General features: G+C 50.2%; 1 protein-coding gene across 1 annotated transcript; it reads left to right on the top strand.

Moving 5' to 3' along the window:
• Window positions 1-50,357: 50,357 nt before the first annotated feature.
• Window positions 50,358-211,618, top strand: SLC24A3 (solute carrier family 24 member 3; the record flags this gene model as incomplete). The annotated part of the gene is made up of 17 exons (XM_082480186.1): window positions 50,358-50,487; window positions 79,323-79,460; window positions 145,292-145,368; window positions 151,590-151,664; window positions 156,977-157,061; window positions 159,330-159,433; window positions 180,856-180,930; window positions 185,694-185,719; window positions 187,398-187,451; window positions 188,992-189,137; window positions 191,659-191,819; window positions 192,402-192,678; window positions 194,291-194,457; window positions 196,246-196,360; window positions 197,254-197,366; window positions 210,375-210,440; window positions 211,469-211,618. The coding sequence occupies 17 exons, from the start codon at window positions 50,358-50,360 to the stop codon at window positions 211,616-211,618; spliced, it is 1,959 nt and encodes a 652-aa protein (XP_082336312.1).
• Between the last annotated feature and the right edge of the window lie 30,899 nt (window positions 211,619-242,517).

The following is a 242,517-nucleotide window of genomic DNA, read 5'->3' as shown; positions in this document are numbered from 1 at the left end:
ATTATACACCCCCCTCCCCCTTTTCATTAGGAATGTGCCTTATCTAAATGCCGCCTTGTAAAGTTGGGGTGTTTCAGTTTATAGTTGTGCACAAAGAAACTAGCTTATTTTCAGCTTGCATAATGTTTGCAAAGTCCCAATATAATCTTTGCGAGCTCGGATGTTTAAGTTGCCATAGGCTGTGGGTAGGAAATAGATTTTTTTTTTTTTTTTTTCTTTGTTTGTTCCCTCCCATAGCTGTTCTGAATGCAGAAGATTGCGAATTCCATTTAAAGGGGAACTAAAACTGTTTCTTTTTACCTTCATCACCGATACAAACTTCTGCAGCTGAAGAAGAAATACACTACCCTTTTACCACTTAAAACACGCTGCTCTTTCTGCGTTTTGTCCCGTTTCAGTAATACAAATAGCTGTATTAATTTAATTTCATATTAAATTTCTCATGCGTGTAATAAAATCCCGTTCCTTTGTTAACCCAGCAATCTGAGCAAACACAGTATAGGAGCATTACAGGAGAACACTTAATCAATCCCCCTCTTGTTTCTCTTTCCAGCATGTTTTTGACTTGTTTAAGTGTGAAATGAGAGCATTTCTGGACAAAGTCAGCTACTACCTTTTTGCATTTATTACCCGATTTAATAATGTATTGATAAAACACATCCCGGTTTTGCTGCATCTCTGTCTATACATTTTCTATCTCGAGACTTCAGGAAGGTGTCGCGGCAGGGAAAGCCCCACAGCTTCTCTGGGCAACCCGTGCCAGGGGCTCACCACCCTCAGAGGGGGGGAAAAAGGTCTTCCTAATATCTGATTATTTTTTTTTCATCAGCAGCCTCTCGGCAAGGTGAAACGTCTGTGTTACTGTGGGAGACACTGAAAGCTGCCTTCCGAGGGCTCGGACCAGCCTTTTTTGTGCGGCGTGATGAGAAGAGTCTTTCGCCCCTCTAGATGTCTGGGGATGTCCCTGTCTCTTGTCGCGCTCCAGCAATGCCGTGCTTGCCCCCGACCAGCCGCTGACCCCAAAAGCGGTGGAGCGCAGGCTTTGGCCACTGGCGAGGGAGCGAGTGGCTTCTCTGAACGGCCGAGTGGTTTGAGGCTCGTGGTTCGTGGCGTGGGGTTATTCCAGGCTACCGTGGCTTGAGGTGACAAGAATCGGCGTTTGCCGCTTTTCTGTTGGAAACGCTTTTCCTAGCAAGCTTTCGGGCTCAATCACTGCTGCTGCGCCCGCAGTTGGGGCAGTCTGACCCATTTGAGGAGCGCTGAGTCTAAGCCTGCGCGTAGGCAACTTTGCCTGCGGGCGGCACGTCGCAGCTCAGCGCGTGGGACGTCTGGTCCCGTGTCGTGGACGCCAACGTCGGCTCAGCTGTGTGCCCCTGACCTCTCCTGCATCGCGTCCAGCCGGGTGGGCTACCTGTGCCGCTCCAGGCACCGCGCTCGGGAGCGTTAGTGTCCCTCCCAAATGCCTCAGAAGGAAGAGATTTTAGGTGGTGGGTAAGAAGCTGAGCCAGTACCCGTGCAGGCGTGCCAGCAACGGTCATGGGGCAGCGGCCACAAACGGCTCACGACACTTCCGCAGACGAGCCGGTGATCGTGCGGCTCTGTCGTTACACAGGCAGCGTTCAAGATGCGTTTCATTGAACCAGCATCGCGTCTGAAGTTTTATTCGTTCTAATACCAAACCTTAACCAGTCTTAACTTTTTTTTTTTTTCAGCTCACGTGCAACTCTGTCTTCGGAAACTGAGTATTTTTTTTTTTTTTAAAATATCCTTTTAGATTACTTAAGCACTTTGAAAGCAAAGAAAAATTGAGAAGTGTAATTCCTTTCTTACCTGTGTAATACAGATGAGTCTCTCTGCGTACAAAGAAATGCAAATTTAATCATATCCCTTACATCTGAACTCTCCTTCCTAGACTGGTATACGCACGGACTGGAAAGCACGCGTGCCTGTATGTATGCAAAAATCCTCATTTATTTTGATATTCAAATTTTAGAGGGATGAAACTATTCCTTTATGAAGCTTACCTTTAATTGGGCGTAATCTTTAAAGTAAAACCTAAATTGTATTCCTGGTGAAACGGGAGTCAGTACAGCTTTTCCAGGTAACCCCATCCCTCATCAAAACCGCTCGTGCCGTTTTTCTTCGGGGTGTGGGAGTGTGGCTATTGGAAAGTGGTCGCTATAGGCATACGTGAACCGGTAATGTAGCATGCCATCGTATATTGAGCCATTGCCACCTCTTGTCATAGCGCGTATGGACAAATGCATGTTATGAAGGTGGATTCTGTATCCCACAGTGCAAATTTCATGGTGTGAATACACAACTGCTTCCCAAACTTGGGAAACACGGGGCTTGTCACTAGGTTAGCTCACAACCTTCCCGAGGGCAAACGTAACTCAGTTTGGATTACTCCTGCCTTATGTTATAGGCTTTTCTTTTCATTGAGTAATAAGAAGGAGGAAAAGGCTGTTTAGCGAAGAGTGGGTTTCACGCCATTCTGTAGCCACGTAATTTACAGAAACCGCTACGGTAAGAGTTACAGAGCTAAGAGGTACACAGAGCAGGAACTACTTTCTGCGCCCCTGAGAGTGGGAAAAGGTCCCTGCTGGGATCCTGGCTGCTGCAGGAAAAGGTACAGATGGCACAGGGAAAGAAATTTAAATATACGTAGCTGCTCAGGGGTGTGTTGCAGCAGGTTTGGCTGGGTGGCACCCCCGTGTTGGGAGGTACTTTGTGATGGCCGACTGCTACGTCAAGAGTCGGTAATAAATTTTGATCTTGAATATGCAGTGCCTGCTGGTATAGCTGTTTAAATGCACAGGAATCTACTTTTTGAAACCCAGGAGCTGTGCTTTCAGTTCTCTGAAGCACGTGGCTAAGGTGATGTGCCTCTTCTCCTCTGAAATGCCTTTGTACTGCGAAGATGAATGAAATCCCGATTCTGATTTCGGCACCTGCGTGATCCCAACGGCATTTATATAAATAAGAACCAAATGCCGGAGACCCTGGGAGTTCTGTTAACTAAGGTAGAATTGATAGCGATGAGAAGGCTTCTGCCCAGGACCTTGTCCCCGCAGCAGCTGGTGGCAGGCCCCCGGGGTGCCGCGCAGGAGCTGGATGGGGCATGGTGCTGCTGGGTGTCCTCCCAAAGCTCCGCATCCGTGCCCGAGGCTCTTACCCACCCACAGGTCCCTTCCGCAGCTCTGTGTGCATCTTCCGCAACCTCCCTTAACCTTCCAGCAGCTTATTTGATTCTCTGAGGGCTTCACCCCTGAAGAAGTCTGTTGGCCCTGGAATGACTTATGACTAGCGTGATTTATTGGGGGAGTGGTGGTGGTGATGGAAGCAGCTGAGAAACGCAGTAGATGACAGAAACCGGCCAAGCTGATAAACTGCCTGAGTGAAGTGTTGGTGGTGGCTTAAGACGCTATTGATCTGTAGTGTCCCCAAGGCTTGGGGCAGCCTGCTCCTCTGAGAAATGGGGGGGGAGGCAAAGGTGACGGCGAGGTGCAGCACACCTTGCCTCTCATTAACGTGGAGAGCATCTCTGCTGCGGGGCAGCGCTAGCAGAAGGGTCTTCTCCAGTCTGACCTGAACTGGTTGTTCTAAACTCTAGGTGATGCTCTGGGACACGCATCTCTCACTGGAGAAATTAAACTTATTCTTGTTGAGGGTCTTGTGTGCTGAATTGCTGATCTTGGGGTATGGGGGTTGACGGAGAGCTTTGAAATGACAAAACCACCTCTAAAAAAGCAAAAGAGAATGAGAGCGTGGCGGAATTCGGCTCTCCCCTTTTGATCCTTTGTATTTCCGCTTTGCCATACTGGCAGACTGTGTGGGACGGAGAAGCGGCTCTGAAAAGTGGAGGGTCGTCAGTCCTCTGAATAGCACTTCTTGGGCTTGGGGGATGATCACGCTTAGGATAACTCACTGTTTTCTCCAAATGTCAGGTATTTTTCGGATTTTGTTGATGTATGCATCGTGAGTCCGAGTTGCCAAATTTATACAAATGCTAAAATTTATAATTTAAAAAAAAGTTCTGCAATTAAATTTTTATTTCATTAAATATTTTCCCCTGTCTTTCGCGAATAACTGACGAAACCTGAGAAACAGTAATGAAGAAGAGAGAAGCTCAGAACGAAGGTGCCCTCTGAATCAAAGGCGGGAAGAAATGCCCCCTGTGACAAGCATGACCTCAGCCGAGCAGAAGCAGATGTGACTTGGGAAGGACACGTCCAAACTGGGCCTCAGGTGTGGCTTTCCTTCTCTTTGCTGCAGCAGCACCTGGAGCCTGTGCAGAATTGCTCGGGGAAGGGCCAAAAGGTGAAATTGCGATAGTCCTGTTAATTCTGGGTGGCCCGGAGGGGCCGGGGGCAGGTGACCTCCTTTACCAGCAGGGCTATCTGCTGTTTGCTCTGGAGAAGCTGCAGAACGTTACAGCTCTTGATTTTAGAGTTTCAGGCAGTGCACAGTCTTTCTTTAAGCTGCTTAGTGGGGTTTGGGCTTTTTTTTTTTTTTTTTTTTCTTTCCGCATTTTTAAGCGGTAGGAAGTTTTGAAGACGGTGGTGCGGAGGGGAGGGGAAGGGTTTTGCTGAGACTGGCTCAAAACTTGACTTCCAGGGGTCTGGGGAGAGACCCTCAGGACCGTGTACTCCCCGGGGGAAGGGGGCAGAAATGTATCTGTACATACGTCAGACTTCGAAGTATCTTCTCGGGCTCATACATAATGAATTGTACAGATCTGAGCCTTTCTCTCAAAACGGAACATCTAAATCCGGGCACTGGAAATGGAATTTAGACTTGAAATTCGAAGACCATCCATAATCCTACCTAATTTTAGATATTAAACTTGCTCCTAGCCACTTTTCATAATCAGCAGAGAAGAAACTCCCTCTGGGTGTACTCGTCACCTCTCCATTGACTGGAGAGCCAGCCTCGGGGTCCGCTGCCCCTAACGCAGCCCCTGGCATGAACCTAGGCAGAGAGGCAGAGATGTGTATTTCAGGGGGGTTATTTTTTTTTTTTTTTTAATTTGTTAGCTCCCTGAAGTCGATGAAAGTAGACTAATTTCTTTTTTTCTTGTTAACGATGTTTGCGTGGTTTTCCTCATTGGTCCTTATTTTTATTTCAGTTCTGCCAGATAATTCTCATGTCAAAAACTGGCGGTAAACAACCTACTGTTCATCAGAGCAATTCAGTAACTTTTCTGCTGGGAATAAATTTTAGATGGTTTCTATTCCAGCCCCAGGGATGTTCCAGTGCTGCTGCTTTCAAAAAATATGGAAATTCCTTGGGTGCTCTATATTTTTTTGTTCTTCGGGCATCTAAATATGATGGCTTGAAATGAACAATGACACCCACTTTCCTTTTTAAAGAAAACTTTGCCTCCTGTATCTGGTATCGTTCCGAATCCCACTGTTCCCGCTCATTAGGTAGGTGTTCATAGCGGTGTGTATAAAAGCAAACAGGTGAGTTTGGCACCTCGTGAGTTTGGGGTTTTTTACTTAAGCTGGTTTCACCCAACCTCACCCGCTCAGTGAACATTGGAAAGTTATGGCCCCTAATGATGCTCAGGTGCTGCCAACCCCATCCATGAGAGCTGGGAAGCCCCAGGCTGACCAGAGCCTAAGTGGCCTCATTAAAACCCAACTGTCGTCACCACCCAAGACTAATTTAATGGAGGACTGTGTGTTTGTGGGCTGTTAGTCAGTGTGAGGAGGTGTATTGCTGCTCTGTCTGTTTGAAACAGCAAGGGACTTCCAAGCAGCTGTTTTCTTCTTGTCCCCATGTCATCTGTGGGTGAAGAGCATGATATTTGTGTACTGTGCAGAAGGGCTTGTGCTTTTCTTGCTGGCAAACATTATTTTGCTCTTACAATCATAGAATCATTATGACTGGAAAAGACCTTTAAGATCAAGTCCAACCATTATCTAACTCTACTGGGCCCGCTTCTAAACCGTGTCCCTGAGCACCAGATCTAGACGGCTTTTAAATACACCCGAGGATGGCGATTCAACCACTGCCCTGGGCAGCCTGTGCCGGTCTTGGATAACCCTTTCAGTGCAGAAGTTTTTCCTAATGTCTAACATAAACCCCCCCTGGCGTGACCTGACGCCATTTCCTCTTGTCCTGTGGGTTGTAACTTGTGGGAAGAGACCAGCGCTCTCTCTACAACCTCCTTGCAGGGGGTTGCTTTAGTCCGTTTTTTAACGGACTTGTAACGCTTATGTTTTGGCAGGTAATGTGTCCAGCTTTTTTGTCTTCCTCTTCTGTAAGACCACCTAGATTTTTCTTGATTACAAAGTGGCTGTACACTGATGCTGGCTCGTGGCATCTCCTGCTTGGTCAGTTGTACATGAGGCAGGGGAAGGGTTTCCTCTGAAAGCTGAAGAAAATGAGGAAGACGGCTCTTCCCCATCATCTCGGAGAAAGCTTCCCAAACATCTCTGAAAGCACAGGTCACTATCGACCATCCGATGTCCCTGGGGACATCCTAAATGTCCTAAATATGAGTGCATTTCACTCACCCAGATAATTAATCCCTCGGCTGGCTGTGCAGTTTGCTTAATTTATATAACCCAATATCAAACACTGCTCAGAAAGCTGCCGGGATCTTTTTTCCTTTATTTCTTTTTAGACCCGCGAACCTCACTGGTGGTCAGAGGTGAGGGGTGATCCCCATTTTATAGAGGATCATATTACCTATATGACATTAATTTGAACGCATTCGCATAAGGTGCTGGGTGGATTTCTGGGAAGAAGATAACTTGTTCAGGATGGACCTTCCAAAGGAATGGCAGAAACTTTCGAGCCTGCGTTTCTATTTTCCCCAGGCTCGTGGGGATCAGCCTCAGTCAGACGTGTGTGAAACGGTGCTGTTCGTTAACTGGACTGCCGTCAAAATTAGGTGGTTGTGTAATACAGCAGCTGGGATCAGGTGGGTTCCTGCTCCCTCAGGCTTCATGCTCCACAGCAAGTAAGCTCATCAGTGCGCCGTTCTGGTTCCGTGTGGGATGCACATCGGTACATCGGGAAGGAGAAGATAACCTCAGAAAAAAAAGCAAAAATGCCCTTGCGCTGGGCAACTGCTGGCCTTGCTGCCGAAATACAATGTGGGGGGGTTCATGAGTCCCATCTCTTCAGCAGCATTAAAAATTATGGAAGCTGAACATTTTAGGAACATTAAACAACAATTCAGCCCTAATTTTCATGCTGTGACAATAAGATACTGTTCTTCCCGTTTTTATCCTGTAAGAATCTTGGTTTTATCCCTGTCTGGAGCAACACTTCTGTTTGCCTTCAGAGGTTTCCTGTGCAAAAACCCCAATGGACCCTTGAAGGGTTCACAAGAGACCTGGAAACCATTCCCCTCGATGCCGCTCCCCTAGTACTTCAGAAAAGGATGGAAAACGGGGAAAGAGAAGCAAGACGTGAGGAACCCGTGCAGCTGGACGCTGACGTGACCCAAGCAAGGCTGCTGGACTCAGTTGCTGCTGGGGGAAGGGTTCCCGGGGCAGGACATCCACCGTTGGTACGTGTGCTTCAAAAATAAATCGGGGTTTTCCCTTAAACGTACACGTGAATTCTGCAAATTACCCAAGCACGCTCAGGGTCTCGCTCAACAGTGTCATATGCCGCCCGTTTCCGTGCTTGTCTGTATATAGTGTCGTTTATTGTTCGACATGTACGTCACGCCACGCGAATTAAGTTATTAACGGAAAAGGTCAGCCGCCAGTCATTTATCATGTGGGAAAACATGTAAACTCCTTTAAAAAACAAACGAGAAGAGGTTAAGAAACAGCTGGTGCTGGGCGAGCGCCTGCTGCGCGGTGCACGTTGTCGCTCGGTCCTTGGGATGGAGCAGCGTGGCGCATAGGGAGCACGGGGCTCCTGGGGGGCAGGACGGCCCTCGGAAGCTGCGGGCTGGCAGCGAGAGCCCAGGAGCAGCACGCTGTGACTCTGGCAGCGCTCAGCCCAGGGCAGCTCCAGCCAAGCTGCGGCTGGCCGAAAGGGAAGGGTCGCAATAGGCAGTTGGGTCTTCGCCGCCTTTCAGCGGTGGTGGTACCTGTTACAAAGCGCGTTCGCCGTGGGGGCCATCTCCTTGCTGTGGTGCCTCCTGTGAAAGCAGAACCGCCGCAAAACACCTAAATGTCTCTGCCTGCCTGCGTTTGGCTTGGGGTCTGTTGGGCAGGTCTGCGTTGCGCTGGTTTCTGAGGTCCGAGAGCAGAAGTGCCCCAGGAGGAGGTGTGCGGGTCTACCGGAGGCATTGGCTGCCCAAAGCCGTGGAGCTGCTCAGACCTTTCTTCTGCTTTTTATGATGCACAAAGGGAGATCCCGGCCCCCTCTCAGACAAATCCTGCATCCCAGATTTGGGCGTTTTAGGGAAGCCAGAAACAAGAACTGCTTTTAAAAAAAATGACTAAGCGTATTTGTGGCTTAAAACCATTGGTGGCTGCTTCGCTCTGGGTTCAGAGGCAACTTCCAGCTCGGGCAATCCCTAAGCTCTTGTGGCTGGGAAAGGCTGTGGTGGGACATGCCTCCGTCTTGTTCCTTTCCCTTGCCATCTGCTGTTGGCCGTCGAGAAGATGCTGGTGGCACAGCCGAGTTACTTGGTCATAGTGCTCACTCCTTGACGTTTGCTCTCCGTCACCCAAATGCTCGTCATATTTACATTGCTGCAGAGTATGGGACAACTGTGGGTAGGGTGGGCTTTTTTAGCTTTCCCCTGTAGCCTTTTGCTTATAACTACTTCCTTAGTAAAAGGTGATTCCTACCGAGGCAGGAGGGGTTCCAATTGCCCTGACCTGGCTTTTTAAAATACCGAAGTGCAAGTAAAGATTTGGCGATCCGCAGCTGGCATGTAAAAGTGAGCTGTGAGTAGCCAGCTCAGGGTGAAGGGTTTCGCTTAATGTTGCCTTTTAGAATTGACATGGCTTTAAATCCGGCCCCTGCATGCGCTTTAGCTCTTGTGACGTCACTTCTCTCGTGACGTCACTTCACGCCCCTGCAGCCTGCTGTCAAATTTGTGCTTAACAGGTCGCAGAAAGCGAAGGCAGCAGCGTGCCCCCCAGCCAGGCGCTGGTGCGGTGCTGAGGAACCGAGTCTCGGGCTCATGGTGTCTAACCGCGCTCCCCTGCTCGCTCCAGCTCTCCTGGAACCCCGCCGTCTGCTCTGCGGCTTGTTCCTGAGACCTCAGCGGCCTGAAGAAGGTCCAGCAACCTCTTTGCACCCTGGAAGGTAGGCTGGCAGAGACCAAACAAAAGCAGAATAATAATTTTAAAAGCTTAAAAAAAAAAAAAAAAAGGGGTAAATGTTGATGCTTTTCGGGGGAGGCTCAGAAAGGTGGTTTCTGTCCTGTGCATCTTCTTGCTTGTGGTGAGCTGCAAGCAAAAATGGGAACCCTTCAACACCCGCCTCTGCTTCCCTGCCCGGGCTGGTTTGGGCTCCACTTGTTTCCTGTGCCCTGGTGAGGTCTTGTAGTCTCCCCACGGAACAGACCGAGGTTCGTGTCAGAGGAATGTTTCTTACTCTTTTCCTAACACTGCAAATGATCTTATTTGGTGAAAAGGCACAGCTGTGGGGTTTCTCATGGATTTATAAACGTTGATGGGTGAAATTCATGAGTGTTGAGTAAGTTGCTGCTCACTTAGCCCCTTTCCTCCAGACTCAGACTCTCTCGCCGCTGCTGCTCCCTTTTCCTGCCCCGATCATGGAGCAGGGAGCTCCGCCAGCGCCGACTTTGTGATGCGCGGCTACGGCCAGAAGATGACTGGCAAAGAGGGTTATAGGCGGTTTTTACTGGCTGTGTGCAAAACAGCACTTTTTTTCAGACCCTGCAGTGTCTCGTCTCCCACCCTCGGGCTAAAGCGCCATAGGCAGAACCTATGGGGCGGATGGTTTGGGGTCTGCCTCGGCATCAGCTGACCCGCAGTAACACCGCAGGGAGGCAGCTCCAGGTTTCCCAACACCCCCTCGAGTCGGTGCCCCGGTCCAGAGCAGTCTGTGTGCGCTCCTTGCGCTGCTGCGGTCCCCTCGTCTCCCATCCCGCAGAAGTCGTCGCCTTTGGGAAAGCGCCGAGGAAGCCTTTGGGTGCGATGGAAATAATAAGTACGCCGAGTAAGAATGAGCATTACAGCCCTCAAGCAAAGAAACCTCATTAGTCTGTGGGTTTGGGTTATGGCTTTGGTTATTTACGGTTCGACGTGTTTTCTTGGCGGTCCCTCCACACCTCCAGCGTAGCTGTGCTCTAACAAGCGGTTGTGCATTTACAGTGAACACGCTCATAAAACTACTGCGAGTGCTTCTTGGTAGGGTGTCCGCGAGCACCCCGGCGCGTTCACGTGTAACAGACAGGCCTGCCGAAAAGGCACGCTGAGTTTGCCTGCCTGAAATGCCCAGCAGGTATCAACACCATGTAAATCTGAATGCAAATATTTTCCATAGCTGCTTTTTAAAGTAGTGGCAAACAATGGAGCGGCTGCAAATTATTATGTATTGAAATTCACACTTGTACTTGAGCGCTTTACTGCAGGTCTTTATTCTTCTTTAAAAAATATTTTTTATTTTCTCAATAGAAAACTCCCCAAGGAAATCTCCTTGGCAACCAGAAATGGTGTTAGGGGTCCTATGAAAATGCAGCGCTGGTTTTCATTGACTTCTAGAAAAGACAATAATTTTAACAGTAAAAAATCCTAACCAGTAGGTATCTTGCAAACATCTCAGTTCAGATGCTGAATTGAAGGGCTACATTACTCTAAAAAGCAGAATTTTAAGGGTGGAATGGCATGAAGGAATGACGCTACTACGATAAGCCAAAGGCAACTGGAAAAACGATTGGAGGGATTTACTTTGATGTGTAAACAGTAATGGATTAAAAGTGAAATAACTTATGACTATTGATGTAAGTGCTCAAAAAGAAAAATCTGAGTGTCAGAATTAAGGCTGAATGGATGACCTCGCGGTTTCCAATCTTAGAGGGCAGTGTGAGTAATGAATTAAAAAGGGCCCGATTATAAACCAGAGATAGGCATTCTCGGCGCACCCCTGTCCGAAACGTTGGCTGTGGCTCTCGCTGCACTTTCTCAAAGGACTACGGAATAGGGGGGCTTTAGAACCCCTCGTGAGAGTGTCGGGAGTGCTCATGGCTGAGGGCAGCGGAGGACTCTCCTCCTGACTGATGGAACCGGGGAGGTCCGGAAAGGTCTTTCCCATTTGGTAATTAGGGAAGTTTGCGGAGCGAAAGCGACTCGGCTTTGGCAGAGTCTTTTAAAGGGATTTACAGAAAGTCCGGGCGAACTTCTGCACAAGGAGAGTGGCGTAGGGAGGAGAGGCTCTGGACCTGGGCTTGCTCAAGGCAAGCTGATGAAGCGCTTTGCCGAATTTTCACTTAAGAGCTGAGGGTGTTGCCCACCACCGCAGAAACTCGCTATCCCGCCCCGTCGTCCCTGGCCGGGTTTGAGTTGGGTGCTGTTTGAATGTGGCTTTGGGAAATGAGTGGAGACAACTTCAGAGGAACGATGTGGGATGGAGAAAGGTGGATCCTCCAGCGTAAACCTTTAACATCCGAAGGCAGCACTTAAACTCGTGGTGGCGAAGGCGGTCAGCCCCAGCGCTGCGGTGAGAGGCCGACCTGGCCGGGAGCAGGCAGGAGCGCAGGGCCTGCTCCTCTCCAACGCCTTTTGGAGCCATTTGTTAGAAAAAGCTTTTTTTTTTCTTTTTCCCTGCTGCTGGCTCTTGCTCTGTCCCAGCTTAGGATGGGGGGGAGCTTTTAATGTTCGTTGCCATAATCTCGGCTCCTTTGGTCCGGAGGTGCTTGCGAGACGGGGCCTGTGTGTCGCGTCAGCCCCACGGCTGGTGGGGCTCAGGGGTGCGGTATTTACTTTGGGTGTTGGACCTGACTTAGAAACCCCGGACAAGTGGCACCGCTGTGTGCTTTGGCGTTCTCTGCTCTAAAATGAAACACTCTTCCCTTCCGAGTGCAGCGGTGGGTGGGCGGACATGGTCTGGTCCAACCAGGTAGAGGAGACTGCACCCGAATCTCTCCGTCTGCCTCCTTCACATCCTTTCCCGTGCCTTTTCCCCCAGTCATTCCCAACGCTTCTGGCTGAACTACAGCCAGCTGGTGTCAAAGCACAAAGTGTTTGTAGAGGCAGGAATCCAAATTTCTGTAACAGTTGATAACAAAGTCACAGAATTAACAGGCGTAGAGGGACTTTTGGAGGACTCTGGCATAACATCTGCTCAAAAGGGGGGCAGCTGAGATCAATGTAATGACAGGTCACAAGGTGGGTTGTTTTTTTATCTACGTGGGGGCTGCACAGGAGTACTTAGTGTGCCATCCCTGGTCAGCGCTTGGGGACTGCTCAGCGTTGCCCTCACAGTCTGCGGGAAGAGCTGGGAACATCCCGTAAATGCTGTATTTTCCTCTTGCTGCGAATGAAACGAGACAGTTGTCATCACTTACTTAGCTGAGGATGAGCCGGGTATGTTCTCGGTCCTTTCCTCGCTTCCCATGCTGCGACTGGGAACATTTCCACCCCCCCACCCCTCCATTGGGGGATTCACCAAAGCTGCTGGGAGGACCCGACCTCTTGTGCCAGCAGCAAGGTGGGCTAGGGAGGCCGAAATATTTGGTCTTTGAAACGTATGAACAAAATGTCTTGCTGTGGGTGTTTTTATTGTTGTTGCTTCTATTTTTTCTGCCTTCCTCCCCCCTTCCCCCTCCCCCCCCCTCTAAAAATCTATTCTGCTTCTCTCCTTGTATTTGTGCGCTCTCAAGTTTGAGCTGGAAACAACATAGTAGTCCCCTGCGGTTTGCTCTTGGTCGCTGTTCTCCTGACCGTGTGTGTGAATAAACGGTGTGGCTGGGGCCTCAGGTGGGTGCGAGGCTCTAGAGCAGGTCTGGGGCACAGAGCTCCATCGCAGCGTGGAGATCATCCACAGCCTGTCCCCTGGCCACCATGGCTGCCCTGGTCCTGGCTTGGCCTTTGGCGGCCCTGGCCTGCAAACGTATACGCAGAGATGAAAGAAACTGTTGGGTTTGTAGAGCACTTCTGGGTCTAGGACCTGGTGGCCTCCCATCTGAGGAGCAAGGAACCCAATCCTGCCCGCCCTGCCAGGCAGATCCTCGGGCAGGAAAAGCAGCAGTCTTCTTTCTCTTCACTTTTTAGGCTGGTTCTTGCACGAGACAGAGCTCGTTAGTACGTCTGTGTTGCGAAAGGGACCTGTGCCTTTGACAAGGCTCTGGCACTCCACTGCTGGATGGGCTGCGCTTCGCACACTGTATAAAAATTCAAACAAACAAACAAAAAAAGCAACCTTGCTGAACTTGATGGCTTGCCCTAGCCTGACCTTAGGGCAAGGGAGTGGGGAGAGGAGAGTTTGCCCGGTGATGGAATCGTGCAGTAATTACGACGGGGATCTGCAAAGAGCAGCTATTGCAGTTTTCAGGTGCAGTGCTCCCACTGATATTCCTTTGTTTGGTTTCCAGGCCTTGACCAAATCTCTCATGGGCACTTTTGAAGTGAACAAACAAAAATCTCTGGTTGGATCACTCTCTGTATTAGAGAGCGCATTTATACTGTGCCAGGAGATAGCAAGGCCGTCTGTCTTCTCGCTTGTTCTCCCCACAAGTTCCTCCAACCCCTTTGAAGTGTGAGGTTTATTGTAGGTAAATAGCAAAAGCTCTCCAAAGCTTACCCTGCCTTTTTCCCGTGTTAGCAAAAGAAACCGGCACTCCTGACGCCCGAAGCATTTACCCTTGCCAGAGCCAGGAGAGGCGCAGCTTGTCCCCTCGCCGACCTTGGGGCTGCCAGCCGTGGGCAACCCTCCCTCTGGGCTAGCGAAGCCCTGAGCGCTCGGCCCCAGGCAGGCCGTGCTGCTGCTTAGAGTCCCTGATTAGGTACTATCTGGGGAAAAAGGGATGCTTGGTGGGGGCGGGCGGGCCCCCCAGGGCGAGCATATCCCACCGACAGCTCGAGGCTGCAAACCGGCACTCTTCTGCTCTTCCCCCCTTCTCCGTACCTTCTTCTTAACGCTCCTCCGCGTTGCTTTTGTCTTGTCTCTTCCTGCGCTCGGAGTAATCGCACGCCGTCAAATCAAGCATGGATTACAGTAATTTGGAGGTGAAAGGCTTTTGGATGCTTGCTTCGATTCTTTCGTGTGTGAGGAGGGAACCAAACCTGTCATTTAAACCCGGCGCAACAGAAATGAGCGCGGCTGTGAGAGCTCCCGCTGCCGGGGCAGCGGATCTCCGCGGAAGCGGCCCCGGAAAGCAATCCATTAAATTGGATCCCATTGCTTTTTGCACCCGGTTGAATGGGCAGCACTGGAGCCGTGACTCACTGGACTACCACCGCTGTCTAAAAATACCTCGAGAAAACATTTCGGATTGATATTCCAGTGAGTCACCCTTCCCAACAAAAGGCCTTAAGGAAAACTTTGTGCATCGACGCAAACGGCTCTCATCTCCGCGATTTGAAAAAGAAAGAGCGAGCCTTTTTCAGGTGTGTGTTTCGGGGAGCAGGTGGGACTTGGTCATCCCCTCGCATCCGTCCATCCATCCCTGCTGCCCAAGGCTGGCTGCTGCCCTGGGACCTCGGTCCCCACTGCGGTCTGTGCCATAGGCTTCCTCATCGGGTGCCGTACCGAGGCTTCAGGTTCACTGGGCAACCGGAGCTCCAGTAACTTCTCAACTTGTTCCCAAATTGCTGGGAGGGGAAAAGTAGTACGTAGGCAGGATGAGGCAAAGCGCAAAGTGGCATGTCGTTGCGAAAACCCTAATCTGGAGCCACGGTAGGTTAAACACCGACTGTCTCCTCCAACGTCAAGACGTGAGTCACTGCTCGGGTTCACGCGAGGTCCCGTCGCTGCTTTGGGGGATTGCGCTTGTAAAGATGAGTATATACCGCTATTAATATTTGTTCTAGGAGCAGGGAAACAAACAAACGAGCCCAGTCCAGCAGAAACAATGCTCACCACAGTCATAGCCTCTCCTGCAGTTTTTTTTTGGTGGGGAGTTTTCAGTCCAGATGATGCCTCCCTGAAGGCAAGCAGCCTGGAGATCACGCTGTCCTCCAGGCAGGGAAGCTCCTGGGACGGCCTGTCCTGGATCAGCAGCAAGGCTCCTCTTGCTGGGCCTCCTCCACGGGGAAACAGGAATTTAAAGTGGGGGCTTAAACCCTGTTTAAGTTTTTTTTAAAAAACCTTAAAGCCTGTTTTTAAGTGGGGTTATTAAAAAAAAAAAAAAAAAAAAAAAACAAACAAACAAAAAAAACACCCCAAACCCCACTGCTTTCCTGTGCCAAATAATGAATGTCCAGTGATGCCAAGGGAGGCTCCTGACCGGTGCCAAAGAGGCTGTGAATACACCGCTCGTTTTCCTAAAGCTCTCCCTTGGGCTGTGAGGAGTAGCTTTGGGGACAGGCAGGGTAGTGCCTGCCGGAGCCAGGTAACCCCGTTTCCTCCTGTTGTGTTGGTGTGCCGCCCACCCGGGAACCCACGGCCTGAGAAATCTGCCGTTCGAGTGTTAAGAACAGCTTTGGGGACGGTAATTTTTCGGTATCGCTTCCAGCTTCTCGCGAGGTCTGCGTTTAAGCTGGGTACCCTGATAGGTGCTCAACCTCTGCCCGGCAGAAGCAGTGCCGCCTTAGGAAGCAGCGTGTTCCTGCAGTTCGGCTTTGGTGGAGCGTCAGCAGAGAGAGAGAAATCCAGTCGGAGGGATGCAGATGCTGAAAAGGGTATGGGAGTTGTTATCCCCGCCTGCAGAGCTGTGCTCGCTCCCAGCCACGCAGGAAAGTGGAAGACATCCTCCTGGGGGCTTCGGTAGGACTCGGCCATCGTCCCCTCGTCACCTTTCCTTTGGCTTGAGCTGCATGGGTTGTTCTTGGCAGCAGGTTCCCCAAGTGGAGATGTGGAGCTGTATAACGCAAGTAAACAGGGCTGTAATTCTTCGCGTTTATGTGCATTTTCTTTCACTGTGCCTGTGGTGCAAAACACCCAAGGCGGCTTTGAAATTAAGAGCGTAATTTGTTGTGCTATTCAGGTCACTTTCTGACATTACTTCAGTTCCTCGGAGTTTAATCGGGGTTACATTCCTTTTCAAAATAGCTCCGAAATGAAACACTGCTGTTTTCTACGGATTTTTATTGTGGGTAGGAAAAGAATGGGATGGGTTGGGATCTTGCTTGAGGGAGTTTGTTAGGCACAAGGAGAAGGTTTATAAACGAAAGGACAGTGAGGTGCTGGAATAAAGCTTGTGGCAGTTTTTAAGAGCAAATTAAGTAATTCCTTGTACACATTAGGATGTAGTTACCCTTGCCTTCAGGCAAGAGGATGGTTGGGTCCAACCTCATCCTCTCCTCTGTGACTCCAGCTAGGTGTACAATAATCCCTGGTTGCATTCCTAGCCATGCTAGCCAGAAGCCATAGCAGCAAATATTTTCATTGACAGGCAGAGTTCTGGAAAATTGTGCAACAACTGACGGGATGGTACCGGGCACGCAGAGGTACCTGCCCTTAAAAGAAAACACAAGAGCTGATACAACTTTTCCTGGTTGGTCTGCCAAAAGAGGTTGGTCTGCTGCTGTGTCCTGGCTGGCAGAACCGGGCGGCCATCGGAGATGTGTCGTGACTGCAGGAGGAGGAAACACATCTCCCTACCGGCTCTCGTTCCTGGAAAATGTCAACAAACAAGCAAGCGATGCAGGGAGATGAGCCGTTTGTGGGTTTGAAAGGACGTTGGGATGAAATTCTGTCGTAGGAACGTTGGGGTAAACGTGGGGGAAGAACAAAGTTTTTGTCCTGAACGAGAAAGGAGGTCGGTGCGGGGGAGCAGCTGTAAGGGGTGACAGCTCTTCAACGTGACGCAGTCGTTCTGTCGGGACTGCTGGTTTCCGCCTGCCCCTGTGCGAATAGCTCAGTCGTTCCGCTGGGTCCTTGTGCAGGAAAATCCGCAGGCAGGTCATCAAGCCTGCTGAGGAGTCATCAAGCCTGCTGAGGAGTCTCCACGAGGACAACTTGTGCGTGCACAAGGGTTTTTCTGAAGAGGGAAATTTCCCTCCTGTGGGTGTCAAAAGTCCCTTTCCAGGGAGCTGTGCCTCTCGCAAGAGGCGGGCTGTGGGCAGGCAGCCTGCCAGGACTGGGCTCTGCCGCCTGAGCAGTGCTCCGAAGATGTTAAACCTCCATTTTTTCCAGTGGAAAACCCTTCCACTGGGGAAAACTCTTGGCTATCGTACGTCTCTGCTCTGTGCAGAAACTGTCTCCCCGCGCGAGGAGGAGGAAGAGCGGTGGGCGGCTGGGATGTACCAGCTCCCTCCCATCAGCGTGATGCTCATCCTTTCCATCAGCATGGTGGGCAAAGCCCAAACCTTTGGTGGCTGCCTGTGGAAGAGCAGGTGATGGCTTTAAGGGCAAGGTTGCCGCTGGCTCTGTGGCCTTCCTCCTTGTCCACTGAGTCTGTCTCCTTGAGGGGAGCAAGAGGAGCTCCTGCTCGGTGGGTCTGCTGGGCACGGAGGGCTTGCATTGCAAGCGCTCTGCAAATGCCCGGGTGGTGGTGATGGTGATGATGGTGGGCACCACATCCCTGGAAGCCCACCCAGCAGCTCCGTGCGCCTGCGGTGGCCGGGACACTGTCCAGACCCCGCAGAGAGCGGCTGAGTGGGGGAAGAGCGGATCTCCAGCTCGTTTAAGACCGCGGCAGCAGCCTCGTGCAGCAATGCCTGCCGAGAAGGGATGGGGGGAGCAGACCGGGAGGCTCCAGCTCCCAAACGGCCTGTCACAGGGGGGTGAAGGATGCCCTCGGCTTGACGGCCGCAAACGGCATCTGTGTGGTATGCCACAAATGCTGCCAGCGCTGCCGGCCTCATCTGCCAGATGAAAGGCGAAAAATGCTCCTCTCCTCCTGGTGACTGATCACCAGCCGCGAGGGCCTGCAAAGAGGACGGGCTTCTGCCCGAAGGCCAGCCTTCAACGTGCCGTGACTCTGCCGGCAGCGTGTTGGCGAGCGTTGTCAGCAGAGTGGATTTCGGTGATTCGGGGCAGCCGACACCACTTGATGCAGCCTCCTGCCCGTCCCTGGTGCTCCTCTGGCTTCACAGAGACTTAAGCAGAAAAGCTCCCAAACTGCTGATGGTGTGTGCAGCCGTGCCCCGAACAGCCCTTCCCACAGCCGCTCTCCATCAGCAGGGTGGGAAGCTGCACCCGGAGACGGTGTCGGATGGGGGCCCGAGGCCAAGTGTTTTTCTGACATTAGTTTAGCGGGACAGCCCTGGGAGTCACCTCCCTGGTGTCCCTGTATGTTCCAGCCTATATATATAAGACTTGTTATAGGTATGCGTATAATATCTATATATTAATTTTTTTTAGCCAGTTTTGCGCAGTGTTTTTCCCAAGCTTGCTGCTGGGGATCCGAAGAGAAAGACTTTTCCGTTGGTCTCGGTTGCGTAGCCAAAGCGTCGGGGTTAACCTACCCACACACGGAACGCAGTCTGAGCGTCCCGCTGCGAGGACGCGGTGGGGAAGGTGGCACAGACTGGGAAAGGGAGAAGGCTGCCCAGGCACGGCCCCGCGCTGCCGAGGCGCTCTCCGAGCGGCTCTGGTCCCTGCTCTGTCCCCTCCCCTCTGCCCGGGAGCGAAGGGACGAGCCCGGGGAGGACGCGTGTGCCGGAGGCTGCAGCACGGGCACGGCCCCGGGGAGATCATTAGGTGTGAAATAAGGGGCTCACGTATACAAATACGGCAACTGCGGAAACCGCGTTGGGAATAACCTTATGAGGCAGGCTGGCTTCAGAGCAGCGTTAGCGTACAGATCTGGTTACTTATTTGGCCCGCTCCCAAGCAGTAGGAATGTCGTTTGTTCCTTTTAGCAGGGTATAAACATTTACGCTCTCCTTTCTGACCCTATCGCTTTGATCTCCTCCGTACACTTTCCCAGCGATGCCTACCGGCGATGGAAAAACGCATTAGCCTGAGCTAATTTATTTTTCCCTTATATACAACCGCATTATGTCTCGGGAAATGGGACAGCGAAGTGGGATTGCGGAGCTGCAGGGCAAATCGGTGCATCCGTAACACCGCAACGAGGTTTTCGGGGCACGTTTGTGACGGGAGGTAGTGGAGATTTTGAGTCATGATAGTTTCACTTCTTAAAAGGATTTGCTTTCTCTTCTTTGGTGCTCAACTCTTCTTGCCATCAGCAAAACAAACAACGAAGGTGTCTAATTGCTCTGCCCTTTCTGAGGACTGTTTTACATGAGTAGAGAAGGTTAAGAGGACAAAAGAAACTTATGAAAATTTATAAGCGTAATTCATGGGGCCAAACTGTAAGTGAGCAGTAATCAGTCACTTCTTTTCCGGATTCATTCTCTCTATCACTTTTGAGAAGTAAAATTTTTGCCTCACGGTATCTTTTTTGTTGTTGTTGTTGTTTTTCTTTTTCCTTTTTATTTTCCGCTGTGTGTCGTGCTGGACCCTGCATCGAGGTGAGCAAGCAGGTGTGCTCACTTGTCCTCAGCCTGCTCGGCATGCTTGTCACTAGCCCAAAAGGTGGTCCGGTGAGCCGCGACAGGGACGTTGCCCAGGGTCCCCACCGAGAGGATGGTGTGGCATCAGCAGCGCCGGGGCTGTCCCAGCGGATGGGCTGTGACCTGCGGGCTACGGCCGGGCGGCACGGGGTTCTCCCGGAGCCGGGAAGCGTTGATGCATGGCTTGCTCCAGTTCTACTCCCGGCCACCGCGACGCGCTGAGCCACAGACTTGCTGTTTCCCTAGTGACCGATTTATTTTGAATGGAAAAAAGGCACAGGGAGGATTTTATTTATTTATTTATTTATTTAAAGCGTGGAAGTCCTGTGCCAGCGTGGGCAATTGCGTTCCTAACTGGGTGCCGCAGGCAGCAGCGTTCCTTAGCCCAGAGAGCACGGTCGAAATTCCTGGGAGTGGGACGCCGGTTGCCCTCCTGACAGACGAGTGTGAGTTTGGCGGCCCGGCAGGTACGATGGAGCGGGTCCACGTGCTCAGGAGTGGCTGCTTCCCGCGCTCATTAAAAGTCATTCATTTCCTCCAGCTAACTTCAGAGGTAATTAAAACACCCTTCCATCTTCAGCTGCCGTAAATCCAAAGGGAAAAAGCAATGTGCAGTATCTGGTGGTTGGAGCTGTGCTCGGGCCAGGTGTGTCTGCGGCTAATGAAATGGGCAGAGGAGTCCTTGGCTGCCTTGGGCTTGGGCATTCTGCGCTGTACGCTGTGTTTTAATTCTGAAATGACCGCACGGGCATAGGAATTCAAGACCTGTTTCTGCACGCTACTGCCTTGCACGCCCAGCAGCCGTCATTTGCAGAACGAGAAGTCTCAATTTATCATCACAATGAAACACTTCATGGGGCTCCTCTTGCTCGTGTGACACGTGACACGGCATTCAGGCAACCTTTCTTTTTTCTTTTCTTTTTGCTGCCCTTAAATTGGATATTTATGCATTTTAAATATCACAAGTTGGCAGTATATCACGGCTTTGTTTTTGTTTCTTGATGGTGATGGGATAATTCTTTTTTTTTTTTTTTTTTTTTTTGGAAAAAAGGTAACATTAGTAAGGCTCCATTACTGTATGTGATTTGAAACTGGTGTGTCTGCTGCTGTAGATAATGCAGGAATACACGGCACGACTAATCCATGGTGCCCTGTTTCACGTGGGGTCTGGCCTCCTGGCACCAAGGGGAGCTCAGAGATGCTCTAGCCGGGTCTGATCGACCTCAGCCAGCCCCCTCTGTACAGGACAAGGCTCCAGGGAGACCTCTGGAAAAGATATGCTCAAACGCTGTGAAAATAGGAGAATATCCAAATGCCGAAAATGCTGCAGCAGCTGTGCATTTCAGAACAGCTTTTGATCACTTCTCCCCCTTCTTGCTAATCAGATATCTGAAGGGCAATCCACCATTTCTTTTCTATTCTGTTACAAAAGTAATAGAAAAGGTTTTGTTCCTTACATTGTTCTTATTTCAGGCAACTTCAGGTTGCAAGGACACGATCGCTCACTTGGGATATCCCTCATTGCAGTCAAAACACAAAAGGGGGATCAAATACTATACTCTGGTTTCTGGTTTTGACAACCATAAGATCGCAGTGACATTAGAGAGAGTTTCCCAAATTGTTGGTCTCGACATACCATATCTAGAAGGGGAATAATCTAGTTCTGGTTTGCAACTGCTCAGACTATGAAATCTAAGGCAAAGAACGCAAAGCATCTCGTACAGTAAATTCCTGAGCTCCGCTGGCACGTGTCGGCCTTTTGATGCTGCTAAAAACCCCCGTGGCGGAATTGCCCAAGAGGTAGCTTGCAGGAGGATCTTGGATTACCCCTGCGCTTGAGAAATTGGTAACCTCTCCAGGGCTGAACTGTAATGAGTAGAAAACTATAAATATTTATTTTTTCTAATTTGATAGTAGGTTATTTGCATTGCTCTGGTGTACCGATGTGCTTTGCTCAGCCACACCGATCTCGGGCTGAAACTTCACTTTTAACTGAGCGTTTGGTATAACCCCAAAGCCTGTCTGCTGTCCTGAGATCTCAGTATAATTATGCTTCAGTATAATTATGGACATTGTGACTTCTGCAGACTTTGTTACTCTCTGCACTGTATAAGCTGAAAAAAAATATTATGATTGTGTTCACGATTGGTTAAAACCAACGTATCATCAAGGTAAATACATACTTTAAAAGTACCTGTAACTGGGTTTTTAAAGAGTTCAAAGCTGTTTCCAATTATCACTGCTATAGACGATGCCCGATCGAGCAAGATGTAGATGCTCAGTGTTTCATTTAAGATATAGGGAGATGCCTCCGATTTAAAGGCACCGAGCCCATAGAGACGATGTCAGGCCGCTGTCTTCCTCGCGGTGCTCTGTGGCCTGAGATGTTGAAGCGCTTCGCAGCAGCAGGACGGAGACAGGGCTGGAGGAGGAAGGTGCCGTGCACGGAGCAGAGGCAGAGCCCGAAAATCCCCACTCGCTTTGTCCTCTCACCCAGCCAGCCCCCGCAGACTTGCCCAAGCTCTCCTCCTGATTTGGCGGTGATGCGCTCCGTCTTGGCGGTGGAGACACAAATCGCTGTCGACGTCCTTGTTTGGGTGAAGAGGTACGTGGACCCTGTGCCGCTCTCCAAGAGCAGAGAACGGCCGCTCGCTGCAGAGCGGGGGGACGAGGGGCAGCGGGGCTCTGCCTGCCTGGGGCCGGCGCGGAGGAGACGGCAGCGCTGCCAGCGCCCCGGCACACGCCTTCGGGAACCGGCAGCACGCTGGTGGAGACCCAGAGGCCTGCAGCGTGGTTTTGATTAAGACCCGCTGTTTTCCCAGCGCTCTTCCGAGACAGCCGCTGTGGCGGCTCGCAGCGTTTCTCGCGGTGTGGGTAAACGAGGAGCAACACGGCTACGGGCTCCGAGCCGGGTGGCTCCCGCAGCCCCTGCCAGCTCTGGCCACACGCGACTGCAGGCTTAACCCGTTAGTGGAGTCTCTGCTCGTTAGCGGCATCGTCAGTGGTTGCAGGCAGCGTGTGCTTTCTCAGAAGGTGACCTCAACACAACCCAGGCTGGTCTCTGAGCGTCCTGCAGGCAAGGGTGGGTGTAGCGTGGGTCATCCCGGGCTCCGGCGAGGGAAACCGTAGTGTCCTTTGGCCAGCAGGCAGCTCTGCTTCTGTCTTGGGATGCATCTTCCTCCGCCTGTTTGTCCAGCTTCATTCGTGATGGCTACGAAACACAGCGGTATTCAGAGGTTGTTAAGTGCGTGCTCTTATTTATAGGCAATTGTAGATATTAACTTGCTTCTCCAAATCTTGTTGCTCCTGCCATCGCACCTTTGTCACTGCCAGGCTCTCGGCTGAAGCAGCTGTACCGAGGGTGAAGGGACAAGTCATAAATGGACACATTTTTTGTCTAAAGTGAAAGACTTAATCTCAACGGGATGGTTTTGCCCCTCATCCCCCCGAGGCCAAGCAAGTCTGAACTCATCCCAGTTGCAGCGGACCAAGTTGGGGGTTGTGTCTAGTCATAGCCATAGCATCCTTACCGTTTGACTTGTAACCGGGATCCGTTTGTCCTATTAAGGCAGAAAATCCCACGTGAAAACCAGGCCAGCAAAGCTTAGTCCCCGCCGGTCGCAGGTTGCGGGGTGCCGATGCCCCGGCCGTACCTGCTGCTCTATGGCTTGGTGCTGTTTTCCCTTCTTCCCAGCCCCGCTTCTCTCCCAGCAGAAGATGCGCTCTCAGGTCCCAGCTCTGTGCGCGAGGAGGATGTGAAGCCTTATTAAAAGCCTCTGCCTTCTTTTCTAGCGCGGCTAGCATTGTCTTGGAAAACCGAACCGAGGAATTAGCAAAACCAAAACTATTAAAAGAGCCAAAAGTATTATCGAAACCACTACAGGCAACTCAGCTGCTGCCTCTCTGTAAATAAGAGCTTGCAGATGTGCAGAGCGAAGTAACTCTGGCGTTTTGCAATTCAGCTAAACTCCAAACACTGAGCGTTGCTGAGAGGAGAGCGGGCTCGGAGAGGTGGCCCTGCTCTCCTGCCTGCCCTGGCCGGGCAGAAATCATGCTGGGGATGTGGCTCGTTGGAGAGGGGCAGTCAGCGAAGAAATCAGAGCTTCCCAGCGGCGCTGCGCTACTCTGAGTGAGGTCTGTGGGATGTGGTGGCGGAGGCTGGTCTCGGTGCCGAAAAGTTAGCGCTAGGTCTTCCGAGTGCCTGCCCCCCCCCGGTGCCCCCAGCTGTTGTGGCAATGTGATGACTGTTGCTGCACCTCCGCTCTTTGCTGGTGTTTGCCTTCCCGCCCCTGCGCTGCCTGCCCTCTGCAACGGCATCTCACGTGCTTTGAAGAGTGAAAAGAGAAGGCTGTGACAGTGTTAGCATCAGAGCCCAGGGAAACTCCAGCCGGGTCGCACTCCGTGCAGTCGGTGTCCCCAAGCCCCCATGGACCAGAGCCTCTCCCAGGGGGAAGGAGCTGCTCTGACCCTCTGCTGCAGACAGCTCCACGCCTGCCCGGCGGTGGTGCTTCTCGACGGGCAGAGCTGTCAGGCTCAACGTCCATCCGTAAGCGATTTAATTCATTTCTCTGCTGCCCGGTGCCCAACACCTCTCCTTGCAGAGAGGCGCAAGGAGATTATGGTTATCTGCCCGCAACCCACGCCGCAAGTCCATTGCCCTCTTGGCTTTGCTGTCTGGGAGCGCAGACCAGCTCAACGCACAACAGAAGACTTTGTGTTTCGTGTCGTAGACAGAAGAAGAGCCCTCTGCCTGGAGACCTGGTCAGCACTGCGTCTGCCCAGCCACGCGCGATGCTGCTGGGGGGGAACAGCGCACGGCCGTACCTCATCGTTTACATCCCCTGACCAGCCAGCGCTGCTACAAAATCCCCGGATCCCTCAGCCGTAAGATTGAGCGTGATGCTCACCTGCCTTTCAAACAGGGTAATTTCCTATTTGGGGCCACAGCAAGATTTTTGGAACGGTGGAGCCTATCTCTCCCCCACCTCCGTTCCCTCCTTTAAAGCTTGAGAAACAGGAGGAAAGAGTTTTGTGAAGTCTCGCGGTTCTGAAGTCAACCTCAGGATTTTGGGGGCTTGACTCGTGATTTCTGAATAGCCGGGGCTGGCAGCTCTGCGTTCGTTGGCTTTCTGCCCGGGTGACTAACTATAAAAAGACATGTTTGGATTTCTGCAGCGTTCATCATTTATTTCAGAAAATACAGCAGCGTGTTTTTAGACAGACCCAAATATGGTAATTGCAGTGCCCCTTCTCTATCGTCCCCGTTTGAGACAAAGGAAAGACCCAGATTCCAACACCTTTTTCTTACCCCAACCCACACCTGACTTCAGGGATACATCTATTAAGCCTGTTGAAATCTTTCTAACTCTTACTGTGCTGCTTGTGATATTTTAATGCCTTTCTGAAAGTCCTGTCTCTCCTGGGATTAGGAGGAAGTCTCTGCTTTTGTACCATAAAAGAATAAATTCTACCACATTTTGGTCATTTGGGGGGGGGGATAGAGAAAAGGAAAACCTAGCCAACATGCTTTTGAGACAAATGAGGCAAACGAACAGTTAGAACCCCAGAGATTTATTTGTTTTCAAGCGTGCTAACGCAAGGTATGACCCAAGTGGCTCGCGAGGAGCCCGGGCACCATCAGGCTGTCCCTCCTGAGAGCTGATGAGAAGCCCCTTCTGAGCGAGAAGCAGCTGCACCCCAGGCGAGGAGCCACCCTCCACCTTGGGGCCGCCGCAGCCGGAGGAGTTACCCATCCTTTCCCAGGCCACGCCAACGGGGGCGTCGTGGGACATTCTGCATGCAGCTTTATTCCATCCGCATCCACGTATGTGATTGTAGAGAGAAGGAAGAGAGATCTGGGAGGAGATCAAACGGCCTCTCTCCTCGTGCAGCCGGACCCTTTGGTAACTGAGGTTCTCCCATAAGAAGTCCTTCTTGGAATAAGCTGTTTCTCCTGCTAAGGTGAGGACTCGAAGAGCCCCCGGATCAGTTGGTGTGACAACCCCGTGAGGTTCTCTCGTGCCCGTTCATCTCCCGTGCGCTGTAACGGCCCGTCCCTCCCAGCTCCGGTGGGCAGCCCTGGGAGAAGGCGGATGAAGGCAGTGTGCTCTCAGGCACAGAGTGGTGGCAACGGGGCAGCTCTGGACCCCTGGCCATGCTGGCCCCAGCGTGGCAGGGGGTCTGCACCTCCCCTGCCCCGGCATCTGCTGCTCTCTGCCAAGGTCCCAGCTCCAGGTCCCAGCCAGGGAGCCTTTCCCAGCAGCGCTCGCTTTCATCGCTTCATGTTTATCCTGCTCTTCTCCCTGGCCTTGCTCCCGCGCCACGTCAGCCCTGCCGGGACCGTCAGTTGTCCAAGAAGCTGGCAAGACCCTTCAGTTCCTCCCACGGGTGACTGCCACAGCACCACGGGTGATGTGACGTTTCCCCCCGGCGTCAGCTGTCCCCATCACCCCACCAGCCCTTCCGTGCCCTGGCAGAGGGATGTTTCGGGGCCCTGCCAACTCCCTGCTCTCCCCCTCTTCTGCCCAAAGCAGGCCAGGGGCATAGCCAGGGCTTTTCCTGACCTTTGCCTGAAAGACCCCATCCTGTGGCCCAGCAACAAGCTCCTCCATCCTTCAGTACGGTCTGTCCATGCGTCCCCCCACAGCAGTGAAGGCGGGTGTCTCCTCAGCTTCATCTGCCCAAACTTCTGCTGTATGGCCAGGAGAGACGAGGGCTCTCTTAAGCCCTTTTGACGGGTTGTCTGAAACTTCATTCTCTCTTTTTCCTTTTCCTTTGCCCCTCTCTGCTAAATGCCACTGAGGTAAGCGGCCACCGCTCGGTGGCCACGGTTCAGCCATCTCTCTGAGACTGAAGGGGATTGATCCTCTGGGAGATGGCAGCAGCCCCCTCTGCTCAGGTGAAGAGGTGGCATGGTGCTCAGCTGCCAGTTCTGCTGTTTGGCATAAGAGGCACGTCTGCTCCTTCTCCTTAAAAAGGTATTGTCAGAGACCTCTGACGGCAGCCGGCGAAAGCTCTGCCAGCAAGTTCTTAAGCAGTGTATCCTGGAGGAATGGGTCTGGGCTGGACCAGAAAGATCTCACCAGCTCTACTTGCCTCCATCCCAACAGCTTCCTACGGGTCCCCCGCTCTGGGGCTCCGTGGCCTCCCAAGGCCGTCTCGTTTTAGTGCTCTGTTAGCTTTCCTGTCGCAAAGCTTTTCCTGACGTCTAGGCTGCACCACCTCTGCTACGACTGACATCCGTTACCGCTTTCCTGGTTCATCATGGCTGTGGAAAACAAATTATTCCCTTCTCTTTGAGGCGGCCTTTTATGTATTTAAAGCTTGCTATTGTAACCTCCCCTCTACTCCTCCTGCACCTCACCCACCTTTTTGCTGGACAAAGCAGTCCCAGCTCCTTCAGCCTCCCCTGGTAGGTCATGTCTTCTGGGCCTCCGCTCGTGACGCCTCAACGGCGTGAGCGTGAGGCTTGGCGCAGCTCTGCGCGCAGCCATCAGATCCAGCTGCCAGCCCGAGGAGCTCTTCTCTGCTGGCATCAGCGCCTGCGTTTTTAGGATGAGAGATGAAAGGATGGCAGACTCACTTTGCGTGACAGGCTCTTCTGAAAATCGCCTTTCGTCCAGGCTAAACAACGTGGTGGCATCTGCAGAGAGGACTCCACCAAGTCTCCACCCTCAGGGAGAAGTGGAGAAGAACCTGGCCGTGGACGGTTGGCATGAGGCAAGGGTGGTGGATGTGGATTTTTAGTTTTGTGTACGCATATGTGCACTTCTAGTTGTATGTATACGTATGTGTGTGTGCGCATATAAATTAGAACTTGCGGGGTTGTTTTTTCCCTGTTAAAATATTCTTAGACTTGCTAAATCTTACATTTCTATCTCATGAGATACAGGGAGCTTTAAAGTCCGAGTTCTTGTAGTCAAGAGGATTTAAATTCTCTTTTGTCAGATTTTCTTGTTATTTTCCAGACGTTTCTACTCTTTCTGGCTCAAGAGAATAACATTTGAAAATGTGACTGACTACACATCAAGTGGCAGGAGGCAAAGAAAAGAATCAGCTTATTCTCTTAAAAGCAAAAAAAAAAAAAAAACCAACCACTTATTTCTTCTAAGTCAAAGTTATGATTTTACTGTAGCTTTATTCATTACTGTAGAATACTCCAGCTACCTCTGCTGCCCAGCCTGGTGGCTCTCAGGCCTTATAACTACCTTAACTTCTGCCGTATTAACTGGTTTACGGGTTTCTTCAAAGCAGTTTGGCAGTGTCCAGCTCTCCAAAGCGATTCATGCAGCCTCCTTCTTGAGAGTGTGGAGAGAGTCGTGGTGCAGGTCAGGGTGAGGACACGGCAGAGCTAGGGATGGAAACCCATTCTCCAGGCTCCTCAGCCCAAAGCCATCCCACCCCATCGGAGATGGGGCAGGGAGATGTCCCCAGAACAGGCTGGTGGACCTCTGGAGTTTAAATGGGGAGAGGTTATAGCCCTTCCCACTGTGAATGGAGTGGGTTAGGGGCTGGTCATGCAAGCAGTTCTCCTGGCAAACCCGATGAGATGGCTACTTAGCTGGGGAAGGACTTTTTACTCGGGCACCTAGCGAGAGGATGAGGGGGAATGGCTTCAAACTGGAAGAGGGGACATTTAGATTGGGTATCAGGAAGAAATTTTTCACTCTGAGGGCAGTGAGCCCCTGGCGCAGGCTGCCCCGAGAAGCTGTGGCTGCCCCATCCCTGGAGGGGTTCAAGGCCAGTTTGGACGGGGCTGGGAGCAGCCGGGGCTGGGGGGAGGTGTCCCTGCCCGGGGCAGGGGGTGGAACGAGATGGTCTTCAAGGTCCTTTCCAAGCCAAACCATTCTATGATTCTATGAACGCCTGGCAGGGCAGATGTGACAAAAAGTTGGAGATGGCTGTCACCACTGCCAGCACTGTGCGTGCACACCGGGTGGCTTAGAAACGCATCTTGGTGTGCCCGGTGTGGGAGCAGGGCTTGGGCCAGCCTGGCGTTCCTCAGGAGTCCTTGCATGGCGGCAGCATTTTGCAGAACGAGCATTTGGTTTTAGGTTTTTATTAATGCTTACTCCATTTTATTAATGTTTTCATAATTTGTTTCACAGTTGGTTGTTGTTTTTTCCTTTAACTGGCTTGCAGTAGATTGTAGGAGATTAAATTAGTGGATGTACTTCGAGGAAGAAGTTCTGCATAATTAGCATGGGCAGCACTCACTGGGAATGAGTAAGTGCTGTAATCGCTTAATGATTACTACTTACCTCTCCTACCCCTATAACAAGCGGGCCTGAAACCACTTCCACATAGTCTTCCTTTCTTAACCTTTGGCTTTTGCGAGCTCGGAGCGATAACATAGGGGTGAGCAAAACCTGGTGAACCATTAGGTGGACTGTTGGCTCTACGATGCCGAGCGGTCCTTGCCCGCTCGATCAGTCTCTTTGGATACGAGGTGGGCAAAGTACCACGCAATAGACAATTTGCTTTTTCCATTTGGCCACTTAACTGACCTACATGCAAATTTCCACAAGCTTTCCTTGACGTTATTTGAGGTCAGCTGCGCCTCTCTGCTGAGAACCTCTGGAAGTGATTTGCAACGTCAGTCTGGAAGAGGGTTTCTTGCTTAGTGGAGGTGCAACGTTTCCACCCCAGATGCTGCGCTGAGCTGCCTTTGAAGGACCATTGTGAAACCTCTGTTTGGTGAAGGCGTCGGGTCATTAATTCGTCATTAGCTGTGGTAATTCCTGGCTGTCAAAGGGGTTCTCAGAGTAACCCAGGTGTGTCTTGCTCAAGGTGACCCGCTGTCGCCAATGTGTGCTCTGAGCCTGCGGTGCGATTACTGTGCGGTATTGACCTAGCAATTTCCCTTTAAAAGTCAGATGTCTTTGGACCTGTGTCACCATGAGAGCTATCCCGATATAGATGTAGCAGTTTGATTAAAGATGTGGATGAAGTATGTGGGTCCACGCGATGCTGCTCTAAATGTTAAGTGCACTCTGCCGTGGATGTGCTGTTAAACATCATGTGGAAAAGCTGTGTGGGTTTGGGATTTTTTTTTTTTTTTTTCTGCCGGTTGGGGTTGGTTTGTTAACGTCGTGCGATCAAGGCTGTGATGACCCAGTGAAGGGCAGACACAGCATACGCAGCTTCGTTTCAAAGCTGTGCAGCCACATGATTTCTCCTCCACCACAGAGATGGTAGCCCCGGCTAACGTTATGGCACGTGATCACTTGTGGGCCACCAAAGATAAGCAAAAGCTCTTTGCCTATCTGGAAAGGAAGCATTTGCTCCAGGGCTCAAGAAACGGAGCGCACGGCTCCGTTCCAGCTCTCTGTAAGGCAAAAGGGCAGGTAAGTAGACCAGAAGCAGTTCACGCGCGCTGCCTTTGGCTGAGTTCACCACAAGAGTTTAGAAACTCACTGTGAACTTAAACCTGAGTATCAAATACTTTACCTGGAACTGCTGGGGAGGGGGAAGTTTTGCTTGTTAGCAGAAAGAATTGATAATACAGCACAGTGTCTCTGTAAAGGCCAGAACGTTCTCAAAATATGGCAGTGTTTTACCCCCAAGTCCTGGGCGATTCATGGTAGCGTAGCCTCTGGGAGCGGGTTCTGCAGGAGAAGCGGTGCCCCGCAGGCTGCTCAGGGCCGTTGTCTCTGCCGGAGAGGAGCTGGCTGCTGTGGTGTGCTTGAAGCGTTGCAACGGTTCGATAAATATTCTCTTGGCCTTCTTGCACGGCAGCGTTGTGCCGAACAGAGATGCTCCTCCAACGAAGGTCTTGGCAAGATCCAGAAAAGGGACCGGGTAGCCTATGAATAGCAAGGACAAAGTGACTGTAATTAATGACAAAACCACTTTCGGCTAGACGCTAAAACTCGTGAAGCGGGGTTTAAAATAGTCTCTACCTTTGAAAGACTGGGATAAAATTTAACCTCGGGGAGACTATCTGACATCTGCCTTGAAGAGGCTCTTACTCCTTTTGCCGTATGCCACGGGGGCCCAGTCCAGGGCTCTGCTTAATTTAAAAAAAAAAAAAAGACAACAACAACAAAAAAACCCCAAACCAAATTAAATCAAAACACGCCACGGTTTTTGTTCGTGTGGTTGTGCTGCACCTTTCCGTTTTGTGAAAGAATAAACCAGTAAGTTTCTGTTCTCCTTAGCCTCCAAAAAAATAGAGGCTGACCTTCTGGGGGGTGCAGTAGGTGCCTTCTGCTCTCACCTTATGTCCCAGCGTCTTTTGTTGACTTAGAGCTCCACCTGAACGGCTGAGTTTTAGCAATTGGTCTTTCCTAAATGCTAGAAGCCGCATTTAGGCAGTGGTTCACACTGCCTGGAAATGAAATTTGATCCTAGGTGAACAATGAATGGCAGTTAATTAGAGGGAATCACAGTTCAAAAACCTGACGCTTAAACGCGTGCACGCGGGGTGCGCGCGCACACTCTGCTTCACGTGCACCCAAATGCACACCCCGTCACGCTGGTCCCCGTGCAAGGCAAGGGCTGTCCCAGAAATCTCCCAAGTGCCGCTTTTAAGGAGGGCTGAGAGCGCCGTGCGCGCCAAACGCGCTCTGTTATCATCACTTGTCTGTGTATTAATGCGCTGCCGGGGGGCAGATCCCATTCAGTGGAATTTGTCTCTTTTACAGGCACCGAGAGCCAAATTTTTGAGATTAGATACTAGCTTGGGTTAAAAAAAAAAAAGCTTTTCTCTCTCTCCCTTATACCCCTTCTGCAGTGTTGTTTCACTCTGTCATACGTGACATTTTTTCCGGACACGTGCTCTCAGGAAAAGCGCTGCTAATACAGACAAGAGTTGAGAGGAAGGGGCAGTCTATTTCGGGGCTGTTATCGGTCTGTCTGCCGCAACTCCTCTGCTGCTGCGTCCTGTGGTAGCCGCAGACCTGTCCCAAGCTTTCTGTAGGCAACCGTACTGCGAGGTTTCTCCCCTGCCTTGTGCACTGGGGAACGGCTTTGCACCGCTGCCCAACGGGTTGTGAAATGCCGCTGCGCCGTGCTGGCAGCGCTAACGGTCTAATGCGAACTCGTGTTCAGAGCGGGTCCATGAGAGAGCCGGAATATGCATGGGACTGGCCAGTCCCATCCTGGTCCAGGCTGACTCCCACAGCTCCGTCCTCCTAACGTGTGGCAAGCCCGGAGTGAACTGACCTGATTAAAAAAGCGTGGATGAAGGGAAATGTGATGGAGGAAAATCATTTCACGTTTAACTCGAAAAACTCCATCTCCGTAATTGGCTCAGATGATGTTCCCTTTGTTGGTTTCTTAAGAACAGCTACGTGCGTTTCCAGGCCTGCCCGCTCCACGTGGTTTGGGGAAGTGTAATGTCCAGCTGCCGGCGTGCTTATGCGCTCCAGGCACAGCTAAGCTTTCAAGCACTCGCTAACCACAGCTGCAACGCAATTTTCCCATGTGGATATCAATCTAGAAACTCATTTCTTTTTAAAACTGCTGGGCGCTGAGAGCTGAGCGGTTAGCGGGAGCTTTCAGAAAGTGAGAAGTTTTTCTGGAGGGGAGGGACACACACAACGGTTTGTTTATCGAGCCCGAGACGTTCATTTGATGCACAACAAACTTAGGCTAAACAAACGGAAAATTTCCAAGATGACCATATGTGTATTCCCTGGGATTTGGGCTCTGGGAACAGCGTGGCCCTCCACTCCGGGGCTGCATCTCCTGGCAGTGAAATGCTTAGGAACATCAGTGCCACCGAGCAGGTCCAAGAAACCCTCTGGTTCTCTGGAAATTTGAGATTTCAGCCTGAAACTGTGGGGCCAGAATCTCAACCGTTCTGCTCCTGCATGTGTCTTTTTGACACAGGTTGTGTTAATTGTTTCCAGTGCAGAATCTGGTGCAGCTTTTTTTTTTATTATTTTTATTTTATTTCTCCCCCCCCCTTCCCCATGTTGGCTAATCAGTTTGGGGGGTGTTGGGGTTATTTTTGGGGTCTTACCTGGGTGAGATGCAGAGAAGCTTCTTCACTTTTCTACTGCCCAGCCAGATTTCAGTGGCTTTTTTGAGAGGCACTTAGAGGCATCACAGCCAGGATCACCACTTGGTGCTGCTGCTATTCAGGGGTTGCAAAATTAGTGGCTTTTGAGAAAAGTCACGGCATCGACACTGGATGGAGTTCTTTCATATGTCCAACTCATTCCAAAGGATCGTTTTGGGGAACTACTTCCCCAAAATCGGGAATACTGGAAAAATAGTTGTAGAATGGAAATGAAGAATACGCAAATGTGTATGTAAAGGTGAATTTTAAGTTGAAAGCATAGAATTATCTGCATTTTCACTTACCTAGGACGCTTCCTTTTTCCAAAAAGTACTTTCTTCACCTAGAAACACCTATCTTTCCGCAAGCTCTCTCATCTGAGCAATGACTTGATCTTGCTCTGCTCGCTTACAAAAGCTGCCTGCAGGTCAAAGGGCAGGGGCGTTACTGCTGGTTATAAACACATGCTATTCTATTCCCCTCCTGAACAGCGATGCTCAGAGGGATGCGCGTATGACTGCGTAAGGAGCTGGCGTGACCATGCCACACAGACACGTGCAGAGGGATAGTGTGGAGGGGTGACACAATCATCCGCGCAAGGTTCTCCCACCGGGTTTCTGATAGCAGCTTATGGCACCTTCGGACCCAGGGATACGCAGAACGGCATGCAAAACCATGCTGTGAAACATCGCCCAAAGCTTGTCCAGCCCACTCCTCGCCCCTCCACTGCGCTGCCCCGATGCACGTTACAGGAGAGCGCAGGAGCGTGTTGTGACCCTGCCCCGCTGTCTGTGGGTCAGTGTTGCCGCAGAGGGGGGCAGACACCCCCGCCTGCCCCCCGCCGCAGCCGGCCATGGGACTGTGCCTGAGCTGGGGGGAGCGTCAGATCATGGAGTCGTCAAGGTCGGAAGGCAACTTTAACATCATCGAGTCCAGCCGTTAACCTAGCGCTGCCAAGTCCACCATTAGACCACGTCCCTCAGCACCACCTCTGCCCATCTTTTAAATGCCTCCAGGGATGGCGACTCCACCACTGCCCTGGGCAGCCTGTTCCAACACTTGACAACGCTTTCAGTGAAGAATTTTTTCCTAATATCCATCCTAAACCTCTCCTGGTGCTGAGGTCTCCCCTCAGCCTCCTTTTCTCCAGGCTGAACACCCCCAGTTCCCTCAGCCACTCCTCATCAGACGTGTGCTCCAGACCCCTCACCAGCTCCGTAGCCCTTCTCTGGACACGCTCCAGCACCTCTATATCTTTCTTGTTGTGAGGGGCCCAAAACTGAACACGGCATTCAAAGTGGGTCCTCAGCAGTGCTGAATACAGGGGGACCATCACTGCCCCAGTCCTGCTGGCCAAACTGTTCCTCATACAGGTCAGGATGCTGTTGGCCGCCTGGGCACGCTGCTGGCTCGTATTCAGCCGGCTGTTGACCAACACCCCCAGGTCCTTCTCCCCCAAGCAGCTTTCCAGCCACTCCGCCCCACGCCTGTAGCGCTGCGCCTCCCGCCACGGTGCCAGCCTGAGAACTCTGTGATGGGGGACTCGCTCATTTTCATTTTATTTTGGAATTTGGGTTGAATCGGTGGCCTCTTTTTAGAGAGAAGAGGTTTATCCGCGCGAGCTGTTGCTTGTGATGGGCAGCGCCCTTCCCATTGACAGAGGGGTGGGGGAGGCGGCAGCGGCCAAAGCTGTGGGGAAGAGGCAGTCCCGCTGCAATCCCATCACGAAGAGGAGGGCAGAGGTTTGCCCATGGTGCCCGGCAAGGCTTCGAGCAGCTGCCCTCGGGAGCGGGCGCAAAGCCAAGCTTGGCACTGCCGGACCCTTCCCAGGCGGTCCCAGGCAGCGCCTCGCTGCACTTGCTCCGTGGTGGGAGGCTGCCCCGTGCCGGGGGGAGCGGGACGGCGGCGCACAGCTGTTGAAAAAAACCCTGCTTTTTCAAATGTGCTTGAAAAAAAGGTGGGTGGCTTGCTTTGCGCGGCCGGGGCTGAAACCCCCCGTCGCCCTTCAGCCGGCACGCGGCTGGAACAAAGGTAGCTCCGGCCCTCTATTAAGTAGCTGCTAATTTGGCTGGAACGCGATGGTGCGCTCGGACGTAATCCCGATCGGGTGGGTTTGGCAATCGTGGGGCTGCAACCGCCTCTTCCGACGGCCGGCGTGGGCGGGTGGCTCAAGTGCTGGGCTCCCGCGGCAGGTCTGGCTGGCGTTCGCCTGTGTCCCGAGGCGTCTGCCTCCACCGGAGCCTGTTATTTCGTGCGCTTTCTAAAATACTGTGTGTAGGCACTTCTGAATTCTGAAAAGCATTTGCTGGGTGGAAGCGAGCAGCTCCGAAGTCAATTACTCAAATTTTCGCCCTTCTTTCTTTTCTCTTTAAGGTGAAAGTCTCAGCTTGGCATATGCAATTTAAGCGCTGAAGGATGTTTTTATCTGAGATGCAGTGACTTCTCTATTTTTCCGATTCAGTTGATATTACTGTAGCCGGGATCCTTGAGGTATCCCGGTAAGCTGCTGAATAACACAGTGTGGTTTGTGCCATTGGTTGAAAATATCGTGAGTCAAAAATATTTGCATATGAGCTTTCTGAACGTCTGATGAAAAGTTCACTGGGAAAAAAAAGAGCATAAGACTAAATTACAGGGCAGTTATTTCTAGAGAGTGGTGGAGTAGCGTTGATTTTGCATTATTAAGGCTTTGTCAAAGAAAATAAATAGGGAGGCCAGAAGAGTATACGTGGGCTTTTTATTCAAAGCAAACAACGGGAATTGCTATTTATATAACACAACTGTACTGCTGGGAACAGTATATTAGCTGATTAGCAAAATGAAATTCTTTGCATAGCTTCATCTTTACTTTTAAAATCACATCTCGGGAAAGGCGGATGACGTGGAGTGGGGGAGAGATCTTTTTCTCTCTTCAGTGTTCTTGGAGTAACAAAACCATCCGTCCCTCCCTGCCCAGGTTGTCAGAAAGGCCGGGGACCCCGGCGGCTGGGCTGTGCGCTCTGCGTCTTTACCCAGGTGATCCCAGTCTCCCGCTGCTCCCCGCTGCGCGCATCTCCTGCGCCGCGCTGAAGGCTGCAGGCAGAGAGGTTGAGTGTCTCCCCAGCGGTGGGAAAGGGGGCGTCTGGGGCGCGCAACGCAAGGCTGTCCCTGGGCTGCCGCTGCCTGGGCAGCAGATCTCAGGAGCGGGCGCCTAAACCTCAGCATCCGCATCCTCAGACGGAAAAGCCCAGGCTCGTTCAATGAGCAGGGCTGGCTTTGAACACAGCTGGCCCCAACAGCCAGTGGGCAACAAGGCACTCCGGTGAATCCCTACCGAAACAGAGACGCCGGCTCCGCGTCCACTCGCCGTCCAGCCTGCGCTCTGCGCAGGTTTCGGAGGACGGATGCTTTGCTCTTCGGCTGTTACAAACGCACACGCTCTGCCCGGGAAGGCTGTAGGGAAGCGAAACAGGGAAGACCGGCCCTATCGCTCCATCCCGCTGTCAGGTCTCCGACAGTGAGTTTTTCCTTCTCCAAGAAGAACGTTGGGGACGTCGAGGTGAGGAGAAGAGCAGCCGTCCCCGCTGGCACACGGCCTGGCTCTGGGCTCTGCTCGTCGGCAGCAACGTTCCCCGCGGAGCTGGGCGAGTACACCGGAGGGGCAGACAGCCCTCGCCTAAGGATTTAACGCAGCTGCTGAATTACCAGGTAACGAAAGGGTGGCGCGCTGGATAATTAACTCACTAAAACGATTCCTTGAGCGCCAGAGTCTTCTTTCAAAGGTTGGCTATTTACTTAAAAATATCGTCGCCTTTGTGACTCCACGGCTTCGCTAGGAGCAGAAACCGAGGGCTCGTTAACTTCCCTAATGAACAACGTAATCTGTAATTATCCGAAATGTTACGGGAGACCACTACGGAAGGCGTCACAAGCAGCCGACGGCATACCTGACTGCTCACCTGACAGCTTCGAACAGGCGCAGTGGATTTGGCAGGCCGAAGCGATTTCTGTGGGAACACAGCCTGGGCCGCCCAGTTCCCTACCGTGGCACGAGTCCCGCCGAAACGCAAAACATTAGTGGCGTCACTGTAGTAACAGCGAGCGGGCAGACAGTAACACTTGTGGTGGACGCGGAAGATGGCTCCTGCACGTGCCAAACTTGAAGCCATCTGTAGGCCGTGGTTTTTCTCAACCAAGAATCTTCCGCTTTTGTTGACGGTGACTTCTATGGCTGGTGCTGTCTCCATCCCTGTTTCTGCTCCTTCGAAGCAGATGCTTAGCTGGTGGTACCTGCCGTATCCACATCAGCTAATGGAGAGCTGCTCTCCTAATTAAGTTCCTGAGCACGGGAACAGAGCTGAGCCTACCATTTGCTTTCATTTGAATTAAAAAAAAAAAATCTGATGCCAACCAGAAGTTTAATTATCTCTCCTGGTTCTCTTTGCCTAGGCTCAAGTTTTGTTTTAAGGCAATTAGGAGCACAAAAATGTTTGCAGTTAGCAGCCGGCATTAACTAACGAACCAATGGAAAAACAGTCTTATCAATTAGCAGTTTAATGCCGGTAGCTTTTGAATATTTTCTTTGATTTTTTTTTTAACTACATAAGTGGATTGCTTAGGCTGCATTTAACTTCCAGGGGGTCAGTCCTACTCTGATTTAAAGCGGCCTTAATATTATTTAAGTTTGGAAATGACTAGAGGTAAATCAAATTTAGGTCATTTTGCTTCTGAATGAGAACTTGCACTGAGAGATTGAATGCGATTTAACTAATCCACTTAAAGTCAAGCAGTGACTTAATTTAGATTATTTTTCCTGAGCTTGTCTGTCTAAGTAAGACCGTGTGCTGCTTTCCAACCTGCCCCGCTTTACCAGGGGTATAGCGGTGTGGCAGCCAGCAGAATCAAACCCATTTACGCCAGCTGAGCGCCAGGTCCTGAAGTGTGAAATTTAAAAAAAAATATATATATACGTGGAGGAATGAAGTCATGGTCTGGATGAGGTTTTATTTCTTTCCTTTCTAAATAGCCAGAAGAAATGCGGCACGTATCTATTCAGGAAAAAAAGATATAGTATATTGGACAAGAATTTGAAGCATACCCAGCGGGAATTTGCTGTGCTATCCCTTAAGCTATACTTAATGCACATGATTTGAGGACTTCATCTTATCGCTGGGGCTGTTGGGATGACCGCACCGCTTTGGCCTTCTGGCCCGGGAGCAGATGTCTCGCTTGGGGCAGGAGGGGTCCCAGGAGCAAACCCCCCCGAGACCTGCTGAGCTTTGCACAGGGGTGGCAGGACGAGGTTCTGGGGATGATTCCGGGTGCCCTGCCCGACTTCGAAATCCATTACTCCTTTCTTGGTTTTTACAAAGCACAGCGTCCTGACGTGCGTTTAACTTGCTGTACCCGGCATTTGCATGGCAGGCTGAGCGAGCCCCGTTGGGGGGGGCTCAGTCTTGGTGCAGGGTGGCACCTTGCCGTCTGGGCTGGACGTGCCGGCTCTTCCCTGCCCGTCCCGATAGCCTGTCTGGGACGGTGGCGTTTGCCGGCTGCAGAGGGGGTGGGGATTGTCAGCTCCTGGCAGGGATGCTCCTGGAGCGCTGCGGGAGGGATGCTCGTGCTGTCCCCTTCCCCAGCTGTTAGAAGCGCCAGAGGTTTACACTGCGTTTTAAAAGCGTACTGAGTAACAGAGACACTTTTAAAAATAAAGTCGAACTTTTGTACTTACATGGATTTTAATATCTGATGGATTTTTTTTTTTTTTAATAAAATCTTATTTTAGCACAAAGCATTTAAAAGTAAATTTGACTATATTATGGATACCAATTTTCAGGCATAACTGTCTCGTGATCTAGTTAAACTAAACACTAAATAACGTGTAAGAGTACAGGTTTGCTATCAGCGTTTTATACAAGTCAAGCTGTGCCGTTTGTGGAAGCGACAAGCGGTTTCTCAGAACTGAACAGCATCTTCCTCGCCCACTGACATCTAGAGAATATTTTCTGTCCAGAACTTGGGCAAATCCTTCAGCTTAATTAGGTTGAGGCGGTGTTGAGGAGATGAGACGTCAAGGAGCTTGTTTCTGTCTTTCTCCCGTTCTATGTATACAAACTGGCTGTGGGAAGACGATATTTACTAGGTCTAAAATGCTGAAGTACTTGCTGACCATAAGCAATCGAATCTATTTCACTAACAACGTATAATAACTGTACTACAGCTTTAGTGTAATCAGTCCGTTAGTTTGGAACGCAAAACAGGTTTTGATGAACTCGCTGCTGCTGTGTGTCCGTTTAAGGAAGTTTTGAACTATTTTTTAAATTTTAAAAGCTGTTTAGTACAACCTTGGCACAATTAACAGGTAAAATCGCCCATTAAGTAATGGAGTGGTTTAAATATGTCTGCGTAGACTCACTGTTGTCTGTTCTGCACAAAACCAAAATGTTGAATTACACCAATGGACTATAGTCGCCCTTTCTGTAACTTAAAAAAAACCCAAACCACCACCGCAGAACAAGTTTGGAAATTAATGATTTGCACGAAGAATTGCTGATTTAAATTATCAAAGTCACTTAAATGGAAATCAGCCTACTCTGGGCGCAGGGGGACACTTTGTATAGAGGAGGAGGAGGATGAAGGTGCTGGGATGTGCCCTATCAGCAGGTGTCCAGACAGCCCCTTCCGTGTTAGAAATAAACGCCAGCGCCACGGGACGGATTGCCTGAGAGACTGCCAGGTTCTTCTGCCCAAGGGCGCTCTGCTCCTGCACTTGCATTCCGTGCTCTTGACAGCTTGAACTGCAGGTTGCTCCTCAGCTTCCTGCCGCAGGGCCACCACGCTCTCCTTGGTCTGAGTTGTCCCCTTGTCCCAAGGGGCAGCACAAGAATGCCAGGGCTCCCTTCCAAAGCTCACCCTGCTTCCAAAGGGAGAAAATTTGCAGGGATTTCCTCCACCTCGTTCCCTTGCCGCTGTCTTCTGGGACGTGAGCAGGAGCAGCTCCGACAGCCCTTGGGCGCGCCACTCGCTCACATGGGCGTGATGGCCCAAAGACTCCCTGGCCCACAAGTTCTGGTCTCTTGGTTATTTTCATTGAGGAGATTCCTCTCTTTTTCCATTCAAAATAGGTTTGTACTTGTTTGCTGAGGCCGTATGTGCTATGGACTGGACGGCGATCCCCAACGCACCCAAATTTTCAGTGCAGTGAAAATCACGGAGTCTTGGCGAGATGCCTTGGCAGACGTCAGAACTGATGCGGCACACCACGTCATTGCTGGAGGAGTCAAGGTTCCCGGGTGTTTAAGCCTGTGTTGTACAGTTCGGCGCGAGATTAACAAATCTGACGTTCACCACCGCAAATGAAAGATTTTATTTTAACAGAGTTGGTAGAGGTGCACGTTGGAGACTGGAAATTTGATCTCCTATCTCATACATCGCGTGGGAGGCAAGTTTCTCGGTCAGAGTGCTTTTAGGTGGCTATGTCAGTTTGCATTACGCTGCCTACTCACTAGATGTCTCCGAGAGCAACATGCGCGCTCCGAGATGCGTTGCCCGATAAATCAGAGGGACTGAAATGGAGCTGGAACCCAGTCTGAGCAGGAGTCTGTCTGTTTGCACGTTATTACTGCTTATTGGAAACAAAGAACCGATCTCCAGAGATTAAGTGGTCTTCTGCAGCGCAGCACAGATGCAGTACCCTGGCAGCATCTCTAGGGCGTCACGGGCAGGCTTTGAAGCAGCGTTGCTGTACTCCAGAGCGAGTTGGGTCACAAGCTGATGATAATCTTTTGAACATATTTGTGCTCGGCTGCTGAGAACTGGTGACAAATTTTGTCAAGCACCATGTTTGTAGGCAGAGAAGGGAGGGCCACCACTGGAGAGGAGGTGACATCCCTCCTGAATCTCTCTCTTGGTCTTCCGTCAACTCAGGCGTGTTTCTCTCACAGCTTAGGATGCTAACGAAGCTTCCTACATCAACTTCTTCCCCATCTTCTCCTATATCTGCAATTGGGAAAAAAAACCCGATAAGCTATAAACCATGTGTCTAATCACAGGAAAGATGAGCACAGCTTCCTTCCAGTGACTTTAATTAAGCTACTTCAGCTGGGCCAGTAAGTTTAGCTCATTCAGCCAAGCAGCAACATTTCTTATTATAATTGGGAATTATCTGATGAAGCTGCAGCGCTGTGATCTGATTGCATCAGCTCATACGTGAAGTGCTGATGAGCCGGTTTCGGATATGGGCCCATAGATTAGCCCAGGGATCTCCGCCACGTACAGGTCCTTCCAGTGCGAAGGGAACAAACAGCCCTTGGGTTTAAAGCTTTTGCACCTCTGCTGCAGACCACGTGTTCCTCTGCTGCTAGCAGGAGCCATTTCCAGCCTGCACTGGATCCAGGAACGCTACCCAGGTGGTGGAGGAAAAGGAGGAAAGGAAGATTTATCTGCCTTCTGAAGGAAACTCACACAAGGAGGTCTGGGAGAGGCCACCAGGGTAACCCCAGAGCAGCCGCTTCTGCAGTGCCAAGGCAATAAGGACCCTGACATGCTGGAAGGTGGCAGGGCTGCCATTTAGAGGGACTGGGACGAGGAGGAGAAGTGGCAGGGACCACATGAGGTGGAACAAAGTGCCGGGGAAGGGAAAGGTGTGCTATACGTGGTCCTCTCCGCAGGCTGGTGCAGCCTCTCCTGTGAACCTGCCATGACATCTTCACTCTGCGTTCCCCTAGAATCATAGAATGGTTTAGGTTGGAAAGGACCTTGAAGATCATCTCATTCCAACCCCCCTGCCATGAGCAGGGACATCTCCCACCAGCCCAGGTTGCCCACAGCCACGTCCAGCCTGGCCTTGAACACCTCCAGGGATGGGGCCTCAACAATCTCTCTGGGCAACCTGCGCCAGTGCCTCACCACCCTCAAAGAGAAAAACTTCTTCCGAATGTTTAATCTCAACCTGCCTCTTCCCGTTTGAAGCCATTCCCCCTCGTCCTATTGCTACATGCCCCAGTAAAAAGCCCTTCCCCAGCTCTCCTGTAGGCCCCCTTTAGGGACTGGAAGGCTGCAATAAGATCTCTCCGGAGCCTTCTCTTCTCCAGGCTGAACAGCCCCAACTCTCTCAGCCTCTCCTCATAGGAGAGGTGCTCCAGCCTGCGGATCATCCTCGTGGCTCTCCTCTGGACATGCTCCAGCAGGTCCGTGTCCTTCTTATGCTGGGGACTCCAGAGCAGCTCTGCAGCTCTCCAGCTGCCCCGGGCACACGCGGCTCTCAAAGAGGACAAAGTTTGCTGAGCTGTGTTGCTGCCAAGCGGTGAGCAGCTGGAAGTCATGATTCCCAGGGCAGGTCCTCACCTGCCCGGTGACCCATCAGCACGTCGTGAAGCCTGATGCATCAGCAGGATTCAGAGGTGTCTTACTCATAACCCGTATCCCGAGTGCCGGGATGCCGGTGGCTTGGCGTGGCTTTGCCTGCGGCGGTCACCAGTATTGCGTTAGCAGCTTGAGGCCCGGCCAGAGAGGCAGAGGAGAGAGTTTCTGCCCTAAAGAGCTTTATCAAGTCCTTGTGTTCAACGAGGAAGCAGCAGGAGAGTTCAGGGAAGGCAGCTAACAGAAGATGCTTATATATATATAATATATATATACTAACGGTAGGATTAACTCTGGCACTGCTATTCTCAATATTTACCCAGTTACCCAGCCGCCTTCTGCATTTCAGAAATTTTTTTTCGCCTCAGAAACAACTTCCTGTGGCAAAGGGTCCTCCAAGGTAATTTCACTGTGTGTAACAGGAGTTCATTTGCATATTTATTTTTTTTTTTCTTTTCTGCCCTTGGATTTTGTTAAGCGCTGCTGTTCTCTAGTGCTGTCAGGCAGGTAGAAGAGCAGCTCTCAGCGTGCTCTTCTATAGAGCGCCTGTTATTCTCCAGCCTTTCAGCAAGGCACGATGCAAACAGAGGTGCCACCAGCCGCCCCTGCGCCTGCGCCTGCTGGCGGGAGCGGAGCGGAGGGAAGCGCGAGAGAGGACGTCCGATCAGGAGGTGCAGAATTGCTCTATTTGTAAACCGGATCATTGATCTGAGGGCGAACGAGCCGGCTGCTGAAAGGAAAAAAAGGAAAGCAGAGTCTCATCCCGAGGCGTTCAGCAACGAGCTATGCAAGACATAACCTCAAACCACAGGAAGCCCTGATATCCCATGAAGTAACAAATATTTTTCTATTAATACCAGCGTTTTTATTGCCTCTGTCATCCTGAAAGAACCCTGGTTGGCGTTCATGCTTTGCAGGCTCAATTCAATAATTACTTCTCCTTGCCACTGAAATATAAGATATTCCCAGAGATATGCCGATAGCAGAGGGGACAAACCTCTGCTGTGGCCCCGGGAAGGGAGAGCGCTGCGTCCGTCCGAAGGCAGAGGAGGGTCTCGGCGAGGAAAGGAACCAAAAGGCAGGCAAGGGCTGCCCTTTTCTGCTGGGCTCTGCTGCCCCGGGGAGAGGGGAAGGCCCCCCTGCCGCCGTGCGGTGGGCGAGCTTGGGCAGCGCTGTCGACCGGGCACCGGTCCCTGAGCGATGGTATGGAAGCAGCCGGGGGGGGGCTCTGATGAAAGGAGGGCTTTCCTGCCTGGCCGGCCTCGGTAAGGGGAAAACAGCACCTGGAAAGGGGGCTGGGGGCTGGAGGAGACAATATCCCCAAGCCTCAAAAAGGGACAAATGTATATACACGTACAAATACAGTATACGTTATTTCTTTCGTCTGTTTGCGTGTGTGTTTAATAGCAAATCTTCAGTCAAGAAAGAGAGAGGGCATGGAAAGCTTTACAAAAATCTGTCTGCGAGAGAGAGTACAGAAGAGAAACGGAGTAAGAAACCCAGGTGATGCTGCCCTCCTTTAACCACCAAAAAAACCCCTCGACCCAACGCTCTGGGAGGAGGCGAGCCAGGAATCAGCTCTCTCACAGCCTTGTTTATTTTCCCAAACGGCTGAAAGACTAAAGCGCTCATCCCCTCTGCCCCCTCCCGTACAACAGGCACCCCCCGTCACCGACGGGAGGGAGAAACAACACAGATGCTACGGACGCGTGCGTGGGCATGTTCTGGGAACAGTCCTGGTGCCCCGTTTCTGCACTGCTGTTTGGAGTCGTCCTCTTCACTTCTCCTGTGGCCGTTTCCCTCCATACGGTGGCACAAACCCCAGAAGAGACAAATTTCCTCGTCCTCAGCATGCAGCCTCCGTGCTTGGCTGAGCAAAGATGGCTCTGCAGCACCCCGGTGACTACCGTCCTGCCTCTGGCAGAGCTCGGGGGCTCCTGGACTGCTGTGGACCCCGTGGCGAGCAGATGTCTTCATCCGGCAAGCGCTTCCGTTGGTGGTTTCCAGCTCCTCCAAGCACTCTCCCGCCTCTTCACCTTCCTCCTTTCCGGATCCCTCCTGCGCTCCCTGGCTCCCTCCAGCCATTGCCTGCTCGGCCGCTCTCTGCGTGGTGCTGGCAGGGTTCGGGTGGATTCAGCAAAGTCCTTCTCTGGCCCCGGAGAGCTGATGGATCTGCCAGAGGTACTGCCTCTGCTCGCTTGGGGAGTACCAGAGAGTGGTTGTGTTAGCTCTGTGGTGGAGACGAGCCCCCTTCTTGTTGCAGGAAGACTTTGGGTCGTGCTGATGCCTCCCTAAAACCCTGAATTCCCCCAGAGCACGTAAGTGCACTTTCGCTCAAGCTCTTCAGATAGGGCAGAACTGCCCCCCTTCACAAGGAAGACGCTCAGCTTTATCCAAGGGTATGACCTTAAGCTGTTTTATCTAAGCAGATGCAAACTTATTTAAATGCTCTTAAATCAAATGGGAACAGGCGTAGCCTAAACTACTGTAAACTGTTTTTACATGGAAATCACATCAGCCGGGCGGCCTTTTGAACCACTTTGAACCCGGAGTGCCAGTGCGTGACTGAAAGGGAACAGTTCGCCATCTCTTCCTGCGGCGCTGCCCATTGTCCGGCCAAAGACATCGCACCCTTCCCCTGCTGGCCCTCGGCTTGCAGTGACGGCCCTGCAGCTCGGCAAAGGAGGAGCGTCCGCTCACGCGCAAAGTCGGTCGGAGTCACCGAGACCAGCGTCACCAGCAAAGGGCGTTAAGATGGCTTAACTTGGGGCGGGAGCATGGGAGGACCATCCGCGCAAGCTTTCTGCTCACCGGGGGGTCCCGTGCGGGAAGGGAGGGAGCAACCATCGGTGGTAATCAGCAACGTATTTAATTGCATCCTCTTTGCGGTTCGCAAAGAGGATACGTGTCTAAGGCGCGTGGGTTAAGCAGCTGGTTGCAGGCAGCCCCTCTTCCTGCGCAGGAGAGAAGCAACCGTGCTCAGCCCCCACCGTCCGGCCGATAAACTGCTTAAAACATAGGTATAAACAGTTGAAGCGTGAGACGAAAGGGTAAAACTTTCAGTGTAGGCAGAGACTCGGAGAGATGGCGCAGGAACTGTGCTGCGTGAGTAGGGCCCTAGGCTAAAGCCGAAAGCAGGGAAACCTCCTGTTGTTTCTTTCTGGTCTGCCTGGACTGCCTCACACGGGTCTGCAACAGCAGTTCTGTGCGTGAAATGCAGCAGCAGTGAAGCTTGGTGATTCTGCCACACAGACGCCCCGAGCGGGTCTCTGCATGGACAGTGTTGCCCAGCCCCAATCTCATGGTGTCCCTCACCCCGCAGGGGTTTGGGCAAGGCTCCAGGGCAGCTCTCAAGGGCTGGTGTCCCCGTTCCATCCTCCGGACTGACTCGGGATGCTGCCCGCCGGTGGGAGATCGCTGTAGCTGGCAGCCGGGATTCGGGCTGGCTAATGTCTACCTAAGGACGCTGCTCCGCATTAATCCTAAATATTTTCCTCCGGAGTTGAAAGCTCTTTGCGAGCGTAATCTGCCAGCCCAAACAGAAGAAAATCTCTATTTGGGCTGGAGAGCAGAACTTGGCGTGGTTTGCGGGGGAAAACGGCAAGTAGGCGAGGCTGTTTGCTCTCCTTGAAACAGTCATGACTGTTCCTGAGCTCCACTAAGGCACATCTGGCTGTCATCTCTGCACATCTGTATCCTGTGATTTCCACAGTTTTCTCCCGATGCTTTATGTGGTTTTACGCTGGGATGAGGCTCTGGAAAGAACAAAAGCGCATCTTTCTGCCCCTCCAAGAGCTGGCTCGCTGGGAATCCTCCTAGGGTCCTAGCAAAGCTAACGGGACCTCCTCTGGAGTCTGCAGCAAAGCCTTTCCATGGCCCTCCCAGGAGAAGAGTCTGCACGGCAGCAAACAGAGACGCAAGCAGTGACTTGTGGGGTACCCACACACATCACTAAAGCACTGCAGGATGCAGCTGGGAAAGGAGGGCTTTCCTCAGCACCTCTGTTCTTTCTCAGCCCCGAGGTGAGGTTTAATGCACGCTTGAACACCATCACACTGATTAAGACTTTTAAGTCAGTCTTGTTAAGTTTTGTCTGCGTTAAGGCTGGTTCCTGGCCTGCTCAGTCCCACCAGGGGGTCAGCCAGGCAGTCCTTCAGTGGTCGTTTCAGCAAGGAGCCCACCGCACACGGGTACCCAGGCGCCGACTGGAACCTGTGAGCAACTGCTGGAAGAAGCAGCCGTTTCTCGTCCTACAAAGACTGTAATCCCGTAAGAGGAGATGTTTCTGCATCTGCTACCTCCCCTCCTCAGCCCGGCTGATGCTGAAGCCAGCTAACTAGGATTTCCTCGCTTGGATTGCAGAAGGAACTCCAAAGAACACCTTGGGATTCACCTACCTGCAACCCACCTCCAACAGCTACGATGCCTCCGATATGCATCTTCGCCGACTGGCATTTAAAAAGTGCTGAGATCATCAGGTTTGGGTTTTTTTAAGGAGGTGGAATCAGGTGGTACATAGCTATGATCCGATGGCCTTGATGCGACGTGTTGTTAAGTTCCCCCACCGTTCAAAAGTTAGGCGATCAAGCGATGCTCCTTGAAGAGTACTGAAGTGGTCAGGAGAGGAACAAGAGTGAAAGGAAGAAAGCGGAAGAGGCGATACAAAGTGAACTATGAATCCAGCAGCGTGTTAGTCTTGTCTGTTCTTTCTTGAGCAGTTCTTTTTTCTCTTTTCTTGCAGAAGGCTCCTATAGAAGATAAATATAAGGGCTTTTCTCTCAGAAGAGTAACACCCACAGCGATTCCCTTCCTTCTGTTTCCTCCTGCAGACAGATCGGTTCAAAGCCTGCTCCACCCACACGCTGGTTTATCAGTGGGAGAGAAGAGGGGATTCTCCCTCTGTCTTACACTCCCCAGAAACGGGAGTGTTTCCCAAGCTAGCACTTACTATGCCAGTGAGGAGTTGGCTAAATTACCTTGTGATTCCGAGTGGGAAACTTGTTCCTAGGCTACACAGGCTGCCCAGATGTCCCCAGTCTTAATTCTCCACGCAGCGAGCTTACACGTTGGTATTTCCGAGCAGCTCTGCAATGGGATGGAGAGGAGGCTTATGATGGAGGGGTGAATAATGATTTTGCAATGACTCTCAGGGTCACATTTTTGAGCAGTTACAGACTTCAAAAGGAGACTTAGATGTAAAAGGAATACTTTGGGAGTACTGTCATAGTGCTCTGTCATGTCAGCAATGGGGACATTCACCCCCAAACTCCCTCACCCCAAAGCTGGTTGATTGCTTTCACGTGGTATTGGTCAAGAGCAGACAATGAGACAGGCATGGTCTCTTTCATACATTGCGGTGACTTCCTGTAGTGTTTGACAGTGCTACAGGTTTCAGCGTTGTTTACCGCGGGATAAAACCTGCCCTGCCAGGGGGAAGGGAGTGCATCCTCCCTGGGAAACAACCAAACCAAACCAAACCAAACCAAACCAAAAGACTTCTTCCATAGTTACATCCTAGGACGGTTGTTAACTTACTCTACTGTCTGGATGGGAACGGGCTCTGCCTACCTGGGGCTGACAGGGACACCAACATTTCTAAAGCCGTGCGTAGGAGCACGATCGATAAATCGAGCAGCCTCGAAAACTGACATCCTGATTAAGTTCAGAATTGCAGGAAACCCTTGGAGGAGAGGTTGAGAGCTGAGTGCATAATGAGAGGCCAACCCCAGAATGAGACCCTCTCTAATGAGAGTGGTTAGTAACTAATCACAAATATTGAGAGCGATGTTTTCTTTTATTTCTTTGGCTGTGTGCAGCCAGCCATAGCAACTCTTGGATAATATTTAGACTATAGGAACAAATGGATTTCTTCTACTTTCTTGTTCATCTAATCTGAAGCTGGCTCTCCAGGTATAGAATCATAGAATGGTTTGGGTTGGAAGGGACCTTTAAAGGTCACCTAGTACAAAGAGCAGGACTTCTTCAACTCGATCGGGTTGCTCAGAGCCCCGTCCAACCTGACCTTGAGTGTTTCCAGGGATGGGGCATTTGCCACCTCTCTGGGCAACCTGGGCCAGTGTTTCACCACTCCCATTGTAAAGAATTTCTTCCTTGTATCTAGTCTAAATCTTCCCTCTTTCAGTTTAAAGCCGTTACCTCCTATCGCAACAGGCCCTGCTAAAAAGTTTGTCCCCGTCTTTCCTGTAGGCCGCCTTCAGGTACTGGAAGGCTGCAATAAGGTCTCCCTGAAGCCTTCTCCAGGCTGAACACCCCCGACTCTCTCAGCCTGTCCTCACAGGAGAGGGGCTCCAGCCCGCTGATCATCCTCGTGGCCCTCCTCTGGACCCGCTCCAACGGGTCTGTGTCCTTCTTATGTTGGGGACTCCAGAGCTGGATGCAGTACTCCAGGCGGGGTCTCACGAGAGCAGAATAGAGGGGCAGAATCCCCTCCCTTGTCCTGATGGCCACACTTCTTCTGATGCAGCCCAGGATGCGGTTCAGAAAGTATTTCGCTGCGGTGGGCAGAGCGATATGCGGCTGTGTATTGAAATGAGGGCGCTGGGTGGCTGCTGCTGTGCCCATGCCCCAGTGCCCAGGCGTGCCTGCCAAGTGCCTGGTGCCCCTTCAGCCAGCTCTCGAGGGCTTTGGGCAGGGACGGCGCAGAAGAGCATCCCCACGGTGAGGGCCAGCCCCAGGTTGGTGCAGAAGGAGCAGAGCTCTTGTACGCGTGTTGCGAGCACTGCTGTCAGCCACAGAGCTGCTGAGCTGGGACGGGCGAGGACCAGAAACTGCTCTCCGCGCTGCTGTCTGCAGCTTGGGGTTTTGTCAGAAGTATTTTAACTTGAAATGATGAAACGTCTGAAATATTTTTGGAGGGTTTCTGTTCCGTCATTGCATCAATCTCCTTTGATTTAATTCAGTGTGTTCGCACTGAAGGCAGCGCTGCCCGTGCTTTCGCGCTCTCTCCTCTCATTGATCTCAGCCAGCGCCTCCCCGTGTCCCCAGCCCGGGGGCTGATGCTGCTGTCAGGATGTTGGCACCGGGGGGGCGGCGGCGGGGGGCTGAGAGGCCCGGGAAAGGTCCCAAACAGCGGCTCTGGTTTCAGGGTTCATACCCAGACTCTGCCAGAGGTTCATTCTACTGCCTCGGGTAGATACGTCACATAACTGCAGTGCCCTTCCTGAAGAGTGGGGGTAACGGTATTTCTCCACAACTGCCGGCCCCGCAGGGGCAGCGGTTCCCTCCTGCGTGCGCAACACCCTGGTTTCAGCGCGGCCCGTAGGTGTTCGCATTAATGCTGCAATAACAATCACGATTTTCAACAGGGGAGGTGGGGGACGAAAGGTTCAGGCCAGCTCAGGTTTTTAAACCCAGGAGCCCACGCGGTGGGTGGACGAAGCGGCCGCGCAGGGGCTGTCCCGTGCCGTAGCCGGTGGCACGGCTCCCGGCCGGTGTGTGAAGCCGGGTGGCCAGCACAGCCTGGGCGACCGGCTTGCACCCACGTCGCTGCCCGGGCCCGCACCCCGAGGCGTGGTGGTGACAGCGGTGGTGGGAGGTCCACCCTCGCCTGCTCCCGCACAGGACCAGTTCGAAGGGCAGGTGGAGCGGGCGGTTGCTCACCCGGCAGAAAAAGTTTAAAGTAGAGTGTGAGAAAAGGGGGTGGGAAAAAAAAACCCAAACCATGGTGAGAATCCTCCAGAATGTAGGAAATGCAAAGGAATCGCAGCAAGGGCTGCGTCCTCGCCAGACTGGGGAACCACTGGTGGGAGGGGAGGGGGCTCTGGGTGGCTTAGGGTTGGTTTTTTTTTTTTTTTCGTTTGTTTTAAGCGTTGTAACAGGAGGTAAGGGCTTTAGCCCAGAAGATGATGCTGAAAGCCTCCGGTTTGCCCCAGGAAAAAGCAAGCTGGAGAGAGGGCTGCCGTTGTGGCTGTGGGAGATCCGACGGCAGCGGCGGCTCTGGCGGCACCTGCGGCGTGCGGGGTTTGACGGGCGAGCGCCGGCAGAAAGAAGGCTGCGCCGGCAGCCCAAGCCCCGGCGGGCGTGTGCGAGTCCCCGCGGGCGCTGCCCCCCCCCCCTCCGTCCATCGCCCACCGTGCCGGGGGGAGGCCGTGCGGCCGCCAGCGCCTGGGCCGCCCGTGTGTGCGCCCCCTCCCCCCCCATCCCCCCCGGCGGGGTCGGGGGGGGGCGGCGGTGCGGCCCCGGGGACGGGCGGCTCCAGCTCTCCGCCCCCTCTCCGCCCAGGAAGCCGTCCCGGAGGCCGGGGCGGCGGGGAGGGGGCCGGTCGGGAAGTTGGGGCCCCCGCCGGCCCCATCCACCCTCTCCCATCCCCTCCCCGCCCCGCCTGGCCGCGCCCGCTGCCCGCGGTGGGTGGGTGGGTTCGGTCGGTCGGTCGGCCGCGCAGGCGGGGGGCGGGCGGGGGCGGCGCTGCGGGCCCCGGCTGGGCTCGGCTCGGCGCGGCGCGGCGCGGCGCGGCTCGGAGGAGCGGAGCGGCCGCGATGGGCGCCTCGGCGGCGGCGGCGGAGCGGCGGAGGCGGCGGAGGCGGCGGGGGGAGCTGCTGCGGGGCCAGCTGGGCGCCCTGGCCGCCCTGGCCCTGCTGCTGGCCGGCTGCGCGGCCGGCCGCGGCGGTGAGTCTGCGCCGGGGGCCGCTGCGAGGGGCGGCGGGCGGGGGAGGTGAGGGGGGGATCCTTCCCCGGGAGCCGGGGAAGGGGTAGGCGAAGCCCGGGGGGGGGGGGGCTCCCCTCAGCCCCGGGGGGCGGCGGTCCCCCGGGAGAGAGGAGAGGAGAAACTTTGCGGGAGCGAACCCACCGCCGCACCGGACCGGGTCGGGCCGGGCCGGGCCGGGCCGGGGGCCGCCGCCTGCCCGCGGGCAGCGCCGGCGGAGCGGGTCCCTGAGGGGCTGCCCCGGTAGCGGTGGCGGCGGCCGGGGAAGGGGGGCGAGCCGGGCTGCCCGCGGGGACCCGCCTGCCCGCGGCCGTGGGTCTCTCTCTCTCTCTGTCTCTCGGGAGCTGCGGGGATGTGGCAGCCGCCATCCCGCCGCGGAGGGGGTTTGGGGGGGCGGTTTGAACGGGCTCCCTCCCGTGTGCCATTTTGGGAGGGAAAGGTGGGTTGTGTTTTTTTTTTGGGGGGGGGGGGGTGGGTTTTTTGTTTGCTTGTTTTTAGAAGAGTGACACTCGGTCTCGGGTGGCCGTCTCCCGCTCGGTCGTGCAGCCGGCTGTAGGGAGCGGGTGATAGGAAGCGATTTGTATTTTTGCATGGCAAATATGTGAGTGTAAGCAGAATTTACGCAAGGCTTATTTTCCTTTAAGTGAAGGAGAGCGTACCCCTCCGTGACTCGAATTTGCTTTTTAAATAAACAGACGCGTCTTAAGGGTTTCGCGGTGTCCAGCATGGTGTGAGGAATGCTCTGATGTTTAGGAAAGAGCACAAACACCAGCGAAGACTTGAACGCAGTTTTTTCTTACGGACTGTAACAGTGCCTGCATGGGTTTTTAAGATTTGGGACTTTAATGCCCTTAAATTAATCACGTTTTCTTTATTTTTTTATTTTTTTTATTTTTTACACATGTGCGTTCTAAAAGTTATGCCCGTTTTTCATGAACGTGGTGATTGCTTCTGAGACGTAAGGCCGGGAAAGACAGACAGGAGCATCGTTGTAAGTAAACAGGGGTGTATGCCTGTACTTAAGTATATTTAAGTCTACCCACACAGGATACGTGGATGTGTGACACTAATACCAGTCCTTTTACATCAACATCAACCTTTTACATCCAAAGTCTGCTGGTGAGAAGGCGCTTCCTCTGGTGTCCTCGGCCTCTCGTGCCGGTGGGGCCAGACCTGTGCTCTGCCTCTGCTTTCTGCCGGTGGGAAACGGAGCCGTCTCCAGCCTGTTCGCCAGCGGAGCCGGCTGGCTGCTTGCCTTGACCACACAAGAAAATGTAGATTACATGGCAAAGGCAAATATCAGACCTGTTCTAAACGGTGCACAGAGCGCACTCTCTTCCCTCTGACAGGTAGGGTGGATTCCCCTCGCCGTGTTTTGCTCTCCTTGAACAGGGGTTTCCTACGGATGTGGAAGGGAGCTCCATCCACCGAGTAAAGGCGGCACAGGCTGTAAAAGTGCTGCAGATAAATTTGTCTGTTCTTTGCTTTAATTGCCCAGAGCGTTCCCTGTCCGGCACTGCTAACTTTTGTCAGCGCTCGCCCCGTTTTGCTTCAGTTCGGGAGAGTATCTCGCGTTGTCCGCGATCAGAGTTAGCCTTAAAATTAATCCGAGAGATGAGAAATCGTGTTTGGCGCAATAGACACAGCACCCTGTGCGTCTGCTGCGGCGCAGAGCCGGGAGCGGCGATGAGAAGACTTGTTTCGCAGGTGGAAATTTTCCACAGCGCCCACTGCATCCGCCGCCTCCTCCTCGCGGGACCTAAGTGACTGGGCTCTCCCGGGAACCTCGCTGACAGCCACCAGCCTGACGCTTTCTGTAGCCTGCGTTTTTGTGTTGTGATTAGACAGGAGGTAGAAAGGTGCATTTTGATTTAGCGATGTAAATGTTTTTCCCCGTGTGAAACCGCGCGGTTCAAGATCAAATGCAAACTTTCGACTCGACTGCAGTGCCTTTATATCAAGTGGCATCCCCCTCCCCGCTCCCCTGGCTGGGTGGCAGGAGGCGGCAGCCTTACCCTACGCTTCGGGAGCAGTTTTTACGAGCGAGGGGATGTGGTGCTTGGAGTAAAGAACTGGGGGCTTTGCCTCAGCAGTATTCGCGGCTGGCGCGCGGCTCTCGCATCCTCGATGCCAGTGAGACCGATGGTGGTGTAGTGCAGTGGGTGCAGTGGAGACGCTGGAGTGATCGCTGCTCCTGTAGAGCCTTTGCATCGAGCTGCGATCCAGCCCAGCAGCCCTGGGCTTGACTCACCTTCTTAGATGATGCGTTCTCGCTTTCGGTGCTGCTGGTTTTGTTAGTCGGTCCCCTGCCCCTCTGCCACTGTCTGGATCCGGAGCAGCCCGGCTTTTTGAGTTGCGGGTGACCTCTGCTTGCAGAGGGGTGCGAGGTGCCAAAGCCTTCTTCAAAAGGCATATGCTCTTTACCCGTGAGAAATAGCCAGAGCTCTCCCTGAAGAGGCGGGCAGCAACAGGGTTTTAACTGATAAAAGCGTCTGTAGTGGGCGACTGTAGAGGACAGGGCACAAGGTTTGGGTTTCTGTTCTGGTGGCTCCTGCTGCTTTTCTGGGTGACTTAATCTCTCCATGTCTCACTTGGCTGGGGCTCTGAAGTGAGGCCTCCTTTTCAAGTTTCTTTGAGATCTCCTGATGCTAAATGATGTGTAATAACAAAGTGTTAAAACATTATAATGTTTACGTGAAAGTCATTCCAAAGATCTTTGTGTTCCACACGGCTCAGGCTTTCAAATATGGATACAGTGCAAATTAAGAAGAAATCCAAGTTCACCGAGTTCATCTGGGCGGTGACCGTACAGCTGGGGTGCCTCTCTCTCTCTTCTAGGCAGCGTAAGTCCGTGGTTGTGCTCTGACATCAGGGAAGTCACACTGGTACGTAAGAGGCGTAACTGAGATCAAACACAGCTCTGCAGACGGAAAGTACAGCTGCCAACCGCTGGGCTGCCATACGCTTTTCAGGCCGCTGAAGGGGACGGCAGGTGAAGGAATGGTACAGCAACATCCCGTTAACTCGAACAGTGTGAGTTGCTTCCAGAACTCTACCTGACTCTGCCGTCCTTGCAGAAAGAGGCAACCAAGGCATGAAGTGTTCTTCCCCGCCCCCATCGGTCCGACTCTTAAATTCTCTCTTGTACAGAGAGGGAGGAGTGGAGAAGAGAGGCTCCTTCATTATAGGAGACCACCTTCCAAACTGCGATGATTCGGGTTTTTCAAGGGAGGCTTCTCAGTCAGGCCTTTTACCGGTTTGCTGTCGTGGACAGGAAAAATAGCGGGGGCATCAGTCAGTGGGATTTTTCTTTTCTTCTTTCTGTGTGCGTGTGTTTTTGGCAGGATGGTAAGGAAAAGCTGGGTCTGATCCTGCAGCCCTTACTCATGGGGATGGGCACATCCAAGGGAATGGAGTTGCCTGCGTGATTCAAGATTTGGGTTGCTTTTAAGTCTTGTTCTAACTTGACGGGAGTGAAGTATCCGGGATGATGGAGCAAGGCCTGCCAGGTGCGTTTTGACTACCTCTGAGACTTACTCCAAGTCCAAAGCTCAGGCTGTTTTTACAGGACTGACAGGTGCCCGGTCCTCCGTGTGGGCTGCGGGGGGTCGAGAGCGTCCATGTCACAGTAGCACGCTCACGGAAAGCCTCCGAGCAATCCTGGGTGGCATGATAGGAGGTGGGGAGCAAAGATCCCAGCGTGTCCGCCTTCCACCCCTGCCCTGGTCGGAGGAGCTTACAAGACTGGAAGGAACCATGTAGGCTGTTTTCTCCTGACCGCTTTGTCACGGGTCCTGCCTCAAAGGGCTTTTCCTTACAGATCTCCTTACTGCCAAAATAGCGTTGAAGAACCTCGGTGTGACGGATCCTGGTCCTCTAGCTGGGAACGAAGCGAAAACTCCCTGATTTCATTTGAATGTTTTGGTTTGCGCGAACTAAGAAACCCAAACCGAACTTTAGAGGTCACGCAATGAAAGCACAAAAGCAGTTGTTTTCCTCACCTCTTCAGTGAAGCGTAATCCTAGCTTCGGTGAGAGTAACCCTAGCCCAGATGTAATGCTGTAATCGCTGGACCCCTGGATATGGGAATTTACCCTCATAAACTAGGGAGAGGCATCAGGCCAGAGCGTGGTATGCGACCTCTTTGGCAGGGAGCTTGTTTGGCCTTGTAGGAAATGACTTGTTCATTTATTTAGTACTTGTTCAAGGTCCTGCACCACCAGCCGACAGAGAGCGAGGTCTTCTGTTGAGCAGCTTACAGCTCGGGGAGCGGCAGGGACGAGGCACGCGCCTGTGCTTGGACGGAGCCCGGCGGAACGTGCTTAAAGATGCTCTTCGCTTTCAGCATCTGCTTACGGTAGTGACAGAGCAGGGCTTGTACACCTCGCCGTGAATTTGTGCTTGCTTCAGTGTTTGGAGGCCACTTAATTAAAACGGTATGGGAGTGCCGGGATGCGTGCCAGGCTGGTCGGCTTGCCAAAGTTGGGTGCCTGAGGTGAACTCCAGCACGCCACCGCAGGATCTCGGTCCTCAGGATGCGGATGCAGGATGCTTGGGAGCTCGGCTTCGGCGGGGCACGAAGGCGGAAGGTTGCCGGCCTCCCCAGCTGTCCGCGGACAGGGCCGACGCGAGGCTGTGAGGCGGCGAATAGCAGAAAAACTCAACAGTGGTTATTTCTGTGGTGCCCGTTAAGGGAAGGTAGGCCTGTGGCTCCACGTCTGCCTGTGCTGATCTAACTGTAAATGCTCGGTCCTCCCCCGTGGCTGCTCCTTCCCCCTTTGCATCCTTTTGCGTTTTGGTGGCCCTTGGCTGAGTCTTTTCAGCAAGCTGACCCAACCAAAAACTAGCCCGTATAAATAAACGGAGTTTTCCTGCCAAATTAGCGTGCTAAAATGACTTGGTGAGGGGTCTTAACAAGCCGTGGCTGAACAGAGAGCCCTTGGGTGGTGGCCATGGGCAGAAGGGCAGAGCTTACGGTAAGGTGGGCATGGTTTGTCGGTTTTGTTTAAGCCCTTTTTTGGTAGTTCCCTCCTGCTGTTAATCGTAAATGGTCCTTCATGCTGAGAAGGCTGGCTGGTCACGCTGTCCATTTTTGGTCAAAGATTCTCCAAAGGAAAGGCTCGGTCGGACCTGTCGTGTATTCATATGGCAGGTACTCGTGTCTGCAGCCTCCTGGGAGGGAGACTATGGGGGAAAAAAAAAATGTCCTGGGATGGGAGAGGGTCATTCAGGAGATCAAGCAGCCAGCCCTGCAGCTCGCCCCTGGAGCTGACCCTGCTTCTAAGTGTGACTCTGCCCCAGGGCATTTTTCCCTGTTTTGTCTCTGTTCTTCTCTCTTTGAATTGATGGCAACTCCATGGTAGGTGGAAAAATAGGAAAAATAATCTTTTTTTTTTTTTTTTTCCCTTCCATTTTCTGTACCTTTGGAGTGGTTTAAGGTACTCTTCCTAGCTTTCCTGTTCAGAAGGAAGCATAGAAAAATTCGTTTTCATAGAGCCTTCCCTAAGACAAGACTTGAAGAAAAGAGCCAGGTCTCATGGAAACTGTCACTGAAAACTTTGGAGTTTTGGGGTTTTGTTTTCAAATGAAAACCCCATGGTGGTGGAGCATAGAGCCTGAGGGATGCATCTTGTTACTGCCGTTCCTTAGAAGCCAGTGCAGCTTCTTCAGGCGGTTTCTGCAGAAATGCAGGTTTCTTCCACAGGCACAGCGATTGTCTGCTGCGCTGCCGTGGGAGCTGCATCGTGCTGTCGCGGGCTGCGCTGTGCCACCTCTTCTGAGGAGCATCACTTTTTACAGCCGGCAACCAGGCAGTTGAGTTGCAGTGGTGCATTTTTGAAAAAAAACAAACAAACAAACAAACAAAACAAAAAGAAAGAAACAAAAAACCCAAACCAAAAAATCCCCCAATCCCCCCAAAAGGGCGGTTTGATTTTTCCAGCCCTGTCTTCTGCTGTGCCCTTCTCTAGACCACTCTTTAAGCATGGGATTTTAGAAGGCACCAGGGATTTTCAAAAGCTTTGTTCTGCTCTAGGTTTTACCTTTCATATTGCCGCGAGTCAAGTCAGACCAATGCCAAGAGCCGTTGGTAACCTCATCCTAATTTTCTTCCGCTGCTGCGGCTTTATGGAAAGAAGCAGCGGGCATGCCCTGCTGTGGGCAGGATGTTCGTAGTCCTGCCGCTTTAATCATCGTGTCCTGTAGACATGCGCTCAGAAGAGTAAGCTTACGCGGTGAGTAAATCTTTGTGGCTGGTCTGCAGCAAAGCTGCGTTACTTACGGCATCAAAGGGAAATCCTGCGAAAAGGAAAGCGGTAAATGTGTGTAATTTGCAGCTGGTGAATGGATTCTTGGCTTCCCCCTAAAGGGATGAAGGTGTTTTACCGCGGCCTCTCCTTGCTGGACTGTCAGATGCTCCTCCAGCTCTGAACAGCCTGTCCTTGCGTTATTTACTGCCAAGGGCGTCCCGACTCGGGGTTTTGCAGTTAGCTACTTGAAACCCCTAAGGGGCAGGTCCATCTCCCTTTATCTTGTCTCCCAGCAAAGTTTACGTCATCTTCTCGTGCATCGTCTTCCACCGAAGGTCAAGTCTCCACCGCAGTCGGAAAAGTGCCGGTTCAGGTGAGACTTATTTCTGATTTTGTCAGCTTGGAAATTGATAGCAATGGAGCTGCCGTGATAGGGAGATGGCCCTGGGATGTGCCCCGGGTCCCTGGGGATTTTGGAGGGTGTTGAGGCCTCCGTCGCTTTGGCAATGGAGCCAACTACATCAAAGGAGCATCTGTACATCCGTAAGACATTAAATACATGCAATGAGTGTGCGCATACAATAGCATGGCTGGATTTCAGCTTAACACTCAGATTTAAAAATAAAATGGGTGCCGTCTCCAGATGCTAAGCTTTTCTTTAGGAGCAGGCTGAGGAAACTCTGGGAACGAGGGTGTCTCAGTGTGTTTGATTGTTTGGGGGGTAAGGAAGGAAAGGGATGTTGCATCCAGCAGCGAGGGCTGATGAATAGAAGCCCACAGTAACCGGAGACAACCCCAGGCTGGATTAAAAGCTGAAGCTTGCTGTGGACTGAAGATGTTTAAGCTGAATTTTTTTTGGCGGTGTCCCTGAGACTAGGAGCACTGCACAAGGGCTCCAGGGAGCAGTCCTGGGTCTTTTTCTTCTGAAAAAAAGGGAGGCGTTGAAGAGGAGTCCAGATGTGGCATCTAGGGAGAAGGCTGTGTGGGACAGTGCTTGATGGGACTTTGTTTGCCTTTTACGGACTTTTTTGGCTAACGGGGACTGCTGAAGAGGTGGGGTTGAATGTCATCTGCCTATAAGCCTTGCCTGTGGGAAGCAGATGGTCCCCAGGTCCTGCCTGGGACCTGGAAGCTGCCCGCAGGCCCAGAGGAGAGGGCAGCGGGAGCGTGTCTCCTGTCGTACCTCCTGCCCCACGCAGTCCTCTCGCTCGGCTCTGCGGGCTGCCTTTGGCAGGCCGGCTGGGGGATGCTGCGTCGGGGGACGTGTGCAGGGAAGGGGATATACCTTTCATCGAGGAAGAACGCTCTTATGCACAAGGGAGTGTCAAAACTGGTTTGGAGGCGCAGATTTTGTTGTTTTGAAACATTCCTTTGCTGAGCCGTGAGCCGAGCAGCTGCGCGAAGTGGCTGAGACTCACAGTCTGGTCTGACCTTTCTATACCTCCAGTAGTGTGTGCGGTACTTTGGCGAACAGCCATGTTTGTGTGTCCATAGGCAGTTGGGCCGTGGTTCCAGGGGGCGAGCGCTTAACTTGCGGTCCCTGAAGTAATGCGGTTGACTTCAAGCGGGCTCGTGCGCGTACGAGGTTAACCAGATCCTCCCTCCCGCCAGCCGCTCCTCAGTCCGCAGCCTTTGCGGAGGAAATGGGGCAAGTGGGCACGTCCTCAAATGATAGCGTAGGGAAACTGCGATGCGAGAGGAGTTTGTGGGGCTCTCCTGGCACGGGAAGGGCAGAGCCCCAGGTGGAGTGCAGGTCCGCAGATGGGTTTGTGCATCGGTCCGCTGGGTACCGACGTGTCCTTACGGAGAACCCCGGGAAGTCTCTTGTGGCCCCACGGTGGCCGAGGGATGAGAAGCGCCCAGCCAGGGCGTTCTCTGTAAGCGCAGTAGATCTCATCTGTTGCGGTGGTGGAAGAGGAGAAAAACGTGTTTGGATGGTGCTGAGTGTGTTCTTCTAAAGAAAGCTTTGGGATGCCGGGGCGCGTCCTCAGTATTTGCTCCTGCAGCAGGCATCGGCTATCAAATGAGAACTGCAAGCAAATTTTAATAGCTCGATTAGGAAGGAGCCTGCTAAAGTCCAGGAAAAGAATCTTTTTGATATACAAGCCAAAAACATGCTAACTGAACTACAAACAACTGAAGGGTCTGCTATTAAAATAATTCTCAATCAACGATAGACTTGGCTGGGGTTTTTTCCCTAAGATGGCCAGAACATCCTGTAACATAAAGCAGGAGGAGAAACGAGCCTTACATGGACATTCCTTTCTCCTCTGAGATGATCTGCCCTCCAGTTCTCAGTGCACCTCCTTGTGATAGTGGATTTTTATTTTGTTGCCAGCTCGCAGGGAGAACCGGACAGAAAGAAACTTTTTTAAAGGAACGTTGGACGCACTGAGACGGTGCAGCGGTTCATTTCAGGGGGAACAAGAACATAAGCCATTTCGGTTGACGTTACACACAATGATGCGTACTAAAACGCTCACAGCATTTGATTTCCGCTGTTAAAAACGAGTAGGTCTGTATGATGTGCAACTCCGCAGGGTGGTGGCGAGTGGAGAAGAGTTCTTAATCGCTTGGCTTTCATGCTCAGCCAGTGCCATGCAGTACCGGAGCTGGTGAGGCTTCTGGCGGCGATCCTGCTTGACGTACACGTTCTGCTCCCTTCTCTGCAGAAGGGCGCTGTGGTGGTGCTGCAGGGCTCGGGACAGAGGATGCCGTAGATCCCTGCGCACAGCAGCCTTACCGAGCTGCACAGCGAGAAGAGATCCCAGTGATGGGTGGCATGAAGTCCTCCCAAGCATGTAGGCTGCTGGACAGCTGGCTGGGCCCCTCAGTCCCTTGGCGTAACCAACGTACGGAACCGTGGTTAAGATCTTTTGACCGACCACCGGTTGCGTCTCACATCTGGGTGAGCAGAGACCATCCTGCCACAATCCTGAGTGTGCTGCCTGGTGCTGGGGTTTCCACAAGCCCTGCTGTGAAAACTGGGCTAAAAAGACCCTTGTCCCAAAGAGCTGCTGACCTGGGGAACTGGCTTATGTAGCTTGCTGTTGATAGGCTTGTTCAACAGGTTACATCTGTTGTGCTCATGGCAAAGCATTGCTTGCTATGGACTCCTCGGAAAGCAGTGTTGGTGGAGGGCAGAGGGAGAAGGAGAAGAGGTGATACTTAAAAAAAAAAAAAAAAAAAAAACAAATGACAAACCCTTAAGTTAATTTTAACAAAGTAAAATAAATTATGAGTTTTGTGTTCTTTGGATTTATTCCTGCACTAAGTCAGTGGATGCAACCAGACAAGCTTGTTCAGAAATGGAGGAGTCTTCCAAGAACATAACCGAGTAATGAAACAGCTTCTTGAGTTAAAAAGCAATCCAAGAGGAGGTTGCAGGAGTGCTGTCTTGGTGTTGCTCACTGCTGTGAGACAGTCAGTGTGCTTCAGGGGGAAGGTCTATGGATATGGAAGAGCTCAGGAGCCATTGTCATACGGACTGTAGCTGGTGTTGCGCCTCCCGCTGGGGTTAGGCCTCTGGAGACGGAGCTGATGCTGTGTCTGGGGTGAGGGAGACCTGTAAGAGGACCTACTTGAGAGGTACTTTCCTAAAGATTCATCCTGGGAATGAGTGGCTGTGCCTGGGGAGTGCTGCCTTCCCGGGCATCCATGCCACGTGCCGGACCAAACCGTGGACAGCCCATGGCCTGGTGGTGTCCCCTGAAGTGACACAACCTCCTGGTTTCCCTTCCTCTCCCAGGTTTCCCGGGCATCAGGTGTTTGGTCAGATAAAATAGATTTCTTGTGGGTCACAGCGCCCTGGGCTGGTAGGTGTCAGATGAGACCAAGGAGGAGCCGCGTGTGGCTACGTGGCCGGTATGGTGGGCTTTGCCGGCCCATGCCTTGTCCTGCTGTACGAGCAGGGGCCCGTGTCATGGTGGGGAGGACGGCTGGAGGTTGGGCCGGACCACAGGCACAGGTCAGGACCTGGTGTGGTGAGGGTGAGCAGGGCCAGGGACAGCCCAGGGGTGGCGAGGCAGGTCCGAGGGTCACGCCGGTGCATGTTACCCACAGAGATAAATCAATCTTAACATTGGAAACTTTGCCATGGTTCTGCTACAGAAGAAAGTCTATCTCAGCCGAGGTAGTTTCTTGCTAGGATGGGTCTTGATGAAGAAATTGGTCCTTTTTCATCTTTATTTAGATCCTGTCTAGAGTTTTCCAGTCTTAGGAGCTTCTTGTGATGAAAAGCACAAGATGTGGTGACTCCGAAGCCCGTCCTGAAATCCAGCCTTCCTGCAAGGGGGGGTATCAGGTGTTGGGCTTCTCAGTGTGATGGAGAAGCACTCTGACATGCCACTGGTGATGAAAGCAAGTTGGAAGAGAAATTTGAGAAGCTTTTGGAAAGATAATGAAACTTAAAAGGGGAAGAATGAAAAAAAAACCCCTATCAGTCACCACCCATTACTGTGTGCTAAAGTTAAAATCCCTAGGGATTTTGCATCAGCTAACGCACAGCAGACTGTAAAATGAAACGGCAGCATTGCTGCTTTTGTTTTTAAAGCCTTGATCATAAGACTGTTTTTTTAAAAAAAAAAAAAAAAAAAAACAAAGGCTTTTTGTTTCATTTTAGCGAAAAACTTGTATTTTTCCGAGGGAAGCAGGAGTTCCGTTAGTCCCACTACCTGTCACTTACGGGCACGTTTCCGAAGCATCTCGGGAGCAGGGCTGCGCGCCGGTTGGCAGTGCTGTTTGGATAGGGAGGCTGAGGACCCGAGGACTGTAGGGCCGGAGTCTCAAATTGTTTAAATTGACTTTGGTGGCACGGTGCCAGCTGACACCAGCTGAGAATCTGGCCAGAACAACTTGTCCAAGGTCACCTCACGGGCTAATAGCAGAGCAGTGAATTAAACCCGGGTCTGCAGAGTCTCACTTCAGGGTAAATAAAGAGTGCATACCGCTTCTTGGAGGGTCCTGCCGTTCTTAAAGCCTTATAAAGAAAGGACAGCGTCAAACACTTGATTCTGGTATGATGTGGAGTGCTACCCTTTTGGGCCAGGATCTCTGGTTAAAAATAGAAACTTCTTTCCCCCCCCCCATAGTATTTTTTATTTCCTTAAAATACTTCCGAAAGTTCCAGTTTGGGATTTTACTAGAAAGATGCCCTTCCTCAATGTGAGTGGAGGACTGAGTTGAGCTGAGGCAGGCTGATTTCTCGGAGGAGAAGGGCTGAGGTGCTCCTGTGCTGCTCGTGACTGGTACCAGGTCGGGCTTGTGTCTGTCCTTTTCAGCAGGAAGGTTGAGGGTGTAGGGAGCAGTTTGGACAGGGAGTGCATCTGCATCGTGTGCTTGTAGGGACAGGCTGCCTTTTCGGTGATGTGAAAAGGAGTCTCTACAAACTTCAGTCAAGGCTTAGTACAGAAAACCTCCTTCAAGATGTTTCACAAGGTTCATGTGCTAATGTCACCCCGAGAGTATGTTTAAGGGCCAGTCTAAAACCTGTTGAAGACAACGACAGTTTTCTGTGTTGATTTCAAGGGTGATAGAGCCTATTCTTTGAGTCCTCATTTGGTTTTGGAAAGGGGTCTTCATTAAATTCTTTTCAAGGATGGGCATGACGTGTTTCTTCTTCTTTGCTTTGTGTGTTTCTGAATGTTGAGATGGCATCATCAACCGCTGTCCTCCTTGCACTGTTTTCTCCGTGCGGGGAAGGGAAAGACCAGAAAAGACAGGGCTGGTTTAGCTCTGGCCGTCTGGAGTTAGTCCTTCAGGTCTCTTTGCTCAGGCTGGCATCAGTGGCTTGCAGCACACCTCTACGGGAAAGCTGGAGAGGGACTTTTTATAAGGGCATGTAGTGATAGGACGAGGGGCAATGGCTTTAAACTGGAAGAGGGAGATTTAGTTTAGATGTCAGGAAGAAATTTTTCCCTGTGCGGGCGGTGAGCCCCTGGCGCAGGGTGCCCCGAGAAGCTGTGGCTGCCCCATCCCTGGAGGTGTTCAAGGCCGGGTTGGACGGGGCTGGGAGCAACCTGGGCTGGGGGGAGGTGTCCCTGCCCGGGGCAGGGGGTGGAACGAGATGATCTTCAAGCTCCGTTCCGGCCTAAACCATTCTATGAGTATTAATAGTTATGGTATTATTTTTTTCCCTGTACCTTTCCAGGGCTCTTCAGAAAAGAGCTGAAACTAGTGTTTCCAACGTGATGGAGCCTGTTTCCTACACAAGCCGAAATGTAGGAATTTACAAGGTGCTTACTCGTCGTGTCTAGAGATTCTTTTCCTTTTCTCCACCCTGCCCTTTTTTTTTTTTCCCCCAACCCTTGAAAATAAAGTTTTTCTGAATAGCCATCGCGTTGGTATGGCTGTGGGAGAGAGAATAGGAGGACCGCCTGAAAGTGCAAGGTCCGCCAGCAGAGATGCACAAGGCTGAACGGCCTGGTTCTCGCTGGAGGGAGTCCCACAGCTGATTTCCTCGAGTGGGACTGTGAAAAGCAGTGGTACAGAGCGGAATCGAAGGAGGAGGACACCAGCTGTGTTCTCCCCGCTACAGTGCGCCCATCCTCCCCAGGGGCGGCGGGGGGCCAGCACCCAAGTGCGAAGGTGAGCTTGGGCTTTGCAGCCAAATTTGTGGGCAGGAGTGAGGGACGGGGGGAGGAAAAGACGAGGGACAACCTGAGATGGCTCAGTGGTGACACCTGTTGACTGGGAAAATGGCTGTGCCGGTGATCTGAGGTTAGGAGGACTGCGGGAGGCGGGAAAACCCGAGGTATTTTGGTGTGATGAGCCTGGGCTTGTAGCACCCCTCTGATAGAGAGTAGAGGAGGCAGCGGCCAGTGGTGCAGTTTTATTAGAAGGACCTGTTGTGGGAGGGAAGCCGCAGCAGGACTGACTTTTTTTCCGGGCAGGGGAAGCTGGCGATTCTACTGTGGCTGATTAAAACGTGCCCGTCTCCAGTTCTGTGATGCCCACGGCTGGTGGGCTTCGTCCCTCTCTTTTTCCGATTACTGGATGTATGTCTAGATATGTTTACTTGCTTCTAATAAATAGGAGAGAGAGATGTCCTGGGGCTTCTATATATATTTGTCTGTAATTAAGGTAGGATTAATTGCTTTAAATTGGTTTTAAGGGCCCGTTATGAGATCAGCAGATAGGAGCATGGGATAAAATGCATAATGAATACATTATGTTATAAATAATGGACAGAGCCGGTGCACAGGCATCCCTGAAAGGTAATAGCTCTTTCAATATTTAATTAAGTGGGTCCCATAGGGAAAACGCTCTATGTCGCTAAGGTAACTTTCAACCCGGCTCAGTGACACGTAGATCAGTCCGAGCGCGTGCAGCTGGGACCCTTGGTAGGTACAGTTCACGGGAGTTGTAGGGAGACGGTTGTTGGCTGGAGAACTGGCGAGAAGGGATAACGTTGCGGGTTGGTATAGAGAGGAGGCACCGGGAAGGTTTGTTGGAACTGCTGCTTTGCTCATTTTCTTAAGACGGAGTCGCTGATCTAGTGGCGTAGGAAGCCTTGTGCTTCTGCCCACTTTGTAGAAGAACCAGGCTTTCCCAGAGGACGCTCGATGCACGTTCCCTCCGGCTCTTGGAGCCCATTTGCCTGCGGCTAGCTTGTCGTCACGGCTCCAGCCCAAATCCGCGGGCTCGCCCGTGGCAGAGAACAGGGTTGAGTGATGGAGCGCGAGCGCCCTGAAATGTCTAAACCGCTGTGTGTGGGGCACCAGCCTTCGCAGCGTGTCTCGAGTTCCTCGTTGTGGTTCTTCGGGTGGCTCTTGCTAGCTGGGGTTGATTTTAGCCCCGCGCACGGGGAACGAAGGAGATGCATTAGTGTAGGGAATACAGTTTCGTAGGGCAGAAGGCACAGCATCAGTTACGAGGCCCGCCGCTGCCCCGTGATAAAAGTCGAGTCCCCTGGGTTTTCTAACAGATACAAAAAACCGCATTTAATTACGTTTTATGCCCCGTTCTTACACTAGCCGCACCACGATTTTACCCGTGCCGGTGTCGCGGGTGGTTAAATGCGCCACCTTAGTGTGAGGCCGCGGAGATTTGTGAGGGTTGCAGAAGTCCAGCCTGCCCTCCTGCCTATCTCTCCTGGTCTCTCGGTGGGGTTTCCTGCTTGGTGTTTCCTTGTCTGGCTATCGGCGAGTTTTCCTGAATTGCATAGCGCATAAAGAGTGCTTTTAGGGAGCGAAACCGGACTCGGTATCGTACGGTGGAGTTAAATACCACAGCCGGTGTGTTCCCTGGGGCTGAGACCTTGTCTCCGTGTTGCAAAGTGCCTAGCACGTTTCCAGCACTATGGAAGCAGTAAATAATAATGATTAAACAAATAACAGTTGTGGATTTCTGTAGTGTAGTTGCAGGGAAACACAAGGGGAAGAGGGTTGTAAGGCAAAGGGAAGGGAGAAATAGTCTTTTAACTTGGAAAACATGTTTGGATTGAAATTGGACACAAAAGCTCCCTTTTCCCTCTTGCTTGTTTATTTTTTGCGAGATCCATTATTTTTTTTTTCTTTATCTTTTGTGGTGAAAAGCATGGGGGGGGGAAAACCCTCTTCTGCTCTTCTGTGATGGCTTCCCTATCATCAGAGCGTTCCGGTGTTTAGATACCAGACTGGGAGCCAGTGCCTATGGCAGTCTTTTTTTTCCTTTTTCTTTTTCTTTTTTTTTTTCTTTTTTTTTCCCTTTTCTTTTTTTTCCTTTTTCTTTTTTTTTTCCTTTTTCTTTTTTTTTCCTTTTTCCTTTTTCTTTTTTTTTTTCCTTTTTCCTTTTTCTTTTTTTTTTTCCTTTTTCCTTTTTCTTTTTTTTTTTCCTTTTTCCTTTTTCTTTTTTTTTTCCTTTTTCCTTTTTCTTTTTTTTTTTCCTTTTTCCTTTTTTTTTCCTTTCCTGAAAGGGGTGGCTTCTTTTTAGTGCTTGCAACACCCAGCTCGCTGGAGGGACACAGCAGGCCTGTTCCACCCATCATCCACGGGAGGGTCACGTTCACCGAAGGAACCGGCTCCACTCCTATTCTTTGTGCGTTTCTCAGATGCGTTCCGGTTCTGGCCGCTTGCTCCTTCCCGGCCCCCCAAGGGATGTGTCCTTCGGGGCAGCCGGCTCCAGCCTTCCAGCTTCTGCAGCCCCACCGCTGTGCTGCAGAGGCCGAAGTTGCGACCCTGAGCCTGGCTGGGCGCGAGTTCCTTTTCCCAGCGTGTCTTTATGGTATTTTCAGGCTAATTTTAATCCTGCAGAATTTATATTTAGCTAAAAGTGTAAAAGAGGACAAACCAAACCAAAATAAAATACTTTATTCCGGGTTGACTGAAACATTTCAGCTGACCCAAAACCGTCTTTCCTCCCACCGTGTCAGCTCAGAATCAGGAGAGAAATACGTAAATGGTGGGGAAGGAACAGTGAAGGTTCAGCTCCTAAGGAAAAAAAACAAACCCCAACCAACCAAAACCCAATCAAGCCCCAAGTATTTGCCCCTGTCAAATGGGTTTGGAATGCAACTCAGTTTCACTGCCTTTTAACAGGTAAATATCTCCTCCGGAGAACTACGTTCTCACTGCAATACGCTACCCGAGCCTTCCAAGAAACAAGGATCTGTTTGGTAACAGTGAGGATCTCAGTTACTGCTTTTTCAGCCACGTAAGGTCTTGATTTCCAGGTTCAAGCAGCCACAGGATTTTGGAACTGTATAAAAAGTAACGGTTACTGATGGAAAATGACTTTTTTTTTTTTTTTTTTTAATACATTGTTGCCCTTTTTTTCCTTGCTGTCTACCATGAAGAACGAAAATTGTGATGCTTGAATTTGGTATGGTAGCCTGGGATGACCTGTGGTGCAACCACAGCCTTATTACCGCGATTCTTCTCCTTTGCTTCTTTGCTTCTGCTCCGAAGTCAGAGGGACCTTTTCTGTTGGTTTCACCGCTCCATCCCAAGTCCGTGTTTTGAACAGTGGCCTGGGGAGATTTTGAACGGCGCTTTTGGTTTGCCAGGCGCGGGAAGGCTTGGTACATTGAGTGGAGGAGGTTGATGACACAAGAAGGTAGCTCGGAGAGAGTTTTGGTGAAATGCAGAAAAAGGAAAGAGTGGACGCGCTTCGGGATTGCCCAGCGTCTCTTGCAGGGAGCGTGGCTGAGAGGGGATGCTTGGGAAGGAGCTTGGATCACAGAAAGGAGCTGCCCTGAGGACGTCTTAGGGAGGGAGGATTTCTTGCCCATCTTCCTTTTACACCTCTGAAAACTTCCTCTCTATTTATTAGGGGGGCGGGGGGGGAAGTCCTGCCATCTGCAGCAGGGCAATGCAAAGGATGCTGCTTTATCGACCCCCGAAATGCACCTCTGCAACAGCCACAGAAGCAGTGGGAGGCAAAAGCGGAGTTTGATGATCGGCGCCAGGAGATTGTCCCATTTTTGGACCGTCACAGCGCAGCAGAAACGGGCAGCAGCTCTGTCAGGAAGGATGTACGTTGCCAGGGAAGCAGTGGAAATCACGCCTGGCAGTCGGCAGCTGCCAAGCAGCAGAGATAGTATCAACGGCGTCCAGACCTTCCATTTGTACCAGGTGAAATGTTAATGAAATGAGAGTGCCAGCAGCAGAGTTAAGATACCCCTGAGAAATGAAAGTAGAGAATCGGGCTAAAAATACTGAGTGCTGCTCTATAGATCAGTGGGAAACTGTCACCTTGAGTGTCCCGTGTGGTTTAAGCCGGGGCATAGAGGAAAGTCCAAGGAAAAAGCATGAAAATTGTTAAAGGCGTGAAAAGATTATCGTAAGAAGAAAAACGCTGTTGGGTTTAGAGAGGAGCTGAACCGCAGGAGGCACGATAGGGAGAATTAAAAAGTGATACTTTTTACCAAGTGCTAAACTGTTCCTTTTGTACTCCTGTGTAAAGCAAGAAGGAGGGAACGGTCAATGTAATGGTCAAGCTGATATGAATAATGCAGAAAACAACTTTCTGCCCAAACTGGTAGCGAATGATCAAGGAAGCCTGGAATAATCACGTATCCGATGACAATTTTTGGCCCAAGACAGTGAACAGGAAATTTTATCTTCCATTAACTAAGCCTAAAACCAGCACTGTTCAGGACGGTGGAAAAGTGCATGCAGAAATCCCTGGGTCCTCACGGGGTCTGCGCACTGCCGAAAAGATGAGTTATGCCTTACGGTTGGTCTGCGGCAGAGGTGTTTTACTGACCTGGAGAACTAGTGGAACTAGCTTTTTAATGGTTGGGTTGGTTTTTTTTTTTAAAAAAAAAAACAACTCCCGTTTATTTGTAAATAAAAACCTGTATCAAAGCGCCTGTTTTGTAAGAACATAAAATGTCACAGAGCTCATAAATGCGGAGAAAAAACAATCTTCTTCCATACTTTCTTGTTAATGAAAGAGACTTTTCCAGTTAATTTCTACTCTGCTCTCCTTCAGGCAAAACCACTATTGCTTTTGGCTTTATCTGTCACTTCGGGGGAAATGTAAAGACAGGTAAAATGGGAACGCGTGCGGTCTGTATAAACAGTTCCTTAAAATCAGTTTTGGGGAGACTTCTCAATTCTCGAAGGAAGTGAAGAAGGACAAGGACAAGGGCGAGGGCTCCGAGGCACTGGCAGCACGTCGCTCCGTCGCCTCCGATGGTCCTCGTGCGGTGAGCCCTGGTCCTCGCCGCTTTTTCAGCGGTGACAAGGGACGCTGCGGGTTAGGGGGGAAGAAAAAAGCAACTGCTCTATCGCCGTTTAACTGGTGAGCGTGAGAAGAGGCCCGAGTCCCTAACAGCAAGACTCTTAGTTTGCCTCGCGGCGCATCTGGATTTCAGCCTGCCCTCCCCGTTACGGCAATGCCTTCCTCAGCCGTACCGCCTGCGCCGTGGGGCGGTTAGGCGTTGCGTCTCCCTCCTGCTAAGAATGAAGCAAAAATATAGGGATAAACGGGCCTTGTGCAGAGCTGACGCAGGTGGAGGATGAAAGCGGTGACAGAGACAGTGAGCGTTTGGTTAAGGTGACATCAAGTTCGTGGCGGAGTGGGAATTAAACTTCAGTCTCTTAAATCCGGGCGAAGGGTGTTTGCGTGTTGCTCCTCGTTCCCGGGTGCCTGTGTAGAGGTTGGTGGGGTGGCGCCGGCCTCGGGCTGGGCAGGACCACCACCTGAAGTGACTGAAGGCCTGATGAGCCATCACTGCCCTGCCTGGGTTTCTAGGAAGCACTGCCTGATGGTCGAGTTTTCTTTGCCTTCAGGGTGGGAGCAGAGGAAGACTCGAGTGGAACGCATGTGGAAATTTCACCTTCAGACAGTAGGTAGCTTTTCAGAGTTAAAATAAGCCCAAAGTCACATTTTTTTCTTTTTTTTTTTTTTTTTTGCTGTTCTTCACGATGTGCTGTAGAGCTGTCTGACCTTCAGAGCGTGCCCTGCCTTCCCAGCCAGCAGCTGGGCCGCCTTCAGAGCGTTGCTCCCAGTCGTTGCTCGTGAGTCCCCGTGATGCCTGGGAGGGACAGAAGCTTCTTGGGACCCTTGGTGGGCTCCTGTGCTCTTTGCTGGGGGAGAGAGCTGGTGAGCCTCTGCCTGGAGGAGTGGGGGAGTCTGGCTTGGTGGGGAGGACCGGGAGCCGAGATGGTGGGCGCATGGGAGTGCGGAGGCTGTGGTGTTCTCGGATGGGTACCTGGTCTTCTGACTCGTTCCTCTGAGGGTGCACGTGAGGGAAGAGGGGTACAGAGGCAGTATTTTGTGGTGCTGTGTGGTGTGTTTGAGGTTGGGACAGGTTTCTGGGCAGAGAGTCAGCTTCTCTGATGTCTCTGAAGTGGTCTTCAAACTGGTAGAGAGGAGGATAGGTTTGGATAAAGACTATCTGTGTGGTCACTGCTGGTGGGAGAACTTGTAGGTCATCCTTCCAGGCCTGAGAGCCTCCTCTAAGACCAGGCTGGATCTTTAATCAAGGTTGCATTTACTTCTGTAGCAAAGAGTGAGAGGCATTTGGGATATAATTGTGTCTGGGGGTTGGGCGCTGGTTGCCCCCCCCCCCCCTTTTTTTTTTTTTCTGCTGCTGGTAACACAGAAAAACTGTAATAAATGGGGGAGGAGGATACTGGGGGTGGGGGTGAGAATTTAGGCTTTGTTTCTGCCCCTTTTTGGCTGTGCAGGAGCTTAGATTCAGACATTGCTGCCTTGCCTGTCAGCAGAGAGGTGAAGCCACGCGGAGCGGTGGGGTGTCCCCTGGAGCTCCTCAGCCCTGCCTCAACAAATAACGAGGGCAGAGAAGGCCGGGGAGCGACTTCACAGCGGGCGACGGACACTTTGCCTGGGTGGAAGATGGCTGGGCACCGCTCTCTGCTCCAGCTAAAACTTAACGACTTTTCCCAGAGGAGCAGCTTCCATGGGGAAATCGTTCCTGCCCCCAGTTACCAGGGGAGGGGTTGAACCTGTCCCTCCTCTGTCCCTGACGTATCTTCTAGTTGTGGGGCCACGTGGCATTGGCGCTACTCTCTTCTTATTGTTGTCGTGAAGTTTTGCGGGTTTGTTTTTTGGTGGCTGGCACTTGGGTCACTGTGTACTGATGAACTGAAAAAGCGGAAGCGCTTCGTTTGACCAAAATTGTTCTCTCTGCCTCCCTTTTACAGAATTTCTATGGAGGTGGGAGACGGCTGAGGGATGGGGGCACAAGGCTGCAGAAGGCTGTCGGTGGTGGATGGGTCTGTATGGAGGGGCCGATAGGAAAGCAGTCTGTGGGAGGGGTGCGCTGAGGAGGAGGAGGAGGAGGCAGCTCAGCTGGGAAGGTCTGGGAGCTGTGCTCTGCACCAGTACCAACTGGGCAGCAAGGTGAGAAGTGCTGGTGGGCTGCAGAGCGTTGGTCCCCTGGAGAAGGTGTGGGGCACGTAGGGTGAATGTAGTCACTGAGCTTAACGGCTGTTGGCTGGGGACCAAGTCTTGAGAAACGAATTACAAGAGCTGGGGTGGGAGAAGTCCCCCAACTCTTCACCTGCCAAGGCCACTGGACTTTTTCCGTGGGGATTTGCGAAGCTGGTGAGGAGAAGGAGGTCTGTGGGCACAGGGCCGGGTGCTGCTCAGCAGCAGGGAATCCGTCTGGGCGTTCTGTCCAGCCGTGTCTCCCGTCGTGTGTCCTGCCTCACCTGGCGGATGTCCTGGTGCTCTGACGAGTCATGCTCACCATTAAGATACTTTGTAGTGCCTGGTTGCTCCGGGACCTTCAGGTCCCCTCTCTCATTACTGTTTGCAGGGCTGTGAGGTCTCTTCCTTGGCTGCTGCCCTTGTCTGGCTGGCGGATGCCGGGGCCAGGCGTTGTGGGAGCGCAGAACTGCTGGTACCCGGTCCTGCCGTTCCTCCTGCCGTGCTGCTCGCCGTCCTGCCTGCGGTCGTCCTCGAGCACACTGCCGCTCTGCTCTGCACCCGCGTCTTCTCCTGCTCTGACGTCTAGTTAAGTTTGGAGGCCTTTGGGTGCTGGGACCCTCTCCTCTTTATTTGGTGCCTGTGACTTGGCTTCGGTCTCTGTGCCCCACGCATGTTATACAAGAATTAACAGTGGTGGTGGGTCGCCAGGGCACTTCCCCAGCCCTTCTGCACCTTCCCGTGCACGTTGGTATGTGTAGAAACACAGTTTTGAAATGGGATGTAAGGATCAGGCTGCTCTTCAAAACCAGGTATAGGGTTTCTGGGTTTTGTTTTTTTTTTTTTTTCTTTCCTTTTTTCCCCCGAGGATGCTCTATTTATGGCCTTCACTGCTGCTGATTTTGAAAGGAAAGCATCTCCCAAATCAGCCTACAAAGAAAGATAATCCATTTATGAAATGCTTATGCAATCCCGAGCTCAGATTACGCTGTGACAATCTGCGGCAGATCTGATTGCGCTGGGAGAAACCTGCGTGCGGGGGCCGACTGGATGCTTCCCTGCAGGTCTGGGGGCCACCAGCCACGGGGGTGGTGGAAGGGCAGCTCCGGAGCGATGCTACAGTTAATTTAGCTGCGTCTCGCTCTGCCCAGAGGATTTGCCTGGTCTGTCTTGAGGCAACCGCTCCACTGCTCCCCGCTTCTGGCGCTGGCTTAACGTGGGAGCTTGTGCTTGGTTGTTCCAGCTTTATTTTTTTTTTTTATTATTATTATTATTTCTTCCCCAGAAATATTTCCCTGTTGTATTCACTGTAGGAAAATTTTCAGGGGGAAGGGAGGTAATTCAGCTGGTTGGAACGGGGTGTGTGTGAAACCAGTCCTCCAAAATCGCCACCATCCAAACAATGGATAAAAGGGACGGGCGAAGGAGGAGGGAGGGCAGGCGTGTTTCAGAAGAGCTGTGCTGGTTTGGGCTTTGGCCGGCAGGACCTAGCAGTTTGCATAGAAAGCAGCTGATTGTCAGCGAGAGGCGAGGATACGTGCCAGCTCTGCGAAGCTGTTAGCAGCAACGCGTGATGCTTGTGAAAGGCCGTGGCGACAGATGCGTCCCTTCGGCTGGGCCAGCCTCTGGCCTGCCAGCTCGTCGTTGCTCCAGCTCGCTGCGCACGAGCACCTTCCATCTTCGTTGCGTCCCGGCGCTTCGGCATTATTGCGCCAAATCCTTCGCTGCTGTTAATCAGTTTCTGCCCCGAAGTTCAAGGAGTTAGCCCGCTTTCCCCCGGCTGAACATCATGTCTGGGGATTTTTTTTAATCCCCCTCTATTAATCTGAAGTTGTCTCGTCCACCGAGTCAACCCCGTCTTGGACGAGAAGGGCTGCGGTACGCTCGCGTTGAGTTACTGCCGTACACCAGTCTGACCCATGACCTTTCCTTAGCAAACCTCGAGACTTTAGCCACTCATCTCCTCTTAGCTTTCTTTTTGTTCTTTTTCACTAGTTATGGGGTAACGGATGTTTTTGGAGGCTTGGATGAAGTGATCTGGTGGCTTCGCGGCCAGGTTCGTGAAGTAACCTTCCGATCTCAGTGATGGGGATGTGGGGGGTGTTTGTTTCTTCATCAGCAGCCTGGAGAGAAAGAGGCGAAGAAGTCTGTCTCCCTCATGTGATGGCATACGCTTGGAGGAGAGGCTGTATGTACGCGTTAAATGCTTGGCCTCGTGGTTAGCAAGAGCTTGCGGTTTTTCTAGTCGCGCACTTGGCCAGTGCAGCCAACGGGGCAGGGGCTGCGTGCGTATGGTGCCGTGCAGGGTGGTGTGTCCCCCCGTCTAGAGCCACTCATTGCTGCTGGACCAGAAATAAGGAACAACCCTAATGAAGGGGGAAGCTTCGCTCGTTGTTATCGCGATAAAAAAAAAAAAAAAAAGATGTAAAAAGGGTTTTCTTCACCTGTGTAAGCGCGTTAAGTAAACCTGGGTGGAAGTAGTCTTTGCTGAGGAGCCACGTGGCTGAGTGCAAGACAGCCAACTTCACATCAGTGTAGAAATCATTGTCTCCCCTAACCTGTATCCCGCCTTCTAGAGGTGAGTTTGGGTGGTTTTGTCTCGTTCGGTTGTCTTAAGGCACGTTGGCTAGCTGTGCCAAGGCCTGCCCGCTCTCCCCATCCCGCAGGAGCACGGGTGGACCCTGAGCTTCACGCCAGGTTGCTTTGTCCCCACTAGAAGCTGGATATCTCCTCCAAGGTCCTGCCGCGTTTCTGGCTCGTTGGGGTTCCTGTGCCTCGACACTGAAAATAAATACGCTACAGGAGAGCCGGGGAAGGGCTTTTTACTGGGGCACGTAGCAATAGGACGTGGGGGAATGGCTTTAAACTGGAAGAGGGCAGGTTCAGATTGAACATTAGGAAGAAGTTTTTCCCTTTGAGGGTGGTGAGGCACTGGCGCAGGGTGCCCAGAGAGGCTGTTGAGGCCCCATCCCTGGAGGTGTTCAAGGCCAGGCTGGACGTGGCCTTGGGCAACCTGGGCTGGTGGGAGGTGTCCCTGCCCATGGCAGGGGGGTTGGAACGAGATGGTCTTCAAGGTCCCTTCCAACCTAAACCATTCTATGATTCTGAGATCAGTGTGCAATTGGGAAACATCGGTGTGTTGTACGGCGTTATAAAGTAGTATTCTTCACGCTGGAAAGTGTGGGATCAGGATGTGTTTAGCTGTGTTTCTGTGGTGCTGTAAGTTGTAAACTCCAGCCAGAGCCATCTGTAATAGCGTAAGGAGCTCTTGAGTTCCCACGTGGAGATCTGGGTCACACACAAGAGTTTTCAGAAGTTCTGAGCAATTTGATCAGTTCTTCTTTCCACTCTAGTTCATTTTCACGATCATAAGTAGAACAGATCAGCAGTCTTGCTAGAGAGCCTGTTCTCTCCAGAGTGCCGTCCCGACTTGGCAGGAGCAGGAGCTCCCAGCAAACACACGCTAATGTGTTCCCGGTCTTATTTAAAGAGACACGGCCAGTGGAAATGCATTGTCTTATTTGTATTATGAAATGCAGTACAGGCACAAAGACAGGGAAAAAAAATGACTTTTTGTCCATGGGAATATCTCTGGGAGGAAGCTCTCCAGAACCTGCATTCACAGTCTGTCATGTAGAACTGGTGCTGGTTAGTTGGAGTTGTGGAAAATACCTTGTGGCGACATTCAGTGCTTAAAAAAAATAATTCACCCACTTTGAAGTATGTTATGGTACTCAGCTTTGGAAAAACTCTTTATTGTAGTGAAGTTTTTAGATGTCACAGTATTATTTTATTATAAAGCCAGCAGCTAAACCATTAATAAGAAAAAATGTCTAATCTATATGCTGGCCTGAAAAAAATGACCCTGTAGCTAATGCAAGGTGTTTAGTAGTCTTTACCTCTGCTGAGAAAATGAAAAAAGTGGCTGTGACATGTTTCCCATTAAAAATCACCCAATTCCGAATAACTGTGTTTTCAGAAAGAAAACTGTTGGCTTTCTTTTTATAAACTTTCCTGCTTTCCCTTGGAAAGAAGAGTTTTGCTTATTCCTTGCCCTTCTCATAGCCCCTCTGTGGAATATCAGATTTTTGTTCTATGTTTTGCTGGCTGTGATTTAGTGCATGTTGCAATCAAAGGATGGGACCCTGGTTTAGTGACATAAGGGCTCTGGCCCCGCAGCCTTTGGCAGCTGATGTGAAGCTTCAAGTCGGCATAAGTTTTGCCTTAAAACAGGGGAATAAAGGATTGTACAATACAGTCAGAAATGAGAAGCCAAAAGCACGTGTTGCAAAAGATTATTTTTTTTGCTTGAAGAGAATTTCTGATTGTTGCATCTGCCTTTTCGAAACTGTCCTGGGGATGTGGTTGTGTAATATTTATAGATCAGAACATCCTTGTGCCTTTCCCACCAGTGAGCCCGAGGTGCTGGTGCTCCTGCTGCAGGTGTTGTGGCAACCCAAGGATGGATCTCGCCAGTGTAGACTGGAAGGGGCCATGGAAGCCAGAGTGGGTCTGTCCACTTGGCTGTGGTGGTGGTGGCATGGTGTTCACGCAGCCCTGTCGTGGTGGGATGCTACGGCCAAGGTGATGTCCCTGGTGCCGGGTGCCGCAGCACTTGGTGGTGGTGGTGGTGGTTCTGCCTCCTGAAGCAGGGAGAGGTGCTGCCAGGCCAAAATGGTGGTGCCACCTGCCTCCAATGGGGTGGGTGAGGGCCCTGGTATGTAGGCAGACACGTGTCAAAGGTTAAACTGCAGCTGCCGGTTGGTTCCTCTTTCACTGCCAAAACATGAATCCAAGTTTCTGAGTTGTTTTCTGCAAGGGCTGATAGAAGCGCGGCCTGTGCCCGTAGGGCAGGTGTCGAGCTGCCTCCAGCCATGCCACAGGGGGGCTGGTGCCAGCAAGCGGGGAAACGTGGACCCCATTTAATTGTCATACAACATCCTTGTTAGCAAGGTTAAAATCTGGATGGGTCCCTGTTTTCACAGTGAAATCCTTGGAAGGCCAAACCTTTGAAGAAAGCGTCTCCTTTCATCTAGAACTTGTATTTTCGATTGCTCTGTTGAGCCAAACGTGGTTTAGAGTGGAGATACCCAAGGTGGGATTTGGGGGTTAGCGGGTTGTGAGTCCTGCCGTGGGGACAGCTGACCCTGCTTAAACCTGGAGTTACTGGAGGAGAGCTTTTACTGGTGTAAGTCACAGCCATCCCATCATGTTCAGCTGTGGACCAGTTCTGCTGCTATTTACGCTGATTTGCGTGAATGCTGAATGTAGCCTTTATAAACACTTTTGTTGCCAAATTAAGCTTCTCCCCTTCCAAAGTCACCTCAAATGACTTTCTTCTTCTCTACCCCTCGCTTGGAGAAGTTTGCAGTTGGAGAGAGAAAGGCGTTGTGGGTGGGGAGGCCGCGGGAGAGGTTTCTGTAGGAACTTCTGGGCCATTGCAGTCTTTGCAGGTTCTCCCTCTTGCCTTTCCTCCATGCGGCGATGCACAGGGAAACATCGGCTGCTCGGAGAAGAGCCTCGGCTTTGAAAACAGCTTGTAGGTGGAACTGAAAGCGCTTAGCTCAGATTGCCGGAGTGTATGTATTATTACGGGAGATGCCTTACGTTGCGTTATTGCATGTGCTCCTTCTGAGAAACGCAGTCCGCTTCTGTCAGTGGTGTTTGTATATGTTTAACTCGCGGCCTAAGCTCTTACCTGTGCTCACAGCCTAAACAAACAGCATCCTCTAAAGTTTGCAAAGCATAGCAAGCACAAAGTGCTCGAAGCTTCAAATGCTGATACTTAATTTACCAAGTTAAGCACTTTTTTGCATAGAAAACAGGGGTGCTTAAGGCTGCCCGTGCCGCTGTGGTTCTTCCCCCAAACATGTACGCAGGCTGACTCCTGCCTGTCTTGGGGGCGTTGGTCCCAGTCACCGCCATTGGCCTGGGGTGCGAATTTCTACAGGCAGCCCCTTCCCCGGCATTGCCTCCCGGCTGGCAGCATGGCACGGGAGCTGCCCTGAGCAGACTACGATGAGAGAGGTTGACCACCGCCCTCAACGGGATGTGTCAGAAAACCTAATGAAAGGGTTGGGACCTGCGGAGAACCTTTTACTTTATCCTTCGGCACCCTCTGAGACATTGCCCCAAGATCTGAATCTCCGTTCCACTGCTCTTTGCTTGCGATCTGTCTCCAAAGTGCTGGACAAAACTGGGAATAGTTCAGTTTTGAAGGTGGTTTTGAAGCTTCAGGCATTGGGTGCAGACTCCAGCCTCTGCACGGGCCCCCAGTGCTGTGAATTCCGTGCATGGAATAAAGCTTGTCGTTTCCTAGTGGCCTCAAAACGCCCTAGATGTTTGATGAGCAACTGCACGGTCTTCCTGGTGGGCAGGACAGCCAGGCCCTGCCGCGACCTGAGCGCGTACAGGAGAAAGACCACGGACAATATCAGTGACAGGCACTTGAGGAGCAAAGTCCTTGTGAGAGAGCCTGTATTCTGCTCGGTGGAAAGAAGATAGATGGGTGGGTGGAAACCTGTCCCAAATGCTGGTTTTTATTAGGTGGGCTCAAGGTCTCTGTTGCAAGATAGCTGATTCGGTGCGTGTGCCTTCTTGAAGTGGGTGCCTTGGCCGCTTAAAAAAATAAGTTTTTTTTCTTCCTCCCTTGAATCTAAAACTACATAAGATGCGTGGAACTGACACATGAGCACATGCTTTCAGCTAATTGGGCAGGTGTGGCATGTCCACGGCTGACCAGCATTGCGCCAAGAATATCGAGGAAATGGGCCAGTTTAACTTAGCGGCACCGAGGCAAAGCCGAAGGCGGGAGTAAAGCAAGGAAAGAGCGAGAAGCGATGAGATCAAGTAACGTGTTACCTTTTTGTAGGGTTACCTGCAGCATACCCGTACCTGAAACCACCCCGTGCCTTGCGAGTGAGCGGCTGGGACCAGTCCGTGAGGTTGGGGGACGAAGCAGCTACAGAACAACTGCCGTTTGATGCGCTGATGGGAGCCGGGGGGGGTTGGTATAATGCGTCTTCGTGTTTATTGCAAGCAAACTGGTTTTGGTACCCAGTGAGTCGACTTTTCGGTGTGTTTCTTGCCCAGTTATCGCTGCCTCCACTCGCTTCTCGATGTTCACTTCTTGGTTCCTTGTGGCCTCTCAGCGGCAAAGCCGGGGTGCTGGCTACTTTCGTTCCTCCGTAGAGTCGAAGATGTGCCACTTCAATATCCTTATTTTATTACTCTCTGCTACTTCCTTGCCTTCCAGGTGGGGATTCTTGTTTGATGGCCCAGGAAGACAGTATTGGGGATTTTTGTGGTATTCTCAACAGCAATCGCGTAGCACTGAAATTTGGTTTGACGGTGCGCAGCTGCTTCGCGATCAGGTGTGGGTCTTGCCAGCAGATAAGTTGGTGAGCGGTAGCAATATGGCTGGTGTTGGAAAAAACGAGAAGTCAGTGAATCTGCATACTGTTCCTGTTAGGAGGGCACGGCACGGTAAGGAGTACCCTCGGACCCCTGGATCTAAAATAGTTAACTCCTGCCAGACTGGGGTTTATCCCACTTTTTTTTCAATTTTATATGAAGTACATGCACCTGATGTTTATAGACTGGAAGTCGGGAGGGCCACTGCAGTGACTTGGAGGCACCTCCGGCTTCGGTGAGGTGGTGTTGGGTGGAAATCACAGCGCAGTTGGGCTTAAGAAGAACCGTTTTGAGAATGAATACGGCTGTACTCTCAGAAAGGCATTTCCATCAGTTGCTTTGTGCTGCGCGAGCAGAACCTGAAGGAAGCTGTAGATGTCATGTTTATAAATGAACACTTCCGAAGGCGTTGAAGAGCTGCTGCCCGGCCCGCGGTGAACACCTTCGGGAGCCTTTCCACCGATGTCGTCGGACTGGGGCCCAAGATACCGAGATGGATCCCTATTGACCGCGTTGGTGAAAATAACTCTTCAGACTCGCATTACAACATGTAATTTGGAGATGGCGATTGCTCCTGTGCCTCGGGGCGCCCCCGCTTTGGTGCAGCCTCCCCGCTGCTGCTCCCTGGCCCCGCGGCGGGTTGCCGAGCTCTGCCCTTGCCGTCCCCAGGAACCTCGCGCTCTCCTGGGGCGCAGCTTGCCTAGCGCCTGCTAGCGTTTTGTTGATTTACAAAGAAGCCTACGTAACTTTTGTGTCAAACGCTGTGTTTCTGAGGCCTCATTCGGCAGCAAATTGGCATTGTAATCCTAAGCAGAAATGGCGTAGATGTTGTATAAGCATGTGCAAAATTCAACAGTTTTGCTGGCACTTAACAGCAGTGAAATGACTGCAGAAGTAATAAGTTGAGGTTTGGGGGTTGTTTGTTTGGGTTTTGGGTTGTTTATTTTTTTGTTGTGTGTGATGGTTTGGGGGGGGGGGGGTTGTTTGTTTGTTTTTGTTTTTAAACCAAAACGGTGGATGGTACTCCCCTTTTAAACTGATTGAAGCTTACAACTTCTTATGAAACCGTAGGTGCTCTTCTGGTACAAACCTTTGAAGTTGTGGAGGAATGAACCTGACTCTTAATGTTTTTGGGACTAGCTGGGACGTGGAGCTAAAGGCAGCGTACCTTTCCAGTGGGATTAGCAACAGCCGTGTTTCTAACCCAAGGGACACTGGGTTTGAAACGCAAATGTTTTGGCTACCTCAAGCACTCGGGAAGAGAATCAGGAGTTGCCTTTCCTGCGCAGTCTCATGTGTCTACTGCTCTTTTCCTTTAGGTTATGATGCCCTGAGCTATTCTGTGGAAAGCAGTGACAAATGGAGTGGGAGACAGCTGCTGCAAGCGAATGAGGAGAACACGACTGACGTCCCAGAGGGTGGGGGGCAGCCGTACGTCAGAAATTGCACTGAACCAGGTAGGAATGAATGTTGCTTCCAGCTCCTTGGTCTTCCAGTTGGCTTTCCTATCTCCAGATGGCTGTATTGGTATCATCTTTTCTGCCGAAAACTTGTACTTACTAATGTGTAAGTCGATAAACGTGCTTGTTGTTTTCCTTGTATGTGTGCACCGTATGGGTATTGCGAACTCCCTCAGCAACCAGGGTTAGGAGGAGGACCTGCTGTCAGCTGGAGTACCAAGGCAGTGTTTGATATACACTAATAGCCAAGCCCTGAGATCGTAAGAAGCATGTCTTCTGTGGGTCTTGCCTAAACATTGCACGCCGTTCTAGTGGGGGGGTGTACATAGTCATGACGGGCGCCAGTACGATGATTATCTGAGAAATTAGTAGATAGTCATGTATTTAGTACAAGTGCTTCCACCAGCAGTGGACCCAAAGAAACTTAGTCTTCTGTAGCTGGAGGTTGGGTTGACCTAATGAAAAATAAGGCTCAGTTCATAATGGAGCTTTTCCCTCAGGGAGGGACCTTAGCAGGGCCGTCTCGTTCACTCCCGTCTTTATGAAACTTGTGGGGACTTAATGTCATTGAAACTGGTGCTCCGTTATATTTTGTTGAAGTTGCTTGACGTATTCAGGAGCTTTTGGGGAAGGCGGGCGCAAACACGGCGGCTGTCTTCACATGCTTTGCGTGTCCCCTCCCTCAGGGGTCCCCCCGCAGCCGGGATTGAGGCAGGTTGGGTCGGGTGGGTATTCAACTGTAGGAGATGAGCTGATGTGCTTTTTTTGAACTTGCCTTCCCCGAGCTGTTCGGGGCTTTTTGTCAACTTCTTGTCCTTGTTCTGAAAGATATCCCCCCCCCCCCCCTCTATTTAGAGGGGCAGTTTCCTCTCCTGTAGTTACAAGGACAAATCGCTTGCAACCCTGTACAAAAAAACTTTCAATGGACAATACAAAAAAAGAACAAAGATGGGGAGTCTTCAATTTGCATCCAATTGATTACATCGTTTTTATTTCTTCCTAAATAGAAGCCATCGTAATATATCGCTATCAAAACAGGAGGCTTTATAAGCTGTTCAGTCCTTTCTCTTTTTTTTTTTTTTTTTTTCCTCCCCTCTTCCTTTCACAGTAGAGCTTGGATGCCGTTTCCTCAAAGTCAGGGGAAGGGAAAGGAAAGGTGTTTCTTCGTTTTTCAGGACTTATGTAGGTTATGTGCCCCAAGAGAAATTCTAACAAATATGGTTCTTGCTGCACTTCTCTGCCTATAATTTTTCCTCCGCTGTAATCCTTAATAACACTTCTGGACAGATGGATGATTATTGTCTTTTTTTAGACAGCAAAAACTAGTGCAAAAATTCTTCTTACTCCGTTTTTTAACTTGTTTGCGTATTTCCTGTGTAGTGCAGACCCAGTCTTACACCCTCACACCAGCATCTGTACTAATCCTTCCCCTACCGCGCTCGGTACATCAGCACCTGCTGTCCCACCAGCCTCAGCGATTTCTGCTGCCTTCACCAAGTCAAGTCACCTATAGGAAAGCACCTTCTCCTTCCCTTTGCTGAGCACTGGTGGGAAACTGCTGCCTGAGAAGACAATTCTTTTTCCTGCCTACTTCCAAAATTAAACTGTATGAACACCTACAGCTATAGGCAGAAGGGAGCGTTTAAAAACGCGGTTTCACCTCATCTGTTGGGGGAGGGAAATAAAATGCCTCATTTTGAAGCGTTTTGTGGGGTTTTTTTTGCGACTCTTGGCTTTTGTAGTCTGTTGGCAGTAAACACGTTTTTACATGCTAAAGGAAAGATCTTTTTTCTTTAACTGCAGGTGTATTTTCAGGCTCATTTGAAAGCCTGGCGTGACATTTGTGAACTGCTATTTTTATTTTCTAATGGTTTATCCAGTGGGCTATCTAGTAGCATTTTATCATCAGAACTGCTGCAAATAGTGGGTTTTTTGCTCACTTTTCCTTTGAAACATACATTGTAGAAATGTTAAAGGGGTGAAATAGACAGAATCCAGCCTAAAGACCTTGTTGTTGTTGTTTTTTTTAACTGTATTTTGGTCCTTTTGTAATTTTCCACTTTGAAACTGTTGCAATTGGACTGACAGTGTGGTCTTTTTGAGCAGTAACCTTTAAAACGTGCTGCTTGTTCTGTACTAGGTAGCCCTGGTGCGCTGAACCCCCCGGGGGAGTTTTGAGCCCTGCGGTATGGCACTCGGAAATAAATCTTGCAAGGCTCCATCTGGAAGATGGCTGCTTCTCTATCAGGGGCAGCAAATAAGAGACTGCATTCCCTTTTGAAAATCTGTTCAACGTGGCTCGTAGCTGATGCGATGATGACATGGTAACCTTCTTTCCAGCTCCCTTGCCCTCTCGGCGCCGCCGGAGTAGGTTAGCTGTTGTGCACGCCTTGGTTAGGGTTCAGCTCCGTGAGTGGCTCTGGAAGCAGTTGCGAGCCGATGCTCAGCAACAACAAAAAAACAAACAAACAAAAAAAAAAAAAACAAACTTTATTTTCTGAAGAGCCTCTGGTCTCATGTCTCCTGTTCCCTTATTTTCCAGTCCTGTAATCATATGTGCTTAGCGCATCCCTCTTGGATCCCTCTTGGTGGCCCTTCATGGGAGTATCTGGCTGTGCTGTCATGCAGCAGATGTTCTTCTGGCCTCTCCTGCCGTCCTCTTGCCCTTGTATCCATGTGAAGGATGTGTGGAACTAGGGGTAGACAAAAAAATTGGACAGAGGTTTTTCACAAAAGAGTGATACTGTTTAACTAAAGCACTTGTTGGTTTGGGGCTGGGTTTGGCAAACGGTTTTGGCTAATACAAAAGACGGTGAGAAATATTCGTGTTGCTTCAGGCGAAGTATCACTTAACCACCTAGTCCTCTTCAGAAATGTGACTCACCCACTGGACGCCAACAGAGAGGCTTAAGCTGATGTAGCGTTGAGCTTTGGGTCAGGTCCGTGGGCTCCCAAATTCAGAGCTAGGTTTGCACGAGAGAAAGTCGGAGAAACTTGCAGTTAATTCAGGCTGGGTTTATCAGCTGTCATGAAGGTGACAAGCTCACAGGCTGCGTCAGGATGGGACGTAATGTGTCTAGAAATTGATGTTAGAGGCTGCTTGGTTGTGGCACGCTGAGGTCCCGGTGCCACCCCTCGTTAGCTCCTCACTAGACTGACATATGTTTCCTCTGACAAGCTGTCATCGTGTTCCTCCCGCGGTGTTACCGCTTCCCACGTGCTCGGTTGCCGCTTCTGCCTCGCAAAGGCTGCAAATAAAATAACAGCCCTGCTTGAGTGTGCCGTTTTAAAGTCATTATCAGTAATAGCAGGAAATACGTGATTACTGCAGAAACTAGAAGATCTTGGTATATTCATTTAAACCCTCGGGCACAAAAGTGTTTAATTTAAACAGCCAAAGAAGTTTTTATGCAATTATTTCTTACATTTCCTCCTCTTATTTCAAAAGCAACTTTCCCTTTTATCCGTATTTCTCCAGTGAGTCATAGATTATGATAATGTAATTGGTAGCACTTGGCTATGAAGTAGGTAACTCTCCCAGCCTGCTTATTCTTGTTACCCTTTCTTTAGAGCCCTTTTTGTGTTGAACCACTAACCTTAACCCCCAAAACCCAAAGCGCCTCCTGTGAAGTTGCGCTTGCCAATCTCTTCCCCGTTGAACGCTTGGTCCCCTCTGCTTTGCGTACCCGGGCGGTGAGACTACCACGACGGCCGCGGGTTTCTCGGTGAACAGCTTGGTGACCGAGCTCTGCCCGGTGCGTGACGTGCCCTGAGCGCAGAAGGAGAGGAGAAGGCGGTCTGTTGTTGAACCTTCTTCCTATCGCTGCGGGAGAGGAGTCTCGCGCCTGTGCCTTGGTGCCGGCGCAGGCAGGCTGGCGGTGCCGGTAAGTGCTCTCCTGGTTGATGCGTCATCTCGAGAGCGGCGTTTGGTCGGTGTTAAAACAGAGCAGTGCAGTCCTCTTTCCTTGAACTCACCCTGGGGTGGGGATGTGCTGAAGCGCAGCCCGAGCAGGCAGTTTTCAGCCAAAACGGTAGCAGCTGTCTCAGTGCTGGAAGGGAAACCGTCTCTTCACCCTCAGAGACTTATGCATGTGCTCAGGTTTCGGTGGTCTAGGTTGTCATGCCCAGAATGACGTTCAGAGAACACACGCGGTGCATGAGACCCGCATCCTTACCTATAAACACGTTGCTAGTGGTAGAAGAGGAGGTGTAGCAGGAGAGTCCCTGCCCAACAGACCTTCAGCCTTTCAGCAGATGGGAGATGGGAGCGCTGGAGCAGTTGGTGCACTTATGCAGCCGTAAAACTCACTTCAGCAGGATGAAATTCAGGGCTTCCAACGCTCCTTGGTTTTCTCCGAGTTGTGTGTCATCTTCTTTTGGTCAATTATCGGCATTGTCAAGATATAACCCCACAGGAGATCACGGCAGTGGCGGAAGTGCCAAGCAGATCTCAAAACTGTAGCATAGTCTGAGATGGGCTTGTGGGCTAGAAACAAGGTATATTAAACGAAATACTCAAACGTTGAAGTGTTTTAATGAGTGGAGTTGTCCTGAGATTCCAGCTCATGTTCCTGCTTCCGCGTGTACAACGGCACTGTCCATCAGCGCTTGGGGATACGTGTATCTGGGTAGCAGTCTGAGTTGTGGGACTGATACCCATTCGCATCAAGGCTGGAGAGGACGCAGCAGTTAAATGAGTAAGACGTGCTCGTTCTTTTAGTGGAGCCTTGATATTTGGGTATGGAGGGTGATGGTCCGTAGGTGACATGGACTTCTCGCCCCCTGGCCTTTGTACCTGAGGATACGGTGCCAGGCTTGGACTCTTGCCTTTCTGAGCATCCTTCTGCTTTTTGCCTCTGTAAGATGCAAGAAGTGGTATCTTTACAAGCCTGGGTTTTGCTTTAGTGGACTGGTCTTGTAGATGGGAAATGGGAAGACGTAGAAAACAAAATTCCTCTGGAATTCCTCTGGAAAGGTGCTAGAAATAGCTGCTGGCAGAGCAAGACTGCTCTTGCTCCACCACTGCCAAGTTCAGGAAAGCCTTCTTCACACACAGATATAATATGCTATGTAAGGAGTGATTTTTTTTTTCTTCTTGTCTTTTTCTCTCCTGTCTGAACCAAAATGAAATTAAAAAAAAAAAAAAAATTGCTTTCCCTCAAGCAAAATTAATTTTTTTCCTAGCAAAAGGGAAAGTAAAAATTTGTTTCTGCCTAGCACATTGCAAAACCTTGCTTTAACTTGTGGAAACATTAGAAAAATAAATTACTGTAAGTTTAGTAACAAGATGTCCTCGAGGAATATAAAAAAGACATTCTTCCCTCCCTCAGCCGTAACAGTTTTGTGAATTTGACAGAAATTTGCTCGAACTTCTGCTCCCACGCTCCGCTCCTGCCTGCCGATCGCTCTTTTCCACCCTCCCCTGCGAAAAGAGGGGGCTTGCCAGAAGCCAGGAGCGCGATTCCTCTTGGGCGAAGGCTGAGAGGGAAGAGGAACGAGTAATCCTCTCCTGCCCGATGGGAGCGGATTGCTCACGCCCTGGAAAGGGCCGTCCCTCCGCCGAGGCTGGGGCTCGGGAGCCAGGACTGCTCCGAGCCACGGACGCTCCGTTGCAGCCGGCTGTCGCCTTTGTGCGCTCTACGGGCAGATAGTGGCCACGTCCCTTTCTCTCTGCCCTTCCTCCCCCCTGCTCCTCACCTAGGTTGAAATGGTTTTGGTGCCCAATATTGCAGTGGTCCGAGGAATTCCAGCCTAAAGCATCGGAAAACTGTGGTGTTGGGGTTAAAACCTCAGAAATAAAAGTAAAAAAAAAAAAAAAACCCAAAACATGCTTGTTTCTTCCAGGTTTGTATGCTGGCGTGGAGCTGGGTTGTCTTTTCCTACGGTCAGGAAAGAGAGATGTTCTCTTGATGGGAACACGAGCTGAAGTAGCGGTGCTGTCACCTGGCCCCAAGAGCTGAGGCTTGAAGAGACACCACCAGTGCCGCCAAAGCTCCGTGTCTGACTCCTGCTTTTAACCAAACAGGGCTGTGTGCCCCCACAGTCTGTGTCTCTTCTGGCTGAGGGGAAAACGTGAGGCAACCACTGGGTTTGGAGGAGTTTTTCCTTGCTGGGTCTGCCTGCTTGCTTTGTTACAAATACTGTGAATGACTTTCCTTTTCACCCGTGTTTGCGGTGGGCCACGCACAAATGCATTAAGTGCAGGCTGTTGCAGTGTTGATCTGAAAACGCATATGCCCAGCTCGCTCACCTGTAATCATCTATTTTGGAGGCTTGTGTGGGGTCTTGTTGTTGTTGTTGTTGGTTTTTTTGGCAGCTGGAGTGTGTTTCTGGAGCCAAGTTCAGATTCGGGTGAGATTGTCTCTGCTGTTCACATCCCACCTCCCACCCCGCGCTGAGGTAGGACAGGCCTTGTTGGACACAGGGAGAGCAGGACTTGGTTTTCATCACAGATGTTCTCGTTAGCCTGTGTCGGAGAAGCGGACCTCTGACAGTTGTGAAAAGCTGCAAGGGATACTTAAAGATAACTTGCAGATGGTAGAAAGTATTCGACATGGTTGTTCATGCGGCTGTTTTTTCGGAGGGTATTTTCCACCTGTCTGGTCCTTGGAATGACTTCTTGAGCTCCAGAAATTTTCTGCAAACTTTTGAAGAATGTCTTTCTCTTCTCTCAGTGGAGTTAGATTATCTTTTTCTTTTTTTTTTTTTTTATTTTTTTTTTTGTTGGTCTCGCAGTGAATTAGTATGAGAATTTATTTTCCTGGCTGGGAAAACGTGTAATCTTCCTGGTGGCGGTTCCAACGTCAGGGTGGCACTGGGGGGAACTACCAGGGACCAGCAGACCCTTGAACCTAGCAGGGAAAGGTTATGCCAAGAAATGTTTTTAACGGGGAGGAGCCATTTACATTGCAAGACCTGAGCAAGGGAGTGGAAAATACAGCTTCCTCCAGAAGAAGGAAGGTGTCTTTCTCCATCGTGCTCTCCTGGCACGCTGGAGAACACCAGCCATGAGATGGAGGTCGGTGAGCTGCATGCAGGAGCCGTGGGAAGCCCGGCCGTCGGCGTTCTCGCGGGTTGTGCCGATGTAGTGCACGTGAACAGGCTGAGAGGTGGAGCGGTGCCCTTACCCCTGCGACAGGCAGCGAGGGGCTGGATGCTCCAGCGCAGCGGTGGGACCATTCGCCCTGCGGGGAGGGCACTGGCAGCCCGGCGGTGCCGCTTGCGTCGCACGGATGTACGGGGCTCGTTTGTCGCAGTGTCGGAACGCTTATCCTCGGGCTGGGATTTGGCACTGCGAAGTTCCTTGCTCTGGAGCTGCTGCGTGGCTTGGTTTTGCCGCTTTATTTATAAACGCCTTCAGCTGCTCTGGAGTCGAAGCCGAGCGAAGCGTGGGTTTGAATCAGCCTTGGTTGTGGCTGTGCTCTGGGCTCGCGGTGGGGTTTGCTTTCGGGGCTGCGTTTTACGGGGCATTGGTCTGTGGGGCCGTTGGACTGCAGGACCTCTTTAAAATCGGAGGTGGTCACGAGTACTTTAGGACTTTTAGTCATCTAAGGGAGCAGGAGCCCAAGTGTCGCTGCGTGAGGTTGGTGTGTAGGCGAGCAGATTCCTTGGCACCGGCCGCTCCGAGGCAGGACCTGTTGTGTACCTCCAACACGACTGTAACCTGGACCACACGCCAAAAAGGGAAGCTCGGAACAATCGCTTTTTGCTGGGTACTTAAAAACTCTGAACTGATCTCCAAAATCCTGCAGTTCCCTGGAAAATAGGGCCCTCTCTGCGTACGCAGGAGGCCAGTAGCGTTCTTTTTGCTGAAATTTTGCCAGTATCGCCGTGCAATTATGTGTGCGACTCCAGGAGATGAAGCTTTAGGGAGAAAAATAATGCAAGCTCTGTGATTAAAATCAAGAGGTGGCAGTGCCATTTCCCAGTTTGTCCTCGGTGTGTTCTCTTGCGCTGATAAAACAAAAGAATTTGGAAAAGGAGGGGATCTAAGTGGCAAACCAACAAAGTAAAGCCCAAATCCCGAAATCGGCATCACCTCTGCTCTTTGTAGGCAGAGGAAAGGGAGTGAAGTCCTGTGAGCCCATAGTGCCCTCGTCAGAAAGCTGCTGTGTATTTGTGCAGAATACATCATTGCCGACGAATCAAACAGTTGTAATTAAACCACTACTTGTTCTAATAGAAAAGAATCTCATTAGACCCATTGGCTCCTGGCTTATGACTACTCAACCTCCAGCCTTCTGCATTGCAACATGGCCGAGATGTGCTCCCGTAGTCTGCGAAATCTCACCTACCGGCACTCGCTTGCTTAATTGGTGATACTTGTGATTAGCATGTTCCTGTTGTAATTGTTGTTTCCAGTGGAAATTACTGGATTGTCATACGCTAGCTAAGCAATAAGGGTCTTGCAGAGTGCTTACGGAAGATTTGTATGTCATGCTGGGTGTTGAGTGAAGAATGCCAAAGGGTAATTGACTGTTGCTACCCAAGAAGCATGTTAATAGTCTTGAGAAATTATGACAAGGGGGGGCGGGGGGGGAGGAATGATCCTGTAGGGAAGAAGGAGCAGATCTTAACCTGTACACCTGCTGCTATCAAAGACGCGGGAAGGCATCGTTTGAGAGCCAGTCAGCAGCGCGACCCAATTTGCTCTTCCCGGTACCCCATTTATCACGGCAGTGTTTTGCTTTAGGCTGCCAGTGGGCTTCGCTGACAAAACCTGAAACGGGGAACGCTGCTCGTGGAATTGCTGGGCAGGGGAAGCTAGCGGTAATAGTGGTAGGGGGCACGGCACTGCAGTACCCCCACAAGGTCTGCATCCCACAGCTTGAAGAGACCGTTTGGCGCAGACCAGTCCTCACTGCTTCAACCCCCTGCTGCCCTTTCATCCCCGTCCCTCCAGGGGCCCGGAAGCACCCACAGCCAAGTAGATTTGCCAAAAGCCAAACCTTAACCTCTTGTATTTCACAGCGTTTTGCTAACAGTGGGCTGCTTAGTTATTTAGTTTTTGAAGTACTTTGAAGTTTTTGAAGGGCTTAAGAGGGAGAGATACTCGGCTAAAAACCACGGGCCGTGTAAGGTGGGCATAGATGGGGCTACAGCTTCTGATCTCTGTCCTCTTTCTAGTCTTCGTTTGGACTGTGATGAAGTTACCTGCCCGTGACCTGTGCGCTGAATAGCCTCTAGGCGTGAAATACTGCCCCCCGTGCTACCAGTCACGGTGAGAAAGCCTTGCCTGCTTTTACCACAGATCCTTGTGGGCCCGTGACTCGAGCGGGGCCCGTTTGGGCCCTGGGATGCATCCCCGCTGGAAGGGGAGAGCTGTGCAACCACAGAGGCAGGTTTCGGTCGTGCCCACGCAAACCCGGAGGGGGATCGCGGGTGGGAGAGCAAAAGCGGGAGGGCGCTGTTCTGGCAAGCTGGTTTCTCAGCTGAGGAGACATGCAGCCTAGGTGACCTGTGCCTGCCGGAGCCTCTTATCCCTGGCAGAGACCAAGAACACCCTTGTGGCCATCCCTGGACTCGAGCCTCTGCTGCCCGAGGGACTGCATACTGGAATGCTTTGCCTGTGGGTATCCTGGTCACGGTCCGCTCTGGAGGGTGCTGAGTTTGAAACTTGTTCTGCTGTTTATGTAGACTCGCCGAACAAAGGAAAAATAGATGTGGCAGAGTGCTTATCCAGCATAAAGCCAGTCTCTTTCATCCCCGTCTTGAGTTCCTGTTTCCTTTTCAAAGACAGTGATCAGTCTGGGTAAATCACGGCTTTCAAACGACAAGCTCGTGGGATTCCAGGCTTATGGGATGGAGTGGGCCACGGTAAAAATAAATGTATTTTTAAGAAGAAAGGAAATACAAAGTGGAGCACGGCTGTTTTGCAACGGAACTCAAATATTCCTTGGACCGTCTGATGGATTGCGTTTGCATACGTAGCTTCATGGGGGACAAACGCGTTTTTTCAGTTATATCATCTCTGAAGGAGCCGCCTCCTTTATCGCGGGGAAAAAAAAAATGCAGGCAGCAAATATCAACATTCTTCTGCACAAAGAGGGGGGAAATATTTTCCTAAGTACATCATCAACCAGTTACTACCGTTATATAGCAAGAACCCGTGTTTAGAGTAACAGCAATGGAGGGGGGGAACCCTGTGTCCCTTCTTATGATTACTTTTTCCCCTCTGAAATAACTTTAAAATGTCCAGAATTTTTCTCACGTTTCCTTTTGGCACTTTTTGGTTGGGGTTTTTTGCTCTTTATATCTAGAGGAATGAGACTTGCTTCCTTGAACTTTTTGCAAGCTTGTGTTGCTCCTTTGGTTATTGTGTGTTGTGGAAAAGGCAGCAGAGAGGTTTAAAATACCGAAGAGGGACCATTGCTTCCAAATCTATGCATTTAAAAGGCGCTGAGAAGCAAAGCAGGACTTCAGACATGAATAGATATCGCATCGTACCTTTCTGAGTTGGGTTTCATTTCTCTGACACCGGAGGATGCCAGGCTGCTGTAGTGCCTCGCTCTAGTAATCTGAGAAGTCGTCTGTGAAGCCCGAGACCTGAATTTATAAGAAGGAGGTGGAAATAAAAAATTGTCAAGTCAGGCTTACTCCTTTCTCTTGGAAGAAAACGTACTTAGATTTTTCTATGCCGAGCATGGAAATTGGGACTGTTGTAGATTTTTGGGTTGGTAGCTGGGAAGAGCCATTGCGGTCCTCTTGTTTGGTGATGCTGGTCCATGCCAACGGTGGCCTCTTGTCCCCGCCGGTCTGCCGCAGGCTCCCTGCGGGAAGGTGGGCAGCAGACTGAGGGGCTGGAGAGGTGTTTTCTCTTTCTGGCTCTGGTGCGGGTCTGCTGGGAGATGTGGGTCGGGTCCTCTCTGCGCCGTGGGGGCAAGGCGGCACAGCTAATATTGAGTGGCAGCGTAGGGCACGGTTGGACTGCACTGATGAAAAGGCCGTAAGGAGTTATTACCAGTTCAGAATCTGTAAACTACGAGCGATGGCGTTCGTGATGCTTTTTGGACCGTCTTCCTGATCAAGTCAGTGAGTGGGGCTTACTTAGCAGATGCAAGCCGCTCGGTGCAGCGTGGCCTCGGGGCACTACTGAAGTACAAGTAACGGCTCGCAGCTGTAATAAATGTGTAGCAGATGTGGATGTTCTAGATTGGCCAGATACCAGAATAGTTTGGGTTTTTTTCACATACCTGAATTATTCTTCTGTCATGGTCAAGGCAAATTGTCCACTTAAGCATTTAAAAATATATTGATGCATTTTTGTAAAATGCCATAATTCTCCCCAGCATCCTATTTCCACCAAGCTCCTATTTTGTGAACATGCTTCCTGCGACATTTTGTTACGCTGCTGGTTTCTCCCAGAGCGAGTGGCAGCTGGCTCTTCAAACCATTGCGGAGCTCAGAACAGATGCAAGTTCTCACGGGGCTGCAGAAGTCTGCAAGCTGTGGCTGTGCTGTCGCGCAAACACAGATTTGGGGAGGAGGACTTCTGGATACTTTGTTCCCTGCCTCTTGACAGCAGAGAGATGAAGTTGTCCACTTGTGGGTAGACTCTGGGCAGATCCTTAGGTGATGTAAGTCCGACGGGCTCTGCTGAACGCTGGCTTACATCAAGTGGTGGTTTAGCCCTTGGTGACACACTGTTTTCAGTGTTCATTTGTGTGCAGGTAGGACAGTTCCAGGTCCCTTGTGCAAAACTGGAGCAAGGAGGGTTTTCTGTAGGACCGCAACAGGTATTTTAGGCTGCCGCATCATTTCCCCCTTCCTAAAGCGGGGGAGGGACATGGCAGCAGCATCTGCAGCTCTGGCACGTGGTGGTGCCTCCAGGCTTTGCTGGCGCCGGGGTTTTGTGCGTAACCAGCCCGCCCATCCTCTTGGTTCGTCTGTCGTGAACCCACAGCGCCGAGCGGCCAGCAGCTGAGGTTCAGTGCTCTTTGGCATCTTGGAGACACGTTGACCTCCTGGTCAGGCTTTTGGTGGTTTGCTCGCCCCATGTGCCTTCCATGAGCTCCTCCAGTTTGTGGTCCCCGTGACAGTAAGGTACGGTGTGTGACTTGCAGAAGTGTGTGTACTGCCTTTCACTTGCACACTTGTCAAAACCAAACAAATACAGTTGTGCAGTACCATAAAAACAGCCCATAGTCACCATCTCTGGAGGTATTTAAAAGATGTGTAGATGTACTGCCGAGGGACATGGTTTAGTGGTAACTTGGCAGTCCTGGCTTAACTGTTGGACTTGACGATCTTAAAGGTCTTTTCCAACCAAAACGATTCCATCATTCTAAATGAGAAGCAATGCAGGAGAGAGCTGAGCACGGGGACCACCAGCCCTGGGGACCCGTTGCCCTCTGCCCCGACCAGCTCTGCCAGCAGCAGGAAGGTCCACCGTCGCAGTTTTGCCACCCAGGGGAGGCATGAGCATCTCAGCTGCGTTCTGTCGAGGGGAGCCCACCAGGAAGCTGCCCACCCATGGCCCAGCCTGGGCTGGGCGATGGTCAAGGAGCCAAGACCCCTTCCTGCAACTTCAGGCCTCTCGAGGAGCCTTCCACAATATAAATATATAAACTTTATCCTGTTTTAAAGTCTCTTTGTGCTGCCAGAAGAGTAGAGGGAGTAAGCTTGATAATGGAGAAAATCAGGGCAAATAGTTGTAAGCACATGCTTTAAATTTCGGCGTGTCCGTGGGATTTTGCAGATTGAACATGAATGTGTAAACGAGGGCCTCAAGCCTTAATTTAAATTCCAGTGCCTTCAGGGGTGAAAGCTGATGTAACTCCAAGATCTGTCCCAGGACAAGTCTTTATTAGATTTTCTGTTTTAAATTTGTTATTTTTGAGCTATTACTGTAAAAGAAGAAAAAAAAAAAAAAACAAAACACATCTGGCCCCCTGTTACAAACTGGGTTTTGTTGCTTGTTTTTCAATTCTTGCCAGAAGTGAGTATTGAAAAATCAAAGGTCCAGATTTTCCACTGATGTAAATTATTACTAGCTCCATTGACTTCATTGAGTTTACACTAGTTTTAAACGACCGAGGATCTAATACAACATCCCAAGTCAAGATTTAATACAGTCAGGATGGAGTCTTTATCATCTGTCATTTGCATTTTAAGCAGTGCTTAATTGTATAGTTTTTATACACAGACACGTGCATAAACTCACTTATGCGTGCACAGAATAATGGCTTTATATATTAATGCTGAAACAGTTTAATTTAGTGCACAGCAGTGGGTAAAATAAAAGTATTTAATTAAAATGTTTTTTTTTTTTTTTTCATGGGCTGCATCGAGAATTTTCCAGATTAGATATTGGTTACCCATATGTGCAAGTTCTTCATTATTTCCATGCCGTCCCTGTTAGGAAAGGGAGAGATGAGTTATTTTTCTTCCTTGAAGCTCAGGCAGAAGGGTGGGCGGCTCCTTGGCTGCCTGGTGCTGGTGGTGGGAGACCAGGTGGTAGGGAGGTGAGCTCCCACTACGGTCCCGGCGCTACAGAAAGATTTGCACTCATAGAATCATAGGGTTGGAAGGGACCTCTGGAGATGATCTAGTCCAACCCCCCTGCCAGAGCAGGGCCACCTTAGAGCAGGTTGCACAGGAGCGCCTCCAGGCGGGTTTGGAATGTCTCCAGAGGTGGGATCAAAAGTCTTTCGTGCTAGGTGTGATAAAACCATGCAGAAAGAGAAGTCTTCTGTGCCGCTCTTACAGCCCGAGTGGATGAGGTGTAAGGTAGGAGGTAACAGAGGTAAAGCAACTGATGCTCCAGCCTGGTGCTCCACACCTCCCGTAGTCACCTGCTTTGTTGGGGTTTGGGCTGCAGCTTGCAGCGTGGAAAGCTTCTCCATTTCATGGTTGCTCATCCAAAGTTAATGGGAAGGTTTCAGATTTGTTGGTTTTTTTTCCATCCCAAATTTTGCAGAATTTTAGGATATTGTCAAATATCCTTTAAAGGCCAAATGATACTGGTGCTTCTCTGAAAGAAAAAAAAAGTAGCAGTTCTGGGGGAGCCATTACCCCACCAGATGTCCGGCTGCTTCTCTGTCAGGTCCAGCCTTCTCCTAACCTGTGCACGTCCTCCAGACTGATCCTGTCACTGTGCCGGTGGCTGAGGGGAGCGGCCAGGGAGTGCTGCAGCTTTCTGTCCCCTCCAGCAGTCTCCGGAGCAGAAGGTGTCCCCCACCCCTAGGCGCGAGGCCGGATGAGGAATCTGCCAGGAGCTTCAGAGGTCACTTGCACAGCAGTAGTTGTGCATCTCTGCTGGGGCGGGGAAGTGCTTTGGAACATACCCTTCTCTTGATTTTATGTGTATGTTCACGTGCACAGATAAAAGGAGGGATGGGAGGAAAAATAAATGAGCGGTCATGACCATTGTCATGCAACCAGAGACAATCCTGAGCCCGCAGCCTGATGAATGCCGAGGCAGTGGTAACCCAGGCTTCTGGTGATGGACGCGCAGGTGCTGACGGGCTGAATGACCACTTCTAATTAGCGCTCATTAATAGTCTCGGAAGAAACTGACTGGAGAGTTAGCTTCTGTGCTGATGACTGTGACTTCCAGATGACCCGAGCGCTGTGACGCTCTGTCCCTCTGCGGCTTGGCAAGCTGTCCGTGCTCTGGCTGAGTGACACTACCTGCTGAAGCATCCTGGTAATTACCCACCACACCAGCCTCATCTAGTGAAGGGCTGTTATTAGTCAGGAGCGAGAGACGCTGTCTTCCCATCTCTTAATTGATGGGAGAAGAAGAGGAGAGGAGGAGGTGATAATTGTTTTGTGTTAAAACAGAGATAATTACTGCTATAGAATTCCACCAGGAAACAAAGCAGCAATTAATTATTCATCCTCACAACTCAAATGTGGATCGGCAGTCGGGGTTCACGCCGTCCTCTGGGCCGGGTTATGGGAGGGCGGTTGAGGAGCAAGCCTTCACCTCTGGTTGCGGGGGGAGCCCTGGGCTTTGCCACCTGGTTGCGTGGGTGGCTGCCTCAGGAGGACGCTGCTTTGGGGTCTGCTGGGGAGCTGCCAGCAGAAGCTAAACCTATCGCTCCACAAAACCTGGCTGCAAGCCGAGTGCCTTAGGGGAAGCCTGCCCGTGTCCACGGTTAAGACGTGGCCCGATCCACGTGACGCAACTGGGTCAGCAGGTCCGAAGAAGGACCCTGTCGTAGGAAGAGGGGGGCTGGCCGGGCTAAAGGTCAGTCTGACGCTGTCTTCTGGCTCCACCTGCGTTCAGTGCCACCTTCACGGGGCAAAATGCAGGAAAAGTGTGTGAGATGTTTTTACTACCGGGATTTGGGCTGCTGAACTGAGTGACGCTACCCTGGTGTACTGCGGCATCTCCCAGTAATTTGCTGTGTAAGGAGTCGGTGACTAGTTTCTCCTCTTCATGCTTTGTTTTCTCTCAGAATTTGAGGGCTCTCTGAGCCCCGTGCGTGCCTTTAGCATCTGCAGCCCGGCGTGGCCAGAGCTTCGCTGCTGAACTGCGCCTGTTGTGAGGACGTCTCTCTGGCGGGAGAAGGGAAGGAACAAACGCAGATTTGCTGTGTGGGGCTCTCGGCTAGCAGAGATGGTCTCGCACAGCGAGCAGGAGGACTCTCTGAAGGACATCCTCTAGGGCAGTCGGTCCCTGCAAGGACCCTCGGTGAGGCTGAGTGCTGGATGGAGGGATGCAGCAGCTTTCCTGTAGCCATAGCAACCGTTAGGAACGTGGTGGTAACTGCTGGCATCCCCAGACCGGTAGGTGTGGAAGAGAGGTGGAAATGAGTGTGGTTTCAAGACCAGGCAAGGAACTAACCCATGGTGATACAGGCGAGCGGGGCAGAGACTCCTAAGACACGGTAGTGCCTGGTGGGAGTCCCCAGATGCCTGTGCGGCCAGGGTCGTTTCTGGCCCGCCTCGGTGTGCCTCTGCACCCGTGACTGGACCCCTCTGACTGGGAGGTGTCCTCTCCTCTTGCTTGTTTTATAGATTTATTGCAGGCAGTTTCAAGGAGGAGTTCATGTGGTTCAGGAATCCCTGTTGCGCAGGCAAGGCTTTTGGCACTCGTCTTCCCGGTTCAGGTGGGGTGATGGGGGCCAGGTTTGCCCCCGCTCCTCTCCGAGTGGGCAGCACACCAAAGCAAGGTCTTGGAAGGCTGTGCCCCCAGCAGCGCCAGCATCTGCGAACACTCTGGCAACCCCTGCAAAGCTGTGAGGGGTGGGGAAGGAATCGGCAAGGAAAGCTCCGGAGAGCAGTGGACACGGAGGTGCACGTAAATGCCACCGCATGAACTGGGTCTTAAAGTGAGATTTTTGAGTACCTACTGAGCCTGAGGCTCCTGTGGGTAATGCTAAGCCTCCCCTTTCCCCCCGACCCCTTCCCCAGTAACCAGGATTACAGATTTAATCAGGATGCAGGAGCTGACAAATGCTTGGACTGAGCGATGGAAAGTTCCACTGAGCCACCACCGCTCGTGTGCTGGGGGGAAGCCGGCCATGGGGAAATCGAACTGTTCATGCAGCCTCCGTGCTCGAGTTAATTTTGTGTTCCGCTTGCACTTGGGTTCCTCCTTTTGACATTTCTTTCCCCATTCCCTTTTTCTTAATTTTTTTTTTTTTTTTTTTTTTTTTTAAGTGAAGCTTTTGTTAAAAGCCAGTGCATCTCCTTCCCTACCTCCACTGCATCCACGCTGGATGCATTTGGATTGAATCGGTGTCTCCTGGGAAAGACTTGCAGGGGTATTTAACTTCAGTGTAGAAATAATAAAGAGGTTAGCACGCAGGAAGGTGAGAGAGGAGCCAGCAATTCATAGCCGAGTATGTGTACACGTCGTTACTAACAATCGGCTCTGCCAGGTTTCCTTGAAGCTGTTTGGTGGTGTTGCGGGATTGCTGGAGGAGAGCCGGGTGCGCAGGCACGCACGCACGTGGCCGTGTTCCCGAGCACGCGTGCGCGCAGCGTGAGCGCGTAAGCCTTGTTTCCTCCGAGGAGCAAATGGAACTGCTCTGCCCGGTAAGTGACAGTGCCAGTAAAGATGGGATTGACGTTTCCCTGGCAGATTTTTCCATGTAGGAAATTCCCTGCTGTTTAGAGTCTATAAATCAGGATCAGATGGCCTTTTAAGGGAGTGTGCTGTCATTCAGTGTTTCCCATCCTGTTTTGATTTTGCAGATCCTTGACATATTCCCAGGGGAGGTGCAGGCTTGCCTGCAGCAAATTAGAAAGAGGCGGCGGCTGGCTTTGCTCCTGCTCCTTTTCCCAGCCCTGCTAAAGCAGGCTGCCCTGGCCCCGAGCCCTCCCCAGCCAGCAGCTTACGCACCGCTGGTCGCTCAGCCACTCATCGCTGGAGCGCTGGTCCGACCGCGGGCCCGGGGCTGCCGGCTGAAGCCTGGGCATCCCTTTTGGGAGGGCCGGGGGCTGGGCAGCGGTCCCCTCCGGGCACCCTGCCCATGAACCGGGTGCAAAGGGGACGCTGCAAATCCCCGCTGAAAATCAGTCGCGCAGAGGGGCGGTGGGGTTAAAGCAGAGCCTGATGCCTAAATTCAGCGAGAGGTTTGCCAGCAGATCAGGCTTAATTTACTGTCTTAATTTTCTACTCCCACAAGCCCAGTGGAAAAACACGGCCTTTGTAGTTTATCGGTGAAACTTTGAGAAATATGTGAACTGCTAAAATGATGTTGCCGCGAGCGATTAGACCTATGGAAAACTGAAATAAATAAGAGGTCGGTGCTTTGAAGGTTAATAGGCTGTGTTCCTTGTCAAGTTTGTTACTGTGTTGATGACTGCGTAGGTGCTGTAAATTGCAGAAGAGGGAGGTTATATAGCGTACAGTACTGTGGCATATATATCCCTTTTGGAAAGGAGGGGCTGTGGGAGGCTGGGGACCCGTTTGGGTTTATGTTGCCTGTCTGACAAGCTTCCCTGCGCAGCAGCAAAGTCCGGGGTGCTGCGGGCTGTAAAATTGAGGTCGACGGAGATTTGGGGTAAACGGAAAACTAACCGGAAGATAAGAGCCTGCCTCCTGCGCGCTGATTGACGTGCGGAACCTCAGGTGGCGGTGTCAGTGCAAACTCATCTTTATTTCTTGACATGCTTAATGGCAGGCGTGATGTGACAGCCCCCGTCCTCTAAATCAGAATGCTGACACAGGCAAACAGAAACATGTGGGGATGTTGTGTAAACGCCTGTAAACTGTTTCTGTAGGGGTGAAAATAGTTACAGAAAAGTGAAAATACTTCCCTCTGTTGCCTTTATTTTTTTCCTCCTCTTTTTTTTTTTTTTTTTTTGAAAACATTTCATTGTTCTTTTCTGTAATGCCGTTTTGCTGTCAAATTTACTTGAATTTTAAACAAAATTCATTTGCCCACTTTTTAATTTTTGGATAGATATACTTGAAATCCTTGAAAGTTCCAGCCTTGTAGAATTTGATTGGGTTTTGCTTGTTTTTTGGGTGCTGTTCTGCTTTGGGTGATGAGCCTGCAGACCTGCGGGATGGGGCTCCGGGCAGTTACGTAGCTGAAAGGGCACGCTGTAGGCAAGTACCTCTGGGTCGGGGCAAGCCCAGGCACAAATCCAGGCTCAGCGGGGAACGGCTGGGGAGCAGCCCTGAGGAGAAGGACCTGGGGACGCTGATTGACGAGAAGCTCGACACGAGCCAGCAGTGTGCGGTCACAGCCCGGAAGGCCAACCGTATCCCGGGCTGCATCAGAAGAAGCGTGGCCAGCAGGTCAAAGGAGGGGATTCTGCCCCTCTGCTCCACTCTCGTGAGACCCCACCTGGAATATTGCATCCAGCTCTGGAGTCCCCAACATAAGAAGGACACGGACCTGCTGGGGCGGGTCCAGAGGAGAGCCACGAGGATGATCCCAGGGCTGGAGCTCCTCTCCTATGAGGAAAGGCTGAGAGAGCTGGGGCTGTTCAGCCTGGAGAAGAGAAGGCTCTGGGGAGATCTTATTGCGGCCTTCCAAGGGGCCTACAGGAGAGTTGGGGAAGGACTTTTTACTCGGGCCTGTAGCAACAGGACGAGGGGGAATGGCTTTAAACTGGAAGAGGGCAGGTTCAGATTGAACATTAGGAAGAAGTTTTTCCTCTTTGAGGGTGGTGAGGCACTGGCACAGGTTGCCCAGAGAGGGTGTTGAGGCCCCATCCCTGGAGGTGTTCAAGGCCAGGCTGGACGTGGCCTTGGGCAACCTGGGCTGGTGGAAGAGGGGTTGGAACTCCATGATCTTCAAGGTCCTTTCCAACCTAAACCGTTCTATGAAGTGCTCACTGCCGTCCTCAGCTTGCTGCCGAGCAGAGGGGCTTGGAGAGGGCTCTTCACCCGAGTGCTGCTTTGTGCGCTGCAGCTCTTAGGCTTGCACATCTCGATGTGCGGGCATGATCGTTCCGGGTACGACGCAGCCTCTTCCCAGCCTTGGAGGCTGGAGCGTCCGCTCGGGAGGCAGAGGAGCGAGGCCCGGGCTTTCAAAGCAGTTCACCGGCTGCAGACTCCCATCTGCAGGTTGAGGGTGGCTGCAGAGAAAGCTGCGTTGTTCAAACCCTTTCTAGGGGCTGCCGAAGCACGGTCGTCGGGCAGGCAGCGGGTTTCTAAAGCGGGAGATGAGGATAGCTCCATCACGGGTTTTGGACGGAAATACTTTGCTTCCAACGTTGGCTGCGGCTAACAACTTTGGAAAAGCATTAAATCCTGAAGCAATTAAATGTATCAGCAAAGTGGGGATTTTTTTTTTTTTCTTTTGTGAGGTACTTTGCCAGCTGTTGTTTATGGAAAAAACCAAAAAATCTAAATCCTTTTTGTGGGAACTGTTTTTAGGTTTCTTTGTGTTTGGGGCTGATCTATACATTATGCATTAGCATGGGAAGGCGAAATATTTATTTACCAGCGTGAATATTGAGAGGAAGAATAAGCGGGGATCAGTGAAAAGTGCATATGCATAGTTTAGCCAGAGATCCAGAAGAACGTTACCGGTATTAGAAATGGTACAAAAATTAAATTGTGAGGGAGCAATAAGGCAATGAAATGGCCTTAAAAATCACTTCTTCAGTTGCAGTTAAGAGAAGTATATTTAAACCAAGTAGCTGTCCCCATGCGGCAGCTGGCACCTGAAGAAGACAGCCTGCTTCAGCGATGTGCCGAAGCACCTCCGGGCTGTCAAGCTTTGTGTGGGGCATGGGTTACTCTGCTTATTCCCTCTGTGCTGCCAGCTCTGCGGTGGTAGATGGTCGCTGCTGGAGCCGGAGTGACCCCTCTCCTTCCAGCCCACGTGCGCTGGGTAGGACCACCAGTCCTCGCTGCGTTGCACCCCATCGTAGGTGGGTTTTAGCTGTGGGAGCGTGCGGAGTTTGCTCTGAAGGTGTCTTTCCGGGAAGGGATACGGATGGAGCATAAAAGCCATGGTTAGATCAGAGTCCACCTTCTTCTGCCTACGTCTGGGTCACCCCTCTGCCTGCACAGCCTTGTGCTCCTCACTGGCTAGTGCTCGGAGACGTCAAAAGTCCCGTCCCTTCCCTGGATTGTCAGGACTAACAGCGGTTCAGTAACTCCTCTGATGCTGGAGGACCTGGTTTCGTGGAGCCCAAAGAAGGAAAGGGGGAAAGGCTGAATGCTTTGCAACTGGCCTGACTGTTTGGAAGAAACCAAGCAGGAGCGAGTTTTCTTTGCTTAAGTTTGCTGTATTATTTTCTCCGAGATACTTCTTTTATAAAGCGCTGTTCTGAGAAATACACGGTTCCTTATGCCATTCCCTTTTCTTTTTGCTTGCAATGAAAGAATTTTGATTAGAGCTCTTGGTAAGCAGCATGTCCTTGTTTTGTGTGAGGCGTGCCATAGGAATAATGCTGCTATAGAAGGAGGCCCCAGACTTGGAGAAGTTAATTATATTGCTTGCTGATTGCAAAAAAAAATTACCACCAAATGACAGTTTATGAGAGCCGGGCTATCTTAGGAACAAGTGGTGTAAGCGGGTTGGAGCATTGCAGAAAATAAACGACGCAGGGGCAAAAGAAGTCCTTACGGTTCAGAACACTAGCTCCGAAACGACGGTGGTCGAGAAGTGACTTTTCCCCGGGGAGCAGGTCTGCCACCGCTCCGGCAAGCAGCTGGCATCAGCTGGTGGGGCAGGCAGCTGGAGGCTTGTAGCCAGCCCCACGGCCAGGGGCTGGGGCCACGTTGGCCGGAGCGGGCAGCTTCGCTGAGCTTGCAAGGAACCGGGGCTCAACCCACGTGCAGAGCGTGTTGTTTCCCGGTGAGGTAAGTCACGCGTGGCTCATTATGGGACCTCACCTGACGCTGTCATCTAAACAGCCTCAGCAGCTTGGTTTTTAGTTCCCGGCCCTTAAAATGCTGTGGTGATACACAGCACCGCAGCGAAGCTCTAAAATCTCTCTCGAGTTCCTGGAAGTTTTGCCCTGGATTTTGGAACCACTGGCGGTGGTTTGACAAGTTCACGTCGGTGTTGGGAAAGCATCTGCAGGGAGGGGCGAGCACGGGAATTCCTCCTCCTTGCTGGGGATGAGAGCGCACCCTGACTCGGGAACCTTCCTGCGCGTTGGGAGGCAGCGGCGTGCCTTCTTGAGCTGGAGCTGCCTGGGAATACGTGATGTAGGGAGAAAATGCCGAAACACCATCTGCTGTTAGAATGGAGCTGAATAAATAGAGGGTCAACAGGCGCAACTCGAGTTCCTGGGTACCTTGTGCTCCAAAGGCCCCGTGTTCTCATCACAGGCTAAAGTTTACAAAGTTTCCGTGTTTAAAAAAAAAAAAAAAATGGTGTTTCTCCGCAGATGCCCAGAAGAAAAACAAACAAAACCAGAACCTCGGGACTTGGCTGGAAATTATAACATGAATTTGAATGAAATACAGCTACCAGCAAGCAAAGCAAGCTGTGAAACCCGTGAGCAATGTTTCAACATGACGTGTATTAAGTAGAGAAGTTGCAAACTTTCCTAAGCAGAATTGCTGTGGAAATGAGGGCTGACCTTTAGCAGTTGCGGAGTAACACCGCGTCCCGTTCCCTGGGAATGCTGCAGGAACACAGGCAGTAAACAGCGATAATTAAAGCATCACAAAGATTGAGGTTTTTCCAACGTTTTGCAGCTTGGCTGGAGCGCGAGAACCTAAAAGACGCGGACGCTCTGGGTGGTCAGGTCGATGTGTTTACGGAGGAGAGGAGGTGAAAGCAAAGGAGCCACATGTGCCCCTCCGGCAGAGCGGTTGCATGGGACAGGCGGAGAACATGGGGGAGAAAACAGAGCAAAACCACCTTGGGCTTCTTGCCCCAGTGGAAAATTGAGTGTTTTTCAGTTCTTTGAGGAGGACTCAAGTGAATCGTGTCTGGTCGGCAGGAAGCACACGGTCAAAAGCAGCAAGCCCGGAATCCAGAAGGGTTTGTGACTGTGCCTCTAGAAAACGTTACTCAACTCACAGCATGCCCTGAAATAGTAATGTTTTGATAATGTTTTGGGGGTAACTAAGCTGGGACGTGTGTATAACTATTAAAATTGTGAATGCCAAAAAAGGGAATCCGTGCTAAGCTCAAAAATATGGACTCATCATTTAATTTGAATAAATGTTACCATTGTAATTTGGTTTTGTTGCATTGTGCTATAGGCTTTTTGGCAGGGATTTCATGGGAGATGAGAAAACAGCACTCCGTTTAGTAAGATGGTTCCCTCAAGCCTTTTTCAGACTATTCTCTTAGTTTTGCCAAAGTGTATGTGATGCATTCTTCAAAAATCCATTTGGGGCTCTCCAGCCTCCCAGTGGAAACCGCTCTGGAGGGTAAATGCAACGTGTGCAGATCTTGTTTGTCCCATCTCCCCGTGAAGGGTGACTGACCGTTGGCCAAGCTGCTGTGGGACAGTCTCTGTCCCCAGTGCTGTTGTATCGTGCCGGGATGTTGCTCTCGCAGCTGAGCCCAGGCTCGGACAGGACAGGACAACAGCTGGACCAGGCAGATGTTGCCAGGGTGTCCCTGTTGGTGCCTGCACGTTGTCCCTGGTCAGCCCACCCGGGGCCTTTTGTTTGGGTCCCTTGGCAGTAGGCGATGGAGAAGAAATGCCTCTGGGATGCTGGGGCTGATGTGGGTGTCAGCACGGTGGTCGGGGCCCTGGCTGGCAGTGTCCCCGAGCTGGGACACCCCGAGCTGGCCCTGCATGCGTAGCATCGTCCCTGGTCCTCTCCCGCTCCCCAGTTGCCCCCCCCCCCCCCCCCCTTCTGTCTGATTTTTACCTGTGCTGGTCTCATAGGAGACCCGCAGAGGAGGAGCGTTTGCAGTTAGCGGTCAATCAGCAGTGTGGGGTTAATTGCAAAGTAATTAGTACGTTGGCAGGACAGCGGGTGTCGCTTCACCCAGGTGCTGTGAAGAGCAAGGCTCAGATGTCCCTGGTCGCCGTCCCTTCACCGGGGCTGCGGCAGGGAGTTGTCCCAGGGTGCTGGAGATGGAACTCCAAAAACCAGGGTGAAGAGCTGTGGGTGAAGTCCACTAAGGAAGGGTTTGCACCATCTGCTTAGCTAGTTCCTGCAGTTCAAAGAGAAAAAAGTAGAAGTTCTGGCCGTTTGTGTTTCAGTGGATGTAATTTGTGTGATCTGCAGTAAAGTCATAATTGGACGGGGTGGTCTTTGAAATTAGGACTGAGCTAAACACTCCCAGTGTTTTCTTACTTTTCCACATGGAGACCAAACCCAGACAAAATCATTTCGCGTCCCTGAGCACACAAAATCAGTTTATAGCCCTTACGTAAGGGTGTGTCATAAATGCCCCGGACGGAGAGGATGATTAAAAATGCAGAACCCTTTAATAGGGGGAATTTCTCAATTTCTCTGAGGGAAATAAAACCACAAGGGCATTCCCTTTGCTTGGATTTTAAATTAACCCGGAGTTTAATTTGTTGCATTCATTTTAGTTCATCAGCTAGGCGAGGGTGAACTCGGGTGGAGATACGTCAGAAAATTAAGCTTTACCTCTTAGAAAAAAAACCGCAAAGCCTTACAGCTGCCATTACGCAGGAATTATAAGGTTGGTTAAGGTGGGGGAGGCAGAGGGGGAGAGGAGATTTTTAAAGCCGGTAGATCTGTTCTTTTTATTCGCTTTCAGCTTGGGGAAACATTTTTCAAGCTCTTTTCTGGAACCGTGAGGACTCAGGAATGCTTTTTGCTTGTTTTGGTGGGTTTGGGTGTTTTGTGGTTTCGTGTTTTGTTGGAGGTTAGCACCCAGCGGGTTCCGGGGCCGGCTCTCGGGGGGGGCGGGGGGGGTCTGTTCGATGGGGGAAGTCCCTTAGGAGCTGACGGCTTTTATTCCGCAGAGGCGAAGGAGCCGCGTTAGCAGCTCAGCTCTCCGCTCGCACCTGTAGGCTGAGATGGGGAACGCAGGGCGCTGAAGGGCACCCGGGTGTCCTCGGCCATTTTCGCCCAGTTCTCCCAGATTTCGGTGCTGTGGACGCAGCAGAGGATGCTGGGCTCGGGTGCTGAGAGCCACAGGCATATGGCAGTGGTAGGAGCGGTTTCCATGGTAACCTTTCAGCAGCATGACATCACCAGCACTGTCACATTTAAGCTTTTCAAGGCTTTTTGGATTTCAGGGCTTACATAACTTCGGAGAGGTTAGGCTGGGGCTTGGATCTAATCAGTATTCAGGGTCTTAGTTGAATTAAATTTAAAAAAAAAAAAACAAACGCAATCCAAAAGCGGCCGAGTTCGGCGGCAGTGGTGGCGGCAGTGGCGGGGCAGCTCCCGGCCGGGCAGGGGCTGAGCAATGGGAGAGGTGCGCCCTGCGATGGGAAGAGCTGGGGTGATCCCTGCAGTGGCCGGTGCCCCCTGCGAGGGGACCTGCGAGGCTGTGGCCCTCGGCCGGCACAGGGATGCCGGCGATGGGGGCTTTGCTCCCCTCCTCTCCCGGGCTGCTTGTCACCCCCCTGCAGCCAGGCACGGCTGGGTCTCGGGGGACGCAGGGAAGGAGCTGGCCTTGTCCACGGGCGTCGAGGCAAGGAAATACATCGTTTGTTTGATGGAAAGGGGGTTGGACAAGCGTTGTGCTGTCCCTAAGGCGGTGGAGGTTTCCTATGGAGATCCTTTTGGGGTCAAGACACCGGATCGGCCCTAATTCAGCCACGCTGGGGGTCAGGAAGTAATTTGGATTTACACGTACGCTTGCGTAGGTGCGTACATAGCCATTGCTGTGGTCCACCCCTCCAAAATGATGTGTTGGCACTCCCAAGCAGCTCTTCCTGCAGCCCCAAACAGCGGCAAACCGCCTCTCTGAAACATTCCCGCTGGGGCCGGGCATGTCCTGTTTTGACCATGGTGTCGCCGTTCAGTGGACCCGCTCGGGTCTCGCTCGCTTGAAGTGCTTCAAGGCTTTCTGGTCGACTTGGGCAGGGATCTGCAAGTACTGGAGCCTTACGCAAGCCGGAGCCGTGCTGGGCTGTGGGCAGCTGTGCCGGGGGCAGAGGCAGCTGCTGGCACCGCGTGGGCTGCGCGGCGCTGCGCGGCGCTGCGCTGGGGGAGCCGCGTCAATCAGCCAGTCACACAAATGGCAGCAACAGGAGCACTTTAAATAGCTCTCCGGAAAACAATTCCGTGAAGTCATCCTGCTGCCTGTAGGTGCTCTGCGCGCTTTTGTGCAGGGCTTTTGATTTAAGCCTTCTGACGGAAGGAGGCGTTTCGCTAAGAAGAAAAAGCAAGAAGTTTGATGTTGCGCCTTTTTCCTTCAGTTCGCGTCTGTGCCTGCTTCCCTAAAACAGGTACCCGGGTGGCTGGTACCCAGCTGCGTCTCCTAACGATTTTTGTAACAGAGTGTTCCCGTGCGATTGACTCTTAATTTTTACATTTATCCTGCTGGAAAATGCTGTGCAGCGCAGACAGCAGCGTTCGGCGTTTCCCAGCTGCCGTTTTACTCCTAAATCTGTTTTGGGAGTCAGTTAAGTGAAAGATGTGAGTTTAAAAGATATTAGCAACACTATTAGTGTCCCTCATCTCGTTAAGGAGTTATTCTTACCTAGTTTGTGCTTCTGATCAGGCAGAGCGATAAGTCTACGGAAAACACCCGGCTGTATAAATAATCGTGGAGCCGGGGTGCGGATCCGGCTGCCGGAGGCGATTCTGGGAGCAGCGGCGTGGCTGACGTGTGCAGCAGTTTGGGCAAAAGCAGGAAGAACGAGCACCTTCTCCTTCTTGCATCTCACCAAAGACCCGGCCTAGGAGAACGCCGAAACGCTTAGGGTTTTAACAGGGCTTCAGCACGTGCTTAAGTCATTTCTACGGCTGGAGTTCCTTTGAAGTGCCGTCGAAGTCAGGGTGAGAATTTAATGCTTTGGAGGGGAGAAGCCGGTGCGTTTGCACGCTTGCTTTTCAGCCCTTGGGTTGCCTTCAGTTAACGGTCCGAATACTTTCAAGAACCCTTCCAGTGCCCGACCCCTCCTGCTCCCCAGCCTCTCTTCTCCGGGATGTATTTGACATTTACTTCTTCGCCCGGTTCAGGCACGAGCAGTTCCACGGTTCGTATTGTCTCAGGGTCTCCTCCAGCGCACGGACATGGATTTCCAAAAGCGAGACCGTAAACTTCAGTGTCTAAAGTGCCAGGCAGGCATGAAAAATAAACAGGCCGATTTTCGGATACGCTGGGGGCTCGGTCGGCTCCTGAGCGCTCGGCGCTGAGGGGACTGTGGTGCCTAAGTGGGGTTTTAGAAACCTAACGTGACTCGGTTCATCTTCTTCTGTAATTTCCGAATCGGATGGCAGCTGGCTGCTGAGCCAAGGGTTTTGTTTTTTTTTTGGCTCAGAGCAAACGAAAAAGCTTCGTCTTGTTTCTAGCTTTCTGTAATACTTTCTTATTAGCTGTTTGTATCCGCTGTTCTGCCAAATGGTTTTTCGTGTATGCGTACTTAAGGAAAGTGCGCTGTGGTTTTCTGCTAAATGCAACTTGAATTTTTCCTGAGTCTTTCAAGACTGAAGATGTCTTGCAGGAGATTTTGAAATAATATGATAACATCTAGTGAGGCGGTAAACCCTATAGATAATGCAGAGGGTCTTGGAAAGATGCTGGATTCGTTTTCGAACGTAGTAAGTGCTCCAAACTTGGGGTTCCTGATTCAGCGTTCTTGATGTTAATGATTTGCAGAAATTAATGGCCAGCTAGTACTAGGCTTCTGTAGAACAAGAGATTACCTTGGTCTCAAACGAGTGACTTATCTTGAAATCTGACTGAGTGGAAGTCCAGCATGGAAATGAGGGGAAAAAACTGAAATCCAGTGTAAACCGGTATGTCGGATCCTTTGCAGGGTCCGGAAGGTTTTCTTGGGGAGTAATACGCAGCTGCCATGGCTACATGCTTCTTGGGGGGGAAAGGCAGCAAAATCCGGCTGCGGCCACGGAAGGGTGATGCGGCGGCGGTCCACGCTGTGTGCGGCGCGGGATGCGCTTCAGCGTGCGAGGTCTGTGGCGGGGGCTGCAGGAGGCTCGACCACTGCGAGCCCCCCAGAGTGAAGGAAACCTCCTCTGCCTTCTCCAGAGGGGCGCTTGGCTGCGCCCGTTTGCCGGGCACGTTTGAGAGGGCGGCCGCGGGGGCAGCCCTGCCCTGGCCCAGCAGGCTTTCCCCGGGCACCGGGGGGGTCTCCCGTCCCATACGCTTGGCGTGGGAGCTGGGCACCCAACCCCACCCCATGCTGGAGGTTTTCATCACACCTCTGCGTGAGACTGCTTGAAAGAGGCGTTGAGGAGCTCTCTGCTAATTCACGCGTCTCTTTGGGCCGCAGGTGGGCAGTTTGTAGTGGTCCCTGCTAGCGTTTGACAGCTGCCCGCCTCCCAAAAGGAGGCACGGCCGTTGCCAGCAGAAGGCAAACATCACGTGTCAAACTTTCTTGCAGTCTGTGGATACGCGTTTGCTGGTACTTTCGCAGCCACCCTCTGGAATAATACAGGGAGTGACCGGGCTGGTTGCGTGATGTCCCGATGATGCTGAGGGAGAAGCGTGCCTGCCCCGCGTGGTTGCCTTCTGCCCAAACCCTGCTTCTGATTTCATTCTGCTCTTTGTTTTTGGTGGAAGGCATTTGCTGAGGTCACCTACATCTCAGTAATGGCTTCAGTCTGGAAGAGGGGAGATTTAGAATGGGTATTAGGAAGAAATTGTTGGCTGTGCGGGCGGTGAGCCCCTGGCGCAGGTCACCCTGAGAAGCTGTGGCTGCCCCATCCCTGGAGGTGCTCAAGGCCAGATTGGACGGGGCTGGGAGCAGCCTGGGCTGGGGGGAAGTGTCCCTGCCCAGGGCAGGGGGGGTGGGAACTGGGTGAGCTTTAAGGTCCCTTCCAACCTAAACCGTTCTGTGATTCTCTGATCTCTGCAGCAGGTGCATGATGGTCTCTTGGTATCACTGCAACACCGAGACCGTAAGGAACTGCTCACTTGGCTGGAAGAGAGTAGGATGCTAAAGACCTCTCCTGGTACAGTTTCTCCCAGCTGGATCCATAAGCTCTTTCGGCTGCACCTGAGCTGGCCTCCGAGCCACAGAAGTGGGGCCGGTGCTTGCCAGGACTTCTGGCAGCTGCGATGGTTGAGTGCTTCTCCTGCCCTGTGCATTTTGGGTTTGGTTTGGTTGTTGTTTTCTTTTTCCCAACGGGAGCCAGCACAGAAAGCCCTAGCAAAGCAAGCCGCTTTGTTTATATGCTTTTGTGTTCACGAACTGTTCAGCTGCGCAGAGGGATGCGGCTGTGGTCTGAGTGCTGGATTGCGGCTGCCCAGCAAAACCCGCCAACAAACGCGAAACCCGGCAGGGATGTCCCTTGTCCTGTAGTGGGAGTTTAGCCAAGCTTCTTGCCTTGCAGATTGCTCCTGGGACTAAACTAAACATTGGCATTCACTTAACCGGAGCATTTTCCTCCGCGCAAAATGGGTTGGATACCTGCTTTGCATTTCCCCGCTGATGTGAGTCAGAAGTGAGCTGGGGCGGGGGGGTGGACCCTGATAGTTACTGCTTCCATCAGCATCCGCTAGAGTGCCATGTCCTCCCACTGACTCGCCGTGATGGACGGGCTTTCAGCGTCCCTTGGCTTCCCCCGCTGCCATCTTCACTAGAGGAGGGAAAGGCCTCAGGGTGTGAGGCTGTTTATCTCGGCGTGTGTCGTGCTTCACACTCCTCCTCCTCCTCCCTACCATTGCAAAACCTTCACGGAGGTCTTGCTGAGCGCTCTTCGGATGCAGATCCCACTGCCCACGGCTCCCCACCCCAGATTGCCGTCATCTCCCGGGCGCTTTGGCGGGGCCCTCGTGCTTTGCCGCAGGTCTCTTCCTCCTGGCGGTGCCCGTCTCTGGACGAGTCCTCCTCTCGCCGGCAGCCATGGCCTCTGGCGTGGTGGGTGTATCCCATCTCTCTTGCATTGCCGCGCTGGTGTCCCTGCAGGCCTGTGAAAACCTATTCAGAGAGGCTGTTATGGACCCCGGTCCCTCTGGTTCCTCGACTGTCGCGTTCATTGATGCTTTGATTATTATCTATCACAGTGTTAGCTTTTGAAGGGTGTTGCAAAACCGCCTTGGTTTACAGAGAATTGTTACCCAAATGATTGGGGTAATAAATACAAAAGCATTTGTCCCTTTGTCAAAGAGGAATGAGGGGCAGCGTTGCAGCTTTGGGGGTTTATGGAGTGTTACCTGAGGCAAGGTGGCTTTTAAGCGCTTTTTTTTTTTTTAACAAAGCACATTTATTTGTGTACGTCAAAAGACGTATCGTCTGGAAGAAGAGTGTCGTACCTAGAATCATTCATAAACCAGATGGCATTTTACTGCCTATGGAGAGTTAATCTCCTTATCTGTTTGTCTTTTACCTGTAATTGCATGCGAAAGGCAACTGTTATTTTAAGGAAAAACGATTAAAAAAAAACCACAAACATTTTTACTTAACTAATATCACTAGAGCCCACGTATAAAATTTTGATTTGCTAAACAAGAAATTGCCTCCAACACCCCTCTTTAGAAAGTTGTCCACGCAGAGGGCCAAAAGGCCGCAACCGTTCATTTCTCCAATAAAAGATTATGGATGCAGAAGGTGAGGCTGAAAACATTCTACTTTTTTAAGGAGTGAAAAACATTGCAACAGAACAATTGCATCTGCCTTGGTTTGAACGTGAGGACAGGTACGTTCACCAAAACGGGTGTCAGTTTTGACCTTTCAAGGCCACCCCTTTAGGAGCCAGCGTCACCCTGCCATCCCGTGCCGGCATCCTCCTGTGGTCCAGAGAGCTGCCAGTGTCAGGGGCAGGTCCCGGCGGGGCTGGAGGCTCTGTGTCCCACCTTGTGTCCTGCCTGCTCCTGTCTCCTCTGCTTTGTAGCACTACAGACCGTGGTGAAATAACAGAGCCCTCGGATCAGTTTGGTTTTGTCCTTTCCGGCCTTTTTCTGTCAACGGAGCTGTAGTGAAAGATGCGGTCGGGGTCTCTCTCTTTTTTTTTTTTTTTTTTTTTTTTACTTTTTCCAACCAGTTTCAGGGGCTGTTGCGGGTGGGGGAGTTAGTTGAAAATAGCTTCTTGTCTTGCAAAGAAGCTGGAGTAGAAGGTGAACGGGAGCCGCGTTAGCAGACCCTAAGCCTGAAGCGAGGGACCTCTCTGCAAGAGACTGATGGCAAGCGCTTGCTGAGGCTGCCAGGAGAGGCTGGGCTGGTCCTGTGGTGTCGTACGGTGCGTCTCTCTCAAACTGCCCTGAACTTCAGAGAGCGAGCGAAGCCAGAAATCAGTGCTCCAGTACGGTTCGCTTCCAGCTTTCATCTGATCTTCTGATTTGTTCGTATAGTCTGTCTGCGTGCCTTTACTGACGTCAGCAACGGTTTTTCACTCCTGACGGGAACATAAGAAGGAGTAACTTGGGAAAGAGCCAGATGGGTTTCATTACAGCCTGGACATCCTCAACAATATTGTCTGGTCTCTGGTGATTTCCCAGTCCTCACAATTTTGTTAGTGATGGAGCAGAGAGAAGACAGCTCGACTTTGAGACATGGTCTGAGCTAGTTCTTCTGGCATGCGGACATCAGTCTTGGGTTTATGTGTAAGCTGAGCACGTGGGATAGCCAAAAGGAATAAATGCCCAATCCACAGTGTTGGCTTTTGGGCCAGCGTCCCTGTCGCCACGCTTTGGGTGGTTCTGGAGGGCGATTCAGCTCGCCCGTTCTCTTTCCACTGGATGGAGCGCAGGGTCACTGTGCAGTGCCTTCGTGAAGCGGGTGTTGTTGGATAGAAGGCAGCTTGGGGTCCTAAGGACGTATGAAGTAGGTGGCTTTTTACAATAGGGGGAAAGGACGAGAGGGGAAAGGCAAAGAATCACAGTTGAGCGGCCGTGGGGGTTAGGTCTGGGTGCTTCTGTCTCAGAGCTAGCATTCATCCCTGGACGCAAGCAACGCCTGTGGTCAGAGTGGCTCCGGCTGGACGGTGAGGCTGGGGGTCTCGCTCTCTTGTCCGGAAGGCGGGGTGAGGTCTGGAAGAGCTCCTCAAAAAGCACCGCGTGCCTCATCTGTGCTCTTCTTAGAGCTGGGCCGGGGCCTCTTCCCACCACGCTGCTTGTGTCCCAGTGGGCAGGTGAGGGGAGGGCACCCCCGCCAGACTGCCTGCGTGCTGCCAGCACGCTAGTCGTCCAAAGCTTTGTGGGCATAAGGCGATTTGACGCCGTTTCTAAGCTCTGCGGCCAAGCAGGAAAGGGAGTGAATGAATCCCGCTGGTAGGATCTGCATTGCCTCACGGCGTGGCCCTAAAATTCTGGCCTCCTGCAGGAGGGAGGCGGGCTGGAAACAATTTACTGGAGGAGTTCGTCAAGTTTTGGGGTCTTGGGAGTGGTCTTTTTTCATGCGTTTGTTAGTGCCTTTTGTACAGAAGTCGGAAGGGCCGCGGTTGGGAGGTGTCGGGAGCTCAGAGGAGGACGGGGCTCTCGTAGGGCTGAGCTCAACAGCTTTAGCACCAGGATGAGATTCAGGGGGCAGCTTCTGCACGGGGGGAGGCGGGTTCTTCGGCTGTGTCACGAGAAGCCTTTCCAGCAGAGATCAGAAAGCGTTCGTGCTCCAGCCCCCAAGTCTAACGAGACCTCGGTAAGACCACTCTGTGCAATGGTGTCATCACACTAAGAAAAAGGAGTTCAGACTGGAGCGGGTAAATGGGAAAATACTGGGATCAGCAGGGGACCGTGAAGGCTCAAAACAAGAAAACAACACTCTGGTCTTGTTCGGTTCAGCCTAGTAAAATAAGCGCTATTTTTGAATACGCAGGGGTGAACTCTAGACTGGTGGGCAGGGTTGGCACGAGAACCAGTGGACGTAAATTGGCAATGAATAAATACCGGCTGGGAACCGGAAATTTCTAGCCGCGAGATGGGTGTTTTGGAAGAGCTTCCCAGAACAAGTCGTGAGGGAGAACCAGCCGGGTCCCAAACTGGGACCAGTGATGTCCCAGCTGAAATCCAGTGATGTGCAGGAAGGCTCTGCGTTTCTCTTCTGTTTACTGAAGTACCATAAGGCACCAAAGATGAGTGCAGCTGCAGGTAACCCCCATCGCTACGTAGGCCGGGCACTTCACATGCTGCTCGTGCTTAGCCTCCCAAGAAAACACGCTGGTTTTGCTTGCAGTTCGGGGTCCCGTGTGCTCACCCACATGTTGAGTAACAGCTTGCAAATCATTATCTGATTGGCATCTCGCCATTCAACTTCCAGTGACCTGCCTGCTGATATTATTTTGTGCGCCGTGTTCTCCTGACATGTCTCTGTTTGAGCACGTTGTATTGTTTTCGGAATAAATATGAGGGTAAACAATAAAAACTGAAAACAAGCGCCAAGGACGGAGGTGAAACATAAACTTTGCGACTGGTGTTGGAAATAGGATCTTTGGTCTGGCTGCCCCCTCGGGAAGCGGCCAGGCGTGTTTGAGCAGTGCCAGAGCGAAGCCCGCTTGACCTTTGCCATCCCTTGATGCCAGCTTAACGGGCATTGTGTGCCGAATCCAGCTGGTTTTGGTTCCTGCCCTGCGGCGCGCGTGCTGCAGGTGAGCGTCGCAGGTGGTAAAGCCACGGGTCTCCTCCAGCTTTTCCCGCTGCGCGGTCTTCTCCCGTACTGTCCCACTGACTCGTGCACACAGATGTGTGGCTTTTCCTTCGGGATTAAGGCACGAGTCACAGCAGCAGAGTTTACTATGAAGTCCGTGCCATATTCCTAATGAGTATACTTAGGAGGTCTAGCGAGCTTCCGCAGGGGGCCCAGCCAAAGATCTCTCTTACCTGCTGTCCCAGCTCCAGCACAGCCAACAGCTCTTCAGCGACTGCATCCAGATCGTGGTGTTTAACAGGCAGTGACAGGACCTGTCTCCCATGAATTAGTCTAATCCGTTTTTTAAATGAATTTCAACTTTTTGGTCTCCACAGTCCACCGAAGTTAAATAACAACATAATCAGTGTTAACAATGTGTAAAACGCTGAACAGTCGGGAGCTTAGATGGCTTTGTGTGTCACGCAGGGCACGTTAGCTATAGGACTAGCAGCTGAAATCAACGAGCGGAGCATGAATTTTGCCGTTTATCATCCCAGCTCTGCCACTAACCAGCTGGGAAGAATGGGAGAACCCTTCTGCACAACTGTTTTGTTCACTGAGAAAATACAAGTTGATCTCGCTGTACGTGCAGGACCCAGTGCAGTGGGGTCCAGGTCTTGGGTGAAGCCTCTTCGTTCTTTCATGAGGAGTGAGTGCATCGCGCGTGGAGCTCTTCTGTCCTCGCGGGGCGCCGCAGCCTGTCCTGGATGCGGGAAGGTCTACCCTTCAAAACGCAAAGCCGTAAGGGAGCAGACGTGGCTGTCTCCGGGGGAATCGCGGGTTGTTAGCAAACAGCTGTAAGCTCTGGGAGTTGAAAGAAAAAGGCAGATCGGTATGGCTCAGTGTTTCGGTGCTCCCATGGCAGGTGAGGGCGGGCGGGACGATAGGATATAAAACTGTAAGATGCACAGTAGGCAGGAAGTGGCCAGAAGCAGAGGTGTGGTTTGTGAGTGCTTTTCTGGTTTTTAAGAGCTGTTGCTTTTTTGCCTTGAGCGATGGGACCTCAGCAAAGAGCTTGGGCATTCCCTCGGTGGCCCGGTGTCAGGGAGTTCCGTGGGTGTCGGCTCGTGTAGTGCCTTATTAGACAGTTTGACAAACACTGAAATACCGCTTAAATGCAAATTTTGATGTTGGGGAGTTTGGCTGTTTCTTTTCTCCCCTTTTAAACAGATCTGTTGGTAGCGAAGTTTCAGCCAGATCTGCTCGCCGAAGTCCCTGAAATGGGAATGGCTAAAACTTCGTGGACCCCTTGAAAGTGTTTCCAGTCCCAGTTTAAATGAACTCATTATGTTTCAGCTTGGCAGCAGCGAGAGGAACGATGGAGCAGAGGGGAAAAATCTCAGAGTTAAAAGAGATTTCAAAAACACCTCAGGAAATGTTCCCAAACAACCACAAACCCTCCCGGGGGATCCTATCCACGTATTGGAGAGCTCCAACCGCATATATCAAACGGTTCAAAAAGGAAAACTTGGCCACTGCAGCTCTCGGATGGAAAGAAAGCGGGCTGCGATGGAGTGCCAGAAAGTCTCATCCCGCGCAGGAAAAGCCACTGCTGGGCTGGGCTGACCCAGTCACGAGTCAGGAAGCCTTTCAGGAAACTAATAGGAAAACGCATTAGGTGGGGATAGTAATACGTTCCCCGTGGATCTTGCAAGGACGTTCTGCTTTACAGCTTAATGCTTTCCCTGTGGCTGTTGCAAGAATATTCTGCTTTATTGATCAGCCCAGCCTTGCTATGGGAAAACAGTGTTTTCGTGGCCCGTGACACAGTGTCGTAATGTACTTTGGAAAGAGCAGTTGCTGCGGCGTGCGATCCGTGCTACTGCAAGTCGGCGTTGCTCCATCACCGCCACCTCGAGAAGCCTGAACAGTGGCCCAGGAGAACAAAAATCTGGTGTGATAAGGGAAAAAAGAAAATGCGCTACCTTGCACAAGCGGGGGGGGTTGCCCGGTGGCAACTGAAATAGAAAGTGGAGGGGTGGTCATTTTTAAGGAAGAGCCTGTGCTTTGTATCGTGCTTGACAGTATTGGGTTTTATCTCTAAAGGAGAAACAGGTTAGGACGTGATTAAAGCAGCCGTGGCTGTCACCATGGACAAAACGTGGACAGCTGCTTTGCTGTAACTGTAGAGCGCCCTCAAAGAAGGAGAAGTTTCCTCCAGAAAGCTTGTGAGGAGGCTTCCAGTCTGTGAAGTCCGTAATATTTTGAAACACGTGCATTCTTGACTTTTAAAGTGAACTGGCCTTTAATTCTGTACATTTTCTGCTTGGCATCCGTGGTCGTGCTGCAGCTTGCCTGCCTTCCAGCTTGTGCAAGAGCGCCAGTCAGGATTCATTCCTCGCACCAGGATATGTTCTTGCTCTGATTTGCTTAAAAATATGGCAGGGAACTTTTTTCAATCCAGTCAAAGCATACAAATTGAGATGACTCTCAGTAGTTAGAGGGGGCCAAGTCTTGCTCTCAGTCTCGACACCAAATTACAGTATTGACAGCAAGCCAAGGTACCGGTCCCAGATTTCCATCAAAGTAGCCGAGAACTGGAATGGGGGTATGTCTTCTATCCTTTAACTGTGCGACTTGGATTCCTTGTCCCAGGTCACCTCAGAGGGGCACGAAGCTCTGAAGCTGTGATGTTCCCAGTTTGCACGGTCAGCCTGGAGACCAGCCTTGTTTTGCCATGTCTGACAAGATCCTTATTGCTGTGGCTGCAACTGGTCTGACAGGAGGGAACACTGTTCCCAGCCACTCATTCCCCTGTTCATGCCCTCCAGCAGACAGCTGTCTGGCAACGTTTTTGCTCGATTTTGTCAAAAACGGGTTGTCTGATGAGGATGACGCTCTCTGATGTCAGTATACTGGTGGTCTCCTCTTCCAGGGAGTGAATACCTGGGAACGGTAACCTGGTCGTGAGTGGCTGCAGCGAGGTGTACAGTTGGGACTTCGAGCGTACTAAACCCTCCCTGTTCAGAGGGAGCTGTTTTTGCAAGGTTCCTTGCTGGAAGCCCCAGCCCCTGTAAGACTTCGGGGCTTCTCCTTTGCCCCCGGCCCTTCCACGCGCTCCACATCTGATGAGGGTTCCTCAGGAGCCTGGTGCGTCCCAGCCGCGGCTGTGCGAGATGGCCCGCGTGACGGCAGCAGCGGAGGTGGCGATGGAGGGCAGCCAGGACGAGCTGGTGGGAACCTGCTCCCAGCTCTGAGCGAGCAGAGGACAGACCTCCAAAGTTTGTGTGGGGCTTGCTCCAAACCCCGCCGCAGCCGGTGGAAAAACTTCCCTTGGTTTCGGTCAGCTCTGGCCAAGCCGAATTACAGGAGGGAAGTTCAAAGGCAGAGCGCTGAATAAATCCAGGGCTTTCAGAGCAGGGAGGGAGGCATTTAGCAAAATCGTTTACTTTTCCATAAAAGCACTGTGGTTCGAGTCCCCTAAAATCAGGTTTTGAGGGTTTTTATTGGGGTTTGGACAGGGTGGGGTGGTTTCTGGTATAATCCTGAGCCCGGTGGAAACGTGCGAAGATATTTTGGCATGTGAGTCTGAAATGCCAGCCTTGCCCCCTGCCCTGCCTGCAGCCGCCCCGGGTTCCCTGGCCGTGCCGTACCTTCCCAGCTGGTACCGCCAGGGGAGAGCGCGGGATCCTGGTGCCATGCGGGGGACGGTTGGGAAATGGGCCGGTTTGGGGAAAAGAGTGAAGTTGTTCGGGACGCTGCACTGCCTGCAAGCTCGTAAAGGCTTGGCAGCCCAGGCGAACCTGTGCGATGGCGGCCCTCCTGTCCCATCCAGGCTGGCCGGGGACTCTCCCGACCCCGTCCTCCAGCCTTGAAGCTTTCGGCGTCGTGGTTTCGGCATCGCTGCGTGATAATACCGCGATGGGTTGACCGGAGCCGAAAGGCAGGCCGCAGCCTGGTGCCAGCCTGCTCCCCGAGCTGATCCGGCCGTGGCGGGCACGTGCGTGGGAAGCCCCGAAATCGGCCGTGCCGCTGGTGAGGCGGGCGGGAAGCACAGCGCGTGGAGAGGAGAGGAGAGAGGGGAGGGCGAGAGGCTGGTGCTGGGAATCATAGAGCCATAGAATTGTCTAGGTTGGAAGAGACCCTTGGGATCATCGAGTCCGACCATCTGCCCTACTCTACAACGTTCTCCCCTACACCGTATCCCCCAACACCACCTCTAAACGTCTTCGGGAGGCACAGCCTGGCCCGCCTGCTTCAGGGGCGAGAGATCGCGTTTCCAAGCGCGCTGGGGCCTGCTGCTGTGGTATCTGCCCAGTTACCCAACCTCTCTGTGTCTTGCCGTACCGCCCAGTAAAGCGAGGAGGATAATGCCCGTTTCACCAGGGTGCTGGGGCGATTAGCCCATCCTCTGCAAGGCTTTTGGGAAATCTCAGTGGAAAGGAGCCTTCGGAGCGGAAGAAACGAATGTTTGTGATCCAAACACTTTGTACCACCTTGGCCGATTCCGCGTGCGCATCCTGCCTGCGGCTGCTGCCTGCCCCACTGCGTGGCACGGCAGTCGTTTTGGAATTGGTTTGCTGAAAGAATTTGGAGGTGCACTAATCCTGGCTAACGCTGCAGCTGCAGCCGTCTGTTGAAAGATGTTTGGGTCTGTGACCCAAAATTCTTGTTTTCCTGCTCAGGAGCTGCTGTACCTCCTTCAGGAAAGGGCAGGAGAGCCCAGCGGGGTGCGACTGGTGACGGTGGGGATGCAGGGCAGGATGGCAGAACTGGCAAGCTCCTCTGCTCTGAGGACTGCTTTCCTCTCCTGTTTGCTACTGATAACTAAAAATGCAGATAAATAAAGCAGATACTATATCTGGCCGTATTTATCTTGTTCCGCAAAATAGCCCGGAGGATTTTCCTGGGTGTAGAACTGTGGCTTTTGGTGTCATTAATATTCAGCTGCTCTTTGGTGATATTTTGCTTTGTTGAGACCTGCCTTAGGAATATTGCTGATTCTTCTACCAGGGTTCTTAGCAAGAACTACTGTAAATCCCTAGTCTTAGGTGACTGGCAACATCTCTGCAATATTTCACTTTTCGTCCAGGCCATAAAAAAAAAACCCTTTCACTTTGGCTGATTATTAGATGTTGATTGGGCACGCATCTGATTTAGGGTCAGGTCATCCTGAGGAGGAGAGTTGGTGCCTGTAAGGAATCTCTCCTTGTCCGGCGTCCATGGGTTCGGCAGGCAGGCGAATCAAAGGGGTTGCCAGCGGTAGTTCGTGGGGCAGTTGTGGGGGAACTGTGTCTCTTTCCTATATTTTCGTTGTCCTTAGGCTGTGTTTGTTTCAACAGCTTTGTTACATTTTTGGTGTTGTTGATGTTTGTGCCTCCGTAAGGGTGTTGCTGCTCTGAAGACGGTATTCCTGATTTTGCGGTGTTTGCTTTTTTCTCCAAAAGCTGTTACTGGAGGAACGGAGGGAGAAGATGCGAGAGCCTCCATGTGCATTGAAAGATGTAGTCTGGCGTCACTAGAGAAAAGCTTTCCTGCAGATTTAGTCCCCAATTCATTGCAATAATTATTTCTTTAACAGTCTTCTCTGTAAGTAGTTCTGCATTTGTCTTGGATCGTAGCAGCACGGATCCAATTCACGGTCTCCTTGCTGAGGTTTCCGTATCGTGCTTGCCATAAAGCGTATCTCCGTGAAGGAGCGTGGTTGCTGGCAGCAGGGGACTCCGGGATGCCAATTTTAATCAAAACCTTTCACGGCAAATGCAATTCTTAGCTTATTTGGGATATGACGAGGGTTTCTCACCACGTGAACTTCCCACAGGCGGCCCTGAGCAAAGGGGGCAGGGAGCCGTGGCTGCTCCCATCGCCCTGCACGCCGTGCGTACCCCACGGGCGGCCGGTGGGCAGCCGGGCTGGCACTGGCTGTGCGTGCGTGTCGGTCCTGGATTTGGGAGAAAGAGGAGAGAAAGTGGCGGGAGGCAGGAAGGAAAAAGAGATTCTTTTTGAAAAATTTTATTCCCTGCCTGGGTTGCAGGAAGGGCAAGGCTTGCGATGTGCAGAGGGCAGGAGGGTGATGGTGGACCAAAAAGCCCTGACTGCCCCCCTGCAGCATGCCTCAGCGCGGGGATTGCACGGGCTGCCCTAACGCGAGCAGACCCCCCTCCCCGATGCAAGGAGCCGACTGCAGAAACGCAGGAGCAGACTGCGCTGCTGGTTCACGCAGAGCAATGGGATTAGTTTGCTAGACCCCTTCTCAGCAGCTCCGTTTTCAACCCTATTAACCTGTAATAATTTTTTATTTTTTTTTCCTTCTGACTGATGTGAAATGATAACCAGGGGAAGGACATTGGTTGCATTTTAAATGTCTCGTGCGTCCAGGTTTTGTGCCTTCAGCTGTACGGGGAAGGGACGTCTAACTTTGGACCACGGAGAGATCTGGCAGAATTAGAAGTGGCTCAGAGCTTGCAGGAGGAGGCAACAGAAGATGCTAACGCATGCACTGATTTCAGCCAGGCCTGATTTGTGCACCGGCACCTCAGTCTGCATACAAAAGGGAAGAGCTGCCTCGCTGCTCACGATTCGCTGCCGCCTCCTCCTCCTGTTTGCATCCACTCTGCTCCCCTGCGAGCCCAACGGCTGATTGGACATATAATGTTCGTTAGCTCGCTGGCTTTTTAAGCCTCTAAAAATTCCGGCGGCGTTTCTGAGACGCGGCAGGAGGCTCTGCCAAGAAACGTGGTGTCATCTTCTCGTTTCCTCTTCAACGTCCCTGCATCTCACCTGCGTGGCAGTGAACTCTCTCGCTACCCCTTTGTGCTTTAGGAAATCCGTTTTAGCCCCAGAGATGCCGATGGCAGCGCTGTACGTAAAATGTTGTAGATGTTTCCTTCCTCCGCCAACAAAATCTGTCTGAGTCGGGACCTGTTTGGTTGCGATCTCATTCTCATCTTTGATAACACAGCTGTGCTTGGTGTATTTTGTCCAACGCTCTCTTTGGCAGGGGCGAGAGGGGTGTAAGGTTCAAGGAAGAGCCTTGGATGTGAAGCTAGCCGTATGATTACACAGCGTACTGCTATGAAGGGTCCTCTGAGCTACTTCTGACGAAGAAGGGTACGGCAGTGCTGCTAATCTGTGTGTCAGTATGTGTGCTATAGGTGTTCAGAAGCACGCTGCTGAAGTCGATTCAAGTCTCACCGTTGACTCTAGCGAGAGCAGGGCTGGCCCGTCTCACCGGAGCTCAGCAGAGCTGAGCATCTCACCTGCCTGTAGGAACCCTTGCGTTGCGCATCCAGTGTGGACCAGCCTCGCCGGCCGCCTCTAGGGACACGGCTTCTGGGGCAGCCTGGCTCTCAGCCACCTGCACTTCAGCGAGAGATGGATCTGCTCCAAGCCGCCGAGAAACGCTCTTGCCTTTCAGCAATGCTTTTCCTTTGAAACCATTTGGGCATTTTGGAGGGTCCTGCCCTACAGTGGGTTGTTAGCATGCACAGGGGCGCCTTGCCTGGCTGTAAGTGATCCTGTTTTCCAAGACCGCTTCAGCCACAGTATTCGTTGCTGTTCCGTGCCCATTTCCTAGAGATCTCGGTGACGGCCGAGTGCTCAGCGGCCCTGTGCCGTGCAGCTTGGCAGCGTTCAGTGTTGCGTTATGCCCGCTGTCCTTTACAAACAGCCAGAGTTTCTGCTGCCGGCAGGACTTCCAGCCGCTGCGCCGCGCACCTCTCCGTAAGTCCTCCCCACAGAAATGGCAGCCTGCGGGGAAGGCGCCTTACGCGCCTTCTTCCCCGAGGGGACGCGGTCACGGGTGACAAGCGTGAGCCGTGCGGTGGGAGACAGGCTCCTTAATCCCTTTGGGGTTTTTGACTGGCGACCCAGCAGAAGGAGATGCTGTGCTTGGGGGCTTCTGCCTTGCTGCAACGACACCCGCAGACTGCCGCGGAGGGCACGGTGTGTCTGAGTGGCTGCACCCGTGCCACGGGAGCGTTTGTGCCGGGGAGGGTGCGCGGGCCTTTGGATGGCTGTTTGCAGATGAGTCACGGCAGAAAAGCGTAACCGTTACGCAAAGGTTATGCCACCAAGGGGTACGTGGTATTTAGCTGCGTGATTGCCACTGAAATCCGTTGCCCTTCCAGCTAAAGCTCCCCGAAGCGCTTCGGAAGTGCCTAGCGTTTCTTCCCCGAGCGTGACACAGAAGCATGTAGGTCAGAAGAGGGAATTAGCCTGTGCAGTCACCTCTTCGGCGCCTGTATCATTTCGGGGCCAAGGAAAGCCTCTTTCTTACACGCTGAATCACCAGAAACAGCTCAAAGCCCGGCTTGTTGGCCACAGCTCTTTGTGGTGCCTTACCTTTGAGTGCCCCCTCGCATCCCAAGGCCCGTTTAAGTCGTCCTTCACTGGACGGCCTCGGCCGTTTCTCCTCCCCGTGCCTGTGCGCGCCAGCGCGGTGCGAGGCCCCTGGCCCAGCATCCTTAGTGATACAGGGGTTTGCCTCTAGCCCGGTAAAATGGAGGGAGCTGCTTAGCATCCTTCTTGGCTTTGCCTTAGATGTCTTTTATCTCCTTATAGCCATTAAAACTAAAAGCCACGTGTTATGCAAGTGGATTTTCCCTGTATTAATGCTTTCAGGAGCCCCAGTCCGCTTCTTATTACAGCGCGCGCCTAGGTTATAAAGAAATGGAGTTGCGCTTGTGGGATTCGGTGAATTTGCAGTACAAAATGCTCAAAAGTTTATAGACTTGATTTTTTTTTTTACCGTGGATCAGGAAGGTCCCAGACATAGTTGAGGGAGAGTGCTGTTGCAAATTTCCAGAGCGCATCAGAGGAATCGGCACTGTCCTCCACAAGTGCCTGTAGAGCAGGCACCAAGGCGACATCCCAGTTTTCATGAAGGGCCCTTTTAATTGTGTTTGCAAATGCTTAAGATGGAATGGATGGATTTTGTGTAAATCAGGACGCAGACAACAGCTGTGAAGTTTTCGGTTTGTACATAGCAAATATTTGGGAACAGCAGCTGAAGGTAGTTGAGACCCGTGGGTGGGAGTCTCTCCTGAACCCAGCAGGGTGGAGGAGGTGGGTCCGTCATCCCAAGAGAGCGCACACAGCCTCCAGTGCAGGATGTGAGCTGGTGGCCCTTACTGCTGGTCTGCACAGTGCGCTTCTTACAGAGTCTCCGGCACTTGCTCTACGAAAAGCAGTGCGTAATGGGAGATTCTTGTTGATTCACGCGTCCCTTCACCAGGTCCAGCCCTGCCGAACAGCAGGCAGGGGCTGCGCAAAATGTATATTTTATGTCGTCTTCCCTCAGGGATGCAGCCCTTCAAACAAAGAAGCTGTCCTTGAGAATGGGAATGCTGGCTAGGTTTTTTTTCCATTTTGGAAGGCAGGACACCAGAAGGGGGTGATGAGGCGTGTGATGTTTGATGTAAAAGTGGAAGGTATTAAATAAGGCTTTTGTAGGAAAACATCTCTGATGGTGTTGTTCTCTCTCCAGCTATAGTTTTAACTCGTAAGTAATGCGAGCGCCGCCCTGGCAAGTGGACCTGTGGATGACGTAGGATTTAGCTGTAGAAAACAGAGCTGGGAGGGTTGCGAGAGGAGAAATAGTTTAAACCCCCCTTGCAGATTTCTGTGCTGTGCCCAGGCCCTCTTCTTGCCAACTGGCTTCTCCTTCCTCAGCTGCCTGTCTGGCCGGTGGTACCTCTGAAACCGAGGCACGTCTGGCACGTCTAAGCAGCTCCGTCTCGCTCGGTACGACTTCTCCCTCTCTTGTGGGAAAATGCCGGGGATAGTTGTTGAAGGGCCAGTATCACTGGTGTCATTGAAGCTGGCGGTGGACGAAGATCTGGAGGAGCACCAGAGTGCCTTTCTGGATGTGCTCAAGGAAGGAGAAGCCGGAGGAGAAGGCTTTCTTTGAACTCGTCTGCCATCGTGTGAATGCTTCTCATTTGTTGCTCCGTAAACGTAGCCTCTTCCAGAGTAATGAAGTTGTAAGCGTATCCTCTGAAATTGCTTGAAAGCCTAGTTGGCTGTTGTAAGGTATAATCCCACTTTAAAGACTCTCTCATTTAAAAGCATAATCTTATTTTAAGACTCTCGATATTACCGCGGCAATGCTTCCATTTAGGGAGGAGGGGGAGGAAAAGAATATAATTGGGATAGAGAAAAAAAAAAAAAAAAAAAAGAGCCTAGTATCTTCGTAAAACAGATGGTCCTTTCTCTAGCCACATGTAAAATAGAGTCCTGCCCATGCGGGGATTTACAAGTAATTACAGCTGCCCTTGTAGTTTCCTCTTTTTTCCTTTCCTTTTTTATTTTCTCTAAAGAAGGAGGGGGGAAAAAAAAATCGTGTCTGCGCCGTTGTCCCTCTCAGGCACCAAAGGCCCGATGAAGGCCTCGCGGCGTAGAGAGCGCCCTGCCGGCACGCCTTCCGCTCCCAGGATTTCCTGCGCTCCGACTGATGCTCAGCCAGGAAAACACGCTGAGGAGGAAAACCCCGGCCTGGATGTGCGGGGCAGCGCCTGGCTGGAACCCCGCTGTGGCGCCCGGCTGCCTGTAACGTCACCAAACCGAGCAAAGCCCCTTATTTCGGGCTGCAGCCTGGGCTCTGCTGGGAGCCGTTGGAGAACCAGCTATGGGAGCTCGCTCGTGTGGCAATCTGAAGCTGTGTCCCAGCGACCGCTTTGAAATGACCCGTGTTCAGTGACTCTCACCACCTCTCCGGCCAGTCCGTCCAAGGGGCTGGTGGAAGGTGCAGGGTCGCGGGTCCCTGATGGGGAGCTGGATGCCTCGGTGCCCCTGGACCGTGGCTCCCAAGTCCCCTGATGTCTGACTGAGGTTGCCACCTTCCTCTCAATTAGTGAGCCACCCAAAGGGCTCTGCCCTTAGACAGTCCCCTTCAGCAGCACCCTGCTACGAAGGTTCAGCATTGAGGGGGCCAAGGAGATCTGTGGCCTCAAGCTTGGGATGGTGTTATCTCGGAGGAGACTGCTAGGAAATCGGGTAAGTGGGAGACCATTTGAGCATGCCAGATTAGGATGGAGGGCTCCCAATGGGATGAGCTGGAAGGACAACTTTTAGGAGAAAAGGAACACTGACAGTTCGTGGTAGCGTCTTTGCTAAAGATGGTTTAGGTAAGTTGGATGTATTCTATCCAACAGATGTGATGAAATTCACTTTGAAACGTTTAACGAACGAGTCAGGGTTATCTCCAAACGCGTCTGCAGTTATTGCGGAGAATCTGTGGAGGACAGGGACTGGAGGAGGGCAAACATGATGGGGAAAACAAGGGTGAAGGGAGTTAAGCAGCCGGAGGTCACGGAGGAGATATTAGAACAAATTATTAAACAATGAATTTGTAAGCTCTTAGACGATAATGGAAACAACCAATGTGGCTTTACCGAGCCAGATCGCGTTGTAGCAGTCTGATGTCCTTTTGGACTGGCCTTGCATGGGTGAAGAGGGAAGAAGCGGAGGCGGTGTGTCTGGATTCCCCCCGACATGACGCTCGCGTAAGTGGTTTAGGGAAATACTGGAGTTGGGTTCATGACTGATTGAGAAACAGCAGCGGAAGAGCAGTTCTCGGTGGTGTCCTGTAGACTAAAAGGCCTTCCAAGGAAAGACGTATCCTAGGCTGCCTTGGTTTTGGTCGGGTTCAACGTTTCTCATCATCCAAGCTTTTGAATGCAGACAGTGCTCGCAAAGTTTCCAAATCATACCAAACTTCAAAGAGCTGGAAGATCTCTTGAGTTTGGACTCGGTGACTTTGATAAACTGGATAACTTGTCGGGACATAACAAGAAACAAAAACGCAGTTACCAGTAAACGGATGTGTGTGAAGGATTGTACTGAAATATTGCAGGCACAAACGCAGAATATGAAACAAAGTGGATGGTACTTGGTTAAACGGCAAGATCCGTAGATTGGGGTGGACCGCAGGCTGGCCGGGGCAGGCGGTGGATGGGTGCCTCCTCATTAGGAGGTGAGGCGCTAGAGGCTGTGCTGATGGCTGGCGAGGCCTTAGCTGGGTTGTGCTGCGCAGTCTGAGCATCCCCTCGCACAGGGGGATGGGCAGGCTGGGGGCAGCCCCGAGCGCTCCGCTGGAATGAGGCGAAGGTTCGAAAACCGTCATAAATACCTAACGTTGTGGGTTTGTTCCGGCTGGAAAAAGGAAGGGAGAAGGAAGGGCGGGGAGGGCAAGGAGCGTCTGGGTAGGGACGGCAGCAAAAGCGTCCCTGTCTAAAAGGGTTCAGATGCTCATCATTTATTCTCCGTGTAGGCAGGGCAAGAAAAAGCCGATTTAGTTTGCAGCGGGGAGGACTGATGTTGAATGTTTGGTAAAGTGTAACGAGCCGTCCGTCTGTACTGGCTGCCTCTCTCAGCCCAGCGCCTGTGCAAAGCATCGCCCTTCCTTCGTGTTTCCAGGAGTTAATGCCGGTGCCTGTTTGTAAGCTGAACCTTGTACAAACCTAGGAGAGGAATTCACCGTATCTTGTGCGTCCTCCAAAGCCTTGGTTTAGAAACACCTTTCATTATATGCTTAGTCCTTAAGCCTGTGAGTAGTCCCAGGGTACGTACGCCCTTGAAGGTAATTGCGCATGTGCCCCAGCACATTGCTGAGGGGGGTTTAAATCTGCGTTGGTGCACATATAGCTCGTTACGAGCTCAGATAATTACACGTGTTTTGGTTCAGAGAACTTCCCAGCTCAACTGACCCATTTAGTGGCACTCAGGAGTCACGTATGTTCACTGCGCCGTTCTTTCTTTCAGCTTCTCCCCTTTCCCTCCTGAATTTCCTAGGGTTTGAACGCCAAGAAGCAGCAGTGGGAAACCCCAGCCTGTGCCGCGTGCTGCACCAGCCCTCCCAACGCAAACGCTCGGGACAAGGGGCTTTGCAAACTGGGTTGCTCTTGCAGCGCCAGCCCGGCACTTGTGCAGCGTTTGCCTTCCTTCCATCTCTCGCGGACCGTAAGTCACGGTTTACGTTGCCCCTCATTGCTGCGGTGCGCAGCCTTTCGGCACGCGTGGGGCTCGCAGGACGGCTGAGCTGATGTCTCAACCGTTCAAATCTCTAACTCTGATTTCACAGTCTCGCTTAGGGTTTCGTTGCTGGAGTCATACGATTTAGTCAAAGATTAATTACAGGGGAGAGGGGCCCGCATCCGTTGGGCCAGGGCTTTTCTGCCCAGCCTCCTTACGTCTGTGCCAAGGGACTCGTTTATACCGGCTGAGATTCTGCCCTGTAGCTGTATCTTCTTTGGAAGGCAGTAGGTGCCTGGAGGGAATAACACCAACAATAAAATGTTTCTATGCATAAGAGTATGCCATTGCCGTCACCAGTCCTGAAAAGCTTTTCCTTGGATGGTTCAAAAATATGTAGAAGGGAAAAGGATAAAACGTTTTAAATAATGTCTCTCAAAGGACAGCCATAGCTGCCGGAACATGAAGTTTCTTATTTAGTAGTGTTGTTACGATGTTGTTTTGGAATGATATTAATGGTGTGAGCTGCAAAGGATGTAAAAATTAAAGAAAGGGGAAACCGGTGTCGAGGGAACGATTTATTTATTTATGAACAAGAAATGAGTTTTCCGCTGTTTCTTTTTCAAACTTAGAAACTAGTGGGAAGTCATGTTTGTCTTTCCCCAGTTTGCCAGGACAGACTTTAGAAGGCTGAAGATCGTTCTTCTGACGTAGTATTAATCACCGGCAAAATACATCCGTTGGTATTTTTCAGGGAGGTTGTAGATTCTCCATCCTCGGAGCGATCCAAAACCAACTGGACCCAGCCCCGGGCAGCCTGCTCTGGGTGACCCTGCTCGAGCAGGGCTTGCACCGGACCGCCTCCCGAGGTGCGTGCCAGCCTCAAGCGCTCTGTGGCTTTGTGGTCTTGCAGGCACCGAACGTAGTTTCAGAGCTACAGCAGCATTTCCCATGTGTTCCTGCGAGGAGGTCAGTAGCAATCTTACACTGCCGTTGTTGCCCCGGTCTTGATATAGTAATATCTTCTCAGGACAGTGGCTTCAGAGCGGCAGCTGGTGCCAAACCGTTCTTCCCCTTGTGAGTTCTTCTTTTGCTACAGTAGGGCAATCGTCAGGTTTCCCCAATTCCGCAGATTTTCACAGCTTTAAGACCAGACTGGCCCCCAGGGGATGTAGTCCTACGTCATTTTAGTCAGTTTCCTGACTTTTGTCCGAAAGGTTTAGTGACAGATACAGGCACGCGTACTCTGGCGGGGTGGCAGCTGTTCGTCACGTTACCTCCGGAACCCCTGCGGGAAGAATAAATCCTTAGGGATCCACTGAAATGAAACCACCCAGCTTTTGTGTCCGGTTTTCTCTTGACACGTGAGGGAGGTGAAGGGGTTACTCCTTCCTTTCTGCTGTCCCAGCAGGCAGCAACGAACGCTTCTTCCATGTCAAGGCAGAAGGTGTATAAAAGTTGGCGTACATAAAAGATGTAGAAAATCTAAACCGTCACAGAGGGGAAGAGTTCTTTCACCTCTCCCATATGAAAGCAAGGCTGTATGCTGATTAAACCTTTAAGGTCAAGTCCTTGAAGGAGGAGACTGCAAGTGGGGGGTAAAAGGAGCTGCCTTTGCTAATGAAGGCGGCATCCCAATCGGCGTCATCATCTGCCGCGGGACTGTAGCAGCACTCGTAATGCAGTCATTACCTGCTGATTTGTCACCGTGCAATTAAGAGGGCGGTGCTGCGTCTCTGCAGTGGCTCCTGCCGCTGGGAAGCTGGGACTCCGCAGAAGTCTCTGCCCTTCTGCAACGTGGGTTTGCTCTGGGGAGAGCATTCGGTAAATTGGAGGAAGGTGTTACCGTAACTGTGGTCTGGGACACGGTTGGTCGAGAGGAGCACCAAAGCACCACTCCACCTCCAGGCAGCAGCGCCCGGACCTTCTTTAGCAGCCTTGTGCGGACACGCTCCACAAAGCTGGCATCAGCATCAGCGTTTGTGAACTAATAAGCATGAGGCATCCAGATGGCAGAAATAATGTGTGTATTGTAGCAAAGCCTAATGCTAACTCCTAGTGCTAATGCCATGTTCCTTGGGTATCGGTAGCAATGTTCTGTTCTAAAATGGTAATGAAGGGCGCGTTTGCTTATTAGTAATGAATGTCAAGCCATTCACCATCGTGGAAGTATCCCATTTCCATGACTTTGATAAATAGCTACTGAAGCTCGTGAATTTTTAATAGTAGTCCTATATTTAGGGGCTTTCCGTTTCTGAGAGATAAAAGGCTCTTCGGAGATGGAGTTCTGGAAGCGCCGTGTCTTCTGCAACTGCTGGTACCTATTTAAAGCCAGTGTTGTCTTTCTGATGTATGAATGTTATGCTGACACTGATTGATATGATTTTTATGCCGGAGATTAGGCTCTAAGCCTGCCTGTCACCATACAGCAAAACGTGTAACTGCAGAGGAACCTGCCCTGTACTTTGCTTCATCTGCATGTGGTGCTTGTTCACTTTCCCCCAATAATCGCAGTATAAAACCAAATGCAGTGATTCCTCTTTACCACGAGGCTCTTTTCCTTCGTACAAATAAATATACGTATCGTTACACGCGTGTAGATAAGTACATGTCTGTACTTACGTGTGTGTGTAGCCTCCGTAAGACCTTTTTGTAGGCACGCAAATGAAACTCACGTGTCAGTTTGTATTTCGGTGCCAGCCAGGAAAGCGATGTGCAGACACGCAGACCGAGCACACGCGAGGCGAGTGCGCTCACCACAACACGACCGACTGGCCGCTCTCCTCCCAGCTAACGGGGCTGCAGCGGGTAGTTCATCAGGCAATAAATATAGTTAACCAGCGGTAAAACCGCAGAAGCCTTCCGAGCATCTTTTTGCACAGGAACCAGCTAGGACGGAAATGGAAAAGCAAAACCGAGATCCGTAAGTGAAACTGCAGTGGAAAGGGCAGCCCACAGCCCACCGTGAGCCAGCTCTGCTGCACGGCAGAGGATAGTCCTCGGCCCTCCGTCCTGCCAGGGCTACCGGGTGCTCAAAGCAGAGCTGGCGCCTGGGTTTTCCACGTATCCGGACCCTGGCAGCTCTCGCTTTCTGGCTGAAGCCCCTAAATGGCACTGAGCTCCTCCATCAAGGATGCTCGTCTGGACAAAATGAGAGAAAGACAGAAGAATGGCACTATATAGGTAATTTTAAAAGAGACAAAAGATCTCTTGAGCTTTTTCCTGTGAAACTCAGAAGTTGAGCTGCGGGGAACAAGAAGCGTGCACTCTGTCGGGGCTGTGCTGGAGGGGCAGAAATCTCAGTTCGGCTGATCGCAGCCCTTGGCATTCAGTTTCGAAGAGGTGTTGTGACAGACTATTGCTGGAGCCAGTCTGTAGCAGAACCCTGAGGTCAATTAGACATCCTCAGTTAGTGCTAATTGCTGGAGCACCTTTGGTTTAGACGGGGCTATGGTGGTTTCCATCAGTGGAGGATCTAGCTTGCTGCGTCCAGTTCTTTCTGTGCTCATCTCCAGTTTTCAGCTGGTTTGCCCTTGCTGGAGACCATCTGAATGTTTTCGTGCTGTAACCAGCAACAACGAGCAAGCTATAAATAGCATTCATGTGGTGAGCCCCCCGTTTGATGGCCGGGCCCTCCCTTGGAGCAGAAGGTGCCAGGAGGACTGTGGGTGCGATGTCCACGTGTCTGGGCAGAGGCGGTGCTTTGTGTTGTGCAGTCAGGGACCGAAAGTGAAGTGTCGGTGCTCGTCCCTGAAACGAGTCTGGTTTCATACGCTCAGCAGAAGCGAAGTGGAAGTGGTGCAAGGGCTCGGTTGGGAGGCTCTGGGCCATCGCCGTAAACGGGAGCCCTGACTGTTTTTAGAAAGTAAGTGATTTCTCAAGTTTTTTGGGACAGCCTGCGTATCAGTCTTCACTGAAACGGTCATTGGGAAGCGCGTGATTAATGCATATACCGCCAAGAAAAATGGTGAAACCTCAGCCTGAAGTGAGGGAAGAAGTAGTGACAGGGTAATTAGCTAGCTGAGAAGCCTCCTTAATTGAGCCTGGACATGACGAACTTCATGGTGTGACAGCTGAAGAATTGGATTAAACAATCCCCAAAGCATTAGCAGGTAACACTGAAGACCTGACGGATGTGCAGGTGGCGTGAAGCATTGAGGGTTCTGGGGTACGTTTCGGTGAGCGGACTGGTATTCAGAAATCCTGATAAACTGAAAAAGGATCTGGAGAAGACGTGATGACGTTCGAAGGGCACAAGTAAGCGCCCTGTGCTGTGGGATAACCAGGCAGGTTGGAGGGCTCTGTGCTGTGGGATAACCAGGCAGGTGGAGAGCTGCCGGCAGCTCTCTCCCGGAGGGAGCCGGGGCTGTGGCTGATCACGCGCGGAGTTCAAGCCAGCAACGTTGGGATGCCTTGGAAGAGGCAACCTATTGTCCTGAGAAAGCAGGGGATATAGCTTAGGAGAGCGGTGAAAACTATCCTTTTTTTTACCCTAGGTAGGGTTTATGTTTTGCATAAATGGAGTTCGCTCTGTCTCAGGGTGATGTCATTCTGCTGTAGGACTGTTTTCTCTGGTAGTCTGATTTGCAAAGGATCTGGGCTTATTCTTGCAGGTACCTGTAAAAAAATACCCTTGGATGTAAAAGCGCAGCAAGAACACGGGGGAGCTGCACTGCTGTGTCACCTGAAAATCCTTCTCAACGTGCCCTTTCGTTGAAGGCAAAGGCCACGAATGTTTAGGCAACATGTGCAAATGAAGATTTTTCTCTTGGGTGCGCACATGAAAATGGCTCTCAGGGTGGCAAGAGAATGCTTGTTCATATGGTAGCCAATATGCTTGTGGGAATCTCTTCAGAGAGGGTCTCGTTGGCTAATTTCAGTGGTGGTTTATTTCAGCAGCATTGCCACTACTGGGCGTGGGTTGCAAGATTGATTGCAGCAGTCGTCTTTTTCATTTGAGCGAATGCTACGTGTTTACGTCCCCAAGAATTCCCTTTTAATGCACGTCCATTAATCTATCAAAGTAAAGGATTACTCCGATTTCCCTCTTACAGATGCATTAGTTACGGATATCATTTTCACTTTGCGATCTTGGAACGGAAATTTTTCGCGTCAGTTTTTATGCGCAAAGAACAAAAAGGTGGAGGCCTGAAGTGCATAGCTCACTCTGATGTGCTAAAGAGGTTTACCTCGGATAGATGCGCCCGAGCGCTTTAAGCACCTTGCCAATGATGGCGTTGGGATGGAAAAGTGAAGGGACACCTTTGCTGCTGTTTCGACCGAGAGGGGAAAGGAGCACGTCCCGGCAGGACGGTGGCGTGGGCTGTGCCGAGAGCCACCTTGGCCATCTCCAGCACGGTGCTCCCACCAAGTGCTGCCCGCAGCGGCCGGCTGATGGTGGAGGGGGTGGTTGTGCTTGGTGCTCTCCCGGGGGCAGCGGGGGGGGGGGGGGGTGGCTCTGACAAAGACGGGGCTGCCCTGCCTCGCAGAGCGGGCTTCTCTTTTCTAGGCCGGTCTGCTGGTAGAAAAGACAGGCCGTGTGGCCTCATTGTCCGGAATTAATCTCCAAATAATGTAAAACGCTGATTACATCAAAGTAAGAAAATAGTTAATGGGATGCCTAATGTAAAATAACAAAGAGATTGTAATAGCTTTAAGCGTTTAGAAATTTGAGGGAGCTTAAAGCGTATTAGAGTGGCTACGCAGATGAGCCTGGACAGTTTAAACGTTGAAATTCATTTGCGGGCAACAAATCCCTGCAATGACGTGACGGCCTGTGAGCGGCAGAGCCCGCGGCAGCTGCGTGGCTCAGCCCCGCTCCCCGGGGGCTGGGAGGGCAGCCGGAGCCCGGAGCAGAGCCAGCTCCCGGGGCCGGGGCCGTGAGGATGGTCCCTCCGGAGCTACCCGTAGCTGCAGCGACTCCTAGCACCCTGCTTTGTCCCAGCTCCCAGCTGGAATAAAAACTCTCTTCGCTTTGGCCGGGCTCTGCGTGGCATCCTCCCCTCGTGGGACCTCGCCATCCCCTTAGGTGTGCTGCTGGCCCTGCGCCGCCCTGCCCGGCACAGGCACAGGCACAGGCACAGGCACAGGCACGCTCCCTCCTCTTGCTGGCGGTGGCATCGCCATACGGTTTACCTGGCAGTACGGGCTTTGACCGACCCAAGTTGGAGCTGCCTCCGTGGAAGAGGAGAGAGCAAACAAGCGCTCAGATGGAAAGGAACGTTTCAAAGCTGTCCAGAGGCATTTTGGGGCTGGAGGCTGTTGCATCCCCTCCTCGGATGCGAAAGAGGAAGGGCAAGGCTGAGACTTGAGCGCTTGCGGTTTCTTCTTAAAGATGTCTGAAGCAGTAGCAAGGAAAGAATTGAGAGCGTTTTCCTTGCACCCTTCCTGCTTAAACAGGCGACTGCCAGCTTTTGGTGAAAGGTGCAAGAATAAGTAGGCAAACCTGGAGCCTTCATTCCTGGGAGGTTAAATGTCAAATGCCAGGGCTGCTTGTTCACTGACGAGCTTAGAGACTCCAGTCTGAACGCCTCTGAAGGTTACGCCGCTGCTCTGCAGTGGTGCAGATCACTCGCAGCCGCCTGGGGGTGAGTTCTCGGGGAGTGAGGAGGTGGGAGGCAGAAGAGCCTCTCTAAAAATGCCATCCCTTGTCTCTGAGGACGGAGCTACACGACCGTATCTGTGCTCTTGCGGTTAGCAGGCGAGCGAGACCGCTCTTCGGTTAGTCCCTTCTGCTCTTGACGTGAAGCTGATGGCTACTTGCAAGAGGGGTTGGAAACCAAGTCCAGACGAGGAGCCCGCAGGGGCGAGTTCATCGCTGGTGCCTGGTGCTTTGGGCAGGAGACACGGCCAGTTCCCTCGGGGGCCCAACACAGCTAGTGAGAGAGGTTTCGGCTGTGTCACGCTGTAAAATAAGTTGGCTTAAACTGGTCGTTTTTCCATCACGCAGCCTGTTACTAAACTTCATTATGCCCGCCAGCACGGCAGACTGGAAGCGCTGAGTGTTTTGGAATTGCTCGTGCCTGCGCGGACCAGTTGTGCGCAGACCGGAATGGTTTCATTTAAAGCACTGCAAGTCCCTGTGTGCTCCCTCCGAAACGGCTTCAAAGATGCTCTCGAGAGTTGATCCTTTGTAAAAGTAACTAAATTGCTAGCATTTTAAAAATCGGTTTGGGACCGCACTGGGATTTGTACTTCTTCAGCTAGACCAGCGAGGGGTGACAGAGTTACTTTACACCAGAAGCAAAATCAGGGGGGCTGTTATTAGGAAGGACACATTGACTTCCACGCGTCTCGAAAAATAAAATTGAAGCTGTTTCTCTTGGGTGGAGGAGAGGTGGAGGTCTGGGAAGGGCCGGGGCGGATGAAGCATCCTGCCTGGGGCTGCGACGGTGTCCCTCAGTTGCAATCGCGTGCTTGAAACGTGGAATGGGGAAATGATAACCAGGGGCTCCTGAGGGCAGGATCAATAGCAAAACGAGGACTGTTGGTTTTGATGCCAGCTTACGTCCCTTTGGCTTCCTCCGTGACTGCTGTCTGCGGAAAGAATAGGCTATTTGAGGCGAGTTCTAATGGGTTATTTCTCCCGTTTCATGAGCCACATCCCTTTGGGATGTACTGCCCGTTTCCTGTGGATCCAGGAGCTGGCTAGCACTGGGCGTTGGAAAGTCACCGGGAGCTGGTTTCGAGCTTAGCAAATCGGGTAGGAGTCTGCTCAACCCGCAGGAGGGGAGAGCCGCAGCCGCCCACGGGGCCGGCGGTACGTTCTCTGCTCGTTTGGCAAAAAGTTGGCTCCGTCTGTCTTGTGTTTCAGCCCGAGCTTCCACTTCTCCTGTGTCCAACAGGTTTGTGCTCGGGCAGGAGGGGCTTCGTGGCAGTGGGCACAGTGGTGGGTATGGCGGTGCTGGCTAACGCGTGTCCCAGCTCTCCTGCAAGCCCCATCGTGTGGCCGATACTTAGCAGGCGGACTGGTTTTTGAAAATAAGTAAATAAAAGGAGGGGAAAGCCCTGGCATCTAATGACACGAACAGATATGCCTGCGGGTAGCCTGAGCTCGATATGGCTACTACGTGACCTGTGCCTGGCAAAGGTGATGTGCAGGCTGTACGAAGCGTCTGCAGCGGAAAACATTCCCGGACCACGTGTTTAAGCTACAGCTTTGACATATTTTGGGCAAAGTCCCAAAAGTTTGTTTGTTTGCAGGTTTTTTGGTTTGCGCTAATCCGCGTTCCCAGCCACTCCTATAATGGGGATACGGCTGAAGCATACGGGGGGGGGGGGGGGAAATTTGCTCCCTTCCGTTAATCTTGTGACATCCCTGCGTCCAGCGCTTGGGATCTTGAGAGATGAAAAAGTCCCTCCCTCTTCTCCCCAAGAGAAGAAGAGATATGACAGCAGCATCTGTTCCTTTCCAGGTGGCTTTGTAAAAGCGCTTCTTGCAAAAAAATTGCCTTTTTTGGTCAGTATGAACATAATGTAAATATTTGTTCCCCAAAATAAAGCTGATGAAGAGGGACCGTATTCTGTTCCCGATCAAAAGAAGTCCAGGAAGTCCGGAATAGCCGTAATTAAGCCAGTACGTTATTAGGAATATCTGGCAGTTCGTGTGAGGACAGGCGCTAGCCAGGCATGTGTTCTTTTCTTGCTTTGGTTTTGCTAAGAACCTTCCTCATGCCGGATATTTCTGAGCAGAGCGTGTGGCTGATGCTGGATAACTTTGCAGGAGTATTGCGTTTGTCGGGGGAAACATCTTGATCCGAGGGCAGCTGTAGGTGGGTCTGTAGCTGTGGGCAGTTCTCCTAACGCCTCCGTGCATTTCCTTCTGGAAGCGGTGATTGCTGCTAGTGATGGGGGACGGGGAGGCGCGCAAGCAAAGCAAAACAAAAACCGCGGCGTGTTCAAACGAAACACAGAAATACAAAAGCCGAGAGATCCTGGAAAACAGTTGCCAGAATCTTGCTGTGACAGAAATAAGCCTTCTACTGAACAAAAGAAAATATGACCTTCTCTTAAAGGTCACTTGCTGTTGTTATTCGACTTAAACTCTCTCTGAACCATACGCCGCTGCGTGTTATTTTCTGATTTCTTCCCCATTTGCGTTCAGATGTACTCGCTTGTTGTCCTCAGACCTCAGATGCGCCTCTGACCTTGCAAGCTCTTCGTTTGCCTTGAGGCCAAGGCAGAACCTTTGTGACTTCGCAAGGACTCTGCTTATATGCGGAGGTTTGTTCCTCCGAGGCGTTACTTTCTGCATCTGGGGAAGGCATCTGTTGCAGGGAAACCTCTTGTGGCTCTGACTCGTTTTGTGTGTGCGCTACGCTTGGCGTAATGGAGCAGCCGCGTGGTGGAGCAGGATTCAAGCCTGGAGGCACGCTGCAGTACAGCACACCACCAAGACAGTCTAAAGAAAAAGGGGACGACAGAATATGGGGCGCCCAGGGTTGCGCACTTCACACGTGCCTCATTTCAAAGGAAATGCACTTTGTGATTTCTGTATGGCTCTGAACATCTTAATTGTCGAGCACGTGAAATCAGGTGCGCGTGGAATTACCAGCAGCTAAGGCACTGGCTACACTAACAAAGCCGTGCGCGGTTTATACGTGTGCGTGTTTCACGCATAGATAAAGCATCACTGCGGTCTAAAATCGCAAGCCTGGCCAGAGCCTTCCCTCCTAGAACTGGTGCTACAAGGCAGAGATTGGGCTTCCCGGGAGATTTAATGAAGGGTGTTCGCAGGGTGGGTGGGTGGATGGGGAGGCTCGCTATGCCTGGTGTTTTCGGGCAGTGATTTCTCACGGGTGCTTCCTGCAGGATAGGAAGGAGTGATGTTTGCTCTCCCTTCCCATGCAAATGAGCTGCCAATTCTGAATTCCCCACGGTGCACGTGGTTCATCATCTCATATTCCCATTCCTCCATCTTCTCCTTCCTTTCTTTCCTTCAGCCCATACATAACTTACATACTCAAAAAAAAAAAAAAAAAAAATGCAGACCTCTCCCATTTTGTTCCTACCGCGTCTGTTTTGTCTGCCTCATCTCGCCAAGAGGCACCTATGAACAGGTACTTGGCAAGGCTCAGCGGCTTCGGCTGTGACACTGCCATCGCTCTGCCTCTTGCCGGGATCTCTGACAGAGGAGCTGATAAGGTAACAGCTATCTGTAATTGAAACCTGCGTTTTGGCCAGGCTGTTAGACTGCCCTATTGATAAGGGGGGCTCAAGATCGGTGAGGGGGGAAAAAAACCCAAACATCTGGCATGGTGTAAGATGATAACCCTAACTTCGTTTAACCTGCCGGTGCCGTCACCCAAAGCCCCCGAGCCCGCTTTGCATCTCGGCCAGCCCATGAGCTGCAGCCTCTGGAGGATCCGCTCTCGGTGGAGCAGAAGCAGACCCCTGCAGGTGGGGGGTGAGAAAGGAGGGGTTTGGGAGGCTGTTCGGGCAGAGTTGTCTTGTGTTCCTGTTGATTAAAGTACATAAATCCTTAAACGAGCGCTTAATTATGCGGGTATTAGGGAGAGCAGTTTTAGACGGATTGGTAGCTATGGAGAGCAGAAGAAAGCAGTCCAACAGGGCTGAGGGCACCGGGGTCCTGCGGGCTGGCTGGGCTTGCAGAGGGGCTGGGGGGGTCTCTCCAGGGAAGGGGAGGCCAAAAAAAGACTCTTGACTTTGATGGTAAGGCCCCCGATCTGTGGTGTGTGTCTGGTCCAGCGGGAGGTCCGTTTCCCATTAGGAAGCTGCGTATTTTAAGCCGGTGAAGCGGCCAAAGGCTCGCAGCGGTGCCATGGAAAACACCGGGGTCGTTCCCTCATCTCCGGTTTTTGGATGCGCGATATGGAACTTTTTGTGACGACAGGCACGAGCTGGGGAGTACGCCCTGCTGCTCCCTGTTCAAGGCCGGTTGGGGCTCAGAGGAGAGGCGACCGTCGGCGTGTTTGAGCAGGCGGGGAGGGGTTACATCCTCGCGGCGCTGCGGCGGGCTTGCAGGGCAGACGGAAACCTCCGGTCGTGCTCGGCTCTTTCTCAGCTGCCGCCACGCTCGGGTGCTGCACGGGGCGCGGGGAGAAAAAGTCATCAGCTCAGTGGAAGGCACAGGGCCGCTATATTTTTGTTTCGGAAAACAGCCCGGCACGCTGCCCGTTCTGCGCGTATCGTACGCGCTAACTTAGAGAGGAGGAGAAGGGGGTCAGGGGGCACTTTCAGGGTCGCTGGGGTGCGCGTAGCTGTCTCATGGCCTGGGGGTGTTTCTGATCCACCAGCGAGAGTCAGCAGTGTCCTCTGCTGCTTCACCCCCAGGGCCGACACCGATAAGCCCCCACACTGCCCCGTCGTCTGGCCAGGAGGTTCGGCATCCTTTGGTGGTGCCACCGTCCAGCCTCAGCGACACGTTGCAGACAGGATGGACGTCTTCCAGTAAGAGCTTTTGTCACAGCTGCATCTAGTCTTAATACGTAGAAAAAGCCCCCGGACTGAATAAATGGCCCTGTGTGACTAAGAGGGTGAATTTACGAAGGGATTCATATCCTGGCAGGATCCCGCAGCGCTCCCCTTTTGCCATATTTAGCTCAAGGGCTACTTTCTGATAAGAGAGCATAGGCAAATCAACCAAAATGCTTTCAGAGGAAAACCGCGTTGGATGAGCGACTTGTGACGGGACGTGTCTATGTGCTTGACATCTGGTTTGAATTCCTCAGGTGGGACGCAGGGTCTTCCCGCGGCTCCTGAGTACCGCTGTCGCTGTAAGATTCCCCATCGTCTGCCAGGGCTGCACCTTCCCGGAGAGCTCCTGGAAAGTTAAGGTGAAAAAGTTTGCTAATTGTATGCGGAGCGAAGCCCTCTGCTGATGTATTCGCATCTCTGTCTAAGGATGCTGTGCTTCATGTTATGCCGGCTCCGGCAGCTCTTCTTTTGTTCCGTACAGCCTCCTTTCCAAAGGCCGCTGCTAATAAAGGGAACGCCAGGGTGGGCGCACAGTGTCGGTGTCAAGGACTGCCCTCTGGGACGGGACCACTGCCGAGACCCCCGGGGCCGTGCGCTGCAGCCGGGGCTCGGGGGAGCTGCCTGCCCTTCCCACGGTCTTCACCGCAGGAGTCCCCTCGTCCGGCCACGCGAAGCAGCCTCACTCCTCCCTGCTTCCCCTCCTCCAGGAAACCTGGGGTGGCCAAACGCCTCTCCCTGCATGCTCTCCCCCTTCAAAAGGTGACCCGGCGCCCACCCAGGTGCGCTGCAGGGGAGATTTTCGCTGTCGGTCAGAGCTGGTCTGCGATGGAGGCGCTGACGCTGACTTGTAGCAAGGCTCGCTGTCGCGACAGTAATGCTCTGGGTGCGTTGTCGCTGAAGAGCCAGCCTGGAAAAACGTTAAACTGTTCTTTGTTCGGTGCGTTTGCTGTCAGCATCCTTTGTGCTGGGCGTAAGCTACGCCGCCACATGAGCACATCGGCGTGCGGTAACCCGAGGGCGCGGAAGTGCACGTAAGCTCATTGCTGCCTGAACACACGCCATAAATGTTTAATTCTTGGTACCTAGGAATTCATTGCTGCAAAGGTACAGAGAATGCTGCCCGAGCATCCGTTGCTTGGTAAGAGCCGGCCCTCGAGAAGCTGCTGCGAGGTACGGGACGGTGCCATCGGCCGTGGGGAGTGCTGCCTGATCTATAACCGTGGGCTCTACCCCTGCGCTGTTTCGGCCGCTTCTTTTCAGCAGTTAAGTGGTGACACGAGTAAAACATTAGGAAAATGATTTATTATTGATGTATCAGCATAGTTTGGCTCTCCTGAATTTCAGGTCATGACACTGTAATGCAAACGCCGTTTTTACTTGGCAGAAAGCAAAACATTTATTTTCATACATGTGTGTGTATATATATATATATAAAAAGATACTCCACCCTGCCCTCAGAGAGAATTTGATCAATCCTTTATTGCTTTTAAAGACGACTAAAGATTTTCACAGCCTTTGATCTCCCGTACCGCGTGACTTAAAGCTGTTCCCGTGAGGTTTGGCTGCCGGGACTGGTGTGCTGTGGAGCGTGGGGCCGTCCACCTCCGAGCCAGTCTCCAGGCGGTGGTAGCTGTGGAGCTGAACGTATCCAGCAGGTCTGAGCCCCTTCGCCTCCCCGCATCTGCAGGCTCAACCCCACGGGCCGCTGGGCCGCGTGAGGGACAGACTTCAGGGACGTAGCGGTTACTCTCCTGTATATTTGGTAGGGCCTGCGGCGCTGTCAGGGCCGATACCGTTCAGGGGACGCTGTTGGAGGTCAGAGAATTGGGCTAGACAGCGTGCAGGCAGGTGGTGAATGTAATATTATTACTAACCCCGAAGCGATCAAAAATCTTGGGCTTGAGTTTAAAATCAGGAATCTCGGGATGGAAAAAAAAAAAAAAGAAAGGTAACCGATTTTTTTTGAAGTATATTTTATTTCCTTGCATAAAAAGCTGTCAGCATTGATTCAAAAAAATGTCGTTATACCAGGTCACATCACAAGGTCCCCTGAGGTGCGCTAATATCTATCCCTGATAAGATGATAATAGAAGAAGTCGAAGAAATGTATCAAGGAAACACTTCTGATGCACTTTTCCCCGGCTGCAGCTGTCTGCTGTGCGGGGGCTTCCTGGGCCACAGGAACAATCTTTATGTTACTCGCCATTCTTGCCTGGGGGCTCGTCCGTCCTCCTGGCCGATCCCCTTGCGGCCCCCTGAGCCGTTTGCAGCCGCACCGCATCCCTGCCGGGACGGGGAGAGCGGCACGACGGGCGGCTGCCGAAGACACAGCGCCGCGTGCGTTTATGCAGTGGCGTAACGACGTCCCCTCGAGTTCTCTGTTCCCGTTGCGGTTGTTGCTAATGATGTATTTGCTTCCCTGTCGCAAGCCGGCACGCTCTGAGCACCCCGAGGTGGGCACGGGAGCAAACTATCTGTCATCTGGGCTAAGGCGAGAGCTCGCAGCCCGCTGCTTGGCACAGCCGCACGTCTGCGTGTTTCTCCAGCTGCAGAAGTATAGTTGGCTCCGGGATTTTAAATGGCAACTGAAGTAGCCTTGATATCGGGAGTACCGACGGCTCCTAAATGTTGAAGTTGTGTATCTAGACGCTGGTTTCTAATCCAGCCCGCTGACGTCATTTTTTTTTCAAGTTACGCCGTTCTGTAGCCTCATGTTCTATCCCATGGTGGGACGTGCAGCCCGCTTCTGAAGAGCTCTTTGGAAAGAAGTAGGAAAACGGGGGCCGCTGGGCAGAGTAATTGTCCTGCAAAGCTCTATACAAATGCAGGCTGGGCCTCTCCCCGCTAGGTGTTTGGGTGCTTTGGGATCGCAGCGATGCGACTTACCTCTGGCCATGAAACCATTGTGGGGACAGTGTGAGAAAATGAGCTGCGTTTTTAAATTTCTGACGGTTTTCTCTGCTGATCATTCGTTGCCTAGGCTGAACGTCCTCCGTTCTTCCTTCTTCTGTGAAAGCTGCGGCAGATTTCCCAAGGGTTTTCTTGTCCCTAGAGTAGGTACACTGGATAGCAATATAAAGAATTTTTTAAAAAATAAGTATATATTACAGCTTTGAGAACCCCCAGTACAGTGGTGGGTTTGTTTTTGTTTTTTTAAAGAATCGTTTTGGAAAGGTGGAAGCATTAAATAGGAGAGGGAAAGGAGCGGCAAGGAAAAGGGTTTTGAAAGGGTAACGCTCCCTGCTGCCGTGCGGGAGAACGGCACAGCAGCATCTTCTCTGCCTACCTGCCCTTGGCACAGCCTGCGAGCTGCCTGGAGCAGCCCGACTGTGCAAAACAGGGGCAAATTTGTATGGCGCCGGCAAATCCTCTGAGCAGAGTGGCAATGCGGATCATTTTGTGAGTCAGCTAAAGCCGGGGCTGAGCAGGATCCCGATTTTAAGGAATCGCAGAGTGATTGAGAATAAAAGGACGAGAATTTATTCCGACTCATTGCATTATGACTAAAATAACTTTTCCCTATCAAGCGAACAAACACGAAATTCTCCTCTAAATGTGGCGGGGGAAGCACGTACCGCGATAGCCTCGTTAATGCTCCTGTACGGGGGTGCTTGTGCGCTCTGTACTTGCCGGGGGGCTGCGGTAGGTGCCCTACACCCCGCGAGGCGTGAGCGCGCCGCTCTGCACGGCGGCTGCTGCTACCCGGCTAACCATCTGAAGTCCGGCTGCCGGGTCCCGGGCGAATGCGAAAGAGCACAACTTTTTACACCTGCTGCTGACCCGCTCCTTTGTTATTTAGCCGCCTTCACAGAGCTGATCCATGCCTTGCTAATAATAGCCATCCGGTTCCCGTTACTTCCAAGTTCTAATAATCCTGATATTTACTAGTACTTTTTACAAGCTACCGATACGAGATGGAGCCGCACCCTGAAAAAAAATAGGCATCGTGTTGAGCTGCCCGCTCCCGCGCTTTGCTTTTCTGAGAACGTTACCTCTCGTTAATGGGGAACTAAAACCCGGTTGCGCGCGTCTGAGGGCTGGAAGGCAAATGCCCGCGGTAGAAACGCTCGTCTCGGCAACTGGCGTTGTGCCTAATGCCCACGCAGAACGTGTCGGCGGAGGTGCCGGGTTGGCGTGAAGATCCTGCCCCTCCGCAGTCAGTGGGCCCTAATACCGACAAAGTCTGCAGGGTGGGAGTGGATCGATTGGGAAGAAGTCCTCAATTCTTTGCGTTTAGGTTCACCGGCGGGGTGGTTGGGTTTTTTTCCTGGTGCAATCAAAATAAGCCTGACGGAATCCGCCACTATTTTCTGTACAAAAGCTGAGCGTGCTTTTAAGCCGAATAACAAACTGTGTGAGCTTTTATACTCGCTAAATAGGGCAGCTGTTGTTGGAGTGGTGTTCCAGCAACACCCTTTCTTTCTTCTTAGAAAGGAGCTCCTGTGTTTTGCAAAGCTCTCCCTCTTATCTGTACTCATCTGCACCTGATGCATCTAATAAAAATGCGGCAGATTTCAAATTTGCATACATTATTTTGTAATTGCGTACATTCAAGTGTGAGCCACTTTTAGTGTTCAGTGGTTTTTTTAGTGTTTTTTTGTGTTCAGGCGGTGTCGTAGAGAATGCAGTGATGGACACCCTAGATTTTCTCAGATAAGAAGGTGCGTTTCGTTACGGCGTGGGAGGGGGGGACCTGAACCTGAGCCCGAACCCGAGGGAGGGAGGGTTAGGTGTTGCTGCTGTGCACAGGAAGAAGGACAAGGATTCCCCACCTCCGCCAGTAGCGACAAGCTGATTCTATTTTAATGCTGGTTTTTTCCTGTGTGCTTTTACCTTAGCTGCACTTGGGTCTCCTTGAACAGTTAGAGACACTTGATAAAGGGATTGGATTTTCTCTGTTGCGAATTGTCATGCTAAAAGTCTCCTGGGCAGCTGCAGGAGGGAGAGGGAAGTGTGTGCGTGTGCGTGTGTGTGTTAGCAAACCACTTTGCATATTGCTAAAAACATACCTCCCCGTGTTTCCTCTGCGATGTCTTACCGTCGGGAACATTTCCGAAACAAAGCTGTGGTGAAGACATTTGGTTTTCACGTGATGGTATTTTGCTGAGGAAAGATGAATCCTTTCCACCTATTTTTAACTTCATTGTCTTGCGTCTTCCATAGTGTTTTGTGTTGGTTTGTTGTGTTTTGGTTTGGGTTTTGTTTTTTTTTTTTTAACTCCTGTCTTTGTGCTGGTACCTGTCTGACCGGTTTCTGTAGGTTGCACACATGTTTTTGGCAACTTTGCGCATATGTGGCACAGTACATGCGTTGCGGGTGGGAGGGTGATACGGCATCCTGGCAATGTCAGCACTGCTTGGGAAGAAAATAGTTACAAGCCCTGGCGGGTGAATCCTGGTTTGTTACCAAAAAGTCACCGGTATCGCTAGTCCTCATAAAAGGTCGAAACCTTCTGCCCCCTGTGCAGTTTGGGCTTGACCTTTCTGTCCTGGTTTGTCCTGGCTTGAAGCTTGGCATTTCTCTTGGAGGGTGCGGGCAGCCCCTGCCCGGCCTGCTCTCTCCAGACGTCCCACCTAACCCTGAGCCCCGGGGACTGGGGCTTCCCCAGCCCGCCCGCAGGTTAGGCATGGCCGGTCCCGGTCCCCCCGTGTGCCTGGCCCCAGGTGGGAGCGCCGTCAACCAGGAGCGGCTGGTGGGTTACCCCGCCAAGCTTCTCGGCAAGCTGTGGCCTACAGTCCTCTCATCTGGTGTTGCCGTGGCCATATCTGTGTGGGCGACATTGTTTAATCCCTCGTTCTAAAGGCATTGCTGGCGTGACTTCGTTATAAGATCATAGAAACATAGAATCGTAGAATGGTTTAGGTTGGAGAGGACCTTGAGGATCATCTCATTCCAACCCCCCTGCCATAGGCAGGGACACCACCCCCCAGCCCAGGTTGCCCACGGCCACCTCCAGCCTGGCCTTGAACACCTCCAGGGATGGGGCCTCAACAGCCTCTCTGGGCAACCTGGGCCAGTGCCTCACCACCCTCACAATGAAACACTTCTTCCGAATGTTCAATGACTTTTAAAGGTGCTGGTTGCAGTTTGTTAGGATTCATTATAAAATTTACCAGGGCAGAGGAATACAGTTGACAGTATTAAGCTGAGTCTTTGGCCAAACGACCACTTACGTAAAAAAGAGTATTTCCCTCCTCAGATGCAGTGCCTGGGTATATCCCTTCCTTGCATTAGGAACAAAATTAAGACGTAGCGACCTTTTGCTCAGTTATCGCTTCGCGGGCAGTAGAGCTATGAGAGTGAGCTGGGTTGTTTTTCCATTCAATCATCTATGGAATCGTTACTTAAATTCCAATTGCTGGAGCTTTATTAATGATAATGATGTGAAAGCCTGGAAAAACGCAGCTTGATTTTTTCCAACTGGAGGCTGAATGTGCAGAACGGACCATTAGGAGGAAACCGTTATTTTAGTTGTTATTGAGCGATTCAAATCTGGAATTACTGAGAAGCACTTGGAATTCCGGAACATCATCTTCACATTTGCTTTGCAGTTTATAACCGAAAGCCATTCCTGCAACCTGATTGGCAGACTGTCTTTAAGTGCTTTGTAATCCAGTTAACATCCAGAACAGCAATCAAGCATTGGGGTAAACGAAAGTAATTTGTCTTTAAATGGCTTGCAACACCGTATTTACAACAAAATTTATCTGCCTATATTGCGTGCTCCTTTCAACTGTTATACTGATTACCTGACTTTGGAAAGAGGACGGCTAATCTAAAAAAAATATATTGCTCTTAATGAAGGCACATTGAACAAACTAAATTGCTGAGCTGTTTTCTGGGTTGGTATATGTCGTGGTACGGGTCGAACGGGCCACCGGGCGACTGACAGATGCTCCCCCCTACTTCTCTTCAAAGAGAGAGGCGGAGGGAAGAGAGAGAGACATGAGTTTAGAAGGAACTAAACTACTTTAATGAAATAGTAATAACAAAATAAAAGGAAAATAATGAAATATATGCAAAACCGTATCAAGCTCCCAGGATGATGACCACGTCACCGGTGGCACTGGGGCAGTCCCAGGCTGGACTCAGTGAGGGACGGGAACTGGATTCCGGATCTGCATTCAGGATGGGGATCACAGGCAGACGAACAGAGTCCTCCTCAGACGTCGGCCACTGAAGGAAGAGCGCTGACCCTTTGATCCCTCAGCTTTTATACTGAGCATGAGGCAGATGGGATGGAATACCCCGTTGGTCAGGTTTGGGTCACCTGTCCTGTCCACTCCTCCCCGCAGGTGGGACCCCACTAAGCTTTTCCGCTTCCAACCCTCCAACGGGGCAAGTAACAAAGGTTTGGCTGGGCAGCATGAGAGCGCTGGGGGGGGAAGAGGGGAGCTCTCCCCCATCCTCATGGCGTAGGGAATAGCGGCTTCGTGGAAAAGTTCCTTCCAGCATTTCAGGCGTGTGTCACCCTGTTGTTGAAGCTTTGTCTTCAGGAGGACTCCAGCTTGCTTTTGCACGTAGGGTTACAGCAACGCTAAGCCTTCCCGGTGAAGATCTTTGCAGCTCCAAAGACTGGCACTCGTGCTTTTTGTCAAAATATTTGATAGGTCTTTGTCAAAACTTTCTTTGCATCCCTGGCGCCATACATCAGAGGTCTTCTTGGTGTGGAGGACATCTCTGAGGAGGCAGAGTGAAGTCTGGAGGTAGGGACGAGATTCATTTTGATCTGAAATTCTCAAATCTGCCCCTGTCCTGGGCTGCGTCTCCTTTCAGCCCCCGGCTGGCTATCTTAGCGCAGCAGGTTGTCCTCGGAGCGGTTGCGGTGCAGGAAATCTCGGTACCTTGATGCTGTTGCCTGTGGGTGAGGGCAGTGAGAGCCACCAAGGGTGGGTAGAGAATGAATCCGGCTGAGAGGTGGTTTCCTACATTTCTACATTCCTACATTTCCTACGTTCCTACATTCCTTCCACAACATTCGAGGGAAGTCATTGCCCGTCTGGAGAGCGTTAGGTCCTGCCAGAGATGAGTGCATGTTACCTGCGCCCTACCGAGGGGGAGGTGGTGCCACGGACATGGCGGGAGGCTTTTACCCATCCATTTTGGCTACAAAACCGTAAGTTAGAAATGCTTGGTGAGAGGGACCCATCACCACCTACTCTGTACGTCGCTGTTTCCCTCGAACGTTTTCAGGGGGGTTCAGCGCTGTGCTCTTGGGCTGTCTTTGTGTACACGGTGCTGTGGTTGCCACACAATCAAGTTCCACAGTAAACATTTGGGGAAAGGCTGTAACTGCTAGAGGACTAGTTAAGCTGAACTCACAGGGAGGCGAGACAAAGAGCCTCTGGTGTGGTAGTCGTAGGACGGCTGTGCAGTAGAAGGGCTGGGGCAACTTTCGCTATGTCGTGTTGGTTTTGAGTAGCCGATTAAACATCTGAGCTTTCTTTTTTCCCCCCTTTTTGCAGCTCTGCATGAGTTCCCCAATGACATCTTCACGAACGAGGACAGGAGACATGGAGCTGTGGTCCTGCACGTCCTTTGTGTAAGTTTGGTGACTTTGCGGTTTTTTTCTTCTATCAGTGTGGACAGGGCTCGGTGTGCTCACCCCAGGCCGGCGCTGCCTCCTGCCCACGGGGGCTTCTGCTCTCAGTCGGGGTTGAGAGCGACTTTCAGTAACTACACTGAGTATAACATACTTCAGTTTTACACGAACCCCTTTTAAAAGCCCCGGTGCAGCCCATGAGCGCGGGTGCATGCTCTCATGTGGACAAACTCCTGCCAGTTACTTTACTCCAGCCAGACACACACCAGGCAGCTGTGCTCCTCTGCCCTCCGCCCCCAAGCACGAGGATGCTGCGGGGTTGGCAGGTCGAGGGAGGACATTTATGTAATTGCCTTCAAAAATAAGTGAAGTCTTATCCACAGAGATTTCCCCCAGAAATCCTTGTGGTACCCCTTATGACATAGCTGTAGGAGAAACAAATTAGAGAAGGTTTTATGTTTAAAAAAAAGCATCAACTGGATTAATTAAAAAAAAAAAAAAAAAAGGAAAAAAGTTTTGGTCTTCAGAATTCCCCTGAGTAGTTAAGTTGCTAAAGCGAGTTTTTCTTCTTGAATATATTAAAGAAAAGATCGTAACTTCTCATTTATCAGCTGCAGGGTATCCTGGATCCTCTTGGGAATTCTGGAGGACGTTGGGCAGGCGAGGGATTTGCCTCAAAGTTCAGAAATGCGCCAGGGAGACTTTAATAGATGCTATTTTAAAGACCTTACTGATATCAGAAATCTGTGCAATTTGGGGCTTGGAGTTTTACGATCTCTGCCCCAAACAAGACAGTGTAAGCGGTGTGCACGGGTAAGGCCAAAGTTAAAGATACTCAAGATAAATTTATTTAAGTAGCGGTGGTCTGTCAGTGCACTAGACACTTAGCTAGTGTCAGAGGACCTTGCGTTCTGCAGCTGCAGTACCCTTACAGAGGGAAGCACAGTCCCTCAAAGTCTATTCCTCAACTTTTGTTAGGTAAATGAAGACAATCCTTTTCTTTTTAATATCATCTTAATTTAAGAAGAACTGCCAAGTTGGTACTTCTTGAGGGGAAGAGGCATTCTTAAGCAGCCAAGCAAATACCTGCTTATCATAAATATTTAAAAGCATTTCATAATTTTTAGTCAGCTTAAGTGAGCAGTCGCCGTCAGCTATGTGCAGTGATTCATGATTTCTTTTTAAGTATAAATTAGATTGTATTGCATGTTGTAATGTGAGTGCACTGCGTTACGATTTTATGTTGGCTAAATGGCTCCAATAAGTTGTTGAGTAACATCACTATTGACTCTGTCTGGCAAGCTCAAGGCTTCCAAGTTTCCATGGGAACGCTGAGCTTCGAGATGTTCTGAAAAGTGAGCGCTGGACCTGAGCTGGATTTTTTAGCACCCACAAGGATACTCCCCAAGGGGTGATGGGTACCCCTTGCTTCCATGAGGCAGGGGAGGGAAATTGCTTCACCAAGTTCTTCGTGAGGTTTTTGCTGATGGCGGAGGAAGGAGGGTTTGGGTATCGCTGCAGGTTTCTCTGGAAGAGCCGACGAGGTGGGCGCTGTCTTTCCTCCCGGCCCCATCACTGCTCAGCCTTTGTCTGCCCAGCTGCAGGCTCTGCCCCCGTCCCTGTGTTATCCCAGGCTTTTTGACAGCACAGCGTCGGTCCCCCTTTCCCCAGCTCTCTCCGAGCAAACGCAGAATGCGGTACCAGGATGCGTCGCGCTGCCGGTGTCAAGAGCCTGTGCGTGCGTGCGTGCGGTGGAGGTCGAGCCCCTCGCCGGGCAGAGCTGGGGCACCGCAGGCTGAGCCGGGGTGAAGGAGCGCTGTCTGTGCTTAGCGGTCCCTCCTGCTCCTCGTTTGCCATCATTCGGTGTAGCCATGGGAACGGGGTGCTCCAACGGCGGCACCTGCCTCCCTTGTGCGAGCCGTGCGGAAAATGTAGGTCGCTCTGGATGTATCCTGTTTTTGTGGATTTCTGCGGAGTCGAAAACCAAGCCGCGTCTCATTCCTGCAGCACAGAGCTGGCTCGTTAGGGTGATGATTTTCCAGTGCCCTGCATGTGCTTGCTCCAGCGCTGCTGCAGGGTACAGAGAGCTTGCTGCTGAGCGCTGAGCGACGCCGTGCGCTGCTGCGCCGAGTAGACTTGGACTCTGTGGGTTCCTTGCTTGGTTCGTTTGTTGTTTTGTGTTGGGTTTTCTTGTTTGTTTTTTTTTTTTAATTTCTCTTCAGTAGTGGAGTTTTAGGTGGTTTTATAATGTAGCTGGAATTGAGGAAAGTCCCATGCGTGGTTACGGTGGTTTCAGGGATGGCCCTTGGCTGTGCCACCTCACCTGGGGCGGGGGGTCTGCCGGGGGAGCAGCCGGGGACAGTCACCTCTTCCTTGCCCGGCTTCCTTGGGAGGAAGGCAGGGCTGTGGGAATTGCTGGCTCCTACAGCATTTAAGCTTCCTTATGAGAAGCTTCTTGCTTTAGCTCAGTAAAGAAAGTTTTAATCTGAGTATGAGGACTGGCGCAGGAAACTCAAAGGACCGCTGGACAAACATGAAAAATTATCGTTTATGTCCTGTGCAACGGAACATGTATTTCGAGTAAGATACTTAATCTCCTTTGATGAAGAGATTGCAATTACTTCTCTGATGCTTGCTTGTTAGAATCATTTTAAAATCAATCCTAATGTAATACTTAATCCTGTATTTGTAATCCTTTTATGCAGGGCCATTATATTTTCGTAATTTTTTAATGTCCTTCTGGGGAGGAAGAGTGTCTTTTAAGTAGGTTGCCTGTTTAAAGACTTCCATATCTTCACTTCGAGCCGAACACAACTAAACGATGGTGGGGGTGAGACTTATTTCTTGTGTTCTGCCCATCACGTCGTCCCCTGTTGCCATTACACCCATCACGGTTACCGGAAGGTGGGTATGCCTTGCCGTTCTTCTCGGTACTGGAGACAGTGCAAACCCAACCCCTGCCTCATTTGAATGCCCATTTAAAAACTATAAGGAAGATTTTCCTGAACTTGAACTGGTGGACATCTTGCACCTGGTATCCATCCAGACTGATCGTCTTTCTGGTGGGCAACGCGTACGATACAGTAGCTTCACACGATCTGAAAAAACAGTGAGAACGTACAGGAGGGCCACAACTGCGCGTGTGCGCCACGTGCGGAGGCAGGTGCCGAAGTGACCTGGTTTGGCTTTTGAGCGTGTGCTTTTTTGGGTTGTTGTCTTCTCTCCGGCCCCATTGCTTTGCCCCCCTTCGGGAGAACTTGGCTACCACAACAGCGGCAGATTGCAGGACGCCCAAGCAACCATATGATGCCCTGCGCTCTGTGACCGTAGATTATGTCAAATATAGAGGATGCGCTCAATTTATAGGGATGATGATGTACAGATTAGTGTTCTTGAAAGGCATTACTGTGTATTTGGGAAGGGAAATGATGGCACGAACCACTGCAGATTAGTATGATTAGCAGATCAGAGAATCCAGGCTGAAGTCGGGCACCCGCTATCCATCGTATTTCAATGGGATTTGGCCTGATCCTTCTTCCTGTGATGCACGATGTCTGTGAGCCGCTTGCTGCCCTTATCTCTGTTCATACAGTTATCTGTTGGTATCGTGTCAGCAGCTAGTGCTCCCTCTACAACCTCGAGGTCTCCGCTGCGCCCGGCAAAGCTGTAGATCTGAAATTTTGCTTACGTTCGTGGTCCTCTGGGCCATTTTGCGGTGTCAGAGTTTCATAAAGTGTAGGTTACATTTATACGTGTTTATGAGAAGTGACAGAGGAGCACAGAAACTGTCCTAAGTGACAGTCTAGCACTGAATCTTCAAGATGGTGTCAAAATCATCCATTATGATGAAATTCCCATCTCTAATCCTGAAAAAAATGCACTTGAAACATTTTTGAGCTTGAAAAGTTTTCATGGCTGAGATTTTCACAGAAGTTACTGGCTTTTTGCAGCAAAGTTGTAATTACATTCTGGCAAGTTAGAATCTGGGGTTTGGGGGAGTTTGGGGGATATAAACCTGTTCCTGGAAAATTAAAACAAGAACAGAACCCTAGAAGCCATTTTTATTGCTCATTTCCCTCCAGAAAAAAATACTCTGTCTCCTCCCACATCCCGAGCTTCAACAGTAAACTTCAAAGACAAGTAACGCAGGAGGATCTGTTGGTGATGTGGTAATAACTTTGTGCTTCAATAGGATTAAGACACCGTTTTTCTACAAGTATTGGCCACTTCTCTCAGCTCTAGTTATTCACTGGAGCTGCGCTACTTGTAAAAATAATTCATGGGAGGTGTCACGAAAAAAGATGGAGCTGTCTTTGAACTTTAAGGTAGTTTTGTCTCACTTTGGGAGTGGAAAGATGTTGTAACGCCTGTGAGTGATACTGTGAAAAAGAAAGGGATTGCTGCAAGCTCACCTGCTTTATTGGACCAGATGCCAAAACTACTTCTTTCTTGGGCTGTTCACTTTCAGGCACACCTACAGGTAGCTCTACAGGAGAGAAGCTCTATCTTTAAGAAAAAGGAGGGGGAAAAAAAAAAAAATCCAATTATATGCACTGAAAACCTAGCAAAATATTACGGAGGTGTACGTTTCCAGTGCGAGGAGGACTTACATGATCGAGTCAGACAAGGGATGTAAACCCACGCCAGGATGGGAATCCAGATGCCGCTGCGGGACTGTGACGCTCTAAGCCAGCCCTGGGGCCGGGCTGTGCACCACGCAGACCTGGCGCTGACGCTCACTTTGCAGTTGTGGCTGATGATATGCGCTGCTCTGGAGCAGCACGTGTATCTCCGTCCGCGGTGACCTCGTGCCGCACGGTGGTGGGGGGGGGGACATCGTTTCCTTTGACGGGCGGGAGCGGTGAGCCTGCTGGCCTGAGCACGGGCTGCAGCCCCTCGCAGGGTCCTGCCTCTGCCAGCGGCGTCCAGCGAACTCCCAGAGGAGCGATCGGAGAGGGAGAGCTCAGGTGTTCATCTCTCCTGCCTCACCGTGTGCAGCCTTCCGCATCCCTTCTTTTTGGACACAGCTGCTGCGCGCTCGGCTGCTGCGGTGCCGTTTGTTCCAGGTTTGCGCCCTCAGCCTCGCCTCTCTGTTTACGTGCCCCAAATTTAAGGATCTCTCTTGTGTGTGCCTGTTTTCACAAGTGCATAGCAATAAATAAACCTTTGCCCGTACCGTAGTCTGCTGGGAACGAGATCCAAGACGGTAACGTAGACTCTCTCTGTGGCAGGTTTTTGGTAGCGCGTGCAGAGAGGGTGTTTTCTAGTTCCCGTGGGGATGCCACCTGTAATAGCTGCGCTGCACGCCTGACACCGAGGAGTGTGGTGAAGGACGAGCGCTGGCCCGTCCTGCAGGTCTTCAGTCGTCCTCTCTTCCCTCCCAGGTCCCCCACTCCACAGGATACTCGGCCTTAAAACTTTGCTACGGCACGCCGGGGGCGGCTGTCCTCTCCACGGCGTGTCCTCTGGGCAACAGGAGCAGGGCTACCCTGCTTGGGTGATGCCCTTATTCCTCTGGCCGTCCGCACTGCCGGCTCTGTTCCTCGGCCACATGTCTAGGTTTGTGTAAGGTGGCACAAGAGTAGCCTGCGTGGCCTCGGACGCGTCTGCGCCGGCCAACTAGAGCAGGCTGGGAGGTGGGCACGGGCCAGGCTGGGACGCTGTGCTCGGTTAGGTAGCCGGCACGCTTTCCACCTGGTTTTCCCCCTTGGGTTTCCGTCGTTGGGAAGTTGTTCCTCTGTGGAGTTGAGCAAGAATTACCGCTGGGATCCCGGATGACGTGGCAGGGCACTTCGGTGGCAGAAGACAAGCTCCTTTCCCCTTTTTCAAAACGCTAGCATTTCAAAAATTACTTCTCCAGGGTTTAGATTTTCACAGAACGCAATCGTAAAAAAATCCTTGTGCTGTGCAACAGGGGGGGAAAAAGGAAGGCAAAAATATTTAAGTGTGGCTTAGCAATATCCAGAGAATTAAAAAAAAAAAATAGTCGTCCTTACGATGATGATAAAATGTTGGCAGCTTTTGATAGCTTGTAAGAGCTTTTGGATAAATACTTCATAATCTTTCTATTAAATCCCAGAAAGCCCCATGAATTCTGCTTGCAAGAGAATTTCATTTTTTTAAAAAGTATATCCCAAAGCAAGTCTAAGATGAGTCGGGATGCTGCGGTTTGTTTCTGCTTGACGATCTCCAGACTCAACATTTTCTCTTTTCTTTTGCAGGCCGTGTACATGTTTTATGCTTTGGCAATTGTCTGCGATGATTTCTTTGTCCCTTCATTGGAAAAGATTTGCGAAGTAAGTATTAGAAGATGTTACTTAAGCTTGTGTGCCGCTCTAGCAGCCGTTCTCCCTGAGAGCCTCGGAGCGGGATGATAGCGTATCTACTATTGTCTTAGACCGTTCCTCGTGCTTCTTGTTTAGTTGCTCAACACCGCATGTGTGCGTTGGCTCAGCTTCACGTTCTCACTCGCAGGAGATGGGCTGGGGATCTGCCGGTGGGTAAACTTGGCTGACGCTCCCCCTTAAAGCTAGCAGTTGCTTCTCGAATGACAATTCCTATATGTGCATCGTACCACTTCCTGAAAATGGGGGCAATTGATAACATAGTGAAAAACACGTTGTCTAGAGCAGCGATTCCCAAACTCAGCCCCACGCTGTGGGCTCCCCGGCAGCGCTAGCTGCAGCGCGGGTTTCCAGGGAGTAAGCCCAGCAGAGCTTGTTAGCTTGTCCTGTGCTCTGCCGCTTGCCTCTGCCGTGCTCCCGCCTCTCCAGCTGAGAAATCGGATCTCCACCCTGAGATCGGATCCAGCCATCGGAGACTGCGAGAGGGTTGGGACCTTGTTCGTCGCCTGTGTAGGGAACAGCGCTTTGGTTCAGTTATGGCTTCAGGCACATCACTCGGTTCCCCTAGGACTTGGAAGATGATAACCTTTTATTTCTTGGCTTTGGTGTGGAAATATTGACCCATGAGGTGTTTCTGAGTTTCGTATACCATTAACTTAAAACTTAGAAACCTCCCAAGCATCAGGTGGGGAAAGAAAAAATGCACAAGAGCGTTTAGATGTGTTGGTATTTAAAAAAACAAACAAACAAACAAACAAACAAACAAACCAAAAAACAAACCCAAAAAACCACCGAGGGGTGGGAGAGATGCCGAGCTCTCAGCCGGCTGCCAGAGAGCTGGGTCCTGCCCCTGTGTGTGGTGCGAGCCCTGTGGGACCGGCGAGCTGTGCCTCCATCCTGCTCCCGCTGCCCGGCTGGTGAGGACCTGCATGCCACTGGTGTGTTCACGCCAGGGCTTACTGGTTCCCGGTGCAGCCGCCAACAGGGAGCGCTGCCTGGCCAGAGCAGGACTGCCCTGAGCAGACCCGCGCCAGGGATGGATTTGGCTTCTTGGATTTCGGTTAGAAATGAAGTCTTGGTTGAGGCTGAGGATGCTACAGATGCGCAGCACGCTCGCTTGCCCGGGGCCTTTCAGCTTTGCTTGTGCGGTGCCCAGCGCAGGAGTTCACAGGCTGACGGCTCACCAGGTGCTCCGGCCGTTCGCGCTGTGATAGCTGCTGTTGCCTTGTGTTTGTGTGTCTTTGCAGATGTCTCCTCAAAAGTACTAGGCCCTACCCTTAGCTGATAGAAATTAAGACCCCTGGCGATTTACCCCAGTAGAAATCATGGATCTTGTACCTTGCCTTCAAAGTCATGAGTTTCGTACCTTGTGTTGTGTTGGTATAAGCTGTAGAGCAGCAGGGACAGCTAGGGCAGCTGGAAAGAAGCTCTTGAACACTTCCAGCAGTTGCAAGGGACCCCGTCCCTCTTTCGCTAACGTTGGCGTGCTGAAATTTTAGAAGACAAGGGGTACGTTTTAGCCTAAATCAGCTCAGACAGCTACAGGGTGAAGGCAGAGCACGTGCCTGAAGTGACCGCGAGCCCTCTCCAATGTCAGTCTCGGGCAATGAAATCTTTGCATGTAGAAAATATGGTTTGGTCTTGCCAGTTAGACGTCTCTGTCAGCTGGAGGAGATGCCTGCCCATCTGCCGGGCAATAAGTGTCGCTCATCAGGGCTCGGGCTGTGCCTGGCCCTTGGAGGAGGTGTGGGAGACGGCAGGGGAAATCATTTGTGCTGACAGCTCTGATGGAAGTTGTCTCTAAACTAACCTGATATTTGGAGTCCAGCACCCTGCCGTACAAGCCTTTCTTGCATCATCCAAAAAAAAAAAGTCCCCAGGAAATTCGACTGTTTTAGTGCATAAGTATTCAGGTAACCGAAGGGCGACAACAGAGGGTGAGAGCTTCTGTCCTGCAAAGTTGCTGCACGCTCTGGGGCTGAATGTAGGGAAGGCCACCGCGAGGTTCAGGGGGAGGGAATGGAGACGACGATGCGGAAGCGGGGACAGAAGACGCTGGAGTTGTAGACATGCTGAGTTATTTAACCTCCCCTCTCCCGAGCAAGGGAACCCTTATAGAGGTACAAGTGTCAGAACTATGGTGCGATTTGTTCTTCTGACAAATTCTCAGAGGTGTTTGGGTTTGTACAGACGTTTGATGTCTAAAAACCGAGCACCCTCCCCGTGTGACCTTAACATAGTATTGACAAGCCCCTGGGTCGTAGAAGGCGACTTTCACTTGACCAGATGTTTACTTTTTCATTATTTGTTATCTTCTCAGTGGTACATAACTACTCATGCTTTAATGGTTCTGAACCAGTGTTGCCCAACACCACCAATAAAATAAGAAGATAGTAAAAAGTTTTACTCAATTGGGTGTGAAAGAGAACTTAGCGATAGAACGCTAGATAGCATACTTGTATTAAGAAGCTACTGTCCAGAAGAAAGATACCGTATCGTTAGAGATTATCAAAACGGGTCATATAAATGGATCGGAATTTTACTATTCCTATTGCTCCTACTTGTTTCTCTCCCAAAAAAGGTTTTTCTCACCCCATAGTTGACCTTTAGGGGCATTCAAGTCCTTTTAGTTGTGTATTTTTTGCATAATCAAGCAGTTCTGTAATTACATGATAGCAAGAGGAATACGCATTCCTGTTTCCTGATCCAACTGCTTTGGATTTTATCAGTCCAGAAGGGCTCGTCTTCAAAACATGCAGCTTTTCGTGGTTTGTCCTTGATGTTAGCGCTCAAGAATGCATGGGAAAAGGCTCGGGTCACTTCACAGAGGCCTCTCCGGCCTTTGGCGGTATCCCGTCTTGCCTGTTTTTCTAGCAAAGGGAAGGTTTTATCGCTGCCTGGTGACAGCAGATGCTGCCGCCATTGCTCGCACCACCCAATACACACCAACCCACAGAAAAACCCTATGAAATGAGTAGGCTGACTTGGAGAGCCGGGGCTGGAAGACCACCTGAGTCCTCCTCCATCACCTGATGAGTTAAGACCTGTAATGTTTTCAAGGGTCTTCACTTGTTTGTTAACTCACAAAAAACAATCACGAGAGAGAGGGAGGGGGGAGAGAGCTCCTTGGTAGGAGGTCGCGCTGGGTATGGCAGTACGCGTAGTGCGCTTAGCACGCCAACAACCCTAAATGGTAATGACTTGCTGCTGACCCAAGATCTACCATCAGTAATCCGACTACCACCTACTGCTGTATCCAGCCCGAAAGAATTCAAACCTCCTGCCTGAAGGCTTTTTTTTGGTCTTGGAGATCAACCAATAGTTATTCTACAGCCGCTCACAGTTCAGATGCGCTAATTGTAAAATAAATGCCCTTTTTCTGGCTTAGCTTCATCTAGTTTGGAAAGCGGTTGTCGAGTTAAACCAACAAGGCATTTGTGCTCCCAAATGTGCGTGTTGAGGTGAGAATTTGTTCCAGAACGCTTGCTATGGTAGACGTTCACATTCTGTCTTAGTTCAGATGTACTTACAATAAAGCGCTGATTTTCATTTGTTTTCTCAAACAGCTTGTACTTGCATTTGCAGAGCTACTCGCTGTTATTGGCGTTACGGAGTGTTTATATGACGCGACTAACGTCATACGGCAATTGCGAACATTTGTCTGCAAATACCAGAGAATACATTTGTGCCTCCTACATAGCGTGCTGTATTTTCTGCCCTATTGTATTAACTGAATCATCATATGCATTGCAATAAATTTTCTAGGAGCTGTCCTCGAGGGAACCTACTATAGCTTTAAATTAAAACATGCCCACAGAGAGTCAGCACAGCTGGTTTCTTTGGCTGATGGTCTTTTCGTTCAAAAGACACCATTGAGTTGCAGACTGACTATCGTAGGATGACTGCCTCGACATTTCCGTAGAGAATCCTGCAGAAGGAACTGGCCTTTGGGGATCGACGTCTGCTCCTATGAACTTCTTCCACAACAGTTTTAATCCTATTTAAGATCATTATCTATAAAGCTGTGTTTAATCAGGTTCCACGAGCTTTTATAGTAATGCAACGATGTCGTGGTGTCCTCCTTAAAGAGCATTCCCGGTCAGGGCACATCTTTTCCTTTTTCCTCGTCCCCGTAACGTTATGTACAAGATATTTTTTTTTAACACGTGTATGATCGATCAGTGGATAGAGTTACCTTCTCTTACGGACCTAGAATATCCTTCGCGGGATCTTCAATCCAGATAAGGCTGGTGGGAGGGAGGACTCCTGCAATCTTGTCTCGGTGAAAAGGTACTTTGGTGAGGATAAAGTTGCGGAGAAACCCTGCGGCGCTACAGAGGGAGGAGAAGGGCTTCCTCTGTCCTGCCGGGCCGGGCGTGCTGCGTCAAACAGCCGGTTCTGCCAGGGGAACGTGCCCACCACCCTGCCACCCTCAGCTGTCTTCCCCTTGCTCGTGCAGTGGCAGCCGCGGACTCGCAGGCGGGCGAGCAAGCCGGCTTTGTGTAGTGACAGCTCGGCGGTTCACGGCCGTATGGCGGGGGGTGGCTTTTTTTAGCTACTCATTAAACCACGGAAGGTGCCAGCAAGGCGTGTGGTCTTTAACAGCCTTGTCGCGTTTGCTGAACAGCGACTTGTGCAGATGGAGCAGTGGGAATGCAGAAAACAAAAAGGAAGTAATTAACCCAGTAAATCTTTGGAAACAGCGTACGCCGATGAAGTTGTCGTAGAGTAGTGGGTCCTTTCCCTTCCAGGAACCCCCGTTTTAGATAGTCCCTGGGCGCTGCTAGGGGAAGGCTGCAGGAGGTAAGTATCTTGATGGTGAGCCGTGTGAAAGGGGGTGAGGAGATGTTCAATGTCCAAGGCTGAAGGGATGGCAGGGAGGGTGGCTGGAGGTGGACCAAGCCTGAGCTCCAGCCCTGCCCTTTACCAAAGGCCAAAGTAGATGAGATAAGGTGTGTATTGTTGAGGTCACGGAGGAGACAAAGAGCTGTGACCGGTGAAACTGCCTCACTGTTGTCCAGAGTACCGCTCTTTCTCTCCTCTGTAAAGGGTGTCACAGCCACAACCTGCCCTCTCTACAAGGAGGTGCCACCTTAGGGAGCCAACGCCCGTGATGACGTTTTCCCCTATACTTAAAATTGATTAACATGAAACTTGATACGTATTGGCAGTTTCCCACTCTCGGTGGGCAGTTTAACGTTTCTAGTTGAATTCCTTCAGCCTCTCAGTGTTGTAATCAATGACTCTGATGTGTTTTTCTGCAGCGCTTGCATCTTAGCGAAGATGTGGCTGGGGCAACTTTCATGGCAGCGGGAAGCTCTGCTCCTGAGTTGTTTACATCTGTCATAGGTAACTAACCTGCTGCTGCTTCTTCAAACATCCGCGTTTCCCTGGCTGTTTTTCAGAGTTGAAATGGGGTTGCTAAAGCGCCTGTAATACTCGTTATAGTACTCGGCCCTTCCCTGGTGGGCACACGTAGGATGGATTGTGGGGAATCCTCCCTAGGTGAAGCAGCTCTGAAAAAGTGCCTCGATCCCACAGCAGGGCTGCCGTGGAAGTGGTTTGATCTGACCCCCCTCCAACCAAGGCCTGTAGGCAGGTCACCTTAACTGTCCGTTGGTCCACCTCGCCGTAGCGCGGCCGAACTGCACCGCGCTGAGCTCTGCACGTGCAGCCTTCTCCCCGTCTGCCACGCCGTCTCTGGGACGTGGCGTGAAAGGATGCCCCCCCCCGCCTCTTGGGTTGGTACCAAGGCGAACTCTTCGTGTCCTCGGTTGCAGGTTCTCTGCCGTCGCCCCCGCTCTGGTTAGTCTTCCAACACCGCTTCCCTCTGGGAAAGCCAGAGTGGGAAGGAGAAGAGGATTTGAAAGGCTTTCTCACAGAAACGAGTTGGTCAGAGCAGCACACTACCGAAGCAACTCTGTGCTTGTGGGAGGTGTGACCAAGGGATGCAACAGTCCTTAAGTGTGTGAAACCCGGGAAACTCATGTGGTCTTTCAGCAGCACTGAGCTAAGAGGGGAGTGCAGTCACCTGTTATAAAATGATACTGCGTGTGTGCTGCCTGGTGCCAGGGGAAGGTGTTCTGGCAGTTTCACCCATCCACGTCTCTGTTGGTAGGTGATCATCAGAGCAGCGGTTGGGAGGTTAAGGTGGGCTCTCCATCGCCGAGGAGAATTATTCTCAGCTTAGATGCTTCCTCTAGAAGATACTTCCATTTCAGTCACGGCTGTCAGATGCAGAGCACGAAGTAATTGGCAGAAAGCTGCGCGCTCTGCAGAGAGTTCCAATTACACAAACAAAGCCTCAAAATGGGGGAACTTAATATTGGACGGAGTTGGGGTTGTATTCCAGTTAAGGATAGTGCAGTAGCAGGGTGAAAATAAAACCCGATTCCTTCAGGCAGCTCAGAGAAGCTCTAACGGTCAGACGATTATCTTGCTGTGGTGTAATCCACCGGATACTGAGTGGCACTTGGTGGGTGACTGCTTCTGTGCAATGTGTTTCGGAGAAAAGGATAAAGTGGAAAAAAACATCTAAACTACGGCGGCCAGTTAAATACTGTTGGAACCTTAAAAGCAAGTGGTGAATTTAAACAGACTGACAGCTAGCAGGAGACGGAGTGTTATTTTTAGGCTGACTTCCTAAGGAAAGAATTTTGTGCAGTACCATGATGCGTGTGTCTGTCAGTTCGTCTCCCTCACCGTTAGCCTCATTGGCCAACTTTAACCAAATCTGACAGAAGAGCTCTGAAAAGAGCTTGTAATGTAGCCCCATAACTCATCCTGAGAGGCATGGTTCAGCTTGCAAGTAGCTAGTCACCAGGCAGCTCTGAATCGGCTCCAGCTCCAGCTTCTGCTTGCCTACTGAAGCCGGTGGGGATGAGAATATGGTGGAGAGAAGAATACTGGTGAGGGGATGTCTTATGGGAGATAGTTTCCTGCAGATTTATGTCATAGAATCATGGAATCATTTTGGTTGAAAGAGACCTTTAAGATCATCGAGTCCAACTGTTAACCTAGCGCTGCCAAGTCCACCATTAGACCACGTCCCTCAGCACCACCTCTGCCCGTCTTCTAAACACCTCCAGGGATGGCGACTCCACCACTGCCCTGGGCAGCCTGTGCCAGTGCTTTCATAACCCTTTCAGTGAAGAAATTTTTCCTAATATCCGTCCTAAACCTCCCCTGGCGCAACTTGAGGCCGTTTCCTCTTGTCCTATTGCTTGTTCCTCGGGAGAAGAGCCCGACCCCCCCTCGCTACCCCCTCCTTTCAGGGAGCTGTAGGGAGCGAGAAGGTCTGTGTCCCACCAGCTGCTCCCACAGAGCTGGCTGTCCTTTATGATTATGATTTTGGATCCTAAGAGCAGGAGGTTAGTGACTTAGACATGTCTAAAGTACTTGATTTTCATTAGATAATCTACCCCCTCAGAAAGCAAGTTCTGCCACCTTTATTCGCCCTCGTACCTCTCTCTGAAAGTTGCCCTATTAAATATGAGAAAAAATGGCAGAACTGGTACATGCCTTTAGATTCTTAATGGGGTGTGAGGTCTGCATTTTTTTTGTGGAAAAATTCTGCTCTTTCCAATTTACACAGCTTGCCTTAAACTTGTTTTTCAGGTGTTTTTATCACAAAAGGAGACGTAGGCGTTGGAACCATCGTAGGCTCGGCTGTATTTAACATTCTCTGTATTATTGGCGTGTGTGGGCTTTTTGCAGGACAGGTAAGAGCATTTAATGATTCCTAACAGTTCTTGCTTCATCCTGTGCCTCGGCTGTGCTGTGAAATCAGCTGCCAGGTTCACAACCTTGCCACAAATTTCTCTGGCTTTGTTCTTTTTAATAGGGTCCTACGCTATTCCTCTTGCGTTTTTGAAATGAAAAGCAGAACAGCGAATGTCAACTCAGGCGTTTTAAGCTGCCCAAGATATGTGGGTGGTCGGAGGAATGAAAGTTGGTTATTTAACACCTCCTCTTGGTAGCTATTGAAAAAACGCGTTGTGACGTTTGTATCTGGTTCTTTTAGACCAAAGGAACCAGGACACGTCTGTGCCTCTGGCCGGTAGAAGTGCCCTTCAGTGAGCCGTGCAAGATGCCTCCAAAAGAACGATGACGCTTCTGGAGCATCACAAAAGATGCTGCCTTTGTGCAAGATGCATGTGCTGAGCTGGCACAACATTGTTGGTGCCTGGCAGGACTTACGAAGTTGTATAAGAAAGATACAGTCTGCACTTGTAGTTTATCTCATTATTTATATCCAGAATCACAGAGTGGTTTACGTGGGAAGGGATCTCTGGAGGTGTCTGATGCAAAGCCCTCACCGCCTCGACCCCCGCCAGCTCAAAGCAAGGCTGATTTCAAAGCCAGACCAGGTTGCTCAGGGCCTTGTCCGGTCAGGTTTTGAATACTTCCAAGGATGCCCCAGCTTTTTTCCTCGCCAGCAGGAAGGCTAGATCCGTTCCTAGTATAAGTTCTGACTGTTTTCCAGCGTGTCAAACTACTTATGACAACACAAGCTATTCATCTGAAATTAAAGTAATTAAGCTGTGAGATCTGAGCTGCTGTCTGAATTGCAGACGTGATTGACTGTATAATTAAATATCTGAATCTGCATTCACCTCGGCACTTGCCGACATGCCCAGTATTTTTACAGTCTCATAAAACGTTATTGGAAATGTTACTGTGCAGACTTAGTTGTAAAGGGGAGAAGCAGGATAACATCATCAGCACAGGGCAACAGGATAACTAGCTCCGGGGGAGGAATTTAAGGGGCACAGCGGTACGACTTGGTCAGTATGAGAAAGCGTGCAGAGATTGGACTTCCCTGGGGAAGTTTGTAATCCAGTTTTATTTGCATTAGCAATGAGCTTTTTCAGGATGAAGGTGAACGTTTTCACTATGGGGAGGCTTCAGGAGAAGCCCAGAGCAGGATTTTTTAGCCACCTAAGCTGCCTTGATTTGCATGGGAGCAGGCATGGGGAAGCTACACATGCTCAATATGTTAGTGGTTCTACTGTAACTCTTACTGTGAAAGCCCAATTGATTCAGGCCAATTTTTAATGACCAAAGCTTTTCCAGGGCATGAAACTGCGTTCCCCAGAGATGTTCTCCTGTAATCAGTAGGACTTTTTGCTCAGATTGCTTGTTTCAAGCAAATTAAGACGATTAACTGTTTAGCACGATGGCAGAGGAGCTAATTCTTCTGATTTTTACTCTCCGCTGTACTGATTGCGTGCCTGGAACCTGCTAAAACACTAGCTACAAATCACAGCTCTCAGTGGAAAAGGTTTGCTAGAGTTTGGGGGTTGATGGAGAACGTCAGTCTTCTCAAGAGACCATTTACAGCGGGAGATGTTTGTTTATGAAGGGTATACCACAGTGGAACTGCTCTCCTAACTGCCTTCAGCCTTCCACGTGTGGTAGCTTTCAGAAGTTCAAGGGGGAGGCTGGCTGCTGCAAGTCATCCTAAGCATGTTCTGCAAGTCTCTTTCAAGCCAAGAACGGAGATTTGGACTGATTTGTCCCAGCTTTGTTTTCCCCGAGTTTGCTAGTGATGTGCCTGTGCTTTCATCAAGTCACTTAACCTCTGTTTGCTGCAGTTTAACCCGCAGAGGGTGGGTGAGACTGGAATGATTGATGTTGCTGTGTGGAATCATGGTTTAAATGAGCAAATAGGAAACCTCAGATTAAATAATTCAAATATTCGAGATAAAACTCTGGTTTGGTTTGTGCTTTTCATTTTTCCCCGCTCCCACCCTTCGCAAAAAAAGGCATTCGCTTTTACTGGTGTGATTCATCTTTCTGTTCTGTGTTAGCGTTAATAGGCGTTTGCTTTTATTATCAATAATGTCTATAGATACACTGACACAGGTGCGAAATTTGGTCGGCAGTTGGATTTCAGTTCTGCTGGGGACGTGGATCTCGGTTTTGAGCGGCCTTGTGAGGGGCCAGGTGAGCCCGCAGGCAACCGTGGGTCTCAGCTGCTCGCTGTGCTCCAGCTCGCTTAGAGCCGCCTTTTCTCGTCTGAGCTCAGGCCTGCGGAGTCGGCAGCCGGACTCCTCCGATCTTGAGATGAGACCAGTGAGTCAAGGGGCAGGGATTTACCAGCCAAACTTTGCTGTCTTGTGAACCTCCCCCGAGGCTGGTCGGGACAGAGACCTGTTTTCTGGGATTCCTGCCCTGGGAAGTGATGTTCAGGCATCTCAGTCGGAGGCTGGAAGGCTTTCGGGTTTGTCAGGTGGGAAGACAGAAGCAGAGGATTAAGCCTGCACCTGTGGCGATTTCAACTCGATGATGCTCATGATGTGGCCTTCGTGTTCATCAAACCCCCGGCGTTAAATGCTCTGCTGCTGATTGCCGGGGTGGGCAAGAAGGGTTGAGACTCTGGTCCCCCTCTGTCTGTTTTACGCGAGGGATGCCTCTGGCCGGAGAGGGGACAATTTCAAGGTGGTCGCACCGCTGATTTCCGCGAGGGTGATTGCGGAGGTGGCGGAGGCAATGTCACCCTTGCTTTCCCGTAGGACCCGCCAGCGGTAGCAACAGTGTTCCGGTGGGAGCCTTTATACGAGGGCAGTTTGCAGCTGCAGTTATGGTAGCGTGCTGGCATCCCGCGAGCCGGTCGGTACCCGGCGGCACGAGCTGCTGTTGGGCCGCTGGGTGGGTTGGAGGTACCGTCAGTCCGGGAGGTGGACGGAGAGCAGCACGGGCAGCGGCGCTCAGTAAGCCGCAATTCCGTGGCGGGGCTGCTTCATCCCCTCCTGGGGTGCTCAGCTCGCAGCTGGGGGAGGAAATGTCTCTGTGCTGGAGATTACGGGGCAGCTGCCTGGCGGCAGAGCGCTTGGGAGTACTGTATTGCCCACGGGTTGGGAAACCCAGAACTAAAGCCTGCAGTGGAATTCTGCAGCATTTCCGTAAGAACTCTTTTACTTTTGCAGAACTGTTTGGTATCGTGAGAAAGCCCTTTTTTTGTTTGTTTGGTTGGTTTTTTTGACTGGTAAAAGGTTGCATTAAAAAATACTGCCCAGCTCTCCCCAGTATGTTTTATTTTTAAATTAGGTTGTAATATGTATGTGCCTGTATCGCGTGTATTATTCTTTGGCTTGAGAAAATACTGGGTTTGGCTACATGCACCTTGTTTAAAAAAAGAAACAAACCCACAGCCCCAAAAAGCTGTTACGCATTTACGTGAGCACCAACTCTTGGTTGATTATTTTTCTAAGCCTTTAATGGCTGGTAAGCGCACGCTTCTCAGAATAAATGAGAATAGACATCCCACTGCTGGAACAGGAGATGGAAAGTATGATGCCCACACCTCTATATGATACTATACACCTAAAAACTGCATTAAAAGAGCATTGTTAGGGTTGAGAGTCAAACACTGAGAAGTTAGAAAATAGCAGCGTTAAGGTTCCTTGTGCAACCTTAATTTGCCCCCCCTGGTGTGTATGCATTATTATCCAGTCTTTAATTGCAGGATCCCATGCTGGTTTCTCCACAGGGTCCCTGCCTCCCTTAGTGCACAGAATGGACTTTGCCCACTTAATGAGCAGCTATTCATTATTTTGTTTTCTCTTCATTGTTCAGCGTGTGCCCTTCTGCCTTATTTACCGGGCTCTATTCAAGCCCTGTTACAGAGGCAGAATTATTAATTTCCTCTTGAACTTCTGCCGATCTCATCGTTATTGTATCTGAGCGGTTGATGAACAATTAATTAATTTCCCCCAAACCTCTGCGAGATGAAGGGATGTTTTAAAGATGGGGAAACAAAGCACAGAGAGATTAAATACAAAAGAATAACTTGTCATTTTAGGGGCCAATTAGAGCTGGCACGGGCCTTTTTTTTCCCCCTGAATGTGCGGTGTCCTGTGGCATGTTCCCCGTTCGGAGGGCAGCTCAGCTCCCTCTGGCTCCAGACGCCGCTCCCACTGCTCCTGCTGCTCCACCTCAGCATTGCACTAGGGCTGTCCTTGCTGGGCTGACCTTGGTTTAAGTGGCCATCTCAAGGTCCATACAGCCCAGCTCTCCTTGGCGGCATTCAGCTGCTTCAGCCACCTGAGCCCCGTTGCTTCTGCTGGGTCCCAGCTCGTGGGCCACCTTCTGTAAGGGAACGCGCAACACACCTCTGTCACGAGCCCTGGCTTTATCCCTGGGACCGTTCTTGACCTGAATCAAGCAACTGGCTTAACGACCTCATCTCCTGACATTAATGCTTGCTTTTGCTAGCCTGATGCTGTTCCTTCTAAGCACCCAGACGCTCCAGGCTTCTTTCCATTTGATCGGTCTCCTAGCGCCTACCCCACCCCTACCCCACCCCTATTTCTTGAGGCCCGAGAGAAAAGCTTTCTCCGGACAGATTTTCCCCCAGCATCGTGGATCTACCCCATAGCTGTCTCTCAAGCCTCCAGCTTTCCCCCAGACCCACCATGGTCTAGATCCCTTCTCCTCTCCTCTGCTCCGTGGCTCTTTGACCTGCATCCCCCCGGCTAACTTTATCCGTGCCAGGGAGGCACCTTTGAAGGTACAGGAGGCTGCTCTAGAGCCAGGGCAATCGCGTTTTTCACCGTTTTCATCTCCTCTGCCAGCTGCAGACTCGGTGCGTACCCCACGGGCGGTTGGTGCTGGAGCACTTGCGACCCATCTGCCCTTACCCTGCCCGCGGCTAGAGGACCCCACCACCCCTGGTTTGCAATGCCAGCGCAGTCGCAGCCCCCGCGAGAGGCTTCCTTCGGGGCGCATCTCTGAAGTCACTAAAAGGCCTATAACACGGTTCCCTCACCCAGCATGGCAAGTCTAAAATAGGAAGCCCCCCTCATCCCCCCCTCCATGCCCACACGCTCTCCTTGCTCCAAACGCCCAGCAGGTCTCGGGCTACGCCGCATCTCGGTTCAACGCGCTCCTGCGGTGCTCGTCGCCTCTGCCTTTGGAGTAGGAGGCTTCCCCATCCATGCTGGGAGCCTGCTGGAAACGGGCGTGAAGAGCCACGGAGGTCTCGGCCACCCTGCCTGCGGTCACCAGCTCGGATTTTGCTGGTCCGTGGCTGAGCGCTGCCTGTCTCTTGCCCGGGCTCACGTGGGAAGATGCTGCTGGGAACTGGTGCTGTGGGAAGGGGCAAAGCGCTTAATGCTTGGCAGTCAGTCTGAAGTGGCATGGGAGCGGGCTGCCAGAAGCCCTCAGGCAAGGCAGTAATTAGCTTCCACTGCGTTTCTTTATTTATGTACTTAATTTTGACGTTTTAAGGAATTTACCACCTTGGTAGCTAGAGCCCCGGTCCTGCAAGCGCTCGCAGCCGAGCGGCTTTCTGCGGACGGAGCTGCTTGCGGGGTGGGTGTCTAAAAGCCACCCAACGTGTTTATTCCCTCCCCTGTTGCGCCTCACTTCAGGGTTTCCAAATAACTGCGGTAGTGTTGTAATGCTCCTGAAGAGCTGCTCTTGTGCTAAAAAGCAGTTGGTGTAGATGAAAATCAGCTTTAATGTATCATTGTGCTCCTTTTTTTCTTTGTGGCCCAGCCAGAAAGGACCTAGTTGGGCTGGAAGGCGGACTGGTGTGAATAACGGCAGCAGCTTGGGGACATTAACCACGTGGCATCCTGCGCCAGCCCAGGGCTGAAGTTGCGTATGTTACAAACTCCCGGGAAGGATTAACAAATGCAAGCAAGCAAAATTGCTTTAAACAACCGTAGAGACATGTCTGTTGGTGTCAAGTATTATAAAACCCTTGGCTGCCTTGTTTGGTTTTAAACAGTGCTGAAAATTTGAAAAAGTTTCAAATCCGGTATAAGTCAGAGACACCTCTGCCCATCAGACCCTTGAGAGTTGGTGGGTTTCTTACTAATTTGAAAACCAAGGTGGTTCTAGATTATAGAAAAAAATATTTGTACCGTGGTTTGTTACTAAGAAGTAGAAATGTGTGTTTCAGTAGCCTGGAAGTGACTTGATTTTCTCTTCCAATTAGTGTTTATGACGCTCTGTGGATCACCAGTGAGGACTCTGGACTGGAGGGATTTTTTTTATTTTTTTTTCCATTTCTGTCTCCTCTCACTGATACAAGCGATGAAATCTCCTGAGGTCTTTATCCTCGGCGCAGGGGGACCAGTTTTCAAAAAGTGACGATCGGTGCAGGCTGCCTACGGTTTTGCTGGCCAAACCAAAACCACCTGGAAAGGTGGTGGATTTTCTAAACTAGCATCCACGCTCTGAAAATCAGTTCTCTTTTTAAAATATCTTAAACTGGGCCTCTGGAAGCTGAAGAACTCAACCTCTGATGCATTTTGAAATCTTCGACCGAGGCACATTTAGAGAGGTAAAGTTTACCCTTGTGGCTGGCTGAGTGCCGCCCGCTTGGCTGTGGCAGGGAGCCACACTTTTCCTTCTTTCTTCTTCCATCCTGTTACCGGAATCACGGAGTTTCAGAGTTGGAAGGGACCTCTAGAGATCATCTAGTCCAACTCCCCAGTATGGGGCTGATGTCTTACATGCACGCACGCCCCGAGGAAGCTTTGCCTTATTTTGTCTAGGCAGTAGGTGCAACTTACAAGCCATAGATGGTTTTCGTATACGGGAGTATATTAAGAACTGTCCTCATTCCCCAAATGCTGATGTCCTGCAGGTTGGATGTGTCTGTAGCTGTTTCCTCGGTTGTCTGCATGCCTGCGACACTGGTGGAGATCCTTTCAATCGTACAGCTGAGTCGTGTAACCCAAACATTGTTTATTTAGCTGCTGCGGCCGTTTTGCTTTCTACTGGCAAAGAGAGGGAATGGGAAAGTGCGAGAGTGCTGCAAGAGATGAAATGGTAGCAGATGCGGCCCTTCAAACCTAAGAGCAGCGACGTTTCACGGGGGCGCGTGCTGGATAGCGGGGGAGGGACACAGGCATGGAGTCTGCTCTCTGCGTCGTGATAGATGGTGGTAGGCTTTTTCCACGATTGCCAACCCGACTGCGCGTGGGGAGACGGACCTTAGCTCAGGGCCCCCTCCAAGCCTCAGTCTCTCTGTCCTGTCTTCTCCGACTTCCGTGTTCGTGCTTCACAAATTCTCCCCCCCCTTCCACTGCCCTCTCGTCATGCTTGGCGGCAAGGATGTGGGATTCTCGGAAGCGGTCAGTGCTTGCTTAATTCAGCTCTCGTTCAGGCCAGCACAAGCAGAGTTTGCTCAGTTTTGAAAACTCCTCCGTCCAGATTCTTGTCTTTCCTGCAGCTCCGCTGCGCTCTCCTGCGTGTCATCCGGTCCTCCTCTGTCCTCATCCGGCGCTAAACTGCAGCGGTTTGCGGTGTTGCAGAAGAGGATAAGGGATGAGAAGAGGGTAGTGACAAGTGCTTAAGTGCAAGCAGCATAACCGTGACTTGCAAGTCACTCCAGCATTAAGCGGTAATTTTTAATCTGCATAGCTTGATTTTTTTAATTACCATTTAACTGCTGTGTTCTTCATTTGAGCTCTAGTTTCTCTGTTTCACCTTTCCCCAGAACAAGACGGGCTGCTCTGGGTGGAGCAGGGGACGGTGAATGCTGGGTCCTGCCAGAGACGTTCTTGTTTCTTTAGAGTCTCTTCCAGTTATTTCTTCTCTCAGGGGGTCTCGTTGGTGGCCGGGCGTCATTCCTCAGTACGCTTGAGTAAAAAAGGACCACCCTGACGGTCTGACCTGCCTCCTTATTCTTTTAGCTGAGGAAATAAACTCTCCTCTGTCCAAGTCACAGGAAACCCTCGCGTAAGCGGGGCATGCCTCTCAGGGTCGTCCGCTGGTGCGCGCTCAGTTTTATGTCAGTGGGAAAATATACCTAAGAAATAGGTGTCACAAACAGCAAAGAGCCGAGACAAGGAAACTGAACAGAGACTTAGTAACCAGGTAGAACATGGGTTATCGAGGAGACTGGGACTTTTGTAATCTATTTTTAAACTAGTTCTGTCATGCGTCTTAATCTTTTAAGCTTTAATTTCATGGACAAGTAGTTCAGACTGGAGTCGTTACTGACCTTTGGCTTCACCATTGCGTTCATGAGCTTTTCTTTCTTTCTTCTGGATTGTGGAGGAGTTTGGGGAGGGGAGAGTCGGAATGTTGGGTTTTTTTCTTCGTTGGTCTGTGACCATCGGTGGAAAACATGTAGAAACTGTGGAGGAGTAGTTTAAGGAGGACTTAATGCCGACCGTTGGGACTGTACGCTGCGCTTGTAGTCTGGGAGCCAGTGGTTTTTTGTGCTGGCAACATTTCCTAGTGACTGTGAGCCTGGTCTTTCACTGATAAAAGTGTGTTGCAGACTTGAAAGCAAGACAGGGGCAGAATAATAAGCCAGACAAGGGTCCAGCACTGAGACTTTCCCAGAAGACAGAATTTGTCCCAGAAGTCAAGGCTGCGGTCCTGATGGGAACGAAACACAGAGCTGCTGGCATGGTCGTGATAGGATGAGAGGGAATGGCTTTAAACTGGAAGAGGGCAGATTTAGATTAAATATGAGGAAGAAATTTTTCACTCTGAGGGTGGTGAGGCACTGGCACTGGTCACCCAGAGAGGCTGTGGCTGCCCCATCCCTGGAGGCGTTCAAGGCCAGGTTGGATGGGGCTTGGAGCAACCTGGGCTGGGGGGAGGTGTCCCTGCCCGGGGCAGGGGGGGTGGGAACTGGGTGATCTTCAAGCTCCCTTCCAGCCTAAACCGTTCTATGATTCTATGTGTACGTGAAACTCCAAGTATCAGAAGAGCAGAGGGAGGATGCCGGCGGTGTCGTTCCCACTGTGCTGCAGGGAGTCGGGCAGTCGGTGAGCAGCTTAGACTGCAGAAGGGGCAGGAGGATAGCAATGGAGTTTCAGGGCAGAGAGGCATCAGTTAAGATAGAGGTGCTGCCCCAGGGTCCTCGAAGTTGAGAGGCTGCAGCCTTTCTGTACGCCCTAGTGAAGTCCTCGTGCACCCCCAGGATAAGGAGGGTGCTCCCAGCTGCAGGGCAGCGGCAGGCTACCTGCTGCCTCGGCTCCTTCCCTGCCGCCCTCTGGGCAGGCAGCTCAACAGGCTGCTCGGCCTCTAGCATCCCTCCTCCTGTTTTGTCAGAGCAGTTGAGAAGGATGTTCACCCACTGTAAAAGCGGCAGATCGCCGCTTTTCCCTGGTGTTTTCCTCCTGGGATGTTTGGCACTGGCAGACAACAGAGCGACTCTGAGCGATAAAGCAAATTGCGTTCCTTTCCAGCTCCCCCCTTAACGCAAGTGGTGTTATCCTGGGAATCTGAGACTTGCGGATTTATAGCAAATTTGTAGCCCTTGTGCGAGCAAACATGGTTTGTGTTAACCGCACAGTCCTTTTGTTAACCAGAAAACACTGAAGGTGACTTTGTCCTGTCTGTGAACGTCCTGCCTAGTCTCCACGGTGCTGCTACATAGCATCAACCTGTGCGTGGTGAGTACGCGCTGTCAGCGGTACCCATCACCCCATAACCCTTTTGGTTTCCTTCTGGAGAGGTCTGACAAGCTCTTCATTCCTGAAGTAACTTCATTTCCCAGTAGCAGGCCGGCAGCCTGCGTGAAATCGGTATTCCTGCAGCGGGCGCCAGTTTAGCGAAGTGGCTGATAAGTGCTTGGCTTGAAGCAGGGCCGCTTGCATCCTTTCTGTCCGGCGAGGCGTGCAAGCCTCGACTCCGTGGTGTCAGGGGCCCGGCATCTGCCTCAAAGTCCAACCAGAAACCCCACGGTGAGGTCAGTGAGACCTACTGATGATTATTTTTATTTTTTTTTCCCTGAAAAGGTCCTTGTTGCTGCTGTTGTAGCACCTGGCAGCCTCAGTTGCGGATTAAAACTCCGTGGTAGTGCGCGTTACGCAAATACAGAGCCGAACATAGCTCTTGGGCCTGAAAGCTGATGATCAGATTGTATGACGGGAGACAACAGGAAGGACTGAGCTGGCAGACGGGAAAGCACAAGGGAATAGTGATGGCCCAGCAGTGTGGACGCAGCTGCTTAACGCGTAATGGTTTATGGGCTGTGCGGGCACAGGGAGGGCCGGACATTGGTGAGGTGTTTATAGGAAGCTCCTCTCAGGCCCAGGGACAACATGATGGTACTGATAGAAAACCGCCTTTTGCTTCAGGAAGATGTGATGGGGACCGGTGTAATGGGCAGACCGGGTACCAGGATTGCTGTTTGGATGGTGAATGGTCCAGGACGGGTCTGGCCATCACAGAAGTTGCTATGATTTTTTTATATTAGCATTTCAAAACCCTTCTTCACCAGGTTACATTCAGCAGTACAATACAGATAGGGGAGGCAATCAGAAGAGTTGAAAATGGCTTCTTATCAGCATCAAAACGCATCTAGTTCCTGATCACCACTGAACACCATCACCATTTGAGGTCAGGTTTTCTGTGTCAAAATTCACACGCAGGTCAATACTGTGGACTTACCGTTGGTAGGATTTTTTCTTAAATCATTTGTAGTGTAAAAGCAACAGAAATCGCAAAAACTTGTTTTTATGCCTGACAAGGACTGGCCAGTCTGAGGAGACTGGGAAGGGTTTACCCTGGACACACTTCTTCCTGTGCCGTGTCTACAGCTGTCCTTGAATTCTGCTGCGAATCCTGCACAGAATTGCCCGCAGTCCTGGAGCCGTCTGCAAACGCAGGTCTTTGGGGTCCTGCTGCCTTGCCTCTGCGGGAATCTGAGCTAAAAAGACACGCTGATCTGAATAACTCGCGGACAATTATGAGTACCAATCGAGCGGGGAAATATTTTTGGCTTTGTCCTGAGGTTTGGAGAGTGTCCACTGTTTCCATTCTGAGAATGTCACAGAGACGGATTGCTGCTGCAGTAATGAAAATATCAAGAGCTGCTTAAAAAAGCAAATATTCTTGGGGAAATAATGAGAATAAATTGAGTTGGTCCACAATGTGCGCACCGGGAGCCAGAGTGACGGTTGAACTCTGCAAAGAATGGCTAACCAGGGGTAAAATTAGGGGGCGGGTAATTGGAAGGAAGCTTCCCTCCCAGTTAGTCTATTAGATCAGCGCTGCTCGGCGATTACTGGCTTAGAGACACGTGTATTTTAAGGCCTGGATTTTTCTCGCCCCGACCCCTGCTCATATTTTATGTTTCCCTTCAGTTCACTTGGGAGGGGTGGTTAGTATTCGTCCAAGCCCCCAGCAAGCCCGAGTGTCGCATTGCGGGACTGTGGTGCCTTTGCCAGGAGGTACCCCGTGAAGATTATGGTCAGGGGACTGAGCTGGATACTCGTAGTGTCCTGGGACGTTGGGACGGCCGTGACCCCAGCACGTCAGCTGTGGGGAGACATCACCGTGGGGTATAGAAGGCAGCATCTCCGTCTGCTCCCTAGCGTTTGGTCCAGGGCATCCTACTGTGCTGTCAGCCCCAGCACAGGAGCCTTCAGCTGACGTCGACCGCCTGAGACGGCTTTCCAGGGAGGCTGCACAGGTGGCAGTGGCTTTCCGTGCAGGAATCTGTCCAAAATTTCAGCTGTTGCAGGGTGGTTCAGCATGCTAGGAGGGGACGTGGGACCGGGGACTCCTGCCGTGCTGTCATGAGATGATCACTCGTGCGTTGGCCTGGCCGCTTGGCAGCCAGTCTCGCCTGCCCTTCACCTGCGCGGTGGGGCCGTCCCGGCTGGAGCAGGAGGCTGCTCCAGACGGCGGGGAGAGCTTTCCCTTTGCTGCGGTTTCTCCTGCCTCTGCAGCTCTCAGATCCCAGCTCCTCACGGAACGTGCTTGGACCTCGCTCTCACCGGTGTTTCTGTTCCCTCCAGGGGTCGTGAGGTGGGCATAAGTGCGACGTTCGTGTCTTACAGGTTCATGTCTGGGCCTGGCAGATGATCGCTGGGTAAGCAGCAAGGGGGAAGAGTATACCCTGTGACCTCTGCTGTATTTGATTTGCAGCTAAGGATTATTAGCTTCTGATTGACAGATTTGCTCATCGCAGGTAGGATATAATAGTGCCTAAAACAAGGGAAGTTTTATGAAAATTAACGTGCAGGTCCTGATGGTCAGGCAGTTCCTCTCTTTGTAAACGCTGCTGGAAAATGGCCATAATTCTCTTAAGAAATTCCTTCCTGCCTTGTATCTTCATTACAGTCGCTGTACGACTGATACGCTTAACACCAAGAGAGAGGGAAAGCGTGTGCAGAATACTAAACACGCAGATGCTGTTTCCCACCTTCTGTTTGGTCGTGACCTTTCAAACAGCGCGAAGTCTGCAGCCTCTGGATCACAGACGTCACCTTTAGCACTCCCTTCGCTGTTTTCCCTGGCGGCCGAACACTGCCAGGTGCTGGGAGCTGCCTTGCGACGACGGGGAGTACCTGCCTCTGCCGTGCCGGCGTCCCCGAGGGGCTGCCTCCGGAGCAGAAACACTGCCGTCCCTGCCGGCAGGATTTGTCTTCTCCGGTGACAGGAAGGATCGCGAGCCCGGTTTGAGGAACATTTTAATGAGCAGGTGCGGGAGATTTGGTTGAGAAGAAACGACGTCAGAGAAGGTGTGAAATGCATTGGGAGAGTATCCCCGAAAGGCCCATCGTGCGGAAGGATGTGGCCAGAAGGCAGACTTCAGACATGAACGAGGGCTGCAGCCGGGGAGAAGTAATTGAGATGCCAGGAAAAAGGTCCCACTGGTGAGTGCTGGGAGCCTCGTGTTGGGCAGCATCTGAGATCCTGCTGGACCTGCTTAGCCGGTTCTGTGTCTGAATTACGGAGCGGGTCAAAGTGCCGCCAGGAACTCACCACCCTCTAAGCTGTACCAGGTCCTGGCTTTGGGATTTCTAGTCCATGCTTCTTAGCTCAGGCACAACCCTGTGCTTTGCTGGGGAAAATGAGACCTCCAGGTACTACAGGGCAGGTTCATGAATGGTTTGCAGCGGCAAACAGAACAAGTGGATGCTGGTAAGCTGGTTAGCACTAGGGCAAAAAAAGACCTAAACAGAGAGAAAATCTGTCAAAACAGAGTTGCATGCGAACAAGGTGGGTATGAGTGAGAAATGAACGCAGTGCAGCAGCTCAGTCGGTGTGTATCTGTGACAGTTGTGAGTCCCTCATTTCTGAAGGATTACAGCCCCATGCAGTCCCACGTGCAATTATTCTCCAGTGCTGCTGCTGGGTAAAAAAAACCCTCTTTTATCTCCTGTACAAGGAAGGGAGAGTGCTTAATTAATTCATCCGAGCTTAGGCCATAGGGCTGGGGGCAGAACGAGGACCGCATTGCTTCAGTCCCAGGTGAACAGCTCACCCCCCAGGCTAGCTCTCTTCTTTAGTATAACATACGTGGATACGTCTCCCAGGAACCCTGCAGAGGCTCTGCAGTGGCTTCTTGCTGAAAGTCATAAATGGATCTACAGCCTAATTTAATATAGAGATGAATACAAATAAGGCGGTGTCACTCTCACATTAATACGTGATGCTTCATTGATATCACGACCGGCAGGGATGGACAGGCAGGTGTCAGGATCCTTGTAATTACCTGAGCTGAGCAAGGAGTTCTTAAAATAATAAATGGCAAAGTTAAAAGGCAGAGCCTGTGCCTTGTCAAGGGAAATTCAGAAGCCCTGAGAGATCGGTCCCTGTCAGGGCTGTCCCGGAGAGCAAGGCCCTTGACAGATTCACCGAAGGCAATCCTGGATATTTGGCTTCTCAGAAGTCAGGATTTCCCAGGCTGCTGTCAAGACAGGCAGAAAGAATTTGGCTTTTCTTGCTTTTCCGTACAGATTGACAGATGCCAGAAGAGCACAGAATCCGAGGAATCTTTTTAACTTCTCTTGTTTGAGCTGCTGTCTTATGAGGGGTGTTTCAGCTCGGTGCATTGGTCATGAGACAGGAGAGGGTCCCTCAAGGTGTGGGCTGCCCAGAGCAGTCTGCTGTGGCCACCAGCCCCGTGATTCATCTGGCTCGCAGCCTGCTCACAAGTTGTCCCTGGAAGCATGAGCTGCCCCCGAGGTCAACCACCAACTCTAGGCCCGGACCACTTTCTAAAGGCTCAGAGACTTCCGTGCCATTCCGGACACGTGGGAGCAACTCATCAACTGCACACATAACCACCCCCAGACACACGTGGGGCCTAAGGAGTGGGACCAGGAGTGAGCCATGGCATATCATGGTCCTCTGCTTGCACCGGAGGAAGCTTGGTGGCTTATCTGGTGAGGGAGGTTGGGTGCTGTGGGTGTTTACCCCCTGTGAGATGTACGCACCCAGGAAGATGCCAAAGCTCTGTTGCGGGAGAGCTCTGTGTGAGAGAGGGACCACCTCTGTGGCGGACAGCAGCCCTGGCTAGTTGATGCCCATCTTTGTAATGATGTAAGGGCTTCAAGGAACTGGCCCAGAGGTTTGTTCATATTCCAAAAAAACTCCATAATTTTTAAGTGTCACCATGTGCAGGAACTGTAAGAATCCCTTTATTTCTGTCTTGTTCACATACATATCTCCTTAACTGCTGAGACTTCTCAGATTTGAATGAACCTTCGACTGTATTTAACCGAACGAAAGGCAGTGGAACCTATTAAATTTTACCTGAGCATGGTGAAGTAGATTTTCTTCTTATTTCTACCCAGCACTGACACAGATGAAAAACTGCTCATAACTTTAATTTTGCAAATGAAGCACAGTTCTATCTTTAGCATAAATGTCTGGCACAGAAGGATCCATCCTCGTAGGCAGGTTTTGCTGTGTCCAGTCAAGTCATTTCCCTCTCTCCCAAGTACCCGGTGGAGAAAGTGTCTCAGTCACTTCATGGAAGATATTTCAATTTTCTGCTTGGCTTGGCTGAGCAGCTGCGACTTCAGGATGATTGCTTGGATTCGCATAAGGTCATTAAGATCCAGTAATGCTGTTTATTGCTAAGACAGCTGCCGTTTATATTCATGCAGAGCAAGTAAAATTAAACCTCAACTAATATCACTGTTAATGACAATGAAACCCACCGATAAGTGAAGATTCCACAGTGGGCTGTGGGTAATTCTCTTGCTGAAACGCTCGACCCACTGGACTGATGGTAGGCTGTGTGAGCACGGCGGGCTCTCTCCAAATGAATGCTGATTTGGTTGTTACTGGGGTCTTGTTTGGACAGAGGAGGGACTGGGAACCACGCAATACTAAGCGGTATCACTACTGCATCCTGGAACTGTGCATATGTTGGGTCTGATTGGGTGAACAGCAAAACCTGCGTGCACCCGGAAGCCTCTCCCTTGCTCGTTCTCTTTAGCCGTGGCTCAGATACTTCAGCTCGATAGGCTCTGCTGTGACCTGTCTCTCTTCAGCGGGCTGCAGCAGTGCTTGGGTTTGGTTGCTGCGAGGTAAAAACCAGGGCTTTGCTGGGGACTGAATTCCGCAAACCACGAGGGAGTAGAGTGCTGCTGGATTTCGTCTTCCCATCGTCTTCAGGATGAGATCTGGTACCCGAGGTAGAGCCCTTTTTATTTTTATATAATTCCAAACGCATAAGACACATTAACCAGAAACTACCGCCGGTCTGATTTCCCTGAAAGTCTGGCCCCGCTTTCCGGCTACTTACTTTAACGCTGGCCAACGGTTAGTCATTCTTCTTACTTTGACGTGAAATCCTATTGTATTACAGCAGGGCTGATTTGGAGTTGTGTCAAGGACCGGCTGAATGGCAGTGTCAGGAAGACACCGCCTCCTGGAGGGGACCCCACCAGGCTTTAAGTGCCACCCCTCAGCTCCGAGGGTAGCTCCTGCAAAGCGGGAGTAGCGTGCGAGGAGGTTCCCACTGCGTGTCTCGCCGCAGCTGATAGAAGAAGCCGATACAGCACGCTGCCGGCTGCGTGCGACGTTTCCGGGAGCCTGCAAGGTCTCACCGTGGGCTGGAGTTTTGTCAGTCAGCACAGATGAGCATTCACAAACCGGATCCTAGCCTCCGTTAGGGTGGTGTAAGAGCTCCCCTCATTGCCTCTGCGCAGTCCGCATCGAAGAGGGGCAGTGTGAAGACTGACCCAGATTCTCTGCCTCTGGATGCCTTTTGGCAAGCCCCTAATGAGAATTTAAATGCATTGAATGAAGACTTGAGGGAGCAGCATCTGCTGTGATGCCGCCCAGTGCCTACCTGCTCCCCTCGTCCCCAGCCTGGCAGCGCCCGGCAGCGGTGTGTGTTCCCTTGGCTTCCCCCTCCTCAGAGACGGGAAAAGACAGCAGCAGGGAAAAGGGGCTTGTGTTTGCTGCCCATTTTCTTAACCTGTCTTGCAGCGTTGCCAGGTAAGGCTGTCTCAGTTTGCGGTCATCTTTCAAGCTGTACCCGGCTATTAAAAGAAAAAGCTGCTTCTCCAGAAAAGAGCTTTGTGGCTCTCAGTACAGCCTCATTAAAACTGTGTGGAGTAAAATTCCAGACTGGTGATTAATTTGGAAGCGCCCTTGGACCCCAGAGCTGCACAGAAGGCCTAACCGAAATAGCGACCGCGAACAGTCACTAAAGAACATTTGCTTGTGGTGCAGTGCTGTAGGAGATAAGTTTGTATGAAAACTATGTCTAATGAATTAGAGACATTCGACCACTTTCCTTTAAAACTCGTGAGAAACATTCATCTTTGTCCAAAAATGCATTCTGCTGAACGGCAGTCTCTCTGTCAACATCTAATATCAATGAACCAAACTACACATGAGGAATCAGCGACATGGTGTGCGCATCGGCCGGGAAGGAGATGCTTCCAGCTGTGAGGCACTGAGCGGTGGATTCCCCATCGGCACATCTCTGTTGATCTCCATAGAGTCTTAAGGCTAATTACCGCGGGGATTGCCTTTAATCTTTTTACACCCTCACCCAAGCATTCCTGCCTCTCCACATTAACAAATTAAGTTATTAGCTCTTAATACCTGAAAATCTAGACCTTCTGTGCCAGAGGGTAACAGAGAAAGAAGATTAGGAAGATTGCTTCCAAAGCCTGGTGTTTCCAGGCAGCGTATGTAGCCAATCATTCAGCCCAAGAACGTCAAGCAAAGAACGGACCATGAGAGGAGGAGAAGCCTTGGAACACTTCAGAGCGAAAAAGATCCCTGAAGAACATGGATGTGCTTAGATAACGTTCAACGTGCTTCCCCTGGAAGGTCGATCAGAGAAAATATCCAGCAGCCCATACCCCTCTGGACTGCCTTGCACCTTTGTTGGCAGCAGCAGCAGCAGCACAAACATCCTTGCTAAGGTTGCAGCAGCCATGTTCTGCATCACACGCTTCATCTCGGGCCTGTTGCCGTCATGGGTAGAGCAGGCGAGTAGCAGGCTTTAAAACAGCCAGCTGGATGGCCTCCGTTGCCAGCTCCCTTCTGGATGGGAGGAGAGCTTCCGCACAGCTAAGGGGAAAGAAATAATTTGGAAGAGCAGAAGAGAGAAGGGTCAATTTTATAGCGGGCAGATGGTGAAGCCCTGGGGTGGGGCATGGAGTATATTGCCACTGAGGCCCTGGGTGCCCTGAGCTAACTTAGGTGCCAGTGTCTGATTTTCAGTGATTCTCTCCCTGGTGGCTTACGTCCATGCGTGCCCTAGATGGAGGAGATTGCGTGTGCTGCATGGGGCCGCTGCTTTGGGAGTTAAGAACCACAGAAATCCAACTGGAACTGATAATATCTTTATTTCCCCATTCTCCAGCCCTTCAGAAAGGGAAATAAGCGTTCTGAGCAGTAAACATTGCACATAAGAGTTTGCAGGGCAAAAGTTTACTAATGAGAAACCAGATACCTAATATGGGTCATTTTACCCATAGGGATGGTGCTGTGGCATGCAGGTGAGCGTGCACTATGGGTCCTCATCTGTGTTGGACTTGTCAGGGGTTGCTCTCATTTAAGCCTGGACTAAAGAGCATTTCCTTTCAGCTCCGGGCACGCCAGATTCAGTCCCCAGTGTAGCTGTCAGGAGAGTGCTAATGGTCACTCGTCTGGGGTTTGAATTTTGGGTACTTCCTTCGAATGGAGGGAACGCGTAACCTGACAGTCGGTGGGTTTACAGTTGCCTCCTTATGCTCAGCTCCCAAAGGACCAGCTCTCCAATGGGTTACAGTATTGCTGATTTAGAACTCAAATTTGATCATGTTTTTACCTAAGGTGATTGCCTCCCTGATTTCTTTTCTGCCTTGTTCTGCTAAACGGTAATTTAAGTGGTTTCCAGTGCATTAAGATTTATGTGGAGTCCTTGGCTGCTGGAAGACTACACGGCACGACTCAGGCACTCAAGGTCTTGACAGTTATAACTAGAAATACACGATTCTTGTCAGCAGGCTGAAAGTACTGCCATTTCCCTCAGTGCTAATTAGCTCCTTTTACCCTCCGTGCATGGTTACCTTATGAGCATGGCTTTCCTGTATCAGATTGTTCTTCCCGGTGATCAAATGGTTCAAAGACTTCAGTTAAGTGTCTCACGCCCTAAGGAGAGCTGAAATTTAATTGCCCCGTACTTACTGCATCGGGGAGACCTACTAGGATGTCTGTGAAATGTGAGCAGCCTGTACAAGTCCCAGGCACGAGCACGTTCTCTTCAATCCAGTCTAAAATCAATGCAAGAGTCCTTGCGATTCCCACGGTGTCTTGGTCTATGACTTTTGCGCACTAGCTCCCTGCTACATAGCTACATTGAAGCATCTGGATCTTAATGTGCTCGTTCAGGTGTCTGAGAAAAAGTTCCCTGGAAAAAATATTGCAGATTACCTTCAAGATTATTGTAGAGTATCAAAGAACAGGAGAGATACTAGCTTGACTCATAGTAACCGGGACATCGTGCTTTCACGGGTATGCTGTGCTGCGTGGTGACACCCCTTATGCTCAGGAGAGAGTTTATTAGACAGAAGAGCGAGAGTTGCCAGCAAGCCTGTTCAAAGGGGGCTTGTCTTTTGTTTCAGAAATGTCGTAACTTTTACTATGCAGAGCTTAAGTTTACAGCTATAAAATCCCCACCAGCATCCATGCTGAGGAAGGTCCGTGGGACCTTAAGCAGCATCATAGAAGCTGAGTGGAATAAAGTCTAAATTATTTTATAAACTCTTTTACAGCAATTGCGCAATCAAAATGAAGGGGCCCGCTACCTATAAGATGTGAAATTTAATTAAGGATCTCTGAATAGAATTATGAGCCCAACTCTAGGTTTCTACATTTGGAAATTTCCATCATAAAGCATCTCCATTCATCTATCCCTACATGCATTGAAATGTATTGTCAGCTGGTATAAATCTAGTCTGACTCAAGGACTTCAAAGGCCCGCTTTTTTATTTTAGACAGGAGTTTCTTACACGTCAATGGTTGCATAAAGAGACTTTACACTGGGCATAAATTACATCCACTTTAAAAAGCCATAGTATTAAGAGGCTGCAGAGATTTTTAAGTATAATGGTCAGTATCTTTTTACAGCATTTGTTTTGCTGGCAGTTCTGGAAAATTCCAATATTGTAAGAGTTAATAGGTAGAGAAATCTGGTAAACTGCTTTTGCTAGCAGTCTGAAATAGGACCTTTTTGTAGATGTCATAGAAATGAAAATGAAGTTACTGTTTGACTGAATTCATACACAAGCATGACTGGAGGATGTGGTCAGAAAATTAATTTATACATTCAGGGGCCAGATCCAAGTCAGTGTAAATTAGCCATCTCCCATCTGCCTCCTTGTGGTTTATACCTGCGAAGGATGTGACCCCCAATGTTTGAAATGCACTTCAGAAATGGGAAATAAAGGTTTCGGAAGCGGCTTCTACTGAGGGGATTTCCCAGGGCTGCAAAAAATATAGCCATACTGAAGATGTTACCACCACATGACTGCTTTTAATCTGCCCTTTTGAATACTGTTAATGAAGTTAAAGGCTTACTTATTCACTGGTATTTTTTCTTCCAAGATCTGAATTGCAGGCTTGTTCAGCCTACAATGACGATTCCTCCTCATTTCCGTGGCTTTGGAAGGTGTCAAGTGAAATGAACCGCCCAGCGGTCCCATTTTATCTTCTGTTGCGTATAAATTCCTTAGTTTTGTTCTTAATGCTTTTCTGGAACGTTAACTTGAGTATACGTTCCAAAACCTGTGCAAATGCCCAGAGAGCCGCAGTGATACCCATCAGTGTGGAGGGTGAAGCAGTGTCTCTGCCGAGGTTCAGGCTAGCAGCATGCTGGGGGTCTGGCTGCTCTGTGCTGTCAGAATTTTGCAGTGCACATTCTGCTGCCCAAGTTATCCTTCCCTGAATAAGTCAGCATGGGTCAAGTTGACATTTTTAGCAAGGACAAGGCCATCATCCAGCAGTCTAAAATTCCTGGAAGCCCAGTGTATGAGATGACAGCAGCCAGACTTGGCGGTGGACATAGGCGCGTGGTGGTAGGACAAGGACGGGGAGGACCCACGTGGCTAGGCAGCAGCTGGGGACTGTGTCTGGTGGTGCTCCCCTGCCTACTGGACCGTTGCATACCTTGCGCTCTTGCGCAGCACTTCAGGCTGGTTTCCTCTCTCAAGGAAGGCAGGAGTCCCAGGTTGGGGAAAATGAAGACAAGAAGCAGATGCAAATCACGGGGACGGGTGGAAGGGAGTGGTCACGTCCCGCACCAGAGACTCAACGGGGCTGTTCACCTCCTGTGATCATTCTCTGTCTAGGTACTCGTTGCTGAGCATCAGCGCTGGCCCAGAAGGGTCCTGCTGGTAAAGCTGAGCGCCTTGCCACTGCCCTGGCGGCAGCAGCCCTCGCAGCCTCCTCCACAGCAGGCCACCCCGCGCCTGCCTGTGGTTCAGCCGCCTGCGGCTGCAGCACACGGCCAGACCTGGGGAACAACTCAGCCTGCAGGGACTGCTGCTGCCAGCTCTGTGGTGTATGTATGGGAGGAATTTCAGGGGGAAAAGAATATCGGATAGCCTGCTGAGCTCATGGGAAACTTCTCTGTCATCCATAGATACTTGGGGTTTGATTCCCCTTTCCACGGCTTTGACAACACTGGTGTGATCAGGCATGTCTGCGACTTTGCATGGAAGTCATCTGCTGCCCGTGACCTTATACCTTTTACTCTTCAGATTTGGCTGTCCATCCCATCTCCCTAGTGGCTGTTCTTCAAGCAGCCACAGAAAGCCAGAGCGTTTCCTGGCTTGGGTCTCCTCTTTGTGTCCTAGCATGCGTGGGGACAGCTTACAAAGAATGACGGGCTTAACTTTGGCACGCAGCCGTTAGCATGGCGGTTGTGCTGGTGAGGGCCTGGCTAACATCCTCTCTTTGCCTCTTTTCCCAGGTCGTTGCACTGTCGTCGTGGAGTCTCTTGAGAGATTCAATCTACTATACACTGTCTGTTGTTGCACTCATTGTGGTAAGTTTTTGAAGGTTATTTTTCTGTGGGAGCCCATGTGTCTACTGCCACCCGTAAAGGGAACCTGCTAAGAAATCATACTCTTGTAGCTAAGATCCTAGACTCAGGAGTCATGTGGTTTTCTGCTTGTGGAAAAGGTACTGGTGTTCTCCCTGGTTCTGTAGAAGAGCTTGGCCCAAGGGTAGGACAAGTGTCCAGAGAGCCCAGAGCGATAGCTGGGGAGAAGTGTGTTGCTGCAGTCTCAGTGCAGAAGCAGGGTGCAGAGCTTCAACCCCGTGCTGCAGCCCCACCGCCAGCTCCGCAGCGGGTGCCTCGGTCAGTCCTCTCCTGACAGCGACCCTCGTGGCTTCCTAAAAAAAGTCAAACTGGCCTGTGAGGAGGCAGCATTTGTGCCCAGAGGGAAGTGATCAACAACAACTACAAAACATTAGTTTTTCCACACGTAATTGGGGCAGGTCTTGTTCAGTGCGTGCTAGCAGCCAATCCTCTAATGAAGGCTACGGTTTCAGTAATTCTTAGCGCTGCTTCTATTCCAGCTTTTGTCAGGCTCAGTAAGTACTCCCAATCTCTCCGAACTGGGCTATACAGTGAAAAAACGTTAGCACAAGCATTCAGATAAAGACACTGCCATCAGTTTAATGTTAATTTTGCAACCAATACCAAACAAAGTCATGAAGTATAAAAATTGAGTTTCCTAGTAACAGTTGCTACTTAGGGTTTTTTTTGCCTTTTTTTTCCCTGGCCTAGTCTAGGACCCTGATCCCCTAAGAAAGGAAGAGTGATTTTGTGAGGTTAATGTCCATAAGTAAGCAAGAAAGGAACTTTAGAGTCAGAAGATGAAAACTTGCATTTCTGAAGTTTGCACTACGTTTATTAGTCACAGTTTCCACAATGTGTTTTGTTTTGCCTTCATTCTGCACATACCTGTATACTATACATATTCTGTAGGCGCAGAGGCCTCTATCTGTCTAGTCTCAGAGGGTTTGCCTCAACCTGTTTGTACTTTTATTCCTCATACTGCAAGGACAGCCTTTTTGAACCTGGTGAAAAATAACTTTTTTACATCATTATTAGCAATGAGCTGCAAAACAAAAAACTTTTTTTTTTTTCTTTGACAGCTTGACAGTAACCCGATACCAAAAAGTGTTCCTCAATCACAAACTTGGCCACACCCACTAATTGCAATAAATTACATTGCACGAGCTTAAAGACATCCAGCAGGCATTCGCTTAGTTTACTCCACGGGAAGCACGGATGTGGGCAGCTGCTTGGCATTTAGCCTCCTGTTGTTTGGATTGGGTGTTTCGTTTATTGCATGGTGGCAGACAAGTTAAAAATCTGTTGAATCTGTCATCGGTTCTTAAATTCTTAAAGCAAGGCAGGTTTTTTTCATGGCTGGTTCATCCTAGTGGTTGTCAGCTGCTTCAGGATGTCGAGAACTATTCTGTATTCTGTTGTGTCCAGTGCACCCCTGAAATTCCTAGCTGTATATCCTACGTAATGAGAAAGTTGTATGGCTCATTAAGCAGACATCTCTGTTATTCTTAAGACTTTTGTCCTATACTTTATTTCTGTATAAGCTGTTCTTCATAATCACAGACCTGCAGAAGTCCTTTTCTTTTGGGAGTATACCCGATCATATCAGGATACTGTTCTGTTTTTCCTAAGCCTCGGGTTAGCTGCTCTCCAGATGTATGCCCGCTCTTCTGCTCATCTTGTCAGCTGAGAGGTTCAAGGTCCTTCACGCAGCCAGGGCAGCAGGACCATGCAACTCCAGGCATTAGTGGAGGCTTGAAAGCATTGCCAGAACTCTTTACTCCCATGTTGCAGCACTACATGGCTAATTGTAGCTTGGGAGATGTGGAGCGCGTCCCACTTCTCTTCAGCGTTACTCCACGACAATCATTGCAAATTACTTTTAAACACCTGTTAGAGAAAAACAGAGAAAGATGGGAGAAAGGGAAAACATTTTAAATGGTTAAAGATTTAGCTCCCAGCTGTTTTACGAAGCCTTTTATATGCCATATTGCTCCCCAGTTGATGGCAAATGAGGATTTTTCCTTTCAGAGTCAAACACTGCTTCAGTTTAAGAAGTTTCTCCTCCCCTTCACTCACCCAGGGACCCTGGCTTCACAGTGGCTTGGATCTTTCCTATCCTTTTAAGGCAGAATCAAATTTAGGTGGCAGCACATTGTTATTCAAATACTGACTCTTCAGTCCCCCACGTCTTTGCTAGGAGACAAGCCGCAGGCTCCATGCAGAGCATAGCATGACCTGTGTGCAGTTCCCCCTCTGTTAGATTTCTGTGCGCCTTAAATTTTAGAAGGCGCTTAAAAGCTTTGCCATATAGGGATAATTTGCCATATCAGGGCATTGAGACTTCTCTGCAGCTGAAGTACAGTCATCTTTTTTGAGGGATGATACTGCTTTGTATGTTGCACTCCACTGGTGTCTTTACTGATCATAAATACACCTGAGGGGAAATAAATACATTCCTGGCAATGTTGAGATTCAGCAACTTCAAAAACCTTGATATTCTGCTGGGTAAATCAATGTGACTTTGTCTCCTTCTGTTTCCACTAGCAAAGTAATTGCAGCGCTGCAGTAATAAATAGCAAAGCAGTATAAATTCACCTGTTTGGTGCTCCAGGCCGTTTGATAAGAATGAGTGAACTCTGAATCACAGAGATTAGAAGTGGATAAACCGCACTTACCATACTTACCTCACCTCGATTCAGCCCTGTAATTTTTTTTTAACCTTAATATTACAAAGTTATCTTGTCTTCTTGTAAAGCCTAGCAAAGCTGTTACTCCTTATTTCCCTTGAAAGGAAAAAAATGCCTATGTATCTTAACTTGAAGGGACGTGGTCAGAGTCATTAGTGACAAAAGTGGGATGGGTGCTATTTTTAATCACAAAGGTCAGTGCACATGCTTTCATGTCCCATCACGCCAACACATTGTAACCTAAAACAAGCCTTGTCAGATTCGATCACGGTGACTGGAAGCTGTAACTTATAACACGCGTAACGTTTTGTGGTCGTGTTTTCTTCCAGTAGCCAGCGTAACAACTATTGCTTGGTGCTGGCTGTCACACAGGAGTTGATATTTACAGGCTATACAGCTGAAGGGAGGTGTTTTGATGTACTTTCAGAGGCTCTGTCCCTTTCCCTGCCTTTTCTCTGGCGCGCTGCCGTGGATGTTTTTCCCTAGTGCAAATGTGGCATTTCCACCTCTCCGCACGGCGCGGGGCTGAGAGTGGGACTGAGTGGGAAGCAGGCTCCTCACCCGGGCTGACAGGGCAGAGTGGCTGCCCAGGCCGTGGGGCTGCGGGTTGCTGCGTGAAACCCCAGCTCCAACCTCACAGAGAGGCCCCATGCTGCCATGAAGGGCAGGTGGCCTGGCCTGCCCGCCTGGGCACCCTACACACAGGCCAAGCGGCCTGGCCTGCCCTCCTGGGCACCCTACACACAGGCCAAGCGGCCTGGCCGGCCCGCCTGGGCACCCTACACACAGGCCAAGCGGCCTGGCCGGCTCTCCTGGGCACCCTACACACAGGCCAAGCGGCCTGGCCGGCCCTCCTGGGCACCCTACACACAGGCCAAGCGGCCTGGCCGGCCCTCCTGGGCACCCTACACACAGGCCAAGCGGCCTGGCCGGCCCGCCTGGGCACCCTACACACAGGCCAAGCGGCCTGGCCGGCCCGCCTGGGCACCCTACACACAGGCCAAGCGGCCTGGCCAGCCCTCCTGGGCACCCTACACACAGGCCAAGAGGCCTGGCCGGCCCTCAGGCCCTCCTGCAGCAGCAGCCATGGCGGTGGGTCATGGCACACGGGTTGAGCCGTGCTGAGGTTCCCCCGGTCTATGAGTGACAGCCGAGACCCGCAAGGAGAGCAGCCCACCACAGATGCCCATCTGAGGTGGACAGAGAAGCAGAGGCAGAGGGGTGTTGCCAGCAAGGGAGGGTGGCAGCCCTGCTCTGCTCCTGGCAGGGCTGGTGGTGGTGGAGCCCAGCTATGGAGCAGTGCAGCCACCTGCCGGTCACCTCCCAAATTCTGCCTTTTCGGGCCCTCCCGAAACCAGGCGTGGATGGGCAAACACCCTTCACCTCTCTGGCATAGCGTTGTTTCTTCCCCAACATGGAGCGTCTTACACACGCAGGAAGAGACACGTTTCTTTCCCAAGGAGACTTGCGTGGCATTGTCCCAAAATCTTCAGCATCCATCTACAGGTGTGCTAAGACAATCACAGTAGTTAAATTCAGCTAGTGCGGTTATCATGTAGATATCAAGGAAATGATCCGCTGGGCCCAGTTTTTAGCCAGCAAAATTTCACAGCAACTATGGAGCTGGCTGTAAATCCGCGTACTGATCGCCCAGTTGCCACCCAAGAACAGGTCCTGAGGGGGCCATGTCTCTGGTGAGACCAGCCATGCGGTTCAGAGGCAGGTGCACCCCCTTCTCTGACTCACTTCTGTTTTCCCTGCAACCGCTTCTGCTTTGCTGCTGCAATAGCCCCGGTTACGCAAGGATCCTGCGGTATTTGGGAAGGAGTACCTGCCTGCCTTTACTAGGTGAGAGAAACTAAGGGTTGAAAACTTCAAAGGCTGGGCAGGAGGGCAGTGCCAAAACAGACCAGGGCTTAATCCCATTGCCCTGAGCCCTGGGTTGCTCTGCCCGCTCTGTCGCGTGCTCAGGTGATGAGCTGTTTTCAGCTGTGATTTCATGTATAACATGCCTATTTTTAAATCTTTTTTCCACAGTTTATTTATGACGAAAAAGTTGCCTGGTAAGTATATCCGGCCGTGATTCCCTTTTCTTTTCATTTTTTCTGGTTGTACCACAAAAGCTGCAATAAGTGGGGTTCATAGGGAGAGGAGGGGAAAGCTAAGAAATTCTGCAGGGTGATTCAGGCAGCAGATTCCTGCTGTGTGAGAAAACTCAGCACAAGATGGGCTAGAATAACTCATTTTCTGAACCAGAGAGGAAAGCCTAGGAGAGCATCACTCAGATTGTTTCCTGATACAGCGATGCCAGTCGGTGCCCTCTGCCCACCCTGCAGCATCCCAGGGATGCCGATGTGCTCAGCGGAGGCAGAGACTGCTGCTTGGGTGCCGGTGTGCCAGGGATGTCACCCACCTGGGAATGGAAAGGGCCACCCAAGCAGTCATAAATAAGTGTCTTCCGATAATTGGATTTTTAATAATTAATTTAGAAAACAAAAGCTCTTAAGGCAGTATTAAAGAGCGAATGACAGAAAAAAAATAGATCTACATGTTAATATCCCCATGAATGTGCTTAAATGTACTGCGATAGGTATGGTAGGCTAGGAGGGCTTCAAACACTTTAAAAAGTGTACTTTCAGTTGTTTTGCTTTCATGGTTTTGTTTTCAGCACCTCTCAGGGCTTGTAGAGTGACAGTGGTAGCTTTGATTTCACTCACAGCCAGTATTATTTAGATTACAAGCACTAGGGGGAGTCAGGCTTTTTGGGTTGCGTGTTTTCTTAAACTTGTTCTCACTGGGGGATTTATGTTTCATTTCAGAGGAGGATTTCTGAAACACTGAGTTTTGCAATGGCTTGTTTTTCTTTGTTTTGTTTTGTTTTTTTAACTAAAATTGACTCAAGGCCCAATTGTATTTGACTGTGCCCTTCAACTAAAACACATCAATGCGGAAGCCGAGTGTTGAACTGCCAGAAGCAGGGAATGAGTTATTGATATAGTTAGTGCAATGTCTCAAAATCTTTAAAGAGGAAATGGTCTATGAGTTTGAGTATATAGCAGTCTGATGATGGATGACTTCCACAAGGACTAGCAGTTTGCCATAGGGAACTATGCAGAATACAGCGTTTTGGTCAATGAAAAAGATTACCTAGAAAAAAGTTCTAGAAGTCACAGTCTATTTTGTTTTCATAAAAATTTCATTAGTTTGACACAGAAACAGTGGAGAAAAAAACTGGCAGTATCTAATCAGCAGTTTAAATTGCTGCCTGCTGCATTCTCAGTGGTTATGCAGCAGCAGTAGCAGAAGTGCATCTGCCCCTTTTTCAGGTCCTCTCAGCATGATCGGTGTGCTTTAGCATGCTCAGAAGGCCCAACGACGTGCTTTACGCTCATGCAGGCAGAGCAGGATGACTGCTCCCCTGCCTCTGCCAAAGGCCCCACAGATATTGTCCTTCCAGAAGTGTCGGTGTTCCTCGGGTGCATGGTTTGTTCACTAAACTCCTGGGTTCAGTCACTTGTTCTTAGCTGACAGGTTGATTTGGCCAAGTAAAACCAGGGCAGAAGTCAAGAAAGCAAAGGAGGCATCACACATCCCCTTTTCTAGAGGTGTGTTAAGGCAGCCCAAGAGGGCTGTAGCCTTGCTACAAGTTTGTGGCGTGACAGGTGGTGGGGGATGGCTGAACTCGGCAGCTGACTGTCATGCCTTGCTCTGATCTATTTTCTGTGTCGCTTTTGTTTGCAGGTGGGAGTCCTTAGTCTTAGTGCTGATGTATGTCATCTACATCATTATCATGAAGTAAGTCAAATGCGCCCTCGGCTTGTTTAGATTGTAAGGCTCCCTGCTTCAGTGCTTTTCCAGAGGTTGCAAAGGTAATTAAAGAGAGCCTCGGGCTGTGGGCAGGGCTTCCATTGCATCACCCAGCTTGCTCGCCAGCAGCATCTGCCATAGCAGGGGTTAAAGCACCTTGCCCTGTAGTGTACTTATCTGTAATTTATCTTGATGAGGCAGGAAGGGGCTGCTTATCTCCATAGTACAGATCCAAGGATCAGACATCTAAAGATGGATGATGCTTTACGGATCTTACCCTGTGCGAACCAACTAAAGCTAATGCAGCAAGTCTGTGGCAGAGCAGAGAACCAAATCCATCTCTGAGTCCCACTGAAGCAACCTCTTCTGACTTTGTTTTAGCATCTCTACTCAGAAATAAACACATGGGAGATTCCAGTCTACTTTTTATGGGTGTAAAACTCCACAGCAATTTGTTCTTGCTTGCTTGGAGACCCACGATAAAACTACAGCACAATCAGCATTGATTTTCTGAGCATCTGACCTGTGTAACTTCTTTCACACAAGTTCATGCTAGCAAAGCTAGTGTTCTGCTGTTTGGTTCCCCTCCTCCTGCCTTGTTTTTAAAAGACAGTGGAAAGGAAACCCATATTTAAACTGGAACATTCAACAAAACCTACCAGCTGCCAAGCACACCAGTGGTCTTGTCTCAACAAGTAAGAGTAGAGATTTGTTTTGAAATGATGAATAGAGTAAATATTGTGAGAGGAATTCTCAGTGAGAACAGCAAAACACTCAGGCAGGGTTGAAGGGAACACGAGTCAGAATTCATCTCACTTCTAATAATTAGAAACTTTTTTTTAACATGGAGGGTAGCTTCACCCTTGCAACAATTAACTTACCAGCAAAACAGGCAGTTGTCATGTCTGAATCTAGAATGGATTTTTTTTCTGAAAGCAATTCTGTAGTGTGAACAGATGTTTCAGGCCCACTTGGATATTGCTGGGGAGGTTGTCAGCCTGGTTAGGGACCTCAGCCAGGTGTTCACAGTGGTCTGCCCTTGCCTTTGAGTATCGTGGTGAGATCCTCGGCTCATGTTTGTGTCAGCTCCTGGCTACTCAAAATAAGCAACAAAGATTATGGGTTTTTTCCCCCTGAAGTTGAAACAGAACTTAGCATATTGTCCTGTGTTTCTGTGGTAGATCTTCACAGGTAAAACAACACTCATGCTCAGGTGTTGTTATGTGATAAAAAATAAATTTGGACAATGACAAGAAATTATTATTTCCTATACAGTGTATTCATTACACATAATACATTCAAGATTCATGTCTTGTATCTTTCATAGCGTTCTGGCTATGGAGAGATTGCTTTATATACAGTTTGGTTAGAGCTCCGGCATACTGTGGCTAGATTTCCTTAAAACCAGAGGGCTTTTCTTACTTCCCTTAATTGGATCACAGAGGATACGAGTCTAGGAAAGGAAGAGCGTCAAGAAATCTACATAGAAGGAGCAAAGGTACAGCTAGAGTTTGTTTCATTTGTGCAGGTACAACTCAACCATACATCACTGCTTTGAAAGGAAGACAAAAAACTCTGCAAATATGGTGAATGGTTTAGCAAATAACACGGAAATGGACGATAACAGCAACTGCGATGCCACAGTGGTATTACTAAAGAAAGGTAACTGTTCCAGTAAGTCACCCTGCTTGCTTGCATCATTCTGAATGTTTACAAGTTTGTCTGCTAGTCTTATTGTGTCTTATCAGCCATGAAATAGGCAGGGAGGTGGCCCTTTTGTAACCCTCCCTGCCAGATGGCCATGGCTCCTGTGCCTGGGGGCATGGCGTGGTGACCTCAGCCACCGCATCCTTTGCCGCTGGAGGTAGCTCAGGCCTCCTCTGGGTACTTCTTGCTGCTGGACAAGTCCCTGGCTGAAAGGATTCCTCCAGCTTCAAGGCTGACTTGCTCAGGAGCTACTTATTTAGACTGTTGCAGACGTGCCATTGTAAGTCCTCCTGTGGGCACTGTTATTCTGCACTGAAGATGCCCATTCACGTCTCATACCTCCAGTTAAATTTAACTTAATTCCAAAGTGACATAAATTGAGCAGGCCCTACTTACACTAGCATACACTTTCCCCTCGGTGAAGGGAGAGGGGGGACTCTGTGTTGGTCTGGGTAGCGTGCTCTTACTGCACGTGCTGCCTTGAACGTACACAACTTTTCCATGTAAATGATCTTTAAGTGGATTTCACTTTGGCTGAAATCTTCCCGTTTGACTGTAGTCAATTTACAGAGGATCATTTTTTTTATCTTTGCAACAGTCAACAAGCACGTGCAGTAACTGCTTGGGATTTTATGCACCTGTCCTCAGGAATAACGCCCACCCCCAGTCACTGGTTTAGCTTGAGAAGGAGCTATAGCTTGTCTAAAGCAGTCCTGGTCTCTGACTACAGCTGGGCTGCCCTTTTTGTTTCGCTGGACTGAAAAAAAGTTAACAAACATAGGTCTCTCTTAAACAGTGATTCAAAGGCACAGTCTGTATACAGTAAGCAACTGAACATGAAATGTAGAGGGGTTTATTTGCTGACATCAAACCCTTTGAGTCTACCAGAGGCCAGCTATGGCATTACTGCCCTATTGCTGAGGGAAGGCTTCTCTGAGTGCTGTGCACTCTGGTTTGGGGAAGCTGCTTTTGTGGGAACAGCTATCTGTAGCCTGGGGCTCTCAACAGGGAAACTGTGCTGGCAAGATGACTACACTCTGTACCAGGAAAGCTAGACTGGTAAAACTCTCAGTAAGCATAAACCCAGGCCTTAGTCATCTAGGTTTACCCAGTCGCCTCAGGCTTACGCACGAATGAGGCAGTTCTGATTGTGGGATTTGGTTTAAATCTCACCAGAATGTGTCTTTGCGTGACACTGCTCAGCTGCTGGTAGTTTTTTGTTTTGAACAGTTGCGGTTACTCAAACTGGCTGAGGAAGGAAAACGAAAGGATTGCTTCATTTTCTTGCAGATTGTTCCTATATTTACTTGGCAGCGGGCCACCGGAGGTCCAGACAGGCGAGTGGCACTGCTGTGTATGCCAGCCTACAGTAGCATGGGGGCGCAAACAGCACCCATTGCAACAGGTTGCCTGAGGGTTTCAGACACTACACTTGTTTTCTGAGACCTTTTCTGAACAGAGGACCAAAACGAATCAAACAGAAGGATTTCTGTGTTTGGGGCAGTTCCCCTAAGTGCCATGCCAGCATGGAAAAAGTTACAAGGAAAAGCTGTCTGGCTGTTTTGATGTTTTGAATATGGATGGCCCCACCTATCTACCCCAATCCATGGAAACCTTCTCATTCACAAAAAAAAAGTGACACTAAGGCCAAGGAGATACTCTTCTGTAAGACTAACAGTGATGGTAATAAATACTAATGCCATGAAACATTTGCCAGTGTTCAGCACTGATTTTAATAAACCGAAGCAGAGATGTGTCAGAGAAGGTCTCGGGTTTCCCTGCTGCCGAGTTCCAGTCCTGGCCCAGAATTCAGAGCCCGAGGTGAAAAGGATGGGCACTGGCACTGTGCTACCCCAGGGGTAATGGGCGCTGGCACTGTGCCCCAGCTGGAGCGCAATTCAGGTACCTGCCTCTGTCTCCTTGTTCCTTTGCTCCCGCCCTGTGGGTCGCACCCCATGGGCTGGCACATGCGCTTGCTGCCGGGTTTGATGGCACTTCCCAGGCATGAGCTGCGAGCCCAGGATGCAGGAACCTGCTTTTCATTTGCGTTGGTACCCCGCAGGAACACAGTGACAAGTTCCTCTCCCCCATGTACGGTTGATGGTGGGTGAGGCCAATATCCTCACAGAAGTGCAGATTATAACAGTGGAATTAATGCAGCTTTACTGCAGCACCATTTCTACCGTGGTGGAATAGCTACTGCGGAAGCAGTGGTCTGCCTAACGCAGGCCTGTGATAAAATGTGCAGAGCAGATTTAATTGTCTGTAATGAGCATGAGTGGAGATACCACGTTAGCTGTTTATTTAAAGACAGAAGTGTAGGATGTGTAAAGACAGAAATTAAGGGCAGCGGAGGCATATTTTGAATGGCAGTAGCTGAAGGAATGGCTCTGGAATCCGTGGGTCTATTCTTCTGAGAGCCCTGTAGGGCAGAGAGAGAGAGACTGCTGGCAGAAGACCTAAATTTCTCTTTGTTCCTTGGCTGCAGGAAATTTCCACCGTAAAGCCTCAGTGATCATGGTGGATGAGCTGCTGTCTGCCTACCCACACCAGCTTTCATTTTCCGAGGCTGGGCTCCGGATCATGATAACTAGCCACTTCCCTCCCAAAACACGTCTTTCCATGGCCAGCCGCATGTTAATCAATGAGGTATGTCTTTTATCTCCCCCCACCTCTCCTTCTCCTTCTGAATTTGCTTTTTCTTGTAGCAGTGTTTGTGTCAAAATGGAACTCTTGCTTCTTCTGGATGCTTGAATGCATTTTCCCAGATTTTATCCTTCTGACACTGACGTTACTAAATCATCCCTTCCTGTTTGTCCCCATGGAGATTTTAGCAGAGAAGGTTTCAAGTCATTATGTGGTTTGGCTACCTGGAGCTGTTGCTCACAGGAGGTGTCCCCTGCATTGATCTGACATTAATATCACTTGCACTTATTTAATAATATGGTATTCCACTGAGTCTGCACTTAGTCTGGCCCTAGTCTTGGAGTACTCTGGAGTCAATTGTACAGCCACTGGTCCTTCTCTTACAAAAGTTTTATATGTGAGATTTATCAAGTCATCTGCAAGCAAGCATCATGTTGTACCTGATGAAAATTTATCCCTTTTGCTTTTAAAGCCAAAATTTTAAAGAACTCTGCTTATGTCTTTCTCTGTTCCTCCTTTTCTCTTTAAAAAAAAATGTTTAAAAAAAATCTGTCTTTCAGCAAGAATTTGTGCCTGTATTTACAGAGACAAAGACTGATCAACAGCAGGACTTACACCAATGGTGAGTCAGAAGTGGCAATCAAAATACCTATCAAGCATGTGGTTGAGAATGGAACAGGCCCCAGCAACTCCGCCGAGCGGGGCGTGAACGGCACACGGCGGGACGAAGACATGGCTGAGGCTGGGAATGAGACAGAGAACGAGAATGAGGATAACGAGAACAACGAAAATGATGAGGAAGAGGAAGAAGATGATGACGATGATGACCATGAAGGGCCATACACACCTTTTGACCTACCCAGTAAGAAGCTCCTGGGTTTGTGTTGTTCCAGAAAGCAAAACTCAGTTTGGGTATGCCAGAAAGCGTTGCAGACATGTGTTGAGGTAGAAGTGTCTCTGAGAGCTCTCATCAGCCTGCACCTCACAGTGTAGCTCTTGGTCACAGGTAAAAGATGAAAGGAGCTGGGAAGCAGCAGGAACTTCTCAGGACGTGGATTCCTGGGCTTGGATGCACCTCTGCCGCAGCTCATGCATGGGCCCAGCGCTGCTGTTGCAGTCAGAAGGGAGAGGCAGCGATCTCCATGAGGTAGTTCCTCCCTCAAAACCAGGGCCACCCTCTGGAGAGGATTGTCTCTCTCTGCTGACTGCGGAGGAAGCTGAGGATGGTGGGGCCGCTGGCAAGGTGCCTGAACGCAGGCCAGGTGCATCTGCGCCTAGGCATTACCTTTGCTGGGAAATGAGGCACGCTCTTACCTTGGTGGAAAGATGTAGCGCTAGCGGAAACAAGGCAGTGGTGGTGCTGGTGTGGAGCGAGGTCCTGGGTGCCTCTGCTTCCTGCTGTTAGCTAGGCATAGGCATGGTGTCTTCGCAGTGTTTCTGGAGGGCTTAGAAAGTCAGAACAGCTACGTGACTTGGGAAAAACCACGTGTCTCAGGTTGCTGAGCACTGTGCCTGCAGGATGGAGGTCTCCTTTTTGCCAGGTCCCTTCCTCTTACCCCATCAGGGCTCTAGTCCTGGGATGATTGTAACGTATTCCCGCCTCACCTTTGACTCACACTTGGCACAGCTGGCAAGATCTGCTGTGTTACTGGCAAGATTTGCTGTGTCGCAGGCAAGCCAGAATACTGTAGGGGTTGGTCCTGCCCTTTACAAGTGAGATATGTTCAGATCTCATCACTCAAACAGCATAGCTATAGTTCGAGTAAGGAAAAAACCTGAGCCTTGAAGAGAGTAATTTAGGTGTCCTATGAACTATGACACTAGATTCATAGTATGGGTAAAGTTGGCATGGACCTCTGGAGATTTCTGGTGCAAACCCCTGCGCAAAGTAGGTTGCCCAAGGCTGCATCCAGTTGAGTTTTGATTATCTCTAAGGACGGAGATCCCACAGTCTTTTTGAGTACCTGTTCCAGTGTTTGACCACCCTCATGGCAGGGGAAAAAAAAAAAAAAAAGAAAATGCAGAACTTATGGTAGCATCTGTTCTGAATTTCCCTTATTGCGAGTTGAGTCCATTGGCTCTCATAGTTCCTTTTGCATTTCTGTGAAGGGCCTGGCTCCATCTTTTCTGTACCCTCCCGTTAGGTGGTTGAAAATGGATCAGATCTCTTTCTAGAACTTGTTTTTTATGCGGTACCTGTGGGAACTTGACCCAGGGTGGGTAGCAAGTGAGCTCTGACCCATTACTTAACTCTCAGGGAGGCACTTCATACTCCTTCCCTGTGTCCCTGTCTGCCTTCCCATCTCTGCCGTCACACCATGATTTTCTGAACAAGGAATGTCTTGTTATTATCTGTTTGAATAGCACTTAGGCTGGGGTGTCGCTGACATCTTGCTTGATAGTGTTAACAAAATAATAACGTTCTGGAGTAAAGCAGACTAGAATTGTAATTGTTCCCCTTTTTTGTTTTACAGCTGGCAAGATGGAAATCTTGAAGTGGCTCTTTACATGGCCATTGAGTTTTGTCCTGTACTTCACAGTGCCCAACTGTAACAAACCCCACTTGGAAAAATGGTTCATGGTTACCTTTGCTTCCTCTACCCTCTGGATTGCAGCTTTCTCCTACATGATGGTGTGGATGGTACGTACCAACTAAAGCAAAAACCACAGCCTGGGAGAGGCAACAGAAGTGGGTTTTGTCAGCTTGGAGAAATGTGTAGAAAGTTCTCCATACCTGAATTTTTAAATGAGAAACCTTAAGTCTGCTTCCATTTCTATTAGACCTGTCCACACTGCGAGAAGAAAATTAGGGGCTAGTAGCCGTGGCCTTTGAACTTCGTTCAGGGCTAGAATTTCACCCAGATTCTTTAACATGGGAAAAAATTACACTTGTTTAACACCTCCGTGTCGTGCAGGGCAGTGGAAAGAGGCCCTGGTGCTAGTAAGAATCTGGCCTCAATAGCTTTTCCTTTTCTTGGAACAGGCAAGCTTGAGAGACAGAGTTGTGAATGGTAACGCTTTGAACTCATCGTTCATTCAGCTAAATTCTTGCACAACTACTTTAGTCAACAGGAACTTAATTCAACCTCATTGTCCTAAAGGTAGAAGGGGATAAATAAAAAGGAACACAAGGAAGCCCACGTGTAGTTGGACTGTTGACAGGGGAGAACTTCTGTGCGCTGGCTGGCTGGGTCGTTGAGCCTGTTAGCTTGCTGCAGGCCTCATTACATGATGTGTGTAGGTGAAAAGTGTAAGTTGTGCTCATTAGCATTACAGTGATACTGCAGCTTGCATTGTGTTTCTTTTGGGGCGATCTGTACTCTTTAGCAGAATGAGACAACGATGGAGCATTGGCGTCAGGAGAGGGTCTAACAAGGGAACCTGGTTTTGGGCTGATGCCCAAAAAGGGGCTGGTGCACCCTTTTGATGGGGTGCACCATTCATGGTCTGTCTCGGCAGGGGACCCAAAGAGCGTGGAGATACCTCACTAAGGCACTGGCCACCGCTCCCCGGCTGGGAAGGGGGAGGCAACAGAAAAATCTTCACTGCCTTCAATATTCATTCTTGTACTAAGTGCAAAAATGGATGACAGGCTTTTCCCTGTGAACTAATCAAAGCAGTTACAGAAGAGGATTTTTATTTTGTTTTGTTTTCAATAACCCATGTTACCCTGAAAAGGAAATAGAAAGTGACTTGTTTTCTTCTGCTTTTCATCTGTGAGGATGAGGTGTTTTTCAAGAAAAAAAGCTATCCCAGCTTTCCATAGCTGAAATACCAGAGCCCACAGGGTCACTGCGCTGCTTCTAACATATGGTTCACATTTCTTGGAGTATGCTGCAGAGTTCTGAAGAGCAATTAAATATGGCTAATAGGAAATGCACATCCTTTGATAAAAGCATCCAAAATTTGAAAATATTAATCAATTTGAAGAGCACTAATTTATCATAGCTTAGACTGCGTAGCAGAGGAAAGAGGAAATCAAAGGTATCTCTTCTCTGCCAATAGGAGTTGTTTGCAGTCACTTGGGGGTATGTCCCTGCATATAGCATTTTCATAGTGTAATGAACCATAGGGTTGTTTTAGTGTCTGCTTAGCTATTATTTGTATATAATAATGTCTGCAAACTTCAGCCAAGATAAGGAGACTGTTACGTGGGGTAGTGGACCACCGTATAGTCTCTTTTCCAGGTTAGTGTCAGGAAAATTGTGGATGAAAGGTGTGGAGCAGCTAACCAAAGAGGGTACATAACACGTTAGTGCTATCCTCTGCCAGGGAATGAATGTACCAAAAGAACCTGTCACTGCTTCTCTTTAAAGAAAGTGCGTGTTTGCACTGAGCAGTAAACTCACAGCATCTTGCAGAATTGGGCCAAGCTGGTCTCTGATTTTAATTCTTGTAAGCAGCTTCACAGTTTATTTCCTCTCCTTAGGTGACAATCATTGGCTATACACTGGGAATTCCAGATGTGATCATGGGCATCACTTTCTTGGCAGCTGGAACCAGTGTGCCAGACTGCATGGCAAGCCTTATCGTAGCAAGGCAAGGTAGGTTCATCATAGAGATGTTACACTGCTATGGAAGCGTTTCCTTGTGTCCTCTTCCTCTTTAGGTAGCACAGATGTGTCCTGAATGTGAAAACATACAGAACCTTTTTCCTGGTGCTGAAATTTAAAACAAGAACAAAGAAGGAAATTCATTATGTTGCTATTGCAAAACAGCTAACAGGTTCTTAATGACGGTGTGAAACAAGTTTTGGCACTATTGTCAACTTCAAGCCTTCCCCAAAAGTGACAATGTTTTTCTTAATTTAAATATCAGCGGTATATAATTTTTTAAAAGATGGCATAAGGGTCTTTCGGGTCACTTTCCAGCTTTTCTCCACAGTCATAAGGACTGGAAGATACTACTGTTCTTAAGGGAAACCATTTTTTTCCCCCTTGTGACTCCAGCAACAGGTGTTTTAAGAGAAAAAGAAAGCTGTCAGTACTGCTTTGGGGAACAAAAGCAGTGGCTCTTCATTGAAACAACTGGCTCCTTAATAGACTACCTGAATACCTAATCTAATCAGTCCAGTATAGAAGCTCATGTGTCATGGTTACAGTAAAGTATCAAAAGCCCCACTGAGCACGGCACAAGAGCGCCAGCAGGTCGCAGCCAGCACAGCCAGTGGCCAGGGTCCTCACAGCAGCGGAGGATTAGTTGCGGGAAGTTCTCAGATGATCCTAGAAGGTGTATTCAGCTCCTTCAACCCTGCTGGTCTTGTGTGAGGGGGAGGTAAAAAGGGAAAGGGAAGGGGTGGGATGAGTGGGATCTCCCTTGACACTTTGCCTTACTCCATGGAAATTGTCTGGATTACCTCAGATTAATGTATTTCGGTTTAAAAGTTGAAGAACTTTTCTGAGACATGTTTGATTGTATATTGTTTCCATTCCTGCAGGTATGGGGGATATGGCTGTGTCCAACTCCATCGGAAGCAATGTTTTTGATATTTTAATTGGCCTAGGCCTCCCGTGGGCTTTGCAGACCCTAGCAGTGAATTATGGATCATACGTAAGTCCTACATTTATTCATATCATTCTTTTTTAATTTTTTTTTAAGAAAACAGATCTATTTAAAAAAAAAAAAAAAGTCCAAAATTCTGTGGATTGGATTTGAAGACACAAATAGTTTTGCTCTGTTATGATTTGGGAGAAGTAGCAATAAAGGCAGTCTGTGCTGTAATAAGCTAACTCAGTAGAGTATACTGTATTTTCACCCACTTGAATGTATTCCAAATGAGGAGAATGATCCTGGTTTTAATAAGACAGAAGGGATAAACACATAGCTGAAAAGTAAAGGATAGAGCAGACCTCTGGCACTCTTGGTTAGAAAAATTCTAGTGTGACTAAACTGTTAAAACACTGGAAGATGAAGGAAGTGTTTAAATAACTGGATATTTCAGAGCATGACCATCATCAGGAAACACTGTTTGAGAACCTACCCAACACCAATGATACCGTCCTTTACTTCCCAAATGATAAAAGAGCCACCACCCCTCCCCGAAGTTGTTGCAAGCTCCCTTCTGAGAAGGAAGAGCAGGAAATGCCATGAAGTCCTAGAGGGAAATCACCGTTGCTGTTGCTGTTAGCTGGACAACACTCAGACAGCAGTGTAGGACAGAGGAAAGATTCTTCATTACAGTCAGTGAGTGAATGCAAAGTTGAAAGATCAGAAAATCACAGAATTGTTGAGGTTGGCAAGTACCTCTGGAGATTGTCTAGTCCCCAGCCCTCTGCTCAAAGCAGAGTCAGCTAGAGCAGGATGCTTGGGACCATGTCCAGTTGGGTCTTGAATACCTCCAAGGATGGAGACTGCACAGCCACTCATGGCCGCCTGTTCTGGTGTTTGACCACTCTTACAGTAAAAAAGCGTTATGATGCTTAAATGGAATTTCCGTGTTTAAAATTGTGTGTGTTGTCTCTTGTCCTTTCAATGGATACCACTCAGAAGAGTCTGGCTGCACGTTCTCTGTCCTCTCCCACATTGATAAGATTCCCCTGAATCTTCTTTTCTCCTGACTGAACAGTCGAGCTCTTTCAGCCTCGCTTTGTGTGTCAGATGCTGTGGTCCCTTAAATCTTCCATGCGGGCCTTCCCTGGACTTGCTTCGGGAAGTCCATATCTTCCTTTATTGAGGAGTCCAGAACTGGACCAGGCACTCCAGATGTGTCTCACCAGTGCTGAGTAGAGAAGGATCATCTTCCCTCTATACCTGCTGGCAACGCTTCTCCTAATGCAGCCCAGGATGCTGTTGGTGCTCCATGCCACAAGGGTGCATTGTGAACTTCAGCTTGGCGTCCACCAGGATCAACAGGCCTTTCTCTGCCAAGCTGCTTTCCAGCTGGTTGGCCCCAGCATGTACTGATGCATGGGGTTATTCCTTCCCAGATGCACGGCTTTTCGTTTCCCTTTGTTGATGTTCATGAGTTTCCTGCCTGCGTATTTCTCCAGCCTCTCCCGGTCACTCTGGATGGCAGCACAACCCTCTAGTGCATCAGCCAGCCCTCCCAAGTTTTGTATCAGCTGCGAACTTGCTGAAGGTGCCCTCTGCCCTATCATCCAGTTCATTAATAAAGACATTAAACAGTATTGACCCCCCACAACCGACCGGCCTCCAGCTGGACTTTCAGCACAGCAGTTTGGCCAGTTGTCAGTCCACTCCACTGTCCACTTATTTAGTCTGTTCTTCCTCTGTTTGTCTACGAGGATGTTTGAGAGGCAGTGTCAAAAGCCTTGCTCAAGTCAACATGAACAACATCTGTTGCTCTCTTCTTACCCAACAAGTCCACCTCATCATAGAAGACTATAAGGCTGGGTAAACATGATTTCCCCTTCATAAATCTATATGTCTACTCACAATCACCTTCTTGTCCTTCATATGTTTAGAAGTGGTTCCCAGGATTATTTGCTTCATCACCTTCCCAGGGATCGAGGTCAGGCTGACCAGCTTGTAGTTCCTCGGATCTTCCCTCTCCTTGGATGTAGGACTGACAAAAGGAAGCGATGCTGTAGGAATAAAATCCCTTTAATGAGCAGCTTATCTGTAGCTCATCTATATTTTGGCGGAAAAGGATGAAAACAAGTGGCTGAACAGCAGCAGTCAGCTTTCATGGAGGCATAACAATGTCACTACTGTTTTGCACACCCAAAATGTTCATTGTGCAGTGTGATCACATGGTTAGAAAAGGCAGTCTTGGAAACAGCCCCACAATTAGCAAAGAGAGTTTCCTCAGTTTTCACTTGCAGTTCCTGGATTTCTCTCTAAATCCTTGCATAATTGGACTTCAAAACAAAACAAGCTCCTTCCCTCCACCACCACCACCCCCCATTATTAGTAATTAATTATTTAAGTATCACTAAGTTGCCAGAAAAGGCTAGAGTTAGCTGGGTCAGGTGTAGCCTGGTGACAGCACTGAGAGCTGGAAGGTGCTGTTTGTTATTCAGGGAGCCCGGCTGATGTGCCTGGCATGGGGGTCAGCGGGGGCAGCAGATGAGGAGCTCCTGCTCCCTGAGGTCTGTAGGGCTGAGCCTCGGGCTGCTCGCACGAGCAAGGCCTGCGCACTGGCTGGGGGTTCACAGGCTCAGGCCAACCTGCTTGTCTGCTAAGTGTGACTGTGAGTCAGAAGCACTAGGTTATTTCTGAGCTAATAGTCATGATTTAGTACTGCTCCTTCAGTATTTGGCAGGATCCAAATTTGTCTTTGTAGCATCTCCTCCAAAAGAGCAACTCCTCAAAGCCATTGAGATGCCCCTGTCTCCTGTACAGAAGGAAGGAGAGATTTGTGAAAGACAAAAAGATCTTCCTTGATCATGATTACTTTTGCGTAGCCCTCCAAACCCGTGATTGCCTCCCCAGAATGTTTAATATAAGAGGACTGTGGCAAAGTTAAGCTCTTGCTGAAAGCAGAGATTAGATCCATTTTAATAAACAAGCTGTTAAGGCAGCAATAGCTTTTGTGGCAGCCAAAAAAAGTAGACTGTGTGATTTGGAAGTTAAGCTTTAATGTCGAAGACCCTCCTGGAAGCCCCCTCGAGCCTTATTTTTCTGGAAGTCTAAAGACTCAGAGTATGGTATTTCTCTAATATCATACTCTGTAAAATCCCTGTGTATCTCTTGTTCCAGGCTGCCTGACTCAGAATCCCCTGTGGCCAAATTTTGCTCCCTGTTAATGCTGGTGTAAAGAGTTCTGGCATGTTGCTGTGCAGAACTGGAGAAGAGGATCTGCTCCCTTTTCCTTTCCCTTTGCCCCTGTGCTGCAGTGTGGTGCCCTGCGATTACGCCCATTCTGAACTTTCTCAGCCCCATGCAGTGAGGTGGCTTCACACACTAACCAGCCAAGCAGCTGCTCCCAACCAGGAGGAAGATTAGGGGGTTTCATCTGGAATGCGAAGAGCAGTCTCGCTGCTAATGGCGCTTTCAGCTGCGGTAGCACCCTTTGTAGGATGAGCTTGTGTTTGAGCTGTCCTTAAATTCCCTAAGGAGGGCAGGTGGGTGTTTCAGAGCCCACTTTACAGATGGTGCATTTTGATTTGAGGTAAGCAGGGAGCTTTGGATAAGATGCAGCCTGCAAGCTTGTGACTGGTTGTGAGATGTCAATTTATATTTAAAGCATTGTCCTGCAAGGTCCTGGCTACTGCCTAGTTTTGTCGTATGCCTGGCAGCAACCACAAGAAGCCCCATGCAGAATCAGGACTTCTTGTTTAAACAAGTTCAGTCCAGGAGATAGTGCCCGAGAGGGGAAAATACAGCTTGTGATCTAATAGATAAGACAGGAAAAGAGCAAGAAGGGACATGTCAGAGAGAGACTAATGGACTTGCTGAAGGTCACAGAGTAGGTAAGTGGCAGAACTGGAAATAGACTGTGAATCTCTTGAGACGCATCCTGGTGCTGGGTTGCTAAACCACAGTCATTTTGCTTAAGTGCCTCTGAACGCTCCTTTCCCAGGCCCATTGTCAATGGATGTTTCAGCTTATTACTTATTTTATTTCTTCCTTTCTCGTTACAAGAAAGGAATGGAAAACCATCTTGTGCTTCTCAGGCTGCATCTTGGAAGCATCTGTCACCTATTTTAGAGAAGGACGTTCTCCTTCTTCTGTTTTCCTATTTTAAATGAAACATTTTCCTGGAGGGTGTGGGTACACTGCAAGTGGAGACTGCAGGGTAGTCACAGCCCCAGCCTGAGCGGGGGGGCTGCACCCACACGATGTGATGTAGGAAGCTGGCACACCAGGCAGCGCTTTGCAAAACCACTGTGTGCTCCAGGGCACCTGTCTCCAATATCATTCACCTTGCCTTGCCTGTGTGTATCTGCTACCACGAACCAGGTCCGTCTTAGTGTCCTCATCAATGTACAATACTGGATTTTTAATCTCTTCCTTCCAGCGCTGACTGGAGAGAAGAAAAAGGTCCTCGTCTGCCCTCACCCTTTGCCTTCAACTCAGTTTTTAGTCCCACAGTTCTTGGTTTGTGTCAGGCCGCTGATGCTTTTCTTATCAAAAGGCAAACCTAGTCAATATTGAACAGCTTCCATATCAGATCCCTTCTGTTTCTATGATGTCTAGTCTCTAACCCAACTATATGTTTATTATTTTAAGAGTCATTATTTCTGTCCAGGCACTAACTGTGCCTTCCTCTGTGCTTCCCACTGGAGCTTCCATCTCCACTACTCAGAGGTCACTTGGCTGCCCTCCTGCTGCAGCTCTGGCCTTCTATTATCAACCATAGCTAACCTAGCGTGCCAGCAGGACTTTCGGAGAAAAAGCGGCATCCCTCTGGACCTAGAGAGACCTTTGAAGGAGTTTACTTGCTCATCTCTTCCAGCTCTGAGTCCTGGACACGTTGCTGACTCTGTAATCATGTAAGCATCCTTCCCCAGTGGCCCTGGCAAATCCAGAGTGGAAGGACATTTGCTCCGTGTCTTCCATCCAATTGCTTCCCTCTGGAATCTTTTTTTGGACGTGAAGCTGTGAACCAGACATCAGCCAGGAGTATTTTAGAGAACAGGAATTTTAGCCTAGGGATAAACAGCCAGGTTCATTTGTTCACATCAGCGTTTGGGAGTATACTCATATGTCTATCCATCACTCCCCTGCCCGATAACTTTGGCCAGTTTCAGCAAAATTTGACAGTAAGTTAGAAGACAGAGACATTACATTCCTCTCATGCAAACAGGCAGCTGGAGAAAGAAGGAGTAACCCCAGCGCGAGCCTTGTTAGACAACAGAGAATCCAGAGGGAAGCGGACACTTGGGAAACACACATCGAGATGGCAAGCATCACTGCTTTCCGACTCGCTGACCAGTTTGCTATTCACTGTTTTAATTCAAGGCACTATGGTGAATCTTACAACATTAGGACAAAGCTGGCCCTCGTGTCCTCACAGCCAACATCTGTGTATCTGTTCCCTGCCCCATTTTGGCCCAGCTATCTGCATGTTGGCCACCTTAAATCCTCTGAGGGAAAAGGGAGGGTAGGTTCAATGGATCTGGCAGTCATCGGGGCAGACATTGAGGTCAAGGATAGCAACAGGGTGTCGACTCTTGAGTGTCTGCAGGGGTCCCTGCTTCCCACAGCATCACCCTGCACTTCTGTAGATGTTACTCCTCCTCCTGCTCTGGGGTGCCAGACTCTTCCCAGCTTGTCACATTACCATGTGCCGCATGATGTGCTGGTATCACTGCAGCGCAGTATGCAGCTTGACAGGTATTAATGAATTCATTTCTTGGCTGGTCCCAAAGACCTATGGATGGGCATAGCAGCAGGTGCATGCTAAAGCTACTAACCGGTCCCTCCAGCTTCCTGGAATAGTTTGCATGTGTTGAGTGCATTTGCTCCCTGGTTCCATGACAGGGAGACTGGGATGATTGTACTGTAGTAGAGCAAAAGTGTCTGGTCCTTCCAAAGCTCCTAACTATACAGGAATTCTCTCCAACCATAACCCCCCGCATTTCTTGCTTAATACCTTGAGTGTCAACATGCAGCACTCCCTGTTGTGTACTCCAGGGTGTGTACCCTCTGCAAAGTGAATTGTGTGATACAGAGCAAACCGAGGACGCTTTCTTAGGAGTCTCAGAAAAGGTCCAAGAAGAAAATTCCACTGAAACATGCAGGAATGGAGAACATGTCTGAAGTTTCAGTTCGCCGAGACCCCTGTCTCATGGCAAGACCTGGGGAATGCAGGATTTACACTGAATTTCCACTGTCAGGCAGGGACACTGCAGGGAAAGGATCCCCAAACAGACAGAGAACCTGCAGCTTTTTCAGCCAACGGACTGGAAACATAGCAGAGTCCTTCAGTATTCCTGAATGAGGTAATTTCTCTCATATTTGGACCCTGGAGCCAAACCAGTTTGGGTTTTGGCAATAGCTCCTTGTTTTTCCTTCAGCAACTGCCAGAAAAGAACTGAAGAATGGAATCACATTTATTTGATTTCCATTGGTTTTCCTCTGCTTCAGCCTCGGTTCCTTATTGCCTGCAGGAGCTGGGTGGGAATAGCTGGAGCTGGTGGCAGCCTCTTTGTATTTGCGACACAAGAAGCAGGGAGATAGCCTCTGTTGAAATTCAGAGAGTAGATTTTGAACTTGCAAACCTTTCATGTGTGATCGGTCAAAACAGAGCGTTCTTCTGGCCTGCTTCAGCCACTAGGTACAAGCCAAACCTCAAAGGAGAGTTTGGGAATGTTGATTTTTCCTTCTTGCAGTATGAGGGAGTGCTTCGTCTGCAGACAGTTCTCTCCTGGGGAAGAAGCGTTTCCTATTCTTAAATGAACAGAGAACTGAGCTTTTCCCTCTATAATTAAGAAGGCTCCAGCTGAGGCCCTTTTTTTGCTCTTTGCTAAAAACTGAGATTACCTCTTCCCTCACTGTGAGTTTTGAATGTTTTGCTGGCCTTGTTTTCTCTGAGCTTAGACGTTGTCACGTTCTATTGCCTCTTGCAGGAAATGCCACTTGTCTCATGAGAAGGCCGCTTGACTGATTTCTACCATAATTTGACAGATCAAGGACACTTTTTTCTTAAGCTTTTGTACCAAATTTTAGAGTCTTCCGAGCTCCTGTGCTCACAGTTACTTAGAAGTCACAATGGGGCAGGCTGCCGTGACAGTCAGAGAAGTGAGAATAGTTTGTCATTTAGAACTGTATTTCCAGAGCTGTAGGCTTATGGGAGATTTGTGAAAGAGCAGCAAGTAGTCCAAAATCAAATGCGGAAAGAGAAAGGGTCCTTTAGGCAAGCGCAGAACTAAAATGAGAGAAATGAGAAATAAGCGAACAGTGGCTATTTGGCCTAGTTCGGATTTAACTGTCTTAGAACCACTGAGCAATACTGTATAAAGCAGTTCATGGTTCCGTATGATCACTTTTTGAAATAGATGGGTGGGCATTGGATTAGGAAATGTTGAAAGGCTACCAGAGCTGGAGAGAAGGTTAAAAAGAGCAGCACACCTACTCCTGCGGCTTTTGTGATTCTAGCCATTGCTGCAGGCAGAATGGTTGTCATGCAGACCTGGGCCAAAGAGGAGGAGATTGTAGGAGAGCCCTTAGCATTAGCAGGTAGGATAAACCGGTAGGAAGCGGTTATACCCGCTTTTTTGTTCTGATGAGCAACCCCTGCTGTGCACCAATTAGTGCAATACTGTGCAGAGTTCCAGCAGACTTAGCGCAAATCTGAACCTGTCTCCTTTGAAACCGTATGTTCTCTTTGTTGGCGTTAGATAAGTAATAGCAGTGTTTGCTAGAATTAAATGTTCTTGTTTTCGTTAATATTTGGGGGTTTCCATTGTATTTTCAGAGAACCCTTCCCAGAGCTAGGTATAGGTTAGCCAAGAGTCCTCCTCTGGTTACTCTTGACGTAAGGATTAAATACCTCAGTGCCCAGTAGCAGATTTGGTAGAAGAGGATATGTGCTCATACCCCAAACAACGTGGGCTACTTGCTCAAGCCTACCTCCCTCAGCTATGGTAAATGGAGAGTGCGACCTGCACATCAGGGGGGTCACTGCTGGCTGATCTAATACTGCAAACCCCTTCTGCCACCGGTGCAAGGTTTACTGGAGAACGTCTCTCCAAATCCTCGGGCTGCAGCCCCCACAAAATGCTTGGCAGTGAGTTTCATCTAGCTCCAAGGAGACCTTTCTTTACTGGAGTGAGAATATCTAGCAAAAAAAAACTCCCTCGAAGACCAGACTACCATTGCGTTTTGGACCTGAACAAACCCAGGTAGCTTTCATTCTCTTCTCGCTGTGAGCTATAAAGTCTGCAACAATCTCAAAGCATTGTATTGCTCCAAGAAGCCTTTACATTAAGAGCTATCTGGGCAAAAGGCTTAAAGAGGAATGATATATATACTAGGAGGGAGGTTTCTTACAGATGTAAATCAGCTTGCTCCAGGGCTGTCTTAAATAACCCCGAGACCCTGGGCACAGTGCCTGAACGTATGCCATTCTCCACATGTGCGAAATTCTAGTGAGGTCAGACTTCTGCATGTGCCAGAAAAGCAGTGCATTGTGCACAGCTGGACCCCCTGCACACACCACGCAGAGCTGCTCTGTGCGTGAGCAGTGAGCCAAAGTGATTGGACTATTCGTGGGCACGTAGAGTAACTCCACAGCATGTATATTGCAAGGCCAGCATCTGGAATTACACCCAGCACCCATCCATGGGATCCATCTCCCAGCCATCCCAGGGCAAATCTGCTTTGAGGAAAGGCTCACATCAATGTCGGTTTGTTCCAGCTGTCTTTCTGTTGGTTTTCGTTCCCTTCTCATTGTTTTATAGCCCTTCTCACCTGTCGTCTTTGTCCTTTTCTGTCCCCTTTCTGCCTGCGCCATGGCATGGCAGGGAGATGCTGTGCATGCAGCACCTCCTGAGCCACAGTGGAAACATTTGGAATTCTGCACAGCTTTTATAGTGCTTTGAGCTCAGCAGCAAGGTTTTTTACCCAAAGAGTTGCACTTTTTCTTCCAGAAAGTCCAGCTGTGATATGTATCCAGTTCAGCCAAATGAGCTTCCTGACAAAGTGCATTCCACAGCTAGCATTTGCTCGCCCAAGGAAACCACTCTTTGCTGTGTACATGGAAGGGTTTTAATCCTGCTGTCCCATGGCAGAGTGAGGTATTAGCCGATGACCCTAATAAATGGTCCCATTTTTTTGCAGAGCAAAAAGCGCTGGAAGTTGAAAACTGCATTAGAAAACAACCTTTCACCCCTCCCAGGAAATCCTTTCTTTCTATGGGAATAGTCAAGCCTGGTAAAGGAAGGTTCTTGTTATTTAGGTTAATTAATAGCTCGTTGCTTTACTCAACAGTGGGAGCTGGGCTAGATCCCAGGCCAGGACCGCTGCTAGTTAAGCCCTAGTTGAGAGCTGTTAACCTGGAGTGAAACTCAAGTGGTTTAATGCAGTCCCACTGCAAGGGAAGATTGGTGCTCACGCTGCTGAAGGCGCTGCCACGTTTTCTTTGCCCATGTGGGATCAGCACCATGTGTGGTACTGTTACATTTGTAAACCTGTCATAAATAATTAGCATACACTTTCGACTTTTGAATAATCCTTAATAGCAACTTTTGTTCCCCTCAAGACCTCCAAAGAGGAGCCTTGCAGATAGTCCAAAGAAAGCAGCCCCAAGCACCTCTCTTTGGAAGCCTTGTCCTCAGCAAATTAGACACAGAGGCCTTTGCGATGGTCTTCTTTCCAAATGTCTGCTGGTTTTATGGAGGCTAATGATGTAACTGAGAAGGAGCGTCTGCACTTTAGGTTGAATTCAGACATTTTCCATGCTAAAATAATTCCAGCTGCTTCATTTGCTTCCTTTTCCTGTAGATTGCTTTCCGATTGATGTATTTCGTACTGACAGTTTTTACAGATACTGGCACTGGTCAAACAGAATTCCTGACCAAAATCCAGACAGGAATTTATTGTAGAATAGTATCTGTCTTTCCTAGCCAGCTGCTGCTCATTTGGGGTAGCAGGGAAGGTGCCTTTAAATTTGTATCTTAGTTACACAAAGTTAGGTTAGGATTTTTTTGCATTTTAGAATAACTAAAATGGAAATCCAGGTTGGCTGTCGTGTATGGACTGTTCAGATTTGTGCGAGCAGAAGAGGAGTAAATGAAGCACAGTGGACGGCTCCGTCTCCACAGGGAGCAGTAATGTGTGCACAGAGCCTCCGGCTTAGCTTGTCCTGGCTCCTTAGTGTGACAGGAAACACACTGTAAGGTATCGAAGGAAAAGGTCTTCTGGGTCAGAACCTGACGTTGTCTCTTATCCCGAGAGCAGCTCTTGTTTCAGCAAAACTTTGAGGTTTGCTCGGGACTGGTAACAGAAGTTGCAGTGGCCTTAGAGACTTCTGTAGCTGGAAAAATACACTTCCTCCTGTCTGCCGCTTAGAACCTGCAGTTTACATTAACAGTGGGGTCATAACATTTTTCGCCTTCAGTTATGCAGGCAGTCCCAAAATTGGCCTTCACGCTCTGAAGCAATCCAAACCCTTCATTTCTTTGGACAGTTAGTCTAGTGAGAATACTGTATTTTACATGTAATGGCCATAGGAATACAATGGTCCCGCTGTACAGAAGTACACTTACAGCTTATGTCTTAAAGAAATCCTGTAATACCTTTAAGAACAAGTGATCATCATGGCTGTAGCCTTTTTTATGATGGCAAAAATCAGTAAAGAAGGAAAATGTGCCATTTGTGTAAGCCAGTATCGTAACATACATGAATATAACAGCAAATCTCAGGCGGCAACAGAGCTCTGCAAGTTGGTGGGACGCTTGTAAGTACAAAAGCTCTAACAATTCAATGCATAGTAGCTGTGCCAGACCTAGTCACGCTTACCGTGGTTTATTAGAAGTACAGCAACGTGTCGTCGTGCTGAATCTTGAGCACGTACAGGAGAAGGGAGAAACCCTTCCAAGACAGTCTTTTTGCAGCCTGCTTGACCCCGTGTCCATCGTGGCTTTGCGCGGAGGATCCTGGGTGGATGGGGTTCACTGCAGGCTCCGGTTTGCAAAGTGCCAAAACCGATAATCCTTTCCATGACTCTGGAAGTCAGACGCTCCACTCAGTTGCCCTTGGGGGATGAAGCTAAATCCTTACCCTGGATTTGGGAGCAATATTGGGGTGAGGAGTTTTTCCTGACTGTGCTGCAAAATGATACAAAAGCCTCGGCAGTCGTGCATTCATGAAATTGTGGTGCTGCTTATTGTCAGATTAGCAATGCCTCCTTCTCTCGCAAATGGGCTTCTTTATAGTCTAACTGGAAGGATGCAAGCACCAAAAAGTGGCCAGTGATACACTATGTACCATTATTTTCTGTGTTGACAGTTGGGAAAATAATTGTAGCATAAAAGTTGAGTTTGAATTGTTTACTGAACTAAAACCAGTTTGAAAAATAGGAAATAAATCCAGCTGTTAGAAAAAAATGCGTTGTTTGAGGTGGATGAACTTTCGTTCTGGGAACTGTTTTCTTGTCTGCAGATCATTTGCAGGAATGGCCTAATGTTTTTGCTTTTCCTTGTATACAAATGTAGAACAAACTGAGCAATTAAGAATTGGCTAACAGCCCAATTAAGGAAGATCACTGCATTTAGTTTTGCTGTTTGACCTCAGCAGCAAAGCAGTCTGACTGAAAATATACCCGCGCTGCACAAAATCTAAGTCTACGAGACAAACAGTAGCAATGTCCTTCTCTAAAGCATCCTTGAAAAACACTCGTACATAATTTCTTGCTGAGATTGATCTCTGCCAGGAAACTTAAATAGTTGGTTACTGCTTTACATAGTAATCGGCTTTGGTGGCTGTCAGTTGAAACTCAACTTCATGCAGGGTTTCGTTGTATAGAAGGTGCAGGGAGGAATACAATGGGCTGCATTACCTTATAGTGGCCTTAAGGTAATTACTGATATTGGGTGGTCTAAAGATTTACAGTTCAGTCACCCATGGCACCCACCCCACAGCTTCCAGCTGCCGTGTTGCTTCCCTGGAGAAGCTGACCTTCCCCAGGAGGAAGTCTCCCTCACACAGTAGACCCCGAAGGAACGCCTTGAGAGACTCCATCTGAGTGCTCCCTTGACGATACAGCAGGTGATACTATTTGAGAAGATCATATAAAAACGTCCACAGGGACAACAATTAAGCTCTCTAAGAGGAGTATGGGAAACAGAAGCGTGATCCTAGCAGAGGAGCAGGATTGGAGAGGTGGCTTTACTTCCTTTAGCCTTTCCATGTAGTTTTAGGTTTATGTCACATAAAATCATGCTTTTAAATGTATTTAGGGCTTAAAGATGCAGGTGGGAACCTTTGATTAGACTCCAAAGCCTCTAAAAATGGTAGTTAAATAGCTCAACGGCTTTGAAGACCTGCATCTCAGTTCTTCGCTTCCACAGTGGATGTAATTGTGACTCTGCTCATCAGAGACTGTGGTGTGCCTGGGTACCTTAGTGACGATATCTCCACGCAGCCCTGCAGAAAATAAGTTGTCTTTTTGCCTTATTTGCCTCAGTGCCAAATAATGTTCAGCTAGCGTGCCACGATACATTGATATTGATGATTTTCGGCAGGTGAGGCTCAGGTTGTGAGATTACTGACTTGTTTCCTTCACCGAGATGAGTAAGAGTAGGGAAGAAATGTGTTTGTGTGTGTCCTTGTTCGTTTTCCCCCACTGTGAAGCATGAATTGGTGACTGAATGCAAAACTTCCTTTTCCCTGTTTGTTCTTACAGGACTCACATAGGCGTTAATTGCCAAAAAGGAAATGTCATGATATAACAGTATAAGGGATGACAAAGCCCATGTTGGGGTGGAACAGTTTGAAATGCTGTCAGATCCTAAGGATGCTACACTAATAATACGCTTCGGCAACAGGGAGCAGGCAAAATAATCTGTGGTGTAATGGTCTGACTTGGCATTTACAGCTTGCAAGCCAGTGTTTACCGACTCGGCGGTTTAGGGTTACAGAATTATCAGCAGAGAGAAATATTGTTGCTTGAAATTGTGACGTGGTTTTATAAACTTCCTTCTTTTACAGATTCGGTTAAACAGCAGAGGACTTATCTATTCTGTTGGTCTCCTGCTGGCATCTGTTTTTGTCACAGTATGTATATAGTCTTTTGTTCTTCATTTCCAAAAGAGTGATTTTTATAGACATTTTCCTCTCCTGTCCCTTTCTTACCTCCAGCTGTAATAGTGGTTGCAAAGTCTGTTGTTAAGGGATAGGAATGCTCACCCCTATTGTAAACTTCCCAAGGCCTTAATCTGGCACTTTGCAGAAGCTATTGCTGTCACAAGATGGCTCTCGTATTTGTGTTTTTTTCATGGGAGGAGCCCAGGCAATCCAATCATCAGTATTTTTTCATGCTAGGGTTGAAGCAGATCTCTTGATGTACGATGAGATCCATTCTCCTGTTGGACAGATAGACAAAATGCTGTACAGTTTGCTTTGGCCCTCTGTAGGACCTTCTGAAATACATCAGAGACCAGAACAAATACGCCTGGACGTGACGATGTTTCTGTTGAAATCAGTGCCTCGCGTTCCCTGACCTGCCCCAGTCCAGCCTAGCAGACTAGAAATGACAGACGGAAGAGGATTTACGTGACCTCTTCCAAATCTCGAGGCCAGCTACTGTAGGGAGTGCTCCTGTGCGTTGCACACCAACACAATTCCCTCGTACACAAGACTTTAATCTTTTAAGAGGTCTGTGTGGGAGCAAACTAAGCGAAGTCAAGCACAGCCTCGGACTGCGTGGCTCTAGATGGAGACGCAGGGGGCACGTGAAGCGTTTGGAGTGAAGAAAAAGGAACCTGGTCTTTGAAAACGTTTCTGATTGAATTAAATTGGGTTGTTCTTGCTAAAATGAAATTAATTGCAGAAATTTAAGGCCCTTGCACCAGGACTCGAAGTGATGTAAGTCAGTGTGGCTTCAGTGACTGCAAGGGGGCTGCTCTGATTTACTGCAGCTGTGGTCTTCAGCTCACTTGTTGCAGTACTTGCATTGTGATTGCTTCCAGGTAGCCATGATCAATAAGGGAACAGTCATCTTGGTGCTCCTGTAACTGAGAAGGGGATTTGTCGCTTTATTCGAAATGTTCCTGCTGTGGTGGCTCACTCTGTGTTTATTGTAGGTTTTTGGCGTCCACATGAACAAATGGAAACTGGATAAGAAGCTAGGGTGTGTGTGCCTTTCCCTGTACGGCATCTTCCTGTGTTTCTCCATCATGACAGAATTCAATGTTTTCACTTTTGTGAACTTGCCAATGTGCAGAGATCACTAATGCAGGTGGCAGACTGTCGGGAGGAACTTCCTTCTTACCTGTGCAATACAAACCACGGCTGGCATCTCCTGAATGCGGTGCACCTCCAAGTCGTGATGTATATCCTGTTCACTGTTCATAGGACCTGTGGCCCCATCTAGGTCTGCCCTCTCCCTGACCCCCCACAACCTGGAAAAATCCTGCATCGATGTGAAGATTATTTTTTTTCAACGTTCATGTGATTTCCTAGCTCAGTTTTTGAACAGTGTGACTGGGACTCTAGATGAACTGGCTGCTAACTGGCGTCGAGCCAGGCAAAACTGGTCTGCTACAATTCCTTCTTTTTTTTTTAAGTTATTTGATGGAAGACTAATCTAATTTATGACTTAAGACTATTGCTACAATGCAGAAGAGGGTCCATCGTACAGGGGCTGATTTTCAAGGAGAATCATGGGAATTTTTTTGTTTGGAATTTTGTTTGGTTTGGGTTTGTTTTTTTTTTAGTTTTGGTTTGTTTTTTTGATCCTTTTTGGGTTTTTTTTGTTGGTTTTGTTTTTGTTTTTTTTAAATGCCAGAGATCAACGTCCTCTCTTGCAGCTTCTCCTTCCGAGTGCTGGGTCTCCTGTAATGATCCAAAGGTCACAGGGCAGTGTAATATGGGAATACAATTCAAGGTACTTGGCATATGAATGGATTTACTACGCATTAAAAGAAGACTGTCGAGGCAACAGACAATAACTTTTTACCATAACTAATGAATCTTGTACAGGGGTGATGAGGAGTGCAAGGTAAACGTGGATTCAAAGGGTAAACACTGCTACCATTTTACTGCTAATGTTGGAGTTTTATTACTAGGGTGTTTATGGTATTTCCAAGCAATAGTTTGATCGCCGGCCCAGGAGGGCTACCAAGGAGGTGTCCTGTTTTTTAATGATCTGCACGTGGACATGGAAGGTCAGAACTTTCTCTGCTTCATCAGATTTCTTGTTTTGGGGGGATTCAATAGTTCACGTCTCATCCATTCTGAGAAGGACATAAGTACGTGTCGGAACTTTTCTAAATGAGTTACAGACACTGGTTTCTTTAAAAGGAAAGAGGCATATTTTGCACAGACATAGTTACTGAAGTCATAATTTGCCACTCTTTAAAGAATACACTGGACCTGGCCAGATATCTGTCTTCTTAAACAGTTGAACTTATCTAATAACAGATCATGTGGATTCATCACCCCTCCTTTGGGAGGGAGGAAGACACAGAGAGAGATGGCACTTTTTAAAATGTGGAATATCTTCAATGCAGACTCGCTCACAGATCTTAAGTTATTGTGAAAGTTTAGCTCTTCATTGTTCCAATATCCCTGCTAGATTTTGTATAATTCTATATTAATACGCAGGCAGATTCCACCCCATGAGAAACACCGTCACAGCTTCGTTTGTATGTATAGGTACTGTGGATTCTTGCCAGTGCTGGCTCTTGTATTTACTTTAAGCACTGATCACTTCTGATTCATTTGGTATGTTTTTTCCTCTTTCCTGTGTATGTTCTACTATGAAATGTATTAAGATACTACCAGCTAGGCGAATGTTTTTGTCTATGGTACAAACAGTGGCAAATATTGGTAGTAAAGGCACAGCAAACCCTACATAAAAGAAAGGAAAAATAAAAACAAAACACTAAACCTTAAACTATAGCAGGAAAAAAAACTCCAACAAAAAGAAAAAAAAAAAGAGCCCCGTTCACAGGCAGAAAGCCAATTTTTATTTCATTTGCACTTTTGGAAGGGATTCTTTCAGTTTAATTTCCTTTAAGCAGAATGTTGTAAATCAAAATATTGACGCCCTGTGGTTTTCATTCAGCTCAGCACCTGATTTTCTTTCTCTGTTACACTAAACGTGTGGAGGCACCGGCGGCCGTTGCCCGGCGCGTGTCGAGGAAGTCCGGTGGAAAAAGCCGTGTCCCGCCGGCCTTGGTGGACTAAGTGTGCTTGTGGATCCCTGGCAAGAAGAAGGAAGGGTCCAGGGACAGGCAGTAGAGAGAGTCAATGACATGCCCGCGTCGTCGTTTTTCATGCTGGAAGACAATTGTGTTGCTACTTGTTGAGCTATGCAGCCTGTTGTTTGAGTAGCCTTCTCGTAACTATGCCCGCTGCAAGTCCTCTTGCGTTAGGAAGCCCGCTGTACCTTCCTGTTGTTGGTTTTTTGTTGCCGTTGTTTCTTTTTTTGCTGTTGTTAATGTGATTAATAATAATAATAACCACTAAAATGCCTAAAATACTTCCTTAAATCCAACAATGTTAGCAACAATGTGGCACATCTCACTCAAGTCCACCCCACAAACACACAGCTATACTCGTAGCAAGATGCAGTTGCTCCTGAGCAGAGTGTTTCCTTGCTGACAGAGGGACAGATTTGGGGAAGGAAAAAAAAAAAAAAAAGAAAAAAAAAAAAGAGAGAAGTTTCACATCAGGGCCTATTATTACTTCTATTTTGAATATTTATACTGCTGCTCCAATGGAGCCAGTTGGATCTATTTCTACGAAATAGTCATTACCTATCCCACGGCACAGAAACTGCATGACTATTTTTTAGGAACTTTTCCTATTGGTGTGCATTAAATACTGTAGTATATCGTAGCTTTGCATCGTGTGTAAAACCTGAAATACCTTGTTTTGACACTTGTGTGTTGTGCAAGAATGTTCTGCAAGTTGTTTGTTCTAAGCAGAAGCAAAAGGTACATTGAACTGCCATTAATTGTGCCATATATGAATTGATAAGCACTTCCTATATTGACAGATTCAGCGAGATGTGCTTACGATTTGCAACCAAATCAACCAGTGCAGACCTGGTTTGGAACAGGATAGACCAACTGAATGTGTGCATTTTTGTTCTTGACTCCAAAAGAGGGAGCCTCTCAAGTTCATTAGCATAATCAAAGCCTGTGGAAAAGTCCCCGAAGCGAAAACCTTGAGCAATTTTTTAGCATCCTTCCTGTACGACGACTCCAAAATTCAAATAGACAGTTATCTTCAAATGCAGTGCATATTAATAGCTTTATTTTATCAAGCCAAGCAGAGGACTGAGTCTGAGGGGTTCTCTCCCCCCCGATGTTAGATTCGGGAAGCTGCCGGCTGTGCCTGGGCGGCCGCCAGTGGCCCACCTTCGGTTTCCCAGTGAGAAGCTCTGCACTGCCCATTGCTGCCTAAGCCACGAGCCATCGTTGGGATGCGGGGCCACAGGAGCCCGTCGAGGGCTGGGCAGAGGCATGGGGTGGGACTGGTGGGGCTGGGGTTCGGGACTGGGGCAGTGGGGTGGTTGGGGGGGGCTGGCTGGGGGGAAGGAGGGAGCCAAGGCACAAAGGGGCTGCGGAGAGGCGCAGGCTTTGGGGGGCTGGGGGAAAGCAGGGGTGAAGGCAGGTTGGGTTGGGTTTTTTGAATGACTGTGATTCACTTGCAGTTTTGTTCTTCTGAAAGCATGGGTCACCTTCAGTTCCGAGACTGCTCTGGTCTTTGGACCAGTTGACTGTGTTTGTTTCCGTTCTTAACGCTTTCAGACAATTCTTAATGAGTATGTGTCCTGGTTCCGGCAGGGATGGGGTTAGTTTCCCCGAGGAGCCGGCAGGGGAGGCAGGTATTCCATCCCGCATGAGCCATGCCCGGGCTATAAGAGGAGCTAGCCAGGGAGGGGGGGGCAGTCGCCACTCGGGGGAGGGCTGCGGTAGTACTGTAATCGCGTCTTTATATCCCTTTATCGGTGTTACTGGTTTTTTATCTCTTCCCTTTTGCTGTCCTGTTAAACTGCACTATCTCAACCCACGAGTTTTGCCGTTTTCTGCCAATTTTTCCCACGGCTGTGGGAGTTGAGCGAGCGGCCGCCTGGTTCCTGGTTGCCGGCTGAGGCCAAACCACAACGGTATTTCAAAGGGAGATTAAAGACCCTTTTCCTCAGTGGACAGCACTTCACTGCAGCTCGGACTTTGACCTGGTTTAAATATGGGATCCCTTGCTAGTTTCAACGCTGCTCGACATGGGGCTGGCCTTCCTTTGACAGGGGTTCAAAGGCAAAATAATAGGGTAGGATATGATACGGTGTGAGGAGGTCTTAAGACATGCTGGGAAAACTGCTTTTGTCCCTGCCAAAGGTGAATTTTATTCTTTTTTCTTTTTTTTTCTTTTTGTTTTTTTTTTTTTCATGTACTGCACTTTTTGGTAGATTGTTTCTGCGATAGGAACACCAACCTGAAATGAGGCATGGGAGGAGATTTTCACTGGTATAATTTGTTTTGTTTTGTTTTGTTTTCTGCGATGCTACTTGCCTGCTTTGTTTTCAGCTTTCTGTCCTCAACTGTGTCACTGAAATCAATCAATTAGCATGCTTTGGATTTGTGATGCTAGTGCTTGTGAAAACAAATCCTCATTCTTAACATTCAGATAGATGCACGACTGGCTTTTTCTTGCGAAAAAAATCAGGTAGAACAGCAATCTAGTTTTAGAAAAACAACGTTCAACGTAGGTGGAGCAACCTGAGGGTAACGTTTAATATTCTGCTGTGAGAACAGGAATTTTTATATGCCTTTTCCAAATAACCATATTAATACTTGTGAGATAAAATGTAGATTGAATGTTGTTGGATAACTTTTTAGAAAACCATAACTGTCTGCTGATTGACAGATGTTTCATATATCAAGTTTTTTTGGAAGCCCTGATCCTTTCAAATAAAGCTCACAGAGATGTAATAGTGTAAAGTTTATCTATATTAAAGTTGCACCCCTGGAGCTTTAAACTTATCTAAATGTATACTTTAAAAATCAATCTCAGAGGACCGTGCTTAGCTGGATTTAAATCTGCCCTGTATTCATGAAGTTTTACTTGATTGGTTACCACTGTAAGTTAGACTAAAATAGCCTTAAATCCAGGCAAGAACGTCCGTATTAGGTTTGTACAACTTCAGCTGAATCAGTTTAAAGCCGTGCTTTTAAGGAAAGCGGTGGAAGTTTGAGTATTTAGAAGACCTCAGCGACATCACTTCAGATTTAGGGAACTGCGGAGCTGGAGTATGCTGAACGGGTGTACCTGGTGTAATGCAAGGCTTAAAGTTAAGGGAAGAGAATTTTCAGTCTTCACTGCCTTGAGTGAAAGTTGACCTCTATTGCAATCAACAGCGAAACCCAAGTGATTGTTTTTTGGGGTCAGTGTACGTTTGCAGCAGTAAGTCCTGAAAAGGACTGTTGCACTTTGTTTTTTAAAGATGAACGAACTTCTTATTTTCTTACCTGAATAGATAAATGAATGATTATTAATACAGCTGGGCACCGTTAAGGAAATTTACGTGAATATTCTGTTAGCACTTGGTGGCCTCAGGTCTGAAGCATATTTCGGAAACGCATCTGCTTCCACCCAAACTGCTCTGACTTGTTTGACTGAATCGCCGGAATCAGTCTCAGGTGTGGGCAAATCCATGCCTTTTGGAAAAGGTTTCTTTATTTGCGGGAAAGCAGTAAGGGACGAAATGGCAGTTTGTCTCGTTGTGCACCAGGGGATATAATTTGGCTGTGAAATGTATTGTTCGCCGCCCTGAAAGAGCCGGAGATGTAGGCCAAGTTTTCCAAGTTTGGGCAGAATCATCTAACTTCAGGAAAGCTTCTAAAAAAGCACAATTTCTTTAAAGCAACAGATTTTGTAATGTATTTGTATAGTTAAAATGACTTTATTGTGGTGTATTTCAGGTAGTTTGTTATTTTACTTTTTCTAATAGCCTTGCAGCACAAGTTTTAAACCTTCCACACCGAAAGAACCTGACAGAAACGTTGTCGATATAATCTTCGTCTGCAGGGTAGCATTTGAACGGTGCTAAAAGTCAACACGGTAATTTTGCAGCAACAATTTAACATAACCTTTTTACTGCCAGCTGAGGGGAAACATACCATTGCATGCCTGAACCCACGAGGGTGGTTGTAGTTGCTTACAGAACTGCTCAAATGTTGAGTGCTTGCCTCTCAGGTTTTCCATCGGCATGCCTGGCAAGCAAAAGCAAAGCAAGGAGCTTGGATTCCCGGAGGAGTGACGCCTGTTGCTGGACATTTTGTCTGTCTCATGCTGTCACGGAAGGAGGGGGCTGCTGGTGCGCACCGCCCCTTGCTAGCCTGGAATGATACTTGCTCCTTTTCCATAGCAGAAACACGGATTCCCCTTAGAACCGAGTCTTGCCGTAACCCCGGTCAGCCTTGTCTCCGGGCCGATAGGTGCTGGAGCGGGTGAGGCAACAAACGCTCCGTTCACTTCGTGGACGTAGAGACGGGCGTTTGGTTGCGGAAGGGGTTAACTGCAGAAATGTTCTGTGGGGAGAGGAGCCTGTAACGTAAGTTTTAGTAATCATAGGGACATGTAACTGCCATTAGGAATTAAAAATCAAGACCTCTGCACTCAGTCAGTGAGATCTACATGCAACTGGTGGGGGCATCTCAGTAAAGCCGTCCCCTGGGTAGCAAACCACCACGTCTCTGGAGGAGACCTGTTGTAATAAGTCCTGTCAAAAAGCGGTACCGTCAACGTACAGGTACGTGGCAGCCGTACAGTCGCTGTCGTTCGGGGAGAGTTGGAGTTTCAGAGTTTTAGAAGGGAAACAGCCACGGGATGGCAGAAGCGCCAGTGTCCTCTGGGATGTGTCTCCGTTCTGGGCGGCCTCCGGTTCCCGAGAAAGCTGGGGCTTGGGCAACTCTCATCCCAGCTGGCGTCGCTGTGGCCACTAGCGGCAGCGCCTTGCGGGAGAGGCTGTCGGGGTAGCCGCAGACCTCGCTGCCCTCGGCCAGCCCTGCCCGGCTGGGGCGTACTTGTGAGCACAGCTCTCCCGGGGGCTGGGGGCCACCCGAAATGCTGCTCCCGAGGGAGGGTGGGGGGAGCACGCTGCCTGCTGTTCCTGGGCGATACCCACCCCCGTGCAAGGGGCCGGAGGCATCTTGGCTTGGCCCGACTCAGGTGCTGGCACGCTAGGGCGCTCGCCCCGGCTCCTAAGTTGCGAGTCCAGAAAGTTCCAGCGCCCTTGCTTAACTGGAAGCACGTACCTTGCCCTGCAGAGGTCTGCGTACCGAACGCTAAGCACGTGCCAAAGTGTTTTGCTGGGAAATTTGGCTTAGCGCACCCAGCGCTTTGGCATCAGCAGGGTTTACCGAAGTGCCCGACGAAAGCAGCACGTGGGGGCTCTCGTCGGGAGCGACCGCAGCAAAGTGTTCCCGTTTGAGGGGGGGCAGAATCCTCTGTGGTCAGTGAGCAGATGACTCTGATGAGGAGAGCCCGTAATGAACGTGCCTTGGGTTACAATAAGGGAAGTGGCTTTTAGAAGGCTTTGTAAATAAACTGTTCGCTGGGAGCCGGCTGCTGAGGTTTTTACTACTGATGCTATTTAGGAAAGTAGATTTTTCCCTCATAGATTTTTGCCTCGAGGTGGTCTATCGCTTTCCGGTGTGCCTCTCTAGAAGGCAGTAGCCCGCGTCAGTAGCCCTCCTGTGCAAACAGGACCTGGTGCTGAGCTTCCTGAAGTTAAAAGCGAGGGTTTTTAACTGAGCTGGACGGGCTCCGGATCAAGCCCCAAGCCCCGGGCAGGCCGCCGATGGGGCTGCGCCCTGCGCTTTCTGCTGTAGCCCGCAGGCAGATGCCCAGCTGGTCTGTGAGCAGGTCTCCCCCTGCCTTCCCAGCAGCTCCTGCCAGCGCGGAAGGGAGGGCTGGGCAGTTCCTCTGCCTGCCCTACGCTACTTAATTCATTCGGTGTTCTCTCCCCTCCCTGAAGCGTGCGCAGGGCTTGGGTGGGGTCTTTTGAGTTTGAGGATCCAGTTTGCTTTCGGAGGAGATGGAAAAAGAATTCTGCTTTGCAAACTTCGGGCTAAGATGCCGCAGCAGTAGTTCTCTCCCGCGTCCCAGCTTCGTGCAACTGCATCTGTAGGCATAAAGACGGTGAAGTACGAAGGGTCACACCCAGGACCCTCTGATGCTATTGACTACTCTCGAGCCAGCACTCAAAATTAAGTTGAAAGTCACGTCACAGAAATCCGCGTTTACGGGTTGACTTTGAGTCCTGAGGCAACTTGGGTATAAACAGGATTAATTGCTCCTGGCAGGACTATCATAATGAAAGAGGGTTTGCAGGATCCGGTCCCGTATTAGCATCCATGTCGCTTCTTGACTTCACTTTGTTGAGGACAGCTTTTGTTGAGAAAGGGTTAATTTTCTATAGGATGGCTAAGTAGGATGCCACGCTGTGGCTATAGAAACCAACCAAAGTCCCTAGCAGAAGGCAGATCTCTTTCCTGGGAGTTACAGCCTTAGAGTTACATCTTGCAGTTTGGTTAGCAAATGCCAAAATAACGAAAACTAAGCTGTTTGGGAAGGGAAGAAGGGAGTGAGGCTGGGGGAAGGTAAGGGAGAAGATAAACCCTGCAATGCTGTAGTTTGTGCTCATGTGAATGAAGAGGGCTCGAGTTTTCCTCACGCTAGCTACAGACACGGAGTGCACCCTCCCGTCCCGCAATCAGGGGCACGAGTGTGTAGAGAGCCGCGCTCTGGCTGCAGCTGTGCCAGATGAAGAGGTGGTGACCCTTGTCCACCCTCTGCAGCAAACACCCTTGTCTCTCTGCTGAAGCTTAGCATCTTTCTGGCAGAGCTGCTTGTGTGGTTGTGTGCTGATCAGTGTCAGAGCAACGGGAGTTCGTTTAAGCAGTTCAGTGGACAGGCACAGAAGGACAGCTGTTTTGGGAGGGTATGTCTCTCTGGGACCTAAGATGCCGTGTATAGGAGGGCTTCCGATAGAGATGAGATCCGCAGATGCTGTATACGTGTTGGGATGTGCCATGAAATCTTTTTCAAAAGCAGACATCCCTGTACACCCGACAGCCACTTGCTTATGTCCTTAAGATTTTATCTTGCTCTTCGTGTTGCAAGGATTCAGGATTTTGCTTCTACTTTCTGTCTCATAAGCTGAATCGCTCTGGCTTTGAAGGCTGAGCGCCATCCTCCTCAACACAGAATTCACGCACGGAGCTAGCAGAAATCGGATGTGGGTTTTGATCCAGTAAACTGATGGGAGAAAATGCAAGGAGGTCTTTGCTTGGTACACCAGTCTCAAACAGCCCGACTCCAGAAGAGCGTAAGCCTGCTGTCTGTCTTTAAAATGACCCAAACCGTTGAAATAACCGGTTGTAACAGTACGTGGGAAGACTTTTCATAGGGTGTTGTTTCAAAGACCCTTCAGAGGGAAATTTGCACGTTTGAGGCTACTGTATATCCTAAGTGGTCTCAAAAGGAATGAAATGGATACAACCCTGCTCAGTTCTGGTTATGCAAAGACACTCATTCTACAATAAACATAATTGAGCTGATTAAGGGATTATGAATCTGACCTGGGCCTTTTACGTTTTAAGAAGCCAGTCTATACTGGCTTATACTAGTTTTACTGAGGGGCTCAGGCATGAGTTCGCATAATACATTGGCAAATTTGGGGTGGGTTTCTTTTTTAACGTATGAACATAGATTTATATTCAAGCAACATCTATACATATACTTTACCTAGTTTGTCCGCTGTTGTTAAAATGAAGCCCTGCAGTAACCAGCTGCCATCTGCATAGGAATAAAGCCCTATCGTGGCAACTGCTAAGATGCTAGGTCGGTCGGTATTTAGGACAGTCTTACACACATCTATTTATAAAGGCAAGAGAGAGTTACGAGTTTTTATTTGTCTCCACAGTGTATTAGCAAGGCATTGTGGGTGGTGCACGGCAGTTGCGTATCTATAGTATAGCAGGTCAAAAGCTTAAGCAGCTTATCTTTGTACATTCAGTGGTATTTCTAATTGTAATTATTGTTAGTCATTTGAAATTCCAGTTGCATTTTCTGAACATAAAGACAGCTTTGAAAAAGAAAAAAGAGCATGCGTGAGACAAGGAGGAGGTCGGGAAATTCTGCACTGAAGTATTTATACATTTTATTTATTTATTTATCGTACACTAAGAGCTGACCCCTGGTTCAAGAAAACATTTCCCCGTGCTCGCAGAAGATTTAGGAACCTAAATTCAGTCCCCCCTAAAGTTAAGGCCAGGTTTTCCTGAATCAGGGACCAAGCAGACTAAGCCATTAAAAGCATTGTACCATACTTTTTAGCGGCCACGAAAAGTGGCGAGACCTTCTCGGATGCTTCTCGTAACTTGTATTAGTAGAGAAGTTGAGGAACGCTAAGAGACCCAAAGATGCTTCTCCAGTGCTCACCTCTTCATCTATAAGAGTAGAAATATATAAATAGCAAATACTCATTGCACTCTAATGTTTGTAAGATCACTGCCACGAGGTACCATTCGCAATAATTAAAATTCACATTTCATAAGATACCAACAGGTAGATTTTTTTATTTTTTTTTTTAGTTTGTAGGGTTCCCCATTTCTTAATAATCTTCTTTTAGTAAGGAAGTAATCTTCCTTTGCCTAGTTTACCCAGTTCCCTTGGACAGTAAATGGCTCTGGTTAAATGTGAAGATCTCTCTTTAAAACGCATGTCATGCGCTCGCAAATGATTGGGTGAAGCTGACATTTATTGGCCCGGCTTTATGACAGGGCGGCGACCGTTTACAGCAGGCAGGGATCTCCACCTTGAGATACTGCAGTGCAAATGGTCCCACCGCTCCCAAAACTTCCCTGTTTCCACTGTGTTGGTTTGGTTTCAGGTAGGTCAGTAGATCTCCCTTGTAGAAGAATACATCTGGTCATTGCTAGGGCTCGTTGTTGGGTAATATGAGAGCAACGATGGCGTCGTTTTACAGACAATGTATTGGCAGGGCGTGGGGGGGAGCCGGAAGCCTGTATTGCATCAGCTGTTAAAGCCTTGGGGATTTTTTCAGATTAGAAAAGAAAAAATTGGAAGATAAAGGCTGATTGCACTGCATCAGCCTTTCATAAAGGTTTGTATACTATTCAAGATGTACATAAAGTGAGCTTCCACGTTCCGCCAAGCAGCAAAGTGCAGCCGGGTTGTTCATCCTAGGTTCTCAGAAACGGTCCTTTTCTTTCAGTAATTCTCACTGGTGAGTCAAAATCGCTGAGTGTAACATACGTTTCTGTACCTCAGAATTGTATTGTGAAATTGCACGATGCTCAGGTCAAAGGAGCAAGCACGGAACTTGAACTACAACAAATTCTTGAAAGGAGCCAAAGCAAGATGTTTGTGGAATAACTTTGTTCTTAAGGATTTTTTTTTAAAAGTGGAAGATAGAAGCAAAGGACGCAAAGTATGGTTCTGTAGTTATTCAGCACCCGTGGAGAGCCAGTGCAAAGGAGAGTAATGCGGCATCACAAAAAGCTGGTTATTGTGTTACTAGGACACTGACAAGTTTCGCAGGGGTTGCATTTATGCAGAGGTTTGCCTGAATGCTATTTGATCTTTACAACTCGCCCTCCTGATGAAAGGTATTCCTTCCCGGTGAGAAATACCGCATCCCTTTATCAGGGAGGCGTCTACGACTCGCTTCTTGTCCTAGCTACACAAGTCTGCCTTTCATCTGCTACGTAAATGGTTGCGTAGACCTGCTAGTAGCGATCTGCATACCTGAGAGAGGAGCTGGTATGCGGTGAACTTTGCCATGCATTGAAGATTCAGGGACAAATTTTACTTAACGTTCCCTTGAGGAACGGTTTGATGGACTTCACTGTCTGTCCTTGTAAAGCTGGGCGTCGTTACTGGGCCCTTAATGCAGGCGCTATTCGTAAGAGATGACTAAAGGAATGATAGATTACGTTCATCCTCACATTGAATGTTTGTTTTCAAGACTGCAACCAAACTAGGAAGATGTTTGTTTGGGTTTGGGGAATATAGGTTGGGGGGGGGGTGTCTGTCTGTTGAAGTCCTGTGCAATCTGAAATGCCTGGGCGAGGTTTGGCAGTGGCTCAGGTGTTCCATTGCCCGTGCATCCGTCAGAGCTTCAGCCAAGGGCGACGTGCGGGAGGGCAGGACGGCTGCTTCTCTGCAGCCCCTGGTTCATCTGGGCACAGACATGGGGGTGTGGCGAGCGGCCCCGCGGGGTGAAGTTCACTTCTGCCTCCAATCCCGGCGCGGGCATGGCCACGGGAATTCATACGCTGGTAGATGAGGATTTGAGCAGGACAAAAAGGTGAGCAGGCAGCCCCACTAATCCTCAGGTCCGTTGCACAAGTTTCAGGGGCCCCTGCCCTCCCCTACGCCTCCTCCTCCCCCGGCTCATCTGGCGTTTCTTTGGGCCAGCCCCACACTCCCAATAGCTCCCGTTTATGCACTCAAAACCACGGCTACGTTCTCAGAAGCGTTGGGCCCCTGCTCACCGCTAAAGGGCACGGGGTGCTGTTGGGTGCAGGCTCTCTTGAGGAACTTCCTTTGCTTTCTTTTCCTCGCTCGGGCTTCGCCCAGGGGTGCCCCTGCGGTTGAGGTGAGTTTGCAGGTATGGGCCTGTAAAAGAGCGAGTCAGACGGTGTAAGGACAGCCGGTTTCTTTGCGCGTGGGAGCCGCTTTTAGCCCCTTCCAGCCTTTTTCAGCGCCGAGCCCAAACCGTCTTATTTGCACGGCGTCGTCCCTGACCTAATACGCCCCGTCGGAGCCGGCCTCGGGCTTTGCACCACCAAGGCACGCTGGGAGAGCCCCAGTGCCAGCAACTGGGGAAGGGCAGGGGGTTGGTGTTTAAATAATCTCATGGCCCAGCAGTTAGCTATTCAAGAGCTGACAGTTTTGTGGAGCTATTACGAAAAACTTGGGTTTGTACCATTACTAAAGTCTTAGACAGCTGAATGCAATCCCTACTGCCGCTTGTTCTAAAGCAGACTGTGACGAAACCGTACAGATTTCTTTGAGTTGCGTGTGCGATGGAGTTTTTCACTTTATGGCGCAGTCACAGCATCAAAGCTGCAGGAAGCACAGCAATAAAAGTGACTGGCATGAGCACCTTGTGTTTGATTTGGGATCAAACGACACTGTCTGGGTTCCGTTTCGCTGAGCGGGAAGATTCTGCGATGCTTCTAACCGTAAGGAAGAAAATGTAGGTGGAACTGAGTGCAAATGCACATGTAACGTATGTTCATTTACAGCCAGCCAGAAAACAAAAGAATCGGCGGTTTCTAGTAATATCAAAATAGCTTTTCGTTAAGTCACCTTAGAGGTGTTAAAATGGTGGAGCCACAGACAAAACATTTGTTACCTTTTGAAATGAGTTACAATGGTTTTGTCATACTTGTACAAGTATTATAAGGTCAGTCTTTCTGTATGTTTGTTTTACAACTTGTTGTAGACTAGTCCTCTATGCATAGCTGTTCCACTTGCCTGTGTAAGCTACAAATTTAACAGAAATGAAAGCATGCATTTTTCTCTGTTTGCTGGTAACCTATGAAATTAGAAACTTGTATTTCTGTGTTTTTAATGTGTTATACTATAAACAAAATTCACAGCACTATTGTCTATGGAATATCGAAAAGTTTTATTAGAATGAATTACTTTAAATGTTTTGTCATTTGATTTAATAATGTGTCAGACATCTACACTAAGACAATATAATGTTTATCAATAAAAATATCCTCTCTTTGTACTAACTGAACACTGCAGGGTGTGCTTGGACATAGGAGTGGAGCACCCCTGCGGGTCACAAGCCCAGTGATTTATTCAATTTTGGCATAATTCTGAGAATACGTGGTACCACTCGTTTGACCTGAGCATTGAATTAGGGACTGAAGGAAGAAGAAAAGAGAGTTTTTATTCTTTGTATTTTCTTCGCCACTTAATGTGCATTTGCTGTAAAGATGCGTGCACCGCAGCAGTTCACGCAGAAGTCGGCTGGTTCCTGCGACCGGTACGTGTCGGAGTCCATACAGAAACAAACACCGAGGGAACTTTATTTGCTATTATATAAGGAGTCAAATTCTGCTCTGTAACAACACCACAGGTCTGAACTTACTGCACTGCAGTTAGTTGTTCCCTTCCAGACCATAGGGTAGCGGGAGCTGATCCTCACTCTCGCAGCTGGAAGGATTCCGTGCCTGTGACTGTTCAGCCACTGACAGCCGTGGCGATGGGATCCGGTCCTCCCTCTGAAGTCATCTCTGGAGTAATATTTTCGGTAATGCTTGGAATAATAATGAGGGGGAGGTGCTATTACAAGGGTTCTGATGCAGCCAGGTTCCACTGCAGAAAGCCTGTGGAAAGCGCTTGTTAGAAGGTGTACTTCTGGAGTAGTACACCCCTTTGCGCTGCCTTTACGCTCTGCACCAGCTGAGCAGAAGCCGAAGTTCCCCTACCAAATCTGAGCCTGCGTTGGTGACAGGACTCTCCTTGCTTCTGCCTCATCACGTGAGAATGTTGGGACGCTTCAGCTGACCTCCCCCCCATTATACTTCCTCTGAAAGAAGGGCTTGAGGTCCTTGAATTGAAAGGCGTGTAACTGGGACTGGCTGCCTCGCTGTCATGGTTTCAGCTGGGATCGAGCTGCCTTTCTAAAATACCTACGCTTGTGTCTTTGTAACAGCCACTGCTAAAACGGTATCTTTCTTCTGAAGTACCCACCATGTCCACAAGAAGCAGTGGTGCGTTCTTAGGCAGAGGAGGTTAGTTAGTTACACATCCGCAGCTATTTCCAGGTGCAGAAGAGCCATGTGGTGCAGAAAAGGCGCACACGCTGATCCCACGTCTCTGTCCACGAGCACAGAGATGAGGTGCAGCCTTTGATGTTAATGCAGAAAACGTCTTTCATCAGTGCGAGCCCAGCAGTTGCCTTGAAAATATTTTCCATTAGTTCGGTTGTTTGCTTTCCAACTCTGTGTGCTGGCAACCCAAAGGCATGTTGGAACCATGCAGATGCCGCGTCTCTGTAGAGACTTCCCCGTGGCCAGTTTTCTGGTTCAAAGAGAATCTTGCTTTTCGTCACAATTTGGAGCTGTTCCAGTTGGCTGTTGGACTCTGAAGATCCTCTCACTCCCTACCCCCTGCCGAGGTGATATGCCAAATATGCATCTTTTTTGATTCAGCCTTGTGATTACTTCACTTTAGAAAAATTTTGTGTAACTTACAGCTTGTAAAGTCAGAATTCGGTTTTCGGAGGTCAGGGGGAGTAATTGAATTTCTAGCTGCTTTTGTTAACGTTAGGAAAACCAGAGTGTTAAGGCAAGCCATCACTGCTTTTGCTGGAGGAGTTATTGGAGAATATGTATTTCGTATTCATGTATTCACTTTTGCATTTTTAGAAGCTGTTGCTGTTATTCTTCAGACATCGCAAGTGGGAATTTTTAGTGCAGAACAAAAAAATGAAACATCAGAGCAGAAGTACAAAGTGGTGAAAACCAACCCCGGCCATCTTTATCCATCATAAAGATGCAAAACTAGGGCACAAATCCTATTTATGTTCCCTTTGGAGATCACTTCTAGCTTGCTTTACAGGGGCCCGACTTGTGTCTTTGCCAGGCTGAAAGCTATTTGCTTTCAAATACCACTGCCAGAGATGAGAGATCTTTCCTCTGTAAGTCGCAGATAACAGTCTCCCTCCAGGCTTTGCCCAGTTGATTTCGACCTGTTTATTACATCCTTTGCTGCTCAAACAAAACTGCATGTGCCTGTGCTTTCAGCGTCATGTCCTCCGATTGAGAACTCTGAAGTCTTCAATCATTCCAAAATCATGTTTGCGAGAGGACTGATTAATGAATGTCTCTGCTGCTGAGGGAAATGTCTTTTCTTCTTTAATCTTCGTGATGACATCTTAAAAAAAAAAAAAAAAAAAACCAAAACCAAAAACCACACAAAACAAAAAAACCCAAAACAACCCCCCCCACAAGATGCAGGTTTTGTGGCTGATCTGTCCTTCCCTTTATACCACAAGACAAATTATACTGTATCTACATCCCCAATACATACCCTAACCTGTTCTGGAGCATCAGGCTAATTCTCCTTCCAAAATGTCATTCCTTAAGCCAAGGAAATTCTGACACCGTGCCCCGCTCCCTGAGCCTACCTGTACCTGCCGCAGCACAGCCGATGGTCCCACTGCCCGCATCGGCGCTGCAGACCTTGGCATCTGAGGAGCCGGGACCTTTCCCCCATGCCTGAGGAATTCCAGCGCTTTCCTTCCTTTCCGTTAATCTAGTGAATGAGGCAGAGCTCGGAGACAAGCCTCCACCCAAAATGTTTTTTAACCTCTTCCCAAAAGATACTGTGCTTTCGAGAAAGCTCCTGGAGCAGCGGCAAGGTATGGCTGTGCCTCCGAAGGGGGAGAGTGCAGACGCAGGACTTGGGACAAACTGCAGGTATGTGGATGTTGTGTGGATTTTTGCTCCCTGCCGCAATGGTAATCGGCCCTCTGTAGCGTAGCTGAGCCTGTGCCCGCTTCCCCTCCAGCTGCTTTAAGTGGGCTGCAGCTAGCTTTCGGGGGGAAGGAGGCTCATCTTCAGCCTCCCGCTGTCGGGAACAAACAGCACTCTGTGATTGGTGTGAGGCGCCTTCACAGTGCCAAGCCAATCGCTAGAGAAGAGTAGCACAGAATAAACAAAAACAACGAAATACCACAGCCTGGAGAGAGCAGGTGCAATGAAACCACTTCAAACCAGAGCAGTTGCTTACTGCTCGCGCAAGAAGATTTTTACCAGCGAGCCTTTAAAGAATGAATGGGGAAAAAAAAAAAAAAAAAGTGGCATAATTAATGTATCAGCTGCAGTGGAAATGTCTCAAACAAGTGACATCGTTAAAAAGAGAACTCTGCTATTATCTTTGTGCGTGCGAACTTAAATCAACACTTGTCCTGCATCAAATTCTTTTGTGCCGACTGCAGCGAGAGCTTGGGTTTTAGAAGTATATTTTCTAATGTTGCAGAGCAATGCCATCTAGGGCATATAGACTTACAAATACCGACAGGAATGCTCTCCACCCTTAGGGACACAGCTTGCTGGATTGAATATTAATAACTGGTTCATCACTATGCCTTACGCCTGTTGGGATTTGCTCATTTTCAGTATCTGCTTCTAGTTTTCCCGAGTATGCTCTGTGTCAGATATTAACGGATAGTTTTGTCTCAACTGGAAAATAACGAGTTTCTGTACATACCTTATTTCCTCCGTAAATCCACTTGATAGCTTTCATCTGTGCAGCACAGCAGGGATTACCAGTGGTCTCTCTAATCTTCAACTACTCAAGGACTCCACTGTAGCTGCGATTAGAGTAGCGGTACAGTTAGACAGCAGATTAAAATATTAAACCTATCAGGCCAGATCTTGGCATCCTTATTCAAAAAGCTACTTACCTCTGCTACTGAGGTCCTCCTGTTCAAACCAAGCTGCTTGTAGAACGTGGGTCTGCCTTAACTGAAAATGTCTCAGGAGCCTGGCCCGGCTGCAGCTCTGTCCTCACTCCTGGCTGTCGCAGCTCTCTCCAGGCTGAAGATTAAGTGCCAAATATAAGCAGGTAGCAGTCTGCGGGGTTCGGTGGAGGTCTATGGCAATAGCTACTTGTGAACCCGGACTCACGTGTATTACATCTTAGGTACTGTCTTCTCCTCGTGCTTCCTACCGTTTGACTTCATAATGCTTGGCCTTTCTAAGAAATGGTAACAATGTTTAGTGGTATTCTGGACCAATACTGTTTATCTCTGTAATGGGTTTTCTTGTTCTATGTACACGAATTTGCTGCCCACCGGAGAAGAGCAAGGGCTTTAACTCTCAAATCAAACTCGGGAGATCCTTCAAACTCCAGGGCTGCACGCCAGCGGCTGGACCAGCTAGCTTCTGCCCACTTGCGTAGGAGTTATGCTCGGAGCTGATCTGATCGTCCTCAGGTTATTGCCCTTGCATGGCTTAGCTGTTTTTACAGTCTGCTCCAAACTGAAGGCAAAATACTTGACTATAACTTGAAAGCACATTGGGAAATGTTAATACTTCCACTAATAAAGACAAGAGCTTTTAACATAGCTACCGGCGTTTTTTCCCCTCCCCCTTAAATAATGGCGGTGTTGTTGCTATCCCGGCAAAGGGAGGGCCTGATTCTCCTCCAGGTTCGTAGTGGTCGGGTTTGGCTGCCAAGAGATAATGAAGCAAATGCCTTCTGCCGCCTCCTCGGAATGGCGTCGCCGGCGGGCACAAATATGCGCATACACGCAGGCATAGTGAAGCGGTGGAAGTCTTGGAAAGCAATGGGCAGATGTTAACTGTGTTAATTAAGAAGCAGAAATCACACTAGTAATTACATTTTTCTTGGGTCTAGTTAAACGGTGTGCTGTTAAAACATCATGCTGAAGTGACAAATAATTAGTTGATCACAGTTCTTCCTAGTGATCTGTTTTCCCATAAATTGGTGCGGTGTATGTCACTTCTCATTGTAGCTGGAGATTTGAAGCGCAGTTGACTTTATTTAGCAAACGATTTTATGGCCGGGCTACAAACACCGTCTTTTTTTCCCTCTTTTCTTCTCCAGTAGTGTTGTAAAGATTAAAGGATGAGTCACAATCATTACTTTCCTGCAAGTTAAGACAGTTGCAAGAGGAGGACTGGAAATGCCAGCCTGTGTTTTTTGGAAGATGATGAGAGCGTGTTCTCCTTTGCCAGTACCGCAACCACCATAATGAAGGCAGAGGCTAGCTTACTCAGTAGCTGGTACTTTAAACTGATGTCCAAACTTGAATCGACTCCAGTCACTGTGCTTCGGTGGTGGGCCTGAGACAGCATCAGCGACTCAGAATTCAGGTGGAGTGATGAAGCGATTACCCGAAAACAGGTCCTACCACCCCTTCCCTCCTCTCCACAGGCTGTCACATAAAAAAAGATATGCGTTCAGTGGTGGGATCCGAATATGGCTCTGATTCTTCCCAAGTTCCTGAGGATTACTCACAGCTAGTGTCTGGCAGTCGTCGTCTCCCTGGACAGAGATCTCACCACTACTCTCATGTCACTTTGGCTCGGGCTGTAGAGAAAGGAATAGCTTTTGGCACATACACAGCTGGAATGAGGTTTCATTGGCAGCTGGAGGCTCGTTATTGTGCCTTCCCTTCTTGCTCCCTGATCTAATGAGGCTGCTGAGGAGGAGGTGGGATCAGATACCATGGCCCTCCCATCTTCCTTACACGGTGCTCGGAGAGGGCAGGACATGTGTGGAGCCCCTGGGTTGCTCTTGCCCTGTACTCTGCAGGCGCTTTCGGAGAAACTTGCGGTTCTGGTCCACGCGCTGTTTGAGAGCTGGGATGTCAAAGGGCTCCCACATCCCTGGACAGATACACATTTTATTTGAGTACTGTTTTCAAGAAAAGTACTTCAAATTAAAGAGAGGGAAGGTAAAAAAGTAAGTGCTACTGAGCTGGAAATGCAGTTATGCAGCATTTCCACTTATTCATTTCCTGGCTGTCAGGAAGACATGTGAAGACTGGCCGCTGTTGGGTCTCTCATCAGAACCCCACAATGGAAATCTGTCTTGATGTGGGGGAGTGTTGAAAAGCTGTTGGCCAGGTCTCCCTTCACGCGACAAGGCTGAGAGAGTTGAACTTAAGAGCACAGCACCATGAAATAATGAAAGAGTCGTTTCTTCCCATGGATGTAGTGACTAACAATCATAAACAACTTGATTCCAGTTCTTTGCTATCAACCTTAAAGAAGGGGAAAAAAAGAACGAAGAAGCAGAAACAGTGGCTCTGCAATGAGTACAGAAAATAGAAGACATGCGGTTTCTCCTTCCATATTGGAGAGGCCACGTGAAGGTGCAGAAGTGGCCTGGGGCCTTTTTCATAACATTAGTCCAGCCTGGTTTTTATCCCGTTTGTGTAGCCTTTAATTCAATAAAGACAAGACTGCTGTACGCTTTAATAAATGCATGCGAATGCCCTGCAGTTAATGGGACGACCAGTAAAGAGAGTTACTTGTTCAGAATTGTGCAGGCAGAGCTGGGAAGGGAACCGAAATCTCTGGAAAACCAGGTTAATCCAGGAAAGAGACATCGTCTCTTTCAAGAAACGTTCTTCAGTATCAATGTCAGGCTTTTCACTGAGAGCAAGGAGGTAGCAATCAAACATGACACGGGTGAATGTGGAAGGCTCATCTGAGCACTGAGGCAAGTTTTTATGCACTAAGAACTTTATCAAAATACGGTGATGAGGACATGAAGCAAAGTGCAGTACTGGGGAACTACTGTATTGCCTCAGCAGGGAGAACTGGCAAGGAAGACGTAAGTCCCACCTTTGAAGCTATTTCTTTGCCTGACGTCGGTGCCTGCGCTCACGGAAATGGCAAGAGGCAGCCATCAGCCAGAAGTCAAAGGCTTCAACCTTCAGCCTTCTCAAAATCCACCCTCGGGGATTAAGTCGCATCCCTTTGCCTGCTCCATTCGTTCACACGGTGGCTCTGTCTGTGCGGCAGTCCAAACAGTCCCAGACAGCAACAAGATTAACCCCTTCCTCATTTGCAGGATGTCAGAGTCTCGTCTCACCAATTCTGGGCCCCAGCAAACTAACAATCAATCAGCTCTATTTTATTCTCATATTGGCAGGACCGCGCAGCCCAAGCTGTCCGAAAGGACCGGGATCATTGTCCTGTCCAAATGCAGGGAACGCCCTCCCCTACAGTGATATTAGGTGTTTGCCTCGGTCACACTGAGCAGTATAGCGTGGCCAGGAGGTTTCTCTGGAAGGGAAATTATTTTTTCAGGGGGAGAGGAGGCAAGACGGCTCCGCCATGTGTACCAGGCAGGCATGAGTTAGCAGTAGAGCAAGCGATGCTCACAGATAGCCAGCGTGAACCGCACCAGCCTGCGTCGGAAAGGCTGCGTTTGGGGAATCCCCATAGAATCATAGAATCGTTTGGTTTGGAAAAGACCTTTAAGAACATCAAGTCCAACTGTAAACCTTGCACTGCCAGGTCCACCACTAAACCATGTCCCCAGGCACCACATCTACATGTCTTTTTAATACCTCCAGGGATGGTAACTCAACCACTTCCCTGGGCAGCCTGCTCCAATGCTTGATAACCCCTGCTGTGAAGGAATTTTTCCTAATATCCATCCTAAACTTCACCTGGAGCAATTTGAGGCCATTCCTCTTGTCCTATTGCTTGTTACTTGGGAGAAGAGACTGACCCCCACCTCACTACCCCCTCCTTTCAGGGAGTTGTAGAGAGTGATAAGGTCTCCCTTCAGCCTCCTTTCCCCGGGCTAAATAACTCCGGTTCCCTCAGCCACTCCTCATCAGACTTGTGCTCCAGACCCCTCACCAGCTCCGTTCCCCTTCTCTGGACACGCTCCAGCAGATCAATGTCCCTCCTGTAGTGAGGGGCGCAAAACTGAACGCAGTATTTGAGGTGGGGCCTCACCAGTGCCGAGTACAGGGGGACCATCACTGCCCCAGTCCTGCTGGCCGCACTGTTCCTGATACAGGCTAGGATGCTTGGCCACCTGGGCACACTGCTGGCTCATACTCAGCCGGCAGTTGACCAACACCCCCAGGTCCTTTTCTGCGGGGCAGCTTTCCAGCCACTCTGCCCCAGGCCTGTAGTGTTCATGGGGTTGGTGTGACCCCAGTGCAGAACCCGGCACTTGGCCTTGTTGAACCTCACACCATTGGCCTCAGCCCATCGGTCGAGCCTATCCAGATCCCGCTGGAGAGCCTTCCCACCCTCAAGCAGACCAACGCTCCCACCCAACTTGGTGTCATCTGCGAACTTACTGAGGGTGCACTCCATCCCCTCGCCCAGGTCATTGATAAAGATACTAAACAGAACTGGCCCCAATGCTGAGCCCTGGGGAACACCACTTGTGACCGGCCACCAACCGGATGTAACTCCATTCACCCAGAGGTGGGAAGGAGCAAGTGTGGATTGCCCTGGCCTGGGATCCAGCAGCACATCTGCACCACCTCTGCCTCACAGGCCTGGGGAGCCGGAGCTCCCAGCTACCTGGGACTTCTCTTGGCGCTCTCCTTCCACTCAGCTTTTTGAGGTTCATGGTGTCTCTCCTGTGACTTTTGACTGTATGAAGTTTTGGAGTATATGGCTTACAGGGTCAGGATAGATGTCTGCCTTGGCATTAGTCAATGCTGAACTAGGAAGTACGCTCTGCGACACCGAAATTTTGATGGAGTATCCTCTGGATCTGGGAAATGAAGAGGTGGAACAAGGAGAAATTCTGCCTCATCGTACACGGCAGGTCATGCCTAAACCCAGAACAACTCAGGATCCCACTAGCAGCCTTGCTACAGCTTGCAGAAAAACTAGTTGGCTCAGTCCTGTGGTTTTTGTTCACTTGTTGGTTTGTGGGTTTGTTTGGTGTGTGTTCCATGTGTGTAAGTATCTATATCCCTTCTGCTCACTGTATGAAAAAGTCATTAGGAAAACAAACCAAAACAACTAGGTCTGTTTTGCTCTGAAGCAGTTTTCGCTGTGCCTCCTTCATGCAGTTTGATTCTCGTCTCCCTCCTCCTTTGTTACAAAACACAGCTGAGTGCCAATGTTGTTTTGCAAATCAGAACAAGAAATCCGACTTAAAGCCCAAAGTGTAATACGCACAATATTGCCAAGGGATAAGATTTTGAATGTACTGAAGTAATCGCTGTCACGTGCTATAAACTGAAACACACATCACGTTTTAAGGCGAGAAAAGATCGCTCTGAAGTCACCAGTGAACACAACCAGGCTCTGGAGGGCTGGTGTGGATGCACCTCCACGGCTGGAAGACCGCACAGGTCTTCCTGTGGTGCAGCAGCAAGGGGATGATAGAGCCCAGTGAGCCATCTGCCTCTCCTGTAAATAAGCACTGCAGTTTCTCTTCTCCCTCCTGCAGAGCTGATGGCGATGTGGCAGGCTTCTAGGATAGGAGCCAGTGGAAGAGGAAAGCCTCTGGAGGTAGAGACTTCTCTCTTGGCTACCACGAGAGAAGCTAGCCGAAGGAATTATCAGTTCTTCAACTGCTCCTTGCTGCAGTTGCCAGGGTGTGACAACAGATAAGCGAGTCTGTTGCCTATCCCCTCAGTTTCTACTCAAGACGCTGGAGATCCCGGTAACACTGTTTTCCTCTGTGCGTGCAATGGAAATAAGAAACAGGTGGTTTGATTTTTAGAGCTAAAGTACAAACTGCCCAGGCCCAGTCGAAACAAAATTACGCGGGAAAGCCTCCCGCGCCTCACCGGGGTGTATAATACAGCGATGCAGCAGCTCGGGGAAGGCTAAGTGCCATTTCTTGGCTGGACTGGTCAAGTCCTGTAGGACATCCCACCGATGCTTAAAGCCTTCTGCCTACGCATTGGTCTCTGCCGCACACCCACATGATGACAAATATAGCCCAGCCATTCGGGGCTTGGAAAAATCTGTATGTATAGAAGATCACGCCAAGCCCATGCTTACAGCGGGATTGAGGGGGTTCTCCATCGGAGATAAATCAGAAACACAAGCCATGAAACTTCACCCAGTATCTCAGGTATTTGAAAGGCTTTATGCAGCAAAGTTTTCCAGTAAATTTCTTCCAGTCCTTAGGACTCAGTTCTGCTCCAGTTTGGCTATGTCCTAACCTGCCTCTCATTACCGCCTCTTGTTTGCTCTTGTTTTCCTCCGTGGCTGGCAGGCACCTTGCTGAACTGCTCCCAAATGCTTTTTGGGGGCAGTGGTGTCTCCCCCCTCTCTGTAGGGGTAGCCAAGGGCTCTGACAGCTCTGCCAAGCTGCAAAACTGGACTTCATTACCATCTACTAGGCTACCGGAATAAACGCCAGCAGCTTCCAGAGGTTGCAGGACTGAAAAGTCAATCACAGTACGCCTTGTGATAAATGCTTTTTAACGTCAAAGTGCTGCGTGGGGTGTGTGGCGGGTGGAGCAGAAAGGTTTCAGTGGCCCTTGGGACAGTTTGCAGAACTCCCCGCTGCTTTCACAACCGGCAAGCAGCGTTACTTCAGCTGCCTCCAGCCCGCGCCAGGGAAGTTTCACACCTCTCTGTCAGAAGACGGCTATAGATTACACGAAAGCCGCCGCAGCAGGAGCTGCTCAGATGCACCGAGTGGCTGCATCCATGAGCCAACCAGGTCTTTTACACCTGAAGGATAATGGCCACTTTCGCGGAAGCTGTGCATTAATGTAAACGTCACCACCTCGTAAACAAGACATAGAATCATTGCGTTGTCCCACTTCCTCAAAGCCAAGTAGGCTTCCATTTTAGTGGTCGGAGTTTGGGGATTGCTATACACTCTTTAAGTAGGTTTTCCCACTGCTGTGTGTCTTCTGAATACGTTCCTCATCGCGCTTGACACGCCAGCTGCCGTCTTCAGCGCGGTGGCTAGCCACTCTAGAGAAAGCAGCTGCCAGACTGGAAGGAAAATCTTGCTCTCATTGTTTTGTCACTGAAATAGCTCGCACTGACATAAAACCTAATAAAGTGGTGAAACACGGAGCAGTAGGATCCTGGAATGAACGGCGCAACCCGGGCGTGCGAGCGCCGTGGGTGCTGCCACTTATCGTCTCCAGTTCCTCAGCTGCACTCAGTGGAAAGAGGACGTCGGGCGGCCCCCCCGGCGGCGAAGGAGCCAGGTGCGGCAGCAGAGCACCCCTCTCCCCAGGGAGGGGGCAGGGGCAGACCCGCGGCTGCCGCAGCCTCCGCCAGCGCGGCGGACACCGGCCCGCCCGCCCGCCCGCTCCGTGCCCGGGCTCCGGGGGCGCCTCTGCAGCCCACCCCGGCTCCGTCCTCGGGGCGTCCCTCACGCCGTTACCGGCACGCGCGGCCGGAGGGCGGGACGGCGCAGAGGCGCCGCCGAGCTCCCCTCGGCCCCGCTGCGGCCTCCCGGCCCGGGGGAGGATCGCGCCCCGGGCCCGGCGGCTGCGAAGGGCGGGCCGGGAGCGGAGCGGAGCGGAGCGGAGCGGGAGGCAGGCGCATGGCGCAGGCGCCGGGCCCCAGGGGGGGAGCCGGCTCCGGGGTGAAGGGAGGGGCGGCCCGAGCGGAGCGGCGGGCACAAAGCCGCGGCCCCTCCCCGTCCCTCGGCCCCGCCGGCGCTGCCCGTTGCTGACCGGCGGCTGAGGTGAGGTAAGGGGCGGGCGAGGCGCGGGGGTCGGGCGGCTGCCGCCATCGCCGCCCGGCGGGGGCCGTTTGGACACCCCCTTCCCGAACACACGCCGCCGGGGGAAACGAGGGCCCCCGAGCGGGCCGGGGCCGGGGGCGGGTTGAGCCCCGGCGGCCCGCGGGTGCCGGGAAGCATCGCCCTCTGCCCCGCCGGGACGCAGGTGAGGAGCCGGGCTGCTCTCTTCTCGCCCCCTTCCCCAGCTGGGCCGCCGCCGCCGCCTCCTCCTCCTGAGGCGGCCGCAGCCGACGGAAGGCCGGGTCGGGCCCGTCTCCCCGCCACGGTCGCCGGGGAACGCGCTGCAGGGCCCGCGGCCCCCGGGCCGGTGCTCGGCCGCCGGGCGCCAGGCCGCTGCGCGGGGGCAGGGGGCCGCCGCAGCCCCCCCGGACTGGCCGGAGGACCCTTGCCGTGCGCTTCCAGCCTCCCTCCCGCCGCTCTTCCCGGGGGTGTAAGTGGGTCAGGCGGACCCGGCAGGAGGGGGTCGGTGCGGGGCTGCGGCGCGGCGCTAGCCCGGCCTTGCGGGCAGCCCGGCGGGACGCGGCCGGGCAGGGCTCCAGCCGGGCTTAACGACGAGCTCTCTCAGTCCGGGCGTCTGCGTCCCCTTTTCTGACGGGAATAAGGGTTCCCGGGGCCCAAAAGACAAGGATGCAACATACGTCTTGCCAGTGTCTCCTCTTACGTATTTCCTTATAAATGCGACGGTAAAAGTTGATCTTGAATCACGCGGGTCTGATTTGATAGATGGTAGAAAAGCAGGTGGTGTGCTTTCCTCTCTTAGCTTGATTCCTTTGTCTTCTCATCCTTCCAAGCTCCTCGGCTCTCGCTTTTTCAATTTGCTTATTTCCTAAAGCGTAACTCCTAAGCCCTTTCAAGCAAGGAACATCTTTGTGTGCCTTTTCCAGCGCAGCTGTGTTGATGAGGATTGAGCAAAACGTGGTTTCCACCTGGTATTTCTGTGCGGGCGAAAGCCCCTGGGGGTAAACAGGACGGTGCTTGGCAGGGGGGGACACTTTCCCCAGTAGAACACAGCTTATGGGCACCAGCTGAGCTGGAGTTAATTGTGTTTGCAGAAGTACGCGTTTGCCCGGGTGTAGGCTCTAAGGCTGATGGAGCACAGGTTCCACTTTTGCCGCATGTAATCCTAGGGTGCGTTTCACTTCGTTGGGAGGATTTGTATTGAATCCACTGCCTCATTCTTTGTGTTAATTAAAAACATAAACTAAGGAATGATTACTGAGAATATCAGCAATATTGACTCTTCTGAAAATGATGATGGAACTGGATCGAGGCTCCTCTATGTTGCTAGGCATGCACTCGCCCAATGGCTTTTGGGGCTGACTTTTTTCTTCGAGGGATTTCAGTCTGTTTATATTTGGTAAACTTGTAAATGTTTGGATTTTTTTTTTGTTCGGTTTTGCCCCTCAGCAGGTTTGGGATCAGGCAGAACTGTTGGGAATGGGCTTCCGGGGTAAGGTATGGCTGGTGTCTGTCAAGGCTGGGTTCTGCAGGAGCTGTAATGTGGGTTTCCTCTCAGGCTAAGGCTTTAAAGGGACAGCCAGCGTAACTCTTGGTCTCTGCTGAGACATTGATCGTGTTAAGCTTCAGGATTTCGGGGTTGCTTGAAAAACTTCTGGTGGCTTGGGAAACTTGTGCTGAACAAGGTGCAAACCCAGGAATGCATCATCTCCGCTGTTCAGAGCACAGGTGGCCCAGCTGTGGGTTTTCGTGGTGGTGGTTGTTGTTGTGGTGTTTGTTTTTGGTTTTGTTTTTTTTTTTTTTTTTTTCAGAAGTTCAAATTCTCTTGCGTCAGGGCTATGCCAAGTGAGTGATGGGAGGCCGTGCGCTGGCCGCCGGTGCTGCTGGCACGGCAGGGCGCGGTGTGTCGGGGGGCTCTGGTGGCTGACTTTGGTGGATTGCTCTATCACCCTGTTGCACTCCCAGCCAACTCGCTGTCCCTTGTTCCAGCTGCGAGGCCCCGCTGGGAGCGCTGGTTGCGGTCTCTGTGTGAGACTCTGCTCCAGAGTCCCCCTCCGTAGCTCGCTGAAGCAAACAGTGCGTGATCAGCTGTGTGAGGGGTTGGTGTGTGGCTAACAGGACCAGGAGAGTTGGCTCCTGTTGCTCTCAAATGTATCTAATGCAGAAGATGACTAGCTCTTTTACTGAAGGCTCACAGGCATTTCTGGATTGTTTCTAAAGATAGATCAAGCATAATAGTTACTAAGGCACGGAATGAATATTACGGTGAGTGAATTTTTCACACAGGAGCTACTGCTTTAAAAAAAAAAAGGCAGAACAGTGCTGTCAATATAGCAGTTAAAGAGCTTCAGTTATGTACTAGAATAACGTAGCTGTCACGTCGTAGTGATAAGTAATGTAATTTGTCTCCCATCAGCAGGAGGGAATTGATAGAGTACTGTATGAAGTAGACATGGTCTCAGGCCTTTCCTTCACGCACATGACCAAACCGCAGTCATGGCTTATTAGCCCTGTAGGATCACTGAGGGGCTCTGGATCAGTTGGTGAAAGGGGTTCAACAGCAACATCGTGGTCTTGCCTCCCAGACATAGTGACTCCGAGCACAGTGGAGAACTGGTTCTGTAGCCATGTGTATTGCAGGCTCCATGGTTGCTTAGGACTTGCCTGTGGCTCTAAATACTTGGCATACCGTACGGATCTCAAAAATAAGAGGTTTACATACCTCTAATCTGTAATTGGAGATTTATCAAGATATGTCTCACAAAAAAAACCTCTAAAATTCCCTACTTAGGAGTTGCGTGGGGAGAATGCTAAGCAGAGTCAAGTGCTGCCAGTTAAACCTTTTTTTTTTTTTTTTTTTGTTCAAGCACTTATCATTCAATTGGTAGCGTGTATTGGGAGAGGTGACTGTATTGCGTATATTTATTGTAACTAGATATTTGGTGCCCTACGTTAAATTGAGTCATTGTGTAACAAAACACAGAGGTCGTAGTAGGAATTGCATGGATATGAGGCTCTAACTTCCAATACATGACACGTAAAATGCTATATCAAGACACTTAATGCAGTACAGTTATCCCATGTCGTCTTATGGAGCACATTACTGGGAGCTGAAAAGGATGTCACGTCTACTTCTTGGCATTTGTGGTGCTTATGAGCTAGAGTAGGACTACTCATGGTCATTAGTTTTATCTGATATTCTGCCACCTGCAGTTACCCAATCCTAAGGCGCGCTGGTTCAGCTTACCGTACTCGTTCAGGAGTCTGAGTGTTTGCAGTTTGAGCGGGACAAGGAGAAGAGGCTGTCGAGGACGCGGAATTTTCTCTGTCTCTCGGCTGCTGTGAGCTGCAACACGGTTTGTTTGTGGAAGGGCGGCTGCTACTGCTTCGCATTCTTGGCTGTAGAGTCTGAAGTGCTTATGTGGTCTGATCCCGCTTTGGGTCTGGGACCTGTGTGATACTTACCTGGCGGGGGAGACACTCGGTTCTATAACCCAGCCTGTTTTAATTTGGCTTAGAGGGCCTCTTGTAGATGGACCAAGACAAACACGTACAGTCTTTCCTCTGCCTTCTCGCTCCACAACGCTGCTGCAGAAATGAAAGGTGATGAAGGGCCTACCAGGCATCATGGCAAGTCATGGCCCATGGCTGCCTCTGCGCTGGACCTCCCGCCCTGAAGAGCGCCCACTCTCCCAGCTGGTGATGTGGTTGGCAAGGTGGAGACGAAGGTTTGTGCAGTGTGGAAGCACAAGTCCTTTACTCGTGCAGGTGCTGCACGGCTTGACCCAGTCACAGCAAAGCTTGTGGAAGGCGGTCCCTGTGGTGTGGGCAGTCACGGTAGGCCCTGGACCGGCTCCATCCCTCCAGCAGCTCTGGCCCAGTCTCCCCTTTGATGCCCTCCTTGTGGAAGGCAGGGCTGGTCTGCCTCTCCTTCGGTATGGTGTCTTGGCTGAGAAGAGCTCCTAGGCAGAGCTGGGTGAGGAGGAGGGTGGTGAAGGGGCTGGTGGCCAAGAGAGGAGCTCTTTGGCTCAGCGGCGAGTAAGGAGGCTATCCCAAAACCCACACCTGGCGCCGAAGGAGGCGGGGGAAACGGGGCAGGAGTCTCACCACGAAAGTGTTAGTAACTGCCTTTTTTCAGCCAAGTGTTGTTGCCTGAAGTTTTCAGGCAAAACAAAAAGCAGAATAATGTAGCGTAGCGTTCCCAGGATCTCTGCTGCTTGGAAGGCCCATCGTTTGTGAGGATCATCCTTCAGTCAAAGGAGGGCAGACCTTCTCCTCTCTTGACAGTAAGTTTTATACTTTCTCTGTTAACTTCAAGGGAGCTGCTCCTAAATTTATGCCATTAATTGTGAATGCTGAATCAGGGCCCAAGAGCTTGGTCTTATCCTTGTAACTTTTTGTTGCCTTTTGTAGTTTTTATGAGCCTATGTATGTAAAGCCCATGCTTTACTCCTTTAAATAAAATTGAAAGTTTTGCAGGATGGCTTAAAGCTGTATTTATGTCCGTTTTGGTTTTTTTCTCATATATCATTTATTGAAAAGTTTGCAGAAAGATTTAAATGTGTTCTCTAAGAAAAGTGACTAAAATGGATTGTCTTGTAACTGCAAGGCTGATAGCATATCCATTTGTCGTGTGCTTAGGAGAGGCTGGGGAATATTTTTTTTTTTTGGTCTGCTATTCAGTCTAAGTTTGATTTGTAATTATTTGAAAATGGTCATCTGACTACTGCGAAGCTTTCAAAAGAAGCTGATAAAGCAGGTGTGTATTTTTGATGGTTTTGTTTTTCTGCCTTGAGATCAGCAGAGAGAAATTACACATGAAGGAAAAGGAATTGTGGAGCTGCGGTCGTGTTCTCTCAGCAAGTTCATTCTGTATTTTTGGGAATGCTGTTCTAAACAATTAGCTCGGTTGAAAATTACTGAGCATTAATGCTATCCTGTTCTTTTTGAAGCTGATATGGATTCTACCATCAGTGTGAATATGGGAGAGGAGTTATGAAGATCTCGGCACGGTAGAGTGAAAGTAGCAAAAGGAAGTTATTGGAGTCCTACCAGTCCTCTGGCAGGAATTTTGGAATGTGTAATTACCATATATGATTTGGAATTGGTGAACCCATTTGTATTGGGTGTTGCGTGAAAGGACTGTGAATGATGCCTCACCATGGAGGATTCTGGTCTGTGAAGGCGATGTGTATAAAGAGCGTAGGATGAGACAAAAGGAAGTGCCAAGTGCCTTTTTCCTCCCGATCGTGGAACAGGGGTTCCAAGATATCCTTGTAAATGGAAGTTCTTGGAAGTTGTCTTACCTGTGACTTGTCGCTGAAGAGTAAAAGCTTTGCACATAAGCAGGTGTTGTCTTCTGGAGTTCTGAGAAGTCTGAAAGCACCGAATCATGTTTTTATGGTATTTAAAAACCAAGGGACAAATCCTTAGCTGCAAATTACTGTTGCTCTGTTACAACTGGTGGAGCACTACAAATTGACTCTGGTGAGGGATGCTAACAATCATCTCCCCCAGTCCTCATGTATACAGGCTTAGAGACAGAAACAACTTTATTCTGAGGGGCTTTCCTCAAAAGAAAAAAAAAAAAAAGCTATTCTTGCTCCTCTCTCCACCAGCTCTAGAATGTGAATGTCATCTGGCCAAATGCCCAGGGCTAAACACAGTGCTTTAAACACTGTCTCACAAGTGGCTTGTGAAGGAAAAGAAAAAACAAAAACTTTTTTGACTTTTAAATGGATCTCTTACTTTTTTTTTGCATCCAAAATGATGTCTTTGGCTTCTACTTTATATTTGCTGAACACAAATCCGTGCTTTCCAGTAATTAACTCCAGGGCTCTTTGACCCTGACTTTGTTGAAACATACTTCCAACATGAAAATAACCCAAAGTCTTACTGGTTTTCCTTTCACACCTGA

This window comes from Vanellus vanellus (assembly GCF_965231255.1).
Source record: "Vanellus vanellus genome assembly, chromosome: 3".
NCBI lineage: Eukaryota > Metazoa > Chordata > Aves > Charadriiformes > Charadriidae > Vanellus > Vanellus vanellus.
This window is presented reverse-complemented; position numbering and strand designations above follow the sequence as displayed.